The 225,470-nt window shown below is 49.3% G+C and overlaps 62 protein-coding genes and 1 non-coding gene across 63 annotated transcripts; 32 read left to right on the top strand and 31 right to left on the bottom strand.

The window, feature by feature from the left end:
- Nucleotides 1-9,826: 9,826 nt before the first annotated feature.
- On the bottom strand, nucleotides 9,827-11,816 carry IWZ02DRAFT_443511 (alpha-ketoglutarate dependent dioxygenase). The gene is made up of 4 exons (XM_066767031.1): nucleotides 11,295-11,816; nucleotides 11,015-11,248; nucleotides 10,423-10,968; nucleotides 9,827-10,371 (listed from the first exon to the last, which is right to left on the bottom strand). The coding sequence occupies exons 1-4, from the start codon at nucleotides 11,361-11,363 to the stop codon at nucleotides 10,024-10,026; spliced, it is 1,197 nt and encodes a 398-aa protein (XP_066624899.1). The 5' UTR covers nucleotides 11,364-11,816; the 3' UTR covers nucleotides 9,827-10,023.
- Nucleotides 11,817-11,950: 134 nt separating this feature from the next.
- Nucleotides 11,951-13,848, bottom strand: IWZ02DRAFT_443512 (uncharacterized protein). The gene is made up of 2 exons (XM_066767032.1): nucleotides 13,762-13,848; nucleotides 11,951-13,663 (listed from the first exon to the last, which is right to left on the bottom strand). The coding sequence occupies exons 1-2, from the start codon at nucleotides 13,819-13,821 to the stop codon at nucleotides 12,233-12,235; spliced, it is 1,491 nt and encodes a 496-aa protein (XP_066624900.1). The 5' UTR covers nucleotides 13,822-13,848; the 3' UTR covers nucleotides 11,951-12,232.
- Nucleotides 13,849-44,167: 30,319 nt separating this feature from the next.
- Nucleotides 44,168-45,781, bottom strand: IWZ02DRAFT_443514 (uncharacterized protein). Its single transcript, XM_066767033.1, has 6 exons — nucleotides 45,446-45,781; nucleotides 45,052-45,393; nucleotides 44,901-44,996; nucleotides 44,696-44,850; nucleotides 44,516-44,639; nucleotides 44,168-44,457 (listed from the first exon to the last, which is right to left on the bottom strand). Exons 1-6 carry the CDS (start codon nucleotides 45,714-45,716, stop codon nucleotides 44,282-44,284), a joined length of 1,164 nt encoding a protein of 387 aa, XP_066624901.1. The 5' UTR covers nucleotides 45,717-45,781; the 3' UTR covers nucleotides 44,168-44,281.
- Nucleotides 45,782-46,676: 895 nt separating this feature from the next.
- IWZ02DRAFT_430468 (uncharacterized protein) lies at nucleotides 46,677-47,756 on the top strand (the record flags this gene model as incomplete). The annotated part of the gene is made up of 3 exons (XM_066766073.1): nucleotides 46,677-46,880; nucleotides 46,907-47,272; nucleotides 47,328-47,756. The coding sequence occupies 3 exons, from the start codon at nucleotides 46,677-46,679 to the stop codon at nucleotides 47,754-47,756; spliced, it is 999 nt and encodes a 332-aa protein (XP_066624902.1).
- Nucleotides 47,757-47,943: 187 nt separating this feature from the next.
- On the bottom strand, nucleotides 47,944-49,336 carry IWZ02DRAFT_168641 (chaperonin 10-like protein). The gene has a single exon (XM_066762166.1). It carries the CDS (start codon nucleotides 49,208-49,210, stop codon nucleotides 48,131-48,133), a length of 1,080 nt encoding a protein of 359 aa, XP_066624903.1. The 5' UTR covers nucleotides 49,211-49,336; the 3' UTR covers nucleotides 47,944-48,130.
- Nucleotides 49,337-51,054: 1,718 nt separating this feature from the next.
- IWZ02DRAFT_168634 (uncharacterized protein) lies at nucleotides 51,055-52,532 on the bottom strand. The gene has a single exon (XM_066762165.1). It carries the CDS (start codon nucleotides 52,358-52,360, stop codon nucleotides 51,155-51,157), a length of 1,206 nt encoding a protein of 401 aa, XP_066624904.1. The 5' UTR covers nucleotides 52,361-52,532; the 3' UTR covers nucleotides 51,055-51,154.
- Nucleotides 52,533-56,014: 3,482 nt separating this feature from the next.
- Nucleotides 56,015-57,010, bottom strand: IWZ02DRAFT_487913 (putative UbiA family prenyltransferase; the record flags this gene model as incomplete). Its single annotated transcript, XM_066769410.1, has 1 exon — nucleotides 56,015-57,010. The coding sequence occupies one exon, from the start codon at nucleotides 57,008-57,010 to the stop codon at nucleotides 56,015-56,017; it is 996 nt and encodes a 331-aa protein (XP_066624905.1).
- Nucleotides 57,011-57,950: 940 nt separating this feature from the next.
- IWZ02DRAFT_496999 (putative monooxygenase) lies at nucleotides 57,951-60,117 on the top strand (the record flags this gene model as incomplete). Its single annotated transcript, XM_066770182.1, has 1 exon — nucleotides 57,951-60,117. One exon carries the CDS (start codon nucleotides 57,951-57,953, stop codon nucleotides 59,835-59,837), a length of 1,887 nt encoding a protein of 628 aa, XP_066624906.1. The 3' UTR covers nucleotides 59,838-60,117.
- A 2,675-nt stretch (nucleotides 60,118-62,792) lies between these two features.
- Nucleotides 62,793-65,185, bottom strand: IWZ02DRAFT_168709 (uncharacterized protein). The gene is made up of 2 exons (XM_066762167.1): nucleotides 63,799-65,185; nucleotides 62,793-63,705 (listed from the first exon to the last, which is right to left on the bottom strand). Exons 1-2 carry the CDS (start codon nucleotides 64,730-64,732, stop codon nucleotides 62,840-62,842), a joined length of 1,800 nt encoding a protein of 599 aa, XP_066624907.1. The 5' UTR covers nucleotides 64,733-65,185; the 3' UTR covers nucleotides 62,793-62,839.
- Nucleotides 65,186-66,342: 1,157 nt separating this feature from the next.
- Nucleotides 66,343-67,924, bottom strand: IWZ02DRAFT_443536 (uncharacterized protein). Its single transcript, XM_066767034.1, has 4 exons — nucleotides 67,464-67,924; nucleotides 67,149-67,399; nucleotides 67,026-67,096; nucleotides 66,343-66,977 (listed from the first exon to the last, which is right to left on the bottom strand). Exons 1-4 carry the CDS (start codon nucleotides 67,802-67,804, stop codon nucleotides 66,438-66,440), a joined length of 1,203 nt encoding a protein of 400 aa, XP_066624908.1. The 5' UTR covers nucleotides 67,805-67,924; the 3' UTR covers nucleotides 66,343-66,437.
- On the top strand, nucleotides 67,925-69,303 carry IWZ02DRAFT_443540 (FMI1 protein). Its single transcript, XM_066767035.1, has 2 exons — nucleotides 67,925-68,349; nucleotides 68,549-69,303. The coding sequence occupies exons 1-2, from the start codon at nucleotides 68,011-68,013 to the stop codon at nucleotides 69,215-69,217; spliced, it is 1,008 nt and encodes a 335-aa protein (XP_066624909.1). The 5' UTR covers nucleotides 67,925-68,010; the 3' UTR covers nucleotides 69,218-69,303.
- Nucleotides 69,304-69,316: 13 nt separating this feature from the next.
- On the top strand, nucleotides 69,317-70,779 carry IWZ02DRAFT_168726 (uncharacterized protein). The gene has a single exon (XM_066762169.1). The coding sequence runs from the start codon at nucleotides 69,416-69,418 to the stop codon at nucleotides 70,553-70,555; it is 1,140 nt and encodes a 379-aa protein (XP_066624910.1). The 5' UTR covers nucleotides 69,317-69,415; the 3' UTR covers nucleotides 70,556-70,779.
- IWZ02DRAFT_168723 (major facilitator superfamily domain-containing protein) lies at nucleotides 70,708-73,168 on the top strand. The gene is made up of 6 exons (XM_066762168.1): nucleotides 70,708-70,735; nucleotides 70,791-71,339; nucleotides 71,389-71,898; nucleotides 71,955-72,258; nucleotides 72,307-72,492; nucleotides 72,559-73,168. Exons 2-6 carry the CDS (start codon nucleotides 70,915-70,917, stop codon nucleotides 72,988-72,990), a joined length of 1,857 nt encoding a protein of 618 aa, XP_066624911.1. The 5' UTR covers nucleotides 70,708-70,735; nucleotides 70,791-70,914; the 3' UTR covers nucleotides 72,991-73,168.
- Nucleotides 73,169-74,349: 1,181 nt separating this feature from the next.
- IWZ02DRAFT_366375 (ankyrin repeat-containing domain protein) lies at nucleotides 74,350-74,580 on the top strand (the record flags this gene model as incomplete). The annotated part of the gene is made up of 1 exon (XM_066764361.1): nucleotides 74,350-74,580. A coding segment is annotated over one exon (231 nt), but the record flags the coding sequence as incomplete, so codon positions are not given.
- Nucleotides 74,581-75,135: 555 nt separating this feature from the next.
- On the bottom strand, nucleotides 75,136-76,028 carry IWZ02DRAFT_487921 (uncharacterized protein; the record flags this gene model as incomplete). The annotated part of the gene is made up of 3 exons (XM_066769411.1): nucleotides 75,136-75,205; nucleotides 75,431-75,810; nucleotides 75,879-76,028. The coding sequence occupies 3 exons, from the start codon at nucleotides 76,026-76,028 to the stop codon at nucleotides 75,136-75,138; spliced, it is 600 nt and encodes a 199-aa protein (XP_066624913.1).
- Nucleotides 76,029-77,057: 1,029 nt separating this feature from the next.
- On the bottom strand, nucleotides 77,058-79,014 carry IWZ02DRAFT_168820 (uncharacterized protein). Its single transcript, XM_066762170.1, has 2 exons — nucleotides 77,656-79,014; nucleotides 77,058-77,608 (listed from the first exon to the last, which is right to left on the bottom strand). The coding sequence occupies exons 1-2, from the start codon at nucleotides 78,930-78,932 to the stop codon at nucleotides 77,236-77,238; spliced, it is 1,650 nt and encodes a 549-aa protein (XP_066624914.1). The 5' UTR covers nucleotides 78,933-79,014; the 3' UTR covers nucleotides 77,058-77,235.
- Nucleotides 79,015-82,607: 3,593 nt separating this feature from the next.
- IWZ02DRAFT_487923 (uncharacterized protein) lies at nucleotides 82,608-83,234 on the top strand (the record flags this gene model as incomplete). Its single annotated transcript, XM_066769412.1, has 1 exon — nucleotides 82,608-83,234. One exon carries the CDS (start codon nucleotides 82,608-82,610, stop codon nucleotides 83,232-83,234), a length of 627 nt encoding a protein of 208 aa, XP_066624915.1.
- An 11,365-nt stretch (nucleotides 83,235-94,599) lies between these two features.
- Nucleotides 94,600-94,713, top strand: IWZ02DRAFT_t25. The gene has a single exon. It is a non-coding gene; the product is annotated as a tRNA-Arg (tRNA).
- A 2,095-nt stretch (nucleotides 94,714-96,808) lies between these two features.
- On the top strand, nucleotides 96,809-97,733 carry IWZ02DRAFT_169040 (uncharacterized protein). Its single transcript, XM_066762173.1, has one exon. The coding sequence runs from the start codon at nucleotides 96,955-96,957 to the stop codon at nucleotides 97,642-97,644; it is 690 nt and encodes a 229-aa protein (XP_066624916.1). The 5' UTR covers nucleotides 96,809-96,954; the 3' UTR covers nucleotides 97,645-97,733.
- Nucleotides 97,734-97,822: 89 nt separating this feature from the next.
- Nucleotides 97,823-99,199, top strand: IWZ02DRAFT_430484 (uncharacterized protein; the record flags this gene model as incomplete). Its single annotated transcript, XM_066766074.1, has 1 exon — nucleotides 97,823-99,199. The coding sequence occupies one exon, from the start codon at nucleotides 97,823-97,825 to the stop codon at nucleotides 99,197-99,199; it is 1,377 nt and encodes a 458-aa protein (XP_066624917.1).
- A 251-nt stretch (nucleotides 99,200-99,450) lies between these two features.
- On the top strand, nucleotides 99,451-100,851 carry IWZ02DRAFT_168980 (uncharacterized protein). Its single transcript, XM_066762172.1, has one exon. The coding sequence runs from the start codon at nucleotides 99,701-99,703 to the stop codon at nucleotides 100,460-100,462; it is 762 nt and encodes a 253-aa protein (XP_066624918.1). The 5' UTR covers nucleotides 99,451-99,700; the 3' UTR covers nucleotides 100,463-100,851.
- A 608-nt stretch (nucleotides 100,852-101,459) lies between these two features.
- Nucleotides 101,460-103,475, bottom strand: IWZ02DRAFT_372941 (major facilitator superfamily domain-containing protein; the record flags this gene model as incomplete). The annotated part of the gene is made up of 9 exons (XM_066764670.1): nucleotides 101,460-102,077; nucleotides 102,225-102,543; nucleotides 102,605-102,635; nucleotides 102,719-102,787; nucleotides 102,841-102,942; nucleotides 102,989-103,026; nucleotides 103,075-103,130; nucleotides 103,178-103,258; nucleotides 103,305-103,475. 9 exons carry the CDS (start codon nucleotides 103,473-103,475, stop codon nucleotides 101,460-101,462), a joined length of 1,485 nt encoding a protein of 494 aa, XP_066624919.1.
- A 1,379-nt stretch (nucleotides 103,476-104,854) lies between these two features.
- On the top strand, nucleotides 104,855-106,799 carry IWZ02DRAFT_168956 (uncharacterized protein). The gene is made up of 2 exons (XM_066762171.1): nucleotides 104,855-106,476; nucleotides 106,530-106,799. The coding sequence occupies exons 1-2, from the start codon at nucleotides 105,203-105,205 to the stop codon at nucleotides 106,660-106,662; spliced, it is 1,407 nt and encodes a 468-aa protein (XP_066624920.1). The 5' UTR covers nucleotides 104,855-105,202; the 3' UTR covers nucleotides 106,663-106,799.
- A 675-nt stretch (nucleotides 106,800-107,474) lies between these two features.
- Nucleotides 107,475-109,455, bottom strand: IWZ02DRAFT_169110 (glucan endo-1,6-beta-glucosidase B). Its single transcript, XM_066762174.1, has 5 exons — nucleotides 108,822-109,455; nucleotides 108,692-108,757; nucleotides 108,272-108,602; nucleotides 107,769-108,139; nucleotides 107,475-107,721 (listed from the first exon to the last, which is right to left on the bottom strand). Exons 1-5 carry the CDS (start codon nucleotides 109,228-109,230, stop codon nucleotides 107,657-107,659), a joined length of 1,242 nt encoding a protein of 413 aa, XP_066624921.1. The 5' UTR covers nucleotides 109,231-109,455; the 3' UTR covers nucleotides 107,475-107,656.
- Nucleotides 109,456-111,351: 1,896 nt separating this feature from the next.
- IWZ02DRAFT_372461 (S-adenosyl-L-methionine-dependent methyltransferase) lies at nucleotides 111,352-112,440 on the top strand (the record flags this gene model as incomplete). Its single annotated transcript, XM_066764634.1, has 2 exons — nucleotides 111,352-111,641; nucleotides 111,690-112,440. 2 exons carry the CDS (start codon nucleotides 111,352-111,354, stop codon nucleotides 112,438-112,440), a joined length of 1,041 nt encoding a protein of 346 aa, XP_066624922.1.
- Nucleotides 112,441-112,797: 357 nt separating this feature from the next.
- On the bottom strand, nucleotides 112,798-114,378 carry IWZ02DRAFT_430490 (DUF1593-domain-containing protein; the record flags this gene model as incomplete). Its single annotated transcript, XM_066766075.1, has 3 exons — nucleotides 112,798-112,857; nucleotides 112,934-113,605; nucleotides 113,659-114,378. The coding sequence occupies 3 exons, from the start codon at nucleotides 114,376-114,378 to the stop codon at nucleotides 112,798-112,800; spliced, it is 1,452 nt and encodes a 483-aa protein (XP_066624923.1).
- Nucleotides 114,379-115,430: 1,052 nt separating this feature from the next.
- On the top strand, nucleotides 115,431-115,847 carry IWZ02DRAFT_373303 (major facilitator superfamily domain-containing protein; the record flags this gene model as incomplete). Its single annotated transcript, XM_066764694.1, has 1 exon — nucleotides 115,431-115,847. A coding segment is annotated over one exon (417 nt), but the record flags the coding sequence as incomplete, so codon positions are not given.
- Nucleotides 115,848-116,891: 1,044 nt separating this feature from the next.
- IWZ02DRAFT_479578 (uncharacterized protein) lies at nucleotides 116,892-120,047 on the top strand (the record flags this gene model as incomplete). Its single annotated transcript, XM_066769093.1, has 7 exons — nucleotides 116,892-117,770; nucleotides 117,823-118,051; nucleotides 118,119-118,184; nucleotides 118,238-118,537; nucleotides 118,588-118,801; nucleotides 118,854-119,982; nucleotides 120,008-120,047. The coding sequence occupies exons 1-7, from the start codon at nucleotides 117,103-117,105 to the stop codon at nucleotides 120,045-120,047; spliced, it is 2,646 nt and encodes an 881-aa protein (XP_066624925.1). The 5' UTR covers nucleotides 116,892-117,102.
- A 299-nt stretch (nucleotides 120,048-120,346) lies between these two features.
- IWZ02DRAFT_372881 (regulator of G protein-like protein) lies at nucleotides 120,347-122,049 on the bottom strand (the record flags this gene model as incomplete). The annotated part of the gene is made up of 5 exons (XM_066764666.1): nucleotides 120,347-120,706; nucleotides 120,800-121,257; nucleotides 121,304-121,519; nucleotides 121,646-121,838; nucleotides 121,888-122,049. 5 exons carry the CDS (start codon nucleotides 122,047-122,049, stop codon nucleotides 120,347-120,349), a joined length of 1,389 nt encoding a protein of 462 aa, XP_066624926.1.
- Nucleotides 122,050-125,793: 3,744 nt separating this feature from the next.
- On the top strand, nucleotides 125,794-126,962 carry IWZ02DRAFT_443585 (DOLPP1 protein). Its single transcript, XM_066767036.1, has 3 exons — nucleotides 125,794-125,922; nucleotides 125,972-126,161; nucleotides 126,233-126,962. Exons 1-3 carry the CDS (start codon nucleotides 125,875-125,877, stop codon nucleotides 126,682-126,684), a joined length of 690 nt encoding a protein of 229 aa, XP_066624927.1. The 5' UTR covers nucleotides 125,794-125,874; the 3' UTR covers nucleotides 126,685-126,962.
- Nucleotides 126,963-126,970: 8 nt separating this feature from the next.
- Nucleotides 126,971-128,384, bottom strand: IWZ02DRAFT_169387 (uncharacterized protein). Its single transcript, XM_066762175.1, has one exon. The coding sequence runs from the start codon at nucleotides 128,097-128,099 to the stop codon at nucleotides 127,140-127,142; it is 960 nt and encodes a 319-aa protein (XP_066624928.1). The 5' UTR covers nucleotides 128,100-128,384; the 3' UTR covers nucleotides 126,971-127,139.
- A 286-nt stretch (nucleotides 128,385-128,670) lies between these two features.
- Nucleotides 128,671-129,450, top strand: IWZ02DRAFT_372681 (family 61 glycosyl hydrolase; the record flags this gene model as incomplete). Its single annotated transcript, XM_066764649.1, has 1 exon — nucleotides 128,671-129,450. The coding sequence occupies one exon, from the start codon at nucleotides 128,671-128,673 to the stop codon at nucleotides 129,448-129,450; it is 780 nt and encodes a 259-aa protein (XP_066624929.1).
- A 1,700-nt stretch (nucleotides 129,451-131,150) lies between these two features.
- Nucleotides 131,151-135,169, bottom strand: IWZ02DRAFT_414531 (P-loop containing nucleoside triphosphate hydrolase protein). The gene is made up of 2 exons (XM_066765761.1): nucleotides 134,903-135,169; nucleotides 131,151-134,836 (listed from the first exon to the last, which is right to left on the bottom strand). The coding sequence occupies exons 1-2, from the start codon at nucleotides 135,146-135,148 to the stop codon at nucleotides 131,339-131,341; spliced, it is 3,744 nt and encodes a 1,247-aa protein (XP_066624930.1). The 5' UTR covers nucleotides 135,149-135,169; the 3' UTR covers nucleotides 131,151-131,338.
- A 230-nt stretch (nucleotides 135,170-135,399) lies between these two features.
- IWZ02DRAFT_372201 (uncharacterized protein) lies at nucleotides 135,400-136,103 on the top strand (the record flags this gene model as incomplete). Its single annotated transcript, XM_066764612.1, has 2 exons — nucleotides 135,400-135,576; nucleotides 135,705-136,103. 2 exons carry the CDS (start codon nucleotides 135,400-135,402, stop codon nucleotides 136,101-136,103), a joined length of 576 nt encoding a protein of 191 aa, XP_066624931.1.
- A 245-nt stretch (nucleotides 136,104-136,348) lies between these two features.
- Nucleotides 136,349-137,056, bottom strand: IWZ02DRAFT_372380 (putative Hsp70 nucleotide exchange factor; the record flags this gene model as incomplete). The annotated part of the gene is made up of 1 exon (XM_066764627.1): nucleotides 136,349-137,056. One exon carries the CDS (start codon nucleotides 137,054-137,056, stop codon nucleotides 136,349-136,351), a length of 708 nt encoding a protein of 235 aa, XP_066624932.1.
- A 1,605-nt stretch (nucleotides 137,057-138,661) lies between these two features.
- IWZ02DRAFT_169440 (actin) lies at nucleotides 138,662-139,936 on the top strand. The gene is made up of 2 exons (XM_066762176.1): nucleotides 138,662-139,444; nucleotides 139,496-139,936. Exons 1-2 carry the CDS (start codon nucleotides 138,677-138,679, stop codon nucleotides 139,724-139,726), a joined length of 999 nt encoding a protein of 332 aa, XP_066624933.1. The 5' UTR covers nucleotides 138,662-138,676; the 3' UTR covers nucleotides 139,727-139,936.
- Nucleotides 139,937-142,470: 2,534 nt separating this feature from the next.
- IWZ02DRAFT_513824 (uncharacterized protein) lies at nucleotides 142,471-144,523 on the bottom strand (the record flags this gene model as incomplete). The annotated part of the gene is made up of 4 exons (XM_066770587.1): nucleotides 142,471-142,848; nucleotides 142,900-143,308; nucleotides 143,409-144,363; nucleotides 144,466-144,523. 4 exons carry the CDS (start codon nucleotides 144,521-144,523, stop codon nucleotides 142,471-142,473), a joined length of 1,800 nt encoding a protein of 599 aa, XP_066624934.1.
- A 522-nt stretch (nucleotides 144,524-145,045) lies between these two features.
- Nucleotides 145,046-146,601, top strand: IWZ02DRAFT_513826 (uncharacterized protein; the record flags this gene model as incomplete). The annotated part of the gene is made up of 2 exons (XM_066770588.1): nucleotides 145,046-145,967; nucleotides 146,015-146,601. The coding sequence occupies 2 exons, from the start codon at nucleotides 145,046-145,048 to the stop codon at nucleotides 146,599-146,601; spliced, it is 1,509 nt and encodes a 502-aa protein (XP_066624935.1).
- Nucleotides 146,602-148,271: 1,670 nt separating this feature from the next.
- Nucleotides 148,272-150,714, bottom strand: IWZ02DRAFT_169474 (uncharacterized protein). The gene is made up of 3 exons (XM_066762178.1): nucleotides 150,494-150,714; nucleotides 149,029-150,398; nucleotides 148,272-148,978 (listed from the first exon to the last, which is right to left on the bottom strand). The coding sequence occupies exons 1-3, from the start codon at nucleotides 150,549-150,551 to the stop codon at nucleotides 148,424-148,426; spliced, it is 1,983 nt and encodes a 660-aa protein (XP_066624936.1). The 5' UTR covers nucleotides 150,552-150,714; the 3' UTR covers nucleotides 148,272-148,423.
- Nucleotides 150,715-150,877: 163 nt separating this feature from the next.
- Nucleotides 150,878-152,577, top strand: IWZ02DRAFT_513829 (uncharacterized protein; the record flags this gene model as incomplete). The annotated part of the gene is made up of 2 exons (XM_066770589.1): nucleotides 150,878-151,694; nucleotides 151,750-152,577. 2 exons carry the CDS (start codon nucleotides 150,878-150,880, stop codon nucleotides 152,262-152,264), a joined length of 1,332 nt encoding a protein of 443 aa, XP_066624937.1. The 3' UTR covers nucleotides 152,265-152,577.
- A 2,646-nt stretch (nucleotides 152,578-155,223) lies between these two features.
- Nucleotides 155,224-156,332, bottom strand: IWZ02DRAFT_169455 (uncharacterized protein). Its single transcript, XM_066762177.1, has one exon. It carries the CDS (start codon nucleotides 156,097-156,099, stop codon nucleotides 155,470-155,472), a length of 630 nt encoding a protein of 209 aa, XP_066624938.1. The 5' UTR covers nucleotides 156,100-156,332; the 3' UTR covers nucleotides 155,224-155,469.
- On the bottom strand, nucleotides 156,333-157,211 carry IWZ02DRAFT_169489 (uncharacterized protein). Its single transcript, XM_066762179.1, has one exon. The coding sequence runs from the start codon at nucleotides 157,013-157,015 to the stop codon at nucleotides 156,566-156,568; it is 450 nt and encodes a 149-aa protein (XP_066624939.1). The 5' UTR covers nucleotides 157,016-157,211; the 3' UTR covers nucleotides 156,333-156,565.
- A 270-nt stretch (nucleotides 157,212-157,481) lies between these two features.
- IWZ02DRAFT_414542 (hsp70-like protein) lies at nucleotides 157,482-160,021 on the bottom strand. Its single transcript, XM_066765762.1, has 4 exons — nucleotides 159,698-160,021; nucleotides 158,676-159,627; nucleotides 158,202-158,619; nucleotides 157,482-158,153 (listed from the first exon to the last, which is right to left on the bottom strand). Exons 1-4 carry the CDS (start codon nucleotides 159,804-159,806, stop codon nucleotides 157,803-157,805), a joined length of 1,830 nt encoding a protein of 609 aa, XP_066624940.1. The 5' UTR covers nucleotides 159,807-160,021; the 3' UTR covers nucleotides 157,482-157,802.
- A 2,786-nt stretch (nucleotides 160,022-162,807) lies between these two features.
- Nucleotides 162,808-164,784, bottom strand: IWZ02DRAFT_372593 (uncharacterized protein; the record flags this gene model as incomplete). The annotated part of the gene is made up of 4 exons (XM_066764645.1): nucleotides 162,808-163,147; nucleotides 163,194-163,622; nucleotides 163,676-164,621; nucleotides 164,670-164,784. 4 exons carry the CDS (start codon nucleotides 164,782-164,784, stop codon nucleotides 162,808-162,810), a joined length of 1,830 nt encoding a protein of 609 aa, XP_066624941.1.
- Nucleotides 164,785-165,641: 857 nt separating this feature from the next.
- Nucleotides 165,642-167,045, top strand: IWZ02DRAFT_513846 (uncharacterized protein; the record flags this gene model as incomplete). Its single annotated transcript, XM_066770590.1, has 2 exons — nucleotides 165,642-166,443; nucleotides 166,492-167,045. The coding sequence occupies 2 exons, from the start codon at nucleotides 165,642-165,644 to the stop codon at nucleotides 167,028-167,030; spliced, it is 1,341 nt and encodes a 446-aa protein (XP_066624942.1). The 3' UTR covers nucleotides 167,031-167,045.
- A 293-nt stretch (nucleotides 167,046-167,338) lies between these two features.
- IWZ02DRAFT_430506 (uncharacterized protein) lies at nucleotides 167,339-167,752 on the bottom strand (the record flags this gene model as incomplete). The annotated part of the gene is made up of 1 exon (XM_066766077.1): nucleotides 167,339-167,752. The coding sequence occupies one exon, from the start codon at nucleotides 167,750-167,752 to the stop codon at nucleotides 167,339-167,341; it is 414 nt and encodes a 137-aa protein (XP_066624943.1).
- A 2,303-nt stretch (nucleotides 167,753-170,055) lies between these two features.
- Nucleotides 170,056-171,067, top strand: IWZ02DRAFT_513848 (uncharacterized protein; the record flags this gene model as incomplete). The annotated part of the gene is made up of 5 exons (XM_066770591.1): nucleotides 170,056-170,117; nucleotides 170,155-170,199; nucleotides 170,250-170,469; nucleotides 170,615-170,662; nucleotides 170,696-171,067. The coding sequence occupies 5 exons, from the start codon at nucleotides 170,056-170,058 to the stop codon at nucleotides 170,936-170,938; spliced, it is 618 nt and encodes a 205-aa protein (XP_066624944.1). The 3' UTR covers nucleotides 170,939-171,067.
- Nucleotides 171,068-171,685: 618 nt separating this feature from the next.
- On the bottom strand, nucleotides 171,686-174,787 carry IWZ02DRAFT_372584 (uncharacterized protein; the record flags this gene model as incomplete). Its single annotated transcript, XM_066764644.1, has 2 exons — nucleotides 171,686-174,262; nucleotides 174,320-174,787. 2 exons carry the CDS (start codon nucleotides 174,785-174,787, stop codon nucleotides 171,686-171,688), a joined length of 3,045 nt encoding a protein of 1,014 aa, XP_066624945.1.
- Nucleotides 174,788-174,997: 210 nt separating this feature from the next.
- On the top strand, nucleotides 174,998-177,044 carry IWZ02DRAFT_443608 (large neutral amino acids transporter small subunit 2). The gene is made up of 2 exons (XM_066767037.1): nucleotides 174,998-176,135; nucleotides 176,182-177,044. The coding sequence occupies exons 1-2, from the start codon at nucleotides 175,152-175,154 to the stop codon at nucleotides 176,983-176,985; spliced, it is 1,788 nt and encodes a 595-aa protein (XP_066624946.1). The 5' UTR covers nucleotides 174,998-175,151; the 3' UTR covers nucleotides 176,986-177,044.
- Nucleotides 177,045-177,143: 99 nt separating this feature from the next.
- On the top strand, nucleotides 177,144-178,799 carry IWZ02DRAFT_169560 (uncharacterized protein). Its single transcript, XM_066762180.1, has 3 exons — nucleotides 177,144-177,227; nucleotides 177,281-178,350; nucleotides 178,411-178,799. The coding sequence occupies exons 1-3, from the start codon at nucleotides 177,176-177,178 to the stop codon at nucleotides 178,675-178,677; spliced, it is 1,389 nt and encodes a 462-aa protein (XP_066624947.1). The 5' UTR covers nucleotides 177,144-177,175; the 3' UTR covers nucleotides 178,678-178,799.
- Nucleotides 178,800-182,420: 3,621 nt separating this feature from the next.
- IWZ02DRAFT_443614 (RWD domain-containing protein) lies at nucleotides 182,421-185,026 on the bottom strand. Its single transcript, XM_066767038.1, has one exon. It carries the CDS (start codon nucleotides 184,776-184,778, stop codon nucleotides 182,622-182,624), a length of 2,157 nt encoding a protein of 718 aa, XP_066624948.1. The 5' UTR covers nucleotides 184,779-185,026; the 3' UTR covers nucleotides 182,421-182,621.
- A 1,263-nt stretch (nucleotides 185,027-186,289) lies between these two features.
- On the bottom strand, nucleotides 186,290-187,175 carry IWZ02DRAFT_351768 (kinase phosphorylation protein-domain-containing protein; the record flags this gene model as incomplete). The annotated part of the gene is made up of 3 exons (XM_066764251.1): nucleotides 186,290-186,675; nucleotides 186,942-187,033; nucleotides 187,138-187,175. Coding segments are annotated over 3 exons (516 nt in total), but the record flags the coding sequence as incomplete, so codon positions are not given.
- A 117-nt stretch (nucleotides 187,176-187,292) lies between these two features.
- IWZ02DRAFT_443619 (MED6 mediator subfamily complex component-domain-containing protein) lies at nucleotides 187,293-188,894 on the top strand. The gene is made up of 2 exons (XM_066767039.1): nucleotides 187,293-187,925; nucleotides 187,978-188,894. The coding sequence occupies exons 1-2, from the start codon at nucleotides 187,491-187,493 to the stop codon at nucleotides 188,677-188,679; spliced, it is 1,137 nt and encodes a 378-aa protein (XP_066624950.1). The 5' UTR covers nucleotides 187,293-187,490; the 3' UTR covers nucleotides 188,680-188,894.
- A 661-nt stretch (nucleotides 188,895-189,555) lies between these two features.
- Nucleotides 189,556-191,277, bottom strand: IWZ02DRAFT_430514 (cell division cycle protein; the record flags this gene model as incomplete). Its single annotated transcript, XM_066766078.1, has 3 exons — nucleotides 189,556-189,722; nucleotides 189,899-191,148; nucleotides 191,255-191,277. The coding sequence occupies 3 exons, from the start codon at nucleotides 191,275-191,277 to the stop codon at nucleotides 189,556-189,558; spliced, it is 1,440 nt and encodes a 479-aa protein (XP_066624951.1).
- Nucleotides 191,278-191,491: 214 nt separating this feature from the next.
- On the top strand, nucleotides 191,492-192,531 carry IWZ02DRAFT_396862 (pre-mRNA-splicing factor CWC21). Its single transcript, XM_066765592.1, has 2 exons — nucleotides 191,492-191,771; nucleotides 191,832-192,531. The coding sequence occupies exons 1-2, from the start codon at nucleotides 191,539-191,541 to the stop codon at nucleotides 192,145-192,147; spliced, it is 549 nt and encodes a 182-aa protein (XP_066624952.1). The 5' UTR covers nucleotides 191,492-191,538; the 3' UTR covers nucleotides 192,148-192,531.
- Nucleotides 192,532-193,004: 473 nt separating this feature from the next.
- IWZ02DRAFT_169660 (ADC synthase) lies at nucleotides 193,005-196,085 on the bottom strand. Its single transcript, XM_066762181.1, has 2 exons — nucleotides 196,026-196,085; nucleotides 193,005-195,978 (listed from the first exon to the last, which is right to left on the bottom strand). The coding sequence occupies exon 2, from the start codon at nucleotides 195,779-195,781 to the stop codon at nucleotides 193,076-193,078; it is 2,706 nt and encodes a 901-aa protein (XP_066624953.1). The 5' UTR covers nucleotides 195,782-195,978; nucleotides 196,026-196,085; the 3' UTR covers nucleotides 193,005-193,075.
- Nucleotides 196,086-197,183: 1,098 nt separating this feature from the next.
- Nucleotides 197,184-199,488, top strand: IWZ02DRAFT_513856 (uncharacterized protein; the record flags this gene model as incomplete). Its single annotated transcript, XM_066770592.1, has 5 exons — nucleotides 197,184-198,119; nucleotides 198,171-198,287; nucleotides 198,414-199,121; nucleotides 199,193-199,408; nucleotides 199,462-199,488. 5 exons carry the CDS (start codon nucleotides 197,184-197,186, stop codon nucleotides 199,486-199,488), a joined length of 2,004 nt encoding a protein of 667 aa, XP_066624954.1.
- Nucleotides 199,489-200,573: 1,085 nt separating this feature from the next.
- Nucleotides 200,574-201,460, bottom strand: IWZ02DRAFT_372565 (enoyl-CoA hydratase/isomerase; the record flags this gene model as incomplete). The annotated part of the gene is made up of 2 exons (XM_066764643.1): nucleotides 200,574-201,198; nucleotides 201,261-201,460. 2 exons carry the CDS (start codon nucleotides 201,458-201,460, stop codon nucleotides 200,574-200,576), a joined length of 825 nt encoding a protein of 274 aa, XP_066624955.1.
- Nucleotides 201,461-201,915: 455 nt separating this feature from the next.
- Nucleotides 201,916-202,354, top strand: IWZ02DRAFT_487959 (uncharacterized protein; the record flags this gene model as incomplete). The annotated part of the gene is made up of 2 exons (XM_066769413.1): nucleotides 201,916-201,945; nucleotides 201,998-202,354. The coding sequence occupies 2 exons, from the start codon at nucleotides 201,916-201,918 to the stop codon at nucleotides 202,352-202,354; spliced, it is 387 nt and encodes a 128-aa protein (XP_066624956.1).
- Nucleotides 202,355-202,511: 157 nt separating this feature from the next.
- IWZ02DRAFT_430520 (transcriptional regulator TACO1-like protein) lies at nucleotides 202,512-203,457 on the bottom strand (the record flags this gene model as incomplete). The annotated part of the gene is made up of 2 exons (XM_066766079.1): nucleotides 202,512-203,194; nucleotides 203,247-203,457. The coding sequence occupies 2 exons, from the start codon at nucleotides 203,455-203,457 to the stop codon at nucleotides 202,512-202,514; spliced, it is 894 nt and encodes a 297-aa protein (XP_066624957.1).
- A 1,016-nt stretch (nucleotides 203,458-204,473) lies between these two features.
- On the top strand, nucleotides 204,474-205,579 carry IWZ02DRAFT_513864 (uncharacterized protein; the record flags this gene model as incomplete). The annotated part of the gene is made up of 3 exons (XM_066770593.1): nucleotides 204,474-204,620; nucleotides 204,682-204,993; nucleotides 205,073-205,579. The coding sequence occupies 3 exons, from the start codon at nucleotides 204,474-204,476 to the stop codon at nucleotides 205,232-205,234; spliced, it is 621 nt and encodes a 206-aa protein (XP_066624958.1). The 3' UTR covers nucleotides 205,235-205,579.
- Nucleotides 205,580-206,069: 490 nt separating this feature from the next.
- Nucleotides 206,070-212,838, top strand: IWZ02DRAFT_169705 (HEAT repeat protein-like protein). The gene is made up of 4 exons (XM_066762182.1): nucleotides 206,070-209,175; nucleotides 209,227-211,062; nucleotides 211,117-211,708; nucleotides 211,757-212,838. Exons 1-4 carry the CDS (start codon nucleotides 206,320-206,322, stop codon nucleotides 212,746-212,748), a joined length of 6,276 nt encoding a protein of 2,091 aa, XP_066624959.1. The 5' UTR covers nucleotides 206,070-206,319; the 3' UTR covers nucleotides 212,749-212,838.
- A 1,082-nt stretch (nucleotides 212,839-213,920) lies between these two features.
- IWZ02DRAFT_513868 (uncharacterized protein) lies at nucleotides 213,921-215,012 on the top strand (the record flags this gene model as incomplete). Its single annotated transcript, XM_066770594.1, has 1 exon — nucleotides 213,921-215,012. The coding sequence occupies one exon, from the start codon at nucleotides 213,921-213,923 to the stop codon at nucleotides 215,010-215,012; it is 1,092 nt and encodes a 363-aa protein (XP_066624960.1).
- Nucleotides 215,013-225,470: the final 10,458 nt, after the last annotated feature.

A 225,470-nucleotide genomic window follows, 5' to 3' on the forward strand; every position in this document is an offset into this window, starting at 1 on the left:
AATACTACTATACTAACTAACCTAAAAAGGTATAGTAAGTAAGATAGTAGCTATCTTACTTAGTTAGTCTATATATTAGGGTAGTAGTATAATACTATCTCCCCCTTAGAGGAACGCGTTCTTATATTTAACCCGTTTAGCCGCGAAGTAGACGCGAGTTAGTACTAATAGGGAACTAGTCTACTAACGCGTAGGTACTAGGCCGGTTAGTAGATAAGGCTAACTAGTAGGTAGTATAATAAAGACTATAATAGCTATAGGAACGTAGTATATATATATAGTAGTAAAATTATAGTACGTACTAGGGCGTATAGATTACGTAAGTAGGCTACTTACTAATATATATACCTCTAAGTAATAACCTAAATTTAGCTTATACCTATAAGAGTAGTTTAACTAGGACTTAAACTAATAACCTCTAGGTAGATATAAATCTTACTTACTCTATAAGAAAGTAGGGCTAATACTACTATACTAACTAACCTAAAAAGGTATAGTAAGTAAGATAGTAGCTATCTTACTTAGTTAGTCTATATATTAGGGTAGTAGTATAATACTAAGGTATTTTATTAATTAGACCTTAAACTTATACTTCCTAATATTAATATAGAGGCCTACTATAAGTAAGTAGTCTATTACTATCTTAACCTAGTAATAATACTCCTTCTAGGATTCCTCTATAAAGATTAGAACGTTATTAATATAGGCTAAAGCGTAATTATCTAGAAACTCTCTTAGTACCTAATTAATATACTATTAAAAGATACTAGAAGCGTTAGTAAGGCTAAATAGCGTTACTAAATACTTAAATAGTCTAAATTAGGTATAGAAGGCTATTAGCTATTTATCTTCTTTAGTAATATAAATATAGTAGAATACTAAGACTATATCTAGCTTAGTAAACTAGTACGCTTATCTAATCTAGGCTAATATTTCTATAATTAGTAGGAGTAGATATTAGTAGTATTCTATAAAGATAAGTAATATCTTTATTATATACTATATAGTAGATAGTTTATAGTAGAGAATATAGTAGATTCTTTACTATAAGAGAACTTTCTTAAAGAACTAACTAGTAGGCTATCTAAGAATATTTATATAGAAGAACCTATAGATTCTAGAGAGTTCTATCTCTAGGTAATTAGTAATAGGTTCTTCTATTAATAGAAGACGATTTCTAATTAATCTAGACTAGAAGATTCTAGGCCTTAGTAATAAGATAATCTAGAATAAGGGCTAGAATTAAAAAGAACCTATAGAAATAAGTTCTTAGTAATAGAAGAGGTCTAGAAGAGTCTAGAATAGTCTAGACTTATTCTTAGGCCTCTAATATATAGTAAAGAGACTAGTAGTAAGCGTTAGTAATCTAGGTAAGTCTCCCTTATATAAGAAGGTTAGAAAGTACTTACTTTAGTATTATAAGTAGAGTTAAAGAAGGATAGAGAATTAAGGCTATAAGTAAGGTTTTTATACCTCTATATAGATACTAGTAGCGCGGTATACTAAGGAAAAAACCTTATAAGTACCTTCTATAAGTAAACTAAGGGCCTATAGACTAAGTTTAGCTTTATTAAAGCCCTAGTCTATAGTAATTAACGCGCGTAACTAATTAGTTACGTTATATAGCTAACTTAATAAATACTATTACTTAGCCTTCTAACCTAGAGGGGTAATATTACGGCCTAACCCTTAGACTATAACTATAATAGCCTACTATAGTATTAAAGCTCTTATATAATAACTACGCGCTATAGTATTAAGCTATAAAGGCGTACTATACTAGTAAGCTACTTTACTAAGCTATATTACTAAGCTATAGCTATAAGCTACTTCTACTCTTATAGGTAAGCTAACCTATAATCTCTAGCCTATATAGCCCTATAGTAATAATACCTACTATAAGCCCTTATATAGCGTATATTAACTAGCTTATAGGACTCTAAGTATATATTTAATAACTAAGTCCTATAAGCCCTAGTAACTAAATAAGTAGTTAAGTCTTAAGAGGTATCTTAGCTTAAATAATACCTACTTATATAGATAATAGACTATATCTTAACTTCTATTTTCTTATACTACCTTCCTCTCTCTTTTCTTTTACTTCTTAGAGTATATAGGCTAGAAGAACTACTAGAAGGAATATAAATAAGCGGTTATATAGAATAGTAGCTAGCTATCTTTATTTTCTTATAATTAACTTCTTAAGTAGACTATTAGCTCTTCTTAACCTCTTATCTCTTACCTTCTTACCTTATTATCTTATTATAATTATCTTATATAGACTACTTATAACTTATTCTCTATATTACGTAGTAGTAAAATAACTTATAAGTAGGGGGTATAGCCGAAGTAGATCCGCTAAGAAGCGCTTAATTATACGTAATTCTAAGAATACTCCTTAATCTACTCTAGGCTATACTACCTTTTATATATCTTTATTAGATAATAATAGGATTACCTTTATCTATAAGCTAACCGCTATATAGCCTCGTACTATAGTCTACTACTCTATATACGTATCTAAAGTAGTATACGTAGTTAAAGGATTTATCTAGAGTAGTAACTATTTCGTACGACCCTTATATAACGAGTTTAGTTATTATAGCGTATACCTAGGTAGTTAGATAGTTTACTACTTAGATAGGCTAAGTTAGTTTATCTATTAGTTCTACTAAGTCGGTTTATTAGAAAGTATATTAGGCTATATCTATCGTTCTAGGTATAGACCGTAATATTACCCCCCCCTAAAAGTAGATATAATAATAATAGTTAGAGTAGCTTTATATAAAAGAGTATAAGAAAAATACTAAACTTAAATTAAAATAGGCATCTAGTATAAGGTACTAGAATTCGTCTAAATAAGTAAATAGTCCTAGTTCTAGTCTATTAGATAATAAGGAGTAGAGAGGTAATTTTAAGGTTAAGGAGTATTAGATCGTCCCCTATAATAGTAGTAGGTAATAGAAGTAGAGGTACGCGTTATCTAGCGTACTAGGTTACTAAGCCTAGTATAGGGGTTTATATACTAGAATAGAAGGATAATAAAAGCTATTTAGTATAACTACTTTACGTAGTAGTATAGTTTCTTTATACGTTCTCCTAGATAACTAGGACGTCGTCTATATTAGTTCTAATATAGTCCTTTTTCTATATAAAAGTATCTATCTAGATATAGAGTTATACTAGTAGTCCTAGGGCATTTAGGTTTCTTTAATAATAGTCTATAATAAGGAAAGAAATTCCTATAAAGTTCTATACTAGGTACTATATATCGTCCTATTCGTATACTTTCTATTATACTTAGTACTTAAGCTTACCTTAGACGATTTAACTACTATATATAAAGTCTACTTTATACTCTTCCTTATTTATATAAATAGTAGGAGGTTCTAGCTCTAGTTACTAGCCTAGAATAGGGTTATAGGCCTTACGAAGGTAATCTATATAGAATAGGTTATTAACTTTAATATAGTATAGAAGGTCTAAAATATATAAGTAGCCTTTTATACTAGTAATCTAATAGGGGCTACTATTAGGTTAGTCTAACTTTATACTAGGCTAATTAGTCGTCTAATCTATTTTATAGATGTATACCTTATTACTAATACTAAAATCTAGCTTACGCCTAGACTAATTTACTTAATAGACTATATACTTCTAAGTTTTACTTAGGTATTTCTTAGCCTATTCTATAGTATCGTACGCCTAGTATATAAAGGCCTAGGCTAACTTATAACTAATCTTCTTACTTAGTTTTACTAACTTTATATAGCGCTTCTAATTAAATTCTAGCTAGGAGAGATATCTAAGTACTATTTTATATAGGGATACTCCTATTAATTCGTATAGTAAGATAGCTTACGTAAAGTCTAGTACTAGTAGGCGTACTACCTAATCATCTTAAAAATAACTAATAAATAGACGTAGTCTTAGATTAATTAATTAGTTTATAATTTCTATACTACTATTTATCTATAAGTAATATACTAAGGTAAGTTTTACTTATATACTAGTTAGCCTATATAACTCGTCCTAGAAAGCTAAGATGAATTATAGCCCTTAGTTAGAAATAATTATCTCTAGAGCTCTATATATACGCTAAATTCGCTTATAGAATAGTTTAGCTACTCTCTAAGCTATAATATTCTTATAGTAGGGTAGGCTAAATACTTATTTACTTAGGCGGTTAATAATAATAAGTATAGCGTCGTACCCTATATAGTTCTTAGGTATTTCCTTAAAATCTATTCTAATATACTACTATACTTAGTCTAGTATTAGTAGTAGTTTTAGTAGTTCTAGGATCTTATCCCTAAAGTTTTTTAAACGTTAGTATATCGTATATTCTTAGATAAATTCTTTAATAGTCTAGTCTATACTAGACTAGTAGTAAAGTCGCGTTAATATCTTCTTTATCTTCGTTTATCTAGGATATATAAGAATAGGGGAAGAGTAGATAGACTTAATTAGTTTCGTATAAAGGTCGCCTTATATAGGTACTAATAGTTAGCTAAAATAAGTAAGTAGACTATTCTTTAACTCCTAGTTATTATAATTTCTCTTTACCTTATTTCTCTAGTCCTATAGCGCTAGGTCCGTCTAGTTAGCCTAGAGTATTTAATTAATTAGGTCTAGTTTATACCCTTAGTTAAAGCTTATAATATTAATATCTACGTCTAAAATATTATTAGGGGGAATTAGATATATTATATAAGATATCTTAGCCTTTACCTTCTAGGTTTATAACTCCTTATACTTATAAGTTAGAACGTCTACTATAATATTCTCCTTTCCTAGCTAATAGGCGAATCGTACGGTAAACTTAGTAATTTTCTCTAACTAATAAGCTTATCTAGCTATAAGAGCCTTTTTTATTAAGAAATACTATAGTACTAAATAGTCTATAAGGGCTAGAAAGGGATTTTATAGGCTAAGTAGTATACTCTACTACTCTTATAGTTCTTAGATAATAGCTAAAAGCTCTTTATTATAGATCTTATACTATATCTTAGGGTTAGATATCGTCTTAGAGTAGAAAGTAACTAGTTACTACTCTTTTATAGGTTATCTCTATAAGAGAACTCTAGCTACTACTCTATTACTTATATTAGTCTTAATCTAGGTTTTATATAAAGGGTCGTAGTATATAAGTACTAGGTTACTAGCTATTATCTTATATAGCTAAAAGAAAGACTCTTTTTTAACTTCGCCTAGGGGGTACTACTTCTACTTAGAACTAAGTTTCTTAAGTAGATAAGTAGCTCGTCTATATTCTAGTATAAAGTTATAGTAAAAGTTATAAAACCTAAGGAAAGATTAAAGTTCCTTTAAGGTAGTAGGTATCTTCTATATTTATATAGTCTAGGCCTTCTCTAGGTCTATAGTAATTCCCTTAGTTAAAATAATATATCTTAGAAACTTTATATAAGTAATAGAAAACTTAGACTTTCTAATATCTACTTAAAGGTCTATATTACGTAGAATTATAAGTACTATCTAGACGTATTTTTCGTGTTCTTCTAGGTTCTCTAAAATAATTAATAAATTATTAATAAAGGTAATAACGAAGTCGTCTAAATATAGAAGTAGGATTAAGTTAATAAATCGCTAGAAGATAGCTAGTCTATTACTTAATCTAAAAGGTAAGACTTAATACTTATATATCCTATTATAAGGTAGTAGGGCCGATACTACTATACTAACTAACCTAAAAAGATATAGTAAGTAAGATAGTAGCTATCTTACTTAGTTAGTCTATATATTAGGGTAGTAGTATAATAATACTAGGATATATAGATTATATAAGTATACTACTTACTAATATATATACCCCTAAGTAATAACCTAAATTTAGCTTATACCTATAAGAGTAGTTTAACTAGAACTTAAACTAATAACCTCTAGATAGATATAAATCTTACTTACTCTATAAGGTAGTAGGGCTAATACTACTATACTAACTAACCTAAAAAGGTATAGTAAGTAAGATAGTAGCTATCTTACTTAGTTAGTCTATATATTAGGGTAGTAGTATAATACCTATATCTTATATAAAAAGTAGTAAACTCTTTAGACGCTTTATCTATTTAGATTTAATAAAATACTTATTAGATATTAAGCTTTATAAATACCTTACCCTTTCCTATACGCTATAGTAATTTAGAGATAAGAGGGAGAGGGTATATATTCTTTTTTATTAGCTTATTAAGCTAGTAGTAGTCTACGTAAAATCTCTATCCTCCTCCTAGTTTCTTTACTATAAGTACTAGAGATCTATATAGAGAATAGCTAGGCATAATAAATTCCTTCTATAAATTTTTATAAATATATTTCTTTACGGCCTAGAGTTACTTATACGTTATACTATATAATAGGCTTAGGGGTAAACGAAAATCCTAGCCTAGATTAAATTTAATCTAGTAGTCTATATCTAGATAGTATAGTAGTAGGGTATCTAAATCTCGTTTTAAAAATATATTAGTAAAGTCCTTATATACTAGGGGAAGCTTCTCTTAGATAAGTATTTTAGTATCCTTATCTTTATCTAATACTTCTTTTTAGGCTCTTTTAATATCGTTAATAGTAAGAATATATATATCTACCTAATATTTACTAGTAGTATCTATAAGTAATTTAAAATTAACTTCTTTTCTAAAAGTATAAATTAAAGCGTAGAGCTTATCCCCTTCTTCTAGGTCTACTTAGTCTATTAGATAAAGGTTTTTCTTTTTTATAAAGATATATAGAACTATAAGTAATTTCTAAAAGGAAGGAGTAGTTTTCTTATTATACTAAATAAGCGTATTTATCTAGTAGTCTAAAAGAACTTCGTTCTATTTAAAGAACTATTATCTAAGAATAAGAGAATAGCTACCTATATTATAGATAAAAGCCTATATATAGATAATTCTCTTATTAATTTCTAGGTTTAGATAGTATATAAAATAAATATTCGCCCTAGTCTTATTATTAAATCCTAAGGCTTATAGGATTCTACTAGTAATTCTCTATCTTTAGATACCCCTCTATTAGAGAAAGGTAACTACTTAAGGATAGATAAGGTATATTATACTTATACCTAAATTAGCTAGTATAGTTACGTTTATTACTACTCTATTTATATATACCTTAATATATATAGTAAACCTAGGTTCTCTAATAATTTCCTATAGGTCTAAGCCGGGTTAGCTAGTAATATATACTATACTAAGCTATATACTAGATATAAAATTATTATCTAACTTACTACTATCGTACGGCGGGTCTTTAAGCTTAATTAAGTTAACCTCTTTAACCTTAACTTTACTTAGATAGTCCTTTACTAAATACCTATACTAACTATACTTATAGTAGTAAATATAGAAGAGGTCTAAACTTCCCTCTAAGGTTTTATTACGGCTTATTATCTAGTCCTTAAGTATAGATATTATCTAATCTACTATTATTATAGTAGATAATTACTTTTATTATTCTATATCGTATTTCTTTACTTATAGTTTCTTTTATAGGTCTAGGTTTTATTAATACGTTTTTATTATATAAGTAACTAATAGACCCTTATTAATATAGTCGCGGAAAGTAATTTTTAGGTCTTCTTTATATATAATTATCTACGTCTAGAAAGAGGGATTAAGGAATATATAGAAATCCTCTTTCTACTAGGCCTAGGGAATATCTATATCTAATATAAGGTAAGAAAAGTAGGCCTAGTATACCTTAAAATCGTTACTAATTTTAAAGAAGAGCTTCTAGAGCGCGTTCTAAGCTTTCTTTCTCTTATATAGATTCTTAAAAATTAAATCTAATAGTTTATAGACGTTATTATTATATATTACTTCCCTATTCTTCTTCTAAGAATTAAGAAAAGAATATAGATAGTCTATAGTATTACTACTTATACGACTAAAGATATACTATATAATAGTAGTCTTCTTTTCTATTATAGTTTAGCCTTTAAAGTAGTTATTATTACGGGAAATCTTAGCCTTTATCTATATTAACTAGAAGTAGTACTTAGGGTTCTTTCTATCTATTAGGAGAGGTAAGTCTAGAAAGTAGGCTAATTACTTAGTTTTTCTAATACTACTTAAGATAACTATATAAGTAGTATTAGTTATTAGTTCTTACCTCCTAGATTAATTATTAGGGGGTAGAGAGACTATATTAGGGGGAAGTAGAAAAGGAGTATTCTTATATAGGCTAAGAGTTTTTACTAATACCTCTATATATTATCGTACGCGCTAGTAGTTCTTAATTAAGGTATTATTAGTAGTATTCCTTACCTAAATAAGGCGCTCTTTCTCTACTTAAGTAAGCTAGGGGGTATAATTCTATACCTATTATATACTAGTATTAAGCGTAGTATTAGAATCCCCTAAGTACTCTATAAGTACTTAACTAAGGGTAATAGTAACGTCGTCTAAGTAGAGCTATTCCTAGATAAGAGTATTAAAATACTCTACGTCTATTTTAGGTAAGGTTAGCGTAGTTCCCTTAGCTTTAGACGGGTTTATACTAGCGTAAAAGTCTAGTCTTAAAAATAAATTAGGTATTAGTAGAGTCTCTACTCTAGATTTAGTAGCCTAAAAGGCTATATTATTATATACTTAGATATAACCTTCTACTTAAGAAAAAATAGTTCTTAGTAGAATATAGTTAGGAAGAACTCCTTACTTAACCTAAATACTTTATACGCTATCTTATAACCTTATATAGTTAATAATCTACTATATATATAGGGGTCCCTTCTAATTTAGGAATACTACTATTACCCTAAAAAATAAGAACTTAGAACTAGAAAAATTAGCTAGAAATAGTTATATATATAGTAAGTATTACTCTACTAATACTTAATAGTAGGTTAGATATTAGAAGACCTTTCTAGGTTATATAATTCCTCTAATAAAGAAAAGAATTCTTAGAATTATATTATATAGTAGTAAAATAACTTATAAGTAGGGGGTATAGCTAAAGTAGATCTACTAAGAAGTGCTTAATTATATATAATTCTAAGAATACTTCTTAATCTACCCTAGGCTATACTATCTTTTATATATCTTTATTAGATAATAATAGGATTACCTTTATCTATAAGCTAACTACTATATAGCCTTATACTATAGTCTACTACTCTATATATATATCTAAAGTAGTATATATAGTTAAAGAATTTATCTAGAGTAGTAACTATTTTATATAACCCTTATATAACGAGTTTAGTTATTATAGTATATATCTAGGTAGTTAGATAGTTTACTACTTAGGTAGGCTAAGTTAGTTTATCTATTAGTTCTACTAAGTTAGTTTATTAGGAAGTATATTAGACTATATCTATTATCCTAGATATAGGCTATAATACTCTAAAGTATTACTATCTACCTATTAGGAAGCCTAGCTTATAATATATACTAAATATATTATTATTATTTATACTTAATTTAACTCCCTATAGTACTAAATCTTATAAGGTTCTTCTATATAAATACTCTTAGGTAGCCTACTAGTTAGTCCTTTAAGAAAGTTCTCTTATAGTAAAGAATCTACTATATTCTCTACTATAAACTATCTACTATATAGTATATAATAAAGATATTACCTATCTTTATAGAATACTACTAATACTAGACTATAAAACTAATAATATCTAGTAGTTCTAGTATATCTAAAAATATAGTATTTATTCTAATACCTAATAGGGCGTAAATAAGGTAAGAGAACTTATTAATAAGAAATAGATAATAAATTATACCCTTATATAAGTAATAAGAGACCTATTAATAGTATTATAGTACTAAGTAGAGTAGATTATACTAATTACTAATATTTAGTAGGTAAGGAGTAAGAATAGTTATTATAAGGCCTACTAGTAACTAACTATTACTCCTTAATCTAACTAACTACGGCTAGTATATACGTAAGCCCGAAAACTCCTAACGCCGAACGCTTTAAATCGACCGCGACTACGGCCTACTTATGCGTAACATAGGTTTCATCTACTTGCTGTTAAACTCTCTAATTCTACAATCAAACCTCCGGAATTGGGACCGGTCCGTCTGGCTTCACTGCGCCCGGCAGCCATACCTGATGCGCCGTCCTGCTTCCCCACGACAACGGATAGTCAATCTTTGAATGATTGAGGCCCCAATTCTGGAACAGCATGATATCGCCCTCTTCCGGCGGTCCAACCCAAATGTACTCCGGCTTGAGAATGCGCTGCTGGATGTCTGTCAAGAAGCGCCGCACCCCGTCAAGGTTGTCGATGACCTTGGGCTTTTCGGTCGGGCTGGAGCGGAGGAACAAACGGCGCGCGCAATTGTGCTGCACTTGGAATGACTTCTCACCTGTGACGGGGTTGACCCACACCATGGGATGCTACGCAAAATTGTCAACGAAGTTTCTATGCATTTGCGACGTGAAGCTCACCTTCTTCTGCCACTCGGGCTTCATGTTTGGAATCTTCTCCATTTCCTCCAACGGCGTCTCTCTACCCTCCGACACCACACCAATGCCGTTCGGACTGCCGCGAGCGCCCTTGACATACTCGTACGGGTAATACATATACTCAACCCAGCTGTGGTCAGCCATCTTCTTCTCATCCTCGCTCAGCATGTTGTACAGCTGAGCAGTGTCCAAAAATGCCGTGCGGCCAGGCTTGACCTTCATGCTTTGCCCCGAGCCGTCTGCCCACTCGACTTCTTGCTCGCGCGCCTCATTGGGAAGCTTCAGCGAGCGGAAAGACGTAAAGGTTGGCGGCTCGAATTGGTAGAATGTGCCGTCGAGGTGCCACCAGTGCCAGCGCGTCTTGCCGTTTTCGAAGTCCTCTTCGCTGAGTGGTTTCGCGTAGTAATGAAGGAAATCGGCCTTGCCCATGTCGAAGTTCTTCTTGCCGTAATGGTCGTCACCCTGGTAGCCTTTGCCGATGGTGAAGACCTCGCCGTCTTCCAAAACCGAATTGTAGTTGAGTACACCCTGCTGTGGTCAGCTTTGGGTGTCGCATCCAGGATCATGCACTCACGAAGAGGCTATCGCCCGTTGGACCAGGCGGGTAGAAAGAGTATGCCGTTTCTGCACGAGAAATGGTGGGAGCCTCAGGATCAAGGCGCTTCATGAGCTCCCACTGCTTCCTTGGTTCTAGGGCTCTCTGGTTCTTCACAACGACCATCTTGTTCTTCCAGATTTCTTCGCGCAGCTGGGCGAGAGCAGCGTCGTCAATGTTATTCAGGTCGAGGCCAGTAACGACAGCGCCAAACTGGAAATTTTCAGCTCAGCGACGAAGACAGGACTGTGGAACATACTTTGGCTTTCTTATCTGGGCCATGGCCCAACGGCTCAATTTTGAAGGTAGCTGGTGTAATGGAACCCATTGTAGCTGTCGTGAAGCAACAATGAAGCAATGCAGTGTTCAATGTGACAGGAAAAGCAATATGTCCACCCGCGTAGAGATTCGGTCGATCAACGGCTGTAGCTGCGGACCTTCAGCTGGAGATTCTGTGGAGAGCTATACCGCAGAAGCCAACACCTGGGCCATCAAGGTTGGCAAGGATCAGCGTCGGCAAGATGTCAAGCTGATGATGTAACCTAAGACCCGTTTTGATCCATCCTACCGACGGGGGGCAGTCGACGACCGAGAACGGGCATTCGGAATGGAAGCGGTTGTCGTCAACCGGGCATTTTGACGCGTGTGTGCAAAAGTGGCGGCGGTCGATGGTGGAACGGGGGGCAAGACCGAGGCACGCGTCGTCAGGTAAATGATTCATGCTGTCGCGCGGTGGATTGGTGAATGCCTGCTGAGTGGATGTTGAACTTGCCGCTAGGCGTTTTGTCAAATCTACCGAGCTGGTCGAATCGTCGGGAGGGGTTTTCAAGTCATTGGTTGCCGCTCCGGCGGGGACGGATACCTCGACTCGCTTTTTGAGTTCGCATCATCAAACTTAGTTGGACCTGTTTCAAAGAGCCCTCGAAGTCTCATTAAGTGGCTGACCTAGGCGGAAAAAATTTCGCATGAGAATGGTGCCGCTGATGGTGATGCTTTGAAGATGGGTGTGCGGTTAGCACGAACATCAGCAGTGCGGAATGATCTTAAACCCGCGACGCGAAAGTCAGGCCCGAGCATGAACGACAAAAATTATGAAGGTCGAAAGTAATCGTGAATACAGCTAGTTGAATACAAGATTTGGCACCCGCCAGGGATGCAAGCCATTGAGGTAGAACCGCCGCAGACTAGTAACACCAATCACACCGGAATGCTTTGATCGTTCGATGTAAACAGGCCCTGTGGATCGACGCTTCTCTTGATGTTTTGTAGACGATCGAAATTCATACCGTACAAACGCTCGCGCCATTCCGGAAAGGTGAGCTGGGTGTCGGGATAGTTGACATATCCACGAAGAGGGTAGCCAGCATCCCGGAGCGCTTTTTCGAAGGGCAACATCTGTTTCTTCAAGTAGTCAACCCCATCAGCAGGCCACTCTTTGACAGCGTCGGCTTGCCATCGAATCAGCCACAGATTGTTGCCGTAGATGGCAGCTGTTTCGGTATCTTTGGTGTTTCGACTGAAGCCGCCCCACAGATCAAGGTATCCAGATTTCTTCATATCTTTGCGCTTGAATGCATATGTAGTGTATTTGTATAGAGTTGTTGCAAGGTCATGCGTGAAGGGTTGTGTTGCCGTCATTGTGAGAGACTGAACGTAGAATGCCCGTCCGGGCGAATCGCCGCCGTTCGGTTTGTCGAGGCCTGGCGAAACGTATGAATCCAGGGTGAAGAAGTCGTACTCATGCTTGGTAAGCTTCGATCCTCCTGGGAGCTTCTGCATCAAAGGTTGCATGATCTGGTCGAACTTTGCGGGATCTTCGTAGTAGTAACCGACTCCTGAGTACGGGGGAGAAGTCAGCTTCCAACGCAGAGCCCATTCATCGGGCGCGCTTTTCAACGCGAAGTCTTGGATGGTCAACAGAGCCTGTGTTCCAGTCTCGAGGTCGACGTCGCCCACGTTCAGCGTGAAGTTGACTGCGCGCTGATATTTGGGTTTCCAAGTCCTAATGGTCATCGTCAAGATGACTCCCATTGAGGGACCTGCTCCTTTGGTGGCCCACAAAAGGTCGGAGTTGTTGGACGCTGTCGCTTCGATGACGGTGCCATTGTAGGCCATGTATTCCACCGCCTCGATGTTATCAAGAGTAGTCCCGAGAAATCTAGTTGTCGATCCAAAGCCTCCTCCGTATGCCGATCCGGTGAGACCGACATGTCCTGCCCTCGCGTGCGGAAAGTGTCGTCCATGGTTATCCCACAGCCATTTTGCAGCGGGCCCAACGCGGATGCCGCCCTCGAATGTGAAAAGGCCTTTCTCGCCTTCTTTGAACGAGACGATTCGATTGAAAGCGCCCAGGTTGATGACCAAGTTCCCGGGCTTTCCGTAACCAAACGCTGCAAATGAATGGTCTCCTCCAATGCAAGAAACTTTGGCATTGTTGTTAATCGCACAGCGAAGGGCGGCGGCGATTTGCTTGCGGTTAGTGGGAAATGCGATCGCTGAAGGGTCTGGCTTGAGGCGCAACTGGAACGGGGTTGTCTCCTGCGCCCAGGTCTTGTCGCCGTCGAGTATGTTGCGAACTCCCGCTTTCGTGAGGCAGGATGAAAGTGCAGTCTCTAGTGGCGTGACGCACTGGGTTTGAACGGTTAGCAATGCTGCGCATAGGATGCATAGGATGTGATGAAGAGTGAATCGTTTCATGTTGAGAGAAGTAGTAACGCCTTACTAACTACAATGGCGACGAACGCAGGTCTTCTTAAGGCATAATTTTTTAAGGATATGGCTCTCATTTCCTAGCTTACCCGTGCTATAAGCTTACGGAAAATACTAAATACTTTCCTCTTTCTTTCCTCTTTTCTTCTTTCTTTCTAGTTCTAAGAATTAGATTCTTTCTCTATAGTTTATAGAATAGTTAGCTATCTAGCTAGCTACCTACTTATTAAAATATTAGTACTATAGTATATAGAAAATTTATTAGTAGTTACTATAAGCTAGCTAAGGCTCTATTATAGTTTTTTATTAGTTTTATTCCTAGATAGATTCTATAATCTAAGTATTAGACTTTAGTACTATTATAGTTTCTAACTATTTATATTTTTAGATAGATTCTATAGTCTAAGTATTAGACTTTAGTACTAATTCTCTATCTATATACTTACTTAGATTAGTACTTTAACTCTACTATTATAAGACTAGCTTACTATAACTAATTATTTATTATACTACTACCCTAATATATAGACTAACTAAGTAAGATAGCTACTATCTTACTTACTATACCTTTTTAGGTTAGTTAGTATAGTAGTATTAGCCCTACTACCTTATATTATTACTATAAGAAAGGAGTTAATATAAGATCTAGTAATATAGAGGGTTAAATTAAGTAATAATAATAATAAATTTAGAGTAGATATTAGATAAAACCTTAGTTTATAAGGTTTTATCTATAGAGGGGTTTTTATATATTCTTACTTATATATATAGCCCTATTTAGATCCTAGTTAGTAGCTACTAGGCTCTACCTTAATCCCTAATCTCTAGTAGAGTCTATAGGTATTACTATTATACTATCTTCTTCTTTAAAAAGAGCTATTTCTAGTCTATTATCTCTAGTTTCTTTAAGAGTTATCTAATAGGTTAGAGTAGAGTAGCTATCTAGTTAGTACTAAGTAGCTAGTATAGAGTAGCCTAGGCCTAGTAGCTAGTAGTATATAAATAAGTTAATTAGTCTAGCCTACTACTCTTTCTTTCTTACTATCTACTATTCTCTATAGCTATTCTAGCCCTATCTCTTATAGTAACCTTTATTATAGCCCCTCTCTATCTTATATATAAGAAGGTCTATAGCTACCTAGTTTATTTCTAATCTTAGCTACTATTAGATTATTCTATCTATATATTATAAGGTAGTAGGGCTAATACTACTATACTAACTAACCTAAAAAGGTATAGTAAGTAAGATAGTAGCTATCTTACTTAGTTAGTCTATATATTAGGGTAGTAGTATAATAATACTAGGACGTATAGATTATATAAGTATACTACTTACTAATATATATACCCCTAAGTAATAACCTAAATTTAGCTTATACCTATAAGAGTAGTTTAACTAGAACTTAAACTAATAACCTCTAGATAGATATAAATCTTACTTACTCTATAAGGTAGTAGGGCTAATACTACTATACTAACTAACCTAAAAAGATATAGTAAGTAAGATAGTAGCTATCTTATTTTATTAGTCTATATATTAGAGTAGTAGTATAATATATATATTATCTTTATTACTAGTCTAGGGTACTAATAGATAACCCTTTAGCTCCTACTCTAAAGCTATAGGCCTCTTCTTATAAGTAGAAGGCGCCTAGTAGCTCTTCTAGAAGTAATACTAGTACTTTATCCTCTAGTAGTTATAAGCCTTAGGCTTACTTATAGTAAGTAGCTAAGATAGGTCTTTCTCTTAATTACTACTAAGAGTATTTTAGGGACCCTCTAGTTATCTAGGCCTAGATTTATATATTATTTATTAGCTATAAAGTACTAACTAGTAGGAGTAGTAAGTATACCTATTATACTACTATAGCTAATTAGTATAAATAGGTATACTACTTAGATACTATTTAGGGCCTATACTAATAGCTACTAGTAGATTAATAAGCATTTTTACTATATAGTAAATACTATACTAGAGGAGTATAAGTACTTAATTAACTACGCTATTCTTACTATTATATATAAAAAGTTAGAACCTTATTATTAGACCTAGTTATAGACCTAGGCTACTTATTTATCTTCTACTCCTCTAGTTACTAGTAGTATAGTAGCTACTCTTCTACTAGTAGTCTATACTTAGGCTAAGCTAGATTATATCTATAACCTCTTAGATAGAAATACCTATAATAGTATAGCTCTAGCCTAGTAAGATATATTTATATATCTCTTAGCCTTATAGTTTAGCTACCTAAATATACTAGAATATATAGTCTAGAACTATACTAAGACTATAGGTAGTAGTATAAAGAGTAAGAAGGTTATACTAGTAGAGTTAGGTTACTATTATTACGTAAGTTACTATACTATATAGGAGTATTAGAAGGTAAGTTATTACTATTTTACCCTTAATTAGATACCTATTAGCTATTCTATATTAGAATACTAGTAGCCTCTTTAGCCCTTATAAGCCTACTAATATTATTATAAATAAGAAGTTAGAGTAGTTATAGTTATTATATATATATATATTACGTCTACCTATTATAGTACTCTCTAGTATAGTAGCTAAGCTAGGTTCTTCTCTTATAAGATTTATTTATACTAGTTAGGTATCTTTTCCTAGTTTTAATTTCTTTTAGGTTCTAGTTAGTATAGTTTTTAGGTTCTTTTTAATACTCTTATAGTAATTAAGGTCTTTTATAGGTATAATTAGTAGAAGTAGTCTACTTATATTAGGGTATAGTAGCTAAGTTTATAGAATAGTCTCTAAGGTATACTTATTCTTATCTAATACTTACTCTTATCTATTACTCCCTATAATCCGTTCTATACTTCTTTCTAAATTAATATATCTATATTATTACTTAAGCTACTACTTAAGTTATCTTCCTATTTCTATAGAGTACTATTAGTATTCTTTTAGGCTCTAAAGGAGTCCCTTATAGCTACTACTAGTCTCTTAAGTTTATTTCTTAACCCTAGAGGTTATTCTTAGCCTTACTTTATAGGGCCTACTAGAGCTAACCTATTAGCTACTCTTTTAGATACTATTTACTTATATTTAGCTAGGTTTTTAGAAATATTATAGGTAGACTTATATATATCTATTATCTCTTAGTAGTTATCTAGGCTATCCTTATATATCTATTTATTAAATTTATTTCTATAGCCTATCTATTTAACGTAGTACTATACCTCTCTAGGAGTAAGTTTATAGTCTATAATAGTTTCTACTTCCTAGTACTTATCTTCTTATTATTAATCTTAATAGGGTATAGTTTAGTATTAACTAGGCCTTAATAGAGTAATAGTAGGGAGATATAGAATATTAGGTAGATTCTTACTATTCTTAGTAGAAGGTCTAGTTTATATACTATCCTACTATATTATTAGATAATAGGGAAAGGGCCTAGATAGTAGACATCTAACTTCTTTATTAGTTACTTAGTATAAATATTCTTTAATAAAAGAAGTACTCTTTTATTATACTACTACCCTAATATTAGGAGATTAAGACGTAGATACGTAAGTTAACTCCTTTCTTATAGTAATAATTAGTCGTAGTAAGCTAGTCTTATAACGGTAGGATTAAAGTACTAATCTAAGTAAGTATATATAGAGAATTAGTACTTTAAGCCTAACGCTTTAACCGTAGGATCTATCTAAGAATATAAATAGTTAGAAACCGTAATAATACCCCCCCCCTTTACGCCGTTAAATATAACGCTAATCTACTATATAAAAAAGGGGAATAGTAAGGAAAGGGTAGGAGCTAAGGTAGCTACTAGGATCGCTATAGTAGCTTACTTATTAGTAAAGCCGTAAGAGATAAGGCGGGCCTAGAACTCCTTATTACTAGGGTACTTATAGAGGATATAGCCTAGGTTAGGGAGGTTTCTAATATAGACGAAGATTAGGTAGTAGAACTACTTAATAGGGAGGATAAGACCCTAGCTAGACTTATACTTATTAGATAGCTAGCTAAACGGCGGGATATTAGCGCTAGTAGAGTAGGTAAGGAACTAGGTCTTATAGTTAGATAGACTACTAGGGCGGTTAAGGACGAGGCTACCTATAGCCTTAATTATATTACTAAGGAAGAGGGATGGAAAAAGGTAGGTATTAGGATAGTAAATAACGAACGCGTTATACTCTAGCTTATTACCGCGGATCTACTATAAGTAGACGTAGTAGTTAGTAATATAGCTAGGTAATAGGTAGTCCTACTAGACCGTAAAGCGCTTATTAATACTAAGGTAAGGGAATAGGAGTAGGGTATAGATTAAATAGCGCTAGCCTTAGAGTAGCTTAGTAATACTAATAGTAATAAGTATATATAGCTTAGTAGGTAAGATCTAGCGCGTATTAGAACTAGATATAGGTAGGGCGTTATAAGGAGTAAGACTAATAATAACCTTATCTATAATAATCTAATACTAGATAGATCTAGGAGGAAATAGGCCTAAGTAGTCCTCCTCTTTATCCTTAGTATTACTAAAGTTAGGGAAGGGGAGGATCGTACTACTAGTAGTAGTAATAATATTATAGATAGAGTTATTAAGATCGTCCTAACTAGAGCCTAATATAATATAAAAGTAGTAACTATAGAGCTTAACGCTAAGAAGGTCTTTAATATTACTAAAGATAGAAGGGATATAGAGAGTAGTACTAAAGTAAGGGTTACTAGGGTAAGTATTAGGGTAGGTAGTAGGGTTAGCCTTATTAGGAGGGGGGGCTAGGTCTATAGAGATAATAGAAGAAGCTATAGGGTCTATAGTATTAACTAGAGGAGGGGGATTCTCGAGCTTAGTAACGCGGTTACGTAAGTTACGTAAGTAGTTATTATTAGCGTCTATAGTATAGTAGGACGATAAGGTTATAAGGTAGTATAGTTATAAAGATTATAGAGTTAGTAGAACGGTAAGTAGAGCGTAAGTAGGGTTTAGTAGTTCTAGACCTTATAAAGAGGATCGTTATAGGTAGGATTACGTAGTTAGTATATATTACTAGTAGCTCCCTATTAGTTAGAGTTCTAATCTAGCTAGTTTACTTACTTAAGCCTAGTACTATAGCGCCTAGGTATAGGTAGTACTACTAGTAGCTTATTTAGATAGTACTATCGCTTATTAGATATTCTACTACTAGGGTCTACTATTATTTACTTATTATTTAGTAGCGCTCCCTTACTTTTAACCTAAACTTATTAACTAGCTTTAAACTTATTAACGGCTACTACGTTCTTAAACGTAGATACTAGTTCCTATATTAGTCTTATATTATTACGAATCGTTAAGTAGCTAATATATAGGCTTTCACCTAGAGGCTATCTACTTAGTCGGACGTATATAAAATTAAAAAGAACTTAATTAAAGTTAAGTAGTTAAAAGATAAAGTTAAGTAAAGTCTTCTTAATTATTATAAATATAGAAGATACTATATACTCTTCTATCTTCTATATATATTTATATAAGAAGTAAAATAAGAACTAAACTCTCTCTTTACTACGCGAATTACTACTTTAGTTATGTTATTAAAATAGATAAGAAATTAATCTTCTTATTACTATACGAAGTTTTATTAGCTATTAAGTAGGCTATATATCCTTAGGAGTATTTATTATCTATTAGTACTACTAGCTTACCTAGCTTAGCCGGTTTACGTAGCTTAGTTATAATTAGCTTCGGCTTATTAAGTAATCGCGTAAGGGCGTAGTTATAATATACTTATATTACTAGTATCTAATATATACTCGCGTTACTAGTATCTAATAGCTATTATAATATTCCCCCCCTAATAGGAAGCCTAAGTTAGCTTATTAGGTACTTATATAGATAACTAACTAGTACTATTTTAGTAAGGGCGTAAAGTATAGAACTACTAGGTATATCTTATTATTAGGTTTATAGTTTAACTAACCTTCTTTACTATTACCTTAATAATAATAATAGACCTTACTTCTATTATTATATCTTTCTATTACTCTTAGCCTATCTCTTACTTAAGTAGCTAGCTCTAGTAATAATAGTAAGTCCTCCTATTTATAGTAGGTCTAAAAACGCTTAACTAATTATCGCGTAATAGTATCTAATTAACGTTATCGCTCTAAGCGTTCTAAAGATAATATAATGCCTTAAGAGGATACTAAGGTAACTTAAGACTATCGCGTAAGACGTTATATATAATTAGCTAATTATCTATATATCTAGAGTTTTAAAAAGATAAAGTAAAGCTAACTAGTCTAGGTATAGTACCTAGCTCCTAAGAGCTAGTATATATTACTATTCTATCTATAAATCCTCGCGCGAACGTTATATAAGCTAATTTATCTACTTTACCTTTATATACGCGTTCTAGTAGCCGTTATATTAGCGTACTACTAAGTATACCTTCGCGTAAAAGTAATAATAGTAGTATTATTTATCTAGCTACTTTACCTACGGAATTACTAGTAGAACCTTTAGATTAGGACTTAGAGGTAGATACTTCTAATAAGATTATAGTCTTTATTCCGCGTAAGGCCTTTAAAAAACTCGCTAAGGTATATATTACTACTTACTTATCCTCGCGCGATAGCTAACTTATTATAGAAATCCCTTAGCGGTAATAAAACTAGCTAACGCGTAAGGTATATATTAGGCCTTAGCGACTTAGCTTATTATACTATCATTCTAGTTTCTAAGAATCGTTTTAATATTATATCTACGGAATCTTATAGTTCTTTACGCGATACTTACTTAATCTAATACGTAGGTATTAATTAAGCTACTAGTTATACTAAGTACTAGGATAATCTCTCTACTTACGTCTTCTACGGTTACTATAAGTTACTAGGTTTCTTATAGGGTCGTTACGCGAACTATATCTAGGGTACTAGTAACCTTAACTATACTATAAGCGACCTTACTAGTACTTATCCTCCTAATTAACGTAAAAGGCGTAAGGATAAGATATAGCCTAGAGAGTACCTTACTCTTCGCTATATAATAGATAACTAGGTTAATAACTTTCTCTAGGGCGCTATTAAAGGTATAATAAGGCCTAAACTTAAGAAGTCGGCTCTAATTCCTACTAAAGAGGAGGAAGAGGAGTAAGGGTATAAAAGATAAGGAATAAAATTAAATTAGAAAAATAGAATAGATAAGGGTAAATTAGTTTATATAGATAAGAGTTATTTACTATAGCGTTAAAGAATTCTCTTTACTAGAGTATAGGTAGGTTAGTTATCTAATTACGTTTCTTCCTATAATTCTTATTTAAGGAAGGCTCTTTTCTACTTTTCTAGGTTCTTTAGTAGTCTAGAGGTAGAAGGATTAGTAGTATAGAAGTCCTCTACTTTTTAGGGGGCCCTAATAAAAGAACTTACTATATACTACTTATTATCTTAATTATATCCTACCTATTAAACCTAGTACTTTAAAGTTCTATAAGTAACCTTACTTATATAGATAAAGTTAACTTCCTATTCTTACTAGTTATTAATAACCTTAGGTTCTAGCTTAATATATCTCTATTATAGTAATAGGTCTATAGCTACCTTATATAAGTAATTAGTATAGAAAAGGTTTATAACCTTTATACTTTTTAGAAGATCTAATTCGTATAAATATCCTTTTATTCTAGTAATCTTAAATAGTCCTACGTTAGGAGCGTCTAATTTTAGATTTAGCCGGTCTATTATCTAGCTAGTCTTCTTAATATAAATAAAGTCTCTAATATTAAAGTTAGGTATATAATAGTATTTATTAGCTTATTAGTAGTTCTTTTCTTACGATTAGTAAATTAATTTATAGGCGTACTTATAGGCTTCTTATCTTCTTTTTTAGAGAGACTAAGCTATAGACTATATTCTACCTTTAGGCGAAGTAGTTATTACTATATAAGTAGTCTAGTTATAATATATATAGAGTATAAAGCTAAGATCTACTTCTACTAGTATAAGACCTATAGCCTTATATAGGAGGGTAGCCTAAGCTAAGTCTATTAATAGTAGAAGATTAGACTAGTCGCTTTAGTAGTAATTAATAAAGGGTCGTAGTTAGTATATAAGGACCTAATTTACTATCTTAGTAATTCCGTTTATCTAAGAGTAATAGGCTAAATTAAAGTATTATTTAATACTAGTTAACTTATATAGCTCCTACGCGAAGGCTAAAATAAACGGAGGACCTTAATCTAATAGTATACTTTTAGGATTTCCGAAAATTTAGTAGACGTAATCGTAAAAAAGTTAAGATACTCCTTTAGCGTTAATTTTCTTTATATAAGGTAAACTAAAGGTTCTTTAGGATAACTAGTCGATAATTATAAGAATATAATTAAATCCCTTTTAGTCTTACGGCATCTCTTTAAAATCTATAGCTAGGTATTACTAGGGACGGTTAGAAATTAGTAGAGGATATAGAAGGCTAGGTATCTTATTAGTAAATTCATAGTTCTAGTAGTAAATATAGTAGTTTTAGCTATATCTCTTAATTATACGAGTCTAGCTAGGCTAGTAATAGTATCGCTATAATAGCTTTTATATTTTATTAATTCTAGGATAGATAGTAACGTAAGTAGTATATATTACTTTAATTATTCTCGCGCGAAGGTTATCCTAGTTAGGAACGACTAATACGCTATAGTAAAGAAGTAATCCATTCTATAGCTTCTAATACGATTCGTTTTCTAGTTAAAGACGGGCTATTTCTCTCTATAGTTTAAGATCTAGGTTTTCTCTATTTACGCGAAGAAGTTCGTTAAGGAAAATTATTAGTAGAGAAACTTCCGGCTCTATTATCGTAAGTAGGACTACCTAGGAAGTAGGAATAAGATACTACTCTTATACGGCCTTTACTTTCTCTTTTTAAGTCTTAAGTTACTCTTACTTTCTTATAAGAATATCTATAATAATGTTTTCCTTTCCTAGTTAGTAGGTAAACTAGACTTAGTACTTAGCGAGTTACTCGGCCTATCTTACTTCTCGTGCGGATAATTAGCACTTAGAAGTAAAGTATTCTAATACTTAATAGTCCGTAATTATAAGAAAAGATTTATAAAGGCCTATAAGTATAGATCTCTATTCCTCTAGTCCTTATATAATAGCTAGGAGTTCTTTATTAGGTATTCCGTAGCGGAGTTTAGCGTCTAATATTACCTTAGAATAAAAGAATACTAGTTTCTATTCGTAATTTTCTTAATATTACGATAGAACTCCCGTAACTACTCTATTACTTACGTCTATTTCCGTATAAGTATCTAAAGTTAGATTATAGTTTATAAGTAGTAATTTACTATATATTAGTTTCTTAAGGTTTCTAAAAGATTCTTCCTTAACTAGCCTAAGTTATTACTACTTTACTTTTAAATATAGTTTTTCTAGTAGCTAGCTAATTTATCCGTAGTTAGGAAGGAATCTCTAATAGAAGTTATAGAATCCTAAGAAAGACTAAAGAGATTAGAGGGTTATAGGTAATTACTAGGTATAAATAGGTTTAATTTTTTACGGGTCTATTAATATACCCTTAGTAGAGATAATATATCCTAAGAATTTCGTATAAGTAGTTAAAAACTTACTCTTTTTTATATTAGCTTATAGTCCTACTTTTTATAATTATTATAGAACTTTAATAACGTGTTAAGTATAATCGTACGGGTTTTTAGAAATAATAAGAATATCGTCTATAAAAGTAATAACGAAATCATCTAAATAGTTAAAGAGAACTTAGTTAATAAAACGTTAAAAAGTAGCGGGCCTATTACTTAGCCTAAAAGGTAAAACGCGGTATTTAAATAGTCCGTATCTTATATAGAAGGTAGTATATTCTTTAGACTATTCTTAAAGTCGGATTTAATAGAAAGCTTATTAAATATCTAGTTTTATATAGACCTTTCCTTTACCTACTCTCTATAAGAGTTCTAAGATAAGAGGTAAAGGATATAAGTCCTTCTTTATCTAATCGTTTAACCGTTAGTAGTTAATATAAATTCGCTAGCTACCTCTAGGTTTTTTTACTACTAATACTAGAGAGGCGTAGGGTACGTAACTCTTAGTAATAAATCCTTTCTTTAAATTCTCTTAGACGTATTCCTTTACTATAGTAAGCTATTCTAGAGATATTCTATAGAGGGGACTTATTAGTAGGCGCGGAGAATCCTTATACGTAAGAGAGATTTAATAATTAACTCCTATATAAGAAGGTAGTAGCTAGTTAGACTCTTATTTTAAAAAGACATCGCGGTAGTTCTTATACTTAGAGGGTAAATAATCGTTAAGGTATTCGTTAAAGGCTTTATCTTTATTAGCTTTATTAATATCATCTAGTATAATAGAATAAAGATCTACTACTTCCGTTAGTATTTTTATAGGTAGGTTAATTTCTATAAGAGAGGTGAAAAAGGTTTCTTAGTTATTAACTTTAATATCGTCGGAGATATATATTAAAGAAATTAATTAGTTTATCCGTAAAACTTTACTTCGTATAGATAATTTTAGAATGTTTAAAAGATTTAAAAAAGAAATTCGGTCTAGAGGACTTAACTAAATAAGTTATTAGTTACGGTAATCTAGAAGAACATAATAATATATAAGGAACTAGCGGCCTAGAATAATATTATAGCGCCTAATATCTAGTACGAAGGCGTATATTATAACTAGCTAATATTAGAAACGGAATTATAATTAATAAACGAAATTAAGTTACTTATTTATACGTTAGTTAAACCTAGAGACTTTAAGGTTCCTACTAGTAATCTTTCTTTTCTTAATCCCTAATTCCCTAAGTTATAGAAGAAGTTAAGGATAGATAAAGCTAGATCTATTTATACTAGTATTAACTAGGGCACGAACGGGTATAGCGCGACTACTAGCTATAATTATAGTTTATATAGTAAATAGGTATCCTCTAATAAGGTTATAAATGTTCGCCTACGAATTAGTAATTTATAGAGCTCTAAGCTTATATCTTAGGAAGGAGACTTCCCCTAAGACTCGTTATTTTCTAATAAAGAAGAGTACGGTTCTAATATTATATACTCTTCTCCTTCTTCTTCTATTATAGTATTAACTATCTTTACTTCGGTTTCTAGGCACTATTAGATAAGATATATAAACTTTCTATATTAATAGTAGGGTCTAATATCGCCTTAGAGTTCTACTTTTCCTTTATGTATTAGATTTTCCGTTATTATATAAGGAGTAGATCTCTACGATAACCTTAAAAAGGCTATTCTCTTAAACTTCTACCTATTAAAAGAGTAGATTTACCTACTTATTCCTATTATTATTTCTTTATATAGTCTTTCTAGGACGATAAAGATACATTTTAACCGTTTTAGTACTCGATTATACTTTATATAATAGGGTACGCCTTTTAAAGGTATTCTTTAAATGAAATAGAGTCGTCTAATTTAATTCCTACTAAATAAGTTTATAGTAGGAGATCTAATAAAGAGTAAAAATCCTCTTTCTATTATTTATATAGAAGGTTAGCTTCTAAAGCTAGGTATATAAACTCTAACTAGAACTTCTAAAGATCTATAGAAATTTTATAATAAAGGTCCTTTAGCTTCTTCTTTATATCCTTTTACTAGTACGGATTCTTAAATACTTACTTAAGCTAGTAATATAAGTCGGTATTAAGGACTAGATTATCTATCTTTATATAGGTATAAAGAAATAGTACTAAATACTATACTACCTTACTCTATATCCTAGAGAGGATATAACTTATAATAGCTTCCTTAGTATCTATAGTAGTACCTCTTTTAAAGTAGTCCTTATTACTACGGATTTTATTATTTATAAGGAGCTACTAATACTCGTACGTAGAGTTTTAGCCGTTCGTTAATTGGGGTAGGTTAGGTACTCTTAGTATACGTTTCTTCTTCTTCTAGAATCCGTTCTCTTCTAAATACTATAAACTTATTAACTTAATAGTATCTTCGCGTAACGAAGTTTAATAACTTAAAATCCTTTCTACTAAGTTAAGGATAACTTATTTAAGAGTCTTAATTTATATCTTCGCGTAAATAGTAATATCCTAGGTTTATTCCTTTATAAGAGGAGTAATCTTAGATTAATAGTTATTAGCTTCTTCTAGTAGAATATGCCTAAAAGCTTCTTTAACCTAAAATTATATTACGTAAAAAAGACCTTTCTCTTATACTTACGTATTAAGCTTAACTAGTAATAGGGAGTAAAAAGATTATAATAAGAAGGGAAGTACCTATTCTCTTCCTTCCTCTAATTCGTAAGGTAATTTAGTACCTCTATATAAGGGTATTTATTATTAACTACTAGAATCCTCTTAAGTACTAGTTACGTAGGCTTAATTCTTAGCTATACTATCCGCGTATAGAATAGTCTTCTACTTTCTTATAAGTAGGTACGGAGAGGACGCCTCCTTAATATTTATACGCTATACTATAGCCTTATAAAGACTTCTATAGTTAATATATACTTAATACTCTTTAGTCCTTAGATAATACTAATACGCCTTACTAAGACGACTTAAATTTCCTTCTTAAATAATAGACGGTCGTATATAAGGCTTAGGCTATATATATAGTATACCTAGTTTAGGTATTCTAATACCTCTCTTAGGTAATAAAAAAGTAGGATAGGGATAATACCTAGAATAATCTTCTATATCTATTACGAATCGTTAAGTAGCTAATATATAGGCTTTCGCCTAGAGGCTATCTACTTAGTTAGATATATATAAAATTAAAAAGAACTTAATTAAAGTTAAGTAGTTAAAAGATAAAGTTAAGTAAAGTCTTCTTAATTATTATAAATATAGAAGATGCTATATACTCTTCTATCTTCTATATATATTTATATAAGAAGTAAAATAAGAACTAAACTCTCTCTTTACTACGTAAATTACTACTTTAGTTACGTTATTAAAATAGATAAGAAATTAATCTTCTTATTACTACGTAAAGTTTTATTAGCCGTTAAGTAGGCTATATATCCTTAGGAGTATTTATTATCTATTAGTACTACTAGCTTACCTAGCTTAGCTAGTTTACGTAGCTTAGTTATAATTAGCTTCGGCTTATTAAGTAATCGCGTAAGGGCGTAGTTATAATATACTTACGTTACTAGCGTCTAATATATACTTATATTACTAGCGTCTAATAGCTATTACGATATATATACCTAGTCTACTTTACTAAGAACTCTTAATAGTTTTAATACTAATACTTATCTAGTATATATTCTACCTCCTACTCGTTCTTATTATTAATAACGACTATAGGTAGCTAATAGTCTATACGTACCTAGCTTAGTAAGGCGTTATTAAATACTAGTCGTAGTAGGTCTATATTAAAGACGTTATAGATAGTACCTAGTATATCTAACTAGTAGGCCTTATTTAAAATAACTTACGTTACGGTATACTTTACTAACTAGTAATCTAGCTTCTAAATAGGACGGTCCGTAGAGATATTATAAAGGCTTAGCTAAACTTTATCGCCTACTTTATACGTAGGTAAGGCGTTATAATAGCGGTTTATCTACTACTTCTAGTCTACCTAGAACGTAGTTATCGTATTTTCCGCCTAAGTAGTAGCCTCTTAGATCTTTATTACGATAGTATTACCTTATACTACTAGTATTTATAGGTTAGTAACGTACTAGGAGCCTTCTAAGAGTCTTATTTATAAGGGGTTAGCGTAATAGCCGTACGATAAGAAGAATAGACTAAGGCCTATAGTAGCTAACATCCTATTATTTAACGTAAACTTAATAACTAGTAAGTAGTTAGCCTAGTCGTTCTATACTTAGTTAACTAACGCGGCTAATATCTACTTAACCTCTATATTTACTCTCTTAGTCTAACTATCTATCTCTAGGTAGTAACCTATTAAGAGATACTACTAAATCTTTAATAGTTTATAGACGCGTTCCTATAAAAAACTTATAAACTATAGACCCTAGTCTAATATAATAGCGTTAGGTAACCTATAGTACTAGTAGTACGTTTATAGAAATAATGATGCTATAGCCTTAGCTATTAGATCGTAATAGGGTTCTAGGATTACGCCTTTTAATAGCCTATCTACGATAACTAGTATATAGGTATTCCCCTTACTAGCTATAAGAGGGCCTATAAAATCTATAGATACCTCTTACTACTATTAATTTAGAACTAGAAGTAGTTAGAGTAGTCCTTACTTACGGTCTCTCTAGAATTTAGTTGCTCTATAGATGTTATAATTATACCTAAATCGCTTTACCTACGCGTTATAGTTCGGCTAAAATAACTTAAGATAGTAGAGCTAGGATACTATCTTATTATTACTAGGGTAGATTACCTCTAGAGAGTTATATATCGTCTAGAGGATACTAGTTTATAGAGATTTAGAATCTAGTACCTATAAGTAACTATACTAATAAAGGTTACCCCTATTATCTACTATTAGGTTAGATATTAATATCTTACTAAGGGAGAGCTCTACTAGTACTATCCTACTCCTACTAAGTACTACTATCTTTAGGGCCTAGTAAGCTCTATCCTCTTCTACTAACTCTCTCTATATATTAGTTATCTATTTAGCCTAAGTATTATTACTACCTAACGTAATAGGGTACGCCTATATAGCGTCCTCCTCTACTAGTTCTTCCTCTTAACTAGCCTTTATTATTATAAGGCTAGTAGGTAATAACTTAAGTATTTAGGTAAAGTAGTACTTTAAGTAGCTATTATCCGCGTTAGTAGATAGGTCTTACTCTCTTCGTAATAGCGTATCTAGTTAGGCGTTATTCTTCTCTAGAATATATGCTATCGTAAAGTTATACTAACTAAGCTTCTCTACCTAGTAGACTTAACGCTTATTTAGTTACTTACTAGTTATAAAGTACTCTAACTTTTTATAGTCCGTCTAGATAGTAAAGCTACTAATACTCCTTAATAGGTAATCCTATTTATCTAGCGCCTTAATAATCGCTAGAAGCTCCTTATTATAGATCTTATAGTTTACTTTATATACGTTACTCTTCCTTAAGTAGAAGGTAGTTAGTTAGAGGACTTCCTAATTATCGCGTTAGTAAAGGACTCCCCTAGTAGTGTAACCTAATAAGTCTATTACTAATACTATCTCTCTTTCTAGGTTAAACTATATTAGTATAGACGCCTTAATAAATACTAGCTTTAACCTCTTAAACGCGCTCTTAGTCTTATTATCCTATCTAAACTCCTTATTTTTCTATATAAGCCTAATAAGAGGTTCTATAATCTCTAAGAAACCGCTAATAAAATGATAATAAAAGTTAGTGAAGTCTAAGAAGCCTTATATAGCCTTAATAGTAGTTAGTCTAGCCTAGTTCTTTACTACCTTAACCTTAGATAGGTCTATATATACTCCTTATCTAGTCTTAATAATATAGCTAAGGTATTTTATTAATTAGACCTTAAACTTATACTTCCTAATATTAATATAGAGACCTACTATAAGTAAGTAGTCTATTACTATCCTAACCTAGTAATAATACTCCTTCTAGGATCCCTCTATAAAGATTAGAACGTCGTTAATATAGGCTAAAGCGTAATTATCTAGGAACTCTCTTAGTACCTAGTTAATATACTATTAAAAGGTACTAGGAGTGTTAGTAAGGCCGAATAGCGTTACTAACTACTTAAATAGTCTAAATTAGGTATAGAAGGCCGTTAGCTATTTATCTCCTTTAGTAATATAAACGCGGTAGAATACTAAGACTATATCTAGCTTAGTAAACTAGTATACTCGTCTAATCTAGGCTAATATTTCCGTAATTAGTAGGAGTAGATAACGGTCCTTCCTTATTAGGGCGTTAAGAGTCTAGTAATCGTAATAAAACCTTAATTCTCTACTAGGTTTCTTTATAAATAGTACTAGAGCCGCGGCTAGAGAGCTACTTATATATATAAACTCCTTCTCTAGGAGCTTATATAACGTCTTATATAAGATAAGTAACTCCTTATAGCTTATCCTATATAGTAGTTCCTAGGGGGGGTCTAGGTCCTTCCTATTTAGTAGCTTATTTAGTTTAATCTTATAATTAATTTCTAGTTAGTTAGAAGGGAGTAAATCTATAAGAGCCTTATTAAATAATAGTAGATACTTATTACTAATCTACTTAGGTAGATAGTAACGGATCTTATTACTACTAATAACTAGCTTCGTTACTAAAGCCTTATTAATATTAGTAAGACTTACTATAAATATATATCCTTTCTACTATTTAGCTACTAATTAGGTAAGTAGTTAGTATACTAGAGTAGAGATAGCCTAAGTAAAGTAGACTCTATTCTTAACCTCTAATCTTCCCTTCTCCTATACTATTAGGCTAGTATCCTTAAACGTAAGGCTCCTAGCTAATAGGTCTAGTAGGACCCTCTCTTAGTAGAGCTATAGTACTCCTATTCGTAACTTAATACTATTAGGGAGTTAGGGTACTATATAGATAAGGATTATCCTTAAGTATCCTTCTAAATTAAGCGTAAACTCTATTACTATCTTTACTAACTATTCTAAGCTCTTTAGTCTAAGTATTAGTATAGGCGTAATTTTATAGACTAGAAGGTTTATACGCGTTATAAACTAGGAGGTTACTATTATATATAGTTTACTCCCTAAATTAATAAGAGTTCTAGTATAGAATACTTAATTAAATAGTACTAATACTAGTAGGGATTTACTCCTTATATACTATTTAGCCTTACGCTAATAGACTATAATCCTACTATTTAACTTCCTCTAGTTTATAACTTTACTCTAGACTATAACTATAGCTAGAGTTCCTTATTTTCTAATTTAGGCTCCTTATTATCTTTAATCTCGTTCTCTAGTAACAGCTAGACTACTATAGCCTAGAGAGGACGAGTAGGTTTATATAGATACTTACTAATAAAGTAAGCATTACTACTATAACGTAGATAGAGCTTAGATATATATTATTAGCTTACCTCTACGTCTAATACCTACTTAGTATACTAGATAGCTAAGCGGGCTAGGCTAGTAGGCTTCTATTCTATAGCTTTAGGGGCGGTACTTATTTAGTTTAACTATCCTTATAGCGTTATCGCTATACTACTAGAGGACCGACCTATTAACCTACCCTTATAAAATTAGCCGTTAGCCTAGTAACTACTATTACGCGTACTACTATTATTATTTCTAAGTCTCTCTATAGAATTACTAACTTAGGTAAGAAGGGCTATATACTAGTTCTAAGACTCTCCTCCTAAGACTAACCCTACTATCTAGACTAATAGTTTACGGCTTAGCGCGTTCTCTAGGAGGCTAATCTTAGCTAAATCTAGCTACTTATCGCCCCTAGCTAGCTATAAGACCTAATTAAACTTAGTAAAAAACTCCTAGAACGGTACTCCCTACTAGTATAACGTATATATCTAGCGTTACGCGTTTACTACTTAGTAAGGATCGCTATAGATTAGCTCTAAGTATATAAGTAGTTACTTAAAGGTTATACTAGGATTATCCCTATATTATTTAAACTAGGGCGTTATTTAGTAGGCGGCTTTACTACTAAGTTTAGCCTAGATAGTAAATAACTAAGTCTTTAGCGCGTAGTTAGTATAGTCTAGGCTTATCTTATTATAAACTATATCTATCTACGCGTCTAGTCCGTCCCTATCGCCCTTATAAATAGGTATCTCTAGTAAGATCTTAGTTAGTTTACCTACTTAGCGCTCGCGCTCCTTCTTATTAGCCTAGTAGGCTATCTACTACTATAGTAACTAAATAACATTAGGATCTAATAGACTAGTAGTTAGTTAGTAGTATAGCTACTAGTTCTACTATTACGCGTAGAGTACTTCCTACTACTATTAGTACGCCTATTCTATAAGGTAGGCCTACTTATCTAGGGGTAACCCCTACTACTACTACTATAAGGCTACCTACTAGGCGGCCTAATTATCTTACTACTATTACTATAAGGCCACCTACTAGGCGGCCTAATCGTCTAGCTACTACTACTCTATTATCTATAGACGACTAATTAAATATTAGGAGATTAAGATATAGATACGTAAGTTAACTCCTTTCTTATAGTAATAATTAGTCGTAGTAAGCTAGTCTTACGACGGTAGGATTAAAGTACTAATCTAAGTAAGTATATATAGAGAATTAGTACTTTAAGCCTAATGCTTTAACTGTAGAATCTATCTAAGGATATAAATAGTTAGAAACTATAATACCTAATATATAGACTAACTAAGTAAGATAGCTACTATCTCGCTTACTATACCTTTTTAGGTTAGTTAGTATAGTAGTATTAGCCCTACTACCTTATAGAGTAAGTAAGATTTATATCTATCTAGAGGTTATTAGTTTAAGTCCTAGTTAAACTACTCTTATAGGTATAAGCTAAATTTAGGTTATCGCTTAGGGGTATATATATTAGTAAGTAGTATACTTACGTAATCTATACGCCCTAGTACGTACTACGCTTTTACTACTATATATATATACTACGTTTCTATAGCTATTATAGCCTTTATTATACTACCTACTAGTTAGTCTTATCCTCTAACTAGCCTAGTACCTACGCGTTAGTAGACTAGTTCCCTATTAGTACTAACTCGCGTCTACTTTACGGCTAAACGGGTTAAATATAAGGATATATTCCTCTAAGAGAGAGATAGTATTATACTACTACTCTAATATATAGACTAACTAAGTAAGATAGCTACTATCTTACTTACTATACCTTTTTAGGTTAGTTAGTATAGTAGTACTACTATCTTACTTACTCTATAAGGTAGTAGGGCTAATACTACTATACTAACTAACCTAAAAAGATATAGTAAGTAAGATAGTAGCTATCTTACTTAGTTAGTCTATATATTAGGGTAGTAGTATAATAATTTAGTACCTAGTTATAGGCTAGGTAGATTAGAGTAAACTTTATTATAGAGTAGGCTTTACTATTATATATAAAGGCTACTTTATATAGATATAAGGCCTAGTCTAATTATTTATAGTTAATATATATATATAAGTATATAGTAACGCGCTAAAAGTATTAGTAATTCCGGATTTTTACTAGTTACTCGGCTAAAATATAGTACCTATACTACTTAATAACTAGCTACCTAGAACCTTTATAGTAGTCTTAATTAGTATTTTAGGTATAAAAATAGTATATCTTTTAAGTTTTTTATTATTTTTACTAATCTAATACTTCGTATACTACTCCTTAGCCTTAATAAGTACCTCTACCCGTTTTAGTATACTCTCTACTAACGTATTAAGATAACGCTATAGAATATTATTCTAGGTAGTCTATAGTACCTTACCTAGTTCCTCTCTTATATAATCTTTCCCCTCCTTAAGAGTTAGGAGGTCTAGTCTATTATTTAGTATAATAGATTTAAGATAAAACTAGAGGTACTTAATTAGATTTATATCTAGTAAATAGGGTAGCTAATTAATTATTAGTATAGTATAGTCTTTAAACTACTACTTAACCTTTTTAGCCTTATAGATAGGGGCGTTATCCTATATAAATTCTATACCTAGTTTCTATAGAGTAGGGATTATTTCGTTAAGTACCTAGATATAAGAGTTAGTAGAGTAGCTATTCTTCTTAGCCTCTAGGTCGCGCTCTATAACTACTAAATTACTATAACTAAGTATACTAGAAAACGTAGCCTAGACTATAATAGATACGTTCTTTTCTTTATTATATATATCTACTATATCCTTATCCTATTTCTAGTCTAGTATATAGAAAACCTATACCTATATACTACTCTTACCTCTTTTAGTAGAGTACTTATTACTCTAGATAATTTATTACTATTACTTAATTATCTAATACCTATATACCTTAGCCTAAGTAAGATAAATAGCCGTATAAGTTAGTATTAATATAGGATGCTTTACTACGCGCTATTTTATAATTCTATACTACTTTAAGATATAGTAGTAGGTAGTCTTTAAAATTAGGAAGCCGTATTATTCTAATAGTTATAGGTAGGTATCCTAGGGGTAGAGTTACGCTTTATAAATAATAATACGTTCGTCTTAAGATATAGTTACCTTAGACTAACTAGTAAGCGCCTTAGATATACTAGTATAGTTAGGAGTTATATTCTTTAAGGTATATTAAATAGTTAAATCTAGAACGCGTAGCTTATATATAATTATTATAGGTTTCTTACCTAAGAAGTACGCTAAAATAATAAGTACTCTTTAGGTTAAAGAGAGTTCCTTCTTAGGCTACTTATTACTAAAGATTAGCCTTAAAGAATTACGTAGTACTATAATTATAGTAAAGTAAAGGTAGTAGGTATACGTAATACGAGTTTTACGTATCGTATTATAGGGAATTCTTACTAATACTTTTAGCCTAGAACTATACCTCTAGCTCCTAGTTTTAGTATTTAGTTTACCTATTAGTCTATAGGTAGAATATAGTACTTATCTTATAGATAACCCCTAAGTAGTAGTAGAATATACTCTAGTAGTTACTTATAAAGAGGCTATTCTAGTCTAAGATAATATTAATTAGGTACCTAGTTACTATAATAACCTTATACTAGATAAGAGTTTCTAAGCTATCTATACTTATAGTTATTTATATAGGGAAATACTATATATACTTTATAAACCTATCTACTAGGATTAGGATCGCGTTATATTTACGTTCTAATAGGTTCTAGGAGGCTAGAAGGTCTATAATAAAGTCTATTATAAAGTATTACTAGGGTATTATAGGTCTTTAGACTAGTTTAAGAAGCCTATATAGCTTATACTACTATAGCTTATTTTACTAGTAGGTATTATAGTTTTCTATATATATAGTTACGTTATTAACTAGTATTAGCTACTAGTACTTATAGTAGATAACCTTAATTATACGTTTAATACTAAAGTAGCTACCTACTAGGTCGTTATAATTCTATATAAAGATCTTACCGTATAGTAGGGTACTATTAGGTACCTATACCTTACTATTCTAGTAGATAAGATCTTAGAAGTCTATAGAATACCTCTCTCTAGTACTATTTACCCCTATTATACTATTTCTATAGACCTCTTAGGATAGAGGGTCCTCTCTCTAGCTATCTAGAAGTAGCTAGAAGAGGGACTTAGAGGGGTTAGTATAGGCTATTTTACTAAGAGTAGCTACTACTATATCTTAGTAAGGTATTAGACTTAGTACTAAGCTAATACTAGTAAGTAAGAATACTATAAGAGAGTATTACTTACTTTATTAGATTTAGTTTAAGGATAGCTTTACTAGTACCTTAGCTCTAAGTAGGTACTATAATATATCTATCTTACTAGTATCTAGGGGCTTAGTAGTACCTAGTAACTCCTTAAGGTCTTTTACTTAGAGCTTCTATTATAGAGTAGGTAATAGAATATCTAATACTAGCTATTTATCTACTTCTTTAAACCCTCTAGTATAGTTAGAGTAGTAGAATAAGCTATTAGTAGGGTTACTTAAGCTAGGCTTATAGCTAATCTTAAAGTTAAACTCTACTAATAATTCTATATACCTAGTCTACCTTATAGTTAGGTACTTAGTATCTATAAAATAGTAGAGGTTATTATAATCTATAAGGACTTATATATTAGGGTAGGTATATATACTAGGTAGTACTACTATATCTTAAAGTACTCTATAATTATAAGTAACTCCTTATTATAGGTATTATACTATACCTCTATAGTAATAAATTTACGTAAGTAGTAGGTAATTAAATACTAAAATATAGCCCTATTACTACTAGTAGCTAGCTATAGGAGTATTCTTATATATATAGTTATATATATCTATAATTAGGGTTAATAGATACTTTAGATTATAGTACTATAGTAGGAGGCCTTTAAGGAAGGCTACTTATAGCTACTTAAAGACTATCTAGGTAGCTTCTAGCTAAAACTATAGTTAGTACTACCTTATAGGGCCCTTTCTAGTCTTCTTCTTCTTTACTTCTATAGTATCTAAGAAGATACTAGCTAGGATCTAACTAGCCTTCTATAGAAGTTTATATAGGGGTTATATTAGCGTATAGTAGTTCTAGATAAACTAGTAATAGAAGTTAGTAAAGCCTAGAAATACCTATATATCCTTATAGCTTTATAGTTCTAGCTATTCTTTAATAGTATAGACCCTTTTAGCGTCTATTTAGACCCTATTAGGGGTAATTATAAACCCTAGGAACTTAATATATTTTATATAGAATATATATTTTAAGATTTTAGTATATAGCCTCTATTTCTATAACTATTATAAGACTAGCTTTATATATCTTACGTAGTCTACCTTATCTTAGGAGTATATAAGAATGTTATCTAAGTAGATAATATAAATAGAGTCTAGGAGCCTAGCTATAGCTTAGTAGATATATACTTAGAAGGATATTATAAGGTAGTAGAGCTAATACTACTATACTAACTAACCTAAAAAGGTATAGTAAGTAAGATAGTAGTTAGTATAGTAGTATTAGCCCTACTACCTTATAGATATAGGAGTATTAGCTAGCCTAAAAGGTATTACTAGATACTTATAGTAGCTATATTATATCTTAAAGGCTATCTTCTACTTATCTCTAGCCTTAATCTAGAGTTAATAGTATACGTTATAGAGGTCTAACTTTATATATATAGTAGCCCCTAATATATAGTCTATTAACTTCCTAATAAGTAGTAAGGAGTAATAGTTTTTAATAGTAACCCTATTAAGCCCTTAGTAGTCTATATAAAGGTATAGAGTTCTATTAGCCTTTAGTATAAAGAGGATTAGGGCCCCTATAGGTAACTTACTTAATCTAATCTATCTAAGACGTAGCGCCTTTTCTAAGTACTCTCTAAGGATACTTAGTTCTTACTTAGATAGGTTATATATAGGTAACTATAGTAGTACTTAGCCGTCCTTAAGATTAATTATATAGTTATACTCTATATTTTAGGCTAGTATACCTATAAGTTTACTATTAAAGATATTATTAAACTTAGTATATTACTCTAGGAGGCCCTATATTAGGCTCCTACTAGTACCTATATAGGCTACTAGATATAGAGTATTACTACCTTTATTAGTATAGGGGGTACCTATAGGTAATTAGATACTCTATAGGGTTCTAATAGAACCTAGATAGCTAACCTATTAGGGTTATTATACTATAAACCTATAGGTCTAGGTACTATTAGAGGCCTAAGAATAAGTCTAGACTATTCTAGACTCTTCTAGACCTCTTCTATTACTAAGAACTTATTTCTATAGGTTCTTTTAGATTCTAGCCCTTATTCTAGATTATCTTATTACTAAGGCCTAGAATCTTCTAGTCTAGATTAATTAGAAATCGTCTTCTATTAATAGAAGAACCTATTACTAATTACCTAGAGATAGAACTCTCTAGAATCTATAGGTTCTTCTATATAAATATTCTTAGATAGCCTACTAGTTAGTTCTTTAAGGAAGTTCTCTTATAGTAAAGAATCTACTATATAGTATATAATAAAGATATTACCTATCTTTATAGAATACCGCTAATAGATACTATAGATATATTCCTTAGGGCTAACCTTCTTTTCTAAATCCTCTAATAATACTTACTTAATTATAGGTTTATAGCTAGAGTTAGCCTAGAAGAAAGATAGACTATATTCTTAGAAGTACTTAAAATAGTATTTAGCTTTATTAATCTAGTCTAGGTGTTAGAGGCCTAAGAATAAGTCTAGACTATTCTAGACTCTTCTAGACCTCTTCTATTACTAAGAACTTATTCCTACGGGTTCTTTTAGATTCTAGCCCTTATTCTAGATTATCTTATTACTAAGGCCTAGAATCTTCTAGTCTAGATTAATTAGAAATCGTCTTCTATTAATAGAAGAACCTATTACTAATTACCTAGAGATAGAACTCTCTAGAATCTATAGGTTCTTCTATATAAACACCCTTAGGTAGCCTACTAGTTAGTCCTTTAAGGAAGTTCTCTTATAGTAAAGAATCTACTATATTCTCTACTATAAACTATCTACTATACGGTATATAATAGAGATATTACTTATCTTTATAGAATACCGCTAATAGGTTATGAGCCCGGCTAATAGTAATCTATAGATTACTATATAGCTTGCCTTATAATTTATAAGTAGGATTTTACTTCCTTCCCTACTTATAAGAAAGAATATACTATTCTTTCTATACTAGACCGCTCTTATAAGTAAGGCTTAGTAAGACTATCTCGGTAGATAGCTATTAAGCTAAACTTATAAAGAAGTCTAGGGAAAGCCTACTTATTTATATAAGTAAGGTATTTTTTAGGGTAAGGACTAGTATCCTAAGCCCTATTCTTAGGCTCTTAGCCTATCGAATTTTTTCTAGGACCGTCGGGCCTATATCTACCTAGGATTTTATTCTAGAACCTTCTAGTAGTCTAGAATAACCTTATTTACTACCTATTCTTTACCTTTCTCCGCCTTTTACTAGATTTCCTTACATTTCTATTAACTACGTTAATATAAGGTATAGCTACGCGGCCTCTATACCATATTAGGCCTAAGCGTTACCCGTTTATACTAGTTCCCGCTAGTATCTTAGCACGAGGAACACTAAAACTTCACGATACTTCGAAACGTTTTCGACCCGCATCGACCCGAATACTTTGCTTAGTAAGCAAAGTAGTATACCGTTTTGAAGGGAAAAACTCGGCGGATAAGGATCTAAAATCAGATTTCTTATATCTCTACTCCCGGCTAAGTTATTAGAGAAAACATCGATACTCTAATAATCTCCCTACTTTCTATTAGGTATATTAGGCCCATTAGCACCTAATAAACTTCGAGACTTCATACACTTATAGTTTCCGCTTAAAACTATAAGTATATAGAGTTTTATACTCTAAAGACCTCTATAAGGTATAAAATCTTTAATATACCTTAAGAAAGGAACATCTTCTACTAGGAAATATAGGAAAAGAATTCCCTAGCATTCCTAAACTTAAAGGCCCTGAGAACTAGGAGTCTTAGCGATCTACTATAAATAATATAGTGATTATAGAAGGGCTAAAAGCCTATCTAGACTCTAAATCTTAACCTAAAGTAGAAGATCCTACCTAGGAGGTTAATAATACTAGAATAAGGACTTTTATTAGGACCTCTATAGATCCTAAACTTTATTCTAGCATTGCCTATTATAGAACTATAAGTTCTATAGGAGAAGCCCTTAGAAAAAGATGCGAATCTAAGGGACTTTTATAGGAAGTCTTATACTTTATAAGGCTACTAAGCCTTAAAGATACGGGAGATATTAATACCTAGGTAGCTAATCTATTAGATGAGATAACCCTATTATCTTAGACTAAGATGGCCTTAACGGAGAGGTAGAAACTAGGTGTATTCTTTAGTAATATACCTAGTAGCTATTCTTTATAGAGCGCCGTAGCCTAGCTAGGGCTAAAAGAAGAGACTACTCTAGACTACCTTATAGAGCGTCTAGTAGAAGAGTCTCGGCGCCGAGAACTAGAAGAAGAAAGTAATACTACCCTTATTACTATAACTAGTAATAAAGGGAAATCTTCTTCTAAAAAGAACGCCTCTACTTATAATAATAAGAGTACTAAGAAGTGCTCTTATTATAAAAAGAATAGCCATCTAGAAAAGGACTACTATAAAAGAGCTAGGAATTTAAAGGGTAAAGAAAATAATAGTAGTCCTACGGATTTAGAGGATACCCTATATATTACGGGTTATACCTCTTATTTTACCGCGGGTCTCGGCCTAAATGACTAGATTCTAGATACCGGCGCTATAGCCTATATATCTAGACATAAAGATCTCTTTACTTCTTTAAAAGAAGTAAATTTACCTATAAAACTAGGTAAAGGAGAGATCTATGCTAAAGGAATAGGTACTATACCTATTACCTTTAAGTACGCTAATAGAAGAATAAATCTAACCCTTCTAGACGCTCTCTATATCCCCGATTTATCTATAAATCTTATCTCTATATCTAGGCTATATACATATAGTATATATCTAGATATAAAGAACTTAAGACTTATAGATAAAAGAGAGTAGATATATGCCGAAGTTTTACTTTAGAATAACCTATTTATACTACCTAAGGTAGAATCTACTATAAATTACTTATATATAGTAGATTTAAACCTATAGCATAATAGGTTAGGGCATATAAACTTAGAAGCTCTTAGGGTACTACTACCTATTAAGGGTAGTAAAATAGACTATTCTATATGCCCTTTAGCTAAATCTAAGCGTACTATATCTACTATACTAGTAGCGGTCTCTAAACCTTATAAGAAGATAGGTCTAGATATCGTAGGACCTATTACTCCTAAGGAAATAGGGGGATATACCTACTATATAGCCTTTATAGACTATTATAGTAGGTTTATATAGGTATTCCCCCTATTTACTAAAGGAGAAGCCTATAATAAGATAGTTTACTATCTTAAACTTATAGAGCCGTATGGTAAAGTCTAGTCTTTAAGGCTAGATAATAGCCTAGAATATAGGGGAACTTAGCTAGATTTACTAGCTAAAAATAAAGGAATAACTCTAGAAAAGAGTTCTCCTTATAGCCTAGAGTAAAACGGGCTTATAGAGAGGACACATAGGTTAATAGATACTATTACCTATTACCTTCTCTTAAATTCTAAGGTCCCCCTTACCTTCTAGCTAGAGGCTATTAAAACCGCCACTTATATTCTAAACCGGACCCCTAAGAAGTCCCTAGAGGGTATTTCGCCTCTAGCCCGGCTAAATATAGCTAAGGGCAGGTCTCCTACTATAAATCTCTCTTATATAAAGACTTTCGGAAGTAAAGTCTTTATAAACATCCCTAGAGAAAAGCGTACTATATCCTCTAAGTATTCTCCACGCTCTAGGCCTAGTATATTATTAGGCTTTAAGGGGGAGCATATTTATAGATGCTAGGATATAGAAAAACAAGCTATTATACGTACTAGGGATGTTACCTTTAAAGAGGATAAATTTCCTTCTCCCTATACTAAAAGTATAGAAGATAAGGAAGATATAGACTATACTAAGCCTATATTTCCTTCTTCTATAACTAGCCCTCCTAATAGACTAAGATCTAGGTCTATAACTACTATAGATACTAGTAGGGAGGAGCCTAGGAGAAGTAAGCGCCTTAGAGAAAAATCCTCTAAGGAATCGACTACTATAGAGGCTACTATTAATAGCCCTATAGAAGAAGTACCTTATCCTCTTAGAGAGACCTTTAAAGAGGTTAGAATCCCTAGTAGTAGTAGCTATGTTACTATAGAAGGCCTAAGTAATATAGAGGAAGATATCTCTTATTACTTACTCTATAGTAATAGGGAACCTACTACTACTAAAGAAGATGCCTATAGACGCCTTAACTAAGGTACTTACTAAGGCTCTCTTTACTAAATTCCTCTCTATTACCCTACGTAATAAGTTAGGGGGAGTATTAGAGGCCTAAGAATAAGTCTAGACTATTCTAGACTCTTCTAGACCTCTTCTATTACTAAGAACTTATTCCTACGGGTTCTTTTAGATTCTAGCCCTTATTCTAGATTGTCTTATTACTAAGGCCTAGAATCTTCTAGTCTAGATTAATTAGAAATCGTCTTCTATTAATAGAAGAACCTATTACTAATTACCTAGAGATAGAACTCTCTAGAATCTATAGGTTCTTCTATATAAACACCCTTAGGTAGCCTACTAGTTAGTCCTTTAAGGAAGTTCTCTTATAGTAAAGAATCTACTATATTCTCTACTATAAACTATCTACTATACGGTATATAATAAAGATATTACTTATCTTTATAGAATACCGCTAATACTAGGCTAAGTATAAGTTTAAATACTATATCTTAGCTTTTCTAGAATAGCTAGAAGCCTATAGTTTAGCTTTAACCCTAATTATCTTAGATAGTTATAATAAACTAGTAGGCTAGTCCTAGGATAAGAGACCTATTAGCTAAGATAGTATTTAGATAGTAACTAGATAGCTCTTAGATAGGAATAAGGCCCTTATCTAAGGCTACTAACCTCTAAATTAGGTTTAGAGTAGCGCTATTATTAATAAGAGCTATTAGGAAGTACGTCCTAGTAACTATATTATAGGTAATATAAATTACTAGTAAATTAAATATTACTTTATAGTCTCTTTATTATTTCTCCTATCCTAGTTACTAAGATACTTTTAGGTATATAACTAGAGTATACCTTTTTCTAACTTCTTATTAGCTAGTAGTAGTTAGTCTCTTATTAGCTAGGAATTACTACTATTTTAGTACTAGTTACTAGTCTAATAGTTCTTTAGCCTATTCTCTAGATAGGTTACCTTATTAGCTATACCTCTAGATAGGGGGCCTTAGTACTTCTTTTTAGGTCTTAGCCCCTAAGAGGGTACTAAACTAGAGTTAAACTAGCCCTATTTAGGCGCCCCTTTAAGGTTACTCCTTTAGGAGGACTACTCTAGAAGCTCTTCTACTTTCTTAACCTTAGTAAATATATTATACTTAGTCTTTATCTAGCTCTTAGTACTTATCTTAGTTAATTTAGTACGTAAGAGTAGGTATACCTATAAAAACTAGTATATAATATAGTACTCTTTATTAATAATCTTAAACTTAAGGTATTATTTCTTAGCCTCTAGTATAGACTATAGACTTTTAAACTCTTACCTCTTCTTCTAAGTTATATTAAAGAACTTTATATATATTTTAAACCTCTATATATTAGGGTCCTAGATCTAATCTATAATAAATATATAGAAGTCTTTAAAGTAAACTAGAAGATCTATTTTTAAGTTAAGAGCGTTAAATACCTTATTATATAGGTTTATCTTACTAATAGCTAGCCTCTAGGTAGCCTATTATAACTAGTACCCTAAATCTTTAGAAGTACTATATATTTTAAACGCGTTATTTAGGGCCTAGAACTAGAAGTTAATATTCTTTACCTCTTAGCTTATAAGCTTAGGCGTAGGGGCCTTAATAAGAGAGCTAAGAGAATTATAGTATAGAACTTATAATTTAGGTTATAAGTTAGTTCTAACTAGGGTTATAGTAGGTAGCCCTAAGAGACTCTATTTAATCTCCTAGAGTCTCTAAACTTATTAGTATATATTAATAAGTTCTTCTATATTTATAGAGTCTAGTTTTACTAAGAGTACTATAATCTTATTATTAATAGTTATAATATATAGATTTAGTACTAGTATAACTAAGTACTAGCTCTTACTATTATTTAGTTTAATATCTTATAACTAATTATTACTAGTAATAGCCTATTACCTAGCTAATAGCCTACTAATATACTAGTCTTATAAGATAATAATAAGGATACTAAGTAGAAGGTTAAGGAAATTATAGGCTACTAGATACTAGCTAATAGGAGGCTCTAGTTTAGAGTTAACTAGGCTAATTATTCTTCTAACCTAGTATTTTATAATATAGATAATAGTAAGTTTAATAGTATATATAATGTTATTATAAGGTATTATAAGTATTACCTAGGATTACGGCTACTAGTTAGCTAGATAACTAACTAAATAATAAGAATATTATTTACTAGAAAGAGGAAGTAGTATTATATACTCTACTACTATTATAGCTAATTTATAGCGTTTAGTATTTAGTATTAGAAGATATATACTAGCTATAGTTAGTTAGGCTAAGGAGTAATAATTACTTACTAGCTAGCCTTATAATAACTACTCTTACTCCTTACCTATTAATTATTAGTAACTAGTATAATCTACTCTACTTAGTACTATAATACTTATAATAACTACTCTTACTTCTTACCTATTAATTATTAGTAATTAATATAACCTACTCTACTTAGTACTATAATAGTACTCTTCTACTATAGCTTAGTATTAATAAGTTATAACTTTTATTTTAACTTCTTATTAAATAACTAGTTTAAAAGACTATCTTCTAGCTTTCTAATTCTAGTTTCTAATATTAAATCTCTATATATATAAGAGGCTTTAACTTAGTAAGAAGTATAGTAAGAGAATAGCTATCTTATTAGCTAGACTAAATAAATATAATCTTTTATTATTCTTCTATTCTACTCTTATTTTTCCTTTAAAAGTTACTAAAACTAGGGATATTAAGCTCTTAGTATCTCTAAGAATTAAGAAGAGGTAAGTAGATAGACTATATAATTATTAGAAGACTAAGATATAAGTATATAAGTTAACTTCTTTCTTATAGTAATAATTAGTTTTAGTAAGCTAGTCTTATAATAGTAAGTTCTAAGTACTAATCTAAGTACTAATCTAAGTATATAGATAGAGAATTAGTACTAAAGTCTAATACTTAGAGTATAGGATCTATCTAAGAATATAACTAATTAGAAACTATAATAATAATATACTTATAGATTAAGAAAGATCTAAGTAATAAGTATATTCTCTTTTTCTTATAATAATACTATAGTAGATAAAACTTTAAAAAGTAACTTAATTATTAACTTCTTTTAACTTATCTCTAATTATATAAACTAGGAAAAAAGCCTCTTTTATTATAGAGAGTAAAAACTTTAAGGAAAAAAGACTTATGCGGAGGCCTCCGCCTCCTTAGCCTCTAACTTAAGAGCCTCACGCCTCGACATGCTGTTAGGGTCAAAGTACGGCTTCTCGCCAACGCCGCAAACACGGTATCCGAACCTCTCGCCATGGTCGTCGTAGTCGAGGGTCGCGTTGTGCACCATGCTGCGGTTGTCCCAGATGGCTTTACCAGGTCAGTCAGCGGCAGTCCTAAGAAGCGAAACGGGGTGGAAGCAGCTTACCCATGTCGTTGGGGTTTTGCCATCTGAAGCGGACCTGTAGGTCGTGGTTGCGGTACACGAACTCCATGAGGAAGTTGAGAAGAATCTCGCTCTCTTCCTGCGAGAGTCCGTTGATGGATTTGGGCTGCGAAACGCGTCAGCTGTGCTGGTTCTAAAGCCTTAGTGGAATGAGCAACATACGTAGGCACCGAGCGCAAAGATGCTCTTCCAACCAGTCACTGGGTTTGTGCGAACGACAGGGTGATTAGTGCTGACGATTTCGCCAATGTTCTCGGGCGAGCCGCGCGCCTTGTCGTAAAGCTTCAAGCCAGCCTTCTTTGCAATGTCGGCGAAGACTGCGACTTGTTTAGCTTTCGCGTTCAGTGGAGCGGTAGCACACACTTACAGGGCGCATCGTAGCTTGCCGTGAATTGCTCCAGAAACTTCTGCATCGGAGGGCTCAGGCGGTCGTAGACTTCGTAGCCGGAGGCCCAAAGAGTGTCTGGCGATTCTGTGTCAGCCTTGCTAAAACGAATCCATTCCAGAATTGGCCATACCTCCTCCACAGCTAGGCAGCTCGCTCAGACGCAAGCAAGAGAAGTCCGACGGCACGGGCTCCAACTGGATGTCGCTGTGCCATGCCTCAATCTGTTGACGCTTTCCACCGATGACTTTTCCGTCGTGCTTGCCAAAGTGCGACTTCCTTTGCCGCGAGCTGATTGTGCTGATTTCCAGGTCGTTTCCGCCGAGGTCACGTTCTGGGTTGAGAACAGGGTGGATGTGAAGGGTGGAGGTAGAAGGCTTGCCAGTGAGCTCTCCCATACGCTGGATAAGCTTCTTCTGGACGTCGGTGGTCATATCAATTTGGTTGCGGAAAAAAACCACGCCGCGACGGGCGACTACAAATTTCAGATATTTGCGTCAAACACGCAGGAGAACCGTCAAGCTTACCAGTGATTGCCAGATCTCTCAACAGCTCATCCGAGTTTGGTGCGTTGACCCATTCGGTCAGATTGGCATCTGTAAATTCGGTGCCTGAAGTGGGAGTGACGAGAAACTGGTTATAGCCCTTGAGTGCACCAGACAGCTTCATGGGCTCCTTGATCGGTGAGCCGCGCTCTTGCACTTGAGCATATCCTCTGAGCTGAGCAACGAATCGCGGAGCAGCAACGCGGCGGACGGGCATCCGCCTCGCGCAAACGGAACCAAAAGATGGACGCATGTTGAGTGCTAGAGTCTAAGAAGAAGAAAGCAAAGGCAGTACGCAGAAAAGTCATCCAGACAATCACTCTGGCGGAAAACGAGAGATAAATGCAATAGGACTCAACACCAAATCCCCCGACGAAGCATGATCATCACCCCACACTCAGCCATGTTCTGGAGGATTCACATCCATGACTGCATCCTGCAACTGCCGATTCCGCCTCTGAGTGGATCGTGGATCCACCCGTGAATCCGGAGTCCGGAGAAGCCACATGGCCTGAAGCATGGAAACCCAAGGGTCTGTCGAGCATTCAGAGGGCCTGATGTCAATCCAAGCTTGCGGAACGGACCGTGGTGGGCCTGCGGGGAATTTTTGACCGGTGACCGGCGGGACGACTCATTGGCCACGGACGGAGTGACGGGGTGGCGTTTCGGTCTTCGACGGAGGTTCCGTTGTGAGAATGCTCCATCCGACCGTAGGGACCGGGGCGCACGGCGTGCCAACGCCGCGAAACGATTACAAAGTCCCCAACACTTTTCCCTAGATTTATTACACAAGTCGATTTCCAAACTTCTCCATTCGGAGATGACACATGTGAGAGAGAAGCTGAGAAGTTGAGGAGAAGCTGGCTGACTGTCATGGTGTTGGAAGATCATTGCCGAAAAACCCTCCGAAAACCCCGAGAACTTCCTGTTGCAGTAAAAACGTCGCGGTAGGAGGCGGGGTGTTGCGATTTGTTCGAGCACTAGCACGAATTCAATGCTCCGAAACGTCAGAAGGGCGTTGTTTTTTACATCATGACCTCGAGGTGCCTCTGCGGGGCCTCCGCGGAACGGTCGTTGGTAGCAATCTGTCTGGCCACGTTCCCGGTCTGTGCGTCTAAAAGAACAAGCCTTTGAACGATTCTTTTGCTGCTTCAGCGTTCAACAATTGATTCAACGACCGGCCAAAGCGTTACCTTGAATTTTCTGGACAACCATGGCCAAGACCATCGTCGTTACTGGTGCCACGGGCACGCAGGGCTCCTCCGTCGTCCGCGTTATGCTGGAGACTGGTAGTTGGAAGGTTCGCGCAGTCACGAGAAACCCAGAGAGTGATTCTGCGAAAGCGCTTGCGGTCAAAGGAGCGGAAGTCGTTGCTGCAGACTACGACGACGAAACATCGATCGAAAAAGCCTTTGAGGTCAGTTGACCTGGAAAACCCCACAGCCACAGCAGCTTTCTCACACGTGTCAGGGCGCCCACGCCATTTTTGCCTTGACAAACTGGTGGGAGTACCTCCGCCGGGGACACAGCCAGGAAGCGAGCGGCGACATCGAAGAGCGCCAGGGCATGACGCTCGCGCGCGCAGCAGCCGAAGTTCCCACCCTGGAGCAGTACATCTGGAGCACGCTGCCAGCGGCGAAAGAACTCACTGGCGGCAAGTGTCCCGTGCCACACTTTGACTACAAGGCTAGAGTCGACCGTCGAATCCGCGATGAGCTCCCGGCTTTGGCGGCAAAGACTACTTCGCTGTTCTTCGGCTTCTACCCGTCTAACTTTGCATTCTTCCCCATGCTCAAGCCGATGCCAGTGGTGAGTTTACGTCCCGTTTACGATTCCACCAGGGGGTAGCTGACAAGCAAACCAGCCTTTTTTCCCAGGGAGATACGTCTGGCTCGTGCCATCCAAGAAGGAGGCCAAGATCCCCATTTCAGGCGACATGACAGTGGCGCCCGGTGTCTTCGTGCGTCAGATTCTTGCCAACCCGAGCATGACGCACGGCAAATATGCTGCCGTGTGCGTCGAGATCTGCACGCTCGACTACCTGCTCAAGACGTGGTCAGAAGTCACGGGCAAGGCCGGCGTCTTCATGGAAATTTCGGTAGAGTCTTTCACGGAGCTGCTCGGAATGGCTGGGCAAGAGGCGGCGCTGCAGCTCAAGTTTGGCGAGGAAGTTCCTGATTGGTATGATCATGTGAAGGATCATTTCGTTACCAAGGAAGAGCTCGGCATCACTACTGATGAGGTGCCTGGCTTCAGAGCGAGCTTGGAGATTCTAAAGAAGCATTTGCCTTGATTTTGCTTTGATTGATGCACAAATGCTGTAATAATGAAGATTTCATTGATGCTGATTAGATTGTTATTTGCGTTTGATGTTTGAACGGCTGTTGTAGCCGGCAGCCGAATCGAGAGTCAATGCGCATCAAGCGCCGTCACGACACAGGGATATCGAGCGGATGGGCGGATGGGCGATTGAGCGTTTAAGCCTTCTCGAGCAGTCGACGTCAGCACTTTGGATTGCAAATTCTGGATGACCGGGACATGCGCCAAAGTCTCTGGTCATAATCTGCTGGGGCTGACACATTTACATGCAACGTTTTTCAAGTACTGATCAGAAAAGAAAGCTGAAATCGATGTGCATATGCTTGAGCTGTCGAAATTGAGTCTCCATCACTGGCCATTGTAGTCCTCATTCACCAAGACGTAGCGATACCTCGCCTTCCCAGCCTCCATGTCCAAAAGCGCGTCGTTTGCTTCCTTGAGTGGCCGCTCCTGAACCCAAGGCTTGACCTTTGCGTCGGCGGCGATTTGAAGCATCTCCTTAATCTCCTCAGTGTTGCCAATGATGGAGCCACCAATCTTGAGATTTTTTGCAATGATGCTGAACATGTTGAAGCCCTTGATCGCCTCCTCGGGCGCCCCGACTTGGATGTACGTGCCGCGCACTTTGAGGAGCATCAGGTAGTGGGCGAGCGGCATGTCCGGGGTCGATACGGTCGAGACGATCAGGTCGAGCGTCTTTTGGTTTTCAATCGCCCATTGCGGCGACTCGGACGTCGCGATGAAGTCGTCAGCGCCCATCTTGATAGCATGTTCTTTCTTGTTGCTTGTGTGCGAAATCACCACGACCTTCTTAGCGCCCAGTGCTTTGGCGAACAAGACGCCAAAGTGGCCAAGGCCGCCTAGGCCGATGATGCCAACTTTCTTGCCAGCGCAGCTTTCGTACTTGAGCGGGCTGAAGACGGTGATGCCGGCGCAGAGCATGGGAGCGGCGTCAGCCGACGGGATGGAGTCTGGGATCTTGAACACAAAGTGGCCCGGCGTGCGATTGTATCGGGCGAAACCTCCAAACGTCTTGCTTCCGTCAGGGTAGAAGGAGCCGTAAGTCGCGAGGGCCTTAGGACAGTGGTTTTCGTCGCGGTCCGCGCAATGCTCGCAGTCGGCCTGCAGACAGGAGCCCGCCTGGCCGCCAACGCCCACTCGGTCGCCCTCGCGAACGTGCGTGACATTCCTGCCCACTCTTACGGCCTTGCCGATGATTTCGTGGCCAACCACGCAGGGGTACGGTGTCTCGCGCCAGCCAGACCTTAAAGTGTGCAGGTCGGATGCGCACACGCCGCAGTGCGAGATGGCGATTTCAACGTCGTCGTCCTCAAAGGGCTTGGGCTGGAACTGTTGCCATACCATCTTGCCGTTCATTGAGTCTCGATCCAGGCCACACCAGCCCTCAAACTTTTCGTCGGCCACCATGATGGCTTCGCGTCCGTCGACAAGGTAGTTGACTCGAGGTTTGTTGAGAAAAAGGGAGAGATGGATGGAACTGATATGAAGTATTGATGCGTACAGCTCGGCTTTGCGAGGAAGAAGAGAACCCGCTCCAACTCATATCTATGTCGCTTTATACGGATCTATTCTAGCCATGTTGAGACGTGCTTTTCGTTCGCAAAAGGGCGACTGGTTTTGACGTTCCAACTGCCGCGACATAATTCGCCGACAATTTATTCACCGACATGTTTCGAGCATGTATTGCAAAAAGGTCGGCCAAAATGAGAGTAGGTAGCGAAAAGGTAGTACTGTCCTTTCGATTGAACCATCGGAAAAACAAAAGAGCTGCGAGTAATCGACCTTTCGTTGTTTGACTGTTGACGGGAAGGAATTACATTCGGAGTCGTGGCCACGTGGTCGCAGTAGTTGGTTTCGATAAGCAATCGTTGTTTGGGTTTTCAGACGTATCGGGAATGCAGAGCCGTTGAAGCTCCCCACACACATCAGGCCTACTCTGCATCCATGAAAAGAATGCGGAGACCATTCATTGCCCCTCGCTTTCGCCGAAGCCCATTCAGAAGCCAAGCAGACGCCTAAATTAATCGAGGGTTAAGGCGTTCGGCAAAACACATGCAAGTGAGTGAAAACGGATTGAGCAGAGCCACAGCACTAGTTCTTGAGAAGCTTGCGGCTTTTTCCCAACACCAGGAGAGCTGTCAATTCTGGACCTCAATGTGGTGTTCGGAGAGAGCCAAGACAGACCTAGCCTTTTACATCTGAAAGTGGCGTAGTGCAACGAAACAAGCATTTTCAATGCGCGAAACAATGCCTTTTCACCGTTAGGATACCATGTCTTTTGCTTCGTAGTTGGCTGTTTTGCGTCGGGCCGGCGCGAGCCTTGTCCTGCAAGCATGCTCCGGGGATGTTTCACCCAGAGTCATGGATGGTGTGCCGCCGAGCTGGCAGTGGCCGCAAAAGAACCATTGTTGACAGCGCTTTGCCGAGATCTTACAGGAATAAGACACGAGGAAGCCAGGAACATTGATTAACAAGGAGTCCCTCCGGAACGATCCGTCCGCTGAGCCAAGAGACCGGGAGTCCGAATTGGAGGCCCAGTTGTGCACTGGTTGACAGTCGACAAGAGATGAAGTCGAAAGAGACGTACGAGTATCTGAGCATCTGTAACAACTGAAAACCGATTTCAATCCAGTCTCCGTGCACTTGGGCAACAGTTTCCAGCCATTCGTCATCCCACGTCGACTCGTACTGCCGAGACGTTGGAGTATCCCAGATAGCGGTTGAAGACCGTGCAGGCGATCTGTGGAGGAACGGGCCGACAAGGCCCCTCGTGCTGAGCCGGTAGCGTGAGTTTGTTTCTGATTGGGCGGGATGGTGACTCGTGTGGCATGGCTGCTTTATGCGTGCTTTGTGACGCTCAGCGGAAGGCCAACTAGGTCGCGGCCACTCATCGTATAAAGACGAGCCTTTCGTGGCCGTGACGCGAAAAAGGACACGTGAGAAATTGCGCCACCATCAATGGTATTGTCTGCAACCGTGCAACGGATAGATTGCGTAGACCATCGACAGTGCTCCAAAGGGCGTATCCGAAGAGCAAAATCACCGCTTAGAGACAACCGAGCTCGTGTGTATAGTAGGCTCAACTTCGGGCAGCGCCAAGACCCTTCATGTACAAATCTGTGGGGGAATTGGCGGTGGGAGCAAAGGTAGTTCAGATTAAGGTCCAGTCGAGCGAGAATTGTGATAAACGCATCTTTAGCGGCAATATCCAAGCGTTTCGAGAAGCGAAGGTCGGAAGCCTACGGTAGCTCCATGAAATGCCAATCTCACAACAACACTGCAAAGCAACGACTTGAAACCATGGTGAAGTGATCGGATTTCTATCGAATGAATGAGATGCAGCAGGTGGTATCATAAAGCAAGTTTGAGGAAATCGGTCTTTGTGTCGAGAGTCGAGGAGACCTCCCCGATGATGTCGACACAGGTTTTGTAGCATGGCAAGGCCGATGCCATGGATATGGGAGATGAGACCATGGATTGCAACTTGTCCAGCGTTTCCTTGAGCTCTCCCAGGCGTTTGAGGAGCAAAGCCCTCAAGACGAAGCGTCGGTCAAGACCCCGGATTGAATAAGTCCCGCATTGTATGGTTGCTTCTTCCCGACTGAGGCCCTCATTCAACAAGTTGTGGGGCTGATCAAGGTGCTCTACGGCAGAATCTGACCAGATCGATCCCAGGTCCAATGCAACCAACGCCTGATCCACGGCCTCGCAGACCATCAGGACAGTCGAAGATCGAGAGGAGCATGTAGTGCAACAGAGTACCTTACGGCAACGATTCGAAAGTTCTCTCGTCTTTTGAATTGCCGCGGCCACGCGTCCAGTGTTGGCTTCAATTGGAGTCTGAGAAGGTGGATTTTGAAAAAGGCATTCGACGAGCTCCAGCGAGCAGGTACGCGAGCCCCACTCGGGGCATGATGCGTTGAGAGTGACCGGCTGATTCGGTAGCTCAGGGTCTGGTATGGTGTAGCAGTCGTAGACCGCGTTTTGACCATTGGCATGTTCATCGGGTAGGCACGAGCCAAAGTCAAACTTGGAGACGTCGGAGTGTGATGATTGTTCCGGGAAGATGAGGTCGTGATGGAAGCAATCAAAGAAGTCGTGCAAGAAATTGTGCGCCCCGTTGTCGTAGACAAATGGGTCCAGCGGAGGTGACATGGTGTCCAGAGAATGAGGGAGATCGAGTTGGGATAGGTCTGCCATCATGTGGTCTGGGCTGGCGGAAGAGGAAGTCGATGGTGGTGTGAGCGGTTGCGGGGGTGTGTTTGCGCGAGAGACATCTGGCGTGATTTGCATGATGGGACTCGCAGCGGGCTGTGACTTTGCAGAGTCGACGGCGTCCGAAGGCCTTGGTAGAGGATATTCGCCAGGTCTCCGCAAGCGAGGTCTTCCAGCGCGACGCGAAGGACTATAGACGCAGTTGTAGCCATGCTTCTGGCAGCGTGTGCAGACGGGCCTGTCCTGGCTGCATTTGACCTTAGATCGCTGGCAGCTGTCACAAGACTGGCGGATGCGGGGAGGCTTGGAGGAGGGAGAAGGAGAATTGTTGCGTGACAGCATGACCAAGGAAGGCAAGAGGTGTGATTGTTGAATGGAGAAGAGGCAGTGTGGCTAGAGGACAAATAGTCTTAAGGCCTGGAGGAGAGGCAGTAGCAGCGACTCGAGGTGGTGTGCAGCGAGTCATGACGAAGGCGGCTCTGAGAGACGATGCCTGAGGAGGCGGAGCTGGTATATGTTGACTCGTACGGCGTCCAGACAGGCAGGGTCCGCGGCAGAGCCCAGGCCAACGATGGCTGACTCGAGCGAGACCATGACTTCGTCGAGATTGCCCAGGCGCAGAGACACGAGCTCGCGCAGCAAGGTGGCAGCGTCAGCCCAGTCGAGGTGGTAGGAGCCGATCGACATGTTGATGGTGGGAGTTGAGACGGCGGACGGCGGCGGAGAGTCAAGGGCCATGGCGGCGTCCGAGTCGAGTAGCGAGGCGGGCACAGGCCAGACCGGGGTGGGGACGGGGCCGGCCGCGACGGCGGCGGCGGCGGCGGCGGCGGCGGCGGCGGCGGCGGCGGTGGAGGGACCAGGAGGACATGGAATTGGCGCCGCGGTGGTGGTGATGGAGGTGGAGGTGGTGGTGGTGGTGGTGGTGGTGGTGGTGGTGGTGGTGGTGGAAGAGTTGTTATTGGTGTTTGTCGTGGCTTTAGAGAGGACGTCGAGGATGCAGGTGCTGAGGGCGGTGCAGCCAATCAGAGCGAAGCGCTGCTGGCGGCAGTGACGGCAGGCCAAGACCCTCAGGCAAGCATTTTCGCACTGCTCGGCCAACTCCAGCGACATGTCCAACCCCAGTCCCATCTCTTGCTGCTGCTGCACCTGCTCGACCTGCACCAGCGTCCGCAGTGTCGTGGGCGTGCAATTGCAGCTTCGTCTTCCGGTCGGCGTGCTCATGGTGAGTTGAGTCGGATGATGTGGTCGGTGGTGGTGGTTGTGTGTTACGCAACGCGACGCGACGAATGAATGGGTGCTTTGTTGACGCGATTCAGCCCTTGTCGTCCGCTCTCGCCATGGCCCGTCTTTAATACCTCGAGCCTGGTAGACTGTTGCCTTCTCGTCATGGCCCTCCACCAGTTTTTTGCGCGGCGCTTCCCATGAGGTGCCACTGTTCGGTTCCCACCACGCCCCCTTTGGTCCAGCGTTGTTTGGCAGCCTCATCCAGGCACTGCAACACCATGAGTCGCCGCCGTATTGTTCGCCTTCTCCAGCCTGTGAAGGTGCCAGTCTCTGCCGCTCCGTGGCCGTGCGGGTCGCCTGGGTCCTCGCCAAACCAGATGCCCTTCGAGGCCCTTCATGCTGTCTGGTATCGCGGTGCTATTGCCGCCATCCCCTGAATCATGTCGACCGTTCGGCACTGAGAAAAGGCTTGATATCGCAACTAGTCCATGTCGCCATCGCTGATGCTCACCGTCTTCCGTCTACCGTGCGGCCGATAGTCCAACATGCGGGAAGGCCGAGGCGCCTCGTACTCGCTCTCTCACAGAGTCTGGGCCTCTTTGTACTCCCAAGAGTTGAAGATCTCAATCACCAACAACCAGTTTCATAAATGCCCCATTCGAATCCTGTAGCTTGACGTCAGCACTTTTCTTGTCATGTCCATCTCTTCGTCCTCAAATCCAACCCTACTGATGACTCTCCACTATTCGCGGATTTTACTGTCCACTGATACGTACGCACCATCTCAGTGGTGGCTCAGGGAATCCTGGGGCTCTGAGCAAGAATTTTTCCTACTCGGTGGATCCGTCTGTTTTGTTTTTTTTTTTTTTTTTTTTTTTTTTTTGGGGGGGGGGGGGGGGGGGGGGGGGGGGGGGTTTTCCTCTTCTTTTCATTAAAAAAAAAATTTTGGCCTTGAAAATGTTCGAATCGAAGGGAATATCCAGTCGTATCGCGTCCTCCCTTTCCCCACGGCTCCCACGTGCGCCACTGCTTAGAAGCCTCAGCGAAACGGTCGAGCAACATTCTCTGCCAACACTTTACGGCGATCTGGACAACAAGCCGGTCAACCGACAGGATGCAGTTCATCGAAGTTGCCGGCATAGGTGGTGAGGTCGGCCGAAGTTAGGCAGTACAAGTTCGGTCTTATCGGCTTCTCCCTGGAACTAGACGGTTGCATGCCACCACGACGAAAAATGGCTCAAGGGAGCACACCATGTTGAGAACCAGCATCACCACGATCTCGCTCTTCAAACTGTGACAGTGGTTCAAGAGGTCATTGTACGAGAGCTGCATCACTTCCGGTCTCTCGGTTCACCACGTCGTCGTCGAAACCCGGATCCCAACTCAACAGCCACATTTCTTGACTACTCAGCGTCCCTGGCTTCCCATTCGGCTACGAGGTCCCTTGCTGCCATTGGGACTACAATGCACGCAATGCTTCCCTCTCTATTCTGGCCAGGGACTCGTCAGAACGTCCAAGCCTGCCTTGACCAGGTAGAATGCCACTCGCCATCTCAGGGGCTTTATGGTCGCCCGTTCTTCCATTTTTCGACGGAAAACGACCTTATTGGAGGGCTGTTCTAAAAGAACTAGGTAGTTTTGCGGTCATTCAGCGAGGCCCGACGCCAAACTGATGTCGACCATGGAGAGCATCGGACCTTTGCTCGGAGTGCTTCTCTGCAACATAATCAAGAGTCTCATTGCGAACGCCTTGTGTCTCTACGGGAAATGAGGAGTCCGACACTGTCAAGTCAGGGGCACTCGCCTCGCCTACAGCAAAAGGGTTACGGGCTGGTTCCCATTCCCTGCTTGCTTCAATTGTCGGGACACACACCGCGTGCAGAAGCCTATTCGCTAAAGGCAATGCGACCCCAGATTGGCCCTAGCCCTGTATCGCTGTGACGGTTGTCCTGATCATAACTCGCTCAAAAACATGGAACGCTGTAACGCAACGTTGAACAACCATCAGGGGCGTCGGCACAGTATAGAAACAACAGTATCTACCCCGATCTCTCGATTATCATCGCCTGAACCTTTCATATAACCGGTCGGGGTCAATTCTTAGAGACTGATGTACCTGGTATCGCTCAGCCATACGAACTTACCACTGACTTTTGAAGGTACTCATTTTCGCCATGCGTCTATCAGCTGCAAGGTCGAATCCTTTTGCCAGTAGACAGTCAACAAATACGTCAACAAGGATCCTTTGCCCTTTTCCACGCTTCCAGCTACTGAATGGTGCTGAGAACCTTTTCTTTTTTTCAATTCGTCAAAAGCCATCCAAGGTTTCGTTTTCCCCGCACTTGCTCTTCGGCCGTAGTCTCGGAAGATGGTTGTTTTACTGGCGGTCGAATTAAACACGCCAAAAATACTCGACGTCGGTCACCGACAACCTTCCATGGCTCCCCAGACAACCCATGACCGTGGGTCAGGCGCTCGAGCCGACGACAAGCTTTCCAATTGCCGAGGATGGCAGTTGCAGTCTACCAATCACAATTCAATCAAAGCGAATACACCTGCCAATGGTCTCTGATGCCAACGTAGTGGCTGCATTTCCGCGGGAATTCGATGATCAAGATCAGTCTTCTGATTTGCTCGAAGCACATCCCAAAGTCCAATGAAAGGAAAAAGGGACATCCAAACAAAACAAGTCTCGGGCATCGTAGACCGGCCAACTGAAGTCCATTCAAAACACAACGCCATGACATTCGATAGATCCGCTCCAATCCTTCTTCAAGCAGCCAGTGTATACTCTCCCACCAGACCCATCAGGACAAAGCCGCTCACATACCACTGTCCCATCACAAAGAACCAGCAGCAGCTCTTGGGATCGTTGATATCCAGCTTGAAGAGCATCGTGTAGGCCGCGAGAGATGCGAGACCGGCTCCGATGAAGAAGGGGATGGAGAACTCTGCCAAAACACCTGCGGCGAACAGCAGTCCAATCATGGCGGTCGCAAAGAGCGATAGGACGGCCTTGGCATGGTGACGAATTCTGACTGCGAGAGACATGACGCCGGCCTGGAGATCATCCTTGAGGTCTTGGAAAGCGTAAACCGTGTCGTAGGTAATGTTCCAGAGAGTTGTCGATGCGAACATGGCAAACACGGCCTTGGAGTTTGGTCCTCCTACAATATCACCGATGCCATCGACCGAAGCGCACGCCTGGAAAATGGCCCATCCTACTGCGGTTCCCAGACACACTTGAGGGTAGTTTGAAATGCGCTTCATGAATGGGTAAATGCATCCCAGTGTGGTTGTCAGGATGGCGTGGTACGTTGCCGGGAGAGGGAGGAGTGCGTAAATAATTCCCAAACGCATGGCCGTCAGCACAACAGTCAGGGTGACTGCGCCAGTGGTCGAAATAGCACCTCGAGCCAGCGGACGGTTCTTGCACCTCGCGACTTGGCGATCCAGGTCTTGGTCAACGGTGTCGTTCCATGCACATCCGAAAGAGCGCAGCAGGACGCAGTCCGTGAGGTAAATCGCCATGAGACTGCCAACCCATGACGACGACGGCGCCGGGTCCGCGATGCTCGCTGCGAAAAAGATGCCAATCAGGTAGGGAAAGTAGAAGCCGAACAGGCCTGCCGGCTTTTGAAATCGCGTCAACTCGACATACGGACGCCAGGACTCGGGGAACTTAGAGAGGAAGTCGGATTTGGGCGCCGTCTTGATCGGCTTGACCGTCACCACGAGGGGCTTGGACTGCACTTTGGTCTTCAACATGATCGGCGGCGGGGTAGTCGATTGCAAAAGAGATGAACGAGAGGCTGTTGGGTAGATCTGATGCTCCGCAGGCCAGAAAGCATTGCACGACTTCTTTAAATTCCCACCAAAGCCCGTCTCTGACTGCTCGGGCATTAATCTGGGTCGTTCAATTGGTGGATTTGAAGCGCTAGTCTCCAATCTTGGCTGCCCGTTTACGACACACGAGGAGAATTCCAGTCGGTGATTTTTGGGCAGCTGGCGGGCCAAGAAGCTCCCCCATCGCGAAATCCACCTAGGCCTGCCATCCAGAAACAGCCGTGGTCTAAGGACCTGTGAAGTTGAGGTACCGTCATGGTTCACAAGAGGTCGAAAGGGGTTGAATCATGCGAAGTGTTCGGGTAGCACTTTCAGCTCATCATTTGCACTTTCCACAGATTGTCCCCCGCGACTCTGCACGTGGTCGATGTAACACGTCCCAGCTTCGGCCTGGTCGGTTATTTGCCATGAACTGATTTCTTGAACTCTTGAAGGATGCACAGCCAGTCGCAAACACAGACTTCGAATATGCTTTTTTTTTTTTTTTTTTTTTTTTGACAACTGGAGAAGATCAAACTCTTACTCGATGAAAAGTCAGTCTTTGCTGGACAACAGTTAGGTACACGAAGTTAAGGAGAATCGAGAGAAGGCCAAAATAATTTGGCCATTTTGACAATTCTGAGCTGCTCTTCTTGATATGCTTCAACCCGAGGCTCCGCGTCAACGGCATTCAGACACGGATGAGAATGAATCCGCTTGGAGCACGGTGGCAGCGAGCGGTCCGATCATGAGCTGAACTAGCCTAGCCCGGCAACCGACGACTCTCCACCGAATAAATGTGAATCGCTGTCTCCAATACAACACCAACATAGATTTTCCAATCTTTCTCTTCCCTAAATTTTTTTTTTTTTTTTTCGAGGCAATGTCATCTCAAGTCGCATCTGCGCTAGAGGAAAAGTATGCAGAAGAGCGCGACAAGCGCCTCCGGTCCGATGGTTTCGCCCAGTACGTCGACCTCCGCCAAGACGCTCCCGGGCTTGCTGCAGATCCATGGATAGACTATGACGCCCTCGCATCGCAAGAGCCGATTCTCAAAGACGGCGACGACGTCAAATTTTTGATCACCGGCGCCGGCCACATCAGTCTCCTTTTCGCCGGACGCCTGGTCGAGGCAGGGTTTGATCCGAAGGACATTTGCCTCGTCGACACTGCCGGTGGGTTCGGCGGGACATGGTACTGGAACCGCTTCCCGGGCCTGACGTGCGACGTCGAGGGCTACATCTACCTGCCGTTCCTTGAGGAGACGGGATACGTCCCAAAGCAGAAGTACTCGTCAGGTGAGGAAATTCGTCGACACTGCGAGCGCGTCGCCGCTCACTTCAACCTCCGCGGCTTGTTTTCGACAACTGTCCTCAGCCAAGTTTGGGATGATTCGAAGAGGAGATGGGTCGTCAAGATGCAGCAAAATCGGGGTCCCGGCCGCGAGAAGCTTGACTTGGAAGTGACGGCTCAATTCATCTACACTGGCAGTGGTCTTTTCACATGCCCAAAAGCTCCCAAGGTTCCCGGATTTGAAGACTTCAAACGCAGTCGCCATGTGTTCCATCCCTCGCGCTGGGACTACGAGTACACCGGCGGCTCGCCTGGAGATCCGTCTCTGGCCAAGCTCAAGGATAAGGTGGTCGGCATCGTTGGAACCGGCGCGACGTCGATTCAAATCGTGCCCGAAGTTGCAAAGTGGGCCAAACACCTCTACGTCTTTCAGCGCACGCCGTCCTATTGCAGCCCGCGGCGGCAGGTCGCCACAGATCTCGAGAACTGGTCCAGCATCGCGAGTGGCAAGGGATGGCAGAGAGCGCGGCGGCACAACTTCGACAAGTTTACTTCCAATGACCCCGAGCCTGTTGATCTTATCAACGACGGCTGGACCAAGCATCGCGCATTTGCTGGCCTCGTTGGCGGACCCAAGGCCATTACGCCACAGAATTTTCAAAATTACGCCAAGGAGCTGTTCGACCTGGACATTGAGCGCGCAGAAAAGGTGCGTGCGCACGTCGAGCAGCAGGTGCAAGATCCGACGACAGCAGAGAAGCTCAAAGCGTGGTATCCGGGCTGGTGCAAGCGGCCAACCTTTCACGACGAATACCTACCAACCTTCAACCGCCCCAACGTCACGCTGGTCGACACAAAAGGCCAAGGCGTCGAGCGCTTCACCGACAGCGGCGTCATCGTCAACGGCATCGAGCACGAGCTGGACGTCATGATCCTATCGACGGGCTACGGCCTCGCCATCGGCAACGAAGCAGCGCCAGGCTTCCGCAACGGCATCGCCATCGTCGGCCGCGATGGACGGCGCATCGAGGACAAATGGGGCGCAGCCGACTTTGGCACCTTCCACGGCGTGCTGACGCACGGCTTCCCCAACATGATCATCCCGGGCCTGTCGGGCGCCGTTGGCTCCGCCAACCTGACGTCCACGTACGACATGATTGCCACGCACGCGGCCAACATTTTGAAAGCGGCGACGCAGCGGGCGAGCGATCCGGAGCGTCTGGTTGTTGAGGCGTCGAAGGAGGCGGAGGAGGAGTGGACGAGCGAGGTGCAGAAGCGCGCGATTCGTTTGGCGATTTTTGCGACTTGTACGCCGGGCTATTTCAACCACGAGGGTGCGGCGGCGAAGAAAAGCATGGAAGAGAAGATGTTGGATGCGAAGAGGGCGCTTTGGGGGGACGGCATCTTTAGCTGGCAGAGGATTGTCGAGGAGTATGATGCTCGGGGTGGTCTGGAGGGCGTTGAGGTGTCGTGGTAGACGGTGTGGTTCTGTCTGTTTGTCAGTCTTTTCCTTTGGGCGCGAGCGCTTCCGCTTTGCAATGACTTGATCTTTCTTTTGCATCGATCTTTCTTGCTGTTGCCTGGTGATGGTTCTTCAGGATTCCGTGGCTGTGTTTTCCGCTGCTACTCATGTCACGAGTAGGCGGCTACACAAGGGAGTGAAGAAGCATTACTGTCTTGACATCCTGGAGGAAGACGGGTCCTGTTGTCTTCTTCTACACAACAGAAAGCAAGGCAGATATCCAACTCCTTTCCCCGTGCCAAGAGTCATCCAGCCAGTCTAACCCCGTTTGCAGAGGAGGGCTACCCACCAGGGGGACCTCGTTGCTCGTAACTCTCTCGACGACATTCCCACCTCTCTGTCTCAGCTCTTTCCATCTTCTTCTCTGCATATTCAACGGGAGACCCGGCCTTGTTGCAGAAATCGCTGTCGCTTTCTTCTATGCTCCCCGGTTTATTTTCTGGGGTAATGACGTATGAGGGTATTTTCAATTGTGGAGTCAGCCTAGAGGGCGCTGGATATTTCAACGCGCGTCTTTCGAGAATTCATCGAAGTTTGGCTGTTTTTTACATCGTCCGGCCGGTCGTTAGATACCACCAAGCATCTGCTTCTTCCTTGCCCTTCTCCGTCTCTACGTACTCCTTCAATGGTTTCACTCTACGTACCCATTTGTGTGCTACTTGGTTGTAAATTTTTCCGAGAGCCGACAAAGCCATCCCTGTTCGCAAATATCCCTGTTCTTAGCCGTCATCTAGACTTTCAGCTTGCCTCTTTTCCCAGAAGTCACTCCATCTCCTGACTTCGAGAAAATCATCTTTAGCCGCAAGGTGAGTGCAAGATAACGGGATGAAGATGGTAGGATCTTTGATCTTTGTAGCCCCCGGGAACTTGCTGAGGTTTAAGGGGTTCTTTTTCTTGCGACACGATTCTTTTTGGGCTGATTTATCGTCAGCAAACGCGTGGCAAAAACAATTGACCGTCGTACCAGGCCCGCTTCGTTCTCATCATCCAGCGTGGCGTGCTGGCCGGACGAAGCCACCGCCTTGCGCTTGCGACTTTCCTTTCGCCCCTCGCTCTTCTCCATTTCCGCTTGGTTGGAACACTTGATGTTGCTCTTTAGATTAAGCGACTGCGAGTGGAGCGGCTGTCGGAACCGAAGCCGCTTTGACGGGTCAGGTTTCGGAGCGTCGCAGCCCTCACTTCAACGTCACGAGTGTCGGCTCCATCGTTGAGCCGGGTCCGCCTACGGTCCATGTATCCTTCCCTGTAAACATCCATAAAGCCTTGTTGCAGTTTTTAGAAAAGGGCCCGATCGAGTCCTTCAGTAGTCAGCTACATGAATTCACGAAGAGGCGGAATTGGAACTCACTGGCGACATCCTCGTCATACATGAGCCCTCTAAAAGTAGACGGCATGGCTGTCAGACAAGGTGTATTCAATGTGGCTTGAGGACGAGAGAGGTCTTTCTAACAATGCCAGACAAAAAACCACAGGCTGGTGCCAGGGGAGGTGATCCTGGGGAAAGTAACCAGCGATGCCTACAACCGGAAGACTTCGGGATAACGACGAGAATTTCCTGCAACGGACGACGCGCCCTGGGAGGTGATGAGAAATGCCTTCAATCGACGCGTCTTGGAAGGTCGATGTGCGCCGTCAAATGGGGAGGGCTGAGGGGTTGATGAGTAATGCCTTTGATTGGGAAGAGTAAAGGGGACGACAAGTGATTCCTTGAATCCAGGCGCCTCGCTGCCGTGGCTTCGCCTGAGTGGAGTTGAAGTTGTGGCGGACAGAAGTTTGATCTTGAAAACGACGCTTTTCAAGTGTCCGGGCAGTAAAAGTACGTCTGGCGATGCCAAATCAAAATCGAGCGGCTGCTTCAAATGCGATTGGAGCGGGTTGCTTTCGCGACTCATTTGGTGGTGGAGCAGAAGAAGTTGGTTGGTCAGGGGCCAGCAGCAACTCTTTTGGCGCGTTTCTGTGTGTTAATCTCGTCTCGAAACGGCAAGTGAAAGCCTGCTGGCTGGTAAAAGTACCCTCAATCGTGAGTCGACACGTTGCTTTCTTAAGCTGACCTCGAATGCAATTGGTTCCATTGTCTCTGGCGGTGGCAGATGAATTTTGCCGCTTCTGAGTTCTTCAAGATCAGCGTGAGAGCTTCTGGGTTCGATATGGGAGGAATTAATGTTTCGTACATATGTATCGGTAGTCTTGGTGTCGCCCAAACAGTCGCTGGCCCAAATGAAGGAAAACGCTCGGGCTTTGGGAGCACTGAGAACTTCCAAATTGAGTCTTGGTGCATCGTCGCGCGGCCCGGACAATCTAGGCTGACTGGTGCCGGCACGAGAGTTTTCCACGGAGTTGAAAACATTGGGGACATCCAGATGAGGAGGAACGTAGGAAATCGAGACTGATAAACACAAATTGTAAGACACAAGAAAAGCCATGAGAGCAGATATAACTCAAGTGTTTAATGGAGCATTGGCTACAAATAGGGACTATTCGAGCTCCTTTGCGTAAGAGCACTTGGAGCACTCAGCCGTCAGTCGCTGGACATGAGCCACAGGAGCAGTCGAAACCTAGTCTGAGGAAGCAAATGATTGCTCTGTGCCATGTTATTGAAGCAAATCCACGGCCGAGGATCACAGCCAAGCGGTTAAGCGCGTAATTGGCGGCCATGACCGCAACGGCACGAACTAAAATTTCCAAACGACTAATGCAGACGAGAGAAGAATTTAAGGATGGTTTGTACTTGGAGTACTGTTTGGGGCTTGCAATCGCGGTTCGACATCCATCGACGTCAGTGCAAGCGAAGGCCGGACAGGCTATGACCTTTTTCCAAGCACCTATGCAGCCTCATCCAAGGTATGACTAGTAAGTTCAAAATAAGATGGTATTACTATGCTGCTGAAGTACAAGGGGGAATATCTGACACTAACAATTAAGCTTATTCCTTTTCTACAGCTGCCCTCGTCACTCTCTCACTCCTTCGGAGGCTTCCAAGTAGATCCAGCGCCGCCTCCACCTCCGCCGCCACCACCTGGCGCACCATCTTCTCCTGGCTTGCCTGGCGAACACGGCTCGCCGTTCGGGCCTTTCTGACATGGTCCTCCGGGGCCGCCTGGTCCCCCAGGTGCATTGTTGCCTGCACCGCCAGCACCACCTTTACCACCATTTCCTGCGTTCCCACCGTTGCCAGCGTTGCCTCCGCTTCCAGCGCTTCCTCCATTGCCGCCGTTGCCTGCGTTGCCGGCATTTCCTCCGCTGCCAGCGTTCCCTGCGTTGCCGGCGTTGCCTCCATTGCCTGCGTTGCCAGCATTTCCAGCACTTCCTCCGTTGCCAGCATTCCCTCCATTTCCTGCATTGCCGGCATTTCCAGCATTGCCTCCGCTGCCTGCGTTTCCTGCATTGCCGGCGTTGCCAGCGTTGCCGCCATTTCCAGCGTTTCCAGCGTTCCCGGCATTTCCAGCATTTCCCCCTTTTCCGGCGCTCCCCCCGTTGCCACCATTGCCTCCATTGCCTCCAGACGGTCCGGAAGGCGCAGATGGAGCCTGTGGGCCTCGGCAACCTGCGCTGCCACAGGATCCCGAGGGTGCGTACTGGATCTGGCGACACGATTCCCCGTTGCAGGATTTTGCTCCCCCAGCTTCACCATACTGTCCATACCCACCGTAACCGGCTCCCGCTCCAATTCCAGCCCCTACGCCGGCTCCTACACCGGCTCCTACACCGGCTCCTGCCCCAGCACCCCCAGCACCCCCTTGTTCAGGGACTGGAGCAGGTCGAGGGGCGGGTTGAACAGGTTGCGGGGCCGGGGCCGGACGTTCCTGGACGGGTTGGCGGACATCTAGACGACTTATTTCAGCCTCGGGGGAACGTCGACGGACTTTTTGTCCAGGGGCACCTGTGCGGTCCTCAATCGCAGGACGCCAGTCCTCACCTCTGTTGGATTCGCCCGCTCCCTCGCGGTTTCCTCTTTGTTCGTTCTCGCGATACTCTCCTCTACCGCTGCCACCGATGCGTCGGTTCTCCCCGTAGCCGGCGTTGTAGCCTGCGTTGTACCCGCCCTTGGCCTCGCACGACTCGCACTTGGAGCCGCCGCCTTGGCTGGTGTACCGGTCGCCGCCCAGTTCGATATCCAGATTGATATCGCCACCGCCATAATTGCCACCGGGGCCGTAACCGCCTTTGGGAATCTCGATTCGGTCGCGGTAGCCGCCGCCGTAGCCTTTGCCGTACTCGATTCGCGGATAGCCTCCCTTGATGTCGTATTCGGCCTCACCTCTGAAGCCGCCCTTGAAGCCGCCGTAGCCCTTGCCGTAGCCTATGCCGAAGCCCTTTTTCTTGCCGAAGATCTTTTTGCGAAATATCTTCTTGCCGAAACCCTTCTTCTTGCCAAACTTGCCAAACCTGCCCTTTTTGAACCAGGCGGCGCTGATATCGTTTGTGCCATTGGTGTTGGCTCCCAGGTCGGTGCCGTTGGCGTTGGCATTGCTTGCCTCGAGGTCAGCTCCGTCATCTTCGACATCGTCGACATAATCATCACCGCCGTCGTCAATACCACCATCGACATTTTGCTTGTTGACATCATTGGTGGCGTTTGGAGCAGCGGGTGAAGGATTCGGGACGGCGGGGACAACAGGGTCGACTGGTGCCGGGGAATCTGCTGGTGCGGGAGGATCGGCTGGAGGAGGATCTGCAGGTGCATTTTCGTCACGAGGAACAAGTGGTCTGTGGCCTCGGCCATGGCCATGGCCATGAGGAGCAACTTCGACAATGTTGTGGCCATGAGGGTGGTGATGCCGGTCTGGAATGGGGCCAGCGTTCGCTAGAGCGAGGTAAAAGACCAACAGCCGGACAACCTTATTGGCCATGACGGGCCGATGGAGGTTGCTTAGTGTAGAGAGGATGTGATGAGAAGAAGGAGAGATCAGTAACGAATGTTGTTCGACCTCGCGGAGGTTTGTTTGTTGTACCGATGGAGAACGGAGCCACTGAAGCAGGCAGATCTTTATAGAATGAGGATAGAGCCGTCGATCGTGTTTTGTCCGAGTACCGAGCGGTAAACAGTCCAGCAGATTTATTAGTTTCGTGGGTTGCGGTATACTTTCCCTGTCTGTCGATCAGTTGGTCGTGTGGGAAGATACATAGTCGTTTCGAGGTCAAGAGCATTGTCCAATCCTTGAATACTTGAGAGTAAACAAAACAAGTTAGCAATCTTGCAAGTCCGACGGTGAAGGCCAGTGCTGTAGCCCTGTGTGAATCCCAGCGACCATTTACGTCAGCATCACCAGCCCTTTTACTCATCAGTAGCATGTCAATAACACCTTGAAAATTGGAATTATGGCGAAATACCACGTACCTTGGTTCCCACGTTTTGGCTCCCATTCATGAGGTTCTGAATAAGGTGCTACAATGCATTTGAGCGTACAGAAATGTCAAAACCTGCTTTGGTAGAGGTAGCCGTTGCCGGTTGTTTCACAGCGCTGAATCTCGCGTCGTTGAGTTGATAGCGACGGAAGTGAGGCAGGGCTCCCATGATTTTTTACTGCACCCCGAATGAGAGCTTGTAGCAACTGCGCTATTGCATTTGCTAAAGTGAGTAATTGAAACCCACCTCAACAGTGCGCAGGATGGTCGGGCGGGACAACACTTTTGGTACATTTGCAGCTCCAATTGTTCCCCTTGTAAACTGTGCTAAACTTGCAAGTGGCCGTTAGTCGCTTTGGCTTCCAGGGAAACGGACACTCAATAAGCCATTCCACACCTTTTGGACAGGAGAGGTTGCTGGGCTGGTTTTTCTTGTCCCTGGCAGCTGTTGTAGTTTGGGTCATGAAACAAAAGAGCCAAGAGATTGAGTGTCACATTACCGCGGTCTCCATGGGAGACTTGGGTGTCGTCAGTGCACCAGACGCCTTGCGCACGTGGTTGCTAGGTCGGCTGGAGAGAGTTGCTTGAGGCTATTGGTACCTTGATTTCAGTACTTTCGAGGTCATCGATGGTACAAGAATGCCGAGAGTAGCAGACATGGAATCTACTGAGCTTTTCTTTCCTGTTGAACGAGTGTCGTGGTGATGTTTTTCGGGTGTCCAAGGCGGACTTCGAGATGCTGAGCCTTGACGGTGGAGCCAATTCCAGACAAGTAGCAAAACATCAAGACCCTTGTTCAAACAAAGACATCATCGTTTCGGTTCATGGTACGCCAATGGGGCTGCGAAGGTATAAACCCTGCAGCGCTCTCGGCTGTAGCCACCAACGCCTAAAGCATCTCGACGATAGTTCCTCAAAAAGATCGCGTCATTCTCAATCCGCAATAGCTTCAACGAGTAGTACCATTTCGTTTCTGTCGTATGCAAGCGTTGCTACTTTTCTTGCAATCTCTCCCAGAAACAATCGCGGCTGTCTCGTGGCAGCCTCACTATTTGTTTGTTGTGCGAACTTGACCGCGGACTCAATGCATCCAGCCAACTTCATTTGTGCGTAGCTTGTGGTTGCAAAGAGCCGTTTCTTTGTCCTTTCGTCAGCGGGCAGGGCAGAGCACAAAAAATTGACTCACTTACTCAAACCTCAAGAATTCCCCTAGGTTTGCACCTCCATCGCCTGCCAGTCCTCTCCTTTGGCAATATCCACTGCGCTGCTGACCTCTGTAAAGTCTTCCAACTCTTCACTCACGGTCTTGAGCTTCTCCTTTACGCTTGCAACACCTTCAAATCCAACGATATGTCTCGCGGGTGGATTATCATGGCCGCCAATCGCCGTCAAAGCGTGGACCGTCTCTGCAATGAGTCCTGCCCGCACACCAGGGTCGAGCATCGGATACAGTGACGCAATGTTTGGGGACGAAAGCATGTCGCCCACGCTTTGCGGAGTGTTCCCAAAAGACAAGTCATTAATGTCGCCTGACGGAGACGGCGTCTGCGCTATACTCGCGGATCGAGTATCAATCTTGTCGAGCAGACCGCTAAACATGTCGCGAGCTAGCGGAGCTGGATTGACGTCGGGCGCGTAATCGGGCATCGGAGGGGCTGACGTGATGCGATTGGTGAGGACATTGACTTCAATGTTGGGTTGGACAATGGACATTTTGATGTTGAAGGGAGCAATTTCAAAAGCAAGGCTCTGCGAGCCAGTCAGCTAAGAAGCAGCGTAATGCGTGGAAAGGCTTACATCACAGTATCCTTCAATCGCCCATTGGGAGGCGCAGTATACCCCCAATCCTGGTGTTCCCAGATGACCAGCTCGGCAAAAGTTAGCTGGATTGTCCTTTCTTGTACCGCTGGAGGCGCATACTTGTGCCTGTGAGCATGATAATGTGTCCATTCTTCTTCTTACGCATAGCGGGAAGGACGGCCTTGATGATGTTGACATTGGAAAAGAAATTGGTCTCAAACTGATTGCGAATGAGGTTCATTGTGCGAGTATTCTGAGACAATTCTTCGACAGTCCCCATAACGGTTTCGCTTGAACACCCGAGGAGCACGTCGACCCTCCCAAAGGCTTCGACGGCTTCGGCAACGGCAGCTTGACATTGGCCAATGACCCTGTGAGTCGTTCGTCAGCCAAATGCAGACAGCCACAAATTCAAATAGGCTACGCGCACCTTACCTAGCATCTAAGCCCACGATCCTCAGCCTCTCCTTCCAGCGCTCCCGCTCGCCCTCGGCCCTGCTCAAAATATCCAAAAAGTCCCGAAACTCTTCACTCCTTCCACTCTCACGCTCAAACTCTGCAGGCAAAACGCCAGCAACAACATAGTCACCGTGTTCCAGGACCTTTGTTGCCAGTGCTATACTAATTGGCGAAGTGCCATTCGTCAAGAACCACACGCGAGGAGCATTGTGCGGAGGGAATCGCGGAGATCGTGGACGAGCCGGTCGCGAGGGCGTCGTTGGAGCTGGGGCGCAAAGAGGGTCTTCTGGCGGCGGCGTGGAGCCCACATCGGTCATTCTGGCGGTTCAATGAGCGTTGTTGCGGGCATGGCTGGGAGGTCGCAATGGAAATGCGGAGGTGATGGTTGGGCTTCGGGAGACCGAGTGTGGAGAAGAGCGCGGCCGAGCGGCATGACGTTTCGCTCCGACGGCCTTCGGCCTTTGGCAATCTACAAAAGTCGCGCCGCCGCCGCCAGCCTTTACCTCCACCATTCTTCCAAACCATGCTACTTCTACGGGGCGCCAGACGGTCGCTTTTCACTACGTCTTTCCCGCACCTCGCCGCGTCGCGACGAATACCCATCCCGCAAAAGCCTCCGCCATTCCCTGTCGTCGAGTCGTGTCCGTCACCAACATGCGCGTGCCGTCCAGTCCCTCCGATGCCCGAGGGCCTCGATATAGACCGAACTCAAAACCTCAATGGCACCATGGCCAGCTACGGGGAACAAATCATGATTGCCACGGGCAAGGATGACTGGAAGAGCAAGATTGAGGACGAAGAGGACGCACACTTTCAGCGCAAGCTAAAAGAGCTGCTTGGAAGAAAAGGGGAGCTCTGCGACGTTCGTCACTCTGCCCGAGTAGTACTCACAAACAGATGAGCATTGCGCGCGTGGAGGAGAGGGAGAGATGGGCGTCGCGGTGGCAAGCAGCCAGCCGCGGCGCTCGAGCCTGTACCTGTATATGCTCCTCCTCGGTTGTGAGCGTTTGAGCTTTCGCGCATGCTCCTTGTCAGAATCTATGCTAATATTGTGTGTGCAGCCTTTTCACAATGCCAGCATCACGAATGTTTCGTTCCCTGCCGCCTCGTCTTCTCCCGACACAGCCTCTGCGTACCTTTTCCCCAGCTTCCGCTATCTCCCATCGATACCCCTCGCCGGCGACGGCGTCAAGAACTTTTTGCGCGGATTCGTCAAGCCAAAAGAGCTCCACCCTCTCAACTTTGAGATTCTTGACGAAGACCAGCAGGAAATAATGGTAAGAGATGAGTCGTTGCAGCAGCAATTTGAGGGCGTGAGAGAAGTGGACGAGATCATGGTCCTCATCTGCGGACATGGCGGAAGAGACGCGCGTTGCGGAATATACGGGCCGCTGCTGCGGGACGAATTTGAGGAAAAGCTCCAGGCAAATGGCATTCCCCTTCGACCACAACCCGACTTGCAAGAGCATCATGAGGGCATGTCGGCAAGCGTCGGGCTGATAAGTCACATTGGTGGACATAAGTACGCTGGAAACGTCATCGTCTACATTCCCCGGACCCTGCGCAAGACCAGACACCCTCTGGCTGGCAAAGGCATCTGGTACGGACGAGTGGGTCCGGAGCATGTCGAGGGCATTGTCGATGCAACCATTGTTCAGGGCAAGGTCATCAAGGACATGTTCAGAGGCGGGATTGAAGACAATGACGCGCGTTCAATCATCCAACTATGAGAATACCTACGACCCTGCTCTGTTAGACAGGCTATATAGACCTATAGAATCGGAAGGAATAAATCTATGTTGGACAGACCCGGACCTTGGCAAAATTCATGACGCGGCCACGTTCAAACTCCGCTAAACCCGTTTACCACTCTCTTTCAACAATAACGACCCGCTCTCTCGTTGCAACATCACAACGCTCGCTGTCCCATGCCGCGCGTTCTGCGCAGCTCGATCCGACCCTATGCAGGTGCTCTGCTCGTCGTCAGCGGCGGAGCCGTAGGCGGCTTTGCGTGGCGCCAGTACGCCTCCAAGCGCAAAACCGAGTCCGCTGGCCTCCACCCGCAAGACTTTTCCGCCTACACCATTGCCGCGCGCGAGCCCGTTTCCAGTACCAGCAGCATCTTCACCCTCCAAGCGCAAGATTCCACCGGTCACCAAGACTTGAAACATATCTGGAAGCGTGGCGTTTGGAGCGTCGAGGTCAAGCAGCCACAGCTGCAGATAGCCCGGGCGTACACACCGCTGCCACCATCGTTGTCAGCCGTGCCAGAATCGGCTGTCACAACGTCTTCCTCACACTCTGAACTGTCTTTGACTCCTCCTCTGGCCACGCCTGCTCTCGCCAACACAGACGATGACGCGCACTCTTCCCGCACCATCCGCCTGCTCATCCGCCGCGAGCCCTCTGGCGAAGTGTCCAATTACCTGCACCGCCTTCCCGTCTCTGCTACCGTCGAGCTACGCGGCCCCCACGTCGAATTCGAGATCCCACATGATACGACAGAAGTCCTGTTTATCGCGGGCGGGACGGGCATCGCGCCAGCCATGCAGGTCGTTCATGCACTGATGACGCGGGAATCAAACAACGCCAGAATGCGCATCCTGTGGGCAAACAGATTGAGGGAGGAGTGCGTGGGCGGAAAAAGCGACAGTGGCGCGAGCGGACAGGCAGACAGTGGCGTTGGGGGGTGGAAGAGCTGGATTGGGCTGGGATACAAGCCGAAGAGGGAGGAATCTTTGCTTCCGAAAGAAGACGAGGAGAAAAAGGGCGCAATAGTGCAGGAACTCGAGGCGCTCAAAAAGCATGGGGGGGCAGATGGCCGCCTGCGGGTCGAGTACTACGTCGATGAAGAGGGGAGCTTCATCAGGCCAGCGCACGTCTCCAAGCGCCTGGCCGAGACGAATGGAAAGGCTGGCACGCAGCTCATCATCATCTCTGGCCCCGACGGATTTCTCGACTCCTGGTCCGGACGCAAGATTTGGGCCGAGCAAGGCGAGGTCCAAGGTCCGCTCAGAGGTGCATTATCGAAAATGGATCTCAAAGGCTGGAAGGTGTGGAAGTTGTGATACAATCAGCGGGGCCCGCGCTGCGTCGACGATCACACACTCTACCCGAATCTCCTACGTCCGTCTACTGCGAGCTTCATTCAGCTTGTCCATGAATGGCCCCATCCGGTTTACCGAAGTCGTCCAGCTTGATAGGTAAGCGTCGTATATGCATTCAATTTGAACAAGTTGCACCGGTCGGTACGTATAACGAATCAACGCCACAAAAGAGAAGAGGGCTCACGGATAAAGACAGAGCCCTGCGACATTACAAAGCGCCTCGAGACTCGAGGCTGCCTCGTTAGTGGTTACGCACGTCAGTCAGCAATGACTATTCTCCTTCGTGGCCGGCGGATTTTGCGCCGTCGACGCAAGCCATCATGAACCTGGCGTGCCTGGCTGCAACCGCTATCTATCCGTTCGGACTTTACTTTTGTTTAAATACACGGAGAAAAAACCAGCAAGGGTGGCCTGCACCCAGCCTTTTTGTTCTCTGGGGCTTCATCTTTACTTCAAAAATGCAACGGGGCAGCGATATTGAAAAACAACGAGGCGTCGAGAGTGCCGAAAAGTCGCTTGTTGTTGGCCTTGAGTCGTCCCAGACCGATGCCGCGCCTAGTGACGACAATTCAAGGCCTGCCATCTTCAATTCTACCATCCAAGAAATCCTCTTTGTCTTCATTGCGACTTTGGGCAATGGCATGAGTGTTTTGGCTGCCGGAACAGTCGTTGTTTTGACAGACATTGTGAAGAAAGATTTGGACATGACCACGGCCGAGGTCACCTGGATCAATGGAGCATCCTCGTGCGTGAAATTCCAACCTAAAGCTTTCGATGTGACTAATGACCGTCAGTCTCGCATCTGGCTCATTTCTGCTCCTTTTCGGCCGCTTGGCCGACTTATTGGGACGCAGATTTATGCTCATTGGAAGCATGGCCATGTACGCCATTTTCTCTCTTGCGGCTGGCTTCTCGCAAAGCCCCATCCAGCTCGACATTCTCAACGGCTTCATGGGTCTGGCTTCTGCAGCTGCTGTGCCGACTGCGCAGGGCATGCTTGCCACCACATACAACAAGCCCTCAAAGCGCAAGAATCGCGCCTTTGCCTGCTTCAGCGCCGGCAATCCCTTGGGAATGGTCACTGGTTCCATTTTCTCTGGCATTGCTGTGCAATTATTCAGTTGGCGTGCCAGCTTTTGGTTGCTCGCCATCATTTTCGCCGTCGTCACTTGCACTGCAATCTTCGTATTGCCGCCGGACCAAAGCGCCAAACTGCCGCTCAGCAGGGACTCTGGCAAGAGGCTCGACATTGTGGGCAGTGGACTGACCATTGCTGGTATCGGCATGATCTCAGCTGCGCTCAGGTTGGTAATCCTTATGCCCGTTGCAAAACGTAGCATTCTGATCTGTCTATCCGCAGTCTCGGGTCTGATTCGCCGCAGGGCTGGAAGACGCCCTACGTGCTCGTCCTCCTGATTCTCGGCGTGGTCCTCATGATTACGTTTGTCTTTTGGGAAACGTATTATACGCATCCCATCATGCCGATGTACATTTGGAAGAATCGTGACTTCAGCATCATCATTTCCATGCTCATGTTTGGGTTCCTCGCCTTCCCCACCATGTCGTTTTGGTTGTCGCTCTTCATGCAGCAAGTCAAAGGCTACGGACCGCTCAAGGTCGCGGTGCACTTGCTGCCTATGGCCATCGGTGGTATCACTACGAATGTAGGTCGGCATCCATCGTACTTCTTCTGTGTTTCTAACGCCGATCAGATCATCGCTGGACTCATCATGCACAAGGTCTCGAACAAGCTGCTCATGGGCATCGGCGCATCCTGCTACACCTTGTCCTTCCTGCTTCTCGGTCTCCAGCACTCTTACAGCTCCTACTGGGCCTTCATCTTCCCAGGAATGCTCCTCGGCGTCGTCGGCGCTGACTTTGAATTCTGTGTCGCCAACGTACGCCCCCACTTTTCCTGCCTACATCCCGCAGCCGCCCTTTCTGACTGACTGACACCATCACAGATGTACGTGATGTCCTCCCTCCCGCCCTCGCAACAATCGCTGGCCGGCGGCATCTTCCAAACCGTGACCAAGCTCTGCCTGACCATCGGGCTGGGCGTCAGCACCGCCCTCTATGACTCGGTGCGGACCCACCCTGCGTCGTCGGGCTACCACGCTCACGACCCTTTTGAGCCGTACGCCGCCACCATGTGGTACTGCGCCGCAGTTGCCGCGTGCGGCATCCCCCTCGTCTTCATCATGCGCATTGGCACGCAGGGAAATGCCGAGGTGAGGAGGCCTGCTGTTTCGGAGCATGATGCAGACAGCAGCGAGCGGACACACAGTAACAGTTCGAGCTCGATTCCGAGCGCTGGTTCTGAGGGGAAGGAGAAGGAGGACAGTGTTGTGGCGCAGACGCCTGTGTTTGTGGACGAGGGGTTGCAGACAATGTAGAGGAGCTTGGGGAGAAAAATATAATGCAGCTTCTGCAGCTGTCTAGTCGAGATGGCTGATGGTTTAATGCTTTTCCTGTCCTCTTTGTTCATGATTTTTGCTAAGAAATACAGTAGACATTGATAGACGACTAGAATGATAAGACTTCGCCTGCTCGCTCCTGTCAAATTTGTTCCTCCGTTTTTACTTCTCTGAGTTAGTCACTGGATCGGTTTTCCCTGTTGGACGGACGGCTCGCTGTGCCGCTGTCCGCGCAGCATGTCACTTGGAGGCAAATGCAACGCTTTCAACGCTGCCTGCGTTCTTGCCGCCGTGGCTCTGCGCGACAGACTGGTGTTCACATGAGGTTGACGACAAGAGGCGGGCATGGAGTGTCAGCTTGAAGCTTCGACATCACCGTGTCTATGCGCTCAATCTGTCGGTCACGTTCTGCATCCTACCCTTGTTTTCTCTTTCTGTCGGAAGAAATTACAACAGTTGTCTGCGCGCAAAAGCCGTTGCTTATGGCGTACGGAGACATTCTGGGCCGCTGATTGATTCCTTATCCCATGAGTTACGAGCTTGATGCCTGGTGATCCTCGATGCGACCCGCCGGCCGCTGCTTGGTCCGAATCTATTGCTTCTCTCACCGCTTTTCCGGCAGGCTCGACGCGTGTTCTGAGATCGTGTCTTTATTATTTGCCAGCTCGCTGATTCGGTCGACTGCCGCATCATCCACGCCTCGCTTCCTACAGACGGTTCCTGGTGAGAAGTTGACGTGGATCAATTCATGACTATCCCTGTCAAGCACCCGCTCCTAGAATTTGACTTCTTGGTTCCTTATTCCGGTCAATAAAAGGCCCTTCCCACCATCGATTGCCGTCGTTTGTTTAAGCCGCTCAGTCTTTCAATCCACTCGCACAAACATATCTAACGGCCCAAATTCACGCATGCAAGATGTCAAAAAGCGCGAAAGTGCTATGGTGGAATAAGGATATAATCCACCTGAGATGCCCGGTCTGCTCAGAAATACATGAGAGGCCCACACCTTCCAAAGCAGCCCGAATTTGTACTCGGTATCCCCATGGGTACGCAAATCTACGGTTCCAAATCAACTACAGTCTACCTGAGTCAGAATACGAAATCGACAAGGAAAACTTGCGTTTTGTCGCCCTCGGTGCGAATCCGCCTCTTCCCGAGCTGGAAACTTCTGTGACGCAAATGATGGGAGGGCTTAATCTTGATGAGACAAGCCCGCAATTGCCTGGGCCTTCCGAAGAAGTGAGGCAGGGAATTGTTCGCGGAAATCGGGTCTTCTTGGAGAATCACCTCCGTTCCCTTCGCGAATCTGGCCAGGCTGAAGCTTTCCTGCGCGGTTTTGATCGCGATGGCAACACAGCGCTTGGATTAGCTGTTACCTTGGGAAACTACAACATCGTAAAGCTTCTCCTGGATTCTGGGGCGCCTGCCAACGGATTCGATCAGAGAAGAAGGACTCCACTCATGTGGGCTGCTCTTTGGGGCCACTACCGCATTGCGCAGCTTCTTATGGATCATGGCGCGTACAACGGCTTCGAGGACATTGACGGTTTCACGGCAATCGATTTGGCACAGCCTTCAGAGAGAAATGAAGATGAGCGACACCGTCATCCAGACTACAAAGGGTGGACCAAGGAGGCCAGCACAGAGCGCAAGATGATTGTCAACTGTGTCACTCTTCCCACACCACCTCCGAAGCGGATTGGACCTGAAAGTATCAAGCGCTGGTTCTTCCAGGAAAGCTGCCTCTTGCAATTCAGTTTGTTCGGCGACACTTGACCAAGGATAGCGCCTACATTTCCAGCTGATATCGCCGAAAGCCTGGCCGAACAACGCCGGACTTCTCTCTGATAGCGCCAGATGCGGTCCGCCGAACAGTTCTGACGTTTGAAGTTGCCGCACTCACCTGAGTTGCCTAAAAGGGTAATTGGTTTTTGGACTTCTATCTGACGAGGGCTGCAGCTGTACGGTGCGGTGCCGGTTTTGCTCATGTGTGCCGCAACCCGAATTTCGGCGTGTCTCCGCATTCTTGCAGTGAAAACTGTTATTCTTTCGCCCCGTTATTCTGCCACTTCGTGTCATGCATTCATCATGTGTTAGTCTCGCGCCATTGTCACATCCCATCGCCTACATGGCCGCAGCATTGAACTCGGAGCCGACACTGCCAAAAATCTTTTCAAGGACAGTCTCATCCCGTCTGCCTTCTGATCAAAGAGTGTCTTTCGTGAATGCCAAAAACCACGACACAACCGCTCACCTACGACAAGCACCCTGCCGACACGTCTCCCAACAAACGCTTCCCGGACGCGCATTCATACAAGGCCAGCCCTTGGCCACCAACCAAGCACAAAGATCGCCATTGACGCTGGGCCAATAAATCGACAAGTGCAAACAGACCGCCGTCGCCACGACCAACACCCACAGATTCAGCAAATCCCGCGACCGCGTCGGCCGCCGCAGATTTCGCCCGCCGACGCGCTGCCAAATGTAGTAGTGCAGCCCGCGCAGGAAGAACCATGCCGCGAGGAAGTGGAAGAGGTTTGGCATGTCCAGCCACAGCTTGCAGTCGCAGCACCCGAGCGCGACGTTGCCGAATATGGAGGCACTCAAGAGCCGTCGGAGGAGCCCGTGCGACTGGCGCAGCCGGCGCTGCCGCTCCCACTCAATGAACGCGGTTGCCATGTTGGGCAGCTTGAGAGTGGACGAGCTGTCGTGGCTGCTTGTTGGGCCGGTCTGTGGTGCAGACGTCCCGGGGATATCGACGTAGATACAGGTAGACGATAGAGGGCTGGGGACGCGGGGCTGTGTGGTAGAAGAGTCAGCGCTCTCGCCATGTATGCTGCTGCGCTATACGGGGGGCAAGGGCGTACTTTTACTCCGTCGCCCAGATTGTAGGCACTGAAGAGTGTGGCGTATGATTCGGGCATGTTTGGTGCCGACATGGCGTTTGGAGTTCCGGTTGATGTGAATGTAGACGTGGAGAGAATGGAGGTTTGAGCCGTAATGGAAGAGCTGGACATATTGAAGCTGTGCTGTACTGGAGCAATGAATAGCGCGATAATAATTCAAGAGTCTGCAGTCAACGCTGGAGAAGATGGAGCGGCGATGGCATCGCGAAGACTTGATCGATGGCTTCCCAAGAGGGGAAGGGGTTGACGAGCGCACCTACACGCGCACTTTCCACCGCAGTCTTTGCTTGCTTGCTTGCTTGATTTTCGACTGTTCTTCCTTCGTCCTACATACATCAGAAGTGCGCAGCTAGACTCGGACACAACGCCTTGGCCACCGGGAATGCGCTCATTGTCCACGAGGCATCGTGTGCAAACGAAAGCCTTTCACCGTTGCTCGCCCCTTTCGTCTTGAAGGCATCTTGCTTCAACGCACGACCACGAAAGTTTGAAGATGCTTGGCTTTTCGCGTAGCAGTGCCATTTCGCAGTCGGAAGCCTGCTCACAAAACACTGGAACTCGCGTTGAAGACGACAAGAAAAACGGAATGCCTCAAACGAAGTGTCAGACGCGCCGTTGCGACGAGCTCGACTAGTGGGTCGCCGCATCGCAGTCAGTGAGCGACCAGAGGGCTAGTAGGAGAAGAGAGAGGATGCCGGAGCTCCCGGAGCTTCGGTGCTGGATCGCATCGTTCAAGGACATTTTGGCTTGTTTCCTGTGTTTGTGCTCGATTCTAGGTTGTTCCAGAGTCACGGCGGCTGTGGTGGTGCACTGGTGCTCCAAATGCTCTTCACACGCAAGTATCCGCTCAATGCTCCAGTCGACAGGGAGTGCAGTGGGTGTTCGAAGAATGACCCATTTGCTCGAAACTACGAACTAGCTAACCACAACCCCAACAGATGTGAGGACCGACAAGTGGAATGACCCACAAAGGCTTCTGTGCCGTCGGTGTGGCCTGACTGTCAACAAAACTGACAGTCAAAGCTCTGGAGGTCGATGCTCTATTCGACACAAAGTGTCGAAATACAAAAGACGAACAACTGGCTGGTCTTGTCCCTCTTTTTCCCTCTCCTTTTCCCTCTTTCCTTCCATCTTTTGTTTTCTTTGTGTTTGAAACCATGTGCGAATAAGGACCATGGCTGAACAAATGGATGGAAAAGAAGGAATGCTGGTCCTCTGTCCCAATTTCGTAAAAAAGTCTATCACAGACGCCGAACGCCGAACGCCGAACTCCTGCACCAAAATGAGGAAAGGGAAGAACTCAAAAACCAAACGCAGCTCAAACATGCGAGGACTCGGGTATCTTCTGTTCAACCTCGCAAGACATGATCGACGAAGGCGGGGTGCTCTCGCTCGAGTTGCTCCCCGTGGTAGCGTCGATGCTACCGCCGCCGGACGAGCTATCTGAAGCGTCCTCGACTGCGGGATTCAGGAAGTTCACGATCTTGCGGATTGACCGAGCTCGCTTTGTATGCGGAATCTTGATCAAAGAGGACGGCAGCCTTTGATTCTCAGATTCTAGAGATCCGCGACCACTCCCCGAGAACCTGGAGTGCAGGTCTGTCAAGGAGTCGCTGAATCGAACCGACATGCGCTGTATGCGCTTGGGTTTGGCAGCGGTGTCGGGCAGTATTGCCCTGTCCATTGGAGATCTGCCAGTGTCAGCACATATTCGTTTAAGCAAGATTGATTTGCTCACCCGTTAAAATCTATCAAAGTGGGCTTCTTCAGTACACCTCTCAGAGATCCCGCCGCTTTTCGAGTATCGATCGCGGCGTTCCCCGAGAAATCAGGTATGATCTCCCGGCGACGGTAGCGAGATGAAAACGTGCCATCACCGTTGGCGACATTCTCGGAGTTCACCATGGCCGGGGTCGTTGGAACTGGGAAAGCACTAGTGGCGACTTCCTCGGGGTCCACCAAGACAGTGGTGCTTGCTGTTAGATGACGGTAGGCCGAGGCTGTGTGAACTGGACCGGCGCGAATGGTGACGTTCTTGGAGTCCACCAAGGCGACGTTTCCGGCTGCTCCGTGGTTCCGATTGGGATAACGGTTTGTCGGGGTCGTCTGGGACAGGGCACGTTGATGCCGTAAGGAGTGGAAAGATCTCCGGGATGCAGTGCTTAGTCTTTGCTCCTCGTGAGTGCTGGGCGCGCTGGGGATCATTGGACTTCCCTGCAGCCCACGCGATTGTGAGGTGGAGGGCAAGCAGATGGTATGAGGGCTGCGTGTAAGGGGAGCGGATTTGACAGACGGCGTTCGCCCATGGGGGTGGGGAGCATCCTGCGGTATTGGCGGTGGTCCCGGGATTTTGATTTGACTCTGTTGCTTCGGCGGTGGGTAGACTGGGAGAACGGCACGTGAGGCCCTTTTGGCCATTTCTAGCTGTTGAAGCAACGCAAGTGGCTGACGAGGCTGCTGTCGTGGAGATTGCGGCTGTGGAAGCTGTGGTAAAACATGCCGCCGCTGCTGCTGCTGCTGCTGCTGCTGAACAAGTGGTTGCTGAACCTGTTTTGCAAATTGCCGTTGCTGCTGTTGCTGCTGCTGGTGGTGGAAATGTGGCTGCTGAACAAGCGGCTGCTGAGCCTGTTGTTGAAACAGCTGCTGTTGAAAATGCGGCTGCTGAATAAATGGCTGCTGTTGTTGTTGAAGCTGCTGCTGCTGCTGTTGCTGAGCGACAGTCTGCTGGACCTGTTGTGTGACATGCTGCTGCTGAAGCTGTTGCTGAACTTGCTGTATTTGAGATTGCAGCTGCTGCAGTTGTGAGAATTGAATATGTTGCTGAACCTGTTGATGAACTTGTTGCTGGAGCTGGAACAGTTGCTGCTGGAGCTGTGATTGGTCGAATTGGGGCTGAAGCTGCGGACCAAATGCCGGGGATGCACAGGTCGGGTACATGAAGTTTGGTTGAACGAAGGTCCCTGTTTGTTGAAATGTCTGTTGCTGCGTCATCGGCTGATCAGTTGGAAGCGCCATGACGGAATTTGAGATTGAGGCAATGGAAGGGGCACAACCGCGCAAGGCGGACTTGGCTTTTGCGCGTCGACTGGAATGAGTGCAGAGCGAGGGATGCTTTTAAAATCCGTTGCAAGGCAGCACATGCCGGCGGCCACGACCGTTGACGTCGCCGTCAGGACTGACTCAACTACTGCTCCCTGGATTTGCGAAGCCGTTTCTGGTCACGTCTAGTGATTAGCTCGCGAGTAGTGTATCTGTTTCAGCGGGCTTACACTGCTTTAACACTGCCGTTGCTGACCTCGACCAAGGTTCCATGGCAAATGCACTGCTTGAGAGTCGCGTCGACCGCAAAATAGCGGTGCTGCCATGGAATTTGGCATAAAAATGTCTGCATGCAAAACATGAGCCCACAATCTGACAGACGTTGATTTGCCGCTTGTAGGGTAGGGTACCGCTAACGAATCGACCGAGGAAAAACGGCCCTGTATCCCTTTGAACACATCCAAGTAGTCGGTCGTCAGGTAGGCGCAAACAACGGCAATATCAACAGGCCGTCGTCTCAGATTGTCCCTAGTCGTCCAAAACGGCAGCTGATGCGCTTAGGATGTGCTTTCGGGCGGGCCCAGATCGAACATGTCGTGATTCACATCAGAACAGACCCTTGGCGTAATCCGTTCCAGATTCACCTTCTGGATACATACCAAACCCCGCGTGGATTTTCTCTGACCTCCCTGATCGCCATTAGGGAGCCGAGAAGGCAGTGAGTCGTAGGAGAGTGCTTCCGGCGATTCTCACGCGGGTGCTTGGTCCCGAAAATCCGATCTGCTGCCCGCAAATCCGGGGTTGGACGGCTGGAGAAGAGCTGACTGGACAATGAGCCGTTGATTTTCCGAGATTTGTACTTGGTCAACCGACGGTGTGGTATTTTGGTGTCATCTCTGAGGTGGTAGAACCACATTGATGGGATGCGAGACCTGATACAGTGGAATGCTGAAAAGGAGTTGACATTGTCAAAATACCTGTATCTGTCGTCCAATATGGTCGACTGCTCCTGCTAGGCCTCGTTTCTTGTCGAATGGGATCAGAGACGTTCATGCGATTAGACAACAACTAGCGAGTGAAGATCGAGCGATGGCGGTCATGTGCAAATCTAGGGCGTAGTTGTTCTTGAGAAAAACACGCGATGGGCGTGGAAGGGTTGGATGAAGGTGTTGATCGTCGAATTCCCGGTCCCATCAAAGGCAGTCCGACATTCGGAGCCACGAGGAGATTCCGGAGCCGATAAATATCCACTCGATCTGGAAGGGGAACGAGCGCAAGTTGTTTCTACGAAAAATGTGTGCTGGCGGTGATGTGGTTGGTGTTGCGGGGTATTTGGGCGTGAAAGGCGATGGTGTTGAGGTCGGCAGGGGGGAGGTCAGGCATGACTCGCGACTGACGTCAGGCCGAGTCGCGTCTCTCTTTCCCGTCCGCTGGACCACACGCCAACACCAAACAACACACTCGACATCATGACACACTGCAACACACGACAACGATTCAGAAAATTCACTCTCTGGCGTACTGTCGAGCACCCGAAAAACAGAGGAATCCAAGCCGCAATTGTACGCGCCGAGCCTTGTTTCATGAAGGAAGCTTCCCATCACCAAACAAGAGGACAGGATCATCATGGACTGATCAATAGACTTGCTCTTTAGGCAGACACTTCCCTACGCCTATCGTTTTTTGATGACCTCCGCTCCCTCAATTGCGGCGACCTATACCGCATCGTCGCACCCAGTTTGCCGAAAAAGGGAACAACACAACCGGCTTTCAAAAGAACCATCCCTTGATAGAAACAACACCACTCCTCCGCTCTCCGTGCATCCCCTAGACCCTTCCATTCTTAGATACGAGAATCCACTACCCCGTCGCGCCTTCTGCTCACAGCCTGCTCCAAATCCACTTCTACAAGCCAAAGCTCTGGCGAAAATTCGTGGCATACACAACACGGAACGGGTCGACAGGAAGTCTTCAAGCTCTCGAGAGCTTTGAACACAAGGATCATTCTTTGAGCTCTCCGGGGTGGACAGAGGGAGCTGTCAAGCCGTCGTTCATGCCACGATGTATGATGTCGGGCCCCCGCATTGAGCAGACAAGACAAGGGAGATGGTTAATATTCCACGCTAGCTTGTTCAAGGAAGACTGACCTCAGGGACGGGCCTTCCAGGGCCGCTGCTAAATCCGCCAAGAACGCCGCCGAAAGTAGCGCATCATACGATGCTGAAATAGTCACGAGGGTTATTCGAGCGACGAAGATGCCGAAATGGACTGGAGTCGACGACGACGTGGCCGATGTCAATCGCGATGGATCAGCACCGATGCGCGCCCGGCCCAGGGCGTTGACCTACTGCAGAGGTCCGTCCCGGCCCAACGACCGTCCCTCGCTGAAAATGTCGGTCTGAGGTTCGGCATTTACCAGATCTTTTCATACTCGTCTGGCCAACCACATCAGTCATTGGCAAGACGCGCTGATGTACTTCTGTGGACTGTCAACTTGCAAACAACCACCAGGCATCCATCTGCCAGAGCGCTTCCGCCGAGGCAAAGCAAATCGTTTTCAGACGTCCGTCGGCCCGCCGATTCCTGCGAGCACCTGAGTGTCAAATCGAGCGGCTTTCGGCCAAAGAGGCCCCTGCTCAGACGAAGAAGGTATAATACTTGGTAGGTAGCCGAGAAAGTAGTCTGCCATTCTCTATGGCCGGTGTGACGAAGACATCCTGGAACTCTCGGACAGGCCAGTGAAAACTCAATACAGAAATGAGCAGTATACTTGCTGACCAATCATTACCGACTTACCGGCGCCAACCTGGTCGAGGACCAGCAGATAGCAGGCTTCGTGGAAAAATTCATGGCACACACAACCTTGGCCAAAGGTCTGCGGACAGCGGCTCGAATGCTTCTTGGCCGCTCGCTGACGGGAGCTTGAATGCTCGTGATTGACTTCCAGCTCAAGAACACGAACGATCCCTATCATCTTTCACGTCTTTCTTCGAAATGGTTACAACAATCAGCAGACTGTAAAAGCTGGCGATGATCCCTTTGCCTTTCAAGGCCGAGAGGCCTCGGTGTAGTTACCTGTACTTTTCTACCATCGCAAAGCCAACTAGTAGTCGGAGAGTCGGCCTGGCTGAGCTCATAGCCGACCCACGCAACAATTGAACAGCGAGATCGCAAGATGTTCATTATTCTGTATTTCCTTCGTTCTTCCACGCCTTGGAGCGCGTCCTTGTGATTTGGCACCAGTCCCCTGCGCCTGCGGTTCACCCTCGACACCCGCTCTCTCAGTACACGATCAACCACCGCTCTCTGCCTCAATCCTCAAGCTCCGCTAAGACTATACTACGCAACAACAGCCAGCATCCGACAGTTCGCTCTATCAAGTCACTTCACAACGGGCCGAGAGGAGCCATTTGATTACTTGGCCGCTCGCCGCTCAAGCAACAGCATCGCTAAAGTCGAGCTCTTTCCCTTTGGTACGGCGCCTCATCTCAAACACAGCTACCTTGACTGTCTGTCCAAGACATACGCTTTACATCCGCCTTGCGCCAACGACCCACCAGCGCCGAACACCTGCGCCATTGCACAGCTCCGAGGAAACTTCAGCGTTTCAGCGTCAAAACTGCCACGATCATCACCGTCGAGACTACCGCCATGTTTAATGACGAAGGAGCGTATTCCAATCAGGATTTGCGTCTGCGCGAAGGAGTCAAGCCAGAGCTAGCGGTCGAAGTCAAGGACCAATTGACAAGCGAGCAATGCGGTCTTGTCTGGTACATGTTCAACCACTGCAAAACTCAGCAACTCGTCGACTTGTGGTACGCCAACGTGCTTCACGGCAGCTTCCAAAACAGCGCGCTCCTGCGGGAGGAGCTTGAGCGCTCAGTCTCCGCAAAGCAGAGTCCAACCAACGACGACGCCAGAAGAGTAAAGCTCGATGACAAGCAGGTGGAGAAGGACGATGATAATGAGTCCGTCGAATTCAATCGCTGTTGGCTCCGCACCTTTGATCCAGAAACAGTCCTGATCTTCGTCGATGCATTGAAGCCGAAGTATCATCCACGAAACGACGTCGTCTTTGCTGCTTGGCTCCGCCATGAGCTTCCGCGCTATCGGTGGCCGAAGTGGCTCGCCGTGGGCGTCAGCGAGCTGGAGATGCGGCCCCGGCCAAAAAAGCGCACGCCGGAGCCAATTGTCAAAGTGGACCAAGGCAAGATCATGCGATCAGAGCGGACGTTGAAGCGTCGAAAGTGCGACTACTGCTCAGAGGGGTCACAATGAGGCCCTTCGCCGCGCATTTGCGAGGACGAGACGTTACACGGCGCCTGGCCCTGAATTATGAACACCGCTCACCACTGCAGTGCCTGCATTGCGTCAAAAGTTTTTCGAAAGACACCTGCGTCTGCTTTGGACTGACCTCTGCTCGTACGACTGGCGTTGACACAACTTTTACAGCGGACCTTTGCGATTGGTTTTGACACAAGTCTTGGGGCCGACACAATACCTGCGCGTACGACTGCTTTTGAGCGCTTCGATGTGCTGTTGGTTCTGCTCAACAAGGACCACGACAAATCGAAAAACCCCTTTAATGATTATGACTGACGACCGACGAAATACGACGGACGAATTGGATTCACTTTTGATCACGACAGACAGCGGAACAAGATAGAGATCGCTTCGGCTGGGGAGGTTTTCATAGAGGATTGGGTCTTGGGTTTCTTTTCGGGCGGCTGTGCTGCACTTGGTCTTTGACAATGGGTTAAGAACTTGGGGCTGTAGCTTTGGTCGAAGATCTCTTTCTCTTCGACGACTGCATTGGCGTTGGTTCATCAGACAGGTCTGCTTCTGGTTCTTCGAGAAGTTTCCAATTCAGAGAGACTATCTGGAAGTCATCGGATCCCCCTCACTGTGGACATACTGTACACTGCTGTAAGTTAGCGGACAGATCACTGCCCTCGACCTTTCTGTTGATCGCATGTCAGAGTGGCCAGATTGCCCACCCACGACGATCGACAACCGTCTGCGCCGACTGCCAAAGGACAGCACCGAACGTATCCTCCTGCCTCCGACCGAAATTTCCAAGCCTCCCAACTCAGCCAACACGCCGCAAAGAATCCGTAGTCAGAGGAACAGTCGGCGCGTCAATGGAATCTTCAGTTCACGCCTATCTACGCCGACAAGCCGTTGCTCAACGGGCAACGAAACCAGTCATGTGCTGCGGCCGGACCATAGTAGTCATCTGGCCGATGGCACGACCGTTGGGCTGACCGACCTAATAAGCCTCTCTGCGCAAGGATCAAGTCTGTCGAGTACGCCTACGCCGCACATTTTGGGTGAACTAATGGTCAGGAAGTAGTTCAATGTCTTTGATTGTGCACTATAGCAAGCCGCCAGCTTTGAATTGTTCCCTCCGTTCGACTAATAGCTCTTGACTCGGCCAGTTTTGAAGGACCTTATCGGCCGACTACGAAAGACAAAGTACCTTAGCAAGAAATTGACGGCGCCAGCGATCTTGCGTGCTGAAAATGTTAGTCGTTGACCGCCAGCGGCACCCGGTCTGTCCTCATTTGCCGCACCAACAACGCTGACTCGACCAAGACGCAAGTTGGCCTAAGATCAAGCTTTGCCATTGGTCAGAGAGCCACGACAAAAGTCACGGCCTTAGTGACCGGCCTCTTGAGCAGGCTTGATGTCGTTCTGGTCGTCGCCCGCGTTTTCCTCGTCCTCGTCCGCGTCGTACTCCTCGTCCAAGTCGTCGCTGTCGCCGTCTGCGTCCGCATCCTGGATTTCTCGCGTGTACTTCACCAGCTGTTTCAACAAGATGAAGATCTCGTCCATTTGAGAGCGGATGACGGCCAAGTTGTGATGAATGACCAGTTCGGAGTCTGAGAGCACGCTGGGGTCCTCAAGCGTCAACCACTGCCTCCGATGCTGTGCCATGGCTTCCATTATCTGTTCTGGTGTCTCATCGGGCGCATCGGAACCATCAGGGCCGACCAAGCCTGTCAAGGCGCGACGTTCTTGCTCTGCCGATGTGTCGAAGGTGGAACGATTCTCGTTTGCCATGCTCACGGTCTGATGGAGAGTCGCTTCTTTGGCTTGGACCAAGACTTCCGGCGCTGATTACTCTCTGGTTAGGCCGGTGGAGTAGCCGGTGGGTGCAGAATTTCTGAAGGTCAGTCAGTACTGGGCGGCAGCAGGAGCCTGTTTGGGCAAGTAGATCTGTACCTAACGGTGTCGTAGAGTTGCTAAGCAGCTTGCGCCTTGACGTGTAGGACGATCGAGGCTCTGGACGTCTGGAAGAGGCGGCACTCAAGATTGCGCCCTGCAGACGAGCTCTGGCTGTCGACGGCTTGGGGGAAGGTGATTCTGACGCTGATGAGGACCAGGAAGAGACAGACGGTGGATTGCTGTTGAGAGCAGACGATGTTGCGAAAGCGACGATGGTGGAGGTGGTGAAGAGGTGGAGAGATGGAGAGGTGGAGAGGTGGAGAGTTGGGGAGTTGGAGGAGGATGGGAAGTAGGCACCACGAGACTTCCTTCCCTTTTGGTGGTGACTCCAGCCGGCACACACAACCAATCAGGAAACAGCCAGAACAAACCACCTCACTCTTCTCACTTCTCGCCTCAATCCTCATCGTCTCTGGCGCCTGTCTTCAAGCCGTCCCCAGCGCCGGCGTCCGTCGTCTTCTCTTGTCATCGCCAGCCCAGCTGAAGAGCTGCGTCCTGGAGTCCATCCTCGCCATCACCAACAAGGACTACCTAGCCCTGGGCAGTGACAGTGACCCCACGAGGCTTCGTCCAAGCTCATAATTCAAGGAATCACCATCCTCGAGCGTCTCCCGCCCCTGGTCCAAAACAAAGAACTCGGCAGCGCCGAAAGCCTCCTGTTTTGAGTCCATGATCAGAGGCTAGCGGTGCGCCGAAAGCGTTTTCTCAAACCGAACGCGAGAGACCTTGCCAGCGCCCAACAGCCCTCGTCTCACGTCAATACCCAACAGACTTGCTCATTGCCGCGCCGGAGGGCTCTATCAAGACCAAGAGCCAAAATGTCTCGTCGGCGCCAAATAATCCCTTCTCCAATCGAAAGCCCATAGACTCGCTTGTCACCGCCGAAAGGTTTCGTCGTCCGCCCGACCAAGTGCTCAAAAGCGCCAAAATCATTCATAAATGCCGACGGCCAGAGGACTCGTCTGCGCCGGGCGCCTCCCGTCGCCAGCCAACAGCCAAGGGCCCGCAGCGCCAGAAGACTCGGTCGACGCAAGCATCCAAGAAGTGCATCAGCTTCAGAAGTATCCTCTCGTCCCAGCCGCTGGACACTGCGTCAAAAGACCTCTTCCTCCGACCAAAAGCCCAAAGACCCGCTTGTCACCGCTGAAGGAATTTGTCGCCCTGCGACCCAAAACTCGACAGTGCCAGAAGCACTCATCCACGCCGACGGTCATAGGATTCGTCTGCGCCGGGCTCCTCCAGCATCTAGCCAGCAACTGAGGACCCGAAGTGCCAGAAGACTCCGCTTTCGCCAACGTCCAAGAAGCCCACGAGTTGATAAACATCTGTCTTTCCCGATTGCTGGACCGTTCGTGCCAAATTACCCCCGTCTCAAACCAACAGCCTAAAGACTCGCTCGTCGCGACCAAACGGCTCCTGTCACCGACCCAAACATACACATCCTCTCGGCTAACTTGCCGCAGAGCACGCATCACTTCACCAGGAGGTGGACCAGCTGAACCAGAACGAGGAAGAGGATCAAGAATTCGTTAAGATTCTGGGCCCCTCGAATCAGACCATGATTGGCCGACATGTTCCGCTATCAGCCAAGACTCGCACCTTCGCCTAGATCAAACAGCATGGAGACCCTCTTGGAGACCGAGATGACGTTGGAGATGGAGATCACGATGGAATTGGAGATCATAGCTATGAGAGAGTATCCCCCGGAGATAGTTTCAAGATGCCAACACTGATGGTGTTACTGAAAACCCCTCTCGCCCACATCAAGACGACACTCACATTCGGACCCCTTTACGAGGGATTCAAGGCCGGAGGCGGTTGGCTTGACGACGACTGGACCAACCCTCCTGGACCGGACTTCCAGAGCTCGCGAGAGCGAGCGGCTAATCGCGCCGCCAAGCTTAAAGGTTTTGCATTTGTCCACGAACCGCCAGAGCTTCCATTCCCATTAGCTCTGACCATGAACTCGACTTCGGTTCGTGGTGGACCATCTTCTGCCGTAGATGTCTCAAGGACGGAGCTTGGCGTACAGTATTTCGACTGGTACGATCAGCTTCTGCGAGAAACTGAGGTAACCGACCCGACGTCGAGTCCCATTGGGCCGGTAGTAATTGCTTTGATCACTGCGCTCGATGCCTGCTTTTAAATGTTCCTTATGTGTACGACCAGTCTTCAGGCACTTGCTTTTATCAGTGTTTGCTCGTGGATACTCCATTGATGATGGTAACGGACGTGGAGGGATCCCACCTCTCGTCTAGGACCGCACCGAACTGATAGGCTAGGTTGTCGCTAGATGACCACTTCAGTCTCACACTTGCGCCCCGAAATCCCTTGACATTGAAAATCAGCATTCGAATTCGAATTCAAATACAATGCACCGTCCAATCTATGTGACACTACCGGCGCCGTCGAGCGGTCGCTTATTTCCCGATTTATTTGGTCGTTCGGTTGTTGTTCTCCTCATTCGGTCATGGTCGTGTTTTTTTTTTTTTTTTTTTTTAACCCGTCCACTTAGACGACGGCGGGAAGGCCAGTTCTCAACCCCCCCTCGCCCGAAAAGAGCCTGGACAAACTATCCATCTACAACAACCCTGCACCGACACTACACCGAGAATTACACTTTGTCGTACGAGACTCTTCAGCCGGGCATCCCTACTCACCTTATAAACGTACGCGGTATCCCCTATATGTAGCTCTATCTTAGATAGCCTATAGCTCTAGTAAGACGTAAAATAATTAATTAATTAATTAATTAGTTAATTAGCTCTTAGTAACGGCTATAGAATCTCCTATAAGCACTCTTCTTTAGTTTAGCTACTACTTCTTAGAAAAAGCCTATGCGTTAATAAGTTATTACTATATATAAAATTTTTAAAAAATTAAAAATTACTATACCTACTATAACTCTATAGTATAGGATTATATATATATAACTAAAGTTAGAAAGTAAAAACCTACCCTCTAAAGTATTATACTATAAGTATACCTATATCTACCCCCTAGGGGGAGGCCCTATCTAAACTAGTTTCCCTTCTACTAGATAGCCGTAACTATAAAATCTAGGATACCCCTATACTACCTAGCCTACTACCTACTTAACTTACTAATAAACCTAAGGAAATAGACTAGGATATCCCTATACTATCTAACTTACTACTAACTTAACTAGCTAATAAACCTAAGAAAATAGATTAGGATACTCCTATAAGCCCTATCCCCCTATTATCCCTACTACTTATTATACTAGGCCTAGTCTAGAAATAGTATAATAGGCTAAAGAGAACTATTCTAGTAGATACTTCTAAACCTAACCCTACCTACTAAGGAAAAAGGACTAGGGTTAGATTTTATCTAAACTTTAATACTACCTAGGAGGTAATTAATATAGCTCTCTCTTACATCCTATACGTAATAAACCTTATATATAATATAAGTAAAAAGTAAAGACTCTATAACCTTAGTAACATCCTATAGGATTATACTAAGATAGGTTATATAGGTAATATATTATTAGTTCTTACTACTTAAGTTTACTCCCTTAAAAATACTACCTATATACTAGGAGTAAAAGTTTACTAGCTATAAAAGCTAGTTATCCTTCCTATAACCCTAGCTAACCCTTTATATATAACCTAAGCCTAGAAAGTAACTACTACTAGGAAACTATATATAATAACTTCCTACCTAAAGATAACTATAAAGCTAGCTACTACTTCCTAAAAGACTCTATAGGATATATAGGTTATTATCTAGAAGTAGAGTCCCTTCCTAGACTTTAACCCTCTTTCTATATAAAATAATATTAATAATACTTTTAAGAATATAGATATATCTAGCCCTATTATATTAATAGTAATATATATAGAGAAGGGTAACATCCTACTTACTAGCTTACCCTAGTATAACTCTAAATTCCTTACCTCCTATAAGGACCTCTTTACTTACCTATTCCTAGATACTATAGTCTAGGAGAACTAAACCTAGTATAAGGTTATTACCTATAGTATTCCTCTAGAAGACCTATACCTACTTAATATTAGATAATTTATTATAGAAGAGGTCTATACCTTTAACCCTAGCCTTTCTATTATTAGAATACTATACTAGCTTACTTCGGCTAAAAGGAGGGCTATCTAGAAAGTAGGGTTAGTTATTATAGCCTTTTATATAGTAAAAGAAGTAGAGATAGCTATCTTAAAGCTATTCTACCTTATAGGAGTAAGTATAAGGGTTATAAAACTCCTTAGAATTACTCCTAATATATAGTATATAAAGTATTAAGAATTTAGCTATAGCTCCTTAAGGTATTATAATAGGACTAAATGCTTACTATATACTAGCCCCTATATAATAGAGAAGTATAACTATAAATACTATATAAAGAGAGGTATAATATATACCTATATAGCGCTAAAGTATAGTAACTATAACGGTACTTATTACTCCTAGGACCTAAACTATCCCTACTATCTAATAAAGATATCCCCCTAGTATATATATTAGGTAACCTTAAAGTTATATAAGTTAACTTAAACCGGAATGCCTAGGCTATAGAAGTAGTACTCTAGGATACTCTCTAATTAGGTATCTACCTAATATTTATCTAGGAACTATAGATAATACTATAAGATAATATAACTAATATATAATTAATCTCCTACCTCTCTATAATATAAATTCTCCTAACCTTCCTATAGGGCTTACGTCCTTAGATAATACTCTACCTAAATAAATCTCTTACCTATATCTAGGTAAATTCTTACCTAGATATCTTCCCTAGCCCTAACTACCTTACTATAGATTTAACCTATAGAGAAGATACTATCTATATAGTTAATATCTATAATAAGGCGGAATAAGGCACCCTATCCTCCCTATATATAATAGAAAGAGTTATTAAGTATAGCCCCCCTACTATACTAATAATCTATATAGGGGACTTTAATAAATACTATCTAATATAGGACCTACTCTCCCCCTAATCTTATAAAGTAGAAGCTCTATATAAATAGATTAAGGAAAACCGCCTTAAACTCTAAAACTAATCTAGAGTAGATACCTTCTTTTATATAGGGATAGAAAGAGAAATAGTTATTAACCTCTCCCTATATACTCTAATAGTTACTACTTAAGTAATTAACTAGTAGGTATAAGAGAACCCCCTATCTAACTATAACGCTATTCTCTTTACTATTATATATAACGAGTTTTAAGATATACTAATACTACTACTATAGTTTAACATTAAAAAGGCTAACTAGGCCTAGTATAGGTAAATCATCTAAGAAGAGTTAAATAAGATTATAAGTCTACTTATCTAAGCCCTTCCTAATAGGGCATAATATTTACTCTCTAGTAGAACCTTATAAGAGGACCTAGACTAACTTAGATAACGCCTTATAAAGGTAATAGAGATAGTAGCTAAATATAGCATCCTATAGGTAACCCCTAGATAGTAATAAAAACTATAGTAGTCCCTACTCCTTATAGCCTTAAGGATAACTACTATATAAGTAAGGCGTAGGGCATATTATAACTAAGTTATATATATATAAGTATAGAATATGTATAATACGGCTATTAAGTAGGTAAAATAAGAGTACTAGAATAACTTCCTTACGAAAGAAATACCCTAGTCTATCTATAAGGTAATAGCGTATATAAAAGTAACCCGATCTAAGTAAATCCCCTAGATACGTAACCTTTAAGATTAACTCTAATCATTATATAATAGTAAGTATACTACCTTCTATTAGAAACTCTTCCCCCTACTACTATATATTCCCCTATATAACTAGATAAACTATAAGAAAGGGCTATAGGACTAGCCCTCCCTTATAGATAAGAAAGTATAGTATGCCTACTCTTATAAGATTAAAGGTACTACCTCTAGGCTAGACTAGATCTACTAGAAGATAATTACTAAGGCGTATAACGCTTATCCTAAAAAATTTACCTAGATATACTAAACCTTCTTTATATATAGATATTACCTAGAATGCTAGAGAGAAGTAGTAGGTATAATACTTAAGAAGCTAGGGAAACCTAATTATATAGACCTAAAAGCGTATAGAGTTATCTCCCTACTTAACTACCTAGGAAAAGTCCTTAAACGCATTATAGTAAAACATCTTAGAGTGCTTATAGAAGCTACCTACCTTCTATACCTATCCTAAATAGGCGGATAACTATAGAAGTTAGTAATTAATATAGTAATAATCCTTATATATATTATCTAAGATGAGAGGAGGGTATAGTATAAGATATTAACCCTATTCCTTAATATATAAGGTGCCTTTAATTATATAGCCTATAACTAGCTCTTATATATAATAGGGGAAATTAGGCTCCCTACCTCCCTCCTAGTATAGGTAAAGATATTTACTAGTAGGTAATAACTCTAGATCTCCTTTAATAGCTAATAAGAGGACCTTTATCTAATAGTTTTAGGAATCCCCTAGGGAAGCCTAGTCTTACTAATCCTATTTCTTATTTATATATAAAAACTCTTTTCCTCTTACTTAGTCTAATTCCTCTTATATATTAATAATGTTTTAATTATAATCTCCTTAATAAGCTAGAAGAAAAATGCGCGGATCCTCTAGTAGGAAGCTAACTAGCTTTTCTTACTTAGAACCTAATATACCGTTAATTTTAATAAAGATAAAATAGACCTTATCTATTTTATAAGCTTAGATAAGGCTAAGTAAGCTATAATTACGCTCCTAGGAGACTATATAGTATAGCTAAAGTAACTTATCTAATAGCTTAGGATATAGTTTAATATACGCCTATTATTCTAGTAGTATATAATAATTTAGAATACCTAAGTAAAGTAATTACTTAGTAGGCTTATATAGCTAGCTAATATATAATATAGACTATTCCCTACTACTATCTAATAACTATACCTAGCTTATATATAAAGTATAGTAGATTATAGGTCTCTAGTTTTCTAGTAAGTTAGTAGCTCTAAGATACTTAGATAAATACTTTAAAATAATAGACTATACTAAATCCTAGGAGCCTTTTAGACCTCCCTAATTACCCCTATAGAAATTAAAGTAGGACTTCTCCCCCCCCTACCTAAGGCGTAATATGTTACTTTAAGTATATACTATATAACTCTTTAAGCTTAGTTACTAATACCTAGTACGTATAATTATTAATAAGTTTAAATAAGAGAATATACTAGGATAATAGATATAACTTAAATATATCTAGAGTATAATTTTAGACCTAGTAATAGGTACTAAAAGCCTAATTAAACATAGTTCCTTTCCCCTATAGAAAAAGACTACTCTATATAAAGTTAAGATTAGCTACCTCCTAAAGGAATAAGAAGCCTAAGTATATATTAGATATATAGAATATATAACTTAGGTAGTTATTCTATACTCTAACGCTTTATCTATCCTAAAAGGAAATAGAGTAGGTATAGGAATTATAGTATATAACATCTAATAAGATAGTATAAGAGTAGTAGTAAGATATAGAGGAAATACTAGACTATACTAGCTTATATATAATAGAGAACTAGAGGTACTTATAAGGGCTATAGAGTTAGCTACCTAGAAATAGCTAGGATAATAGATTATAGTATATATAAATAACTAAGCTATACTATACTACCTCTAAACCCTATCTAACCTACTAGGTTAAGGACTATAACTTTAAGCTATAGATATAGGCTACTTAATTATAGCTAGATAAGGTAGTCTTACCTTCTTATAGGCCCTAGGCTATATAGGGATTAGAGGAAACCTATAAGTAGACGCCCTTATAAAGGAGGCTACTAAGCTAACCCTAGAGAATAACTACTTAAGTACTACCCTCCTTAGGATATACGTATAATAAAGAACTATAATAGAATAGATAGTATATACTATATAATACTAGGAAGTATAGATAATACTATCCTAGAGGTTATATATATATAACTTCCTATCTATACTAAGGATGTCTATCTAACTCCCTAAGTATAGATAACTAGAAGTATTAGCCTACTTCTAATTAAAACTAAACTATAGCTACTTTAAAGCCTACCTATTACGGTTTAGTAAGATAGTCTAGGATAACTATAGCTATAATAATACTACCTAATAAATACTATAATATCTTATTAGTAACTACCTACTCTATAGCTCTACTAGGAAAGAAGTAATATAGAAAGCGCTTTAGGTATATAATAATAATAGTAGGAATATAGCCTCTATACCCTATAGAGAGCTATTCTAAGGAGACGTTAGTTAATAATTTATACTTAAATTTATATATTAGATAAAGGTTTCTACTAGGGTATAGCATATATAAAGAGTAGACTAAGGGAAAAGAAGAGTAAAAAGAAGAAGAGAGAATCTATTCTAAGCTCTATTAGTAGAGTGAATAATAAGCTCTATAATCCCTCTACTTATAGTTCCTATAGGTACTACCCTAGAACCCCTCTAACTAAAGATAATCTAGGAAGGGACCTCTTTATCTATAATCTACCTAATACCCTCTAGGCTTATATCCCTCCTCTACCTTATATAGAGCCTCTACTAAGACCCTAGCCCTCTAGATTAGGAAGGCGTTAATATAACTTAGATAACTACTCTATAACTACTCTAGCTAAACTCTCCTACTCCTAATAATAATTAGATAACTATTTAGTAGTAAGGTAAGAGCTTAATACTATTTATCTATATAGTATACCTAGGCTAGGGCGGCGTATAGAGCCCTATTATTAGTAATAATATTAATATATAGTTATCTAATAGCGGTAACTAGGCTAGATTAAATTATAAGTAATATTAATATAGATTAAACCTAGGTTCTTAAGTATTCTTTATTTTCTATAATAAGTATTAGCTAACTATACTAGTTAGCTAGAAGATAGATACTACTAGTTAAAAACCTTACCTACTTTTTTTACCTTTATAGGTGCTAAGAAAGGTATTATATAATACTAACTAAGAATAGTACTATTAGAGATAGTACTAGAATGCTATAGTAGAGTATATATATAATCTACCTTACCTACTACCCTATACTATATTTACTTTTCTATATATACCTTCTCCCTATCCCCCTTCCTTTTCTTACTCTTACTCTATACTACCTATCTACTTAGATAATAGTAGGAAGGCTAGTCCTTAGCCCCCCCTTATCTAAAAAGAGCCTAGATAAACTATCTATCTATACCTACTCTATACTAATATTATACTAAGAATTATATCTTATTATATAAGATTCTTTAGCTAGGTATCTCTACTTATCTTATAAACATATATAGGATCCCCTATAGATAGCTCTATCTTAGATAGCCTATAGCTCTAGTAAGACGTAAAATAATTAATTAATTAATCTCCTATGAGAGCAGTCTCGCTGCACATGCAAGATATATTATTTAAGTGTAGATATAACAACTGAAATTGGTCGGTTGGCGCAATGGTAGCGCGCACCCCTCCTAAGTCGAGTAGGATAGATCCGGGACTTTGACCCGTAAATCGTCAGGGTGAGGCTGTGGGTTCGAGTCCCACATCGATCGTTTGATGAAGTCTTTTTGACGCGTGGAATGCGATCTTTTTGTTCCTGGAGATCCTGGGATGTTTGGGGGGATGTGGTGGAGGTCTGGGAGCATTTGTGGCCATTTTGTGCGTTTGTGTGGTAAGGGACGGCGGGTTTGGGAAGGGACGGTGACGACGAGGGTAGGCTCGTTTGATTTTGGCAGTGACGGGCGGGGGAGGCGTGGTTTGCGTAAGGGAAGACGGTAAGGGGACGAGAGAGTGGTGAGTGACTTATCGGTGAGGACGAGATGGGGAGGTGGTTTGAGGGTTTGGCGGAGAGACTGAATGACTGGTGTGTCTGCATTGCCTGGATGGGATCAAAGCAGAGTTCACGCGGACGCCGCAGCGACACGTGGACGGTCGATGTGTGCGGCTGTCTGTACTTACCTGACAGTGAACATCTACGGAGCACGACGCAGTCTGACGGCATGGTGACCATCTCCAGAAGCAAGAACCCACGTCTACAAGCCCAAGGACACCGAAGTCCCGCCTATTGACGGCCTCAAGGAGGGCGCTGTCCCTCAGTCACTCAGTTCCCTATACCTACCGCCAGCCGTCTCTCCAGCAGTGCCCAGTCAGTCGGTGACCCCAACCGCCCACTCGCGCCGCCGTCCACTACGACAACAACAGCAGCCACTCATCCCCTGCCCTGCCTGTCAGGCGTTCCCCGCTCCGCTCCGCTCCGACCTCATGGTCCAAGTGTCGGTCCATGCCGTCAGTGCGCGCGTGCGTACGGGCCAATCAATGGCGATCAGTTACGCAATGCGGGCGGGCGGGTGGCTTGCTGGTTCGGCTAGCTGGCTGGGCATCGGGGATCGCTGTCGACGTTGGAGTTGGCGCGCGAGGGGTGTGAAGAGCCGCGGTTATTTGGTCGGTTGGTCGCAAATTGGGCGGAGGATGGAGAGGCAAGGAAAATGTTTGATTGCCGTGTTGTTTGGTTCTGAAGCTATCCACGGTGGAGACGCTGCTTGTGGTGTAGCTGGCTGGCACTGTGAGCGCTGCTGCATCAACGGACGGGGTACGTGAAAGAATGGAGAGAGGGAGTGAGGTTCAACGGTACGGCGCGGCTAAGCGAGTGAGTGCGGAAAGCCAGACATGGCGGAGAGACGTCCGCCGAGACAGACGCCTGCCCTGCCGACGACGAACGACGGACGGTGGTCTCGAAATTTGGCCGCGCGGGTCAAGATGGAGAGGAGACGCGGAGGAAGACACGAAGACGGATGGAGTAGTTCGCAGCAGCAGCAGCAGCAGGGAGCGATGGCAGACAGTTGAATAGCTACACAGACAAGCGGCAGATCTGATTCGTCGCTGTCCATGGCACAAGCAACGTGGTCGGCAACGTAGGGGCTTGTTTCGGGGAAGCGCTTCGAGCGCCAGGAGGATGCACGACGGAGGAGCGTCGACGTCGACGGGCATTACAACGACACTGCTGCTTCGTCGGCCCACAATGGAGAAAGAAGAGAGGGAGAGGGAGAGGGAGAGAATAGTGGTGGAGTGGAGATGCTGCGATCCCCCTGGTATTGTTTGCCGCCGGCCGGTCGGTCGGTCGCATAGGTAGCAGTCTGTCGCACGCACGCACCTCGAGCTCGAAGCCGAGGCGGACATTTGAATGCTTATCTTTATAGACGTGATGACGCATGGCGCGTTTCGTTTGATGATGACGCTCCCGACGATGCAAATGAATGCCCATTTGGTCATTTTGTCTGCTAGCCGAGCGGCATCCTGCGACAAAAGACTTTGCGGTGTAACTCTACGCAAGGCCGCCAAGGCATCAGACGACGGCCGACATGCCAAGATTCGATATGGAATGTAGTCGAGGCACAATGGTGGTGGCTGATTCATTTGGCAAGTGGCTGAGCTCTTCTTTGACCATGGACAATAGCAGTGCTCCTCGTCCTCGACTGCTCGTCTCTGACCGATGCCGACAGAAGGCTCGGTGTTAACTGTGGAAGATCAGTCTGCATATGACTGCAGAGGGGAAGGCCTAAAACAGGCTCTGCATGCACGCCGATAAGAGGCAGCTGCACTGATAGGGATGGAGAATAGGGATGGCCAGCTACCTATCCAAGTCTGGGGTAGGGGATCAGATAGTCTTGGACCGGGACGCATATAGCAAACAGACCGGCGAGGCCATGTATACCTGTACAACACCGACACCATTCACGGTCTTCTCGTGATAGACACTGGTGGCCTTGGCAGGTTGAGACTCGCATCGGCATGGAATGATGGATCAGCGTCGACGGACAGACGGCAAAAAAGACGCAGCAACCAGCAGATGCGGGGAGACGGAGAGCAAGAAGATCAGTAGGCCGGTCAAACGAAGCAGGCAGTGTGTATATCAGAAGTCTAGAGTCAGGAGTCCCATTCATTGCACATGCATGCAATGCAGTCTGTGTGGTCGTGGTCGTGGTCGTGGTCTGGTCGCTGACTCGGGACGGCGCGCTGTGTGCTCAAGTCTCTTCTGGTGGCCACTGGCCCCCGCTACCACCTCCACCCTCACTCACCACCACATACAAACCCCGTCCCAGGCCGATTCCATAACTTGGCGCTCTGCATTATTCTTCCGTCGCTGTCACTCTTTCTCCCACGATACCCAAATCCAATCCGAGTCCATCTCCCGAGGCGCCTCCCGAGCCAGCTCTCCCCAGCTGCCTCATCCCAACCGCATCCCACCACCACCTGGTCTCGGCATCCCACCCACACCAGCTCATCCCTCCTCCCCCCTATCCTGCAGCTCCAGTCGCTTGCTCCGCCTTGCTTCAAGTCACGCCCGATCGGCCTTGTCGTTGAATTCCCGCCATGGCATCGCTCTCGTCGTCGCGCCAGCGATCCTCCGACTCGCTCTCTACCCAGGCCTCGATGCAATCCGACAACTCGGCAAAGCGAATCCGCCTGCAACCAGCCCACTTTGACGCCGACGATGCCCAGGGTCAGTAGACAATTCACTTTTCAAGTCAAGCCATTCACGCACGTCCAAATCGTAGCTTCAAAAAATTCAAAACCCTTCGCCGAGGATGCAAGCGACCCTCAAATCGCCCGAATCACGTGGCCTACCTTGTTCACGAATGGTACCTAGAAAAGGCTAACATCATGGTGCCCACCTCAGTCTTGACCTGCCACACGCTCGAGTACAGCATGCGGCTAGCGGAGGAGCACGATTCGGCCAGGCTGGCCGAGATGGAGCAGGAAGATGAGGCCGAGCTGCAGTCGAGCAGCGTGCGGTACGTCGTTGCATCGGGACCAGGAACCACGACGGCCGCCTCGCAGTCGGCCGCAGAAGCAGCAGAGGCCGCCGAATCGACCCGGCCACAGTCCCCTTTTCACGTCGAGAGCATCCAGCCGCGCGACCGCACGCGCGAGGAGTACGTCAACGCGCTCAAGCAGGGCTACAACCAGCTGATTGAGCTACTGCTGCGCGACATTGCCCGCGGCTGCGACACGCTCGTCGGCTCCAAAGTGCACTCGGTCAGCAAAATCTGCTACGACATTCTCACCTCGACCGAAAACAGCATCCTTCACGCCCTGATCGACGGCAACCTCGCCTGGGACGCTGAGCACGACTCTGCCACCGTAGAAGCCATCGGCCGCCTGCGGGCCCAAGCCGCCTCGCAGCCGTGCATCTACCAGCGCGTCCTCGTCGACGAGCTGAACCAGTCCGCCAGCCCCACTGAGCTCTTTGACGTGATTGAGGCTCTGCGTCGCTACTCGCGCACCAGCGAGTGGGAGCTGGCCCTGTCCGTCGACACGTACAAGAGCCCGGACAAGTGGAACGAAAACCTGTCCAAGGCCGGCCGCCGCAAGTACCTGGCGTCGTACGAGAATGCATACTCCACGCCGTCCGAGGCGCGCATCGCCGAGCTCGAAATGTTTTGCCAAAAGCTGCACTCGCGCCTCGACAAGACGCCGACGAGCGAGTGGGCCGAGCCGCTGCGCTTCCCGCTCGTCGACGTGGGCTACACGGTCAACTACGCGGCGCGCGAGGCGGCCAACGACGCCCACACGTCGTCCAAGTTCCTCATGAACCTGGTCGAGGCCGTGGCCAACGCCCTGTTCCCCGGCCGCGGATTCCGGGCCAAGCAGTTCCCCATCTTTCTCATCTTCGAAGCACAACAGGCCGTCATGGCGGACCTGGTCATGGGGGCGCTGTCGCAGGCACTCCTGTCGACGGGCGGCGGCACGGCGTACTGGTCGACGGACCTGCTGCACGCGTCGGCCATGTCCGTCGACGACAAGAACTGGATGCGGTACGAAAAGTGGGCCGTCGACCACTCGCCGTACGTGGCCAACTGCCGCGCCGACGCGCCGCGCCAGAATGCCGAGCTCGACCGCATCAAGCGCATCATCGAGGCCAAGAAGCGCGAGATGCTGCTGCTCAAGCGCGAGTACAACGAGGGCCAGCTGCAGATGCGTCTGGCGGCCCGCGACATTACGCGGCGCGTCGCTCGCTGCAACCGCTACCAGTTCTGAAGCGCGGCCGGGCAGCTATACATGTCCTTGGCCCTTCTCGCCCTTGGCGAGTGAGGTATTGAACCAATCCTTTCGGCTGATTCAACTCGGCTCCTGCCCCATCTGCTTCCATCCCGGCGACATTTCCGTCTTCCGATTATGGCCATCTCCTTCTCGGTCCTTGTGTTTTGTTTCCTTGTAATCTGTCCGGAGTCGGCGTGTTTCGACGGCGGGGCCGGCAGGGAGGTTGCGTACGTATTTACGGGATGGTTCGGGCGGTGTTGCGGAGTCGACGGTTCGAGATGAGGTTGCGAGAACGAAGAAGAATCCGCTCAACGAGCATCAGCCGTTGAGAGACGTCTCGGGGTTTCGGCAGGCGAATGGAAGAGGTGACGAAACGGTGCGGTCGGCGTCTCACACTGCGTCTGGTTTGACGCGCAACCCGTCAGTCAGCAGAGGTCGGGAGCAAGACGATGATGGGGGGATGGAAGGAGGAGATGGCGAGATGGCGACTCGACTTATATGCAGACGCGGCACCGCCTTCTTCTTGAGCAACCAGCCAACCAAACGGGCCTTTTGGCCGAGCGGACGGACTCCCGAGACACCTCAGCCTTGGGTTGCTCGCCATCGACGCCTCGCTCTTGTGTCACCGGCCAGGTACCGAACGAGCGTCGTCTGCAAACTGATGGTGCAGAAGAAACGGCCAGCAGCGACCGCGCAAAGAAGCGATCGAACGAAGCGCACTGGGGACTCGAGGAACAAGGTGAAATGAGGGCGAGCGGTAAAAAGGCAGATGGCTGCGACGGCGGTGTCCCATCTCGTCCTATCCTGGCTGTCGTAAGTTGCCATGTCTCGTGCTCAGCGCAGCACAGCACGCACGGTTGGGCCGGGGCGATTGCGACATCGAGGCGTCTTCTTGCTCAGGACCACATCATCATCTTCCGCCAACACAACGCGCAAATCTCTCCGCTTCTCTTTTGCGATGAAAAGAAGGAATGTGCTGCGTGGTTAGATGGTCGACGGGCTGCGATGACGGGCGGCGTGCGTTGGCGATGTGCTTGTCTGCTTGCTTGTCTGTCGTCCTCCGAGGAGCCAGCGTTCTCTGATGCAGCTGCTGCCTGTCTGCCTGTCTGCGTGTCTGCTGTATCACTCAACCAGCGCTGCAACATCTCAGTCCAACTCAGCTCCTACGGCAGCAGTCTTGTTGTGGTGCGACGCGACAACAACAACAACAACAATAACAACAACAATAACAACAACAACGCGACGGGCGAGGCGAAGTGAGATGTTTGTACATGCACACCCATCTAGACACACACACACACACACACACACACACACACACACAAACACAACAATGACGACGGCGACGACGATTTTTTTGAATCTTCATGTTGACAAAATAGACAAATGCGCAGTGTGCGCGGTGATCCGTCCATCTATCTACTTACCTATAAAATGAATGAATGAAAGGAGACAGATGCGAGAGTTCCGTCGCCAATCTATGGCGTGATTTGATTCGCCGCGTGCGTGACGCCCAGGCACCGACACGCACGTTTCTCCTCTCCCGTCCCGTCCGGGCACTCAGCAATTAACCAACCAACCAATCAACCAACCAATGAACCAACCCATCAGTCAGTCCAGCCATCGATATCCGCCTGCCGAAGCAACCATTTTGCAAAATAGCAGTGGCCTTTCTGTCTCGCCGCCGCCGCCGCCGCTGTCTGATTATCGTCTCTCTCTCTCTCTCTCTCTCTCTCTCTCCAACAGCCCAAAATGAAAATGTAGTATCTTGATTGCTGAATGCAGACCAACCGACGCGCTCGAGCGTCACCACTCATGATGGCTTGGCTGCACAGCACAGTACAGCACAGCACAGGGCGAGACGCTAGATGTCAGATGTCAGATGTCAGACGCTAGGCGTCAGCCGTGGCCGGGAAAGAAGGCGAGGAAGGCGAGGTGGAGACAGACAAGCTTTCTTGAGGCTTGCTTGGTTTGTGTGATGCGGTGCGGTGTGGGGGCGGGGGTCAGGTGTGTGGCTTGATTTTGTTGTGCGGATTGGATGGATGGATGGATGGATGGATGGATGGATGCTTTGAGGGATGGAGAGGGAAGGGAAGGTGTTGGTCTTGATAAATCTGTTTGCTGTTTGCGGTTCGACGCGTCAACCGTCCGTCCGTCCATTCGCCCATTCCCGCTCTTTTGTCTTCTCTTTGAAGGGTATCTCTCCATCTCTCCATCTCTCCGTCTCCACCTCCTCAATTTCCACACTACAACACCTCTACAACGTATACCTAAACCCCTTATTATCAATCTCGGTCAAATCCCTCATGCCCAGCTCCACCGCCTCCCTCTTCTGTTCCTCCGTCAACGGTCCCGCCGCCGCCGCATCGCGATCGCGCTTCTTATTCACACTCCACATATACGCATACAGCGCGACCACACTAAGCAACTTGACAACATAGCCGACCAGCATAGCGATGTATGCCGAATGGTACCCGGGGGCCTCGCTGTCGCGGAAAGTCTGCGGGCCAATGATGTTGCCGACGCAGTACCCCGTGAAGATGGCAGCGCCGGTGAGCTGCTTCTTCGTGTACCCGGACACGTTGCTGCTGACCATGGTCAAGCTCATGCTGAAGCCGAGGCCCTGGAAATAGCAGAGCCAGAGCGCGACGAGCCGGCCCCACTTGTTGCTGTCGGGGAGCCCGACCAGCAGCGCTGCGCCCAGGATGCAGATGAGGTTGGCTACGATCATGGTGACGCAGCGTGAGTTGGGAAATTTGGTGCATACGATGCCGCCGCCGAGGAGGGCCGCGAATTGCACGAAACCGCCTGGAATTTGCAGGTACTGGGTGCCAAGCGTGTCGTAGCCAAACGTCTTGATGATGATGGATGTGAACTGTGGGGCGTTAGTGAGCAGAATTTGCAAGAGGCAGGGAAGAGGGGAGCACAGGAGGGGTTGGAGGAGAAGCAGAAAGACAGGGGAGTAGAAGGGGTAGCGAGAGAAGAGGGCAGCGGAGTAAAGGTGGATGCTCAGGGTACTCACGCTGGTCAAGGCCGAATTGGGGACCTGGGCCCCGACGGCCAGGATGAACAGAATCCACGTCTTAGGGTCGGTAAGACATTGCCACGCTTGGTCCTTCTTGAAATGCGTATTCTTGACACCCTGGCGGTTCTTGGCCACGCGGTGCACGGCAATAGCGCGTTCACGCTCCGTCAGGAACTTGGCCGTCGACGGCAGGTCCGGCAGCAGCAGGAACGAAATGGCGGCCCAAGCGATGCTGACGGCGCCAAAGATGATGAAGACGTATTGCCACCGCGCGAGGGTCCCCGTGGTGATGTGCCCAATGGCATACCCGATCAAACTGCAAGAGGGTCCCGGTCAGCACGGAACCGAAAAGGGGGATCGGGCAAGTGTCCACGTACCCACCGACCATCGTCGCCAAACCATTGGTGCCTGTGTGAGGGTAAAATTCCTTAGCCTGACCCACTTCACCCACCTGGATGTTGGAGGGTGCATCGGGGCACGTCTTCACTTACAGTAGTAGGCCTCCAGGCGCAGGGGCTGTTCTGCGGAAGTGTACCACAGACCCATGACCAGCACGAAGCCTACAATTGTCAGCTTGGACGGTGCTCGGAAAACGCGGACATGGGACACATACCTGGGTTGATTGCGGCCTCGACGAGTCCGAGCATGAAGCGGTTGACGGCGATGCCGGCAAAATTGTAGCATGCCGGCGTGGTGATGAGAATGAGTCCCCAGCCTAGAACCTGTTAGCTTCGAACAAGACAAGTCGGCTGAAATCGTACCAAAGGTGATCAAGCTCAAAAACTTTCCAATGGGGAAACTGCATCCATGTCAGCTGCGGCGCGGCCGATCAGTGATGAAGACGCACCTCTGCATGATGTACCCCGAGGGATACTGTGCAACGAGGTAGCCAAAGTAAAAGATCTAAGAAGTCAGTCAATTGAGTTGTAGGCAAACAACAGGAAACGTACCGAGTTGAGCCACGAGTACTGATCACCATGCAGATGCGTCCCTTGCTTGAGACCGTAGACGCTCGAGTAGTTGATGGCATTCTGCTCCAGTTAAAAAAACCATGCGGCGATTCGCGATTCCACCCACCTTGTCGAGATACTGGAGCAGATAGGTCATGAAGAGCACCGGCACGATGCGCATGTCAATCTTGCGCAGAACCTTTTTCGCCTCAGACTCGTCGTACTCGAGACTCTCGGCCCTCTTGAACACTTCGTAGCTGTCGTCGAGGTCGGACGAGTTTTCGCTCGACGACAACATCTCGACGTCGGCATGCTCGAGCGGAGCCTTGGAGTCGCTGATGGCGGCCATGATGCAGGCTCACGGTTCCGGCCAGTGTCCGGCGGGGAAGAATGAGAGGCTGGGGTTCGACCACGAGGTAGCTGGGGACTGGATGAAGAAGACAGCAAAAAAGTCGACTCTTTTTTCTACGATACAGCGGCTACGAAAGATGGGAGGCCGACGCAGTATTGCGTGCTTGCCACAGAACGCAAGCCGGATGCCGTGGCCGTTTCGACGACGGACAGCAGGGCGGTGATCTCGGACGTGGTAGCCATGGCGGCCCACCGAGAGCTGCAACGGTCTCGAGCAGGATGACGGAGCGGTGCATTGTCGTGAAGAAAAGGACAACCTGATTGGTGTCGGCAAGAGGCGTGTGGTGTTTTTCGACAGTGCCCCTGCGGCGTCCTGATCACGACATTCGCTTGGAGTTGACGCAACGGCGACTCTCCACTGTCGACATGCTGCTTGTCCAGCCTGCCACCTCTTTGCCCACCACCTCTTTGTTTTCAACCAGCCGAATTACATTTCCGCGGATCGAGTCGAAGTTGAATCGAATTGGATGCACGAATGGACGACGTCATGGCGACGTTTGCTGACGATTGGCAGAGCAGCTTGCCGGTGGCTAAGGCCGAGGTCGAGATGCGGATCAAGAGGTGGTAAACAAGCAGACGGAAACGAAACGGACGTCGATGGAGCAGTGGAGACGAGGCGGGATATTTAGATTTTGGACATGCCGTCGTTGTCCGGACGAGGGTGGCTTCAGGTCCAGGTTCCCCCCGGGGGGGGCAGTTGAGCGAGTCATGCAGCGAACGAACCCTCGGCTGCCTGACTCGAGCCAACCTTCTTGACTTTGGGGTTTGTCCGGGTTCTCTAGACTCCAAATCCCCCACAATCCTCGACAACCTTTGGCCCTTTTCCTGTTCCTGCCGTCCGTCCGTCTGTCTGTCTGTCTTTGCACTTTTCTTCCCGCTAGCTCTCGAGCCTCACAAGTCCTCCCGCTCCTTAGCATTCCCCATCCAGTCGCTAGTCAATTTCGAAAAGCTGCCAACCAACTCCCATCCTACGCATTCAGACTCAAATGGCAGCGGGTCGCGCGGCTCAAGCCGTGCCGATGGTACTGCGACACTCACTCGTACACAATTCCAGACGCTGTTGTACCTTTTGCTTAATTACTTTTGGGCCCAGCTCTGCCCGCCCAGTCTCTCGCTTGTCGCCCACCGTTTCACCTCTGCTGGGGAATCCACCAGCTTATCGACTCCGAGCGTCGCAACCGTGGCGTCTGGTTTTCCTTCTCCTAGACTCGTCTCTCCCTCTCCTCCCTTGATCTGCTATTCCTCTCTCAGTTAACCCTCGCCCTCGGTTTCCACCCCTAGCCGTACCGCTCCTGGTTCGCGACTGGACTCAGTCTCATTGTACGTCCAAAATGAGCGCTATCCATGCGGCTCCAGTGCCATCCTCCAGACCACCTACCACTGCGTCATGTCATCTTTGCCGTCAGCTCGACATTAGACTAAGCCGCAACCACCGCCTAGCGCCTCATCCATCCGATGCCATGTTGCGCTATCAATTCCCCTTTCCTCTAGCCCTCGCCCAAGTTTTTAAGCTTGCTTGCCTGTTTTGCTCCTCGTTTTGGCTACTGCCGTTCCCTATATCTCGTCGCGCGTGCCGTTTGTCCCGTCCCTGGTCATGTGCCGCCCGCCGTCAGCATGTATACAATGATTCGGTCAAGAATGTCGTGGATAGCTTCGGCCTTCTACTCCAGGACTGAGACGTCTCCAGGTCCCGACATGGGCGGCGCGCCCGACGTCCTCCTCGCCGCCGCGCAAAGAATCATCGCCGTCCAAAACGTCGCAAACATTCATGGCCACCATCAGTCGCTCTACATCTCGCTCCAGCCGCTCCAGTACAGCTTGCGCCACGAAGACGGCGAAGAAGGCGAATACTTTGAGCTCTCGCGCGAATCCAATCTCGGCCAGTACCCAGAGTACAAGAGAAATGAAGGCAAGTGGGAAGCAATTGTGCTGCTCCGCCTGTCCAAAGCTACCGTCGAAATCCGAACGGCCGATGCCTGGCGCCCATTTCCCGAATTCCTCAACACGCTGCCCCCTGTCACCGACACCGCCTTTGGACCGGGAACCCTGTCGTGGAAACAAGCTCTGCAGTGGGACACTAATGGACGACACTTTCCTCTGATGCAGCTTCCGGGCGAGCTGCGCAACATCATCTACGACCACGTCGTGTCCTTTTGTTATCCGTTCGAGTTTGAGCACAACTGGAACTATCTGGGGCCGGCGGGCACGGCAGGCTTGCTGTCGCGCGACTTTCGCCATCCCGGCTCCTACGTGCGGGCCGAGCTGTGCGGGCGTGGCCGCATCGTCAACGGCTGTGGTCCCATCCTGTCGCTGCTCCTCACCAGCAAGCAGGCCAAGGCCGAGTTTGCGCACCGCCTCTGGCTCAATGGCGAGTTTCGCTTCCAGTCCGCCTACACGCTGCGCCGCTTTCTCGACTGCCGGCCCCCGCCGCCGGCGTCACTCACTGTCGCGCCAACGGCCATAGCCAAGCTGTGCCTGCAGCTCACGACATGGAGCGCCGTCAAGTTCTTCGGCGCGTGGATATACACGGCCGCGCAACCTTGGGGGCCCGCCGACGCGGAGGTACTGCGCGGCTTGCCGCTGCGCGTGCTCGAACTGCGGCTCGGCCACCGCGAGGACTACTCGGGCTTCCGCATGGACAGCTGGCTGGCGCCGTGCTGCCACAAGGTTTTGACGGGCCTGATTCTGTGGGCCGCCAAAGACTACGTCGTCGACATTCCGAGCGTGCGAATCGAGGGCTGCGTCGCCGCCGACGTCAAGACGGCCTGGGTGCAGCTGCTGCACGACGTGCGCGCGCGCCGCGCCTCGTCTGTGACCGAGTGGGACGTCATTGGGCAGTCGTGGGCGTTGCAGAAAAAGGGCGAGAGCTGGCTTGTCCGGACGAACTCGTGAGTCTATCCAAAAGTACCATATCGCTGCATTGATGCTGACTTTTCAACAGTGGTCTCGGATGCAACCTCCTCGACCACCAACACAGCTGCTTTGACCAGCTAGGCCACTGCACCGACGACTACTGCATCTCCGAAAACAATTTTCTCGGCTCGCCCCATCGTATTGCCCGGCTGCCCGATTGATCTGGGCCCTTGTTGCACGACGCCAGCTGTGGACTGAGTGGGTGGTCCAGAAATGCGCCACCGACACAGCTCATCTACGCCCTGCCCTGTCCAGCTCCCTCAAGCCACCATGCCGAATCGATCCGCGATACGTCTACCGCGCCAGCAGCGCATATCCGCAGTCGAACGCGTCGGTCCCTGAAACCCGCCTCGCTTGCGCGCCTCACGCGGTTTCCGAATCACGTATAAGCTTTGGGAAGCGCGCCGGCTCAAGCTCAAGCTCAAGCTCAAGCTCATGCTCATGCTCATGCTCATGGTCATGGTCATGCTCATGCTCGCAACACGACGACCAGCACAGCCCGCTGCCAATGCCGATGCCGATGCCGATGCCGACCCAGAAAAGCAGCCTTACCTTGTTGTCGCTTTCCCGATGTCAACCCGGCGGGTCGACGAGACACTCACTGTCGCCGAAAGTCGACAGTTGGCAGACGACCGCAGATGGTACGCGGCGTTTTTAGTCGCGAACTCTATGACGACGGGGAACGACTCGTACGGAATCGTAGAGGTCGATACGGCAGCTGCATTGGGCAGAGAAGGGGATTTGGTTGGGGGGCATCTCGGCCCAAGAAAGAGATGCATGAAGGGACAATAGCGTGGAAGATGAAAAAGAGGAACGGAGAGGGATGGAATGGAAAAAGTCACGGCCGACAGGAGTGAGGAACGAAATATCAGGGCTGACTTTTAACGAATTCATCAAGAACGAAATGAAACGGATTATTCGATCGCTCACCAGATGGATCATGTCAAGTGCACAAAAATATACGTAAGGTAGTAAATGAGCAGCAGTTGAACACGACCCACGCGTTCCCCGTGTAAAAGCGGCATGGTATACACAACTGACTTAAATCCACACATGTACTCAACACCACGGCAGATCCCTACACATTTGTACTCACCACCAACCAAACCCCGCGCGCGGCTTCCCGGCCTCAGCCACAGCCGGGCTCAAATCGCGCTAGCAAGGGCTCTTCTCCAACATGGCGTTCAAATCAGGATCGATGATACCCGCCGTCACGGCATCTGCGCAAAGCGTCAGCACCCATCCAGCATTTCAAGATTACACTCACTAGAATACCCCCACTGCAACGCATCCGTAAAATTAGCATTCCCGACAACCTTCCAACTCCAATAGACCCACCCACTCGTACGCTCATACATATCCATCTGGGCGGCGAAATACTGTTCAAAAAACTCCCTATTCTCTTCCTCCTTACCGGCCAGCTGGTCCAGCTTGAGGGCCCATTCGCCGACGAATTTGGGCGTTTGCGAATCGACGCGATTGCCCTGGCCGACGGATTCCGAACATGTGTAGCTGAGCGCGCAGACGAGGGCGCCGCCGCATTCGGTTATGGGCGAGTGTTGGTAGTTGTGGTCGTCGTAGAGGAGGCGGGAGAGTTGGGTGGTGGTGAGGGCAGTGGAGGGGGAGGGACCGGATCCCCTGGCCATGTTGGTTAGCGATGGATGGGGGAATGGGGGAATATGATGATGGGGTAGGGGAAAGTCGAGAAAGGCACGCACCAAGGGGCTGAAGAACGGAAAGGAGGAAACAGGGGGAATTGTAGGTACACACCACAAATCATCCATAACCGCAATATGCAGCCTCGCTGCGTCTGCCACACCCAACGCCTCTTCCGCCCCCGTCACAGCGTCGATGGCTGACCCGTAGTAGTGCTCGACCAGCCACTGCGTGTCGCCGCTATCCTCGCGCTTCGGCTCGTTGACAATCTCGATGGTGCCGACGTTGCGAAAAGCGTTGTTGGTGTGCGTTTGATTCGTCATCCAGGAGAGAAACTCGTAGGCGCGCTCGGATTCGTAGTCGGATTGGTAGAAGCCCGTTGTTGATTGGTAGTCGCCAGTGAAGGCGTTGTTGGCGACTTGGCGGCCGGGAAGGCCGTGGAGGTCTGGGAGGGGGTGATTTTAGTGGAGATCAGGGGAAAGGGAATGGAGGTGCTGTGGTCGCACAAGAGGGACGAGGAAAGTTGGTACGTACCAATGATGATGTACAGCCCAGCATCAGACGCCCAGCCGCAAAACTTGACCAAGTGATCGAAACCCCCTGGGTCAAGTCAGAACCAACGCGACACGGTGACGCACTTCCAAAGGAATCAGTCAAGACGCGCCTCTCGGAAACCGCTCATACTCGTTGAGCAGGTCCTCCTTCATCCAAAAGCCGACCGGGATGCGAATGGTGTTCAAACCATACGCCACCATCTGGCGAATGTCGTCTTGCGTAATCCAGCTGTCCCAGTGCGTCTGCCACGCAGCTCCAGCCGCATCCATGTCGCCGTTGTATGTCGTCTCGACACACTGGCGCTCAGCTTGTGCATCGCCGCAACCAAGCGTGTTTTGCCAGACGTCGGCCGCCATCCAGGGCTCGAGGATGTATTGCGAGCCGGCATTGACGCCGCGGATCTTAATGGTACCGCTGTTGGCAAAGGCAGAGAGGCTGGCGCTGGAGGGGGCGCTGGAGGGGAGCCATGCGCGGACGAGGAGCGCTGAGATGAGAAGGGGAAACAATGTGCAATACATATTTACAAGGCTCGGGGTGGGAATATGGACAAGGTTTGAAACACAACAAAACAAGCGCCCTGGTACCCATGATGGTGTAGAAGAACTTGCCGTTTTATAGCATCAGAGATTCGTCGTCAGCCATGAAGCGTTGCAGCGAATTGATTCAGCGGCTGGGACACCTCCGGCTCGGCCTTGGGTAGACAGCGGAGCACAAACGGCTTCCTCTTTGGGCGACCGAGGTGGGTCGAAGAATGCCATCATGCAAAAAGACTGTCGTCAGCATGGTGGTGGGGAAGGGACTGGACAATGATGAGGAGAGATAGTCCTCGAGGCCTGTTGGCAATCAAACCTGACTGGTTGTCTCATGGGCCCATGGTCCGGATGACTGATGCTCCCTCCGATAAGTTCGGATTCACTACGTAGTGGGTACATTTGATCCGGATCTTGGCTGGGACGGCGTGGCCATGACATGTCAGTGCCGAACCAAAAGCAGCCTGCCGACGCAGGAGGCCGCCTGCCCCCACAGAACTCCGAGAAGTTTCTCAAGCAACGCAGTTCCCATGGTCTGCCGAGCACTGTGGCGGGAGCCCCGACTTCTCATTCGAGCCAACGGGTTGACGAATACATGTCGTCTCCTGACCCTTTAGGAAGAAAATCGCGCCAAACGTCACCACGAGGCCGAGACAGTCGCCGCAGAGCCATGGAGAACCAATCCAGAACTGGATGCTGGTTCACGACCTTGGACACGGCGGACCAGCGCCACGCTTTGGCAGGGTTGTGTGTGTAAGGTTGATGCCGCTCCACAGGATAAGCTTATGGTAGATTGGCACTTCCCCAGATCTGCGGCGAGGGTATACCGGGAGAGTTCGAGCAGAGCTTGGCGCAGTGGTGCAACCCGAATACGTAACTGCCAGAGGAAAGTGCCGAGAATGATAGAGTACTTCAACAAGTGTTGAAGACATTTGTCGTGGATCCATGAAATCAGACATTACCTCAAAACTTGTGAGCGCAGCCAGTGCTTTTGGTGATGTCATTGTATTTTCGAGTACAAGACCGAGATGGTCATTCCAAGAGCTGTCCAAAATATCGATCCTCCGGAGGTGTATCCAACGCACCAAGCCACCGCCAAGGCGGTAATTGTGTGCTGTATAGCGGAGGATCAAATGATTTGCAAGTTGTCATGCAAGCACATGTAAGTGACTGCAATCCACAGGCCAGCCATGGGGCTGAGAACAGCTGGTTCTCCAGGGCTGGACCCATGGCGGAAGCGTGGGTGGCTCTTCCTGGAGCTCCCATTGAAGCGATCAATGCAAGGGATGGACGTTGCTTTTTTGCGCTCAATGGTTTTACAAACCTTGTTCCGACGAGCAGCGAAGAACATGGCGGACAAGGGAATCGCGGGACTTTCCATACAAGCCCCGACCGTCATCAGCCTCCATTCGCGAAAGCATCTTCGGCCAGGCCTCTTTTCCATTGCGGGGTACGTCCATGAACATGTCAGCCGGGCACTTTGATTGGCCATGAAAAAGTCTCAAGTAGAGGCCGCATGCTGACTACCTACAGTCTCCAGAGGTAGGCCGCTAGATTTGACAACCATCAGGCAGTGGTATTCGGGTCATACCTCAGGTTGTATGCGGCGAAGAGGTTGAACCAAGGTCGTTTGGTAGAGGCTGACAGGGGTGTTGGTTCCTTGGATAGACCTGTTTTCCTTGGCCACCATCTGTTTCGAGGAAGAAGAAGCATTCAGCGAGCGACTTATCGCTTTGGGCGAGGGCGGCACGTCACGAGCGCAGACAGTTTAACCCCAGGATGACAACTGGAGAAGCAAAGGTGGTGTGGCTGACGGCAGGTCGGAGGCGCTCGAATGGGACAGGACAAGGCTGGCATTGGCAGCCGTGGCGTGGCGCATGACTGGCCTTGAAAGAGCAGGCCGCTGAAGCAGCAAATGCCGGTGGCACGGCAGGTGGTGATGGTTGGTCGGAGTTGAAGACGAGTCGAAGAGAGAGAGGGTGGGTGTTGTTGTCCATCGGGCAGCCCTATCGGCCTATGCGGTCCGGGCTCCGGTCCGTGTTCCCCTGCAGCCCCGGGAAGCGTCGCCCACCTTTCTGGTTGCATCACCGTCTCTTCTCCCACTCTCTCATGCCGCGACTCTCTCCTCGCCTCCTCCGACACGCTCACAATGCCCATCCGCTGCTGAGATTGCTCCTCCCAGTCTGTCGAGACCTCGATTCCGCTCGCAATGAGCTCCGCTGGCTTCAGGACCACGCCCAAACACTTGCGGCGCGTTCGCCAAACCCAGAGAAATGGGAGACGCGTCTGCAGGTCATGGTTCGTCAGCGCGCCACAGGCAAACCGCTACAGTATATTCTCGGAACAGAGTACTTTGGTGACCTCGAGATAGTCTGCAGGCCGGGAGTCTTGATACCTCGGTGAGCGGCTTTGAATAGTGTTTCCATGTTGTCCGCTGACGTTGCCAGACAAGACACAGCAGCCTCCGTGGCGTATCTTGCGCGACTTTTGCAATCGAGCGACTCCCTACCCAGCCAACTACGTGTCATTGACCTCTGCACCGGCACCGGGTGCATCCCGTTGCTTTTGGACCATCTCCTCTCCCACTCGCGCGACCCACCCGAGTTGCAGCTCCTCGGCGTCGATGTTTCAAAAAAGTGCGTGGACCTAGCCGAGGAAAACAAGGCGCGTTGTCAAGCCAGATACACCGAATTTATACAAGCAGACGTCCTGGCTGCCAAAGGTTCTCCCCAAGCTCCGTCTTTGCTGGCGCTGCTGCAAAGCAGAGCGTCGCCGCAGTGGGACATTTTGACATCAAACCCACCGTACATATCATCTCACGCGTTTGTTCACACAACGGCCCGTTCGGTGCGAAATTTCGAGCCAAAGCTGGCGCTTGTCCCACCGGCGGGCGTATCCGAGATACCCGACGACGGTGATCTGTTCTACCCCAGGCTCCTGGATGCCGCAGATCATGTACAATCTCAGGTCGCTCTTTTCGAAGTCGCAGATCTATCGCAGGCATTGCGGGTTGCCTCACTGATCAGGGACAAGGGCTCTTGGGAAGGGATTGAAATCTGGAGAGACGAGCCTGGCGCAAAAGATGAGTCCTTTGTGCACATCGAACACACCTTCTATAACGTAAGAATTCTTGGCCGCGGAAACGGACGAAGCGTGGTCTGCTGGAGGAATCAAGGAGCAACATGGCTCGGGCGATGATGACCCGTTTTGCTTTAGCATTCTTGTGGAGAAAGGGTGCGAGTCAAGTACCCCGTCAAGTGCTGGAAGCTCAACGCCAAGTTGATTGCATAACTTAACCACACTCAACTGCGGAGATGTCCCCACAATCCATTCCTGTGCATGCATGCGAGGCTGACCGACTTTGCGAGTCAACGAGCGATTACGTACGAGATTTAAGCATTGTGGATGAGAAATATCCATCTGGCCAACACGTGGAGTATACTTGTTCAATTATTGCGGATTATATTTACAACTCAGGATCTACATTGATCTGGAAAGGTCAGACTTTTCCGAAATAGTCACCAACCATAAAGAAACATCAAGCGGCGCCCTCACTCATGCCTCGGGCTCCAATATTACGCGGCGATATGTCGCGAGGTTCATTTTGCGGTCATCCTCCACGGTCAAAATGATGTGCAAGGTCCAATACCAGTCAGTGAGATGTCAAAGAGGATCAGCAACAGAAACTTACAAGGTTATCCTTGGGGAGAAGCTCCACAACGCTGCCCTTGTCATTCAATGGAGTGATGGTGACGTTGGGCGAGACGTGAGGAACTTCGCCGCCGTCAATGCGAATGCTGGCCTCGCGGTAGTTGTACCAGCTAAAAGTCAAGTCATCATTGTCCGGATCCCAAGACTCGGACGCATCGAGGACGAGCGATTCTCCAAGCCTATACGGGACCTTGATGGTATCCAAGGAAGCGCTGCCGTTGACAATCGCAACGGGGTGGTGGTTCGTCTTGGTCGTGTCGTTGCCGTACGCCGCCCATGCCATGCGCGCCGCAAAGTCGTATTGGAACGCCTTACGCCAGCGCCAAATGGTTGCGTACGCAGAGGCATGGGTCTGGTTGTCCAAGCCCACGACGTAGTCAGCAGTGTTGGAGAAAACGAGGCTTCGTCCGGATGAGTCGACATTGATGTAGCGACCACCCCAACCGCCCCATTGGGGATATTCGGGCTGGGTCAAGCCGTTGGGAATCAGCGACAAAAAGGCCGGCGTGTCGCCCTCCATGATGAACTTGAATTCGGGGTACTGCTTGCCCAGCTCGCCGAGTCGGACATTCTTCTCCAGCCATTCGTTGGTCACGAGCGACGAGTCTGGGCCACCGACGTCAAAGGACCGCATGTGCTCGCCCGAGATGCCCTATTTGATGAGTCAGTGTCGATCCGAAAAAGCATTTGGGGACCAAAACTCACAATCCACGCAGCTTGGCTGTATTCGCTGAAGCCGTGGAGAGAGACAATGTAAAACAGCTTGGGGAACTTTTCCCTTATCCATGGGCCGGCGTCGTCCTGGTCCGAAATCGAGTAAACATGGAGCTTCGAGACAAAGCTGGCCAACTCCTCGGCGCTGCGCGTCTTCTCGACGTGGTTCAATGCCTCGGCAAGGACGTTTGCGCCACCCCAGACGCTGACCCAGAGTCGCTCCTCCGACGCGTCAGTCGCGTTGATAAGAGCAACCGACGCATTGCTGAGGGTCGTGTAGTTTGCGCCAATGGCTGCCAGGCCGTACACGGGGTGCCCGGTGTACGTCTTGCTCAAGAGTTCCTCTCCAGTAGGGTATTTTCCTGCTTCCGGGACGTTGGCGTTGAGGTTCTCGACAACGTCGCCGTACGTGTCGATGACGTGGTGGATTGTGGGCAGGTCGGTCGTGTAGTTGAGCCAGACGGACGTGATGGCAGCAATACCCTCGATCTGGATCTCGTTGGAATGCACCAGCAGGCGCACCAGACTCATTTGGTCGTCAGGCTCATTGCTAATATCGGTCAGGACGAAAACGCGGTGCTTATTCTCATAGCGCGCCCCCTCGCCATCTTTTCCAGTGGTTGTCAGAGCAGCGACGCTGTTGATGCAGAGAGAGAAAAACAGCACCAGGGCCAGCAGGACCCGCCGAGTCAGGCTGTGAGACGATTCCATAGCGACGGATCCGGGGTGCATAAAGAGCGGCAGCGCGACTCCATCTTTTTCACCGCGGGGATTTTCTTCTTCATGTACTGCGGCGCGCGGCGCCTCCTCGTCGTCAGTTGCACCGAGCGCACCGCCCAACAGTTTGAGGCATTTCAGCCAAAGCGGGTCATGCTCGTCACGTCTTCATCATGCTCGAGGCCGCCGGCGAAGGGAATCAAGGCCGGTCAACGGTTTGCGAACCGATGATCGCGAGAGCGAGGGTCAGTCTGCGACCCCACAAATTGTGGAAGCGGGGCCCCAGAACTCATCCTGACCTGGCTGTGACCAGTCACGTCCTCTCTCCACGGCCCTTCTAGCCGCATCCAGCTTCAACTACTTGTCAGGAGGTTCCTGGCCGAAGATTTGCTGTCAGGAGCGACTTGTAGACCGGTATCTGGATTGGACGTCCGCCATTCCCCAGCGTCCGTCGGCCATGACGTGTTGGCTGCCATTCGGGCTGGAGAGGAGCACGAGACGAGTTTTCCACCTCAGGTCTTGTGGTGGGGCAGGGTGCGGGATACGAGATACGAGATACGACTACCACGCCTTGGCAGAAAAAATAATGGCCGGCGGAACATACCAGCCACTACCACCAGAGTGGTAATCCGCAGCACCCAGGCGAGCGGACTGGCAAGCGGGGACTCCACAACACAATTCTCGGTAATTCGGACTTCTGTGCGGAGAGGGCACGGATAACGCGCCTAGTGCTAATCGCGCTAAGACGACTCTACTATACGTACTTAATATAGTACTTTTAATATCTTATAAGGCGTAGTAGTATTAATATTAGTAATAAACTATTAAGCACGTTTATAATTACCTAATTCTAGTCATATAAAGTAGTTATTCAAGCAGATAGTTATAGAGAACAAGATAATATCTTCCCCTCATCACATGACTGATTACGTACACGGACGTACCCGCTTATCCGTGATTGTGCCGCGTCGGGCGGTCCTGCCCGTAGGCCCGATTGGTCAATCGGCGGGGAAGAGCTTCCCTCCGCGATTACGTCACCTTGAACCAGGCACCGGAGGATGCTCCTATTCGGGACGTGCTTCTTCGCGCGATTCACTCTGGTCTGCGCGCTCTCTCCGACATTCATCGGTCTCGTCATGGCCAGGGCGCTCCAGGGAATCGGTGCAGCGTTCACGACACCAGCAGCGCAGGCGCAGTTAGCCATCCAGTTCGCTGACCCGGCGCGCAAGGCGAAGGCGCTGGGTATTTGGTGGGCTTCTGGGTCGCTTGGGGTCATCGCTGGCCTTATTATGGGAGGAGTACTGACCGACCTGCTTGGATGGCGCTGGATCTTCTGGGTGTCGTTGATTCTGTCCGCCTTTGTCATTCCAGTGGCGTACTCCATCCTCCCTCGACCCAGCTCGGAGCGCACTGCAGCGAGTGGAGCAGACTCCGCAACGGCCCGTGGAACAGGTCGAGCTTGATGGTGGACGCTCTGACGGGACTGCTGTCAATGCTGGTCCTCGTCAGTCTTCTCAGCAAGGCTGCTGCTCTACGACTGCTGAGCGCACTCTCGAATTCCCTTCTCTCGATATCGCGGCACATTGTTCTACATGTCGCCGCAAAACTACATACTTGATCTCCAGGGGTCGATTGCCACGCATTCCGACTCCGAACACCAGTTCTTTGCCGCCCCGACTAGAGAGCAAAACGCGTGAAAAGGGGTCTCGCTCTTGGCCTGCGAGACGACAAGGCTGAGAAGGGAAAATGGATGGGGGCCAAAACGCTGCGGCATAACAAGCCGGAGCTGACGTTTGTGTGGAATGATTCGAACGCAGCCTCAAAACATGCGCAAGATTGCAGGATTGTAAGTGACGAATCTTTTGTCTTTTTTTTTTTTTTTTTTCCCCTGCTTTTGAGACCAGATAGTGCATCATCTCTTGTTGTGCCGCCGCCGTGATGCTTGAGGTTGAGTCTTGCTACTGCGCTTATCGCCTCCTCACGATCAGTCTGTTCGTATTCTCCTTACTTCTGCCGCTTCTGGCTGTGGCTGTCCTCGGCACACTGAGCAGGCTAGCGGAGAGTCTGAGGAAGAGATAGAGCTTAACGATGGCGCCCAGGGATCTTCACGATGAGGCTGCTCGGGCTTCTGCACACGGAGCAGCCTGTTAGGTCACTAGGCCAGTACATCGACCGATTTGGTGAAATTCCTGGGCACTTCCCTCAGTGTGCCTTTTTGGTCGGTTGGCGCAGTGGTATCGGCATTGCTGCCTCACACAGCCTTCAATGTGTTTTGAAGACCAAGTAAATCCTTCATCATCCACTGCCTTGCGAAATGCGCAGGATGGTATTTTGCGGCTACTATTGGGTCTGTCATATTCAGCCGCCGCGGAAGGTGTTACGGCAGAACCATGGGCCCTCGACTGGAGTGTGAGCATTGCCGTCATGCCACGGAGTCGCGAAATGATTCGTTCATCAACCTCTTGGCTCCACTGTGATAATTGATTCCTTTGCATGAAGACGGCATGGCGCTTCGCGGACAAATGGGAATGCCTGCACGAGTTGTGGGGTCCATTGCGCGGCGAGGCTCAAATCTGCGTGAGCCGGGTACGACGACCTGTCAACACCTGCCCAGCCTCGTCTGATTCATCTCTTTTTGACCACCTTAGTAGACTCTTCACCTCCTGCCGTCTTTTCCTATGAACAACGCCCTTGCACCAAGACAGTGCGTCCGCAGCTATGGAGTCTTTCCTTCAGAGCAACTGGGGCGCCTTTGCACTGACTGCTGTCGCTGGGTTGCTGGTGCTTGACCTCTATCTAAGGATTTTTGGAGCTACAAGGAGTCTGGCCGGTCCAAATGTTCCGCACTATAATCCGACAACTTCCGAAACCGCCTCCCAAGTCCAGTCAGTTGTTGATGGTCAGAAGGACTCCCCAAGATCGACAGACGCACCAAATCCATCGCAAGCAAGAGACCAGAGAGAAGTTTCTCCTGCGTCGACACGAGATTCACATCCATCGAAGACGGCGGAGAAGAGTAGCGGACGGCGCAAACTGGGCCCAGAGACCGTCTTCCGGCTTGAAGGACTGCCAATGACTTACCAAGGAACGCAAATCAATGAGTCAGAAACCGAGTATATTGTCCGCAAAGCATTGAATGCCGCCGATGGACTTGACATCTTCGTGGAATCTCTTGCAAGACACCCTACTACACCTTCACAAACAGCAACCATCAGATTCTCGGAAGTTCCGTACGATATTGATCAGGGAATACAAAGCGACGGCGTCAGTGGCATTACATATCGATCCCCAAAAGACTCAAAATCGAAGCTAGACCTGACGATGGACACCCGCTTCGACGGCTTCACTGCTCTGTACTCTCCACCAGAAACAGAGCGCACCTTGGAGTACGCAAAAATTTTTCAATTCCTAGAATGCACCGACTGACAGCGTATCTAGCGTTGTTGCCTTGCCCGGACTCGGCGGCCATCCCTTCTGGTCGTTTAAAGCCCGGAAACAGGATTTTATGTGGCTGCGAGACGGTCTGCGCAAGTCCGTGCCCTCGGCTCAGGTTTTGGTTTATGGCTACGATTCGCACTTGCAGAAGAGCAACTCTTTCCAAAGTCTGCAGGATCTTGGCCTGAACTTTGCCCTCGCCTTGATGTCACTAATCAAAGCAAGTAATAAGGTAAACAGTGATTCTTGACCCGAAATACGAGCCGTTCTTGTGATTCAATGAGTTGACTTCTTGACAGGAATCAGGAGGCATCAGACCTGTCGTGCTCATCGGCCAAAGCCTTGGTGGTCTTGTCATCAAAGAGGTGAATTTCCTGAATCTCTAACCTTATTTTTGCCAATTTCTAACCAAGAAAAGGCACTCTGTAAGCTTGCAGTTGGCCGTAAAGAAGAACGGGATCTTCTCAAATCCGTGGAAGCTGTCCTTTTCTTTGGCACCCCGAACTCGGGCATGGATATCTCCTCAACCATCCCAATGGTACGCGGACAACCCAACGAGGACTTCCTACGTTCCATTGGGAGAGACTCGGCAGACTTGCGGCGGTTGGCAGAGAAGTGGGAGAAAGCTATCGACCCGACAGGTGACGGATCCGTATCTCAGACCTTGAAGATATACTCATTCTACGAGACAATGCAGTCACCGACTGCCGCAAAAGATGTAAGTTCCGTCGTCCATTTTCGCTTTGTACTCGAGTTGATTTCCTGTAGGAATTTGGACGATGGAGAATGAATGGCCCACCAGTCGTCCTCGTTGACAGAGTCTCAGCGACCCATGGAAGGTCATGGGAATCAAATGAAAACTCTCGTGTCATAGCCATCGACGCACCCCATTCGGATATGGTCAAGTTCAAGTCAATCAATGATGGTGTCTACACAAACTTCATCGTGCCATGGTTACGCGACGCCACGGAAAACCGGTCCAGTTAGTGCACACTGATGTATTCAAAGGTCATATTGAGTTGACAAACTAGTAGAATACCTTGAGGGGTGGCTTTCTCGTAAAGAAGAGGAGCTTCTTGAATCATGCCTCGCGTCTCTTTCGTTCCCAGATCAAGAATCCCACAGACACGAAATCGTCGATGCAAAAAATCATACTTGCGAATGGATTCTCAACCATGATGTCTACAAAGAGTGGCTCAGCTCATCCCAACCACTGCTCTGGATCGAGGGGCAGGCCGGAGTTGGGAAATCGACCGTTCTGAAATATGCTTTACAAGATTCCGAACGGGCGCCACCAAGCGATGCCATCGTAGCGTCATATTTTTTCTACGGCAATGGCACAGACCTCCAAAAGACACCTTTAGGACTTTACCGCTGCTTGTTGCGTCAAATCATTCCGCACTTCCCCAGGACCTTCCAGTGGCTTTTACGGGAGTGCCAGGAAAGGAGCCAGAGCGGTCAGACCTGGACATGGAAATCTGAAGAATTGAGATACTCACTCAAAGAGCGTTTGCCCGAAGCCTCAAAGCGACGACCAATCACGATTTTCATCGATGCCCTCGACGAGTGCCCTGAAGAATGTCGGGACGACTTGACTGACTTTATCGACTTCTTGACAGAGCCAAGTGTCTCAGCGTCTCTGAAGATTTGCGTATCATGTCGGCAATATCCAATGCTCTACACCCGGGGCATACGCATTCCAGTTCAAGAAAACAACGAGCATGATATCGATGTATATGTGAAAGACAGGCTATCACCTTTGGAAGATGAGCATCGACCAATCATCGAACAGCAAATCATCGACAAAGCGAATGGAGTTTTTCAATGGGCAGTCATTGTGTGCAAAGAAGTCATGAGGATGAGAAAGGGAGGGATAAGGATCGAAGTGATCCTGGATGCAATCGACAGTATACCAGAGGATTTGCACTTGCTTGTCACGGGGGAGCAGCGCAAGAAGAATTTCACTCAATTGCACGAGTTCTTGGGGAGAGTAGGGGAATTCGAACGCGCGTTGCAGGATTATGAGGACGTGGGGCAGTTTCCCGGTATGTGGATCGCCGAGAGTGGGAGACGCGCTGTCGACGAAGATGCCCCTGCCGAGTTATCTTATGGGTCAGACGATGAACCTTCAGGGCTCAACCTATTTGGGTTAGCTCATAGCCCGTACGTAGAAAGATATTTTTAACAGTATCTACAACTATGAATCTCATTCTACTAATAGGTACTAGTTCACTCTTCTTTAGATCTTGTAAGAAGGCTAGAAGTGTTTAGAGCTATTGCTAGAAGTAGAGGTATGGTAGGATATTGACCAACAAATGCTATTAATGATTAAAAGCCGACTTTCCTTGAAGAGAAAATAGACCAAAATGACGAAACATTCATACCGCTGACCAGCGCGAAGCACTTCTTGAAAAAAAAAAAAAAAAAGGGTGAAGAACAGCAACGACCATGCATCCAAGAAGCGGGCGATAAAGAAACAAGAATACTTTTCATTCAAGACAGACACAATCCACCACAATTCAACCTCTTAGTAGAAACCACCGCCCGGCACAGCGACGAAGACAATCGTCGCCACCGTCGTCAACAACAAACTCCACGCCTGACTTTGCCTTACAATCTTGTCTTGCACTACGCGCACGCTCTCCTCCTGCACCCACGTCTCATGGTCAAAGATCTTGCGCACAAATGGCCTGTGCTTATACGCATCAACCCACGCCTCCTCACCAAAGCTATTGCGATTGCCAAACGCATCAAAAGAAGGCGAATAGGAGGGTCGACCGCCATTCGGCCTGAATTCAGTCGGCGACGTTGGGCTAGTCGGGACGTTTGTCGCTCCAGAGTTTGCCCCAGCACTGGCAATCGTCGCCTCCTCGTCGTCAAGAGTGCTCTTTTTGTGTTCAGCCGAGACGTGGATTTCGGCGACCGAGGCAGCGCTGCTGACAGTGGCGGCCTTGTTGGCGCCGACGATGCCGCTGTTGACGCTGTCGAGGTCTTCCCACGGCTTCAGCGTGCGATTGTGCCCGCGGTGCAGAATCACGCAGAGGCCTTTGTAGGCTGCGATCATGGTAGTCAGGCCGATGAAGAGGACCGGCCACATAAAGATGCGCCACCAGCGTGAGGCACGGGAGAGAGCGAGAAGCAGTCCGATGATGAGGCCGAAGGCCATGTGGCTGACGCCCATGGTACGCACGAAGAAGACGCGCGGCTTGTTGCCGTTACAGATGGACCAGCGCACGAAGTTGGGATGCGCGTGGCCGCGCAGGATTGCCTCGACCATCTTGGCGACGCGATCGAAGGCGGATGGATGGGTCGTGTGCTGCAGAGCATGGAGGACGTCGGAGCGGTCCCTGCCGGAGAGGTTCAGTTCGCGGGGCGAGCCTGGGGCAATGTAATGCGCAATGACACGGTCGATTTCTTGACGCAGCGGTTGAACAGAGACTGAGAGGTGTCAGTGATGAATAGAGACAGTGCTAGGCAGACTTACACGCTTGCCACTTTAATCCTGCTTGTGCGTTCGCCTCATCGCGCAATTCTCTTGTACTTTCCTCAGTCAGGACAGGCTGGCCGTGTGCAGAGGAGAGGCTGGCGCTTGATATTGTTGGCTCAGGGCTACGTGCCTGGCTATAAGCCTCGTTAAGAGTCGCCTTCATATTTGACGGCGAAAAGGCATCATGAGGTTTTGGTGAAGTGCCCGACTCAGCTTTGCCCACCACCACTTCCGTGAGGCCGATTGCAGCAGCCTGCGACGACTTGTCAAAATCGATGACTTTGGGCATCATGGGATTCGTCCTTTTCCGGCGCAGAGTTCCCATTGTTCGCTGTTGACCCGAAGCAACTTGCGCAGCCTTTTCTTCTGGCGTTATCTCCTCCCACTTCCATTCTGGAGCCAGTGCCTTGCGCTCCGGCTTTAGTGCATTGAATCGCTGCCTGTAGTCTTGGAGCCACAGATGGAATTGGAGGTTTTCAGCATCGTGTGTCACGTAGACGAGGTAGTCCATGAAGTCGCGCAATGTACAGGGCTATTCACGCGTAAGAGACTTGACCCCCGAGAGCGGGTGGCAAACTGACCGGAAGTGCTTTGTTGCCGATGACATTCTCAAAAGAGAGTTCCTCGGGTATACCGCGCGTTCCACCAGTCGTGCGGTCAACATATCGTTGACACTCGGTGTTCGTAATGGGGCCATTGGGCCGCTGCACGTAACTCGGTCTTCGGTAGAACAGAATAGACATCTTGGAGTGGAGTCGCTCGTCGTGTCTGATTGTCGATAGAAGAAGAAGAAGAAAAAGAGGCTTTCCAGGATTCAAGATTGGCAGAGAGATTGGCAAGAAGTAAAGATGATAACAACCACAGCCCGGAGTTTGAGGGCCACGAGGAGGCTGTCCGCCACCAGAGAACTATCAGCCACTTGTATTCATCAACCGTTAGGAGAAGCGCAGTGCTTAGAGTCTTGGAGGCGGAGGGCTAGCTGGCGATAGTGCGTATTCCCGGTGAGTGAGGCTTGAACTGTCACTTCGGCTACGCAAAACAGCTCAAGTACCTAGACGGTTGATGGGTTGAAGTAAAGAGCCGGCCAGAAATCTCGTTCGTGCGAGCAAATCGATGTTTTCCAGAATGAGATTCTGCGAGGTCGCGTAGAGCGGTCTTAGTGGCCAGTCGTACTGTAAGCTCAATTGAACAAGAAAGGGTTCGTGGTGTTGCAACCTATCACGCGTGGAGGAGATGGATATCTCACTCGCTGCGGTCAGGGTATTTTCAGGGCAATCGGCCCTTCTGGCTATAGCTGTCATGACTAGGGTGGCTTATGGCCTTTCCCATCTCCGGTAGCCGCGCCCGATCGTAAATTGCATCATTTGGGAGGCTTATGCTGGAGGCAAGTCAGTACGGGAAGCCCAAAGTTCCACGGAACAGGGCCCAGGCTTTTGCCATTAGACGACTACGCACGTCGTCGCTGACAGTGACGAAGAGGATTGGATTTCTTCGGCAGGTTGTATCGGCCAATTGAGCTGGAGGATAATGGCAATCACGCCTTTGAATAGTGCACTCTCGACGTTTCCATCGCGGTCGATGGCGCGATCCTTTGCAATGTGGAAACAAGGCGGAGGACCAGAAAGGGTCAATATGGCAGCCAGGTCCGGTCGCCGTGCCCATGGGGATCGAATTTTGGGTCAAATGATGCGCAGATCTAGAAACCTTGGCGCTGAAACGAGTGCTATGTTTTGGCGCATTGGGCTATTTGGAGGCTTGGGAGACGGTGTGCCATGTGTGCCAAACTCAAACACTCCGCATCCGGGAAAGCGTCCGGCACAGTCGTAGGTCGCGTCAAGCTTTTTTGGTACCAGCTAGGCCCTGGAGGCCTTTCCAGGAACCTCGAACACCGAGGTCAATGCCCGTCGCCAACCTGCCTCCTCATCCAACACTGGCTTGCGGGATGGGAATAAACACGTGGAAAATCGACTGAATGAGGGTCCGGAACGCCTCAAGCTCAAGCCTTGCACTTCCACAATCTCCGCGGCTTTGGTGACGTCTGGATTACTCTTCCTCATACTCCGCCAGCGAAGAATCATGACTATCGAATCGTCAGAAGAGAAGCCGGCACAGGCACATTTCACGTGGAGCTGATGTGCTTGACATACCATTGGGTAAACACTCGAATAGACGTGCATTTTGGCTCCAAATGCTGCCCGGCTATAGGCAATGCGGTCTCTTCGACTGGAAGACAAAGACGAAAGCTGTCAACGACGAGACAGGAGTCTGAACCTCTTCACCAGTCAGGCTAAGAGACAGACAGGCCTGTGGACTCTCGATGCTCCGGAATCAGTGCAATTCACCATGAAGCAACACTGAAAACCCGTGTTGGATGGACTTCTTGGACATGGAAGCTAGTTGAAGACGAATTCTTGTCGTATCTTGATACCTGGTCGTTTTTCGCTGTGACGAGGTGAAAAGTGCGCACCTTGACCAGTGGCTGATGGAGTCCATTGGTACGCACAGGGTGCAGAGCCGCTTTCTATGGACCCTGGACCATCATTTGAACGTCTTTTGACAGCGCGGCGAGCCCGTAGGCTTTAACGGGAAAGCGAAAGCGAAGTGCTCCATGTCCGCAGCAGTCGTGTTTATGTCTTTTGATCGAGTCTGACTTCTCAACCGGAGGAGAGGTATAGTCGGCGGCTCTTGCTTCCCGTGAGTGATGGACTGGGACAAGGTAGGCAATTAAGCATACGAAAACGGCCAGAGATGAATATCACATGGCCCTCCAATGGCTGGTCTTGTGCGATCGGAAAAGCTATCCTTCCCAGCGTGAGCCAGCCGTTTCGTCAAAGAGGTTCGATTTCCCACGCATTGCTTTCCCGGATCACCCGCAGCTGCACCAGGCACATGTGGGACTTGTGATAAGCGTAGGTTGATAGCTGGTATCTGCTGATCCTGGATGTACATTGGACAGGACTAATGATTGCGATCCGTAGCAGTTGGACAAAATTTGTGGCTGGTTCAGGAAAACATCTCATACTGCATAAAGCTTTAACGGGTTTGAAGTAGCCTGATGCGGATCATCTGGATGATTTACGCCCTATTCCTGTGGGTAGAACAAGACTGATATGGTTCCCGAGCGCCATTTGCTTGATGATAAGCCACCAACACCTGCCGTCGAGATAGTGGTCTTACATCCTCGCAAGAGTCAATGCGTCTTCGCTGACTACAGTACCTCTGCCTGCAAGAATTAGCATTACCTCCGCATACCGATAGGATCCTATGACCCCTAAAACACTCAAGCCCTCATCGATGACTGTGGGCTACTGCCAGACCAAGCTACGCAGGCCAAAGATTCTTGATCGACGAAAGAGCCCCTGAAAGAGACAAGATCAAGAATGGTACTACTGCCAAGCTCTTGGAAGAGTGTGGCCTGCACCAGACGGAATGACGTGGCTTCTTGAAGAACCCCCTTCCACCAGGAATTTGACGCTCAGCCGAATATCGCAAGGAGAGGCCTAGGATAGTATGTGTCTCATGTAGAGGTATATTTGCACAAATGGAAGGAGAGAAATAAAGGCCCACGGAAGAGTAAGTTCCCTCAGCACAGAAACCCGCAACAGCACTTACATGTGGCAAGGTGAATCGAAGAACAGTGGAACAGCGCCCATTCTGGACCACCTGGCACCCAATCTTCAAAGTTGTGGGAAAAAACACGAGCGCGGCAAGAGTTGAGTGAGCGGCTGAATGAGAGGTGCTTAACTCCATCTTCGAGACGCTGTGGTAAAGGGCAGAACTAGCGCTCTCGGGGACCAGTGGGTCTTTCCAGGGCCCATACTACCCCGCAACCACCCAAAAAGCTGAAACTTGGGCCAGTAGCGCAGAGTGTCATGCCTGCGCACCACCGAAGAAAAAGAACGCGTACTGCACGAGCGGCAAACGAGAATATCGGCGACTGTCGCGGGAGTTTCAAGGCCACAGAGTCATGGGAGGACTCTGAACGTAGCGTTACGACAGGTCCTGTGGATTGAAGACACCGGATTCTCAGACCACGACCAAAGAGGATCATGGGCTGAGTCGTGACTTGGGCGTCAGGTTCCACGCTGATGTCTCCCACAGGGTTTGGCTCGTGCAGTCAATCTTTTTCGACTCAACTGATACGGGGGCTATTGGAAGTTTTTCTAGGTATCACGGGAATCATTCCCAACTTTCATTCCATGACCGCTGGAGAGATGTCGCTTAGGGATTCCACGCGTCTGAAGCTCGCAAGAGGTGTCCGGGCATTTTGTCCTTCGAGAGGCGAGAAAAACATCGTTTGGGTAGTTTGGTGGACAGGGTTCTTGTAGAGACAAGACCCAATGAGTTTGAACATAGGCCGATGCGTCAACAAGGAGACAGCAGATGGAGCGCAAAGGGTTGTCGACGCGGGGGTCATAGCAGGAGGAGATGATCTGATAAGATAAGATCATGCTCATCTTATCTCCGGCTGCGCCGCCTTGCCAACACCAAAGCTACAACCTTCATCTCGACCCGCATGCGCTTTCGTGCAGCCAAGCTGTGCGAAAGTTGACTCTTTTTTCGTCAAAATGGATCCTCCTTCTCTGGCCTCTCTCTCTCTCACCCATGTCCATTACGTGAGTCGCATCCTGGAGGCTTCCGACCAATTGATGCTGACAAGAACAGAACCCTCATGATCGCTTCTCCTACCTCTGCGCGTGGCTGGCGCTCGTTCCGCAAGGCCTTTGCATAGTGTATGCGACGCTGATGTGGTCAACTCGTGAAGTGGAAATCTGCCTAATGTTTGCGGGCCAGATGGCCTGTGAGGCCTTGAACTGGGCATTGAAGAGGTGGATAAAAGAGGAGCGACCGCGACGTAAGCAAACAACCGCGGATCACAACGTTTTCTCGCATGCGGACTCGAAATGCTGAAACTCTCGACCCCAGAAATGTACGGCAAAGGCTACGGCATGCCGTCTTCCCACGCCCAATTCGTTTCCTTCTTTTCCCTCTACCTGACGCTGTTCCTCCTCTTCCGGCACGCTCCGCATCCGACTCAGACGCATACGCCCACGACCTTCGCACAGCGCCTTGGACTTTCCGTTCTCGCGCTCGCCTCTGCCGCCGCCGTGGCGTTTTCCCGGATATACCTCACGTACCACACGAACAAGCAAGTCCTGGTCGGCTGCGCTGCAGGTGCCGCTTTTGCCGTTGTGTGGTTCGGTTTCACCACCCTGCTGAGAAGGTCAGGATGGGTGCATTGGGGCTTGGACCACCCCTTGGCAAGAGCTTTTAGACTGCGTGACCTGGTCATTGAGGAGGACCTCCTGGACGCAGGATGGGCCAGGTGGGAAGAGAAGAGGAGGAAAAGGAGCGTGAACGGGAAAAAGAAGGCGTAAAAGTAGGGGCGCGTAACAGAGTGGAAGATTTGATGTACATGTGCGCAACACTCGCGTAATCCAGGGAACTCGGTGGGTGATCCTTCGCCTTGGAGTTTTCGAAAAGCTGGCGTCCACGGAGTATCATTTCTCAGTTTGTCGACAAGTAGGGTTCCTCCTCGGCTAGGTCATGTTGTATAAGCTCTTCCAACGCGGGCGTTTGCAAGCCAAGGACCAATCAAAAACGTGTCAATTCTAATTCGCAGGAGCATTTGACCCAAGTCGCGTTACTAATTCTGGTGAATTCTCATTTAGGTCCTGGATGGTTCATCATCGCCTTGTCGACCGATAGCGGGTCTGCAGTGGTTACACCAAGGAAAGCCTCCACAGCGTCGAGCCGGTGAGAAGCTTCCAATGTTGGCAATGCTGGCATTCTCTGCTACCGAGATTACAAGTTGGACATTTATCCGCTGCCGTTATTGAGGTACCAGGCAAACAAAGTGTACAACAGACTGCTCGATATTGACGTGGAGCCGTCTGATATGACCATCCACATCTCGCTGTAAAACGGGCCGAGAAGTTCTGGAAGGAAACCGAAAAGAAGCCTGAATTCTAGACCGACATGGACGCCATCTGCAGAGGCGTTGGAGATGAAGAGGACTTGAGCGCGCGCGGGTGCCGTGCAAATTTTCCAAGCCACGGTGGCGAAGGCCATCACCAACAAAACGACCCATTTGGGGCTGAGAAGTGGTGTTGACGTCGATGAGGAGGATAAGACTGCAGAAACCTTGCTTCGGATGGGCCGACGGGCCGAGCGCTTGCTCGACCGGAGACGTCCTTTGCAGCCGATTAATTACAACTCCACTCATTCCCTTTACAAGAACTGCGCCCCTGTTCCACCAAGACTTATTACGGCTCCCCCACACCACGTTTGATGGAAGCGGCTGGACAAGAGACGCCCACGACGATCGCTCGTATGCAGATGCTGCACAGACCAAGGGCTCGGTAGATGCGACAGACGACACTGAGATGAGACTGCCATGGCATCCAAAGAGGACGTGCACACAGCTCTCCAGGGACCTCATTCTATAGTGGGAGACAACCTCTTCCTTTTCTAAGTGCAGGACTGATGCATGCTTAGGAGTTTTGCAGAATGTCATTCGGCTATGCACACCATCTCGTGTCTGGTTGGTCCACGAGGCGACAATTCTGGCCCTTTGCAAATGTTTCAGCCCGGTAGTCGCGTGTGCATGCGAGTCTGCGGTGTGGATGGATTCAGAATCCGTCTGACTGCTGCCAGGAACTCCTTTGCCAGAAGCAACAGTCAGAAATGCAAAGGGCTGGCGTTGGCGACGCTCAGAGTCCTCCTCTTTGGTCTTCCAAGCCGCACTGACCACGCCTTGCTCGTCCTTTGTTTGAATTTTGGCAATCGTCATCGATTTCTGGAGACTGAAGAGTCGCCAAAAGGTCTGCCGTGTTCGTGGAGGGCATGTCAACGACAGAATGTGTCTTTACCTGCAAGCAAAAATAATGGGCGTCTACCAGCGTCGCCCAGCGGTTTCGACAGGTAACACGGCGTCCCAAGACCGACAGCCGAGCATCAGGTGTCGGGGTTGATTGGACGGCAAAACCAAGAGAAGCATAGGCCGCTTGGGGCACCACAGAAACAACGTCACTTCGCGCCCCGAGTTTTCAAAATGTACCTGACGAGTGGCGTCTGTCGTGACAAGACTGGGGCATGGCTTCTGTTTGCAGCAATCTACTTCGGCACGGCGGACATGTCCAACATTGGAAAATCCTCCACCAAAGGGGTTACAAGGCGCATTGCCTCGCCTGGGAGAGCAGTAGCGAGCTCTCTCCTGTAGAGATGGTATAAAGATGGCCCTCTCATCATTGCTTTGAACGGCACGGCTGGTCCAACTCGATTCCCTCACTACAACACCATCCACTCACTTCAACCCCTCACATTCATTCGGAAGCGCTAGACGCTACAACGACAACATCAAAATGAAGTACTCTCTCCTGACCCTCGGCGCCCTCGCCGCCTCCGTCTCTGCCCACGGCTACGTCGAGTCCGTCATTGCTGGCGGCAAGACCTTCACCGGCTACAACCCGTCGTTCTCCTACCAGACGCCTGCCCCCAAGGCCGTCGGCTGGTCTGCTGAGAACCAGGACAACGGCTACGTCTCGCCCACGGCCGTCGCCCAGCCCGATATCATCTGCCACAAAGCGGCCAAGAACGCGCAGGAGTACGTCACCGCTGCCGCCGGCGACGAGATCTCGCTCAAGTGGAACACCTGGCCCGAGTCTCACCACGGTCCCATGATCGACTACATGGCCTCTTGCGAGGGCGACTGCACCACGGTCGACAAGACGTCGCTCAACTTCGTCAAGACGCAAGCCAAGGGACTCGTCTCGGGCTCCAACCCGGGCACGTGGGCGTCCGACGACCTCATCTCCAACGACCTGATCCACAAGACCAAGATCCCGGCCGACCTCAAGCCGGGCAACTACGTGCTGCGCCACGAAATCATCGCGCTGCACAGCGCCGGCCAGAAGGACGGCGCCCAGTTCTACCCCCAGTGCATCAACGTCAAGGTCACCGGGTCCGGATCAACTGCCATATCGGGCGGCGAACCTGCCACCAAGTTCTACAGCGAGACTGGCCCCAGCATCCAGTTCAACCTGTACACCGCCTTCTCCAGCTACAACATCCCCGGCCCTGCGCTGTGGAGCGGTGCCGCGGCCAAGCTCAAGAGGCACGTCAGGGACTTCCGCCTGTTCTAAGCTTTTCTCCGCAAGAGCTCTCGCGGGGTTGATCCTCGTTTTGTTTTTGACGGCGACGGAGGGAAAGAGATGTGGAGGGGCTTTGAAGTGAAGTGATGGATGGGTTGCGATGGGGTGGGATGCCGCCTTGGGCCTTTCTCGGAAAAACGCATTTATGCTGTTCATGTATCTTTCTTTCGTTGCAGAGCAATGGGATTGGTGACGCATAGCATTCTACCTCTTCTCATTCTTTCTTTCTCTTCTCTTTCCCAGCCAAGTGACAACTAACCATCAACCTACAATTTGTCTCAGCACCCCTTCCCCTTCCCCTGCCAAGCCAAACAACCAAACAGACAAACAGCTTGCAAGCGCCGCCGGCCTTGTTTCCGTCCCACCCGCCTAGCAGTAGCCCGCCGCACATAACCATCCCACCCCTGTCATTATGCGTCGGGCTGCTTCAGCGTCGTTTCAAGCCACGCCTCACAGACCAACGCCGCCCCACAAAAAGCCGCCAAGCTTAAAACGACTCCCTGCTCAGTGCACACTACTCAGGCCGCGCCGCTGCCGATCTGCACGCAGCGGCATCGAAGTCTTCTGGTCATTTGATTTGTCGACCGAGATCCGGGGTCTGCTGAGTCTTTGGTCGAATGCCCAGAGGAGGAAGGATGTAGGGGATGATGTTGGTGGTGGCTGTGGATGGGCTGGACAGGTGATGTTGATTGGCGCCTTGAACCACACCTACACACACGCATATTGCGCAAACTCTTGCGACGAGTTGTGGTGCCTGGATTCTGGAACCAGCGGATCGGGTGCCTTGCGGCAAGGCGGACCGGGTGGGTGGTGATGGGGCGCCTGAAGTCCACCTTCCTAGCCACTAGCCACGCGTGTGTTTGGCGACGATGCTGTAGCAGCAGCGTGAAAGCGTTGGTGATGCGTTGGTGATGCGTTGGAGGAAGATGATGGCCACCTACCTCGAGCAGGTCCTCTGTCTGGACTGCAGATTGGAAAGACACGTCTGTGTCCACGACAGCATCACAAAGCAACAGCACCATCCAAAGAGTCCCATCCATTCCCGGGGTCTAGACGTCCAGACTCCGCGCATCGCCATCTCTTCATCCCAGGACACCCTCGCCGCCATTCCGCCGCCGATGTGATGGTGATGGTGATGCCTCATGCTGCCGCGACGCCGTGTGGCCGTTTCATCTGCCGCCGGCCTAACGCACTTCCTTTCCATTTCCACGCCCCTGTCCCAGTCATCCAACTCCCACGTGTCCGCTTTCCGCCATTCCCGGCATCGAGCAACGACGTAGGTACCGGTCCATTCATTCCCATTCCCTGTGTACAGTACGTAGAGCGCGACTCAGGAAAAGAGAAACAAGGGTCAGGCAAAGGAAGGGCCGTGCGCGCTTCTGTGCGCTGCGCCGAGCATCTAGGTCAAGGGACGGGGTAATGGTAGGGGTAAGGTGCCGTAGGTAGAGACAAGCTTAAGCTAGCTCCCGTCGAACCAACCTAAGCTTCCGCACGAGGGAGCGAGGATAATAAGGTTGGTGCCGGCCGGCCGGCCGCCCACCCGTCGTGCTGGGTAAGGTAGGGTGCGGTACTATCCAAGGAACGTGGCTGGCGAGCTGTGCAGGTGTGGGGGAGAAGGTTTGAGGGGGATTGATGGAGGAAAGGAGGAAGGATTTTGAGCAGGTTTGAGGGAGATGGGGATGCGGAGGACAGGAGTCTACATTTAAGGTTTCATTTGAAGATCGACTGTTCGTGTTTCTACGCCCATGCAGACATAGCGAATCGCGTCAAATGAGTTAAACACACCAAGAATTGTTCTCTCCCAACGCCCATGGCACAAAACGCCGGCACATGCATGCTTCAAGCAGCGAAACCGAAAAGACACCTCATCCCGTCCCATCTAGCTCAAAACCCGATCAACCCTCCACCCAGCGCCGCCCTCTCTCTTCTGCAAGACCTTCTTCGCCGGCAGAGGCCAACCCGCCGCGCCCTTCCTGCCCTCCAAACACGGCACGACGAAGCACTCGCGCTGCTCCCTCCCCGCCTCATCACGCCCTCTATCGACAATCTTGCCCACAGGTTTTCCCCACGCGAGCAACGGGGTGCCCTTCGCCAGCGCTGCCAGCTGCTCCCCGGAAACGGGACACAACGGGTGCATGCGCGTCTTGGGCGGGGCAGACGAAACGTGCGACGGCGCCGCGCGCTGCAGGTGCGAGTAGACAATGTAGCGCGGCAGGTTCTGCGGCGACGTGTGCGCGAGGACCGACGACGGGTGGACGAAGACGAAGGCGGCGGCTGGGTCGGCGCGGATGTCGCGCCGCTCGCTGCTCGGGAAGAGCGTCACGTATGGAACGTCGGTTGCGCGCTTGGGCTTGCGTGTTGGCAGGTCGGTGACATCGGGCGCCAGGTCGGCGCGCTGCGCGATTTGGTCGACGAAGCCGGCTGCTACGATGTAGTTGAGTTTGGCCAGGTCGGCGGCCTCGGGTACGCTGAGGCGCCCCTGGTCGGGCTTGAGTCCGCTCCGTGGGTTCTCTTTGCGCACGATGTTTGTTAGTTGCGAGCGGAGCTGCGATGCTTCTTGGAGCCCTTTGAGGCGCAGGAACCATTCGGCTGCGAGGTCCTCGGGCTTCTTTCTGCGCTCAGATATGAATAGGAGGAGCGCGCTGAAGAGCTTGATGACATCGCTGGATGGATCGAGGTTAGAAAGGAGAGCGCGCGCGCGATTGTAGGCCTTCCGCCGTCGCTCTCTGTCATCCTCGGCGACGTTATCGGCATGCGTTCGAATGCGACTTTCGTCTTCGTCTTCGGGTGTCGGGGCTAGATTCAGTTGGTTCTCGGGGATCAGGAGATCGGGAACAACCAAGGCGGAGACAAGAGCAACAACATAAGCGGCCAAGTTGTGGTTTTGCCCAATAACTAGCATGCGTGAGAAGCGTGGACTGAGAGGATAGACGGAAAGCTGTTTTCCGAGGGACGTGATTTTCCCATGCTCGTCAATGGCACCGAGATTTTGCAAGAGTCGTTCGGCCTTGGCCAGTTGCTGGCGGTCCGGTGGCGTTGGGAAAGGATAGTTAACGACCTTGTGGATGCCCATGCTCTTGAGCTGAAGCACGAGGCCTTCAATGGGTGTCCGCAGGATCTCTGGCTCGGTATACTGCGCAAAGTCACGCTCGTAGACGGCAGACGAATACAGCCTATAGCAGTGACCGGGTCCGGTACGACCAGCACGACCAGCGCGTTGCTCGGCGCTGGCCTTACTGATCCATCCAATTTCAAAACTCTGCACGCGAGTCGTCTGGTCGTACGTCCTCTCTTTTGACCTTCCACAGTCGAATACGTAGCGGATTCCAGGAATCGTCAAACTGGTCTCGGCAACGTTGGTGGCTAGGACGATAAGACGGGAGCCATCTGGGGGAGGCTCAAAAACCCTGAGCTGCTGTTTGGTCGGTAATTGCGAGTACAAGGGAAGGACGTGGACCTTGGGAGTCGGTGCCTCGTCGTCGTCTTCGGCGATTTCAAACTCCTTGTCCTCTTCGTCATCGTCCAGTCCGTGAATCACAGATTCATCATCCGAACCATCCTCATCTGCGTCATCAGGCATCTTATCATCACCAATCTCCAGGTCTTCAGCTTCGACGGGGGCTTCTGTTGCAGATATGCGGACGGGCGGCTGCTTGACGTCGGCGCCTTGAGTAGACGGAAAAGTCTCTTTGAGCTTCCTTGCGAGGTGCGTGATTTCGTTTTGTCCCGTCAAAAAGACCAACATTGCGCCTGGCGGTAGCTTGCGGTGTCCTCTCCGGACTTTTCTAAAAGTCTCCTCAACGTAGTCGGAACTGGTGCGCCGCGAGAAGTGCATGGTAACAGGGAATTGCCTTCCTTTAGCCTGCACCAGCGGTGGTGGACCACTTCGGAATAAGCGTTCATTTTGCAAAAAGTCGGAAACGCGCAGCGTGGCAGACATGATGATGAGCTTGAGCGGTTTTACTTTGGGGTCATCCTTCATGAGTTTTCGACGCAAATCGACAATGCGGCTCATCATGCCAATGAGGATGTCCGTGTTGACGCTGCGCTCGTGGGCTTCATCAATGACAATCGCCGAGTACTGGGGGAGAGAAAGATCCTGGGCAATCTCGCGCAGAAGAATACCATCCGTCATGAACTTGACGGCAGTTTGATTGTCAGTGGTGGCATCGAAGCGAATCTGGTAGCCAACACGCTTGCTCGCACTTCCCAACTCTTGTCCAACTCGATTTGCCATGCTGACAGCCGCAACTCGTCGGGGTTGCGTGACGCCAATCATGCCTGGAGTAGGTCCTTTGGAATCGCCGTAGCCAGCCTCGTACAGAAATTGCGGTACTTGTGTCGTCTTTCCACTACCAGTGGAACCCCATACCACAACGACATCGTTGTTGTGTACTGCCTCCATGATTTTCTGCTCTTCAGCCACGACTGGCAGTTTCATCCGCGCCTCCTGTACTTCAGGCGGGCGTTCGACTGTTACGCTGTATGCTTTTCGCCACAAGTCTGTCGCAGTCTTGGTGGCCAATTCTGGTGGCAGCGGTTCCTCCTCAGGACCGCGGGGTTTGAAGTTGGCAGGTTTCGTTGGGAGGACTGGGAGACTTTCGATGTTGGTGGACGGAGTATATCCGATGGCCTTGTTGCGCTCTTCCGTTGCCCATGCCTTGAAAGCAGATGAGCGGGCTTTGCGCGCTTCCTTTCTTACATCTTCGTCCTCATCCTCTTCCGACTCTTCCTCGTCATCCTCGGAACTGTCTTCTTCGTCATCCTCTTCCTCGTCCGACGAATCGTCCTGTTCCTCTCCTTCATCCTCCGACTCAGATTCCTCGACAGCACTCCACCCACTACGACTGCTGCCATCGCTCTCATCTCCGGATCCCTCGCCTTCGGAGCTGAAACCCTCCCACTCTGGCTCCTGCGGCTTAGCCAAAAACTTGAGCTCAGGCTTGTTCCCGGCCCTCTTCCTCTTTTTGATGATGGGCTTGCCATTTTCATCCAATTCCAGCGGCCTTTTCAGACCAGTGCCAAACGTAGCAGTCAGCTGCGCTGGCTTCTCCGCTTGTGTTTCCTCATCCTCGGCCTTTCTCTTCTTACCAGCACTCGTCTTGTCATCCCGTTGTTCCGCGGGCTCGTCGTCGTCTGAATCGGTGTGGTATCCGTCAAACTTCTTCTCCGGGCGCGCAACGTCCTTGATAATCTCGTCGTTTTTCTGCACATCAACACCAGCCTCCCTCTGCTGTTGCGCGCGATCGGAGACCTCGCGTCGCGACTCGGTGACGCGGCCGAGCTTTTTAGCGCTCTGGAACAGTGACGTATCGATTTTTTGGGCCGCGAGTTTCTTGATGAGCTCGAGATTCTCTTCCTTTTTGAGCTTGTTGTCCTACACGCGCCATTCAACCAATTAGCCAATGCCTCTAACAACTTTTGCGCCAGCGGAGAGACGCACAATATACTTGTCCATGCGCTTCAGCTTCTTGGCGCTGATCTTGCTCTGCGGCTGCTGCGCGCGCAGCTCCTCCTTCAATCGCTTCCTCCTGTCCTCCTGATCCTGCTTCCCCGCGGGCAAAATGACCTCCGCGTTGGCATTGTCGACAGCGGCGCTTCCATTGACTTTTGCTGCAGCGGCTTGACGCTCGGATTCCTCGCGCAAACGCGCCTTTTGTTTGCGCTGGCGGGGCACAAATTTTGGCATGGCACCGAGTGAGGGAGAGCGTGGCGGTGATTGTGGAGAAAAATATGGTCAAGACCGCGACGCTCGACATTATTTCCAGCGGCGGCTGGTCTGTGCGGCTTTTTTTTGCCGGCCCAAAGTCTGCTCACCGCCTGGGAGCTCATGCTTGTCGGAGCTTCAACGCCAGGTGCTTGGTACCAGGTTCACTGCTACCACTTTCCCGCGTCCTTCTTCGGAAAAGCTTCAGAGAATACCTTGTCCATATTTCCGCCATGGCGACAACAGACGAAGCGCAACCCTATTCCTTCCCCGTCCAACCGGAAGCCTTCCCTGCCAAAACGCGCACCACAGCGGGCCCCATCGACGGCGTACCGACAAACGTCATGGTCGTCCAATTCGAAGACAAGATACTTGTGACGATATCGCAGGCGGGGCGCCTTGCGCATTGGGTACATCTCCTCTCCGTCTCCCTTCCCTCCACATACACCACCACAAGAGGCACTCACTGGCGCCACACTTCCGACACATCGACGCCCAACGACCACGACCCCAAAAAGACGAAAGCTAACATCAACAGGCCCATGTCCCCCTCTCAACCCTCGCCAACGCCTCGCTCGACCCCACCGCGCCCTCGCTCCCTCCATCAACATACGCCGACGACGACGACTACAGCCCGCTGGACCCGCAACACCACGACTCATCGCTGCTGCCGCTGCCTCAGTTGACCGCGACACCGATCCTGGGCGGCGGTAGCAGTAGTCATAATGATAGTGCGGCGGGCGATGTGCATACGATTACGCAGCTGGTGGCGACGCAGGTGGCCAGCGCGATTGCGACGAGAGACTCGGCTGAGGCGCGTCTGGTGGTTGTCGGGGCGGGGTGGGATGTTGGTAGGGCGAGGAGGGAGAGGGAGGGGTGTGTGTTGGGGAAGGAGGGGTTTTTGGAGGTTGTTGGGTTGGTGGTGCAGTGCTTGTAAGGCGCCATGGGGAACAGAGGGAAGCGGCGCACAAGAATTGTGGGAGGGTAGAAGGTAAAAGAAAGGGAAGGCCGAATTTTCCAGTTGCATTTTTCATGATACCCGTAGGCGTCTATCCAATGTCATGCACCATGATATCTCGCTCATGAAGTGTCCAAAACCAAACCCCCAAACGCCGGAGTCATGTCCCAATTTTCCACTCATTCAATGCCAATCATTCCTCCCATATCCAATCCGCCATGGTCCTATGCGCCATTCTGAGCCTTCTCCTTGCTATGCTCCCTCAGACCGTCAATGACCAAGTCGCAGTCAGACATCTCTCCCGCTTTGAGCCCGCGTCCAACCCACCGCTCATCACCAAGTGTCTCGACGAGCTGATCCAGACCGGGCTGAAAGTTCCTCACGCCCTTGCTGAGCGCGCCAATCGCCTTCTTCCTAACGCCCTCATCGGCGTCCTCCTTCGCCAATCCTACCAGCGTCGGCAAGACACCCTTGTCGTACACCGTCTGCTGGCCCTTGATGTTATTCTCGACCGCAGCGCCCACAGAGGCAGCCGCACCAGCGCGCAACTGCGGCTCGTCGGCGGCCAGCAGTTTGAGCAGCGGATCCCACAGCTGCAGCGGGCCAATGTTGTTTGCGTTGTCGATCTGCTCGATCAGGTCGTGGAAGTTGTCGAAGGCGGTGAGTTTGGCGGACAGGTCGGTTTCGCTGCTGTGCAGGGCCGTCATGGCTTCGCGCATGAGGTCGGCGTCGCTGGGCCCGCCGAGCAGCGCAGAGAGGACTTCGGGTGTGAGTTGGGTGCGCGGTTGCACCTCGGTGGTGCCTTGTGTTGTCGCGTTGGTGGTGGAGGTGGTGGCGGCCGCGGTGCTGTCGGCGGCGTGCGTGGTTGCGCGCGAGGCTTCGCTATTTTCAATGCCCCAGCGGAGCAGATTTTGGAGACGTGGGTCGGCCATGTTGTAGTTTGTAGAATTGAGAGCGCTGGTTGTGTGGGAGAGAGTGGGTATTGAGTTGATATGTTGTCGAGTGTAGTGGTGACAAAAAAGTCGGGCAGGCGGGTTGGGTTGGGTTAGCTATGACGAAGGAAGGATTCGCGAAGCAGCCACCGCCTTCGGAGGGGTTCCATTCTGCCACTGGCGGCCCAAAGCGGTTTAGCGACAGTTGCTGGGCAGAAACGAGCGGGCGGTAACGCGCGTCAAAACAAGCATGATTAAGCATATCCGCCATTGGCACCTGTCAAAACTCCTCCCTGTACCAGACCTGAGCTCCTGGCGGCCGGGGGATTGAAACCCGTATGACGACGAGAATAGCGAACCCCCTGAGCACATCCCTTCTGGAAGACGCGGAACCGCGGGTCCCTGGGCTCCCGCTGCCCCCCGCTGCACGTGACTTGGTATTTTCATATTGCGATGGACCTGCGCGTCAATCAGGAGGACCTCCGCCCCCTAAAACCCGCAGCCTCATGCCTCTTGGCGCTTCTGGAAGGCTGGCAACATAGTAGACCGAGACGAAAAAGAAACCATGGTGACGTGGGCGCCTGGCCTGGCGTCAGCTCGTAGGAGCAGATGAGTACCTAGGTAGACATGTCGGATGGCTACAAGCCAAGACGGCCACCGACGCGGCGACGCGCGGACAGCGACTGGATCATTTCACTATTGCTGCCTGGCCGTGGCAATGCGAATAAAAGCGAACAGGGGCGGTATTGAGCGATGCGTTGTTCGTTGCAATCCAGCTACATCTAGTCTATCTTGCGTTGACGTTGTCGACCCTCTGCCCCCCCTCGGCTGAGTTAGCAGCCACGCACAGACGCACCCAAGACCGCTCTTCCTCCCCCGACTCTCCACGTCGTCTTCTGTTCAACTTCCTTCGACCCATCCCAACCATCCATCATCCTCTTCCATCATCCACCCCTCCCCGCAGCCTCACCCATCTGCTGCAACTCTCCATCCGCCTCGCCGCTCCATCAGCAATCCTCCAGTTCTTAATTCTCTCTAATCTCTCACAATGGAAGGTGTGTCAACAAAGCTCCCTCTCTGCCCGCCCGCCGCCTCCTGACAAGCCGCCCTGGGCCGCCCTCCCTTTGCTCAACTCGCCAATGCGAGCTTCCTGCATCATCTGCTAACCTCACTTTCGCTGTGCAGAGGAAGTCGCCGCTCTCGTCATCGACAATGGGTAAGAAATCCCCTCGTTTGCAGCTTGGAGCTCCTCGCGTGAGAGGGGTCAGCTTCAGCCTCCTGGCGCGACCGCCCCCCCGGCAGCCCCCTCGACCCATCGCTATCCTCCACCGCCATAAAATGAGCTGCTCGAGATGGATTGACCAGTGCTGACCTCTATAAGTTCGGGTATGTGCAAGGCCGGTTTCGCCGGCGATGACGCGCCCCGCGCCGTTTTCCGTAAGTCCCGCCCTGCCTGAGCTGTCCGAGGGCCGATGAGGCGCCCGCGAGCTCAATGTGTTGATTTTCTTTTGCTAACGCTGCGCAGCCTCCATTGTCGGTCGTCCCCGTCACCATGGGTATGTTTACTCGCTGCGTCAGGCCCGCCGTCGCCGCTGCCGGCGCTAACACACTCCCAGCATCATGATTGGCATGGGCCAAAAGGACTCGTATGTCGGTGATGAGGCACAGTCGAAGCGTGGTATCCTCACGCTGAGGTACCCCATTGAGCACGGTGTCGTCACCAACTGGGACGACATGGAGAAGATTTGGCACCACACCTTCTACAACGAGCTGCGTGTGGCACCCGAGGAGCACCCCGTCCTGCTCACCGAGGCTCCCATCAACCCCAAGTCCAACCGTGAGAAGATGACCCAGATTGTCTTTGAGACTTTCAACGCCCCGGCCTTCTACGTCTCCATCCAGGCCGTCCTGTCGCTGTACGCCTCCGGTCGCACCACCGGTATCGTCCTCGACTCTGGTGACGGTGTCACCCACGTTGTCCCCATCTACGAAGGTTTTGCCCTTCCCCACGCCATCTCGCGTGTCGACATGGCCGGTCGTGACTTGACCGACTACCTGATGAAGATTCTGGCCGAGCGCGGCTACACCTTCTCCACCACCGCCGAGCGTGAAATCGTTCGTGACATCAAGGAGAAGCTCTGCTACGTTGCTCTCGACTTTGAGCAGGAGATTCAGACGGCCAGCCAGAGCTCTTCGCTCGAGAAGAGCTACGAACTTCCCGACGGTCAGGTCATCACCATTGGCAACGAGCGTTTCCGCGCCCCCGAGGCTCTCTTCCAGCCCTCGGTCCTGGGTCTCGAATCCGGCGGTATCCACGTCACCACCTTCAACTCCATCATGAAGTGCGATGTCGACGTCAGGAAGGACCTGTACGGCAACATTGTCATGGTAAGTTTTCGCGAGTCCCTGTCTAGTGTGCGCGCGCGCTAACGAGGCTAGTCTGGTGGTACCACCATGTACCCCGGTATTTCCGACCGCATGCAAAAGGAAATCACCGCCCTCGCCCCCTCGTCGATGAAGGTCAAGATCATTGCTCCCCCCGAGCGCAAGTACTCCGTCTGGATCGGTGGTTCCATTCTCGCCTCGCTGTCTACCTTCCAGCAGATGTGGATCTCCAAGCAGGAGTACGACGAGTCCGGACCTTCCATTGTCCACCGCAAGTGCTTCTAAGGTATGTGCCGTCTTGGACCCTCGTGCGACTTCTGCTAACCCTAGCAGCAACGTCTTGCGTACGATCACGGCTTTGATGACGGCACATCTCGGCGCGGCGGCGTTGCTCGTCGTCGAGTGCGCCCTTCCACTCGTGCTTGCTCTCCATGTCTGACCAAAATGGCGATTCGAAAGAATTTTGGGTGGTTTTGTTGCCCTGCGGCGGTGCGGTGCGAGGACGAGCGTGCGTTTTCTTTTACTTTTTTCATAATTCCAAGAATCGAATGTGGTTTTCCGTGGTAAAGGCTTTTTACAAGCGGGAGTGCCATGAGCATGCAATGCAGTAGGTGCAGCGGGAAAAAGCAAAAGAGTGAAGATGAGGGGACGACGTCCTTTTCTTTTCTTCCTCTTTTTTGGAACCTCTTATGTGATAAGTCCCAGCTAGCTCTTTTCCTCTTTTAACATGTGTTGACAACAACTACCCTTGTGGAAAAGTTGACGTGCTTTCGTTACTTCCTCCTCGCCGTTACACCATGCAATTGCCCAATCGATCAGCCAGCTAGCCAGCCAGCCAGCCGACGCCAATGGTTGTTGTAGGTGGCTTAGATTGATAAATCGCTTGCTTGCTTGTGGAGCCTTACTAACACGCCGGGACCACGCCATTCTTTTCCGCCTCATCAATCCTTTGTTTGTTTGTGATGTGTGAGTCATGTATATCAGATAGATGTCAGTGGTGTGTCAATAGAGTAGCTACCTAGCTACGTAGATACTTACATACATACATACATACATACATACATACATACATACATACATACATACATACATACATACATACATACATACATACATACATACATACATACATACATACATACATACATACATACATACATACATACATACATACATACATACATACATACATACATACATACATACATACATACATACATACATACATACATACATACATACATACATACATACATACATACATACATACATACATAAATACATACATACACGAGGTAGGTGGGTGGGTGCATGTGCATGGTTCGAAATATTTATGAATGGATGGCTATGGCGGCGGCGGCGGCGAAGGTGGGTTGGATTGGGTTGGATTGGGGCGATGGTGGGAGGAAGGGTGAGGACCAGGCCAGCCCGGCCCTTTTTTTGGAAACCAAGTGAATTCACGGTTGTTGTTGGCGTGTTTGAGTGAGGTAGGTGGTGGTTGTGGCAGCACGGCAGCTTTCACATTGGCTGGGGGAGAGACGCTTCAGTGTCGCGTCCGTCTTTTCTCGGCTGGCTGCCTGCTTGCTTTGGACTGGACCGACTGTGCGAAGTGTCTAGGTATTGGTTGGTATCGCGCCTTCTCCTTGTCTCTTTTATTTTGATTTTGATTTTTACTTTTATTTTTTGACTTTTTTCCATCTGCGGCGTGGCGCACATTCATGATGTTTGTCTTTTGGTATGCTTTGTGCGGCAGTGATGGTATCCGGGAACGTCCACGAAAACGTCGTCGTCTGAAAAGATGTGGAGGTCAAGGGAGAGCAGAAAAAGAAACAGGGAGAGGATGAAGAAGTGCGAAGAAATGCGTGGTGGAATGGCTCTGCTATCTCCTGTCTACTCGCTCTATTTCCTCCCCCCCCCTGCTTCGCCCTTTTCTGCTTTTACGTTCAGGAGTAGTACTTGCGAGCGAGCGAGTGGCCGTTGTGTCCTTCCGGCCTTCAGAGTGCGCAAGCGATCGAGGAGGAGAGCCGAGCGTCGTGATCGTGACTCGGAAAGCAGAGCTTCAGACGCGGCGGCGCAGTGGCGCTGTTAGCGGTTTGGCTAGCGATGGCTGGGAAGGCGACGGCGTTGATTGCTTGATGTGAATTTTTCGAGGCGTGTTGAATTGCTTCGATTTTTTCACGCTGCTGGAAGTCTGTCAACCGAGTGTAAATTTTTTGTGTCACATGAGCCCGTAGAGGTCTAGGAAAGAGCGAGGAAGTGCGGTGGAGAGCGATCTGGGAAATCATTCATGAGGCGGAGCTGCCTGTCGTTGATGTCGCTGTGATCTTAGGGAAATGAAAGGACTTTGTTAGAGTCTTCGTGTCTGCTTTGCGCCCGAGGGACGCTGAATGTAGGGAATTCAGGGGTAGTTCCGTTGCAGAAGCGACAGTGATCATTCTTGCGGCAATGAAGAGCAAAACAAGCGAAGCAAAGGGCGAACACCATGGAAAACGAGATTGTGACGTCAGTGTCGAGCCAAGGTCGCAACAGAGGAGACACTGGCATGAGAACTGATAGCATCGACGGGATTCACATGGAGCGCGACAGCAGTGTTGTTTTGTCATCAGTCCTTGCGAGGTGCTTTGGGGGCGGAAGCTGTGCTGTATGGGCTCCAGATTTTAGGCCAAGGGTATGACAGGCTGATGTGCGGTCTCGATCAAACGCCGCGGTACCTTGTGTGCCTCCTGTGGCATCAAGGGGGAGATCGGATGCGAATTACCTCCCAGCAATGTCAGTGTGATAAATGATGAATTTGAGCCACCTGATTCTAAAAACTTCAATGTTTTCAGGCTCTTCTGTGTCATCATCTTCCGCGCTGACCGCAAGTCCCAGAGAGCAAAAACAGGGGTAAGTGCTGTGGTGGTGCAAGGGGGTGTGTGTTCAACTTATCGCCCTCTTTCCGTCACCGATGTGGCTCAAAGACCTGGAAAAGTCGAAGGAAATAGAAAAATACCGGGGATGACGAGTAAGTGTTGCAGAGAGCAGGCTGCTCATGGACGGCTCATGGGAGCACCGGCCTCGATTTGGTGATAGTCGATGCTCGTCTCTCCTGCAGGCTTTCCATACGCAAATGTCTTGAACTTCAAGATTCCTTCCTCCGCATTCATGTTCATCTTGACAGTGAGATTGAAACGGTAAACGTCTTCTCCCATGCTTTTGTTGAAGCGCTTGTCCGCGTTGTCAAAGTCGCTACTTGAAAAGCGAACGTGGACTTGACCGACTTTCTCAGCGGATTGGTTACTTATGTGTTCCGGAGGAGTATCTCTGGGACAGGCGTAGAGTGTGATCATCGCTTCCGGGACCTGATCTTTGTCGATATTCGTCGTAAGGTGGAAGCCGATCTCGGTGCTGGAATTAATCACCTCGCCCTGTTTGAAGGTCAGCGTCGATGTTTTGAAATCGCAAGAGCGAGGACTGACTTTGGACACTGGCCAATCGATGCGGTCGCGGCACATCTTCCTTCCGTCAAATCGGTCGATGTAACTCTTGTCTTCAGGATCAACACCGCGCCGGAAAGGCATGCAAACACTGTACCCATAATGGCGGCGTGCAAGCCTCGTCACCGGGCGAATTCCTTCAAGACCGCGAATCGCAGCGCCTCGAACTACTGCCGCCTGGGATTGAGGTGGGCAAGTAAGCTTGATGTTTCCGCCGAGTTGAGCGCACCAGGCGGCCATTCGCTCGTTGAGGTAGTCCGAATTACCGAAACCACCGACAAGAATGATGCGGCTGATATCGTGGCCCGCTTGTTTGGCCAAGACGACTTGGGAGTCAACAAGTCGGATAATCTCGCTGATGACGGGGTCGAAGAAGCTTTTCATTTGGTACCTGTGAAAAAATCAGAAACAGTTTTTAACGGCTGGTGGTGCCATGAGAAAGGCCATTGAGGCGTCAATGACAAAAGTCGACGAATAAGATGGAAACTTACCAAGATATGATCACGGTTGCTTCATCAGGGTCGTAATTGGGTGAGGGAGGTGCATGCATGTTGATGTGGTCAATTTCCACATCGTCTCGGCCCACGGAAGTCGAGCCGAAGGTTCTCTTCGCCGCTTCAAAGGACCTCGTAAACGTGCTACCCGGCCCACGTCTCTTGGCCGGTAGCGAGGTATAGGCGTCGCCGAAAGTGGTGGCCATCCAAGAGTTGAAGTTCCGGTCAATGTAAGTCGAGCCGCACTTCCCACCCGTTCCGACACAGCCGGCCAGCTCTTCAAACGTCAAAGTCGGCTGAGTGGAGAGGATGCGATAAGTGGTGATATCGACGGTTCCGCCGCCGCAATCACAGACCAAGACTGCCTCTCCTGCGCGAATTGGGTCCACGGAATCCATGTCCAAATGAGGCTTGAGTGCTGCAAGGGCAGCAGCTTCAGGCTCTGAGATGACAGAAATTCGATCAAAGGGCCGAGAGCCAAAACCTGCAAAGGTAGCTGCGCTTCTTGTGGCGTCTTTTGCCGCATCACTCCAAATGGCCGGGACAGTGAGCCACAAGTCTATCGGCATCGTCTCGTACACACCGTCACCGAACCTCTTGCAAAGTGTCTGGACCATGTGCTCATACAAGGCTTTCAAATAGTCGGCACATACCTGCTTCGCCTTCTTATGGCGGGGAAGCCGCATCATTCCCTCACCGAATAGGTCGCGCAAGGAGGGATCATCGTACTCCGTTAGGGACGCGTTGCTGTCGAGAAGGAGCTTCGTCCACGTGTATGAGACTGACGAGGATGGAACTGCGAATCCCCATTTGTCGCTGCTAAAGCCTGAATTCTCAGATGCGTATGCGATACGGGTGGGGACCTTGGAAACGACCTCATCACAGTTCGGCCAAGTGTTGATGATCTCGATTTGGTCGATGCTGTTCGCATTGGAGGTGACGTAGCTTATGCCTGAGAGATTTGATTTCGGTCAGCATCGACCTTCGCCCAGATTGTTCATGACCCTTCAATTCAAAGTCGAAAGTACAAGCAAGTGTGGAAAGGGGACCTCACCAGAGTAAGTTGTACCGTAGTCGACGCCGACGATGATTTTGGGTCCTGATTCGGCCATGGTCTCCTGCGAAAGAAGAGAGTAAGTGGTGGGAGGTGGTCAGATCTGAACGAGTTGCGACGGGGGTCTCCTAAATACTGAATACTTAAGGCGCGGCGTGGAATCTTCAGGGAGCAAATAGATGGACAACCATACGAATTTTTGAGTCGTAACCGGGGGTGACTTCGCTTCGAAAGAGTCCGCAACACCGAGCAAACAAAGGGATATCTTGGACACGTGGTAGCAAGACATGATGCACTAACCAAATTTTGGGTGCAACGCGTCTAGCACGTGCGGTCTCTTTCCATCGCCCTGGAATCTGGTCGCTCCGAGATGAAGGCCCCAGAGTTGGTGACTGTCGACCAAAGAACTTATTTTTCCTCCTTGCGCTCCACTAAAGCTCTTCTCTGTGACTCATTGGCACATGCTCTTGGTGAATTTCGATCAGGCTATATCTCGTCAAGAGCGGCTTTCTTTGCAATATCGCCTTCCCCACTCCTTGAGCTGCTCGTTGGACATCAAGCGGTTTGAAAAAACCAGAAAATGAGGAAATTCCTCAGACTTTTAAATGGTGGAACCTCGGACAACTCTAACGACGCAAATCAAGGCTCGCTGAGAGTCCAGAGCAAAAAGCGCCCTTCTGACGAGGCAGAGATGGTCCAAAGGACTGCCGAGCAGCTGCAGAAAAGGTACGATGACGCAACTAGAGAGCAATCACGGATGACAAGTGATCTTGCAAAGCTTCGCGACACGATCGGAAACTTGCATCAACAGAGACAGGACCAATCATTCAAAATTAGGGCGCAACATTCGGAGTGTCAAAAGCAGAAAAAAGAGCTCATAGAATCTTCAAAGCTCAACCAGCAACTTCGAATAGAAAAGGAAAACCTGTCTTCTGAGATTAGCAAAGAATCGCAGCGCATCACTGCCTTGGAGGGTGAGCTGTCGAACCAGCAGAAAAACGTCGAGCGCTGGAAAGAGCACAGCAATTCCTTTGCAAACAAGGTCCAGAAGCTCAACGAAGAGCTCCAGGAGGCCAACAAGAAGACCGAGTCGGTAGCAGCACAGCTGTGTACTATCCAACTTCAGGCTCTGAAGCAGGTCCAGTCTGGCTGGACAGCCGTGGAGGACAGCAAAGTTCGCGACGCTGCCGAAAATCTTCAAGCGAAAATCCGTGCCTGGGCAAAGAAATACAGCGCTCCATCTCTGCGAGAGCCACTCGAAAAGTTTGGTGTGAATCTGACGAGTTTTCTTCAACATCTCGAACCACTTGCAGGCTTTTCCGGCTGGGAGTCTCTTGTCGACTTCAAGCACCCTTTTCTGATAGTGGTCGCTTTGCTTTCGGAGCATGTTCGAGTCAACCTATTCGGCAACCCCTTCCATTTGGTATCGTTCAATGGGGACTATGGAGCTTTTTCAAATGACGGGAGTCACTTGAATAGTGTCTACGAAAAGCTGCTGAAAGGTTGGTGAACCAATTGATCGATTGCCGCCTGCTGACAAAACTTGCAGACAACGTACCTCGCTCCCAAGAGTTCCGGAACCAGCTCCTACGAATTTACTTCCCAAAGTCTCAGCTTGGCCAGATCGGGCTTGACTCTTCCTTGATTCATCCAGAAGTTCCCCACAAAGTCTACCGGAACATCACCATGAACTTTTTCAATTGGTTTGCTTCTCTTCTTAGCCTTGACGAAAAGACGGTGCAACCGTGCTACGAGGAGCTTCTGCAAATTGTATTGGAGGCTGGAACACTCAATAGTCACTTAGCCACACAGCGCACGTTGTACATCTGGCAATCTGCGGCTCCATTTTTGGGGCAAGGGTTCACTGTGAGCTCTCCATATGTGAAGGCGGATCGACTAAACCGCCTGGACGACGAAGAAGACGACAAGTGCGACGGGAAACCAATTCGAATCATTCTCGGCCTGGTTTTGTCTGCTTGCGGCAACAATGATGGGGAAGACTACGACAAAGATCATCGCGTCCTTACCAAGGCCAGCGTGTGGATTGACGACCGCAAAGTTGGAGTCAAGGCGAACAACGAGGGACACCAGAAGGTACACCGCCAGGCGTTCGACTTGAGAGAAACGCAGTGGTGATAGAGGTGCTCAGGGGGTCGTGCGACACGCCATCACCTCCAAAGTCAGGGAACATGGTCAAATTGCAGGCGCATTATTGATATCAGTATGTTGAAGGGAAGTGAAAGGGAAATAGCCAGGTAGAGCTCCACAATCAATGTCAACATCGTCACTGAAATCGCCCACTCGTGAGCGTGATACGGCGTCGCCTGCAAGACCCTGCGTCCTCCAATCGGAGTTTTAAATTGCGCAAGGGCACCATTTCGCTGCAACTTGTCGCCAAGTGGCGCAAAGGCAATATGCGGACCCAGGAAATGTTGTCAATAAGTTGCTCTCTCCTCGCACTGCTGCGGCATCGCGTCAGCGTCATTCACTGCTGCGTATGAAGGTAGGAAGCAGTCGTCTACTTCCGCATTCGTACCTATGGAGCTCTCCTTCACCACTGAAGCAACATCCAGGGAGCTCAATTTCTCTTGACACGCATAGTTGGCCCAGTACACCGGCAATACCACGCACGCTTGTTCTGCCAGACGGTGAGTACACACCTTCGCTGCATTTCCACGTCAAGCGGCCACACGCATCCTCAAGGAAATACAGGTCATCCATGCTGCCCAGACTTCCGCGCGCCCTTTCTAGCCACTTTTGCGATTGTAAGATGGATGCTATGACAATCGTTGAGTTTCCACGTACATTGAATCCTGCGGCTGTATTTCCAAATTCTCTTGCATTCTTTTCGCGATGGAGCCTCCGCACCTGCAATGGAAATGCTCAGAAACTTCGGCTGCACGCGCGTGATTGACGACAATGGCGGAGACAGACTGCTCGATGGAGTTTATCGCTTCCCCATGATACTGGGGTCGCCACATCTGCGTCCGCTTGCCGCACGATTCGCGCATCCTGCGGAAAGATACGGCTTCTGTTGGCATTCAATCCATGAAGAACAAAGCATTCGATTGATTCCTGGAGCTGCGGAAAGCACAAGAGGGCCGGAGCACTGCTCGAGACAGACTCCTTTGCCGCATCCATCATTTCTCTACTCTGGTGGAAGCTTGATGTGTTTCGCTGTCTGCCAGGAGATCCGGGAACCCTGAGGAAAGGAGCGGCTGTTGCTAGAAGCCAGCACCGCCAAAGAAAAACACACCGACCGCTGTCACCTTTCACTGAAAGCGCAAGAAGGCCAAGGGTGTTGGTTGAGATAGACTGCTTGACGGATTCTGCCGCTTCTCTAGGTTGCTGGAGCCTTCAAGTCTGCGTCTGCTTGTTGCGAGTTTCGCGCATCCCGGGGAAGGGTATAGGTTCTGTTGACAGTAAGCACTGCCGAAAGAAATATATGGATTGCTGCCATGAGTTGCAGAAAGCTAGAGAAGGAAAGCAAGAGACGTTGGTGAAGGCCGAACGCTGCGACCGATCTTTCATCTGCTTCCATGCGTGAGGTTGCCGCTTCCATCTCTCGTTGACAGGAGAGTGGCTCATCGCGCCAGAGGATCCAGCTTTGGTCTAAGCACGATGCTGTCATGTAGTAGGCCTCTTTGCGCAGCATCTTCGACCAAGTGGATAGTGCACCGCTGTGCTGGCTCAAATTACTGCTTTAGCCTCGAGCTCTTGCGGAACAATATGCGATCACACACATGGCTACGACAGTCTTCCTGCATCCGAGCCTCGATGGAAGAAGATATCCTAACGCTCACAGAGGTGAATTTTGTCACAGAGTCAGTCAATGACCGGCTCTGCCGCAATTTCGTAGAGGTGAGTTGTCCGCATTGGAGCTGACTGAGTTGCTAGTCTGACGTGACGGTTCCTCTTGAAACCACAGTAACCGTTATCCATCCGTGATCCCACCATGTCAAAGCAGAAATCCCGAGGGCAGTGGCCAAAATACGAGGCCAATGTTGTGATAATGTACATGATGAGCATAGCCAAGCTCGATTTGCGAGGCTTTTGGAGACCCACTGGCGTAGTCACTCGAGGTTGAAGGCAAATAGTGGTGTTTGCGTTTCGCCCCACGAACGAAGCTTAGACGAGTCAGGAACTGACAGAGAGTCTCAATTGTCGTGGAACTCAATCTTGGCGAGTCCAGCTTTTTTTCCGTCGGCAAAAGTAGTGAACACCAAGGTTCCCTCTTCCGCCGAGAAGGTAATCTTGATGGTGTAGGCAAGCTTGCGTGACAACCTGATCCCGAAGCGTGGCGCCTTGGGGCGTCGAGGTAGGTAGCTTTGGAGAACGAGGTGACAACCGAGCCAATCTCACACACGCCAACATCAGTTGAGTAGCGAGGTGCTTCGTCGGCGCTGCAACAAAAAAGACTGACCTCAGATCTTCCATATCTAGGCTTGCGGGTCTCGTGGACTGTCTGGAAGAGGCCAAATTCTGCCACTGTGTTCTCATCAATCGTTTGGCCCTTTAGGGTGTTAGCAATCCCATAGATAAAAGCAAAACCTTCGCCCGCACCTTATTGACAACCCAACACATCACGTGGCAGCAACGTTTCAATCCATCGAAATCGTCGATAATAGCATAATCTTCCGGGTCGACACCTTCAACGAACGCTGAACTGACGCTGTAACCATAATGGTAGCGAGCAATTCTGGATGATGGCTTGAGGCACTCCAAGCCACGTAGAGCAGCACCCTTGACAATTGCCGCCTGACACTGTGGCGGGCAAGTAAGCTTCAAGTCTGTGCTCGGCTGACTGGTGCACCAAGCTCTCATGCGGTCCATGAGGTAACTAGAGTCGCCGAATCCGCCGACCAGGATTATGCGATTGACGAAACAGCCCGATTTGCTCGCATGGTTGGCTTGCGAGGTCACAAGACAGAGAATGTTGTCGATGACGGGGTCAAAAAGGCTTTTCATGTCGTTGTAAGTGAGCTTGAGCGTGGCCTCTTCCTCGTCGAAGCGCCAAGAAGATGGAGTCCTCATGTTGACATGCTCGATTTCGATAAGCCTGTCTTCATTTCGGCCATGAGATCCACTGCCAAAGGTGCGCTTCGCAGTCTCAAAGGAACGCATCATAGCGCTGCCGGGGCCACGCTTCTTCGGGGAAATCCGTGTGTAGGCATCGCCATAGGTGTCGATCATGAATTGATTGAAATTGCGGTCGATGTAGGTCGAGCCAAGTTTACCGCCCATGCCTACGCACACCTCCCTGAACTTCAAGCGGGGCTTGCATTCCATGATCTGGTATGTCGTGATGTCGACCGTGCCACCTCCACAATCGCAAACAAGTATCGTTTCTCCGGGATGGACGGGATCAATGCTCTGCGGACTCAAAAGCGGCTTCAAAGCAGCAAGAGCAGCGGCTTCAGGCTCTGTAATAATGTTGACTGAATCTGAGGGCCTGGAGCCAAAGCCTGCCGTGACTGCCGCGGCGCGAGTGGCATCTTTGGCAGCATCACTCCAGATTGCTGGCACCGTGATCCAACACTCTACAGGTGTGATGTTGTAAATCTCTGGGGAATATTTCTTTGAAAGAGTCTCAGCCGTGTAGTGGTAGAGGCCAGTCAGATAGTCCTGGCAGACGTCCTTGGCCGACTTTCCAGCTGGCAATCTCAGCATTCCGGTGCCCATGAGGTTCCTAAGACCAGGGTCGTCGAAGTCCGTAAGTGTTGCGCTCCGATCCAGAAGGAGCTTGGTCCAGCTGTAGCTTTCCATGGAGGCCGTCACAGCAAAGCCCCAGGTATCAGCGCTCAGATTCCGATTCTCACTCGCGTACGCAATCCTCGAAGGAACTTTAGAAGTCGTGTCAGAGGTGCCCGGCCATTGGGTGATCACCTCAATGTTGTCAATGGAGTGTTCATTGGAGGTTACGTAGCTGACGCCTTTTGATGGCTGTTAGTGAGCTGAAACCTAGCAGCTGGGCAAAGCAATGCTGGTGCACTGGGAGCAGCCGCATGCGCGAAAGAGATGAGCTCACCTGAGAAGGTCGTGCCGTAGTCAAGGCCGACGATGATCTTGTGCAGAGAGGGCGCCATGGCGACAGTGCGCAGGGCAGACCCTCAGACGCAGAGAGTCGATCCAAAGGTGTCAAGGAGTAGATGAGGCGTTGAGTAGCGAAACGTAGAGGGTGGCAGGTTTTTTTTGGGCAGAGGCGGGCGAAGGCGGTGCGTGTGCGTGGGCTGCGTGCTCATGGGGCAGGCGCGTGGGCAGTCCCTTACCAGCTTCCAACCCCAACGTCGACCAAGCCGACCACAACAAACCCCAAACACACCCAAGCATCCGCGAAACTTCATCATCCACTTCTTCACCTTGGATCTTGGATGCGCTGACCGCCTCGGGATTCCACGGCCGCTCGCTCAAAATGCCTTCCCTGTCGGAGAAGATCACCAATCTTTTGACAGTCCCACCGCTGCCACCTAGCGCAAGGGCGCGAAGTGATCCACCTCCTTCTCGAGAGAATGCTTCCCCCGGAGGCGATGATGTGGGCAGCATCCGGGCCAAGAACGGCTCCTCCGACATTGACCTTGACGTCGAGCTCAACAACGCCATTCCTCAAGATCTTGCCCACGATTCAGCATCTGAACTGAAAGAATCCAAAAAGTTGAATGAGCAGCAGGCGATACAAATCCGAAAATTGTCAAGCGCCCTGGAGCAGACAGATGATTATCTCAAGAAATACGAGCAGGCTCTTCGGACTGAACGCCTTGAATCCGAGCAGACGAGACTTGGATTCCTCCACAAGCTCCAGAAGACGCAGGCAGACCTGGACACCGCCATGGCTGACCTTCGCAAGGCCCAGCTCAGCACCTTCAAGCAAGCTCGGTCGGACTGGGTTCCGGAAGAGGATTCAAAGGTTCGCGACGATGTTTCGCAGCTTTACAAGGATATCAGGACCTGGGCAAAGACCTATGCAGACTCGGGAGCCGCTTGCGCCAACAGATTGTCGTCTTTGGATGAAAGGCTGAGATCGCAATTTGTGACAAGAATTTCCAATGTTGCCAGACTTTCCGGAACCGACGAGATCAAGGAAATGAAGCATCCGTTTCTTTTCCTGGCGGCACTCTTGTCCCAGCACCTTCAGCTCCTCATATTCGACAATCCATTCTTCTGGCTCAATGATGATGAGCACAACCCCTCGTCCGCGGCTTTCAGCCAGTTGTTCCGTGCAATGTGCAAAAGTGAGTGGTCAAAGTCAAGCATTGGCCATCGACGTGCTAATACAATCAATCAAAGCTCGATTCGGCGAAGCTCAAGCGTGGCGTGCGCAGCTCACGCGTTTCCTGTTCATGAGCGGAGACAACAAAGACACAGAACAACCGGTTGGTAACGCCGTCATGTCCAAGAAAGACCTGGACAATCTATGCGAAGACTTCATCTGCTTCTTCATTAGCAACGAGGAAAAGACCATGCTGAGAGTTCTGGACAAGACAGAGCGCCAAGTTCGCGACAACGAGCTCTTCTCGCTTACTAGACGTGCCGTCATCCTCTACGGGCGTTTGCAGACACAACGTACGTGCTACAACTGGATTAAACCAACACAAATCCTCGGAACGGATTTCTCAGCATCTTCGCCTTACTTGAGAGCAGACCGCCTGCACAAGATCGACGAGGACGAGGAAGACACGACCCTTGACGGCTCTAAGGTCAAGATTGTGCTCAGTCCAGTCGTTCTTGCATGCGGAAATAGCCGGGGCGAAGATTACAACAGCCAGCGAGTCATCGCAAAGGCTGCTGTCTACTTGGAATAGACGACAATTTCTGAACATCGAGCGATCAGACAGGGAGGACAAAATCGCATCCATCGTGCTCCAACTCAATGACGCAACAAAGTTCGACTTCAAGCTGAGTCATGCAGACGCCATTGTCTCGTCTTTTCCTCCCCTTTCACCAAATCTTCAAACTTGCTCGACGTGGCTTTGTTGAGACGCAAACGAGAGAGGAAAGAATCTCTTGATAAAACCCTCCCGCCTCCGTCGTAGCAGCAAACCACAGAACGGCCGGACTCTTCGGCCTTCAAATGATTGCTTTTTTGACTCTTTGCTTTTCCGATTCTCTGCTTTTCTCACTTGCTTCACCCCCTGCTCCACACGTCCATCAGTCACTATGGCGATGACTCTGCTCGAAGAAACTCTGCTCGAAGAAACGACCGACGGATACCATACGGGGCGTGGAATTGGAGTCGAAGGAAGACTCGAGCGACGGGAAGGATACGCGTGGTTCTTTGCTTTGCTTGCTTTCTTCTTTCTTCCATTCGAGCCTCGGCTCCCATCAAAAGTTTGCTCGGTAGTGCGTCTCAATCAATCTGACTTCTCCCTTCTTCCATGCTCTTTGTCGTGACCATCTGCGCAAACGCAAAGAGCGTCGACCCGGTACGTCAAGGTCTGCAGAAACACCACCAGGCTTCTGCTCCGCGCCTCCGCTGCGTCGACGCCGCTTTCCTGCGTGACTTGCCTCGCGGGTTGCGCCGTGCAGACGCGGCTACGCTACCAGCTCCACCATCACCTGTCTTTTTCGCAAGAAGAACCTACGCCCCTGCTACGCCGCACCGCCCCGCCTACACCCGTCGAGCAAACGACAGACACCTGCAATCTAGCAGCCGACGCTCACATCCCGCACAGCTCCCACACCCTACGGCACGACCACCGCACTCGACCGCCTGCATATCTTGCAAAACCACGCAGCAGCGACGTCAACGTCGACACCGCGTGTCGCGCCAGCGTGCGCGGCAAGGTCGACATGGCATGACGAGACAGGACGAAATGACCCCCGACCGCAGAAGATTGCCACCGTAGCCCGGCACGAGGGCGACGCCGCACACACTACAGATACCACGCGCCACCACGCCACACCATCGCGCGCAGCAGGGGAGTAAATATCGGCTCGGAAATGGGACTTTTCATGGTAGGCTGCGGTGCTGGACTGGGAGTGAGGGGCGCTGGATGGATGGCGGCGCCGTAATGTGGCGGGTGCGTGATACCAGATTGCAGTAGAGTGGGTGACAAGGCTACACGGAGTCGCTGTAAAGATCGAGAGGTAGCGTGCGCTTGGTGCATACGGTGGTCTGCAGAGGTGCGATGATGGGCTGCGGAGACACGGGCGTGTCTGATAGACCCGGGTGTTGGATATAGAAGCTGCGGCGCTACGGGCTTGCGTGGGCGCGTTGGCGGCTGGGGGCAGCGTGGATAGGAGGGATGGGGAGATTGTTGGATGGTTGAACAGTATTGAGGCGCATCGAGACGATGCTTTTGCGTATTGGTGTTCGGAGAGGTGCGAGGAAGAGGAAGGGAGACACACGTCGGGCAGACAAGCGCGGTGGAGCAGTGCTGAGGTATGTTTGCCCGATTCCGGTCGTATGGCATACGCGATATATCGTGGCCCGACGATATTAACGAGCGGCTGGTGATATGGAGGAGAGACGGGGAGACGAGGAAGAAGCACGGCGGGGAGGACGAGCGCGGCGATACGGCCACGGGCGTGGGTCTGCTGCGCTTTGGCAGTGTGGCATCCGTGTTATATTTTGACCCGAAATTGCTGCACTCTTTCGAATGTGCACAAGTGGCTCAAGGGGAAGGCCGTGTGTTGTCCCGAGGAAGCTGAGTATTGGTGCTGGCGGTGGCGATGGCGATGATGTTTGCTTCATGGTGTTGACTACAGATACAGAAGTAACCGCCCATATGAAATCGGATTGGTATTTCGACGCCTTTTTTGATTCATGATACGAGGAAGAGGGCAAGGGAAGCCAAAATTGGGCGAACATGGCGTTTGAGCGCGGTATGTTGCCGCAGAGGGAGTTCGACCTCGCTCAGCTGGTTTTGCGTGTGTCCTCAGCGTTGCTCGGGAGAGAGGCAGTCCGCACTCTCGAGGTGCGGGAGTGAAATTCCCACCACATGCGACGATTTTTGGGTTTTGGTGTTGTCCGCGAACAGTCAAAGTCTCGCGACAAGGAGCTGCGGTTGAGGCTGCGGTTGAGCGATTTTCATAGATGGAGGGGCCGGGAGCTGTGCAGTGTGGCTAGTCTGAGCAGCTGCGCAACGGGAGGTCGGCAGTATGCTAATGTTGTGCTACTTCCGCCGCTCCTTCGCAGCTTGAAAGGGCTGGTGTGGCTTGAGGCGTCGAAGAAGCCGGACAATGATGCCGACAGCGGCAGTGATATCTTCTTCTCGTGTCGATCAAATACAGGAGACTGCTGCACACCCGTTGTTGATTTTCAAGCGCAACGCCGTTGCCAATAAGCCTCATGACCGAGACGAAGGGAAAGGGAAACTGGGTGATGCAGCTCTCTGGCGTAATGTGGTGGCCGACCGGAAGAAGAGCCAACGTTACTCTGATTTTAATGCTGTTGGATTGCTTGAGCGGAGGAGGTCGCAGGGTCGCAACAGGGCCGGAGTGACGGCGATTGCAGTTCCTTCGCATGCAGTGTCATTTTCGTAAGGCGATGTTACGGCGGAGGAAAGATTGGGGATCGACGAAGCTATTGCTGCACACCGGTAAGCTTATGGCGTCCAAAGGGGAGACTTTACCTTACCTGAAGACTGTGGCATTTGTTCCAACCCTTTAAAGCAACTTGAAACGGAGAAGAAAGACAGCATCGAGAGGGAGCTGGGTTGCGGAGCCAGTGGCGGAACCGACGGCGTCTGCGTCGGACGGCTGACGTCAAATAAGAGGAGACGTGGAAGATGTCCTTGGGTGTCAACAGGCGATTGCGGGTGGCAGGCTAGGAGTCGGCGAAGGGCTTCTCACGAGTAGTTGATCGTGACGCTCGTCGAGGGCAACTTGGTCTTCGGGCGCGCCAACCAGGTAGCCGGACAGGGGATTTGAGGAACGCAGGGAAGGGTTGCCGTCGACAACACGGAAAAGCTTCGAGTGAGACTGCCTTTTCCTCCACATTTACGCCGGGTTGTTGGACATTTTGGAGTTGGCGCAGCACGTCGGCGCTGGACATGTTGATGGAGACTAGACGTAAGACATGCTCGGCCACAGTCTATCATCGATCATGCTTCTGGACTTTCCCAGAGTCCTCAGGAGCTGGACCTGGGCCCTCCAACATGGAAATCTGAGAAAGGGACTAGACCAGAGATTCCTGCGACAGTGGTGATCTTTCCCATAGCCGCTCATGGCCACTAGGCCCGGGTATTCACCGCCACGTTGAAGCATCGCAGTGGTTTTTTCGGGGTCCGGGATAGTAAGTTCGGCTTCCGAACGAAGGAAATCCATTGTTGCCTGCGCTGCATCCCGAAATTCATAGCGTGCACCGACCTGTGGCTCCGGAAAGATGACGGTGGGATCCTGTGTTGGGCTACGGTCAAGAGCGACATATCGTCTACTCGCTTCGTCGATCTCAAAGCGTGATGTCGCGCGTCTTCTGAAATAGGGGAACGCGAATCCTCGCGGGTGTTTTGGGTGCTTCATCAAGGTAGACTTTTCGACACATGCGAAAGGTGTGGAGTCTGCGTCAAAGGAGAAGCAAGCGAGCTCTGCTTTACATGAAGTACATTCCACCCCTGCACAAACGGCCTGATGATCCCACGACAACACTGGAGTCGTATCCTGACGTGACGTGGTCTGGCATTGCTCTGGCGGCATCTTGTGAAAGAAGCTCCGGTGAAAATGCGCGAATTCGATTGATGCAACGGAGCAGTGAGGTTGTGGTACCACAGAATCCAAGATCTCAGAGTGATGCAAGGAGGACTAGCCTAACCGACAACCTATTAGCATTCGTGGGGAGAGACGGTACAATTCGAACTGCCGCCTATAAGACAACCACGGTTTACCAGGCATAGCAGGCGGAATGCGAAGTAGTAGTTGGTGGAGAGAGATTTGGATTGTCGACCATGAGCATAGGCATGATGGAGAGCCCAGCGACAAAAGCGAGCCGATAGATTGCATGGCATGACTGGATAGAGAAAAAGTTCTTGAGAGGGACAGGTAAACTGCCAGGGGGAACAGGAAAATTGCTCAGAAGGGCGAAAAATAGCCGAAAGGGGGTTTCCAGTCTGGTACCCTAAACGCGCATATAGATTTACACACGAGTCAAGGTTTCTTCGAGCGTTCATAACGCTCTTTCCCCTGACCTGAAGTTAGCCACGTGCATCGATTCCGTAGACACCAATCTGTAGCAGCACATGTCCCATTGTCCACAAACAACATCGTGGACTTTGCGCGACTCACCGTGTGAGAGGCCCAGTTGCAATACAGACTGACTCGGGCGGTGCAGCGTAGCAGGATTGGACGGATTCTTCGCAGGAGCCGGGCAGGCTGCACCCTTTGGCCTGACACGCTCAAGAACTGGCTGTCCTCGACCAGCAACACGTGAAACACATGCCGGTGGCTTCACGGCGTTCAGTGGTGTCGCAGGCAGACTGAGCAGTGTTGTCGCCATCGCTCGCCCCCAATCCGGAGGCGGGCCCGCGGAGCAGCGCATTCGTCGGCACTCTTTGTGTTTCCTCCTTGCTTGTCTTGCTGGACCGCGGCATTTCCAAAGACTGATGGAGGCGTTCATCGGCGCAGATGTCCAGAGGCGGACGCGTAGCGCGTCGAGCGACTTTTGACCTCCAAGGCGAGCTCCTCGATTTAGGTAGACTTTGTCAATTGGTTAAGCAAGAGAATGAGAGGCCACAAGAAGAGCCGCCATCGTATGGGCTATCGAGGAGCGTGCGAGACGTAGATAGTCGAGGGTTGTTGTTGTTGTCGTTGTTGGAGGCGGTGGGTTGTCGGAAGTCGTCTTGCTCTTTTCGGCATAGCGTACCCAGGCCGCTCTCTTCTCATGCCTCACATCTCGGGCAGGAATTAAACTAAACCAAAATGTCCTTCTCATCGCAATGTCGACTCTTGCCTCCTTGTTAAACACGTGTCTTTAAAGCCATCGATACTCTTTCTGTAACCAGTTGCTTATTGGCAGCAGTCGTCCGGTCATTTGGATGGCGCAAAGTGCCAGAATCACGTGATTTTCTCATGTATGCAACCATGACTGTACTTCGCATCGATTAATAGAGGAGCTAGCTTGTGAGATTCCGGATTTCATGTCATATTTCGTGGAATTTGAAACCCATCGAATCGGACATCAAGGTAGACATCAAAGTCACGATGACCAACGCGAAAACACTGAACGCCAAGTCAAAGACAAATGCACCAAGCCTGGGTATTGAGCTGTGAATGAGACGGCGATTCCTCCAGAGACCAATTCAAAGCTTCCAAGCGCCAGGATCTACGCCGTTGTGGGAGAAATTGTTTCCCAAGGTTTCGTCGAGTCGGCGTGCTGAAGAGACTGTCATCAGAGTCGACGGTGGTCACCCCGTTGCGTGAAACTTGACGTTTACCGACCCGAATAGTCTATTGCCCACGACGTTTACAGTCAAGACTCCCTCATCGGCGCCCATGTTGGCGCGGACGAAGTAATGGAGGACTTGGCAATTTCTCTTGAGCGTTTCGCTATAAGTGCGCTTGACGCCCTTGAAATCGCTCTTGTAGAAGTCGTAGCTGATAGTAGCAAGTTTAGTCAAGCTGTCGGCGCTGTCGTAGTCTGGGGGATCGTCCTCGTCGCAAGAAAAGAGCTCCACCATGTCTCGCTTCCGCGCTAACCGCGTGAAATGCTTGCGGATTGGAACCTGTATGAAGTGATCGTTTTCGACATACTGACCCTACTCTGCTGTCAGTCTAGCAAGATGCAAGCATGCTGCCCAACTTACCTTGCGGACGAGCCAGTGGACGCGACGGTAGCACATCTTGTCCCCCTCATCATCATACCACGCGTCTTCCGGAGGATCTTTACCTTCGCGGAAGGGAAGGCTAACCCCGAAACCATAGTGACGCCGAGCGACGCGGTATGTCGGCTTCATTCCCAACAGGCCACGGATCGCCGCTCCCTTCATGATGCAGGTTTGCGATTCACCGGCTGGGGGGGATATGAGGCCGAGGGCTGGCGTCTGTTGCCTGCACCATTCCGTCAGCCTGTCTCTGACGTAGAGATTGTTGCCCAGGCCGCCGACAAGAATTACGCGGTCAACATGTCTGCCTGCCATCGCCGCTGCGGCCTCTTCGATCTGTTCACGGAGCAGCTGTATGATGTGCCCAACGACTCGGTCAAAAAACGACTTGAGCGTTTTCCTGGAGCTGTTTGTCAGAAACGAGGCCGCGACAATTGGCATCACGTGACCACTCACAACGATAGGTTTATAGTCTCAGTTTCACTATCGTACTTTGAAGATCTTGGCACATCCATCCTGATGGGGCTGATCTCTAAGTATTCACGTCTCATATTCGGGAGGTCTTGGCTGCTGAAAGTCGTCTTCCAGTCCTCGAATCCGCGCATGAAGAGAGATCCGGGACCGCGTTGAGCCTGCGGAAGCTTAGTGTAGGCTTCTCCAAAGTTCTTCTCCATCCAGTAACAGAACGCCCGGTCGATCATCGTGGAGCCGCACTTGCCGGCCTTGCCCTTGCAGATCTCTTGAAATTCCGAATTTGGAGGACCGGACTTCAACGTATACGTCGTCAGGTCGACAGTGCCGCCGCCACAGTCGCAAACGATGAATGTCTCGCCGGGCACAACAAAACCAGCCTTCCCGTTCACTTCAGGACAAAGAGCGAAAATTCCGGCGGCCTCGGGTTCCGTAATCACCTTGACAGAGTCCTTGGCATGCTGAATGAAGCCGGCTTCAATCGCAGCCTCGCGAGTCTTCATCTTGGCGGGGTCACTCCAGGATGCCGGCACTGTCAGCCAAACCTCGATGGGAATGTCGTCTAGCACTTTGGCAGGAAAGGACTTGCTAAGTTCGAGCATGAGTAGCCTGTAGAGTTCCTTGAGAAAGTCCTTGGTGACAGTCTTTGCAGTCAACTTCCCGGGGAGGCGGTCCTGTCCCGGGTCTGCGAAATGCCTCAAGTTCGGGTCATCGTACTCGGCCGGCGCTGATTCTTCGTCGAGGCGCAGTTTGAACCAAGCAACTTGCTTGTGGGAAGGCTTGACCAGGAATCCAAACTTGTTGTCACGCAAGATTGGGTTTTCTGAGGCGTACGCCATGCGCGATGGGACCTTGGAAGAAGTTTCGGCCCGCCCAGGCCAGTTTTTGATCACTTCAATGTCGTTGACTTTGCCATTGGACATGACCCAGCACATTCCTACTTGTGTCAGTACGCGTCTTCGGATCGGAGTGGCCGCGGATGAGAAAATCGCGGCGCCACATCTCACCGGAAAATGTAGTGCCAAAATCCAGCCCCACAATGAGCTTTGGCTCAGTAGGGGAAGCTGGAGACTCTGGGGTGTATCTTTGGGCCACAGTCGCCGAGGATTCCTCCATGGTTGCTGGGCTGTTGGAATTCTCACGACGCGCAGACTCGAGTCAGTCGGAACCAAAGACGTGTGCGCGCTGCGGCCAAGTAGGACAATGTGCACTGGCGCAGAGAAGAAAGGATGCAAGGCGCTGTTCGACAAGAAAGCACAGTCGACGGCCGAGCAATGGAGTTGCACGATGCCTGTTGGAGTTCGTGATGATAGCCACTTTTCCCTGCCACCTCCGACCCCTGCAGGAGTGTGTACGCACCCGCCCGCGGAATACCCGGAATCAGGCCCGTCACAACTCGCTCAATACACCACTTTGTCATCCACCTTGTCCTACTCCATGTCTCATGCAACTGACCGCACTGCATACGCCATCGCCAACCTCCCAACACAGGTCGCTTCGATTGGTAGAGGCTAATCGCAAACCACTCTCCAGCTCCTTTCAATCGAGCCAAACTCAGCAGAAACTTCTTCGATTCTCGAAATCAGGACTCCCACGCCACCACGCCGAGAGTCCCCATTCTCCCCAGAAACGATGCGGTGTAGGCGGTCGGTAGCGCCGACGGCAAGACGCATAGGAAGAGTTTCATGTCACCGCTGCTGGTTCCCGGATTCCAGGAGCGTCCAACGCTTCTGAAGTAATAGTACGGCCGTATTATCCGACCTTGCTACCCTCATTAGCCGACAGACACTCGCAATCGTATTTCGTACTCTGAGAACGTTCGAATTCACTCCCTATCTGCGTCCCATCTACCGAATATCTTGCTCTCGATCGGGACTCCACAAATGTATCAGCGACGGACTCCTCGTCGGTCCCACGGGCTCCAGTCGCAGCCGTTGCCCGAAGACATTCTTCTCAGACCAGCCATGCGAAGGAAGCGGAGGCACAATACAGCGAAAGCTGCATATCAATTTTGGATGGCAAAGTATGACCTCTACCTCGTCATTTTCGACTAGTGGTTGCATTTGACTGACGAAACCAGGGCCGGATAGTTCTAACCCGTTGAATATCGCAGATGTGGCTCTGCGCCGCCATCCGGACAACCCGTGTTGGTCAGTCTCAGGAGCGAGCTGGAGAAGGCAAACAAGAGATCTGGAGAAAGAAGCAGGAAGTGAATTATTCCAAAAAGAATTTGGAGGGCAATACTGCGCAATGAACCTTCGAGAGTGGCCGCTCGACGCAACAAGTCGAAGAATTGCGCAACTTCATATTCCGTGGCAGCGACGACGACCGATGGCCCCCGACGACGACAACAACATCCGAACCTCTGTCAATCATCTGCAAAAGAGCTTCAAGAGCAGGCGTTTTCCCAGATCCAAACCAACAGGCGACGACACAAGCCATCCACGAACATGCTCCGATGTGCCCGAAAGGAGTCTTACCAACTCGAATATATACTCTATGGCGGAACCTTGCGGCAGTGTTCCTCCGTGGATCATATGCCAAAACTTTCCGAATGCTTGCAAGGCCACGAGAAGAAAGGTCGCACTGTAACGAGCGTCTCTACGAGCAGATGGTGATGGCTGGGTAAATCCACGATCTCCTGCTGACCCAGAACTGTAAAATGATGTGAGCGCTACCATCATTCTACATTGGACGACCGTTGTTGTTCCAGTCGAGCTTTGAAAATGCCGCGATTGCCCAGTGTTTGCACAACGAGCACAAATCCCACGATGGAAAGCTTTTCCAGATCATTCTCAGCACCGGCCTGGTCAGGTATGGAGATTCTGAAGGAAACCATCAAGAGAGTACTCCAATTGTCGTTGGCGCAAGCGTCTATTTGGATCCAGAGCGTCCGGCTACCGATCCAGGTGTGCAGCTGGAGCTGGGCGTGGTTGGTACAAGCGCGTCCGCCTAAGCCACGACGTTCTTCATGACTTGCTGCGACGCTGCTGGCAATTGCTTCATCGCCTTTCCTATTGACATCATGTTCCCCCTAAGATGGATCCCGAGGCAGATCTTGTTGCATCTTCCATCTCCTCACCGCAGAGCTCCCCTCTCTTTGTGACTAGGGACCGGAAGAAGGTCTAGCGCTTGAATGCACACCCCCTCCAGCGAAGCGTGGCGTCACAACGAAGCTTTTCTTTTGAGCTGAGAGAAGCGAGCTGATCAGAGGGCACCCGATGGAAAGTAGTTATTTTTGATTCGCGGTACTTCAAATGGAGCTGAACGCGACGCCAAATCACCAAATGCATTCTTTAGCCCGCATTGCAGAGCCGCGAGAAGAGCACCAGATTCCCCAGAATATGTGGGTAGAGGCCCATGTCGGTCCATCGATGAGCTGCCGCGCTTGGATTCAATCTGCAGGTCTGCATCCAACGGATACTCACGGTTTTCACTTCGCAGCGTGGGAACGGCATAACGCTCACAATCTGTGGCCCCCCTGATATCGCCTTGTTGCAGAGCCACGCCCAGAAGCTAATGCAGGTCGCTGCATTGGGCTGGTTCGCTGTTCGCTCAAAGCGACGGGGACCACGCCAAACAAGCGCAGAATCCATCTGTGGATCTAGCATAGTATAGCAGGGGAACAGCTCGAACAGCTGGGCCCGAGATCATTCGATCTCATGGTTGTCTCACTCCGCAAAAAGTCTGCGTAGCACAAGAAAATCAAGGCGCTGCACACACATACGCGCAGCAAGGGAGAACGTCAAGTGGAACGGCAAGGATTGGCGACAACAAGCAAGGGAGTGCAAGCGATACGGGCGCGGCGGCCCGCTCATTGTTCAATGGCTACCCTGTCGACAACACTGGCGTCTCTGGCGTCTGAATGCGGCATTTGAGCATTTCGCCATTGAACTGGAGACAAGTGCCGTCTGTGCGAAGCTTGACTCCGGGGCTGTTGTGTCTGTCTAAGTTATGCTTCACCAGCTCGGGTTGTGGTGTGGAAAGATGCAGTTGTACGGACCATTATTCTGTAGAGACTGACTGACCCAGACTGGACAAGAGTTGACGCTCAAAACCCTGGACTTGAGAAATGAAATTCATTTTGAGTAAGCATCTCCCACTCTCACCAAACCCCTCAACCCTCTTGGTAGAATTCGATCACCGCATTCCCCATCTCTCTCTTGTCGTTCATGACCTTCACGGTCAAGAATCCCTCGTCGGCACTCATGTTGACATGAATATCGTAGTACAGAACTTTGACCCACTTTCCCAACTTGTGGTTGAACCACGACCGAGCATTCTGCATATCCTCTTCTGTGAAGGTCATCTGAATAGTTCCGACCAGCTTCATACCTTTCGAATACTCAAAGTCTGGTGCATGATCAGCACTACACGTGAATATGTCCAAGGAATCGTGGTCGCGGATTTCATTTGGCAAGATTTCCCGCTGGATACTCTGCGTCGTCGTGAAATCGCTCGGAACCTTCTGTCCCTGCCAATGCTCAGCTTCGACGACATCACTGTTGATTTTGGCTTGCCTTTTTCAATGCCCAACACATTCGGTTGTACGCCATTCTCTGGCGGTCAAAACTTCCTATCCACATGTCTTCCGGTCGGTCTTTGCCATCCCTGAATGGAAGACTGATGCCGAAGCCATAGTGTTGACGTGATATTCTAACATTTGGCTTCAGACCTTCGAGGCCGCGGATGACTGCCCCCTTCATGATGGCCCCCTGGCAGTTTGGGGGACAAAGTAGTTTGATTTTGGGGTCCTGGGACTGGCACCAGTACTTCAATCGCCGGCTGACGTAGCGACTGTCGCCGAAACCCCCAACGAGGACGATGTGATTGACCTTCAGCCCGCTTCTCTTGTTTGTCTCGCGTACTTGCTTCTTGACAAGTTCCAGGATCCTGCCAACAACAGGATCAAAGAACGACTGCATTACCTTCCTGTGAGCAGTAAGCAAGGAATGCAATGATGACGGGGAGCCCAATCCACTTACCAAGGAAACGACACCGTGCTCTCCCTGCGATCGTAAAAGTCGGAGTTTTCCACGTCCATGTTGACATGTTCAATTTCGACCATCTCGGAGTTCTCCCTCTCAAGCAACTTCGGTTCAAAACGCTGCTTGGCACGCTCAAAAGATTCCATCATGGCCGAGCCAGGGCCTCGATGCTTTGCACTGAGTTCAGTGTATTTCTTGCCAAACGTTTTCGACATCCATTCATCAAACTTCTGGTCAACAAAAGAACCGCCGCATTTGCCTCCTTCGCCAGCGCAGACCTCTTGGAACTTGAATTCGGGCTTGCAATACTGCACAACGTAGGTAGTGAGGTCGACGGTGCCCCCTCCACAGTCGCAAACCATGAAGGTTTCGCCTTGGGCTATTGGATGGACAGAGTTCCGCATCATTCGGAGAACGTCAATGGCAGCAGCTTCCGGCTCAGTAATCATCTTGACGGTGTCGCCAGGGCGAGATCCGAATCCCGCGGCCATGGCTGCCGCCCTTGTCTGGTCTTTCGCCGCGTCGCTCCAAATGGCCGGCACTGTAATCCAAACCTCAACGGGTATCGTTCGAAAGTTCTCTTCGGTGAATCTTTTTGCGAGAAAATCGGTCGCAAACTCGCACACGTAGCCCAGGTAGTCCTCGACGACATCGCGGGGAGAGCGCCAATCTGGCAACTGGAGAATTCCCCCGTATGCCATGAGAAGAGACACATCGTCAAACTTTGTGCGGTCGACATTGGAGTCGAGCAGGAGCTTGAACCAAGAGTAGGAAGCCATTCGCCCAGTCACTTGGTATCCCCATTTGTCGGAGCTCAGCCTCATGTTTTCCTCTTCGTAAGCAATCCGCGAGGGGACTTTTTGCGAGGCGAGCGAGGCGCCCGGCCAATTCGTGATAATTTCAACATCCTGCGACGTCCCCGCAGTCGTACCATACGCTAAACCTGGCTATGTGTCAGTACACTGGGTAAAGCGCCTCAAGCCATGCACACCAGTGAAAGTCGTGCCGAAATCAAGGCCAAGGACAATTTTGTGGGCAACTTCAGTCGTTGCAGACCTTGCACGAGGCTCAGACGAGCCCGAATCAGGGGTAACGGAAACGCGCATTCTGCAAAAAAGACTTATCAAGCTTGGATTGTCGCTCTCCAAGTGATGCGGTCTTCAGTGTCGGTTGATTTGGATGAACTATATGTCTTGCAGCAGAGGGGCTGGATTCAGACAGCGCGAACCATCGCTTCCGCCGTTTGCGCCCGCGGGATTCCACGGGAACAGAACGTGTAGCATGTGAAATTGGCATGTCAACGCGTGTTGTTGGTGTTTGGCGATGTGCATCGAGCTCCGAGTTAAATTCTGATGACTTGAGAAGACCCGGCCAAAGACATATTCGAGGTGCAAGGAAGCCGCCGAAAAGTGATAATCTGCCTCGCATGAAAAGAAAGAACAGTCCACACAGAAATGGGCGCTTTTTGGCCCACCTTTATGGCCGAAGGCAACGAAAGACTCACGATGGGATGGCTGTTGAGTCCGGTGTTGAACAAACGACACAGAACAAAACAACAGCGACTGAAGGAAGAAGCGGGGCAGAAAGCTTACGGTCATTGATTTACGGGTGCTGATTGGTCCGACTTCCAGATAAGGCTTCGATTGATGTCTGTTTGTGTGCTATTAGACCCAGTTGATGAGCAAGCTCGTAATTTTAACTCTTTTGTCAGCCGTTTCTCTGCCAAACCAAGACGAGTCGGCAATGGACTGCCAACAACCGCGTGACGGAACCCGGGAGCCACCAGAAGCAGTAAGGACATGCCAACTGTCTTGTCGCCGGGCACGATAGAGTCTGAGGGAGGGACGCTGGTGAGTTTAAAGTCATCATGGAGGACTGTGAGATTTAGGCTTCCGGAGTTCTTTTCATTCTTGCTCTCGTAGAGTACTGAGGCAGTTCTTTCACTCCCCAGCCGTCGAAGAAAATGGCAAAATCACGCTCTGCCAAGCACAAAAGGTCAGAACAGACCGGCGAACAGTTCAATCCTGCAAAACGTGCCAAATCAACGTCGGAGATGAAGAAGTCTCACAGTGTTGGACAAGGAGGGTCGGAGGATGAAGAGTCGTGCCAATCACCAACGAGCAATACGAGCCTCAGTACTCTTCCGGAAGATGACAGAGACCTCTTTCAACTCGTCGGTCTCTTGAAAAGCGAAGTCGAACGCCAAAATACTGGAATTGAAGAAGTCCTCGCGCTCCAGAGAGGCCAACGACCAAAATTTGAAGAAATCGCCGCTCAATGGTCTCAGGAGAAGGAAGAGCTCGAGCAAAAGCTGGTGGACAAAGAGCGAGAAATGGATGAGTGTGTCACAGAGCTCCAGCTGTTTCACGAAAGATCTTTGAAATGCGAGGACTCCAAGTGGATGCCCGAGGGCGATCAGTCGATTGCATTTGCGGTGAAAGATCTGCAGTCGTCCATACGGACGTGGGCCCGCAAGTACAGCGTCGATTCGTTTGAAAAACTCTTTCCTTGGAAGCAACCAAAGGACGAATTTTACAAACAGCAGGCGTTCTTTCGCCAGGTGCTGCGAATCACCAGCATCAAAGATTTCCAGTCGTTGAAGGAGATGGAAAATCCATTTCTTGTCTTCGCCGCGCTGCTCTCAGACTTCATTCTGCGGGCGATTTTCGAAGACCCGTTCTTCCATTGGCGTGACCCAAGCAACATGAAGGGAGAGTTTACGTTCAGAGTGATGGCAAAGAAGATGTTCGAGGAGATGTTGTCGGGTAAGCCTCTTTCGGCTACAAACAGTCAGGATCTGATAGGAATGGCAGACGACGTCGTCAACGCTGTGACATTCAGAGTCAACATCCTGAGGCACAATTTTCCTGAGTCGAGCTGTCCTCATACTAACCGCGCCGCACCAGATGAATTTCTTTGTCCCAGGTCAGTTTCCAAGGATGGCTTGAAATCAATCTACAATTACCTGCGACAATTCCTCGATGGGCCTCCTCCACTATGGATTCCAAGAGAGATGGACGACAGTGAGAGTCTGGAAATGAACCAAGCTCTTGGCCAGGTCCTTCATCGAGCTGGTAATCTCCACTTGCGGTTGATGACCCACAGAACTTTGTTTGAGTGGATGCAACCGCAGACAGTCGCTGGCAAATCGTTCAAAGCCAAAGACTCTGCTCTACAGGCCGATCAAATCAACGATGTCTTGGATCAGAAGGATGAGACCTGGAACGGGGAAAAGATCCAGATGGTGGTCGGCACGGGACTGATGGCTCGTGGCGATGCTTTTGGAAACGACTTCTCAAGACGACGACTCATTGCTCCTTCGCGTGTCTATCTGCAAAACTACTGGAGCTAGGCATGTTTAACACCCGATACTTGGGTGCAGCGCTGATTTAGGACAGAAGAAAATAAAGGTCTAACTAGGCGTGAAAAGGAGGCAACTACACAGATTGAATGAAAACATGAGATGCGGACTGGATTATTAAATGCAGGAGGAAATTGCGTCAGTGACATGGCCTACTATCAGGTTTGTTGTGTTTCATGTTTGAAAACACAAAGACGAAGTTGCAAGGTCTTTGGAAAATCGGCGTTCCGACAGTGCTTTAATACCTCTCGCGCAGTATGCTTTAACCTTTCAAGACCCAATATAAGCATCCAATGCTTTCAGAAGGACCTGGAACCGTCTGTATAGTCGAAATCCTTACAGTCCTCGTTCCCTTGACTGGTTCCATCAACAACAAAGCCGACTTTTTCTTCTGTGTCTCTAGACTCCTGCAGGCTATCCCTGTCGACCTTGAGGAAGACTGAAGCCGGGACGACCACACGCCACTTGCTATATGCGTCTCCTGCAGTATCACCCCAGGCGAGGAGATTTGTACCGACGACGATTCGGACCTCGTTGCCTTCCAATGAGTCACCTTCCTGAGACCTGTCCGGCACCATCTGTTTGTTTCGCTGCAGATACTTCTTTCCAAGCAGCAGCTGAGCACCAATCCACGTGAAAGACGCTTGGTGCGTTAGAAGACAGAAGTGAACGTTTCCGGCCCGCCAAAGAATTTCATTCAATTTTTTCTTCATCTGAACGATTTCTTTCCGGATTTCCCCGTGGTTCTACATCAAATCGTGCTTGCTGATAGACTCAGGACACAGTGGCTCTTCCAACCGGGCACGCTTCGTAATCGGAGTCTCGGCCGCAGGGAATTCATGGCGGAAAATGGTTTCCTCACCCAGTTCGCTTTTTGAGGATCCACTACGTTACAATTCAGTAATTAATACGTCCAAATTCAGTCCGACAAGTAACCTTTTACCAGGTCTTCAAAGATTCGCCTCGATTTGCTTGCGAAAGAAAGCATGTCATTGACCCCCTTCAAAAGTGCAGGTGCTTCGAAATGGAAATAAAGATTGCTCAAAATGTTCCACCGAATGTCCTCAGAGAGCGAGGCAGCCAGGAATAAAAATGGTCGATCCAGGTCATCAGTACACTCTGTGTGTTCAAAATTTGCGCTCCTATTAATCTCTCGAACAAAGTGTTCCGAGGATAGCTGATAACATAATGGAACAATAGATTGGACGGCGTATCTTCTTGCCCAGTCTCTGATAGACTTTTGCAAATCCTGGACTGCGAACCTGATATCCTAATCTGGTTCCGGGTTCCATCTAGAGTTTTCGCATTTAAGAACATTGGCGCAAGCCTCCTGTTGGAGCTCCTCTTGGTTCCGGATCATTCTGTCCTTCTTCTCGAGGGAAGATTCCAGCACTTCTTCCTCTTGGATTGAGTCCTCCATTGATTGAATTGCATGTTGAACAATTTTGCGCAGGTCCTTTGTCTCCTGGGCTCGCTTCTCTTTGATGCTGTCGAAGAGTCGAAGTAGCTTGGCCTTTTTGTCCTCGTCTGGCATGAGCTTTCTCTTTCGAACCCTCCGGTGCGAGTCGTTGGCTGCGACTGGATTGGTTCCAGAGCCATTCGATTGATCGATTTTGCTGACCTCTCTAGATCTACTTGCAGCTTCAAATGATGTGTTCTGCGTCAATGATCGAGTCCTTTTCCTCGGCAGATCGCTCTCGAAGGGAATCATATGCTCCGGCTGTGATTGTTGCGCGGATGGACCTTTTCGTAGTCGGCCTCGTTTTGCCATGTTTGGAATGTTTGGAAAAACATTGCTTTAGATCCAGCAATTAAGTTGCAGATGATTGCGAAAGAAGCAGAGAGTCGAAAAGGTGCTGTTGGCGAACTGGAATGGATGTTCGGATCATCAGACCCGCCATCCGGAATAGCAGTAGGGAGTGCCTATCAAGCAAGGTGGAATCGTACAGGGTTGCTGATCAAGTTGCAGAACTTTGTCATTGAACCGACGCAGTGTTTCCAGTCGGTCGGAGACATTCAGCTTGATTAAGCTCGCCTTCCTAAGCAGGAAGAGTCATACCTAGCTGCAGCCCTTTGAAATCGACCACCAGGCGCTTGCAGTGAATGACAAGGGAATCTGCAAAATCTGGGGCTTTACGTACCCAATAACTGTTTAGATTGAAGGTAATGAAGATGGAGAATCCGCCGCATATTATTCTCGGTCTGGATTTCAGGACAACATGCACCAGTTTGCTTCATCACAGATCACAAGTCAGATATTAACTGTCATAACGACAAGTATTGCGCACGACACCGTTGTCAGTACCGTTCAAGACAGTGAGATCATTTCCAGCTGGTCAAAAGGCTCCGGCATGTGCAAAGTGCCTTTAAGAATCACATACAAAGAAGAGAATCCCGAACTAAGCGCCACGAGATGGGGCTTCAGAATTAATCATCAATGAAAGTCCTATACATGGTTCAAGCTTTGGGTCGGCAGAGACACAGACGCCACTCATAGCTATAATGTTTCATCGTTCACGGAATGCAGTGGAATCCTGCAGCTTCCTCAAGACCGCTCCGCCAGGCAAACATGTCAGGATTTTATAGCACATATCTGGGTGTTCGTCAAAGACTACCTGTCCCAAAAGTTCAGTCGCACAGGGTTCGGTCTCTACCCGTCAATATCGTAATGAATGTACCCGCTGTATGGAATGATGGTGCTAAGTACGAAACGAAACAAGCCGCGTTGGCCGCAGGTTTCAGTGCGCGACCAGGTCCAACAAGCCAAAGTACTGTAGACCCTATCAGAGAGGGCGAAACCTTCATATAATGTGACTGTGGCGGAGGAACCGTTGATGTCATCACATACATAATTAAAAATTTCAATCCGCCTGAATTCGATGGGGGTTGTCAGCGCGACGGCGGCCAATTCGGTGCTTCATTCGTCGACCGGAACTTTGATTAATGGGTGACACGGCAGTTCGGAAGAAAATGTACGCAAATTCTGACATCCCGCAAAGGCTGTCATTCGAGAATAATGGGCTCCTTAGAGACGGCGAAATATGATTTCGGCTCCGAATATGACGAAGAAAAAGGGGTGTACGACGTGTGCCACGTAGACATGGTACCATACCAGCACCGAAATCTACGACCATGACGACCGTACGGTCAAAGTCCCCAAGTGAGTCTAATTTCAATTCCTAACACACAGAATTGGTAAACAAACTATAGGAATGTTGTGGAACAGTTTTTCAAGCCCATCGTCAAGAAGATTCTGGAGCTCGTACAGACCCAAATTGATCGTGCGAGAAAGAACAGGCGCCAGGTTCCTCATACATTCCTCGTCGGTGGCTTTGGAGAAAATGAGTTTTTGGATGCTCACATGAGAGAATTCTGCGAGACAAAAGAGCCACAGCTGAAGCTGTCATGCCCTCCAAACTGCCAATCCGCGGTCTGACCCCGGGACTGCAGCCGACCCTCAGAGTCTCCCATTTTCACTATGGTTACAGTATCAGTAAGCGTTTCAGGGAGGGAAAAGACAAGGAAACTTCTGCCTGGTACAGCACTTTCAGTTCCACAAAAATGGCATATGACAGGATGCGGTGGTTGATCAAGAAGGGCAGTCAACGTCGACTGGCTGCAAGGTGTGTCACGAGTACTGACACTTGATTTTGTAGGGTGGACCAGTGCCGCCAGGCAAAACTTTGACCAAGTTGGTCCAGCGAGAGGTTAAGCAAGGAGAGGCCCTCGATTTCGACGAAGTTGAGATCTTTAAAGCTCCCCAATTCGAGTACCCACTTACTGTAGAGCTCGCCGCAAGCATTGAAATCAAATTCAAGAACAATGAATTGGCCACGGCGCGCAGCAAAAAACAGTCAAAAATTGGGTATGGAGGTGACACTCCTGCACTACAACATTGAAGTCAACATCAGTTCGGACTTGGGGATTTTGACAGTTGCAGTGATACACGACACCACAAAACGGCAGATGGGAACGGCCACAATTCAGTTTCAGACAGAAGATTGATTAGTTTATTCGAATGGAGTCGGCACTTATCGGACTTCGCAGGTCTACCATCATGGCCAGATATAATCGGGCAGAGCAGCACCAGCACTGTGCAAAAAGGTACAGGGGATTCAAGAGCAATGATTCAGCGCGGGAGGCTGCGGAAGAGTAAAAATGTTGATTCGACGCAATATTTTGTGGCGTCTGTGTCCACGGCACGGCCATCCGGCTCGTAAGTGTTCCCATTCACTAGAGAAAAAACCACTCTTCGACCCACCACTGGCTTTTCGTCTTCCCTCACTGCTCGCACATAGCGACGCAGAGGAAGAGAGTTCTAGAATTGAGACATGCAATCCATGCTCCTGGCGCAAAGCTACTGCTCGAGAACCCTTACAAAGCCCATCACTTGTCTCAACTCCATCCCCAACGCTTTCCAGCTGCCCTTCGTGGTCGCTTATCCTGCCGAAATGCGTAGAAATGTGCCACTGAAACGTGATTACAGTAAAGTACAACCTCGAGATAGCGGAAAGTTGAAGTCTAATCACGTCGCCAAAGATGTCCGCAGTGGTAATGGCGTGCGTGGTTCCGGCATGCACAAGGTGATTTTACCAGCCGATCGCGAGTTGCAGCAGATCGTCACCGCTCTATTTGGATTCGTCCTTCTACTCATTTTTCAAGTCTCCTGTCCCTTCAACATTCGCCTTGACATACATATCTCTGCCGATCCTAGTGCTTTGCGGCCTCATCACAACTAGCCGTTGTCCTTTGAGACCGAAGCCGGAAATCACTACATCACGCACAACACTAGGATTGGTGATGTCAAACCTCCCGCCATTCCCAATGAGGCTCTGCCCCTCTGCGGTCTTCAGTAACTCCTGGATGCAGTACTTTTTGAGACCGTCGCCCCGGCCCTTGGACTTGCTTGCCAAGATGGCAACGTCAGGCCGCGGAATGCGCGTCGACAAGTGTACCTTTTTGTCGACCACGACGACAATCGGCATTCCTCGATTCGAAAGGTGGGCGATGAGCTCGTCGCTGTAGCTGGGGAAGCTCTCGGCGAAGATGGTGTGTGGGAAGGTTCCCCGCTGGCCGAGCTTATTGAAGATTGAGTACACTGGCGACTTGACGAGCTGCTCGTAGCACTCTTCAGCAAAGGCGGGGGCGATGGGCGCGACCATGATCAGTAGGGATTGGACTGCTTGGTAGTATCGTTGGAAGTAGTCGAGTCCAAGCATTCTGCCTTTTGAGTTTCGGAAGTTGGGCTCGCCGACAAGGTGGTAGTTGGCCATATAGTCCGCGGGGTCTTCGTCGTGCAGACTGTTTGTGAATTTGGTCAAGTCGGAAATAACAGTGTTGAGTGAGAGCGTCGACTCGAGCGACTTGGTGACCTTTTTGATGGTCTGTTGTGTCTCGAGGAATATGTCTTCAGCCTTCGTGTGATCACCCGGATCCATTCGAGTGGGCGGCACAAAGGGGAGTAGCTCGGTTGCAGCCTTGGTGACCTTCCAAATGCGCTTGAACCAGCGCTGAATGCCGACAATCTTCTCGTCGTCCCATTTTAATACTTCGCTGACGGGAGCCTGGAACAGTATGTGGGCACGAGTGGCATCGGCGCCCCACACGGAGATGGTCTGGAGCGGGTCAACACCATTGTGCTTGCTCTTTGACATTTTCTCGTAAGTCTGGAGGGGCATCTTATCGGTCACAGCCATGTCATTGCCATGGACTATTTCATGTACTTCGTCGGGCTTTAGATAACGTCCAGTTGAGGGGTCTTTCCACGTCCTGCCATGAACCATGCCTTGTGTGATAAGTCTCTTGAAAGGCTCTCCGGCATTCTCGCTCCCACCACCGCCCCACTGTCCAACGCTGTGCAAAAACTTGCAGATGAAGCGGGCATAGAGGAGGTGCAAGATTGCATGCTCGACACCGCCGATGTAGAAGTCGACAGGCAAGAAATCGTCTGCCTTTTTGCGATCAACAAGCTCCTTTTCGTTGTGGGGGTCTGCGAAGCGGAAAAAGTACCACGAAGAATCCATAAAAGTATCCATCGTGTCCGTCTCACGCTTTGCCGGCCCATTGCACTGGGGACATCGCGTGTTGACCCAGTCAGACATTTTCTCGTCGGCCAAGGGGTTGCCAGGGTTCCGAAGCTCACTTCTGACCACCTTTGGAAGCTCGACAGGAAGATCAGACTCCTTTACCGGCACAGGGCCGCAAGACTTGCAGTGCACAATTGGAATAGGGGTTCCCCAATACCGTTGGCGGCTAATCAGCCAGTCGCGAAGACGCCAATTGTGTTGCAATTTGGCGTCTTGTCCACTGGCCTGCAGCAACTTGACCAGCTCAGGAATAGCTTCTTCCGACAGAAGTCCACTCACAGGACCGCAGGCGTCAGTCAGTCGGCCTTTGTAGGGGAAGACTTTGTCCATTGGTTCGTAAAATAATTTGCCCTGTACCTTTTGGCTTATTTTCCGGGTGGGCTCGACCACTCTCAAAATTGGAGAAGCCCCTCGATTCTCCTTCCAAAAGGCAAGATCGCGAGTATCATGACCGGGTACGCCCATAAGAGCACCGGCTCCGTAGAAACCGAGAACGTATGGAGCCACGAAGACGGGCAAAGGTTTTTTTACATGCCGTGGTGGGCTGTCAAGAGCCGAGGCAGGGTTGATGGCGTGGACACCTGGTAGCAGGAACCCAGCCTTGCTATCAGCAAGATAGGAGCCCGCATTAGCGAGAAACTTTTCCAAGTCTGGTAATCTTTGGGCCATTTCCCTGACGATTGGGTGCTCGAGAGAAAGTGCAATGTACTGGACGCCAAACAAAGTATCGATGCGAGTGGTGTATATTTCGACGGGTGGGAGATCGTCGCCATCACTTGTTTGCATCTTGAAGTGGAGTTTTTGACCCTTTGAACTTCCTAACCAATTCTTTTGCATAGACAAGACGTGCTCTGGCCACCGCCCATCTTTTGCCAAAACCTTGTCAATGTCTTCGAGGAGGGCCTCCTTGAAAGCTGTGATGCGCAAAAACCACTGCTTCATGAGTTTCTTTTCGACTTTGGCGCCAGAGCGCCAGGACTTTCCTTGCGAGTCGACCTGTTCGTTTGCGAGGACAGTGCGGTCCACGGGGTCCCAATTGACCATGGCCTCGTCCTGGTATGCAAGTCCCTTGGAGTGCAGCTGGAGAAAAAGGCGCTGGGTGTGCTTGTAGAACGAGGGGTCACAAGTCATGATTTCCTGCATTGAGGGTTCCTGATTAGCTACATGCTTGTCAGTTTGTGACGAAAGACGTACTCGGTCCCAGTCCCATCGACCATTCATTGCCAGTAGCTGCTCCTTCATCTTTTGAATATTCGACACGGTCCACTCCGCAGGATCTATGCCTCGTTCAATGGCGGCATTCTCAGCCGGTAGACCAAAGGCATCCCATCCCATTGGGTGTATTGTTTGGTATCCGCAGAGCAACCAGAATCGCGCGAGGACATCGGAGATGGTGTAGACCCGGACGTGGCCCATGTGCAGTGCGCCAGACGGGTATGGAAACATGGACAGAATGTATTTTCTCTCAGCAGCATCAGGGAGCTGCGCGTGTCCCGAGGTTTCCCACCTCTCTCGCCATTTCCGGTCTATGGCTGGAAAGTCGAGCTTCTCGTTGTCGTTGGCACCGGTCGAGGCAACACGCCTAAGGCGGGCGAGTCGTGCTTGAACGAGGGGTCGGCGAGCCCATGATGAGCGTGCGGCAAGAACGCTGAGGGCGGTCATGGAAACGGAAAGTCAGGCGCAAGCATTGGGACTTGGGAAACGGTCGAACTCGAGTTGTCGCGTTGGAGACGGACAAGGACCCGGCAGATAATTTGGCGGCTCGGTATCCCGATCCCGTGCCCGATGCCGAAACCCGCGACGGGCCGAGTCTTGGCAGTATACGGGCCGAGACAGCGCGTCGACCGGAATTGGAGACGACCGTCTTTATCCCCTGCGCCAATTCAAAGTCAATCTTCTTCCTCCTCAATCCACCCCCGAAGCACACTAGATGCGCACGACTATGGCTCGCCCCAGCCAGCTCTTCAGATAGTGCCCGTCCGTTCCGCTCCCTCGCCGCTTCGCTCACCTCCACGGCTCCTCCGTCATGTCTCGCCACGCCAGCCAGCCTCTCCGCGACTCTCTCGAGCTAGCCTCCCTTGCTTCTTCCGACCAGGACTCGCGACGGGATTCCGAGTCATCGTCGCCTGGCCCTCCCTCTTCAAGGCGACTCTCCCTTGAGGATGAAGACCCGCTGTCCGACCAGAACCCCGCTCGAGCGCGATCCTTTTCTGGCGGCTCCACGTTCGACTTCTCCGCGAACTTGTTCCCTCTTTCCACCACGGCCGGCGGATACACTGCGCTAGGAGCACCCTCTGCGGCGCATTTTGAGCCATCGTCTTCGCTGAACGGCGGTTCGCTGGAAAAGCTCAAATCACTGACATACCTCAATGGTGTGTCGCTGGTTGTCGGACTCATAATTGGCTCTGGAATATTTTCTTCCCCCAGCCAGGTTAATATCAATGCTGGGTCGCCAGGGGCGTCGCTCATAATATGGCTGATTGCTGGTCTGTTGGCATGGACTGGTGCTGCCAGCTACGCCGAGCTCGGTGGCGCGATTCCTCTCAACGGCGGCGCGCAAGTATATTTGGCCAAGATATTTGGGGAATGGTCTGGCTTTTTATTTACGTGGAGCGCTGTCTGTGTCCTGAAGCCAGGATCAGCAGCAATCATCGCCATTATTCTTGGGGAATACTGCGTGCGCGCCGTCATTGGCCCGGACGCCGCAGAGATTAGCATCTGGTTGAACAAGGGCGTCGCGCTCGGCGGACTGATACTCGTAACACTGCTCAATTGCGTCTCGACAAAATTGGGCACCAGGAGCGCCGATGTGTTCATGTTTCTCAAGTTCATCGCCTTGCTTGGGATCACCATCGCTGGAATCATAGTTGCGGTCACTGGACGGTCTTGGAAGGGGCCAGACAGCGGAGACTGGAAAGACAAGGGTTGGTTTGAGGGCACAAACACCAACATCTCCAACCTTGCCGTGGCGTTGTACGCTGGGCTCTGGGCGTTTGATGGTTGGGATAATGTAATACACCGACCCTGGTTACAGCTTTGCACGCTAACGGACGCAGGTCAACTACGTCACTGGCGAATTCATCAACCCTGCCCGTGACTTGCCACGAGTTATTCACACTTCGCTCGCTCTTGTTATTCTTGCCTATATTCTCGCCAACATAGCGTACTTTCTTGTCCTGCCTCTGTCGACCATAGCATCAAGCAACACCGTGGCCGTCGCCTTTGGGTCGCAAGTCTTGGGCTCCGTTGGCTCTTTGATACTCGCTCTGGCCGTTGGCGGAAGCTGCTTTGGCGCGCTCAACGCGACAACATTTACGAGTGGGCGATTGGTCTACGCTGCGGGCAAGGAAGGCTATCTTCCGGAAATTTTTGGCAAGATTGGCGTCCGCAACCGTTCCGCAGTGCGCCTCAATTCGCGAGCGAGTCGTTCCAGCAACCGCTTTGTGGAGATGATTTCAGATGACGCGGGCTTCTTTATGACGCCCATCAACGCGATGGTCCTCAATGGGGCCCTCACGGCCGTTTACATTATCATTGGAGAGTTTTCCACGCTAGTCACTTTCTACGGCGTTGCGGGATACACGTTTTACTTTTTTACAGTACTCGGATTGATTGTGCTCCGAGTCAAGGAGCCAGACTTGGAGCGTCCTTACAAGACGTGGATCACCACGCCGATAATATTTTGCTGCGTCAGCCTGTTCTTGGTTAGCCGGGCCGTGATCGCGGAGCCGGTTCAGACACTGATCGTGTTGGCTTTTATTCTAGCTGGAGTTCCGTTGTACTGGTGGAGAATTGGGCGCCATGGCGAGCGTGGGGAAAAAAGCGGGTGGAAATTCTGGCAGCAATGGAGACACGCATAGCTCTTCTAAAACAATAGACTATAATACATGAATTCAAAGCAGAGATCTTTTGTTGTCGACGTCGTGGGGAGCCCGTGTCGGATTTCCCTTTTGGGACAGCCGAGAAAATGATGTCACGCGACGGGAAACGCGTCAGGAACGCGTCTCCCACGACGAGACTCAGCACCCCCAAACAACTCCAACAACCGTAATGGACGTCTGGACCGGCAGCATTGAGCTTCCGGGTGGAGGCCACATCGACAGTAGGTCCTGCTTCTTCCACAAGCCGCATACTGCACTTCCTGAGAGAGTCAAGATGTCGAACTCGCCTCCGCGCAACCCGTCGCCTTCTCCATATCGCAGACATCGCTCAAGTACCTCGCCACCGTGAACATGACAAGAATACCACTCCGTCTGGCCATTGGACCGCCAATGAATGTTTACTCGGAAAGACAGTCAACGCAAGACTGGTTCGATACGCTACTACTTGACAAGTGGTTGCCAAAGGAGACCGGTCAATGGTGGCAGGACTTTCGACACCAGTCACCTGTAGGGATACTGGTTAAAGCCTCCGACGGTAGGAAAGGAGGCTCTGGTCCAAGAGTCACAGAAATACTGTTTTTTGCAAGTACAGAATCAGAGGATTCTACGGGTTTCAATGGATCCGACGCGCCAGAAATCAGGGTCCTGGCCGTGCCGCTATCGTCAGATCTCCTCCACCAAGTCCCTGCGCAGTCTACGCCACCTTTGTCGCCCACCCCATACCCAACGTTTGAGGAAGAAGAGGCTGCCCAGTTCCTACCCCAGCCATCTGCAAAAACGGTTCTAGAAGCACGGAAGCGCGAAAGCATCTCAAGCGTCTTCGACGAAGCCGAAGAGCGACGGAAAAGAGCAAGGCGCAGAGGTGGGGAAAGCGTGGCTGCTGCCGCCTCTCGTGCCAATGAGCCCGCCCTCCCCATTGCGCATCCAAAACGTTCCAGTTCCTTAAGCTTTGCAGATCCACCTGTCGTCAAGGGCAGTCGGTCTCTGTCTCGCTCACCCAGCGTCAATCTTGAGATTCGCCCGGCCAGCCAGAGGGAGGGTGTTGACAGCCAGGCCAAGCGATCCTCGCTATCCCGCGTTGCCAGCGTAGCGGATCTCGATGGGGAGCCGACGATCGAGTCGCGCAATAAGGACACAATATCTCGGCTTGTCATGGCGGGCATGCGCATGTATGGCCTTCAGCAAAGGAAGCGGGGAATCAAGGTGCAGGCACGGCGGACTTCAGTTGCTGGCGGTGTGGAATCGCAACCGCAGGATGATGAGGTGTCGCCAGAAGATGCAGCGAGGGACGAGGAGTACAAATTGATGTACCATCAGACGTATCGTGGGGCGGTATTTGCCATGGTAGGTTTCCTGCCAAATGATGGGTGGAACAAAGGCCCTGCTGACAGCTTGATTGTCAAGCGCACACATATGTCGACGCGATTGCTTGGCCAGTACGTCGACGAGCTACGAGATGTCGTTGATAAGCTCCTTGCCATCTTTTGCAACGATCCGCTTCCCTCGCGCAGAGGCTCGCCGGGCGCGGCACCGACACCGGGTGACGTCAAAAGCAGCTTCGGCACGCCAAACCCCGCAGATGACAAGGGCCCTTTTGTGGATACTATGGAGTCCTTTGATGGAGGTGGTAGCCAGGTTCATACTCCTGTCGTGCGCAGGACAGGTAGATGATGCCATTCTAGACGGATCATCTTGCAGCACACCTGTGGCAGAAACGTCAATCATATTGGCATTTATCCATCAGCTGGGAGCCAGACACCTGGTCATCTTCGAATCCAAGATTCTGTTGGAGAATCTCGAAACTGAATGGTCCAGATCAAGAACCAATGCCATTTATAGAAATCAGGCCGACAAAAGACGTCTTTTTGGCCCTTATATAGTATCTTTCCATCTTTCACTGGTCCCATTCTAGTCTTCAAAGCCAACTCACGTTGTTGCAAGATCTCGCGAAGGCGGTATATTTGGTTATGTTTCCCTCTTTCAAATTGTTGAAAGTGGTGGAGTGCCAATGGGCCTCCACTGCAAGCCATTTTATGTGGTTGGCGAGTTTCTTCCAATTTTGCAATCGAAGGAAGAATTCGTGTATACCATGGAGCGATACTTGTATAGAATTGGAACAGGTGTGAGTTGGTATCAACAGCACGAGGGAGTTTGCGCTGGGCTTGGGAGCCTCTGTCAACACCACTAAGGCAAGCATCACAGCTTTCACTTCACTTCACGCCAGTTAGAGCCGCTCTGGCACCCGGCGCTCGGCCTCCCGCCTGCCAATGCTCAATCTTTTTGCGAGCCCTCGACCGTCCTTCAACACCACGACACCGAGCCCCGACGCATCACCGTGACCTTCGCAACCTTTTGCAAGCTTACGACCGGCTTCTTTGAGCCGCCCGCCGCTCTAGCTTTCTTCTCTTCTTCGGCGTCTTCTTTTACCCATTCAAACCTCTGTCTCTTGTCGTAAGTCGCGTTCAATCTGACTTGACACCAGACTCAATCTAGGCCGTATTGCCCCCTCAACCTCGCTGACCTTTGCTTAGACAATGCGCGTCACGGACGAATACTTCTCCAACCTCTCCCTGCCCTCCTCTTCTGCCGCAGCCGACACCCCTGCGGCTCAGAAAATTTCTGACCAGCCTCCTGCCGTCCTCGCCCCCGGTCCTCCACCGCCTCACACCAGTGAGAGCGGCCACCCCCTGGAGACACTGAAGGAGCGCGCAGAGAAGGCCAAGGAGTCCGCCGACCGCCTCCTTGAGGTGGTCGAGCGCCACGCAAGCTGGGGCTGGAAGGAGAAGGGGCATCTCATGCGGCCCGTCTATTCACAAGAGCTCAGGAAGTGGAAGCGGGAGAGGCTCCGGGCCGCCAATCTGGAGATCGCAGTGCGGGAAATGGAGGACCACGTCGAGCCCAGCCGGGAGCCTGGTCCCCGACTTACGTTCCACCCCTCGTGCAGGGACAACGACGGCGGCCTCCATGACCTGCACCAAGAGAACCAGCAGGGCCGCTTCAAGAGACTGTACGACCGCAGGGCGCAGATCTACTGCCCCGGTCGTTGGGCTGCTTCTCCGGGCCACGAGGCTATCAACACCTCGTGGTTCCGTGTCAAGACGCCACCGTGAGTGCTGGAGTGGAAGGAGGCGAAGGAGAGGAAGCAGGAGGAGGAGAGGAAGCAGGAGGAGGAGATGAAGCAGCCCGACAAGCCCTCTGCTTCGTCCGTCCCCGCCGATTCCCCTCCGCCTCTCTCGACTCCCGCTCGTGCTGCTGCATCACCAGGCTCGCCCAAGCGCCGCCGCGACGACGATGACGACAACGACGGACGCCCCAGCAGTCCCAAGCGGCCCCGTCTCGTCCCAGGCCTCCCCGTCTCGCTGCCGCGGCCGGCGCCCGCCACCTCGCCCGTCGTCTCCGCCGTCTCTCCTTCTCGTCTGGCCATGTCTCCCCCGTCGCCTCGCCTCCGGGCTGCCTCTGTCCCGCCGCCGTCTCCTTGTCCTTGGGTGATTGGCCGCCAGAAGCGCCGCCGTGATGACAACGACGACGATGAGGGCGCTGCCCAGGGACCCGACAAGCCCAAGCGGATCAGAATTTTGCCCCAGACGAAACGCGCGAGCTCGGCGCCTCCTGGCCCCGTCGTCAGTTCCAGCGACAAGAGCAGCATGACCAGCCAAGCCCCCGCCGCCTCTCTCATACCGCAGGCTTTGAGCTCATCAGCTTGCCCTTCATCGCCGTCGCCATCCTCCTCTCTCTCTGGCAGCTTGTCGAGCTCACCGTCCGCCTCACTACCAACCACCAACCGTAGCCCTCCACTTCGTCGCGAGTATTACTTGAGATCACGAGGCAGCCCTCCCTCTTACGACAGCAGCAGTAGCAGTCGCCAGCCAAACAACCGAACGCAAAGTCATCGCTGTCATCAGTAGCAGCGGAACCCTGGCGTTTCGGTGGGCGGACTCTCCGGGGGTGTAGAGCCGCCTTTGCCTTTGGCTTTGGCTCTGCGCATCTTCTATCTGTCCCTCTCCTGTCTGTCGACTTTACGCGGTCTAGTGCCGGCTAGATGAGTTCGCTTTCGGCAGGCATTGCAAATCCAGTTTGGGAGCTCTGGGTGGACATCTCCTAGTTTTGCGACAGTGCTTCGACACGTCTGAGTGCGCCAGGACCTCTGGGTGGACATGCCTTGGTTGCCGCCAAATCTGATTATGCACGCTCGGGAGCTCTGGATGGACATCTCCTAATTTTGCAGCAGTGCTTCGACACGTCTCAGCGCACCAGGGCCTCTGGGTGGGCATGTCCTTGGCGGAAGACATGGCTTTCTGTCTCTGCACGTCTAGGAGCTCTGGGTGGACATCTCCTACGTTGAGCTGCAGTGTGTCGAGTTTTCCAGCAAACGCTTGCGGTTGTTTAGGAGCTCTGGGTGGACATCTCCTAGTCTTGCGACTGTACTTCGATGCGTCTCAACACACGCTCGCGCATCGCCAGGGCCTCTGGGTGGACACGCCATACCAAGCTTCCATCTGGTCGAGCATGGCAAGGGAAGGGCATGCAATTCTGTGCCAGAGCCCCAAATCATCCAGAAATACTCCAATACGCAGCGGACACACTCAAGCCTAAACGGCAAGCCTTTCTCTCTATCTCTCTCTCTCTCTCTCTCTCTCTCTACCCACCACATCCACATCCGCATGCCGCCGTAACGCAATCCCATCCTATTACGACAATGCACCCCTACCCTCGGTAGACAGACGGCTTCAGCACCGCAGCGAAGCATCCAAACCGAATCAAACTCTCCGCCCCTGTCCTCACCCAAGCCAACAAACCACCGACCTCATCGACCAGATAGTAGCAGTCGCCAAATTCAGTCGGCTCGAGCTCTCTTCTTTGCTCGCCGTAAGGCCGGTGCGCCTGCGCTGCTCCTACGCCTCTCCCTTGACCTGCGGTCTAGGACGAGTAGATTTCTTTCTTGTGTGTGTATGGGTTTTGGGTTATGGTGGTGGAGGTAATGCGTAGGGAGAAAGAAGATTTGGGTGGGGGGGTTGGGCGAGAGGAGAGGTGGATGGGCGAGAGGAGAGGTGGATGGAGGAGGTAGGGGTTGTTTACCTGGGTAGGGGAATGCGGATCGTGTGCGCAGGTCGGTAGATAAACAGCCAGCCAGCCAGCCAGCCAGCTGAGTCCTTCCAACACCACATCACCACATGCATGCAAGCGCTTCAAAAGTTGAAACCTCGATTCAATAGGTAGGTGTGCGTTGAGAATTGAGGATACGTGCGTGCGTGCGTGTGTGCGCCTCTTCTCTCGTCGTCATCGCATCCATCTCTCTTTGTCTCTCTCTGTCTCTCTCTCTCTCTCTCTGCGTGTGTGTGTGTTGGCGAGACTGCGATGGCAATGGACATACACACAACACTGAGCGAGGGAGGCAGCAAGGAAGTGGGAGTAAGTGATGCAAGATGGTGAGATTGAGGTTAGAAAAAACTGAGTTTACATACAAGAAAAAGAAAAAAAGAAAAAAAAAAAAAACCGTAAAGACCCAACAACACCATCCGCAAAACCCCATGCGCCATACTCCTTTCCCCGTACCCCAATGCACCCACCCATGCCAAAACCAACCCAATCCTGCCCTTATATCAAAACAATCCTCTTCACTCCCGCACAGGAATAACCCACGCGCCCTCCTCGCCATCCAACTCGTCGCTATCCCAGCCGTCCTCCTCATCCGCCACGACCATGCGCAGGAAGCGCTGGAGTCCGGCGTCAGCATCTTGCACCCCATGCCCTTGTGCTTCCCCTCTCATTCCTATTGCTTCACCGACCGGGGCTCGTCGACCTCCCTGCTGCTGCCGTTGTTGTAGTTGTTGTAGTTGTTGGTTTTGCCGCTGTTGGTTTTGCCGCTGTTGACGTGGCCCCGCTGCTCGCCGCTGATTTCCGTTGCCGAAATGCAAATGCGCTTGATTCGGGTTGCGGTGTCGTCGCTGCGGTGGCGGATGCTGCTGCTGCTGCTGCTGCTGCTGCTGTGGATGGCGATTATGATTATTATTATTATTGAGGTTGTGGGGGGCACGCGGCGGCAACGCGCGCTGCTGTTCCTCAGCCAGACGCAGGGCGTCGAGGCCGATGACGAGCTGCAATTCGGGCGCTGCCGGCGCTGGACGAGGAGGTGCGGCGTTATTTGCGTTGTTGGGAGGGTTTGGATGCGGATTTGGATTTGGATTAGGGCGAGGATGCGCATTATTATGAGGAGCAGGCGGTCGATGACGGGGATCCGCCACGACGATAGCAGCAGCAGCGTCCTCTTCGGCCTGCAATTCTCTCGCCGCGGCTTCATCTTCCGCCACAACATCGGCCTCCCAACCCCTGACGCCGCCGGCGAAAACGGCCCTCCCGTCGCCCTCGGCCTCGTCGCCCTCCTCCAGCTCCCACAATCGCATGTAGCACGGCGCGCCCTCGGTGTTGAAGTGCTGGTACGGATTCTCCGGTTCGAGCCAGTGACTACACAGATAGCAAAAGTGCGTGCGGCACTGGAAGCACACCATGTGGTTGCAGCCGTGCGTCTTCTGGCACGGGCTCTGGCACGTCGGGCACGGGCTGGTGTGTCGCCGCAGCCAGTTGTACGACGCCTGCTCCTCTTCGGATAGCTCTTTGGCGTTGCGCGGGTAGCAGCGTACGTATTCGCCGTGCCAGCCCGCCAGGCACACGCGGCAGAAGGCGTAGTCACATTTTTCGCAGATGGTGAGGCGGGACGCGCGCTCTTTGACCTCATGCTCGTCTTTGCTTTTGCCGCCCCCTGCGCCGCCGTCTTCTGCCTCCGACTCACTGTCCGAGTCTGGGACTTGGGTCAGGTCCGTGATCTTGGGGTGTTTGCTTGATCGCGCAAAACCCTGGCACCAGCTGCGCGGGCAGTAAATGGTGTCCTTGTCCGACTCAATCTTCTTCTTGCGCTTGAGCGCCGCATACCGCTGCACGACGCTCTTCTCAATGGGAATCTGCAGCAGCTCCGACGGGTTGAGCGTGCGATCCCTCTTCTTGGCCGCGTCACCGTCTTTGCCGCAGCTGGGATCGATGCACCTGACGCTCGCGACGTCGCCCTCAGCAATGCAATTATTGTAAAAGTCCTGCAGACAGCCGACGCAAAAGACGTGACCGCAGCGCATCAACCGATAACAGGCGCTGCCCTTTTTCGGCTCCAGACAGACGCCGCAATCGAACGTCTCCTGCTCAAACTTGCGCCGCTTGGCCTGGATGTCGAAATCGAACAGCTCAATCTTGAGCTCGGCCGGCATTTCCAGCACGTCCGTGTCGCTGTTGCCGCTATCGACCAAATCGAAGCACTTTTCCGCCGCCTGCTGCAAAAAGTCGATGTACGCGAAGACGACCTGTCCGCGCCCGTACTCCTCCCACAGCACGTCGCCCTGGCCCTCCAGATACATCAGCACGTGTTCCGGGACCCAATTCGCGGTCGCGGAGATGGTGAAGCGGGGCGGCTTCTCCGCCGGGTAGCCCTCTGGCAGCGCTATCTGCAGCTTAAGCGGCGGCAGATACGACAGGCAGTGCACTTCTCTCGCGCCACTCCGCCCGGATCCACCCTTGTGTTTTGACCCCTCATTGTCCGAAGTGGGCGGCGTGGGCAGCGTCCCTGGCGGCGCGCCGTCGAGCGCGGGAAAGGCAATAGCGAGTGGCGACAGCGGCGCGACGGGCAGGTCGATGGACGCGGTGAACGGGTCGGCGGGGTTGATGGCGAGTTCGGGGAAGATTGCCGTGATGGAGGAAAGCTCCTCTTCGCGCTCGTCTTGATCGGCCATTTCGACGTGTGGGAAATTATGCTGCTGCAGCTAAAGTTTGCAGGTCGCAAATGTAGATGGAGTAGCTCGGGGCGAGATGTTCGTGTATTATGTACGGGCGACCTCGACAGTGTGGGTCAAGAGACGGTGTTGGCGACGGCGGTGGACGACATGGTCGACGAGCGAGCAGAGTTTACTTGCGGAGAGTGGAATTAATGGTCGCGCAGTCAATGTTTTCGGGGCCTAAGGGAGAGCGGTTGGATGGTGGTTCGAGTCATATCACAGAAAGGCCGACGGATGACGGGCGGAGCTGTGGCGCAGGATCCACTCACTGCCTTTCTGCCCGCCAATTGATTTGCCGCTAGATTGACCGCCCAGCACTACTTCCACAACACACCACAGCCAGAAGATTTCCTCCGCTCTCCATGTCTATTTGACATGAAATTTCCATATATATATGATGGCGCTGACGATAGGAAGATCGAAAAAGAAAAGGAAATACGACTTTGTGCCAGTAGGTAGAGGCGCCGAGAACGCGTTAAAAGGAGTGCCGAAAAGCTCGGCTTGCGAGGACTTTTTTTGTTGCAATTGGACGTAGAGGAGATGACTAAAAGTCATATTGGCGAGTTGGATGTGCCGGTACCATACATCTGCCACGGCGGGAGCGGGCAGATACTGTCGAGGTGCGACCACCTGCCAGCGTAAGTGATGCCGTGTGTAGACACGAGGTGCATGAGACGTACCTTTAACATATGTTTTTCCAAAGCAAAATAAAAAGTCACAGTAATCAAGGCACCTGGGGATTGAGATACGGAAATGAATTAAAGCTAGGAGAGCAACATGCGTTCGCTGTCCGACTGAGTGGTATCATACACCTTGTGCCTTGTCCCTTTAAGCAAGTAATGTCCTTCAAACCTCAAAGCTGCTCCCATTCACCATTCCTGCGGCTCGATTCTATCGGGCAACGCGACGCGAGGACGAGGTGACCAGGACGGATCGCGGGGCGCGGGAGCGGCTTCGGGCAGGGGGGCTGGCTCATCCGGACAGCGGTTGGCTCGGTTCTCATGGCCTTCCTGGAAGCGACGGCGGCGGTCGGGGGAACGGGAACGCGTGCGGTTGTCGTACTCGCGGCTACGTGGGTATTCGCGGTCGCGGGGACGCTCGTCGTCGTATTGGCGGCTTCGGGGGTAGTCACGCTCGCGGGGACGCCCTTCTTCCTGGTAGCGGCTGCGAGGCTGGCCACGTTCACCGGGTCGCTCGTCATCATAGCGGCGGCTGCGGTACTGATCACGCTCGCGAGGGCGTTCATCGTCATAGCGGCGGCTGCGGTGCTCGCGCTCGCGGGGGCGCTCCTCGTCGTCGTGGTGGCGGCTGCGATGGTGATCACGGTCTCTAAGACGCTCTCCGTCGTGGCGGCGACTGCGATGCTCGCGAGAGCGAGACCTAGACCTGTTGCCGCGCCTGTGGTGGTGTCGGTGACGGCGGTCGCGAGATTCGTCGCGTCGGTCGTCGTGGTGGGAGCGATGGTGATGACGGCTCGAGCGGTGTCTGTCTCCACTGCGCGAATCGAGTCCTTGGCCCTCCAAGACGTCGCGGTCTCCTCCCATTGTGCCAGACCTTTTGCCGTAGCCGACGCCGCGGGCTCCAGCACCGAGGTCTTGGTCGTACTCGCCTCGCTCAGCAATGGGTTGAGCAGACCTGGGCCCAAGCGGGATCAGGTTGGCGTTGGTGGCACCAGACTTGGGCGGACCGGGGCGTTGAATCCCAAGCATCTCGTCCATCATGGCAGCCTCGCGCTCCTTGACTTGGCGCTTTTCTTCCTCAATCTGCTTCCTTTCGTCGTCGTCGATGTGAAAGGCAGACTTGTTGGCCTTGGCGTACCAGTTGAGGTCGCGTCCCTTTTGCCAGCGGCCGACGGCTGTGGAGGCGTTAGAACGATGTCCAGACGAGGAAAAGAGAAAAGTTGGGAGAGAGGTAAATGACCTGGCGAAAGCACAAGATGCACTGGCTTGCTGTCCAGCGGGTCAAGGCAAAGATGAGGGTACACATGGGCAGCGTGAGGGAAGTTGGAGAGGGGGAAGATGAAGCCGGAAAAGGCGTGGAGTCATGGAAGCGGGGGAATAGGGCAAACAGGGCAGGCGCATCGGAGGAGGAAGGTGCAGGCACGACGTAGAAGCAACTCACGGGCGTGGATCGAGTGGCCAAGATAATTCTCGCGCTGGGAATCCGACGCGATTTTGCTCCAGTCGACATTGCCGCCGATTGCGAGGTTGCCCCTGGAGCGTGTCAGTGTGTCGAAAGAATAATGGACGATGGAACTCTGGACAGCCCAGTCAGCGATGGATGGATTCCTGGTCGGGAAGCAGCGTGCGTACCAAACCTCGAGCCTTCTTTGCGGACCGTTTGCACGAGATCCATTGCAATCGGCGGGTAACGCGATTGCGCAAGGGAGCGTCGGGTGTTGGGAGTCAGTTGTAGTAGTTTGTCTGTGTCGTCGGTCGTCGGTCGTCGGTCGTCGGTCGTCGGTCGTCCGTCGTCCGTCGTCCGTCGTCCCGTCGTCTCTTGTCCCGTCGACGCCACGCCTAGCGCCTCGCGCCTCGCGCCTCGCGCCACTGCTCAGCCCTCCCTCCCTATGCACGGTTCTTCCAACACCTCCCCCCGCCGTCACCTCCAGCTGCTTGTCCCGACGTCATCTCGACTCTGCGTCCGTCTCTCCAGCTCTCCCGTCCACCCATGGCTGCAGTCCAGCAAACCCCGCTGGACGAGCTTCAATGGCGCAGCCCGGCCGCCCTGGCCAACCTCTACCACTTCTTCGGCGGCCTGCATCGCGGCACAATTCACCTATACTTTGCCGAGTCGGACTACATGGATCGCACCTCCAACAATTGGGCCCTTCTCATCCAGAACCAGGGCGCCCCGTGGCTGGCAGATCGCGACGCCTTCGAAGCACGCCTACGCACTATGCAGGGCTTGGAGTTCATGGTGGTGGCGGAGCCCGAGCCCAAGCCAGACGCCACCGACAGTGGAATCTACGTGTTGCGGAAGCAAAATCGGCGGAAGAGGCCAGGGAATCACGACGATGAGTTGACGGTGTTGGCGACGTACTATGTAATTGGCGAAAACATATACCAAGCTGCCTCTCTCGAGGATATTGTCGGCAACAAGATTGTGCGTCCTGCCTGCTGCCTCAAAATTGTCTCGTACTAATGACAGCACAAAGCTCGCCGCATCCACATCTCTCTCCAAATTCTTCACCCTTGCAGCCTCCCTCCCCATCTACACCTCCGGCCGCGGCTACTCCTACTTCCCACCCTCGTCCACCCTACCGCGTCCTGGAGGCTCCGCCTCAGCGTCTCGCCGCAGCTCGCGCCCCGGCTCCCCCGTCGGCGGCGTCGAAGGCAGCATGCTCGACTCAGCCGCCGAAACCGCGTCGCAAACGCAAGACTCATCGCAACCCAACGGCTCGCAATCGCAGCCGAACCAGCCCAAAAAGGGCGGCGCCGCTGCTGGCGCTTCGGCCGCTGCAGCTGCCACCTCGCTGTCGGCCCTCACGCACTCCATCCGCCTCTTCACGCAGTACGGCTCCGAGTTCTCCGACACCAACCCGCTCGTCGGCGAGCCCGGATCCTTCGTCTTCAGCGCCACGGCGCGCCAGGTGCAAGCGTCGCAGGCCAAGGCGCAAGCAGCCGCCGAGGCCGCTGCGGCTGCAAAGAACGTCGTGCAAAGCATCGAGGGCGGCGGCGTCGCCAAAGAAGGCGGCACTGGTACTGGCACTGGCACGTCAAAGCCGCCGACGCCCCTACCGCCGCTCGACGCCGTGGCGAAGCCGCCTAGGCGCGTCAAGCGCAGCAAAAGCAAGGCCGGCACGGCGCCGACCAGCCCTGTCACGCCCAGTGCGGCGACGCCGGGCAAGGGCGCGTAATGTATTGTTTTGCGTTGCGTTGCTTGGGTTTGGCAGCACAACCCCCAGCTTTCTATGGTTTTTTTTTGTGGCGCTCCGGCGTTGGGTCGGTGGACCGCCGCCGCCGCCGTGGCGGTCAAGGGGAAAGAAGCTGAAGAGAAAGAGATACCCTAGAACATCATGCTTCTTCCAATCAGATAGAATTCTAAAGATTCACATGACAAACAGGATCGCCAAACCGACTACTCGCCTCGTCGCTAAATTTGACCGACTGACTGTGCCGGAACATCAAGCGCCAATTTAAACCAGCCATCATCTCGTCTCTCTCTCTCTCTCTCTCTATGTCCATCGCCCCATCTCCCATCTCCCATCTCTCACCCCGCGCGCATGACGATACTAAGACTCTTGCCTACATGTACCTACCTACTCATCTCCCTTCCACCCCCACCGCACCTCCCCTTTCTACCTCGGTGCATCCAATCAATCAGTAAACCAATCGACCAACCAATCAATCAATCGTGACAATACGCCGCACCGCAGTGGTACGTGGGGTGGGGTGGGGGTTGCCGCGCTGCTGGTTCACCTACCCATCTTGGTCGCATCTGTACGGCTCTCCGCCATTACTTATTCACTTATTCACTTATTCACTTATTCACTTATTCACTCGCTCACTCACTCACTCGCTCGCTCGCTCGCTCGCTCAAGATGACGGGGAATTTAGCTCGAGAAGAGGAGAGGAGAGGAGAGATGATGCGGGTAGTTTTGTGGTGGCAAGGGTGATTCGAAGGCGGATGGGAAGTGATAAGGAATGATGGGGAATATGGAGGGAGGGAGGGAGGGAGGGAGGGGGGCAGGGAACAATAATTCGACCAATTGGAGGGATGTATGGTTGGGGACCTAGATTGAGGAGTTTTGTTCTTCTTCTTCTTCTTCTTCTTCTTCTTCTTCTTCTTCTTCTTCTTCTTCTTCTTCTTCTTCTTCTTCTTCTTCTTCTTCTTCTTCTTCTTCTTCTTCTTCTTCTTTTTGATTTTTTGATTTTTTGATTTTTTTTTTTTGGCTTTTCACTGACATGAGTGGTGGGTACCATTTAACGAACGCCACCACACCACTTCCTTAGGTTCCTTTGCAGTAGGTAGGTAGGTAGGTAGGTAGTGCCTGTCTGACGCATCATCATCGTCATCCTCAACCTACTCCCTCCAGTCTCTCCCATGCCATCCTCACTCATCACTCCCACTCTCACTCGCACCCGGCTCCCCCCTCTCCGCCCTCGCCAACACCTCCTTCCACTGCTCGGCAAACGCGCGCATGGCGCCCTCGCCGCCGCGGCTCGCGTCCACCACGTCGCGCGGCAGCTTGTGCGCGCTGTACTGCGGCGACGCGAAGCTGTACGCCTCCGGGTCGTCCTTTTTGACGAGCCGGATCTCGGGCGTCCAGAGTTCTTCGTCGGCGTCTTCTTCTTCTTCTTCTTCTTCTTCTTCTTCTTCTTCTTCTTCGGATGATGGCGTGGCGGTCGAGGCTTCGGAGGTGGCGTCGTCGACGTCGTTGTCAGCTGCTTGGGGGTGAGGTTGGGGGCTGGAGGTGCTTGGCTGTGCTGATGCTGGTACCGGTGCAAACGGGATGGAAACGACGTTTGCTTCTGCCTTGGTCTCTCGTGCCTTTTGCCTCTGCGCCCATTTCTCCGAGTCGGGTCCGTCCATCGTAAGCAGTTCCAACCAGCTAAACAGCAACGGATCCGTCCGTTGCGCCCACGGATTAATATCTATGAGCCAAACCTTCTCATGGGGCGGCGGAATGTAGACGTCAAACACGAAGCTCTTGTCTGGAAAAGTGTCTCTCAGGTTGTCGTCGAAGAAGGATACGATGCGCGAGCGGAGGACGTCGGACATGGGGAAGAGAAAGTCGAAATGGTTCAGGTCGCGCTGCGAAATGGCCAAGAGGTTGCGCCGCCGCACAAAGCAGCGGAACTCGAGCGATGGGTTCAGCTCAAAGCGCTTGCGCAAAACGAGGTGGTATGGTATCTCGGGATCCACGCGTGATTCGTCTGCAGCGGCGGCATTGGACTGCGCTGGCTCCTCCTCCGTGTCGTCGAACGCGTGCTCCAGGTCGTGTGTAATGAAGTCGCTGCTCTTCAGCAGCAGGTAAATGTCGCTCGGGGTGCGGCATTCCATGCTGTTCGCATTCATCCATGTAGCGTCCTTTGGCGCGCTCCAATTCAGCTTCGGCACCACCTTGCCTCCCAGCTCTTGAATGGTGTTCTTGATTTGTAGGTGCAAGTCGCGCCACTCGGCCGAAGGGTCTTGGTCTTCATCCTCGCTTTGCTCTCCGGCGTCGGGGTTTTCGGTCGAAGAAAAGATGCCGCTGTCGTCGTCAGACCAGTCGCGCGGTGGAGAGGCGTCGTCGTCGGGCAGGATGATGCCGTCTGCGCGGAGGTACGAAAGGAAGGGTGCTTGGAGAGGGATCAGGCGTGCTTTGGGCGTGATCTTGCGGTATCTGTGATCATGATGGTAAGCCAACGTTGTGTGTGTGCATTGCGACAGAGCCTTTACCGTGGATGCCAGGAATGATACGAGCAATTGAGAATATGCTGCTTGGTTACCGGAGCAAAAGGAAGAGAGGCATAAGGCTCCGCAGATGCCGATATCAAAGGACCTTCAACGTCTGCCATTTTCCGGGTTTGTGGAATAAATCACGATCGAAAAGCGCGGCAACTTTCGTCATGGAGGGGTTTGAGTCAAATAATTAAATAGTTGCCGCAGCTGCCCCGCCTTGTCCGCGGAGCCACGGCTATGACATACCCTCGCCGACCGCCTACTGCGGCGAACGTCAAACCTCCGAGCTGCCTGACAATACACCCACCTACCACCGTCAACAACTTCAACCATGTCCTCCAACGTCGGCCTCTCGACGCCGCGCGGCAGCGGCACATCGGGCTACGTCCAGCGCAACTTGTCGCTCCTCAAGCCGCGCGACCAGGCGGCGCCGTACTCCAAAGACTACGACCAAGTCAAGCAGCACCGCCAGCGGCAACCGGACCGCGAGATTCTCGAGCACGACCGCAAGCGCGCCATCGAAGTCAAGGTGTTTGAGCTACGCGACCGGCTAGAAGACGAAGGGTAAGCAACCCCTCCGCCAGACATATTGTCTCCTTCCTCTACTAACACGCACGCGCCAAGCGTCGACGAGGACGACATCGACGACCAATGCGACGCCCTGCGCAAAAAGCTCCAGAAAGAAGCCGAGACCTCAAATGACCGGATGGACAAGTCCAAGGCGCAGAAGCTCAAGTCGCATCAGGTGCACGAGCTGGCGGCGGCCAAGATCGAGGAGAGCGAGAAGCTGCGCAAGGCACTGGGTATCAGCGCGGACTATGAAGAGGGCAGCCATTGGAGGAAACAGGAAGAGAGGCTGAGGGACGCCATGAAGAAGGAGGTTGTTGAGGAGGAGGCTGCTAGGGACGGCCGCTACCTTAGGGATCGCAGCGAGGATTGAGATTTGTTAGCGGATGAGACTGGTTTTGAGGGGTTCAGGCGTTTGGGGACCGGGTCCGGGAATGCGTATTTTGGGTCGTTATTTGAGATTAGCATGGCTACGGGCGGACATTTCAGCCCGCAAATCCGTGTTTCTTCCAACGTTGAAAGTATCTCGAGCGGAAAGACTACATTCATACTAACCAAACAGCAACCTACCTACGAGTGCCACTCTTCGCGAGCGAGCCTCTAAAAAACCACCAAAAAGAAACTCTTCCATCGCCAAGAATCGAGCTCGGGTCTCCAGTCCGATCCAAATGGAGCCCCGTTCATGATATACATGGATAGGGAGGCCTACCTTCTCACCAAACGCATGCGTGAGGACGTACGCTTCAGGGCCCGTCGTGTTAAGACTGGCGTGCTGAACCACTGCAACCACGATGGATGATTTTGTTTTGTTGATGGAATTGATGTGGCGGGGTGGGGTTACGTGGTGGGTAAGGATGATAGTACAGTGCCGCGAAAGACGATTCCAACAAACCGCAACTACTCCAAATCCAATCAAAAAACAATCAGACGCCCACACAGTGTCTCAAGACACAGACCGATCTACTAAAACACTGTCCTTGCCTTGCGCCATCATGTTTATTAAGTATATCTACCCCACCTACTCACATTCTATCAAAACCGCGTTCGTTGAGAACATCTACGCCCTACTTTGCCCTTGCGAGCGAGCATCGCTATGCACTCTTGATCTTTTTTCTAACATAACGCCCTTCCCAAATGCCACCACTCATGGTCAAGTATAATTGTGTCGAATACCCATCGGCTCTCACTCTCAAACGCCTTGAATATACCGCAAACAGAAAAGAGAAATGGACAAGAGGGAGGAGATGGAAACGGAAGGCCAGTGACCGACAGGATAGATTTCGCGTACGCAGTCAGTTGACTCAGGTCAGGTCCATTTGGTCGACGTCGTCATCGTCATCGTCGACAGCGACACCCGGATCAAACATGCGCATGATGCTGTCCAGCTTGACGCGCATCTCGTCGTACTCGGCGTGCGGATCGCTCTGCGCGGTGACGGCGCCGCCCGCACCAACCGTCCACGTCTCCCACCCTTGTCCACGATCCTCCCCATCACCCTCTTGGCCGCCATGCTTGTCGTTGTGGTTTTCGTCATCCCACCTAAATGCCGTCCGTATAACGACGGCAAAGTCGCCGCCGCCGCCGACGTCGAGATAACCCATGACGCCCGAGTAGACGCCGCGCGGGACGCCGTTTTCGAGGGCGGAGAGCAGTTCGCAGCTGCGTTTTTTGGGGGCGCCGGTCATGGAGCCAGGGGGGAGGGAGGCGGCGAGGAGGACGACGCCGTCGGATGCTGCTGCGCTGCTGCCATTCGTTTCTTTGTCGAGGTCGATGTCGGTGGAGTTGGGGGCACAGGTATTAGAGGTAGAGTTGGAGAGCGTGTTTTTGGTGGTATTCCCCAACTGCCCCTCGACAACACTAACAAGCTGCCACACCGTCTCATACTCCTCGACGCCCATGAGCTTGCTCACCCACACATTCCCCGCCCCCGCCACGCCGTGCAAATCATGCCGCACCAAATCGACAATCATGAGGTTCTCGGCGCGCTCCTTGGCCGACCCCAGGATGCGCTCCGCCTCGGCGCGGTGCACCGTCTCTACTGCACCGCTGCCGTCGCTGCGTACCCGCGTCTTCTTGACCGTTCCCTTGATTGGTCGGAATTGGCAGCGTCCGTTGCGGTTCCAGGAGAGGAAGCGCTCCGGGCTGCTGCTTACGACGGTTGCGCCTGCAAGCCGCATGTACGCGCCGAAGGGGGCGGGGTTGAGACGGCGGAGGCGCGTGTAAAGGTGCCAGGGCAGTGCGTGACGTGAGTGAGATGTCTGTGGGAGTCGCACTGTTGTTGGGGCCGTCAGACAGAGCTCGTATGAGTTGCCGGCGCGGATGTGCTCGTGGCAGGTGGCGACTTTGGCGGTGTATGAGGAACGCGTGGGCATCGTGAAGTGCGAGCGGTGGAGGAGGTGGGTGAGGCTGCGAGGGGACTCGACTTTTGTATTTGCGCAGGATACAGCGTTGATGGTGCTGCTATGCCCATTTACGCCATTGCAAAGGCAATGCTGGCCATCTCTTGTCGTGGCCAATCTCATGCGCTTTCCTGCAGGGGGCGAGTCGATGCAAGTCGCAAATGCTGACTTGAGTCTCTTCGCCGTCTCTTGCACCCACTCGTCATTTCCCTCGATGCTTTGGACGTGAATGGTCTGCTTGACGTGATTGACCACGATGCTCCGCAAGACGAAAGCAAACAAAATGTCTGGCCGGCGTTCCATTACGTCCTCGGAATCGGCTCTTTTGGTGTCGACGTTAATGGTCTCCAGCCCGACTTCGTAACTGATGATGCCAGCAAGTCCGCCCCAAAATGGTACTTCGGCCGGTCCATTGGGCGTGCGACATTGCTGTGTTAGGTCCTTCAGGTAGGCCCAAACATCGACATCGGACTCGTTGAAGAGGAGCTCGTTTCCGCTCCACAACTGCACTTCCCGGTTCTGGACGTAGTATTCCAGCCGTAAACTGGATCCATCTGGGTCGAGACAGCAAAGAATAGAGTGCGATCCAGTCTCCGCCCTGATCGGTTCCTTTTCGGAGTTGAGGCCAGACTCGAGGATAATCGTCTCGCCACGCGGCAGTCCCAGAAGCGAGCTGATTTTCTTCACATCGCATGAATAAGCAGGAGCAAAGTGCTCATAGTTGACTGCGCATCCAAATCTGTTGATCAGTCGCCGTCGGAGCAGATGCGAGTAGACGGCGTCCCAGTGCGGAGGGCGTAAGGCGGGGCGGAGAGACGGACCGTTGCAAGAACCGCCGCGGCGATAGACGCTGCCGGATGGCAGATTAGTCATCTTCCTTGGTCTATCGTCGAGCCACTTTCTGGCCTGATTCCACCAGTTCCGGATGATGCGCGCTCCGGCTGGATTTGTACAGATGGACTCAGGGTGATATTGGACTCCCCAAAACGGGTGGACCATATGCTCGACACCCATCAAAACGGGTCCGTTTGCCGCGCTGTCGAGATCCCAGGCAATAGGACGGAGCTTCGGGCATTGTTGGCTTGGTTCCCACAAGCCTGCTCCAGATTTGCCGTCGGGAGAATGTGGCCCATCTTGGTGTAGCTTGACCCGGAGCGAATGATACTGGGTGGCGTGAACGTCGTCGACATTGCCGAAGATGGAGCTTTGCTGGTGCTGCACTCGAGTGATGATGCCATGACGCGGCTCCGGCAGTTTTTCGATGGCAGCACCGTATGCATGGGCCAGACTTTGGAAGCCCAGACAGATGCCAAGGACGGGTAGTTCTTGCTGGGTCAAAGGCAAGCTCCACAAGCACGAGATGAGGCCCACATCGTCTGGATCGGTGACGGTGCCAGGGCCAGGGCCTGCGACGACGGCATCATATCCACCAACGAAGTCGGAGAATTTGGAAGCGTCTTGGCCCAGCAAATGCGGGTCGTCGATGTGGATGGTTGTCACGTCTGCTCCGATGGTTTGACGCAAGAGGGATACGATGTTGTTGGCAAACGAATCATAGGCATCAAGAAATAGGATCCGCGGTGCATGACAGGCGTCGTCTTTGGCCATGTCGAGACGTTTCGGAGGTCGGAGGTCGGACCAGAAGGGCGCTAAGGTAGCTTTCCGAAAGTGGTAGGGAATGAGAAAAAAAGTTACAAAGGGGAATAGTGTACAGAGGAAGGTTAATAGATCGAACGGACAAAGAAAAAGCAAGCATGTCAAAAACTTGTTGAAAGAATCATGTCATTGGCGAGGTGTGAGTTCAGCTTCGGCCAATCAGCATGGTGCCAAAGAGCACAAACGGGATTCTCACCACAGGTTGACAGTATGGCCGAGAGACAGAAGAAGGGACTGGGGCAGATGGACAATCAGGAAGTCGGGGCCGGCCAAAAGCGAACGGAAAAAAATTTCCTCATGGATGCGGTCGCTAAACTTTAAGCTTATCGCTCGGCTCCAACGTTTCCGGCGATCCGCTAACCCCTTTGGTGTCTGCGAGGACACAGCAGCTCGGATTCGGGACTCCATCACAATCAATTCCATCCCATTCCCTTCAGCACTTGCTGCTTCCGCCCTCGGCACTGACGATTGATTTTGCGCCCTGCAATTTGGCCCATGGCTCCAAAGACCTCGTCCCAGCACCTCAGTCTCGCTATTTGTGTCGGTTTCACTATCAAGCTCCGTCGTACTCGTATAGCCTTTGACGGGCGCAACTCCTAACGTCGACGGCCAAACCAATCGCCTCCCCACCGTAACTCCTCTGTTCTAAATTTCCCTGCCTCCGAATCAGCATCCCAACGTTGGGGGTCTGCGCCGAGTTTGTAACCGATGGGTCAGCACCATCAGCTCCAGCTTGGGCTTTTTGTCACTCGGGAGGAACCATGTTGATCGTCACTGGCACTGGCGTCGCAATCACAGCCCAGAAGCCGGCGCTGCGATTTGCTTGCCGTCTTGGGTATCGAGTTTGACGTTTAATGCAAGAGAGGGCCAACAGCGGAGGTGAGCTGTGGTTTGGCTACTTCGCCTGACTAGCCCTTGGCGAAAACACTTGTCACCATTGGACCGTGTGTCAGGTTGAAGGCGGCTCTTGGAGGCGGCTCTTGAAGGCGTAAGACGGACTCCGGATCCCCCGCTGTAGCCGTCGGTGCAAGGCTTTGTGGCACACGGCGCACACGCGGCGTTTGCACCCCATGTGGCAAGTGGAGCAGGACGGGTGCTATATAGCGTCCGTCCCCCATCGAACCAGTTAACCTTCTTTTCCAGTCGATATCCCAATGTTTGGGGAGCGCTTCTCACCAGAGCCGCGTCGCCCAGTGCGAGCGGCAGGAATTAGCTCCGCCATGAATAAGCACCCGCGGGTCCGTGTCGCAGAATGGGTCGCGACTAGGAGAATGGAATACCGCTCCGCTCGTCGCCTCGTCTCCATTCCCCGCGGTTACATGCCGGCCAGAAATCCCTCGTTATGTCATCCGCCATGCCAGGTCCACACGCCCAAGCGGCGAGCGAAGCCGCTCAGCTTTCGGCTTCGCAGTCCGCCTGGTACCGGTGCAGGCACTGCTCCGACTCGTTCAAACGCGAAGACCACCTCCGTCGACACGAGCTCAGTCATGGCTTCCCACGCTTCCTGTGTGACCACAATGGCTGTGGCATGCGCTTTCACCGCAAAGACGTCCTCCAGCGACACAAGCTCGTGCACCAGCCCAATCCTCTGAAGCGCCGTCGAAAGCCCCGCCGCGGTCCCATACCCCATGGGCCTATACAACAGGCTGGCGGTCAGGCGTCGTGGTCCGGAGAGGACAGCGCCGAAGGCTCCACCACGAGTCCAGACGCTTCTCACCCTCCTCTTCACCAGTCAGACTCCTTGACTCAGGATATTTTGACGAATTTACCGGGGGTTCAAGTGTCCAACGGCCACGGCACCGACGCCAGATTACAAGTGGACCCATTGTCGGCTCAGTCGTTTGATACCTTCAACCTGACCAACGAGTTCACATATGGCCTCGAAGATTGGTCCGACTACGCTCTGCCCTTTGACGGCTACAACGTGCGGTCATGGCAGGACTACGCCATGCCGACGTTCGAGACACCCGTCACGGCAGACGTGCTGCCCTTTTTTGCCCTCGCCCATGCGCCTAACGCTGACTTTGTGCCCCCCGCGATGCCCTCGCCGTTGAACCTGCCGCTCAACTCGCAAGACATGTTGCGCTGCGTCAATTCCTTTCGACGGGGCGTCTTGCCGCGGCATCCGTTCCTCCACCACGTCACCTGCGAAGAGGAATGCATGTCACAAAATTCGCCGCTGTTCTACGCCATGGCCATGGCTGGTGCTATGGAGTTGGACCAGTATCGGTCCAAGGCTGAAAAGCTATTCAAGATAGCTGTGCAAGAGTTAGATAAAGGGCCCAAGACTGTGAGAAGCCTTGGTGGTCGTCATGAGGGGTATTTCACTTACTGTTTACAGGTCATTAATCAACTTCGAAATGTTCAGGCACGCACTCTTTTGATTGACTTTGGCGTATGGTATGGAGACGAAAGCATGCGCAGATGGGCGCGGCGAGAGCGCACTTGCCTGGCCCAGGTACGTCAACTGAAGCTGTGCGAGCGGGACACGATCCTGAAATGTGTCTGCATTTTCCCCGTATCCAGCAGTCGCGCAGCTCTTCAGCTTTCCCACTACCAAGAAAAATGTTAACAAACTTCCCAGACACGAATGGAGTTCCTCCAAGCCCACTTTCTCCCGCTCAACTACGACAACTGGCTCTCCTGGCGGCGCCGCGAAGAAGTGAAGCGCACCGCCTTCGCCTTTTGCGTATGCGGCACAACGCAAACCTTCCTCTACGACGAGGAGCTCAACATCGTAGCCGACAAGCTGGAAATTACGCTGCCGTGTCCCGACAGCGTGTGGGAGGCGACGACCGAGGACGACTGGCGCCGCGAGGTCGCCAACCTATCCCTGCACGAGAAGGCTGAGATAAACTTCCCAGCCGCCGCTCACGCCATGCTGTCCTGCGACACGGTGCATGTCACCGACTACGAGCTGGCGACCGTGTTTGGGCAGCAGATTTTGCTTGCTGTCATTTGTGATACGTTCAATACGGCGCATCGGCTGCGGAACAATTATACCAGTGTTGCGGCCTGGGAGGCCCGCGATATGGCGGCGTTCCGCCTCCGTGAGAGCCTTGATGGCGCGCTGACTCTGTGGGGCGACCTCTGGTGGACGCCCGTCGAGACGCTGTGGGAGCTCGACAAGCCGACGCTACCCAAGGGCGAGGCGCAGGTGCTTTATCAGTACGCGCGCATGCGGTTCAATCGCAACCGGGAATTCGCGCAGACGCGGCCGCCGTGGACGTACAAGGCGGTCGAGAGCGCAGTCCAGACGTTTTCATCCATGTCGAAGATTGGTTTTACTGAGGTCAGTATTACCCCCTTCCCCTGATTTTCGGCCGCCCCCTGTCCCACGGACTGACTGACTAATCATTCCAGGTCGCAACCCACGCTCCCACAATCTTCTCCGTCTCCGCGTACTACATGTGCACCGACGTGGCGCGCCACCTGATGACGTACATGACGGCCATCGCCTCCCCGGTCTACGCGCCCCTCACGCCGCGCGACACGGAAATCGTAACGCGCATCCGGCAGGCGGTGCGCCGCCACACAACTTCGGCGCCCTTCATCCGCTTCAGCTCCACGCTGGGCGCCGTGCCCCGGCCCGGCTCGTGTATTGGGCATATTGGCAGCGCTTTGGGCGGCAGTATCCCACCGACGAGCCGCAGCATTAATGGCGGTGGCAGTATCAGTGGCAATAGTGGTGGTTGTAGTAGGGGAGCAAGAGGGCCAGGCGGCGGACGAGGCAGCGCGGACGCTGCAGTGACGGCAACGTCTTCTCCTACTACCACGACGCCGAAATCCAATTCGAACACTGTGCCACCGCCGCCACCACCACCAACGGCAACGCCCATCCTCCCCTCAAACACAAACACAAACACCAACGCGTCGGCTACCACGAACACCACCACATCCACCACATCCACCACATCCACCTCTCCAACCCTCGCCTCCGCCTCCGCATCCACAAAGCCCAGCCTCGCGCCCGCCGTCCAACCGCCTCACCCGCACCCTCATCACCATCCAAATCACCACCACCAAACACTGACCCGCCCCCGCGCCCCCTCTCAAACAACCCCAACGCTGGCCTCGGCCGTCGCCGCGTCGGCTGCTAGTAGCGCGAGCAGTCTAGCAACGCTGGCGCGCCAGTTAGAGCAGTTGTGGACGATTGCGTTTGGCGGCGATGAGTGGAAGAGTGCGCGGCCGGTGGGGGGGCTGCTCAAGATGAGGCGGAAGATTGGACAGGGACATGGACAGAGGGGTAGTGTGGGGCAAAGGCAGGAGATGAGGGGGAGTGTTGGGGGAGATGGGCAAGGGCACGGGCAGAGTCAGAACGCGTCTAATGCGCTGGCGGCGGCGGCGGCGGCGGCGGTCGCTGTGGCGGCGGATTTGGGGTTAGAAGGGGGGCAGTAGGCAGGATTTGATGTGAGAAGAGCCCAGGCTGATGGTGATTGAGAAAGGGCTGAGGGAAGAGCGGGACGCTGTGTTAACAGGGTACAGTACTCACGATTCGAGGGCGCAAAGGGGAACTTGTTGCGTATGGAACAAGTTATGTTCATTTGGTTCGTCAGTCTGCCATTCAAATCCGGCAGCCGTTTGTGTAATGGTCTGTCTATCTGTGGAAGATGTGTTTGACCCCATGGTTCGACGCCATGCTGCCTGCCCACCAGCACTGTCGTAGCGGTTTATTGGGTCATTGTACCCAATAGCGCCTCAATGCCAATCGCGCACCCCCACCTAACCAAGAACCTCGACATGTCTAGAGCTTGTGCCTCTTGGCGCCACTCGCAATCTTTGAAAACTCGCTCTGGGGAATGCCCGCCTTGAACCTCTCCAACCCGCCAAACACCTCCTCGACATTTTGCAGGTCCAAAATATTCTTCTCATGCTTCTGCAGCAGCGCCTTGATGCCCGTCAGGCTATCCTGAACCAGATGCGGACCAAGACGCTCGTCAACCTCGGCGAGCACCATGTCGGTAAACTTTTGCGTATCGCCGCCAGCATCAATGATCTTGTTGACGAAGCCCGTCTGCAGCATTTCCTCGGCCGTGATGCGCTTGCTCATGATGAGGGCCTCCTTGGCCTTGGTGACGCCCATGCGCTGGACGACAGCGCGGCTGGCGCCGCCCTCGGTGACGAGGCCGAGCGACGAAAAGGGCGTCAGGAAGAAGGCGTGCGGCGCGGCGTAGATGAAGTCGGAAAAGGCAACGATGGCGGCCGTCAGTCCGACGACGGGCCCGTTGAGCGCCGTCACCAGGATCTTGGGGTGCGTGTAGAAGGCGCGCGTCACAAAGAGGTTGTTGGCGGCAAAGCTGCGCAGGTAGTAGTGCTCGGGGGAAGCTTCGGCCTCGGGCGGCTCGCGCGAGATTGACACGTCGGCGCCTCTGCAGTGGACGGGAGCGTTAGCTGGTGGGTTTTTTGACAGCGGGTGCGGAGGGACACTAACGCGGAGAAGAAGCGTCCTGTGCCGGCAAGAAGTGTCACAAAGACGTCATCGCGTTTAGCAATTTCGTTCAGCAGCTGGGCCAGACGGAAATAGAGGGCTTGGTTCATGGCATTGAGCTTCTTGGGCTGGTTGAGGGTGATGATGGCGACTCTGCCGCGCACGTCAAGGGTGACGGCCTCTTCGGGGTTGACGGTAGCCATGGTGGTATAGCTCTAGATATGGAAGCTTGGGACGAGGACAAAACTCAAAACTGGAGGGTATCTGAAAAGTGAGGTAAGATTATAATTCAGGAGAAGGACACGGATTAAAGAGGAGTGTTGGCAGCGAAGATCAGAGCGGAGTCGGCGACAACATTGTACGTTGTGTCGACCGTGCCGTGGTCCGCGGTGATCTCGAATCCCTGGGCGCCGACGTCGTGGAGAACCGAGGTTGAGGCCAGAATAGAGTTATCTTATCGATGACCGGATCAGTCATTGTTCCTCTCCGGCGGTCAGCCGCTCCCCCAGTTCTGCCAAGCCATCGCATCTGCCGAATCATGCCGCTTCTGTTCCATTATCATTCGACTCCATCGCATTCGCTGCCTCAATCACAGCTACTCGCCGCCTACACTCACCAATCGGTCTCGAACCTCCTCTTACTCGCAATCTACATCAAAATGGGCGGCCCTAACCTCGAAGTCTTCAAAGTAAATCTTACGGCCGCACTCATCCATGGCAATCCATACTAACACCGTCTAGTTCGGCCTCTACATTCTCTTTCCGATTGGCTACATGTGGTATTTCGGCACCAACCTCGAAGAGCGCTTCAGCGTCCCCGACTTCTGGCCCAAGGAGAGCCAAACCCACAAGATTCCGTTCGAAAAGGATGAGATACAGTCGGAGCTGGCGCGCATGAAGGCCCGGCGTCTGGCGCTGCGCGAGAACAGGCTGGTCGGCGAGGGACAGAGCGACGAGGCCAAAAAGGCGCATGAGAATTACGAAAAGGCTGTGGCCGATTTGGAGCGATTGCGCCAGTCCCAGGCCGCCGAGGCTCAGCAAGCTCAGTCGCAGTCCAGCAGTGGGTGGTTCAGCGGAGTGTGGCCCAAGAAAGAATGATGGGCGGGGCAGGGCCAGGACCATGGAAATAGAGATAACACAGGACTTTGCATGATTGGCGCTTCTGGGGCATGGAGTGGGAGTTTTTACTTGATATCCGACGGCTACTGGCTTACATCTCTACACATGTACATGTCTCTACTCTAGTCTCTGTCTATTACAAATCCTTTACCTTTTCAGTCAGCTCCTCCCATGCCGCGTCGCTCACACCACCCTGCTTGCAATTCCAGTAGACGGCTTGCACGCCCAGAATGGGTGCCACGTCTTTGAGCTGGTCCAAAAACTTGCCCAACTCTTCCGCCTCTTCTTCTTTTGAAAGCGCCACTTGAGTGTCCTCGTTGGGCACCCAGAGAATATCCATCTGGTCAATCTCCAGACCCACGGCTTGAGCGACCTTTTCTGCCACAGCCTTGGTCTCGGAAGGCTCAGCAAACACGACTGTCGTCCCGTCCTCACCATCTTCCACGTCCAATGCTCCAGCTTCCAACGCAGCCTCCAGAACTTGTTCCGAGTCTATGCCCTCCTTCGCCTTGTACTCTATCCGACCCTTTCTTGCAAACATGAAGCTGACGGACGAGTGGCTGCCTCCGGCCCTTTTGACAACGAGGCGCAGGTCTGCAATGGTGCGGTTTCGGGACTCTGCCTCGCAGTCAATCATGACGGCGACGGATCCGGGCAGCATTGCTTCAAGAGTAACGGGTTCGAGGGCGGCTCCGGTCGCAGACACGCCCTGACCACGCTGGATGGCTTGTTCGATGACGTTTTTAGGGATGGATGCCTTTTTCGCGACTTGAATGGCTAGGGCGAGGCGCGGGTTCAAGTTGGGGTCAGGGCCGCCCACTGGAGCGTTGTTAGCGGTGACCAGACGGCACTTGGCTATCCAATTGCTCACGCTTAACTGCCAGCGATATGGCGTGCGAGGTGGACGAGCGCTGCTTGGTCATTTGCGCGTCCTTTTTAGCCTTGTCGTGCTTGATGGTCGACCACTTGTTGTGTCCTGATTGCAGCCGCGCCGACGTCGCCAGACTCCTCTGGCACGCTCGACAGACATGGCTGCCGTAGCCAAAGCTTCTCGATAGCAGTCTCGGGGTGGGAATCGACATGGCGGAGAGCTGGAGTTTTTTGGTGGGGTGAGCTGGACTGGAGGGCGGAGATCTTCTTGGGCAGTGATTGACGCGGACACGACAAAACTTAGATTGATTAAGAGCGTCGTCGAAGACACGCACCTTTGAACTCATACTCCATATTTCCACACATATAACTTCCCCTGATGATAGAAGAAGCGCTGAATTAAGCAGACATTTTAGCTAAGTGATTAAACATGTTACCGGTTTATTCTAAGCAGCTCTCCCTTCTATTAAACATAAATAAGCGGCGCACGCAGTTAGACAGACACAGCAGGCGGACAGGCAGGCGAAGGCAAACCGACTTCACGGCTTCTTCTTACCCAGGAAGCAATCTTCTCCACCCCCCGGCCGTTCCCTCGCAATCGCATCATTATCCACAGCTCCCCCGCCCCAATTCTTCCTCTTCGCCGGCCTGGCCATTGGCCCACCGCGCCCCGCCCCCTCTCATTCCCCTCATCCGGATGAACCTCTATCAGCTCTATCCCTATCTCATTCTAGCTTCTATTACTATCTTAGGTAACCAGCTCTCTACTTAGTTAACCGCTAAGATAGTAACCCTATAAATAATTATTACCAGGGTACCTAACTACAGGGACTTTAGCCGCCCCTCTTCATCCACTAGGGGTTCCTAGATGGTGACATGTGGGGCTATGGTTACGGAACGGATGTTGACGGGCTTACACTATCTTCGCACCTAAGGCTCTACTTACTTAACCTTTTTCCTTTCAAAGTATCATTATGAAAAATAGATATAAAAAGTAACAAAATGCGCGCCTTAGCTACTAATTTTATTTTAGTGATCCATTACTTACCTGTAACACCTAGTTATCTACTATAATTATCCGCGGAAGTATGGCACGTCTAAACTTCTCCTAAACTTCTCTGCTATAATTATCCACGGAAGTATAGTACCTCTAAACTTCTCTGCTAAAAGCTTAAGCCTTAGTAATATTTTTAGTTTTTTAGGGTGGCAGGCTTTATTCATAAATAAAATGGTAATCACCCTTCTTCTAAGAAATAGATGTGCAAACTCCACTCCTCATTGTAACCATTTGAACATCATGTTGATGTTTAAACTATTGATTTTTTCACTGCTTACGCTTTTCAGCATTAGTGCTAAGGCGGCGGCGGTTAAATGGGTATGTACTAATCTACATTAAAAACACACGCTGCTTCTGCGCATAGGAGTAATATAAATAGTCTCCCGGGACCGGTCTCTGGATTTACGCGCAGTTAAACCCTCAACAAAAGGAAATTTTCAAGTGTCCGCCCGACAAGCCGGCTGCCGATTCTGAGACCAGCCTATGTAGAGTTTATGTGCGACACCGCATGGTACGCTGCCGCCGCAACCCAGGACCGCATGGTAGACGGGTCATACTTAATGCCTTGAGGGGTCCCACGCCCGTTAAAGTCATGGAACTAGAATCCACAACCGACAGCGGCTATTGGACAACGGTAGATAATGAATACATCTACACCACCTTCGAGGAAGATCCTCCTCAGGAGTTTCAAGTTCGTTCCCCCACCATTACCTTTCTTCATTTGCCCCTTTAAATGAAAATGTAATACTGATTTTCTCATCGCGTTCTAGTTTCGTCCCACGGGTAGCAGTGATGGAGCCTACTTCGGCTACCAAAGTTCCGCCGAAATTCCACTTGAGGTGGACCCTAGCGGCGCTCTCATTATTGCGGAGACGGGGATAACCACCTTTTGTCTTTATGAAACAGTCTACGGAAATGCTGTCATTCCCTAGAAACACCGAGCTTAGTTCCCAGCTAGTTAGATCAACGCGCTAGCAGGTTATCACGTCTCTAGGACTGAGAAATCCTAAACTTGAGATCAACTTCCCCGGCTCCAAGGGTGCTTAAGATATTATAACCAATTGCCTCATTACATATGCAGTTGATGCGGCTCTACGAAGTGATATACCTGATCTGGTTCCCGGCGTTGAAATCTCGGCGCAGATCAAAGTTTTTTTCCGCAATATTTTCCTTAGCCCATATATTATCAATGCACCGGGAAGAGCTTATGCCAGTGGACAATTCATTAGTCTGGTTAAGTTTGTTGAAGGAAGTGGGCATTTGACTGGCTGGCCTTGTGTGTTGTGATAATTATGGTTCTGAAAGAGATTTTTTCCAGTAACTAATACTAATCGACCCAAGCGGAAGAAAGGTACTGGGTAGGCGGGTGGAAGCGCTACTATCTACTGCTGTGGTGCTCATTATTGCGCTTCCTAATGTAGGACCACATGTTGGATACGTACTTGAAGTATGTATCAAGCTCCTCCTTGGTGAGAGAGATATTCGGATTGCCGTCTTGATCAGGGCAAGGTAGGCGAGGCGAGTACGCCAGGCAGGGAGGTCTGGTGGGCTTTGCAAAAGCGGATGTCCTTGGCCAGCAGCATGAGGATTATGGTCAACGCGAGGAGTAGGCATTGTATGGATAAGGTGGTGGTGGTGGTGGTGAGGACTGTAGTGGGTGGGATAGGCGAGACGAGATGGCGAGACGAGACGGTCAGACGAGAGTGCAATTTTGCAAAGCTCAGGCCTGAGTGGGCATGCGAGCTTACGGAATCACTTTCAGTTTGTATGGGATTCTCATTCAAATTTGAAATCAATACGTATGGCGTAGTTTTGTCGTATCCATTGACGCGCGAAGCCCGCCGTAGCGTCCTCGCGTCTTGCGGCCTCGAGCTCGGAGGTGCCAGACCGCAACTCCACGAACATCTCCTCCACATCTCTCGCTACAACCGCCTTCTCTCGCTTCACGTCTTCCACTTGCCTGATGAGATACCCGACGTAGCGCAACCCTCGAAATCCTCACTCTCGCTCCTCCACAATGGCCTCCACCGACTCCGCGGGGCCTGCCCCTCTGCCATCGAGCAGCTCCGCCACGAGTGTCAATCCTTCCGCCTCCTCAACAAACACCGATCTCGATGTGACCAAGCTGCACGCCCTGCCCTCTGAGCAGCAGGATCTTTACCTGCTTACCTTCACGACCGACCTCGCGCGACTCGCCGCCCGCCTCGACCATGACGGTGCCTCTGCCCACCAGATTTACATCAAGAAGGAGGCTTTCAAAGTCATTACGCTGTCCTCGCCCGCCCCTACCCGCATTATACGCGCCAACGTCGGTCGTGCGCTTGGTGACGTCTTCGCCAAGGGCGACCGCAAGCTGCTCTTTGAAACAATCAACGAGCTAATCAGCATCCTCAACACGAGCGGCAAGACGGACAAGGAGCTCAAGACGCGCCATACGGCCGTCCACTGTCTAGGAGCCGTCTTTGAAGCTGCAGGCGACAGCGCAATTGGGCCCTCGGGTCTGACTGCGCAGACAGTTCTCAAACAAATCAAGGCGGCGCAGAGTCACACAGGGTACCGCAGCAGCGTCTTCAGGGCGCTGGGCAAGGTTGCCAAGGGAGTCGCCGGACTGCTGGACGAAGTCGTCGCAAGAGATATCTGGAAACAGGCGCGCACGGCGGCTAGCTCGGACCGCAGCGCAAGCGTGCAAGCTAGCGCTGCATGGTGCTTGGAGCAGCTGGTGTGCGCTACGACGCACTTTGACAATTCGAGCGACTTTGAGAAGCTTTCGGGCGTGGTGTGGAAGGCAATCGACAGCAGTAGCCCCACGGTCCGGCATGCGGCTGCCAACACCTTGTCGTCGGCCTTGGTCAAGAGCTATTCTGAGCACCCGCTCGCGGATGCCGTGCCTCGAGTCAAAAAACCGAAAAAGACGAAGCGGCAGAGCATGGCTATTGCTGACGCTGAAGAGGATATGGCCGAGAGACCAGGGAGCCCGGCACCCAGCAAAGCTGTCACGCAATTGGCCTTTTCGCTCACGGATCTGCTGAAGCAGCTGAGTACGCAGTACTGCAAGAGCGCCACGAGCAACCGGACGAGGACCGGCATAGCAGTGTGCTACATCAAGATTGTCAAGGGCCTGCCTAAGGGCGTGGTCGAGACCAAGTATGGCGAGATTGCTAGACACCTGTTTGTTGAGCTTCTCGGCGCGCAGACCATTGCCAACAACCGTTATCGCCAGCTCATCACCCGCAAATTTGTTCGCCTAGTCTTGGAGGAAGTCGTTGGCCGCCAAATTCTCGGCGAGACGGGCCAGCTGAATGCTGCTAGGTTCCTCGTAAACGAAATACTAAAAGACTACCCCCAGACGCTGAAGGAGCGCCCTGAACCGAGTAAGCAGGTTCTTACTGGCACCTTGACCGCCCTTACTTCTCTCATGAATAGTCTGGGATCCGCCGTCAATTCGGTTGCCGACATGTGTAGAGATGCATTGATCGGTGTGCTGCAGCATCCGAGTTACACTGTCCAGGTCCATACATCGTCGTGTCTACGTGCCTTTGTAGTCGCATGTCCACAACAGCTGACCCCTGCTGTTACGATTTGTATGAACAGCGTCAATAGGGAGTTGGGTCAACTCACGGGGCCGCGACCGTCTCCACGGAAATGCGTCGGCCTGGCCAACGGCTTGTCCGCGGTGCTGAGTACGACATCATCACAACCCCTTTACGGCTCTGTCGATGTCAACTCGAGAGTTTTGCAACAAGCTACTACGCTCCTCAAGAGCAGCAGCGGCTCCGACCTTAGAATCTCAAGCACTCAGATACAAGTCGCATGGATCCTGATTGGAGGCCTTATGACTCTGGGGCCCAACTTTGTCAAGATTCATCTTTCCCAGCTACTCTTGCTTTGGAAGAATGCTCTTCCCAAGCCATTGAACAAGGACAGCATCATCTCGCGCAACCTCCTCGACCTTTCATTCTTGACACACGTGCGGGAGTGCGCCCTCGGTTCTGTCTTGACCTTTTTGGAGTTCAACAGTCGCCTGCTGACGGCCGACGTGACAAAGCGTCTTGCTGCCATGCTTCAAAACACGACGTTGTATCTCAACTCGCTGCCAGCCAGGAAGACGACCGAGGAAATGTCGCAGCGCCTTTTCCCTGCTCTGCAACTGCACGACCTCGACCTCATGGTCCGCCGCCGCGTGCTGCAATGCTACACCAAGCTGGTGAATCTCAGTCCCGCTGGCAGCTCGGAGATGCTTCTGCAAACAAATCTTCTTCCGCTGGCTGTCGCTAGCTTTGCCGACCCTGACAACTACGGCCTGCCAACCAACAGCGTCAGTGCTAGCATCGCCAGTTCTGCCAGCACGTTTGAAAGCGTCTGGGAAGTTGGCGACAATTCTGGATTTGGCGTAACGGGGCTGATAAGAGGATTTGACATCAAGCCCCTTGCAGGAGAAATCGGCGACAAGGGAAACCGACATTGGACATCCCAGCCAGGCCCCGAGTATGCCGCCGACTCTGTCCTTCTCTCGCCCGTCTGCAATGCCAGCGAGCACGACTCGATATCGCTGTACATTCGGCGCGACGGCAATCTTGATCTGGACGAATTGCCTGATCCGCCCGCTACCGAAGTCGTCAATGCTGCCTTGAGCCTATTTGCCATTTTGCTGCCCCTGCAAACCCCCAAGGTCCAGGAGAGCCTTCTGGAGCAAATCACGTCCTTTTTGTCGGCCGGAAGTCTGATCCGAGATCCCGCCAGGAAGGCCGCCATGACGGTCAATATTGCGACGGCACTATTGGGCGCGCTCAAAGTTGCAAACAAGGAAACGTCGAGCCCACCGGGCGATTTGAAGAGTGCCGCTGTCGAAAAGGCTTTGCAAGAACTCCTTCACGTAAGTAATTGATCATTGAAATTGCCATCGCAAGCTGACATGATTACCAAGTCGTTTATCGTTGACTCTGATCAATATGTTCGCCACATTGCAGGCGAGGCACTGGGTCGCCTCAGCAGCAGCTCTGGCAACACTTTCACCACTGCTGAAATCAATTACCTGATAGACACCATCGTGGCCAACAGAGATCCCAACGTAAGAGCTGGCTGTGCCGTCTCCTTGGGAGCCATTCATTCCCAACTTGGCGGTATGGCTGCTGGTTTCCACCTCAAGAGCATTCTAGGCATTCTCATGTCTCTGGCGAGCGATCCACATCCATCGGTTCACTTTTGGGCCCTGGATAGTTTGTCTAGAGTTGCAGACTCGGCTGGCCTTAGCTTTTCTGGCTACGTCACGAGCACCCTTGGTATGATAGCACAACTTTACGTCTCAGAGACGCACAATGATCAGGTTGCATCTCTGGCATCTTCAAACATTGAGACGGACCTTCCTACGCCGGCGGTTCTGGCTCGCTGTGTTGACAGCATCATCAATGTTCTCGGTCCCGATTTGCAAGACTTGTCGAAGGCACGGGACCTCATCATGGCACTCATCACTCAATTCCAATCCGAGGATGAACTCTTGGTGTTTGTGGAGGGATTGCGTTGCGAAGAGCACTTGTCCTTGTACGCACCTGGACACATGGAGTTCTCTGCCTATGTCCACAGGCTACAGCGGGACTTGGATTCTTCGTCTTCGCTTCTTAGGGATATGGCGATTGATGGCTTGCACAATTTGATGCGGCGGAACGCTGAGGAGATCATTCGTACCGCCAATGCTGGTCTGGAGGATACTCTATGGCTCATACTCAACCAGAACCCTGACCTGGACGTCATCAATTCAATGATGCGAAACTGGCTTCATCAGACTGCTCTCTCCCACACCGAGGACTGGGTACAGCGCTGCAACGCCGTTTTGACCAAGACAATCCGTCGGTCGGACGAGAGCAAGGGTCCCAAGACCCCGTCCAAGCCCAAAGCCGTGGCCACGGGTGGAATGCCGGATCTTCAGGATGAAGAGGTTGCTGGATTTGCGGCAGCGGCTGGCGCCAAAGAAGAAGACTCGGCTGCAGTTGGCAGCTCCACGCAGGAGCTGTTGAATTGGCAAGTTCGCAGCTTCGCCATGGACCTCTTGTCCGAACTTCTCAACATTGTTGGCCATGAAGCGGCGATCCACGGAGATGAAATTGCGCCGCAGCAAGCGCTCCAGACCCGAATTGCGGACATTGTGCGTATTGGCTTTACTGCTTCCACTGCCGGCGTTGCGCAGCTGCGTTTGCGTGGTCTGCGCATCGTCGATCAGGTGCTCAAAACGTTTGGCAAGACGCCTGACCCAGACTTTCCCGAGGCGCCGCTGCTGGAGCAATACCAGGCGCAGATTGGATCGGCCTTGACGCCTGCGTTTGCGGCGGATTCTAGTCCAGAGCTTGCTGCCGAGGCCGTCTCCGTCTGTGCGACTTTTATATCCACGGGCATTGTTACCGACGTGGAGCGCATGGGCCGCATCCTCAAGTTGCTCGTGCAAGCTCTCGAAAACTTTTCCTCCGAATCAGAGACGGCGAGCATCGGTGACCTGAAGAGCCTAAGCAGCAATGCGCAGGTCATGGTTAAGATGGCCGTGTTTTCGGCATGGGCAGAGCTGCAGATTGCGAGCAAGGAGCAACGCTACCTGGTCGACGTTGTCAAACCGTATGTGGCGAAGTTGACTCCGCTGTGGCTGAGTAGCTTGAGAGAGTTTGCCAGGCTGCGCTTTGAGCCTGATGTTCAGGCCAGTGGTGCGGTGACTGGCAGCTTGAGCGGTAGTTTGGATACCATTTACGCGGCGCTGAACCGTGAGACGCTTTTGAAGGTACGTTGAATTGCATTTACTTGTTTGGGACATGGATGGCTGACTTTGTTCCAGTTTTATCAAGACTCTTGGCTCAACCTTGTCGATGCCATTGCCAGCCTGATTGACGAGGACTCTGAATTCGTCTTTGATGCATTGGACGGCAAGACGGAGGTTGGGGACGAAGAGGGAGAATCAAGCGCTTCCCCTGCAAAGAAGCCGGCTGCCGACATCAACTACCGCGACGAGCCTGTAGCCTTCTTCTTCGTCCTGTTTGGTCTCGCCTTTGAGGCGTTGGTGACTAGCGGGCGGCCGTCATCCAGCGACACCAAGACCCAGAGCGCGCAGACGCTCGAAATTTTGAGGGCGCTCAAAAACATTCTCAAGCCCAGTGTGTCTGGCCACGCCATCTACCAAGAGGTTGTGTTTTCGGAGACGATGGATATGCTGGACCGCCTTGTCCTCACCGAGGGTTTGGAGGTGCAGGAAGTCATTGTCGAGATTGCGCGGAACTTGTGCCTTGGTCATCCGAGTGCGCAGAGAGGCCCTGATCCAAGTGGCGAGGAGACGCTGTCGGATGATATTGAGCAGCTTTTCGAGTTGACCCGCATCATTGTACTCGTGCTGGCGGGCTTGGTGCCGGGTATTGGTGATAACAACACGCAAGGTACGTCTGACGCGGCAAAAGTAGATGCAAGACTAACGCAGCTGGCAGCCCGGCACGCCCTCACCGACGAGTCTACTACCCTCATCAACCACGCTCTGGCTGCCCTGGTCGATGCTGCCGGTGTCTTCCCCTCCATCATCCGCACCGACTTGCATGCTTGCCTTTTGCAAATCTTCGTCACCATCCTGTCCACGCCCTCGACGCAAGCGCTGGTCGTGCCACAAGTCCTGCCCATCTTCCGCCGCTTCGTCGCCAGTCTCTCCGCCTCTTACAACCCGGCCCACCCGATGCAAGAAGAGATGCAGGCTCAGCTCCGCAGCACTCTCGACCGCTTCCTGCTCATCATCAAGAATGCACAAAAACGCGAATTCGAAGCCGCGCCGCAGTGTGAGAAGAACACGGTGCTCGCAAGCACAATTCTGCTGTCGTCGGCAGCCCACGTCTTCGACCCGTCGGACCCGCTGCTGGCGCGATTCGTCGACGAGCTCGTCGACTGCCTCGGCAACCGCGTGACGAGCAAAGTGGCGGCAAACTGCTGCCGCTCGCTCCTCCTGCTTCCCAAAAAGGGCGCCCCAGACGGCGGCGACGCAACAGCACCCACGACGCCATCCGCCCTCGCCAAGCTCCTCCTCCCGCACCTCGTCCCCTTCCTCACGCACCCAACACCGCTCGAATCGCTTGACGAGTCGCGCTCGCTGCTCGCGCACGCGCTGACGATCCTCCCGTCCACCCTCCCGCCGCCCAGCGTCCCGGCGGCCGTCAGCCTCGTGTTACCCGCGCTCCTGGCCCGCGCCAAGAGCGAGGGCAGACCTGTCTGGCGCGAGACGGCGGATCGCCTCGTCGAGCTCGCGGGCGTCGATGGCGTGGCGTTCAGAGGCGTCGTCGCTGGTTTGATGCCCGAGACGCGCGGCTTCATGGAGGAGGTCGTCAGGAGTGGGCGCGGTGATGGCGGCAGTGGCGCGGTTAGGGATGGCGCCGGGGCGGAAGATGAGGGCAGGGCTGGCCCGAGTATTGAGCTTAAGATGGAATTCATTGCGTAAGTAACTTTGGGGTGTGGTTGGTTTGGTGGGTCGTTGAGGTTTTGTTGCGCTTTGTATCACTTTTTGTACATACTACTACCACTTTCTTGCTATGCACGATTCTTGCTCTCTGTTTCTTTCCTTTCCTACTCCTCCGCTTCACCATCTCTTTCCCTCCCTTTCTCTGTCTATTCCTCTGTTCATTGAATCCGCACTACGTCCCCTTCCGTTGCGTGTACGCCGACTTCCCCAACCCAATGACGAAAGAAAGCAAGCAATGCACTGCCGGAACCAAGGGCGGGCGGGAGAAAGGGTCTGTCAATGGTGATCGTCCGACACGCGGCCGGCCGGCCAAACGTGCGCGCCAGCCCTGCCCTGCCCTGCCCTGTCAGTTGTTGGCTGGCTGGCTGTACCGTGGTTCGACCTGTCAACCAAAGGTGCAGATGGAACCATGTTTTTATCTTCGTCTGTGGGACGGGGTTGCCATAACGGGTCGATGATGAGTGACACGCTGCTCCTGCCTCCCGTCGGTTCAGGTGTGGAGTTTGGTCGCTGGTACTTGGGAGAGGGTGACGGGTAGATGAGATGGGTCTCCTTCGCCGTGGGTCAGTGTGGTTGGTGTGGGCGAGGGTGATAGTTTGACCGTTGGTGGTTGCTGATTGTTGGTCTAGAGATCGCGAGTTCTTCGGTTGAGTGGATGGGATTCTGATGGCAGTGGGAGTTGACGAGTTGATGGTTCTCGACATCGTGGCGTGATGGTGCTGAAGTGGTCCTAAAAATGTGCTCTGACAGTGTCAAACAACCCGATGTTGAGCGTACCACAACTCCTTGAGTGGTCAACTGTGGTTGAGGAAAACGGGGTTGCAGTGTAGGGACTTTCTTCAGTGTTTCTGAGCCAGAACATGGTAGGAGCAAACCTCTTTCGAGTCTTGGCTACCTTGTTTAGTCTGACATGGCATTTCGACAGGAAATTGGTATATAAGTGTTTGTTCCCCGGGGTTCATGGCTCGTCCCAGGCTTCTCCGTCAAATACTTCTGCTCTACATATTCTTGTACTTCACTCGAAGCCTTCGTACGCACGCACGCACGCAAACGTACACACTCAACATCCACCACCACCACACCACACCACACACACTCATCCTCCACCACCACATCACACACTCTCTCCCCTCCTCCCTTCTCCTCCCAACATGTCGGCCAACACCATGGAGCGTCCCGCCGAGAACACCAGGGCGTCGGAGGCCAACACAACCGTTCCCCTCAACCCGGCCATTTTCGAGTCCGAGAGCAAAGAGCAGCAAATCGGGCTCTCCGAAATCCTCCTCGACGCGGCCGTCATTATCCAGATCTACGAGTGGATGCCGCAACTACAGAGGAAGACGCCCACCACACTGCTCGCATCATGGAGCCTCGAAAACGAGCAGCACCTGCAGTCGACGCAGAGGGTCTGGGCGAGCATCAAGGCCCGGTACCCGTGCTGCCTCCAGCGGCGGGTTGTCAACGACGCCGCCCGCGCCGCCGACAACATCCCCGTGCCCAAGCACAACTACCGGCACAGGGAGTGCGCCCGCCTGGCCAAATATTGGCGGCAACAGGTTCGTCTCCGCGCGGTCCGCCAGTCGAATCTGGGGATCGCGCTTTCCATGGTCAGGAACGAGGATCTGGACCTCGGTAGCCAGGGGCACCTCAGGGAATCGGTGCAGCGGCTGGTTGATGGAGAGCCCGTACAGGCGCTCGAAGACTGCGGCGAGAAGCTCAGGGAGCTCGCGAGACCGAGGACGTCGGCATCGGCACCATCATCGTCGTCGTCGTCGTTGCCACCAAGGGAGAAAAAGTCCGTCTCCTTCTCCCCCGACGTTCTCCTTTTTGGCCAGGTGGACGACGCCCGCTCCAGGAAGAGTTTCCAGCGTCACCACGCCGACTATGTCCCCGGCCGCTGGTCGCTGCGCGAGGTACGCGGATGCGCCGCGTCACAGGTTCAGGAGCAGCCCGAGGCCGCCACCCCTATCACCTCCTCTCCTGGCGAGCCCATGGACGTCGAACCCATGGAGATCGACCCGCCCTCCACGCCTGCCACCACCTGCTCCTCTTCCTCCTCCTTGGACGACGACTCCTCCAACGACACCGACACCTACCTCGACACCAGCGGCCGCTTCCAATCCTTCGAGGCCTTCTACCATCACCGCGACAACGACGACTACAACACTGCGTCGACGACGTCGTTGGATCATCACGACAACCAGCGCACTACCACCACCACCACCACCACCACCACCACGTGAAGGTGCCGCGGCTCTGCCATCGCCGCTCAGTTTTTGGAAAAAGACGACGTTGCACGATCTTTCTTTCTGTGTGTGCGTCGCGACGAAAAGAAAAGTCGCTGTGTCGCCCCTATAGCACTGCATGGGGCTGATGCTTTATTTACCTTTTTTCATTGCCGCGCTCGCCACATGTGGGGCGGTGAGGAGAATTGGATTTGGTTCTGTTGTTGCTATGTAGAGAAGCCTGTCTCCGTTGAGAAGTTTTTGAACGAAGAGGGTTGGCACGTTGGATTTGCAGCTTTTATGACAGGGCATAGGGGCTTACGGCTCGGAGAGTTGGTTGCCGAAAAGTAAATGAATGCATACACCACATTACATGAAAAGTGCCTTTGATGCTCTGTCCTCTTGCACGCTACTGCCAGCCAGCAACCTGCCCACCCACCCGTCTCAACGGCCTCGCTTTCTTGCCAGCACGTCTTCGCTTTTCTTTGCCCCGCGGCGTCTTTTCCGCGTCTAACATCTCATCTCGGCGCGTGAGTTGCGTTAGCCAGCGTTTGAGGATCAGGGCAAGGGAGAGTGGAGGGAGAAGGAAGGGTGGGACGTACGCGTTGAGAAGAGATCTGTGTGGGGTGAAGGGGAGAGGAGAGAAATATCTACTGTTGTGTTTTATGAGTCAGCGATTGCGCGAATAAAGGGGAGCCAGGGATGAAGCGGCGAGAAGTTGAAGAGTGAAGAAAGTCAGACGCGCTTGTTTAGTCATAATTGATAGTCAGACCAGATCATATAAGCCATGCGTGCTATGCGTATCATCATGCATGCACTACCAAAAAGAAAGAGTAGAAGTGGGGAGTTGCGACGTACCGGGGTCCAATAAATGTCGGGAATACATGCAACGTGCCATCCAAAACCTATGTTCCAAGTTGACGATGAAACAAGACGGCGACGACCATTTCCTGGTCCGCGGTTTTGTTGCCGATGGTCGCGGTTGCGGTTCATTGCGCTGACGCTTTGATCTTAACATAGTTGTTATTGCGTATCAGTACTCGTCAATCCAGAAAAACTAAGCAGCAGAGTGGTTAAGGCGGGGGAAGAGGGTTCAGTGATTGTGGTGTATACATCAACGACTGCAAACCAGCCGCTCAGACTTCCCTCACAGGATCATCATGTATGCGTGCGCTCTGGGCAAAGCGGGAGGAGATGGTGACGTACCAGGAAAGCCGCGGTGGAAATACTTGGTTTGCTAGGCAGTGGTCGTCAGAAATTGTAGTCTGTAGGTCACTCATGGATCCAAGGCACGCAATGAGAGAGGGGTGTTTCAGATTGAAGAATACGTCACTTTTTGGTTTGGTAGGACCAGCTCAGATGGATCTTGTTCTTGTAGTGCATCACGGAGGTAAAAATCAGGCTGAGAATGAATGGGGTGCAGGCGACGTACTTGGAAGATTGTTTGCTTTTGGCGTTTGATTGTGGCTTTTGTGGACAGAAGGCAGGTCTAGATGTTTTGCATGTCAATGAATTTCGACTGAGGTAATTTGTGTCAGATGAAAGAGCGATTTCTGGGGTTCAGATGGATGGTTGTGCATCAAGGACTGATCAGGAAAGTCGTTCAGGTACACACACTGCGAAGTGTATCATCATGCAGGCGTTGTTGTAGACGAAAGAATAGAGTAAGATTACTTACCTCGGTTCCTGGGCTGTCCATTTCTCAAGTTCGGTCTTTGAGAGGGAGTTTATATGGACAGGGAGACGGGACGACGCAGCCGCCTGGCCGTTGCGGTCGGTTGCAAGTCTTGAGATGCGGTGAAATATGTCTGATTGGCACTATCTCGTGTAAGCTACTGCCATCTCTACCAGTTGTGGATTCCGAGTGCGAATAAGAAACTCAGAAACTTTTTCACTTCAACGGCAGGTCAAGCCCGTCGTTCAGATGATCAACGAAGTACTTGGGATGTTCATCATGTAGGCGTCAAAGGGGAAATGGGGATGGGTCACGGGATCCACTCACCTGCTCGATACGTTGCTGTAGTTTCGAATCGCAGGAAATCCAGGTCCTGTCGATGATTTACATCAGTCAGCATAAAACAGAAGGCTCGGAGGTGGACAGTGCAACAGAAAAGAAGGGATTCAGATAGGGGTGATTGGGGGCGGAAAAAGACAGAAGGACAGTGGATAGATGGGATTCTTACTTCAACAGTGCTCGATCACTGCAGTCGGGTGGGACGGGAGAGTTGGTGCCACTATCTTGGTCCTGTGTCAGCATTTGTCAGACTGAAAGCCATGTGGCTTGAGAGCGGGAGGGAATTAGAGGGGCTCAGAAATGTGTTCGTGTGCGTCAACGGCTAGTCAAGCTAGTCGTTCAGATGAATCCCAACACAGAGTGCATCATGAGAAGGACAAGAAATTCAAAAGAGGAATATTGTGAGGGGTTTGCTTACTTCGAATACCTGTGTTGTTGCCCTCACTTCTTTTTTGAGACGGTCGATGTGCCCTGCAATTTGTGTCAGCTCTTGATATCTCAAGTACTCGGGAGTAGGAAAGAGGAGAGGAAGAAATCAGAAATGATTTATGCATCAACGGCTGGTCGCGCCAGTCGTTCAGCCCACTCGTGTTATCATCATGAAAAACATGTCATTGGAAGGACGAGGGAAACAGACTCACCCGTTTCTGCAACGGCTGACAATGAAACTTCGCTAGCACTTCGTAAGTAGCTTCCATGGATTGAGAGCAAGGGGGAAAATGCGTCAAAGTGTTCCAAAGTGCTTTTAGAAAGCGATCATACAGCCGATTCGTGTGGTCACAGGAGGTCGGGGACGAATCGAAACAAGACTTCCTAATTTTTGGAATCCACATTGTCCCGTCATGCTGCCTGGTGACACAGAATGTCAGCAGTGGTTTAATACCAATGTGGAGGATTAGACGGATCGGGATAAATTCAATCAGTGGCGTGAAAATCTTAGAGACATCATGAATAGACATCGTCGAACTCAGTCAGTGCTTTGCGGTCATGCACGGATCTTAATCATTTGGGTGGGAAAGAGAGGATCGTGGAGTGCACCATAAGACTTGCCTGCATGATGTTTCCAGTGACAACGGCTTGAACTGACTGTGCAAAATGTCAGCGACCGCTCAGGCAGACTTGTCAGACGTAGAGAAAGTCAATTGGAAAATCAGACGCAGCAAGTCAATACTCCATGGACCGAAATCGGTCTCGATTGTGGTGATCATCACCCGAAGAAAAAGACGGGATTGGGGACAACGGGAGACTTACTTGGGCGGACAACCATGCAGACTGTTTACTGTGTATACGCAGTTTCAGCAAGAATCCATATAAAGTTGAGAGTAAGCCGTGAAAGCGAATGAAGGAATCAGATAGTCATATGCAATAGTTGTTCGTCCACATATTCGACTAATCGACTTTCGGGAAACTTTGTTCATCATGTCCAGGAAAATTTTTGGAGGAGTATCGGAGAGACTCACTTTCATTGTAAGCAAGGCGTCGAACACGGTGCTGTCAAATGTTGGTCAGAATTAGCGTGAGGTACTTATGGACATGCGTTCAATCCAGTGGAAACGGAAGGTGTCTCAGAAAAACAAGTAACGGGTCACGTGGCCAGGCGTTCCGGCCTCCAGGAATTCTTTCTCGTCATGTCAAGTCAGGCAAAAGGAGAAGCAAGACTTACTTGAGTTTTGATTTTCCACGCCTTTTGGGATGACATTCTGCCATTGCGAAAGGGCAGCTTGGATTGTTCGCGCCCCGAAAACAAGCGACGCATAAAGACGATGTCCAAAATTCAGAAGCACGTTTTCATCGTGATGCCGAGAGAATCGACAATCAGGGAAATTGTTGAACAATTGGTGTCATCATGGAAAGGTAGGAATGAAAGGACAAGACGGGTAGACTTACCGTTGTTGGGTTTCATCCGCGTCAACAACAACGCTACTGAAACAGACTGTTAGCTCGATATGAAAGAAGAATTCAGAACGAAGGATTGGAAAAGATGATCATATGGAGTAAGTGTAGTTGAGGACAAACGGCCCGCGGGCAAAGAGAGAACTCACATTCGCTGTGACCTGTACGCGCTAATCGGGGGCACAGTCTGGAATTGCACGGTGTCAGCTTGGACTGTTCGCATGTGAAAGAAAAGGGAGCCTGGAGACATGCAAAGAACTCAGAAGAAGATAAAAAATGATCAACATGGCGACGGAGTCGACAATCGCAAAGATGTTGGTAGTAGAATCATCGAAGGGCGGGATTGAAAGAAAACGAAGAGTATACTTACCGGCTCTGGTCTCGCTTTTTGTCGACTACAGCGTTGCCTTGACAAAATCTTGGTAACGAGACCATTTTCCGAAATGGATCGACAACGGGTGGGGAGGATCAGATAGAGTGAGTGTAGTGCAGGCCATGTGCCCACGATGCAGGCAAAAGAGCCCGCAAAGTAAGGTTCCGCATGGCTTTGCCATCACAGTACGGGAGAATAGAGAGCCAGCGAAAGAGGCACTTACGAGCTGCACAGTAAAAAGCCACCCCTAGATCGAATGGGCGTCAGCAGTCCAGGATTCAGGTGTTAAAGCGAATGGAACTGCGGGGAGGCACAGCGATCAGATATCCGAAACAAGTCGTTATTGATTCCGAGAGTTTCTTTCATCATACAGGAGGCAAGGTGATGCTAGTGGAATGCAAGACTTACACGCAATGCTGGTCGGAATTGTACGGTCAGCTTTTGCCTAGGATCTCGGAGTGTTAGCCATAGTCTAGGGTCTGGATGCGAAGAGCGATGACGATGGAAAGGGGAGTCAGAAAATGGCTTGACTTCAAAGCCCGACCTCAGAGAAACCACGAGCGCAGATTGCATCCATTCATCATACAAATGAAAAGCGTGAGGGGGTGACTGGACACTCACATTTGCTGAATGCTCTCGAGTTGTCAAAATTACCTGTCTAAAGTCTGCGGTGTTAGCTGCCGTCCAGAATCTGAATGCGGAGATTAAGGACGGTGAAGAAGGGAGTCGGAATGGACTGTGACTTCATTGATCAGGGAGAAGAGTCTGATTTCAGAGAAACCACAGCAACGGGTCTCAAAGAGCTCACCATTCGAAAGAGAAGCGTACAAAAGGAAACGGTCACTTACACGTGGTGACCGCGGTTGATCTGCGACACAAGCCTGCATGAGTCTGCATTGTCAGCTGCGGTCAAGTGCCTGGTAGTAAACAGGATTGACGACATCAAAGGGAATCAGAAAGGTAATTAGTATCGTTGACCAGAAAGAAAAGTCCAATCTCAAAAAGACTTCGAGAAAACTCATCATTCAAAAGGGTATCGCAGAGGAGTGGACACTAACTTTCGCTGATTGCGTTAATTGCGGCAAAATGAGGGAGACACTGCATTGAGCATTCAATGTTAGCCACTTCCAGCACTCTGGATGCAAGGGAGCAGGAGGAGAACAGAGGAAATCAGAAGGGTGTGAATATTTTCCTCAGCCGGGCGGAAGAGCCCGGCCTCAAACCACGACCACGGCTCATCATTCAAGGAAAAAGAGTGCGAACAGGGGATCGGAAACTCACATGCCTCTTCGGAAGCAGATTTTGACTGCAGTCCGGTAAAATTTTGCCACAAGTCGTGGTCAGCTCGAGTTAACATGCAGATAAGAATCGGGACTGGGCGGACGGAAATCAGTCGCAGTTGTTGAGTTCATGCGGCCGATGTTTCCGGCCTCGTAGCAACACTGAAATCTTCATTTGGGCGAAATGTGGATGTAGAAAGGAAGCTTACCAGCGCGTTGAGTTCCCGAGAGAAGCACTACTCAGACTTTGATGGTTAGCAGCAATCGAGACGCAGATGGGGGAGAAAATGAAACTGGAAGAAATCAGAACACTGCGGGAATCGATCGTGCGGCAGACCGAGGGTAGAAGACCGGGAGACTCATATGCGCATCTGAGCCGGCCTATCCTATGGACTGAGAGTAGTTAGCGTCCACGATGAACAGGAGCGCAAGTAGGTACAGAAGGGATAGGGGTAGTCAGTTCGGCAAAATGTAATCTTCCCTCAGCAAACGTAGCGAACTACGTGCGCCTCACGCTTTCACTTTATTGGGAAGGAGTCGTTCATCATCATAAAAAGAAGAAGCAGGTTGCTGAAGGGGGACTTACAGGTGCGCAGAAGGAAGGTCGGTCCATCGACTGTGAGTAGTCAGTATCCGCATCATTCTGGGAATTGGAATAGACGACAGTGGTTGCAGCAGTCAGTTCGGCAAAATAGATAGAGTTTGTAATCGCTCTCGCAGCGGACACCGTCCGCTTCGCGTGGAAGATTTGGTTCATCATGGAGTAGATTAGGGGGAGGACACAGATGGAGGTACTTACGCATGCGCGGAAGCAAAGTCGTGCTGTTTGTTTGGAAGCGTCAGCATCAACAATGACTCGTGAAAAAACAACAGCACAAAGAGCAACCAGTCCCGCGAATCAGGCAAAGGAGTATTAATGCAACATGACGCAGCAGACACCTTCCGCTTCACAATAGATTGTTGATCATTTGCAGGGCGAGGGGCCAAGGAAAGGGCTGAGGTGACGTACCAAATTCATTTCATGAAAGCTCGGACAGTATTCTGTCAATACGTCATGAACGTCAGCTATGAATTTCCAAAGGGTAAAGAATCAAGAGGAATCCGGAAGTATGTCAGACGGAAATTTAAAGTCATTCGGCCGGCTGTGCTTCTCATTTTCATGCACAATGGGATCATCATGGGATACTAGTAAGATGAGGGATTTGGAGAAACTTACTGATTGTGTTTCATCAAGCGGAAAGCGAGGGAGGCATATTCATTCGACACAGCCGTCCAGATTGGGGCTTTGAAAGGGCGTGGCCAAGATCGCAGTCTATTAGGCATAAGAAGTCAGCGAGAGACTGTGTGAAGTACTTCAAAAGCAAAGGTATGAGTTGGGTATCAGAAAGAAAAGGGTGGCAAGAAATCAGTGAATCATTCCAAAATCTATCGTCATGATCATGAAAAAGGGCAAGTCAGGGACAAGAGTACTTACAAAGCATTCAGGATCTTCCAGAAACACTGGAGGTGACCGGTTATGTGTAGTTCGTGCTAGCTTTGACTTCCGTTGGCACCGGGGACCAGGGATTGGACGAGGTGTATCGCGATGCTTACTGAGATTTGACTTGCTGTCTCCGATTGCAGCTGCTAGATTTTCGACAGATGAAACGTGGGCAAGGGAGACAAAGTGGGCTGGATTTGCCGCGTGGGGTCAGGGACGCGACATCTACTCGGACCTGGAGAGTTAGAATGTGCCCTAAGCTAGAGGAAAAAGCGAAATAGAAAGTAGCGTTGTTAGAATCGTTGTAAAAATCATTTTGCAAAGCAATTCATCACCCATGAAAGCTTTTGAGTTTACCATGCAAAGGCTGGCGGGGTTGGTTGATTGCGAGGCGATGGGGCGGACTTACCAGTGCTACTGAAGCGGATCATTTGCCTTGAGTGTTGCAATTTGTCTGAGTGTAAGGGGGATGTGCAAAAGCGGGACAGGTATGGGAGACGAGATCGAGGACGGATCAGAAGCTGTGTGTAGTCATCGGGCTATGCCGCTCTTTTGATCAAGGACAAATTTTTGTCACCGTCCGTCGGCAGGACTCAGGTTGGAAGCGACGAGGACTTACAAAGTCGTGCAGGTGGGACAAAGCAAGAGTCGATGTAGCTGAAGGACATGCCACGTCCAGCGTTGTGTGGAAGCTTGGAGAAGAGGCTGTGAACTTCGGGACGACCGTTCCAGCGGCTCGTGTAGCGCGTACTTTGACATCAGACCTGTTGGCAAGTTGAGAAAGTCAGCTTCTGTTTGGCGCGAGCGAGAGACATTGGGGGGAGAAATGAAGGGAAATCAGAAGAGTGTTCGCTCATTGGGTTGGTTTCGCCCTCGCAGACGTGCAAAGAGATCGCTTGATTCTTTTTTTTTTTTCTTCATCATTTAAGAGAACGACGTTTTTTTTAAATCGATTTACTGGGACTGTAAGACGCAGAGCACACCGAACCTTGGGTTGGGGATGGAGTCGACCACCAAACGCGAGAGGCGCGCGGTGAAGCAGCACGAACCGCTACTCCTGCTTGAGAGAAGACGAGTCAGCTTAAAGAAACTTGGAAGTCAAACGAAGGCCTGGGCAAGTATGCGACGTTGAAAAGCTCAGATGAGAACGTTGTAGTTTGGGGTATTCGCAGCGCCGCTGTCTCTGGCCGATCCGACGACTGCGCAACCGTGAAACCAGCACGAGGCAGGCGGCTTCAGCGATGAGCAGGCGCAGGATCGAAGAGAAGGGCTCGACCGTTCTGTTATCGTCATGGATGAGGGAAGGGAGAGTGCTACGCGTTTGGTCGCAGTCTTGGGGTTGACTCACCGAGTTAGCCAGCGAAAGCCAGGTTCGCGCATCAAAGCAACGACTAGAGGCGTAGGTTGAGCAGCAAGATGACAAGAAGAGAAGATTTGAAGAAGATTGAGCTGAGAGATGATTGAATGACAGAGTTTTGGATTGAGGATGGAGTGGGAGAGGTTGTTGATGGTGCGTGTTTCGTGATGGAGGTGGGACTTGATAGGCGACCACTTCTGCCTGTCCCCTCGACGACATCATCGCCCGCCGAGACCACCACACCAAACCCAGTAGAATATTGGCAAGGATGCAACCCAGGCTGCCTTGGTAGTCCAGTGGACGTGTAATAAGCAGCTTGTTCGTTCAGGAGCCAGTCAAAATTTCACCTGAATTTTTACAATGATTCTCCGCGATTCACCACATAAACTTGACTCAGATGGATTTGACTATAGAGCGCCTCCAGTAGCGCCGAGAACACGACAGGTCCCGGGAAGCAAACTACAACTCCAAAGGCACCATTGTCTCGCTCAGTCCCACGCACCCACGTTCCGCATCACACTCTACCAAGATGGCCTATATCATCCAGGGCCGAGAGCTTGATACGCACCACAGTTACCAACCATGGGCAAGGCCTGAATTTCGGACCCATGCCACTTTCATGCGACTTGATTGGCTTCCTGACTTCGGTACGGACGCTTCCTGGCTATGCTCATGTCCATTGTGGAGGATATCACTGACAACTTGCACAGTTCCACCAGCCGCTCTTCGCCGCGCTCCTGCTGCCTCGCAAGGAGAAGGCAGCCAGTCCAGTCAGTACATCTCTCATCTCGATTACCGTTCTGGAATTGACCAGAATGTTAGCACCCCGTGAAGCGCGCGTAGCTCCCACAGCCAGGGTGACGGTCCCTCGCAATTCTCCCGCGTCAAGTCCTGGCAACGTCCACCGGGACGCTCCCAGCCGCGCCACTGGCGAGGTCTCGGCTGCCCGCGCAGCCTCGGAGGATGACAGGGCTGAGTCAGCCAGAGAGGACAAGGACAAGGGCAAGGGCAAAAAGCGCCGCAAGGCGAAGGCCTGGGTCAAGAAGGCAGCAGGATGGCTGGCTGGCAAGACATCGCGCAAGCACAACGAGACATGAGTACAAGGGCTACAATGGAGACAAGGAGAAATGTTGGTTCGCGGTCTCAAACGAAAGATTAAATGCATCTTCATTGGCAAGCTTGCTGAATGCTAAAATCCCAAATCGCGCTTTTGCGTCATGAAACTTCCACAAATACGACGAGAATTCATCTGCGGCTAACTATATCTGTCGCACAATGAAGCCAGTTGGAGCTGTCAATAAATGGAGCAGAGATGCCGCCTCGGGACTTGAGCGTAGTGAAAAATCCAGACCTCAGCAGCGTATGGAACCAAACCCAGGCCTACAGCAGCTCCTTCTCCCAGCGCCAATACAAGGCCAGTGACTCAATGAAAGGCTGCGTATGTAGGAACCGTCGTCCACCACCAAGACCACTGGAAAGGCCAGGGTAGCAAGGAAACAGGGCGAGTTCCGTTGCTCTGCGCCGCCCACTAGACCACCACCAAGTGCTGTAGAGAATTGAGGCACTCTGCGATGATCTCAGGCTTGGCATTCATGCATCAAACCCGAAATTGTTTAATAGTTTGGCCGGAGCTCACAATTAAATTCGTTGCCGTGAGGGCAGAGGTTGACGGTTTGGGGCGGACGTCGGTTTATACTCGCGCAGGTTTCGCTTCCAGCTAGGGGTTGCACCAAAGTAGGAAAGACACTACAAGTCGCAGAAGCACTGGGCACGTCTTGGAAGGTCACTACCGCCAAAAAAATCTCAGCGCCGCCACGCCGGGTATGCAGGAGCCAAATCAGTCATCATGGCCATTGAAAGGGCCAGAGACAAAACGAGACTCCGTTGCTTTGCGCCGCCCACTGGACCATAACCAAATGCCGTAGAGTATCAAGGCAGTCGGTAATGAAACCGGGGCTGGATAAAAACGACCGAGGAATGCCTTCCCTACCTAGATAAGCACCCAAGAACGGTAAAGAAAGGTACTTAGATGTGCATCATTCGAGAGCATGACGAAGAAGAAGGAAAGATTTGAGAGGG

Source organism: Phyllosticta citriasiana, assembly GCF_038021145.1.
Source record: "Phyllosticta citriasiana strain CBS 120426 chromosome Unknown IWZ02scaffold_3, whole genome shotgun sequence".
Taxonomy (NCBI): Eukaryota; Fungi; Ascomycota; class Dothideomycetes; order Botryosphaeriales; family Phyllostictaceae; genus Phyllosticta; species Phyllosticta citriasiana.

Excerpts from the sequence above, each read along its gene's own strand:
- IWZ02DRAFT_443511 (XM_066767031.1), bottom strand. The coding sequence starts at position 11,363 with ATGGGTTCCATTACACCAGCTACCTTCAAAATTGAGCCGTTGGGCCAT. Across the intron at positions 11,249-11,294 it reads GCCCAGATAAGAAAGCCAAA|TTTGGCGCTGTCGTTACTGG; the intron begins GTATGTTCCACA and ends GAAAATTTCCAG. Across the intron at positions 10,969-11,014 it reads CAACGGGCGATAGCCTCTTC|GGTGTACTCAACTACAATTC; the intron begins GTGAGTGCATGA and ends TGACCACAGCAG.
- IWZ02DRAFT_443512 (XM_066767032.1), bottom strand. The coding sequence starts at position 13,821 with ATGAGAGCCATATCCTTAAAAAATTATGCCTTAAGAAGACCTGCGTTC. Across the intron at positions 13,664-13,761 it reads CTGCGTTCGTCGCCATTGTA|TGCGTCACGCCACTAGAGAC; the intron begins GTTAGTAAGGCG and ends GTTCAAACCCAG.
- IWZ02DRAFT_443514 (XM_066767033.1), bottom strand. The coding sequence starts at position 45,716 with ATGCGTCCATCTTTTGGTTCCGTTTGCGCGAGGCGGATGCCCGTCCGC. Across the intron at positions 44,640-44,695 it reads TCTTTGCGCTCGGTGCCTAC|CCCAAATCCATCAACGGACT; the intron begins GTATGTTGCTCA and ends CGCGTTTCGCAG. Across the intron at positions 44,458-44,515 it reads GCAAAACCCCAACGACATGG|CCATCTGGGACAACCGCAGC; the intron begins GTAAGCTGCTTC and ends GACCTGGTAAAG.
- IWZ02DRAFT_168641 (XM_066762166.1), bottom strand. The coding sequence starts at position 49,210 with ATGGTGGCCGACGAAAAGTTTGAGGGCTGGTGTGGCCTGGATCGAGAC.
- IWZ02DRAFT_168634 (XM_066762165.1), bottom strand. The coding sequence starts at position 52,360 with ATGCTGTCACGCAACAATTCTCCTTCTCCCTCCTCCAAGCCTCCCCGC.
- IWZ02DRAFT_168709 (XM_066762167.1), bottom strand. The coding sequence starts at position 64,732 with ATGGCCAATAAGGTTGTCCGGCTGTTGGTCTTTTACCTCGCTCTAGCG. Across the intron at positions 63,706-63,798 it reads AGCGGGCGAATCCAACAGAG|ATGTCCGCCAACCCGTCCAG; the intron begins GTGAGGACTGGC and ends TAAGTCGTCTAG.
- IWZ02DRAFT_443536 (XM_066767034.1), bottom strand. The coding sequence starts at position 67,804 with ATGACCGATGTGGGCTCCACGCCGCCGCCAGAAGACCCTCTTTGCGCC. Across the intron at positions 67,400-67,463 it reads ATCGTGGGCTTAGATGCTAG|GGTCATTGGCCAATGTCAAG; the intron begins GTAAGGTGCGCG and ends AACGACTCACAG. Across the intron at positions 66,978-67,025 it reads CGATTGAAGGATACTGTGAT|AGCCTTGCTTTTGAAATTGC; the intron begins GTAAGCCTTTCC and ends ACTGGCTCGCAG.
- IWZ02DRAFT_443540 (XM_066767035.1), top strand. The coding sequence starts at position 68,011 with ATGCTACTTCTACGGGGCGCCAGACGGTCGCTTTTCACTACGTCTTTC. Across the intron at positions 68,350-68,548 it reads GAAAAGGGGAGCTCTGCGAC|CCTTTTCACAATGCCAGCAT; the intron begins GTTCGTCACTCT and ends TTGTGTGTGCAG.
- IWZ02DRAFT_168726 (XM_066762169.1), top strand. The coding sequence starts at position 69,416 with ATGCCGCGCGTTCTGCGCAGCTCGATCCGACCCTATGCAGGTGCTCTG.
- IWZ02DRAFT_168723 (XM_066762168.1), top strand. The coding sequence starts at position 70,915 with ATGAACCTGGCGTGCCTGGCTGCAACCGCTATCTATCCGTTCGGACTT. Across the intron at positions 71,899-71,954 it reads ATGATCTCAGCTGCGCTCAG|TCTCGGGTCTGATTCGCCGC; the intron begins GTTGGTAATCCT and ends GTCTATCCGCAG. Across the intron at positions 72,493-72,558 it reads TTGAATTCTGTGTCGCCAAC|ATGTACGTGATGTCCTCCCT; the intron begins GTACGCCCCCAC and ends ACACCATCACAG.
- IWZ02DRAFT_168820 (XM_066762170.1), bottom strand. The coding sequence starts at position 78,932 with ATGGCGCTTCCAACTGATCAGCCGATGACGCAGCAACAGACATTTCAA. Across the intron at positions 77,609-77,655 it reads ACTTTGATAGATTTTAACGG|ATCTCCAATGGACAGGGCAA; the intron begins GTGAGCAAATCA and ends TGACACTGGCAG.
- IWZ02DRAFT_169040 (XM_066762173.1), top strand. The coding sequence starts at position 96,955 with ATGATGGATCAGCGTCGACGGACAGACGGCAAAAAAGACGCAGCAACC.
- IWZ02DRAFT_168980 (XM_066762172.1), top strand. The coding sequence starts at position 99,701 with ATGCAGACGCGGCACCGCCTTCTTCTTGAGCAACCAGCCAACCAAACG.
- IWZ02DRAFT_168956 (XM_066762171.1), top strand. The coding sequence starts at position 105,203 with ATGTATACAATGATTCGGTCAAGAATGTCGTGGATAGCTTCGGCCTTC. Across the intron at positions 106,477-106,529 it reads TGGCTTGTCCGGACGAACTC|TGGTCTCGGATGCAACCTCC; the intron begins GTGAGTCTATCC and ends ACTTTTCAACAG.
- IWZ02DRAFT_169110 (XM_066762174.1), bottom strand. The coding sequence starts at position 109,230 with ATGTATTGCACATTGTTTCCCCTTCTCATCTCAGCGCTCCTCGTCCGC. Across the intron at positions 108,603-108,691 it reads TGGGCTGTACATCATCATTG|ACCTCCACGGCCTTCCCGGC; the intron begins GTACGTACCAAC and ends ACCCCCTCCCAG. Across the intron at positions 107,722-107,768 it reads GTTGCAGTGGGGGTATTCTA|ATGCCGTGACGGCGGGTATC; the intron begins GTGAGTGTAATC and ends CGCTTTGCGCAG.
- IWZ02DRAFT_443585 (XM_066767036.1), top strand. The coding sequence starts at position 125,875 with ATGGATCCTCCTTCTCTGGCCTCTCTCTCTCTCACCCATGTCCATTAC. Across the intron at positions 125,923-125,971 it reads CTCTCACCCATGTCCATTAC|AACCCTCATGATCGCTTCTC; the intron begins GTGAGTCGCATC and ends TGACAAGAACAG. Across the intron at positions 126,162-126,232 it reads AAAAGAGGAGCGACCGCGAC|AAATGTACGGCAAAGGCTAC; the intron begins GTAAGCAAACAA and ends TCTCGACCCCAG.
- IWZ02DRAFT_169387 (XM_066762175.1), bottom strand. The coding sequence starts at position 128,099 with ATGACGATTGCCAAAATTCAAACAAAGGACGAGCAAGGCGTGGTCAGT.
- IWZ02DRAFT_414531 (XM_066765761.1), bottom strand. The coding sequence starts at position 135,148 with ATGCCAAAATTTGTGCCCCGCCAGCGCAAACAAAAGGCGCGTTTGCGC. Across the intron at positions 134,837-134,902 it reads AGCGCATGGACAAGTATATT|GACAACAAGCTCAAAAAGGA; the intron begins GTGCGTCTCTCC and ends TGGCGCGTGTAG.
- IWZ02DRAFT_169440 (XM_066762176.1), top strand. The coding sequence starts at position 138,677 with ATGATTGGCATGGGCCAAAAGGACTCGTATGTCGGTGATGAGGCACAG. Across the intron at positions 139,445-139,495 it reads TGTACGGCAACATTGTCATG|TCTGGTGGTACCACCATGTA; the intron begins GTAAGTTTTCGC and ends TAACGAGGCTAG.
- IWZ02DRAFT_169474 (XM_066762178.1), bottom strand. The coding sequence starts at position 150,551 with ATGGCGCCCTCTCTGCACAAGATCATCGTCGGCCTTGACTACGGCACG. Across the intron at positions 150,399-150,493 it reads CTACGGCACGACCTTCTCAG|GCGTCAGCTACGTAACCTCC; the intron begins GTGAGCTCATCT and ends AGCCATCAAAAG. Across the intron at positions 148,979-149,028 it reads TGTGTTGGGTTGTCAATAAG|GGCCAAACGATTGATGAGAA; the intron begins GTGCGGGCGAAG and ends AACACCCTAAAG.
- IWZ02DRAFT_169455 (XM_066762177.1), bottom strand. The coding sequence starts at position 156,099 with ATGCCGCCAGAGCAATGCCAGACCACGTCACGTCAGGATACGACTCCA.
- IWZ02DRAFT_169489 (XM_066762179.1), bottom strand. The coding sequence starts at position 157,015 with ATGAACGCCTCCATCAGTCTTTGGAAATGCCGCGGTCCAGCAAGACAA.
- IWZ02DRAFT_414542 (XM_066765762.1), bottom strand. The coding sequence starts at position 159,806 with ATGGAGGAATCCTCGGCGACTGTGGCCCAAAGATACACCCCAGAGTCT. Across the intron at positions 158,620-158,675 it reads GAGACTATAAACCTATCGTT|GAAAACGCTCAAGTCGTTTT; the intron begins GTGAGTGGTCAC and ends AAACAGCTCCAG. Across the intron at positions 158,154-158,201 it reads TCCACTGGCTCGTCCGCAAG|GGTCAGTATGTCGAAAACGA; the intron begins GTAAGTTGGGCA and ends ACAGCAGAGTAG.
- IWZ02DRAFT_443608 (XM_066767037.1), top strand. The coding sequence starts at position 175,152 with ATGTCTCGCCACGCCAGCCAGCCTCTCCGCGACTCTCTCGAGCTAGCC. Across the intron at positions 176,136-176,181 it reads CGTTTGATGGTTGGGATAAT|GTCAACTACGTCACTGGCGA; the intron begins GTAATACACCGA and ends TAACGGACGCAG.
- IWZ02DRAFT_169560 (XM_066762180.1), top strand. The coding sequence starts at position 177,176 with ATGGACGTCTGGACCGGCAGCATTGAGCTTCCGGGTGGAGGCCACATC. Across the intron at positions 177,228-177,280 it reads GGGTGGAGGCCACATCGACA|ATGTCGAACTCGCCTCCGCG; the intron begins GTAGGTCCTGCT and ends GAGAGAGTCAAG. Across the intron at positions 178,351-178,410 it reads GTGGGGCGGTATTTGCCATG|CGCACACATATGTCGACGCG; the intron begins GTAGGTTTCCTG and ends TTGATTGTCAAG.
- IWZ02DRAFT_443614 (XM_066767038.1), bottom strand. The coding sequence starts at position 184,778 with ATGGCCGATCAAGACGAGCGCGAAGAGGAGCTTTCCTCCATCACGGCA.
- IWZ02DRAFT_443619 (XM_066767039.1), top strand. The coding sequence starts at position 187,491 with ATGGCTGCAGTCCAGCAAACCCCGCTGGACGAGCTTCAATGGCGCAGC. Across the intron at positions 187,926-187,977 it reads ATATTGTCGGCAACAAGATT|CTCGCCGCATCCACATCTCT; the intron begins GTGCGTCCTGCC and ends GACAGCACAAAG.
- IWZ02DRAFT_396862 (XM_066765592.1), top strand. The coding sequence starts at position 191,539 with ATGTCCTCCAACGTCGGCCTCTCGACGCCGCGCGGCAGCGGCACATCG. Across the intron at positions 191,772-191,831 it reads GACCGGCTAGAAGACGAAGG|CGTCGACGAGGACGACATCG; the intron begins GTAAGCAACCCC and ends GCACGCGCCAAG.
- IWZ02DRAFT_169660 (XM_066762181.1), bottom strand. The coding sequence starts at position 195,781 with ATGGCCAAAGACGACGCCTGTCATGCACCGCGGATCCTATTTCTTGAT.
- IWZ02DRAFT_169705 (XM_066762182.1), top strand. The coding sequence starts at position 206,320 with ATGGCCTCCACCGACTCCGCGGGGCCTGCCCCTCTGCCATCGAGCAGC. Across the intron at positions 211,063-211,116 it reads ACCGTGAGACGCTTTTGAAG|TTTTATCAAGACTCTTGGCT; the intron begins GTACGTTGAATT and ends ACTTTGTTCCAG. Across the intron at positions 211,709-211,756 it reads TGGTGATAACAACACGCAAG|CCCGGCACGCCCTCACCGAC; the intron begins GTACGTCTGACG and ends CGCAGCTGGCAG.